Genomic DNA, 265039 nt, shown 5'->3' with positions numbered 1-265039 from the left:
CTCGTCCCAGTTACATTACCGGCCGGGCTGCCGTTGCGGTGAAAGCGTTTTTATGTTGCCGAGAGTAGCAGCTAATCACAGCGACATGCTCCAGAGGCCTTATAATTGCTCTTTTGTACGTGTGTGTTTTTAACTGCGTTTGAGTTTTATGGAGAGGAACAGGCATGGTTTTAAATCTATAATGATGTGATACGTAACTTCAGTTTCACCTGCTTTTAAAATTGTCCTCTCATTAAATTTTAGTGCTTTGACTAGCTTATTCCTGTTTGCGGTGGGCCCTAAGTCATTTCTGGCTCCTCAGGCTTTTCGGGGAGCAGACTTCATTGCGCTCACTGTCTTCATATCACTTTCTGGGGGATTCTCTGTAGACAGAAAACCTGGAATCTTTCCTCTGGAGAGTCCCACCCCGTATGTCTGGCTAAGCATCTCATGCCAAGTAGGTTCTTCGTAAGCGTGTTAAATAAAATTATTGATTGAAATTTTGGGGGAAAATGAATAATAAGGAGAATCTCTAGGGTAAAAAGCCAAAACCGAAAATAGTATATGGCTATTTTAACCCAAGGATAGTCGCCACTTAAAAGGACCTAGAAAATAATAAAGCGATAAACAGGGAAGGATAGAAAAGACTTGCCAGTATACATGTGTTCTGTTTTTGCTGTGTTTTGGAGAATGGGTGTCTCCCGATTCCTAAGCATGGCTGAAAATTTTAAGTTTGGTTATGACCTTTATGATTATCCAGTGATTGACTTATAGAGAAGTCTCCTGAAGTTTTGGTCTTAAGCACAGTTCCCAGCATTACTTCCGGGGGAAACCAGCTTAGATGGTGCACTGCAGGTTGGAGGTTGACACCTTAGTGCTGGTAAAGGACCATCATGGAGTCAGACACGAAGGCGGGATTCTGCCAGCCGTTTCGAGGCGGTGGGGAGGAGCCGTGGATGTCCGATGAGGTGGTCCCTGCTTTCTGAGTACCACTTTCTCCAGCTACTTCGCCTGGCTTAAAATATTCAGATGCTCCAGTTCAAAGGATTGGCTCCAGTTGATCGATACTGATAGTGCCTATCTCGGAGACTAGCCGAGAGACTCGCTTCGTGTGTGAGATCATTCCGGAAGTTGTGGGGTGTCAAAGGGTTTCAGAATCTCTACCCTGCATAGAGAAATTGCTGGGAAGTGACTGCCTAGAAGTTGCTAGAGTACCCAGCATGTGCTGGGTTTTGCAGTGGACTCTGCTGAGGATGGGTGGTATGTGATGCTTTGGCAGGCTTCAGTCACTGATAAAAGATCATGTTAAAATATCTTTGCACTTTCTTGTTACTTGGGCCAAGCATCTCTTCCTGTGTTGTATTTAGAATATCATGGAGAGAAATTAGACAGCCAAGAACTCCAATGTAAGCAAGAACTGTTCCTTTTTCCTTAAACTCTCTATTTGGAAATACTTTCAAACTTACAGAAAAGTTGCAAAATACCCACGTATCCCTTATTCTTCAAACCTGTTGTTAACATTCTACACCTTGAGCTTTATTATTTGCTCTCTTTCTCCCTCTCTATTCATAGATAATCATTTTTCTGAATCATTTGATAGAAAGTTACATGCATCATGCATCATGGTTCTTTACCCTGAAATGTTTCAGTATTTCCTAAGCATAGGATATTCTCTTGTATAATCTCTTGATACATTACTTTGATCTAATACACCGCCCCCCACATCCCCACACTGTCAGATCCATTCTAGGGTCCAACATCACATTGAATTATCACATGTCTCATGGATCTTTAGCTTCTTTTAGCCTAGACCCTTTCCATGGCCTCTCTTTGTCTTTTATGACATTTAAAAACTCATACAGTCCTTCTGCCTTCCTCTTCAACTTTTTCTTTTTAAAAATAATGATGTTTTCTCATGGTTAGATTCAGCTAATGCCTTCTAGGTGATGTTATATTCTCAGAGTATCATTCCTGGAGGTACCCCAAAGCCACCTTCCTTTGCTGGGTGAAGATGTTACCTGTTTCTACAATACATAATTACTGCTCCCTTCCCCCCTTTGCAATGGGAAACGGTTACTTTTTTTTTTTTTTTTTTAATGTATTTGACTGATGGAAAGGAGGGGAAGAAAAGTAATGATATAAATTTCACCAAATACTAAAGCAACTATTTTAGTATTTGATTGCATGCTTTGTCTTTTATTATGATTGCCAAAATTTACAAGATTTCCTAATAAGACTGTTTTAAAGAGGGATGTCTTAATAAAAATTTAAAAGAAGCTTCAGGAATAAGTTCTTTCTCTCTTGATCTCCTCAGCAAAACTAATAATTATATCAACTTAATTATATCTGATAAAATAGAGTTTGGGGAAAATAGGTCTAAAATGTTTCTGGTATCACAGATGGCCCGTAGTGATCCAATAGGTTATATAATTCTAGGTAGGTAGTCATTTGGCCATAAAATAGTTTTCTTGGGTTTCCATAGAGACATCTAGACTTAAAATGTCTCAAACACTGCTACTTTTAAAATGAGTGTCAGTAAAAATAGCAAAAGGCAAGGCTCTTAAAAAAAAAAATAATTAAAAATTTTTTAAAGTGGTGAGGTTCCCTGTTAAAAACCCATGTTTAAGCCAAAGCTTGTCCTTCCCAGTCATCCTGCATCAGCTGGAGAAGAGGCACCGAGAACTGGTTTCCCTGCCCCTTGGCAAAGGAATGAGACTGCATTGACTTCATCCATGGAGACAACTGCCAACTGTTTCCTAACTCCGCAACTGTGAACTGTATGTGCTGAGGAAAGGGGTGATGGGTGACGTTATTTTTATGGTATAAGTAAAGTCTAACATCTTTAGGACCTTGTGTTTTTTCAAGTGGAGCTAATAAAAACAGGCCCATGGGATTCCTTCTTACCTGATTTTTAAGTGAATGTTGTGGTTGAAGAAGCATGAACTTGGGCATCTAGTGCAGGAGTTGGCAACGTATCGCCTAGGGGCCGAACCCAGCCTGGCGCCTATTTTGGTACCACTCACAAGTTAAAAATGGTTTTACGTTTTTAAATGGTTGGAAAAAATAAAAATAAGTTAGTGACCTGTGAACATTAAATGAAATTTGAATTTCAGAGTCTATAAATTCTTTTTTTTTTTTTTTTAATGCAGCCACACTCATTTGTTTTTCTGTTGTCTAGGGCTGCCCCTGAGCTACAAAGGCAGAGCTGAGCGGTTGTGACAGACACCTACCTATGGCTGCCAAAGCCTAAAATATTTTGTTTGGCCCTTTAGGAGAAGATTTCTGCCCCCTGTTCTAGAGATGATAAAATGTTGAGGTTGGATCTCTAAGGTGCTTAAGTTCTGTGACTTTGGAGCTGGATAATGTGGCTCATTGGGCAGCTGTAGAGAATGAATGGCTCCAGTACCATGATTTTTTTAAGTCGGTTTATAAATATGAAAGAGAGATCCAAGACACAAAAACATTTATTCTGCCTTAAAATCTTTTGTTTCCTTGTAGATACTTTAAGAGAGTGGCAAGGAGAAAAGATGATTTATCATTTTATTTGGGTTTAGAATAAACAATACATTTTATTTACAATCCTAATACTAAAAACATTATCAAGTATTCATCATCTTTAAGAACAGTTGCTATAATGTCAAAAATCTATTGGTCTCTTAAAAACCAGGATTAAATAGAATCTGTCTCCACAGCATTTCCTCTCTCCAGATACTCTCCCCTTTTCTCTGCAACAGGTTCGGTAACCTTTTGGTGCTTAGAATCACGTACACTGAGTTTGAAGAAAAGACAAAAAATAAACATGTATTAGGTGTGTGTTTTGTTGTTGTTGTTGTTTTTAACCCAGCATTGAGTTTAGGACCAAGCCTTATGTGTAATAGGCAAATACTATGTCCAAATTCTAAATTGCACAGCAAAGAAGCATTTGAGGGGGACTGCCTGGAGGAGGGACACCAGCTGTGTCCCGAAAGGCACGTAGGATTTGGGAGTAAGACGGTAAGCCAGAGGGCAGGGCCAGCACATGCAGTGTTAGAGCAGGAGTGACAATGATGGGAAGACACAGGTGACGAATGCTTGGGCCAAGTGACCATAATGAAGATCCCCAACTTCTTTTTGAGGAGTAATTTTTCATTTTCTTTCTGATGTGTGACTTCATACTCGTTCCTGGGGTGAAGCATGCCAGGGACAAAGGTGTGGCACTCCGGTCACCAGGGTAAGCAGACTGGAATCTGAGCTGTGAGATGGCTGGCGTGTATCAACAATAGAAGCCAGTGTTTACCTATTACTAGGTGCCAGGCTCTATTCATATGTTACCTCATTGACCCCCATAACCATGCTTTTTGAGTCAATGATATTATCTCCATTTTACATCAGGGAAAGTGAGGCACAGGGAGATTAAATACCTTGCTCAGGGTCACAGAGTACTAAGCGGTCATGTGAGAATGGGCTGGGTCATTGCAAGGCAACACTCTTCATGGTTTACTGGCTTGGAACAAAGGTTTAACTCTCTCACGCTTCACGCATCGCAGCCAGGCCAGGGCGTAGGCTAAACTCTCCCATCTGCATCATCACCAGTCACAGCGGCAGGAGAGAGGTGGGGACGAATGCTCCGTGTCTAGAGAAGAGCTTCCCAAACTTGAGTGCACACCTGAATCGCCTGGGGAGCTGAGTAACTGCATATGGTGACTCAGGAGGCCCGGGAGGGGCCCGAGAGTCTGCATTTTTAGCAAGCTTCCAGGTGGTGCCTGTACTGCTGGACCATGGACCACTCGAGTCAGGAAGGCTTACTAGCTTTTGCCCAGGAGAGACAAGTCACTTCTGCTCACCAAAGAATTAAAGTCAGTCACATAGCTGCGCCCACCTCCGAGGTGGTGGGAATGGAATCTACCGTCTACCCCGGGGGAAGGGGAACTGGACCATTTGGGAACAGCCCCAGTGAGGAGCAAAAAAAGGGAAGCTGGGATTTGAATTCAGGCAGGCTGTCCCTCCATCCAGTCAGAGGCGTTGGTGCCTTCTCCGTCAAGCAAGGGCACTATGGTGGCACCTGGCCCGCTTGGCAGGCTGCCAGGTGGGGCAGCCTGAGAGACTGACCAGTGGCAGTCCATTTGTGTGACATCGACGCGCTGTGGTTTAGGCAGCCTTGCAATTCTGAAATGTTTCAATTAGTTTTTTCTTAATAATGTGCTGACATCTATGAATTCTTTCTTTTTGTTCAAAGCATACCTTAGAGTAGAATCAAGTCTTTCCCTACGACACTGTCTCCCATCTGATATTCTGCCACGCTTCCTTGTTTTGGAGAAGGGGTGAGGTTCGAGCCAGCATTCAGGGAGATGAGCGTGATCCCGGGAACTCCCGTGGGTGTGTGTTCACACACGCACACGCCATTCGTCACGTATGTTTGCTGCAAAGTGCTGGAGTGGCTGGTCTGGAAGAGTCCTGGGTGTGTGGTGAGCACAGCAAACTCCATGTCCAGATGGTGGTGGCTGAGAAGCAGCTTCCCCGAGCCTGCAGCCGATGCCCTAGCTGGGAACCTCCAGCACGGTCATAAGCAATTGAGAACGTGCGAGTGAGCGGTGGGTTCCAGCCCACGTTAGAGTCTTCAGTGGAGAGCAGCGGACAGGGTTACTTACAGGGCTGAGCGGACCCACACCTCCTGTAATTGACGTCCAGGCCCTGCATTGGCTCCCAGGCTGGAGTGTCGACAAACTGCTCAGAAACACTACAGGGTGTCCTCCCAGAAATGTATACACACTCTTTTCTGATAGCTCAATTGATGTTTCTTTTCAGATTCAGCCCATTGGTATTAATTAAAGCGTGTATACATATTTGGGGACACCCTATATTTTAAGCAAGGCCCCTGTCTGCCTTATGGAAAACCTGTTCTGCAAATGATACTTAGAATGAAATAAGATTGTTCTTCCTCCATAAATACAATTCCTCCCAGAAGGGAGCTAGAGGTACATACATTTCTGTTTTATGTAATCATTAGAGACAAGAGTTCAGAAGTAATCCACTACACTAATCCATCCATTCAGTCAGCAATTTAGACAAACATGAGGGAGAAAATGGGCCTTGAGAGTTTTTCTTTCAGGAAATCAAGTTTGCCAGGTTGAAAAATGCCTTCACCCTGCCCACCTGCTCTGTCATTATCATGGGAAGAGCTGGAGACCTGCGATTGTTCCTCCAGAGATACTTTTGTCCTGTGACGCATGTAGTTCAGTGAAAATATGCAGATGAACACAAAGTAAATAATTAAGGGAAAATGAAACAGAGTATTGCTGTTTTCCTTAGTTACTTAGACTGAAACCTGCAGTATGACTTTTATATTCATGGAAGTGAATTCTTCTGCTCCGTCATTCTAACCCTAATCCCAGAAGGTGCGTCCACTGATCTTCCTTGGCTGTTGGTGCCCTTTGGAAAAAGCCCCACCGCTCCACTAGAGATCCTGATTTCACATTAAAGTGGCCTCAGCTTTTCATCTAGCCGGGACTGGCATCAGTAGAAAGCCATTTCTTTCAGTGACATTTCTATATTGGAGGGCTGAGTAAGTTAAGGATGCCAGCTTGATCTTTCCATTGGCAACATCACGATCCTGATTCACATGCTAAGCAATTTCAGGAAAGATTAGATTTCTTCTCCACCTGAGAGCAAAACCATTTTCTTTTTTTATTATGATGAATCAATACTTTATTATGATGAATCAATACTTTATTTTATTTTTTATCATTATTGTTGAGAGTATTACAGATGTCCCCCATCTTTCCCCCATTGCCCCCCTCCCCCCCCTCCCACCCTATCTCAGGCCCGTCACCACACTATTGTCTGTGTCCAAGGGTTATGCATATGTGCATATAAGTTCTTTGGTTAATCTCTTCCCGCCCCTCTGAGATGTGTCAGTCTGTCCCAAGCTTCCATACCCTGATCGGTGACACTGGCAGGGTGCCAAGGAGAGCCTGCATCTTCCTTCCTTTGGGGACCTCCTCCTCAGGTAAGCTCCGCACTTACTCAGCACAGTGTTCTTCCATCCTAAGCACATTTCATCAATGCCAGAAATCTCAAGCCTTGTCTTACCCTTCCTTTCAAAGTCCTGCAATCTCCGTGAAATGTTTCTCAACGACTCCAGCCCACAGTGATCGTTTTCTTTAAACACTTACTTAGTGTCACATAGTTTAATGCTCAGTGGGTCTGTAATTATAGTAATTCTACTGTAAGCTTCTCCAAAGCCAGGACTTAGCCCAGTGCTAGGCCCAGAGGCGGTTTCAGTCGATGGCTGCTGAGTGACGGATGTGAGCTCTGGATGGTTTCCAGTGAGCAGGACAAATGGTGGCTGAGCACCACCCTGAGAAGGAGAAGGCCATCTCGGCTGACTAAGCAGGGCCTCTGTCCCCGTGCCTGCCTGTGAAGGCCATCGCTGCCAGACAGCTCTGGGCAGCCAAGGTCGGGCAACCTAGACACCCAAGGTTGTCGGCCGGCTCATCTCTTCTCATCTAGAAAGGGACATTTTGAACTCGGGCATGCAATTTCCCATTTTTAGGTTTGAGAAGTCAGAAAGAACAAGCAGTAGAGAGGGAGAGAGATAAAAATTTTATGTCTGCTCTGCTAGACCCTGCAACTTTCCTGTGCAGGCAGAACAAATAAAAGGGAAGACACGTCGCATGCTGAAGAGCAAACATTGCTGCGTGGAGACTGATTTATATAACTTTTTTTGCTAGGCTAGTCCAGAAGCTGGATTAATATTTTAATCATATCCTCTTGGGAGGAAAAGGCAGCTGGTGAAATTGTTGGAGGTGACATGCCAATCTACATAGAAACCGAGTGTGGTTTGGAGACCACCATGGAAATAATAACTTCAGTCATTAAGTGGGGAATGAAAGAAACCAGATAAGTTTTCCAGGATCAAGAAGTTATTTTTATTATAAACTAACTTTAGGGAGACCATAGACTTTATTATTATTCTAACATTTAAATTCAAATACTGATGGTTTTATCTTTTCACTGTTGATTACCCTTGGCAACGACACAGCTAGTGGAATGCGATAGAGCATCCTTCATTTTTTTCATTTCTAAGTTGCCATTTTAATTGTGTGCATAAGCTCAGCTGTGAAGGCAAAACATGGCAAGGAGCACACAGTGACACAGTTCAGGTCCTGATGTAGGGTTTCTCTCTCCCTTGAACTTGACTTTCCAGGATCCGGATTCTAACAGTTGGTAAAAATTGATTGGCATTGGAAGGAAGAGGTCTTTTCCCTTTTTTATTTTCTTGCAGACCTGAATAACAGCAAATCTTTACAACGGTCTGTAGCTCGCACTAGCAGTAAGCGTCTGGAATATAATGTGTTGGGCTCTGGGAAATGCTATCTTTTGCTTAGATGGAAATAGATAATTACTGAGAATTTGTGTTTCTGGATTTTGTGGGATTAAGGATGATGCTGTGATATTCTCACATGTTCTGTTGACCCTCAGGTATTTGAGAAAAGAGGGGAAAGGGAGTCTTAGGCTTGAAATAATCAAATTTTGGAGGTGCTAAGGCTTTACTCCAATTATATTGGCAGATGGCCCAGGGTGCAGCTGCTGGCAAAGGATCCCAGATTGTACCCGAAGGCCCAAATACTGTCTCTCCTGTCTGGAACTGAGTCAGCAAAAGGAAATAGTGTAGGGCAGGATTTTGGACTGAAATTTCTCTGCGGGAGCAACAGATTGAATTGATAATGGGAGAGAGTTTGTATTGTTAACTTTTATAAGGCGGCAGTGATTTCAGGAACTATACAGTGCCGGCAAATTATTTTCTGCTGGTGCTCCTTGTTTGCTCGGCTTGGTTGGATGGCATAGCCAAGCCGGATCCAAGGTGACAGAACGGGGGCCGACTGTGGCACTGGGCTAATGTTGCCACAGCTTCTGGGGACCACGGCAGAGAGCCATTTATAAAGGCCCCAAGGGGTGAAATAGCCATCTCTTTGACACCAGGGAGAAATGGACAAGAGGGTAAGAGGGGATATAGAGGCAGGGGCTCCATGAAAGAGAGAGTAATATGTTGTTTTTGTTTTTACTTCTTTTCTGATCTCCTTTCCTGAGCAAGACAGCAGCCCTTGGGGTAGACTATGGCTTTGATGGTTAATTTCACTGGATTAACAAGAGAAATAGCCCAAAAAGGAAGAGGCTGGTGTGTAAGGTGGGGAGAATGGCTTCTCTATTCAGGCCATTGATCAGTCAGGCGAAGGGCATTTGATATGTCTCTGTTCTAATGGACAGAAATATGGTGCAAAGTCAGAAGTCACTTTGAGCTCCCCTTATCGTAAGAGGCTAGATAAGATGGCTTGGGAGCAGCTGCGAAACACCACTCCTGGCAGGTGTCCAAGCCCTGTTTCTTCTTCTGCCTCGTGGGTGTGGCTTTGCCTTCTATTGGAGAATGAAACCTGGGATTCAGTTTTTCGTCTATCCTTAAGGTGGGTACTGGTAGTCAGTACTAATGGGCTGTTTTGAACCAAGGCCTATTAGGCCCACCTTGCACAGATAGTCGTGTTCCCTATAATCTAGCCAAGTTAGAAATGCAGCTGACAGAACACAGATTCATTCATTAGACTAACTAGTAATAGCTAATATGTATTGACTGTTTACTGGGCACCAGGTACAGCTCCAAAGGCTTTGTAGATATTATATGATCCTTGCAGCAACCTCAGGAGGTTACTGTTCTTTTCCCCACTCAAGTGAGTTTATAGAGGCTTTTAGAGTTTAGCTTGCTCAAGATCACAGGGCTAGTAAGGGACAGAATCAGAATTTAAACCCTAGAGATCACATTCTTCAAACATCATACTAAACCATTTCAAGATTACCCAAACAGGCCAAGAGGATGGGAAGTGTTGCTTCCCACCAAGCCCTCCACCGAGTGTATTCATGAGGCTAGTCAGTACTTTAGGAATTTGAATGTCTTTTTCTACTCTGTGTGTGTTGTGTTTGTTTTTAAATTTTAACAAAGTAAATCTAGAAATGAAAGAGGTGTTTTACTTATAAGAACAGATCCCAGGGTATTTATAAGCTTAAACAATTCAATTGGACCATCGTCTTGGTTCTTTACAAAAACTGGAAATAAAATTGCCTGATTTTGTAAAAAATTTTCAGTGAGACAGGTCTTGTTCAGGATCCACAGATGAACTGACTCGCCAACACCTTTGCATATCCTGTAATTGTTTCTCTGAAAGAACAGCACATGTTGTCACTGTGGTTGTTATTATCATCAGGTACTGTGCTTAGTGATTTATATGTATTTTGCTATGTATGTGAGAGGTGCTATCATCATGTATCAGTTGTCTATTGTCACAGCAATGATGCATAACAAAAGCCCAAAAAACCCTCAGTGGCATGCAAAAATAACTACTTATTGCTTGCACATCTAGGATGATTGGTTCAACAGATCTCCCAATCGTGGCTAGACTGGCTCACCACACATAGGGTTTGGCTCACTGAACACTAAGCTAGTCTGGCCTTGGTTGGAATGAATGGGGAGATTTAGCTCCTCCATGTGTCTCTCATCCAATAGACTGGGCTGGTCATATTCTCTTGGCAATTGCAACTGCAAGCTCTGTACAAGCTTAGTTGTGTAAGTCCATTTCTACCTTCTGCTTGCAACATGTGTGTTAATATCCCATTGGTCAGAGCAAGTCACACAGCTAGGCTGTGGAATCACACACTCCATCCTTTGGGAAGGCCCTGGAAAGCAGCATAGCAAAAGGCCTTAGATAAAAGGAATGGTAAACAATTGGACCCCTTTTTGCAAGCTAACACATTCTCATTTTATAGATGGAGAAACTGGGACTTAATAAGCGGCTTGCGTGGGATCACATAAACATTAAGTGATGGAGTTGGAATCTGAACCTGGGTTTGTCTTTTCTCAAAGCCAGAACTCTTAATGATGTGCTATAAATGCAAGATTTAGAAACTATCTGCCTCCAACTCCCTTCCAGATCTGAGCAATCTTCTAATTCCCCTTTTATGCATCTTTGCCAATGAAGACAAAATGCAGCTGTTGATATTATGAACTGAAAATGCTGTGAGGAGTAAATAATGTTATCAAAGTCTCTGAAAAGTGCTAGGTATGATCGAAGAAATATACAGATTTTTAAATCACTGCTTGACCTCATTTTACAATTTGTAGCTTTTCAAATCTCTCTCACCTGTCATGGTTTAGAAATGTACTGAGATTAAAATCTTTTCATATTCTTACTTTTTCCCCCTCAAATCATCCTAGCAGTGCCCCAATCTGCCTCCATTAGCAGTAACTATAAATGAAAATAATACCCTATATAAGTTTCTTTGTAAAAAGTGACAGTAACATCTTTAAGACTGTCCATAAAATTGTACACAACTGACAAATGTGAGCTCTAAGCTGGTAAAACCCAGTATTTATATCAACTGCCCTTTCAACAGGTGTGTCCTAGTCTAGTTTTGCATTGTAACTAACTACTAGTGTTGTTGTTTCTTTTATTAAGTCAATTTCATGGCACACGTTTTGGAGAAAGTTGAAAAGTTTTATACACCTCTGTTGACCCTAGAGGCAAAACAGCAGAAGGACACTGCAGTTCAGACATACTGTTCGCCAAAAATCCATTCCTAAAGAAGAAATTTCTGGTGTACCCTTGGACTCTTGGCCTTCTAGTCCTGTCCTGGACCTTGGACAATAGAACAGAGACAAGTTTCTGCTTCTCAGGAAGGAAATTTTGTATAGAGCTCTGAGGACCATTGAGGATCCACCAGCATTTTTGGGAATGCTCTGTGGGTCCATAACAATGTTGGAAACCACCTTAGAAATATGGAATTAAGGAGACTATAAAGAGGAAAGGGGGAAATTTGGAGAATGGTGATCCTGTGAAGATGAGGGGCCACTGGCTCTGAAATGAAGGGGGAGGACAAGGCTGCTAAGTTTCAGCCAATATACAAATGAATGGGCGAGACCGAAAAAATTAAATTCAGAGTCTCTGTGAACATAACATTTGGGGACCTTGCCTGTGTGCTGTATTTCCTGTCCTGGCATCTAGTGCATGTATGGTGCTCAGCTGTTCTCCCACGAGACTGTAAACTCGGTGAGGGCAGGGACGATGTAGGTCCTGAGCGGTGTTCCATCCCAGGAGGGCCAATGCATGCACTTAGCATGAGCTACGTAAATATTTTAGTCCAATGACCCAGAACCAGCGAACACTTCTGTTGATTTCCTTGAGCAAAAACTCAGAAACTGTCTTTATCTTATGCAGCAAAAGAATAACCTATGAGTTGGATGTAATGTGGGAATTAAATAAAATATAATACCTGTGTTTAATTGTGTCCTGAAGGAAACGTTTCTCACTGTGGTAGAGAGGGAAGGAAGGAACATCTCTGTAAGTCAGGGGACCTGTCTTCTTGTTGCAGGTCTGGTTTTGATCTTGATCACATGACCCAACAGCAGTTTACCCTGAATACAATACGAACAACAAATGATGCATTATATCTGAAAATATTTCCGAAATAAGAGTGTCAAATTAACACCAGGTACTAATATTTTATAAGACACAATTTAAACTAAAGAAAAGAACTACAGATACAGGAGCCAGGGCAGGTGCCTGCCTTTTGTCTTTTGCATCTTGTGCACGACTCCAGTGCCTATTGTAGTACATGGTCAGTAGCTGACACTCGAGATGTGTTTATGGATTTAACCAAGGACCCTAAACTGCCACATAGAATCACAAAGATGCTCTCAGGTAGTTATTCTTGTTTACGAATGATGATTTTCATATAGGATTATTGTCATGCAGTTGAATTGTTAAATTTTATATAAGATATATAGTTTTTTCCCTCAAGAAACTTCCTATCCCACTGGTTCACAAGACTTAATTAGCTCCTCTCCCCTCATATTAAACAGCAATAAAAGGAAACAAGAGAGCCCTATTTCAGTTTATTTGGATATAGGGAGAGACATTTATTTTGGCCAGCTTAAGGGAAAATGAGAAAAAGGGTAGGTCCGAGAGACGAAGGAAATGTGGAAGAGCCAAGTCCAGGAAGACCGGGTCCTATACCTCCCAAGATCAAGGGGGTGGGACTGGGGCACAGGCTTACCAGGCCCCCGCAGCCAGGGTGGTTTAGCTCTGTCTGTTTCCTCCTTGGGTCACTCTATTCAACCTTCATATTCTAGGGAGAGTCCAGTCGGCATGACTAGGGTGCATCCTCACTCACTGGCCAAGAATGAGCAGTTAGGCAAGACTGCATGAAGCAGGTAGTGTGTCCAAAGCACAATTTGGGCGCACCTCTGAGATGCAGTGGGTCCTATTGACAGTATTACAAGATTTCTGAGAAGGCCGGTTCTGGGGAGACTTCACAGGGCTCAAACTGGACCGTCAAGGATGGGTAGGACTGGGGTAAATAAAGAAGAGGGGAGATTTCAGGTGTGGCCGCATGAAGAGCAAAGACTTAGAGTTAGGACTGAGCCCAGTGGGTTCACCAAACTCCCAAGGGGCAGAGACAGAGAAGACAGATGTCAAGAAAAGGTCCTTTCATTTGTTTCAGTAGAGAAGTGAGGACAGATGCCAGGTTTAAAGGATAAGCCAAAGGTTCAGGCAGGGAAACTGTTAGTGTAGAGCTAACTGAATAGCAGATATTCAGGGAAAGCATAGGGGAAGCCTATGTATTTTTGAAAGACAATCAGAAAAATCAATGACCATGAGAAGAAGCTTCTGTGTATGAGATTGAGAGCCCAAGGAAAGGGGTAAGCCTTGAAGAAGGCTAAGGCTGCCACTTGTTCAGAGGCTGGATGAGTAGTGGGGACTTATGGGGGTGGAGATATCAGCCCAGTGGTTTAGATGACACGTTCTAAATATACCAGCTCTTAGCAACGTCAGGCAGAAGCCACGGTCTCGTGAAGGGGAGCAGTGTTGGACACGGACCCAAAGATGAAGATGCTCTGGAATAGCCAACGTGGCCAGAGTGCTTAGGAATCAACCAGGGGTCAGTGAAAGATCACAAAACAACATCTCTGCCTTGGTTAAAGTCAGCATGAACTTGGGTTGTGTTTCCAAACGACTGGATGGAAACTCTTTTTGCTTAATATTGAAAAGCTAGGGCTTCCAAAACCTTGGAGCCGATTTTAAAGATAAGAGAATTTATTCAGGAATTTAATGTTTGTTCCTAGACCTAAAGGATTATTGGAAATATTTGGGAGACAGCAGATTGGCATATTTTGTTTGGGATGGTTTGCATCCCTCATTTATATATGGAGCAGTTGCCGCAGAGGTCTCTTGATCTTATACCCCTTTCATAAAATAAATGTATTACTAGAAACATCAGACACGTTAGTGTTTGACTTAGCACTGAAATAGCACTGAATAGAATATCTTTAGCCATTTCAACCTTCTTCTGTGCCTGCCCATTATTTATGCTGGAGTTATCTCAAAAATGGATTAAAGGAGAAAGCACGAATCTACAAGCAATCCTTAACCTCAAATATTGGTCCATGTCATCACATTTAAGTAGTTCAGAATCTGCTGAGAACAGACAAACCAGGGTTTGGCTCCTCTTTATGCCTTTGAAAGAGTCAACATTTAAAGCTTGTTAGTGAGCCTGCTTCTCTCTGTGCCTAAGTCATCCACTGGTGGCCCTTTCTGTCTGCTTAAGGCCATGCACAAATAACTGCTCTATGTCATACATCTGTTTCTGTAAAATTAAAAGTAAACCAAATGCTCTTTGCCCCAAAAGAGGCCTATGAATTATTTTTCAAGAAAACAACAATCACTCATTACTTGCCTGTTTTGTAAGTTTAAAATTCCACGTATTGACTTTACTTACAGTGAGATGCATCAGAATTAGAAACATAGTCTGTGGGGTATCTACCTGGTCCTAAAGGGGCCCTTTAGGGCACAGTGTGTAATTGCCCACAAGGAATAGCCTAGTCATTGATATGGCTAAATGTAACAACCACAACAACAACTGCTGCAAATTCTGTTGGTTGAGTTTGCACTAATTCTTTACAAATAGTCTGTTGAATACAGATGATCATCATATAGATAGTAATATAGATAATCATAGTCATATGAAGTAGGTATTATTATGATGACCCATTTTATACATGAGCAAACTGAGGCTTAGGAAGAGTAGGCAACTAGCCTGGCATCATACAATTGGTGAGTAACTAGGCCAGAGTTGAGCCTATAACCTGGATGGTTCCAAAGCCTGTGTTTGTACCATGAATTATCATTTCCTGACTTAATAAATGCTCCTGTGAGAGACATTATGCTATACTCTTGACCAGAAGCCTATACCCATGCTTGCTGTTTGTCTTTAATATTTTTTAATTAAAACCTTTTTAACGTTTTATTTTAAATGAATTTTACACTTAAAAAAGTTGTACAAGCAGTATGAACAATTCCTGTATATTCAGAAGCCTCAAATGCTAATCTTACATAACTACTGTCCAATGATAAAAATCAGGAAATTAACCTTGATACAGACATTATTAAAATGTCACTAGTTTTCCCACTAATGTCCAGGATCTAAACCAGGATGATGTTTTGCATTTCACTGTCATGTCTCCTTGGTGTCTTTCAGGGCCAGCTCTATGCTCCCATGACCCCAAGAATAAGTGACTCTTCAAATTTTGCACTCTAACTGCTTGGCTTGTTTCATTCCAGGCCCTTTAATGTAGAGCAGTTCCTCAGCCTTTGACTTTCAGAACCTTAACACTTTTTAAAAACCACTGGCCAGTTCTTTTTGCAGAGTTTTCCTCAATTTGAGTTGTGTGATGTTTCTTCATGAATAAATTTGGCATATTAATTTGGGGTAAAAGTGCTATACAACTTATCTATGTCCTTCTCAGCACATCATTCCAAGAGGCACATGGTGTTGACATGTCCCATCACTGGTGATATTAATTTTGATCATTTACTTGGTTAAGGTAGTATCTACTAGGTTTCCCCACTGTAAATTACCCATTTTTCTATTTTAATTAGTAAGTATTTTGTAGGAGATCTACCTTGAGACTATGTAAGTATCTTGTTTCTCATAATATTTTTTCCCCCTCATTTTTATCATTCATTGGTAATTCTTTTCTGAAACAATCATGCTATAGTATTTAGAAATGGTGACCTTCTTTTTCCATCTTTAATTCTACACTTACAGAGTTTTACTGTAAAACAGAGCTTCCTCATCTTCCACATTTATTTATTCAATTATTTATTTATCAGTATGGACTCATGGATTCTTATTATATTCTGTGGGTTATAATAGATTACTATCATTATTCATTTTGTTTGTTCAAATTGTCCCATATTTGGCCAAAGAGCCCCTTCTTGGCTGCTGTATCCTTTTGACATGTTGCCATCATTTTGTTCTGAAGCACTTACTTTCTGGCACCACAGGATGTTCCAGACTAGTCTTGTGCTTTCCCTGTCCAGGAGCCCTGGTCCCTTTTGTTGGACAACGGTGCCCAGAAACCAAGGATTTGGCATCAGGTGCACTTACTGCTACTGCAGCATCATTGCTTCTAGTTTCTCTCAGTAGAGAGAGCTGGGAATATATGCGAATATATGCACATTTTTATAGCTATCTGTATATCTCTCTTCCTGTAAATGTAATAAAAATCATTACCTCATAATGATGCCTCCAATTCGAATAGAACAGTACAGGTCTATCCTAAACTTTTATTTGTAACTCCTTCCCCAGGCAGGGATAAAACCGGCCCCGATGAGAGGCGCGGGCTGTCATCTCCTACGAATGCAGTGCCTTCCTCTGGGGTGCCTCCCGAAGGACCCGCCGGAGGTTCTTCTTGAAGAGGTCTCATCAGCACTACTCCATGGTGGTTTGCTTGGTTTTTTATTTTTAATTTTTATCATAGATTTGCTTGTTAGCAGATGATGCACCATGAACGTTCCTCTCTATTAATGAAAACCTTTCGGCGTTGGGGGGGGGGGGTCTACGTTTTCAGACTTTTTAAGGAGCTTGTAGAGGTCTTCGAAAGCCCATTAAACCCTTCGCTGGGAATCTTCGTGGAGGTCCTTCTTCTCCATCCCTTCCAGTTTCCCCTCTTGCCTCTTTTTTGGCTCTGTGTTCCCATTCCAGTTCCAACGGCTCCCCGTTAGTCACGACCTCAGGAACCACTTCCAGCGGCTCTTCGACGCCACCCTCATCGCCACCCGGGTGAAAGGCGTTTGCCGTCTTCACCCCGGCCTTGCAGGTCTTTGCAAGCTCCTCAGCCTTGGGAAATCCTTTAAGGTCATGGGTGAACCTCGTGAGTGTTCCCGATGCCATCGTCAACTACTTGGCGACATCGCCATGCAAGGCTGCTGGTGCAGCCATAGACGTTGTGCTCCTTCCAGAGTTGCATCAGTGTTGTCTCAGTTACAGCAGCAGGCTGGGCAAAGGTCTTTCTCGGGTGGTGGGACTTAAGAGCTGCTCTAACTTTGCGAAAGGTACGCTATCCTCCCAATAGCACTTCCCCGCGTCCCTGGCAGAGCAATTCAGGACGGCATCTTGGAAGAGGAACTGGGTCATCCCTGACTCCTTACTGCTCCTGCAGGACACTGGCAGTGCCCGCTCATTGATATGCTGGAAGGCCCTGGGGTTCTCATTGTGCCAATCACAAAAAGTCTCAATTTGTAGCCTGCAACATTGCCCCCAGGCAAGACTGTTACCCCGTCCTTAAAAGCCCTGAGACCTGGCGTTGCCTTGGCCTCCTTAGGGATGAAAGTCCTTTTCAGGCATCCGTTTCCAGGATAGAGAGGTTTCACCCATATTGGATATTTGCTCTGGCAAGATATTTTCTTCCACATCAGCTTATCTAGCCTTTCCAAAAATTCCTTAGCTGCCTTCACATCAGCACTCACACTCACCACTCCCTTTCACATTATGCAATGCATAGCTGTTCTTGAATTGTTTAAATCACCCAGAGTTAGCGGTAATGCAGCACTGTAGTTGGGTCCAGCCTTCTCTGTCAACATTGCAAACCACCTTTTTGCTTTGGCCGTGATCTTCACAGCGCTGAGAGGGATATGCTTCTGTGTCTGCTCTTCAACCTAGGTCATTAGAAGTTTCTCCATGTTTGATATAGGCCTTTATTGAATTTCTGTCAGTTTTGTTGCCTTCAGTGAAGTAGGTCTTTTAACAGCTTCCATCACTTTGTTCTTGCTCTTCAAGATCATAGCTGCGGTGGAGTGGGACAGGCCTGGCTGCCGATTTCCTACCTTCTTTGTCCTTAATCACTTTTAATTTTGTTTCCAGGTCAGTCACTGGGTGTGACCTCTTATTGGCAACATCAGTGGATTTTGTAGGCTTAGGGGCCATGATGAACAAAACACCACAAAATTAAATCAAGTACAAGAGAAATTGATGCAATCCAGAGACACGGTAAATATGAGATATATGAGGCCACTGCCAGCGTAACACAGCAAACTATTTTACAGCAGACTTTTTTTAAAAATTAAATTTATCTTTATTGTTGAAAGTATTACAGATACCCCCCCCCCCCCGCCCGATCCCCTCCATTCCGCATCCACCCCGCCCAGGCCTTCCCCATACCAATGTCTGTGTCCATAGGTTATGCATATAAACCTATAAGTTCTTTGATTAATCTCTCCCCACTCACCCCTACCTTCCCTCTGAGATACGTCCATCTGTTGCATGTTTCAATGTCTCTGGATCTTTTTTGTTCATCAGTTTATTTTGTTTATTATATTCCACATATGAATGAGATCATGGGGTATTTATCTTTCTCTGACTGCCTTATTTCACTTAGCATAATACTCTCCAGTTCCCTCCATGCTGTCCCAAAGGGTAAGAGATCCTTCTTTACAGCTGCATAGTATTCCATGGTGTAAATGTCCCACGGCTTTTTTATCCACTCATCTGCTGATGGGCACTTGGGCTGCTTCCAGATCTTAGCTATTGTAAATTGCGCTGCTGTGAACATAGGGGTGAATAAGTTCTTTCTGATTGGTGTTTTGGGTTCCTTATATTCCTAGAAGCGGGATCACTGGGAGACCAAATGGCAGTTCAATTTTTAATTTTTTGAGGAAACTCCATATTGTTTTCCATAGTGGTTGCAGCAGTCTACAGCAGATTTTTTTTTATAAGCAGAAAGAGTACACTCTAAAATAATGACAGAAAGTATAACATAGTAAATACATATACCAGTAAAATACTCATTTATTAGCATTATCAAGTATTATGTGCTGTACATAATTGTATGTGCTATACTCTTATAGCACTGGCAGCACAGTAGGTCTCTTTACATCAGCATCACCTCCAACACATGAGTAATACATTGTACTAGGACCTTATAATGGCTATAATGTCACTACAAGGGCTACAATTATAGGAATTTTTCAGTTCTATTATAATCTCAAGGGACCACCATCATATATGTGGTCCGTTTTTGACTGAAGCATTGCTGAGTGGCTCATGACTGTACTTAAGCCCTTTCCAAACAATGTTGCAATGAATTACCTATGCATATATAGTTTCCTATTTTTGGAGATGTATCTTCAGGGTAGATTCCTAGAAGTGGGATTGCTCAGTGGAGAGGTAAGTGCATGAATTGTTTTCTTAGTCATTGCCAAGTTCCCCTCTCAAAAGGCTGTGCCAATTTGTATCCCCACCGGCAATGCATGAGAGCACCTGTTTTCTCCCAGCTTAGCCAACAGGATGTGTTGTCAAACTTTTAAAATTTCTGCTTATCTGATAGGTGAAAAATAGTATAGTTCTAACTTGTACTTCTTTAATTATGAGCTATTTGAATATGTTTTTGTATGTTTAAATGCCATATATATGTTTTAAAGTAAGCTTTCTGTTTATATCTTTTCCCCATTTTTCTGTAGATTTTGGTTATTTCTCCCTCTTTAAGATTCTCTAAATATTTAGGACATTAGCACCTTATCTGTGGTATAAGTTAGCAACAATTTCCCTAGTGTGTCAATTGTCTTTTGACTTTGCATATGGCTCTCTTGCCACACAAGTGTTTTTATAATTTTATGTAGCCAAATTTATTGCTCTATTCTTTTATTTTTTTTCTGAATTGTGAGTCATGGTTAGAAAGACTTTTCCTCTAACATGGTTAAAGAGGAATTCACCCATGTTTTCTTCTAGTACTTGTATATTTTAAATGTTTCCATCAGATTCCCAATCCATTTAAAGTTTATTCTTGTGTAAGGTGTGAGACACAGACTTTGTCTTTTTCCAGTAGCTACCCAGTTTTTCCTATCTTTGCCCCAGCAATTTGAGATGCCCCCTTTGTCACACATTAAATTTCCATATGTACTTGGGTATCTTTGGTGGCTCTTTACTCTATTCCATGGTATGTTTCCCTTTTCGGTTGCCAGTACCAGAGTTTTTCGGATACAGAGGCTCTATAGTAGGCTTTAGTGTTTAAAAGAGCTCGTTTACCCTCACAGATGCTCTTTTTAATTGACTTTCTGGCTATTCTTGCATGTGTATTTTTCTACATTAATGTTAATAACACCTTGTTCTTGATAGTTAACGTGATTCAATTATGTGATGCCAAACTGAGGGAGCAATTCAGGAGTCCAGAAGTAGATTTGCATTAACAGTGAACAATTCAGCCAATGGGCATCCATGGCAGAGACCTCGATCCTGGAAGAAGACTGAGGACCAAGCGTCAGTAGCCCAGGTAGGGAGAGGAAAGTCACAGAGGTAGGAGGCTAACCCCAGCTAAGGGCCGGAAGTCACGGACGGCTAGAGCATCGGATCAGAAAGGCCGAAGCAGCGACCAGCCCCAGGAGAGCTCAGGAGTCATGACCTTACATAAAAGCGGTAAAGAGGTTTGATGTGGTGGCAGCAGGTTTGATGTGCAAACCAACAAGTTCTGAGTCCCAGGTGAAGTGAACTGGTATTACCCACTTGGTAGGAAAATTCTCAACTCTATTCAGATAGCCAACAATGTGGCTTGAAACGGCATTCGTGCCTGACATATTTCTGGAGTAAGTTTTGTTTTATTTTGTTCCTAGGAAATCCAAGTCCTTTCTTGCAGACTTTAATAACTGGAAACTAAAAGTTTTAAATGCATTTTAAACAGCCATTTTCCCTCCTCTACCCACACATTTACCAAAATAAGCAAGGCCCGTCTACAAGCCGCTCTTTGGTTTGCATAGCAGTGAGAACTGATGCAATTTCTCACACTTGGGGCTATTTCAGAGTTTGCGGAGATGGCAAAGGGTTCCTTTCCTTAGATAGTCCTGAGAATGGCACCCTTGGACGGGTGCTTTTCTAAAGCACTGTTGCTATAAATGGAGGACACTAACCGAAGTAAAATACTAATGATAAAGGTAAATTTTAGATGGTATGAGGTTTGATTTTTGCAGTAAGACAACATCACATCCCTGAGTGGAAGGTTAAAACTTGTCGTTGGGCTGTTGGCTGGGGCTCGAACTTTATGTCTGTCCTGCTCCCTGCCACAGGGGCTCCACCAGGCCTGCCATCCACACAACATTTCACTTCTTCCCTCCCACGGAAGAGCAGGCCCTGAATTCCCTTTGCACCCCCACCCAAGTCTATTCCCCTCAAAAGCATATGAATGCCACATGCCACGTTTCCCTTTTTCCCAAAGTTAACTCAAGGGATTTGAATTTTAGTTTAGTGTTTATGTAGACTCCAGCACAGCACATGCCCACCTGGTGGTAAGACTGTGAAGGAAGCAGAATTTGTCCTGCTCCCCCCCCCCTTTCTCCCATGGAACCATCTCATCCTGCCCCACTGCCTAGAGCAGCCCAGTGTCCCCAATTCTGCATGCCAGCTCCTGGTCACTGCTGGATTCACAAGGACGATAGTGGCAAATCACCTGTTAAAGGGAACTGGAGGAAAGGGGGAGGGAATTCACATCTGCAGAGCACCTGCTTTGTCCAATGGGGGAAAGAAATGCCTTACACGCCTCATTTCATCTAATTATCATAACTCCCCATGAAATAACTCACTTTTCACGGTGCCATCGGCGAGCCAGGTCTTCTCCCACCTCCGTCCGGCCCAGAGCCCATGCTGAGCTACGGTGTCTTTAGACTTGGTCAATGTCTGTGGCCATGTTGAGTGCAGAGGGGGCGCTCAAGAATATGGTGGCTATTTGAAGCTTAATCCTGTCCTTTCAAAGATTCAAAGCCTGACCCCCAAACAATGCCTCTCAAAGACCCGGCCCCAGCACAGGTACCTTGGCAGATGGAGATCTTTCAGCATCACCTTTTATCCCAGTCACGCAGCTGAGTAGGCCGCCTTGTCTGACCTGGAATCAGAGTTCTCTGAATTCTGATTCTGTTTCCTCTCTTTTCTGTGCTTTTGGCTGACCCCAGATTTAGAAACTCTCATAGCATCATGTGGTCTCTAGATTTTCTCAAGGGTTTGTGGGTCCCTGATGACTGAACTCGCCCTGCACTGCTCAAGTTCCAGGGAAGTCTGAGCTCAGCTGCGCGTCCGCTCTTCCCGAATGAGGATGTCATTCATGTTTCTTTTGGGGATTCTTCCCAGATGCAGCCAGGTACAAAGGCCGGTGAATGTATGTAAATGTGCTTGACCTCACTAATCATCAGGGAAATGCTGATTAAAATTAAGAGAAGCCATTTCTTTCATCCCACAAACTGCCTCCAATTTAAAGATTGATAATATCCAAAATCAGCATGGATATAGGAAAACACTCTTCTATTTTGATGAGAGTGAATACTGGTAAACATCTTCAGATGACCAATTAAGATTGCTGATCAAAATTTGAAATGTGCATATTTGCTAGTTTACTTTTGGTTGTTTTATAATCATTAAAAAATTTTTTTGGTATCTTTTCTTTCTGTATTAGTCCATGTTCTCCAGATCTAGTGTCTTCCTGAGATCAGAGAGAGGGACAAGGCAAGGGAACAGATTACCTGGGCCTCTCTCATCTACTCTGACCTGATGGAACAAGCTGGGCGCCACTGCTCTGAATGGTGACCTTTTAACCGGCATCCATTGGGCAACAGAGAGTGGGGTGTTGTCTCTGCTGGGCCCCGGAGCCATCAGAACTGATGAATAAGAACAATTGTGATGCACTCCTGCCAGGCAGGCTCCGGTTGGTATTTGCTGTGCTCTCTGAATTTTACAACCCTCCCCCTTATCCTAAAAAATCTAAATTCTCATTCTGTACACTCCAAGATGACCTATGTTTAATATTTTTCTGCCCCTCAAATCTTGCCATCTGTATGCTGATATGTGAAGGGACATCTCATTCTGAAAATCTTGGGTTAGTTTTGTTTTTTAACAAAACTGCAGAATTCATAAAATTTAAAAGGAAGGAGGAGGGCAGGAGGCACATTTCACTTTCAACATGTTGTCAGAAATGAGTGAACTACAGTCTGGAGAGAAAATCTTGGCCATGAAATGATGATTTGATACCCATGGTTCTGATCTGTCACAGTGATGGGAACAGACAGGCTGGTTTCTCCCCAGGGCCCTGGGTGCTCTGGGGGGTGGGAGCGGGTCTGGATTCAGAGCCGAGATTTCCCTCTCTCCCCTTCAGGCTGTGCTCCCAGCATGCTTGCCAGACAGGGAGCCTTAGGAGAGCCTCCTAGACCACCACGTGCGATACGTAGCATTCACTGTCTTTTAAGTTCGGCTATCATTCACAAGCACACACATGCCTAGGAAATGGAGTACATATGTGTTACTCAGATAGTTGTGCTACAATATGTATACACATGAAACCATTTCTGTGTAAGGTATTAGAGATTCTTTCAGGGTCCAAAAATTACCATGTGGCTATGTCCACCTTATAGATCGCAGGTACCCGTCTGGTCACTAGACAGCTGCCACCCATTCACTCATGTCCCAGGTGCCCTGAGAGCTTCTGGGATTGCCCACGAGAGTCTAATTCATACACTGTATTTATAGGTTGAATTATAAGCCTATTCTACCTAAGTTCCAACTTTTCTTTCTTATTACACATAAAGTCAACTTCCTTGCTAAGAGTTGCAAGGCCCCCTCTGACCTGGCTCCTGCCACACCTCTCACCTCCTCTCCTGTCTCTCTGTCTGTCTCCCAACCACTCTCTTTGGCTGCTCTTGCCTTCTTTCTGCCCCCAGCATACCCCAATCTCATTTCTTTGGGGCCCTTGCACTTTCTGTTCCCTCTGCCTTGAATGTGTCTCATGCTGCAAGGTTGGCTGCTTCCCGCCACTTAGGTCTCTGCCCACGTGTCACGACCTTGGAGATGTCTTTCCTTACTCCCCTAGCTAACGCCACTCCCTCCCATGCCTTCGCCATAGAATATTTTGCTTCTCTTGAGACACATCACTCTGAGCTAATCCCTGTCTACTGAACTTGTTTGCTGACCTGCTCAGTACTGGCTCTGTGGCTGTTGGGACATGGTTGGTGTTGTCTGAGGCCCAATGCCAGCTCCTGGCAGAGCACCTGGCACAGAGGGTTGGCTGGAGACACACTGGTGGACTCCATGGCCGCACATACACTGGCTACAAAGTGAGGTCTATGTTTTCAGAGTCAGAACAATACCAAAAACTAAAAAAAAAAAAGGTCTGCTAAACAATTGTCCCCACCATGTCATAATCTGTGTTTCCTGGTGGATTCCCTTTAGGGAGATGAAAAAGTAAAATCCTATTATCCCATAGACGTTTCTGCATCCACTTGCTTGCCTCTGTCCCTGAACCTTCCTAACTCACCCTCTTGGCTCGCCACACTCCACTGTTGGTCTCTGAAGCCCGATTCAGGGCTCACCACCCCGGGAAGCCTTTCCCATCACCTCTGCCTCCTGCCTCCCTCCATGCTCCTTAGCATGCCCTGGGTGCTCAGGTGCCATCCCATGTGTGAATTTGCGTTTGCTGATACCCTGTTCTGGAAGAGCACTTGATCGTTTGGCGTGTAAGGTGGCAGGGAGGGAATAGGCCAGGGTACTTCCCAGTCATATTTTCAGGTCTTTGAAAAGAAAACTTGGCGATTTTTTTCTTTTGCCAAATTTTTCTTACTTTACAAACTGACATAAGAAGCCACCTGAGTCTTCTATTACATGGGCCTATTGTCATCTTAAGAAAGGTAAATCACTGTCTGCGAGAAACAACGAAGTCATGCTGTCTTGCTGCCTAAAAATTTAAACCACCAGTATGAGTGTATCCTTTCAGAATAGGCTCACCCTTTCTAGCAATGACAGCCTGCTATTCCATGGCCCTCGACAGCGGGACATCGCGACAGCTCTTAATCCTGAGAGCCCCAGGGTGGAAGGACGTCGGGGTCTCCTCTGCTCACCACCCACCCTAGGAGAGATCCAGCTGAAGCCATTCAGTGCTGCAGCAGATTAAAGGTAATCTGGTTAAATCATCCAGTCCTTTCTCCTGCCCCAGGCACCAAAAAAGCTAACCTACCCTAGTCCAATAGCGGGTGTTTACAAGACCCTACCTCCCCTCTCTTCTCGGAAGGCATGGGGTGGCGATGTGAAGTGACAACGCAGGAAGTCAGTGTGAGGCCAGACCAGCGGGGATGCTCAGTTCACTTTCCCAGGCTCGAGACCAGCTGCATTCCTGCAGTTCCCAGGGAGCAGAGAGGCCTGTGTGGGTTTGGTCATCTCCAGGAGACGCTGGTCCTGAGGGGACGGCCTCCTCCCCCCCTGGTGCCAGAGATGAACCCTGTGACTTCATGCGGCAGGCGTTTCCCGCATGTCCTCAGTTTTCTAACCCTGAAGGTTTCCTAACTCACCCTGACTCAGAGTGAGCTGTTGCTCCACAGCATGATCAAACAGGGACACATACTTTGCCATGCTCACACCTGTGGGATTCTGAATTCCAAGAACAGGAAAGGAGAAAGCGCAGAGGCCAGGGAAACCTTATAAAGCATTTCGTTTCTCACCAGCCCTGTTTCTGAGACCCAGGCGTTTCTTTCTTCTACCATTTTCTCCTGAGTCCTCACTGCTCAAGTAGAAAACAAGCCAGGAAAAGAACCAACAGGCAGGATTCAAGGAAAGACATTTACTGGGAGGCAGGGTGTAGGACTTGATCAGATCTCCTGTTTGTCCCACCAGGGCCTCGCTGCTTCCGTCCGGTGGGAATGCACCGAGCACGGGCCGGCAGCCCCCATCCAGGCCGAGCAAGCCCTCACCCAGGACTGATGGACCTGTGCAACGTGTGCATGTGTGTGAACATGCGTGTATGTGTGTGCATGTGTATGTGCATGTGTGTGAGCATGTGTGAGCATATGTATGGACATGTGCATCTGTGTGTGTGTGTGTGTACAGGGAGGAGACCCATGATGGGGAGGGTATGAAAAAGGCTCGAAATTCAACCTTCAAAGAGGATGTATGTTTTTTTAAAGATGCATCTTTATATACATATTGACTTCAGAGAGAGGAAGGTAGGAGAGAGAGATGGAAACATCAGTGATGAGAGACTCATTGATCGGCTGCCTCCTGCACGCCCCCCACTGGGGATCGAGCCCAGAACCCGGGCATGTGCCCTGATCGGGAATCGAACCCCGATCTCCTGGATTCTAGGTCGATGCTCAACCCTGAGCTACGCCCGGCCGGATGCAAAAGGGATGTGTTAATCCAAGATGTCCCCACCAAAGAATTCTAATACAAAACTAGAAACAATGCATCCTTATGTCACAAGTTGTTGCCAACAAACATGTCAAATACTTGTGCTTTTCATTCAAACTTAGAGTTAAGTCAGTTAACAGGCTCATTAAGGCTATTAAATAAAAATTCCTGCCAGGACAGAATTATCTGGAGCTCCACAAGAAATCTGCCACGTGCTGTGTGTAACTGGCTTTAAGATGCCCGGTTCCGCTGACATCACTGTGTCCTGGGTGTCTCTCTGAACTTGTTATAGCCCATGTTTATACTGTCTCTTTGTTCTCCATCCCCAACCAGTCATTTTGTTTGATTCATCTCTCATATCATCTTCCAAACACAAAAGGGGAAGCATCCAGTGCCCTCTGATGGAGTGTGACAAAACCATGGCTGTGACATCTGAAGAGCAGCAGAGTTGTCTCTGCTTTGCTAAGTGACAGGTCAGGGGAGACAAAAATGACTTTCTCTCACCTCCCAGCTGCTCTGTACTTTAATGCATTTTCAGCCAGATTACTCAGAATTATTAACATTGTAAAGCACATTGGAAAAGTGATTGCCAGGCCATTTTCTAAGGCCTGTGTCTTCTGGATTTTATCCCCAGTCAGCTGTTGACCTGGTAGTGCAGAGCCCTCTCAGTTTTCCTGTTTATAAAGAGGGGTAAGTGATATGGGCCTTCAATGTGCTTTCAGAAAGACATGATTTTTACAGGCATTTTGAATAATTTAGAAATGAGCACAGTTGCTTTTTCTCCCCTTCAGCTGGCTGATAGAGAACAGGGTTTTTTAAGCTAAGGTGGGGACTTCTGGAAGGATCATGAGCTCTATGGCTCTGATTGTAACAGGTAACACAGGTCTGGGGTGAAATGGATGGCTAAGCCCCAGCTTAAATCAAATGTGGGGGTGGGGGGCTGGAGTGAGAACTCAGACATAGTTAGGAGTACAGCCTCTGGAACGTGACACGTGGAGTGCCAATTTCAGCTCCACCCCTTCTGTGTGACCTTGGTCAAGTAACTTAACATCACTCTGGATTAGAGATAAATAGCAGAATTATATGATCAGTGGGATAACAACAGTAGCTCCTCATAGGGTTATGGTAAGGGACACATGAGCCCATCCACTGGGGTCATTACTCTGGTGTATCATGGTTGTAGAGAGAAGAGACTGATTAATCCCTGAGAGATCGGGAAGATGAAAGTTTAAATAAATTCAAAAGGCATTGGAAGAGGGCAGTAATTTTGTGTAATTAAGGTCACATTTTATTTTTATTTTATAAAAACTCTAAAAACTTATATGCATATGTGCGTGACCTATGGACACAGACAATAGTGTGAAGAAGGCCTGGGTGGGTGCAGGGGTGGATGCCAGGTAGAGGGGATCAGTGAGGGAGAAAGGGGGGCATCTATAATACTTTCAAAAATAAAGATAAATTTAAAAAAAAAGAAAAAAAAGAAAGGTAAACCAAAGTAGTACATCATGTTTAGGAAATATTCTCATTTTTGTTGATGTTAAAAACAAAACAAAAACAAACAAAAAAACTCTTTGGGTTCTTTGCATGTGTAGGGGTGGCTCACCTTCTCTGTCACTCCTAACACTTGTCCTAGACCAAGGCAGCTTCCCCAAGGACTGTGTTTTGTCACTTTAAAGTTGGTTAGATGCAGGTAACATTCATCATATTTAAAGTGACCTTGGCCCATTTTTGAGGTCTTGGATGGATGCTTAACTATTTTCAAATGCTGTGGGAAGTTCTCACCAAAAATGCCCCGGTGCATTCTGGAATTACAGAAATTTCTTCCCAAATCATATTCAAAGAACCAATTACGCAAACTGCCAATTATAAGATGAACAAGGTATGAGAATCTAATGTATAACACGGTTATTGGAGTTGATAACACTGTATTATATAATTGAAATTTGCTAAGTGAGTAGAACGTAAGGCAGATATGAGAGGTGATGGATGTGCAATTAACTTGATGAGGGATCTTTTCACATTGTATGTGCAGAGCAAATCATCACGTTGTGCATTTTAAATACCTTACCATTTCATTTGTCAACTATACCTCATAGTGCTGAATAAGTAAGTAAACAAATAAATAACTTAGAACAAATGGTTCCACCTCATTTCAAATGGAGGCTTTTTTTTTTTTTTGGCCAAGAAGAGGGGATTTCTTTTCCTCACTTCTCTCCCCCCTCTCAGTTCAACTCTAAATAAAAATTGTTTAAATTCTCACAATTTCTTGGTGGTCTCCCAATGGGACAATCAGCCACGCTGACACATTTAAACACAGTCAGTGCTTTTTGTTCACCCATGATTGAGCTTCTTTCTGCTCAATTCCTTTCAAAAAATGGAAATTAAGTGGGGAGCAAAGTACCTGCCCGTGAGCTCTCCCTGTGTCCAAGGTCGGTAGAAGGATGGAAATTTGAATGACGCTTTTGTCTCATGGGGAAAAGGTGTGCATGTCTCATTGTCATCAGCTTATAGCAGGTAGGTGCCCAGTGCAGAGGAGCTAGAGGTGGGTGCTGGCAAGTATTGCCTGGCCCTAAGATCAGGGGCACAGCCTTTGGGGCCAGTGCTTCATGCTTATGTCACCATACAGGCTCCAAGAGGTGGGGCTGGGCCAGGGACCATGGCCCCTGCTGTCACAGCCCTTCCTCCAAGTCCCCCTTCTCTTCCTTTCCTCTCTCACCTGAACTGCCTTGAATTTTCCCTAGTGGCTCCTCTGCCCACGAGTGTGGGGGATCTTTCTCTCCACCCTTATTGTCTGGGCAGGAGGAGTAACCCCAGGCCTGGTGGTGAGGGTGAACTCAGGACAGTCTTTTCTCCATAATTCTGAATTTCCTAGGTTTCGTCAGCGTAAGCCAGACTCTTAATACGATTTTAATGCAGTTGTTTTGTGCGTGAATAATATGCTCGTTTTGCCAAACCTCAAGCCCTGGGACTAAGATCTCATAAAAATGCCTAGAGTCCAAAGCTAACGGCTGCTATTCAGCTGGTATGGGTAAGGCCCAAAGAGTTTCAGATTGATGTTATTTTCACCAGGGCAGCAGTGACGTGAAATGATCGAGGGGTGGCTGGGACTCCAGATGCTTGAGGCCTGGGAGGAGATGCGCCCCATCAGCCTGTCCCAGCCACCCCACCGCATGGAGGCCCCTGGAGTTGATTTTTAAAGTTCATTCTCTTTGCAGCTCCTGGTTGCAGTTTCCCCTTTTGTGATCTTGAACTCAGTGAATAGCCTCACATCCCACCCACGATGAAAGTTCTGGAAGTCATCTTTGACCCCTGTCCCCAGCCTCCATCCCCCCCACCCTTTTTACCACACCTATCCAATTATCCCAACATTCATTCAACAAGAATTTATGGAGGGCTTACGCCTGCCAGCCATTCTTCTGGGTGTGATGACAAGATGGCAGTCTGCTGAGAGAGAGTGTAGGGTCATGGCCAAGAGTTCAGGTTCTGAAGCCAGAGGTCACAGGTTGGCTCTGTCACCTATTAGCCCTGTGACCTTGGGCAAGGCCTTCCTGTCTCCCTAAGGGGTGATAATAGTACCTTCTTCCTACATGCTTTCTGATACCTAAATGAATTAAAACTTCGAATGCACTTAGTGCCTGTACTGTGGTAAATAGCATGTGTTTGAAAAATAACATAATGGGGGAGAGGGGATTTGTATCAATCCTTCACACAGACCTGTGAAGTGGCTTCCGGGAGAAGATGGTACATGTGAGGTCTGAAGATCCTGGGCTGAGATGCAAATGGCAAGTGGGCACTGAAGTCCTGTGGGCTCCACCTCCTGCCACCGACCTAACTGAAGCCATGGTTGCCTCTCATCTGGACCACAGGAATGCCCTTCTTAGTGGTCTTCCTTCCTATTCCCCTCTTGTCCAGTTTTTCTAAATCTTAAGTCTGATTGTGTCATTTCCTAAATGACATTCTTCAGTGGCTCCCAAGTAACCTCAGGTTTATGTCCAAGTTCCTCAGTGGCTCCCAGACCCTCATCATTTTCCTTCCAGCATCATCTCTGTGCCTCCAGTCCTCATCTCCTTAATAGATAGGATACACCCTCACATTCCATATGCCAACCCCCATGGACATTCTTTTTGTTAACTCCACCTGGAATATCTGTCTGCTTCACCCCACCTTTGCCCTGGCAACCTCCTATCATCCTGCAGACCTCAGGCCCAAACTCACTTCCTCAGGGCAGCCTCCCCTGGGCTCCATGCCTTGGATGGGTGCTTCACTTGTGTGCTCCCACCACCCCTCTTAGGACTTTATCACAGTGTCGGTAACTTTATTGATGATGCCATTTTTCTTTTATTTTCTCTGTACCCCTCCCCCATAATATGTCCTGGGAGGTAGAGACTGTCTTTCTTCCTCGAGAGTATATCCCCAGAATCAGCACAGTGCCTGGGCTGTGATAGGTTCACAATCTATTTATGGGTTAAACTTTTTCTTCCCCAAATTCACATGTTGAAGTCCTTCAGTACCTCAGAATGTGACCTTATTTGGAGACAGGATTGTTGCAGATGTAATTAGTTAAGATGAGGTCATGTTGGAGTTAGGTGGGTGGGCCCCTAATTCAATGTCAGTGGTGTCCTTAAAAAAAAGGCTGCCTGGTGAAGAGGAAGACACTCATAGAGGGAGGTCAGTGTGAGGATAATCAGGGAGAGGAGGTCCACAGCTAAGGAGAGGGGCCTGGAACAGGTCCTCCCTCACAGCCCTCAGAAGGAACCGATCTTGCTGACACCTTGATTCAGACTTCTAACCTCCAGAAGTGGGAGACAATAAATTTCTGTTGCTTAAGCCACCCAGTGTGTGGTATTTTGTTACAGCAGCCCTAGAAAATGAATGCAACACATTTCTTCACAGGCTGGGTTTCCAACTCTTTTAAATGCACTCCTCCAAGTGGAGCTTGTGCACAACAGTTCCATATTCCACAAATAGATGGATCCACAAGAATGGTAGGCCCAGGTGGCCATTAGTCAGCGCAGCAAGCAGCCAGTTTCAGCTTTTGAATGACCCCCTTCCTGATGGGTATTCCAAGAACGTCATCCAAATAGGCAGGGGTGGTGGCCCTCTCAGCAAGCCCTGCAGCAGGGGGATGTGAGTTGATGGGCAGGCAGGTGCTCGCTTCTCAGGAGAAGCAGCTGAGGAGGAACCAGGGAGGTGGGGGTGGGCAGAGCAAAGGGAAGAAGAAAAGTGAGAGCAGGAATCTGGAGCCAGAGTCCTGCTCGTGCTGGACCCAGGACCATACCACAGGATGTCAGTGCAGACTGTGCAGAAGCCAAGATGTCAGGGAGGAATTTCCCCCCTTCCTAAGGAAAGTTCTCCCTTGCCATTTGATTGCAGCCTCTAATAAGCAATTCTTCCAAATTTCTTCTGACTTAAGAAGTTCAGAGTGTGTTGAGCTAAAGAAACACCAGGATCATAATTATGGTTATTACGGAGAGTTGTTGTGTGCCCATCACCGCAGCATCTGGCTGTAATCACATGCTTAATGGAATGCAAGACGATCCACTGCTCGTAATGGGCACTTTCCAAGCAAGGCAGCCACCAAGTGCCCACCCTCCCACTCGGGGGCCCATCAGAACAGATGTTTGTGGAAAGGGAAGATGCTTGTGTCTATCTGGAAGGCCAGTGACCTCAGGGCGGTGCTCAGGGAGTCAGTTCCATCACCAGGTCTTGGAGCTTGTATCGTTGCAAGTAGCCAACAAGGTCAGGAAATGGGCTCTCCCCACCTTTGGGTGGCAGGGAAGGGGCATGTGTAGGCAGATCCCATTGGTTACCTGTGATCACACTGAATCTCACTGATGGTGAAGTAGAGAGGTGTGACTCTGGGATATGGGCCCACATTTGCTCTTGGTAACCCCAAGCTCCTGGTCCCATTCTTTAGCAACTAGGATATTCCAACTCACTGCAAAGGCAGAATGAAAATCCCTCTAGTCAATTCCTCTGAAGCATAATTGTCTTAGGCAGCTTGGGCTGTCTTAAAACACCATAGACTGGGTGGCTTAAACAACACTTACTTCTGACAGTTCTGGAGGATGGGAAGTCCAAGATCAAGATACCAGCAGATTTGTTTTTTGGTGAGGAGCCCCCTCCTGGTTTGCACAGGATGCTCTGGTGTCTCCTCTTCTTGTAAAGATACTAATCTCATCATGAGAGCTCCACCCTAATAACCACATCTAAACTTGACCATCTCCCAAATACCATCACACTGGGGACTTTGGCTTCAACATATAAATTTTGAGGGGACACAACTATTTCATTTATAACAATAACTAAACTTGCTCTATTATTTTTATATCACCCATTTCTTTCTTTATATTCAGTTTTGAGAGCTGAGAAACCCAGTTATAGGTCCCTGAGCGGGTCCCATTCCCTATAGACGGAGCCTTGGGCTTCTTCAGGCCTCCCCTGCCCCAGCTTCTAGACACAGTGCTTACCCATCACCCTGTGCTCACTGCACCAGGTTTGAGTTTTGCCTATAGTGGAGTCTTAGCTCATGCTTTTGGTAGGTTCTTTTAGATTGGTACTATTAGCAACCTCAAGACCACTTGATTTTACTGTGCCCCATACTTCTGGGTATCTTTGTTGACTTCCCCAAACATAAAACCTTATAGCCATCTCACCTCTCCTGTGGCGTCATACTTAGTCTCTATGTTGCTTCTCTTTTATTCTAATTTTCTGCCGCTGCTTTCCCTCTGCAGTTCCAATGCAAGTAAACTTTCCTATTTCTTTAACTCACTTCATATCCAAAGATCTTCTGTGTGCCCTTAAAAGCCTCTCAAACTCAACATGGCCAACAATGAACTTTTGATATCCCTTTGCCACCCTTTGCCTTGCAAACCTATGTCTGTGCCATTGACTAGGTCAGTTGGTAATATTACTACCCATCCAATGGACTTGTCCTTTGTCATCCAACATCCTATGTATGATGTCCTTCAGGGTTTACTCTCAAAACACTGAAGATATCAGGAAAGAACGGAAATGAGCATTTAAAGTAGGTTTTATCAATTAGATCATCTCTCTGAAACTCAACCATATTTTGAGGGGGCTATTTAAGCGTTATATAGTCTATATTTAAATGATTATTTTAGCTTCACATGCATACAGAAAATAACATGAAATACAAGATACTAACTTAGAAATGAATATCCCCACTTGTATTTCATGAAACAGTTTTATTCAAACTTCTTATGTGCAATTTTGACATGTGGGGGTGTCTTTGCCATCACTAGAACCAAGTCCAGTAGAATTAAGGTGGTTTTCTAAAGCAAATCACGGTCAATTTTGCAATGTTTGAGACACAGCATTTTTTGGAATCCAGATGTGATTCTGTCTCTGGAAATGTTTCCAAAAGTCACAAGAATCTATGAAACAGCTATTTTTTTCAATTGTGTATTGTAATCCGCACTATGTAATCACTTAATACGTCATTTTAAAGTAATCTTTCAAACACTTGTTTATAACACTCTCCAGCATTTGTGAATGTGAAGCCACAATCCCAGGAAAAATTACTGCAACTCTATTAGTTGACTTTGCCTTATTTAACTGAATCAGTCAAGAGACTCTCTAATACCCCAAATTAACATTGATTCAAGCCATTTCAGGCAAATGTGCCTTCTCCAAGCATAGGATGACCATATGCCTAATTGGCCAGGACAGTCCTGGTTTAACAAGTTGTCCTTGTGTAATTATTAATAGAACCATTTCCAAAGGTTTCAGTTTAGATGATCAATCACATCATCAAATATTAGTTTGCTTTTCCAATTAGAGTAATTGAGAGAACTCCATTAATAAGGACTTACAAGGATTCCAATAGAAGGTTACACTGTGTTTTCTGAGGGATTATGTGGGGGTGGGAAGCACTTTGTCTTACATAAGCAGTGCTTCTCATTGACTCTCACAGTAGCTTCCCAAGTGGTTTCTCTGCCTCCAGGTGCCCCTCAGGTCAGCTTCCGCTGTCCTGTCTGTCCCCTGCTTATAACTTTTCAATGGTTCCCCACTGACTGCAGGGTTATACCCAGACTCCTAATGTGGCTTACAATGCCCTCCTTTTCTGAGTCCCTTTCTGCTTCCTAAAACACATTTCCTGCCATTCACTATGTGAAAGGCTGAATCGCAGCCTCCCAAACATGCCCTTGTCTTTATTCCTAGTACCCGCGAATATTATCTTATAAAAAGGGAGTTTGCAGACTTGATTAAGTTAAGGATCTTTGAGATGGGGAGATTATCCTGAAGCAATATGAGTGTCCTAATGAGAAGGAGGCAAAAAGGCCAATGAGGAATTAGGAAATGGGAGGGATGTCAGAGGAAAAGGCCATAGGATGATAGATGCACAGGCTGAAGCCATTTGCTTTGAAGAGGAAGGAAGGGGCCATGAGCCAAGGAATGCAGACCAACAGCAGAAGATGAAAAAGGCAAGGAGCCTCTGGAAGGAACCAGTCCTGCCCACACCTTGACTTGAGCCTGTTGAATCTCAGTATAGACTTCTGACCTCCAGAACTATAAAGAAAATAAATTCATGGTGTTTTAAGCCACCATGGTTGTGGCAACATGTTACAGCTGCCACAGGAAATAGTACACCCTAATAGTGCCTATGTTCCAAAACACCAGCCTGTCTGACACTCACCCCGCATCATGCTCTTTCCTGCCTCTGCTGATTTGCTGCCATCCCTGCTGCCTGGAATGCCCTTTCCTTCCCACCCACCTTCCTTCCTCACTCCAGCCCCTCATTTGTTTGGTCAAATCCTACTTACCCATGTGACTCAGCTTGGGTGTTCCTACCACAGAAAAGAGTTCACTGACCTCAACACCTATATCCACATAGGTGGGATCAGTCTCCTTTCTCTGACTCCCATGACCCCTTTCCCATTTCTCTAGCCTTTCTTTTACCATAGTTCACTAAAATTGTCTATGTGATTGTTATCTCCGACAGTCCAAGAATGGAATGTGTGAAGGGACTGTGTCTGCTTTATTTTTCTATCTCCATATTTAATAGATGCTCAATAATTTTTTGTGGAATAATTGAAAGAAAAAAAATTCAAATAGCTTAACAAATATTTCTTAATTAAGAAATATTGGGTATTCCTTGCCATTTTCCAAGTGAATTGAAGAGGAACCATCTATGTTCAGTATTCTATTATGTATTATCTTAGAAGAAATTGTGATTTGCTGGCAATTGGAGAAATCTTAGGAATGAAAATGGAAGAGTTCCAGGTCTCCTTCATCCCCTGCAGAGAGGGCTTTGTGGAAACCCTGGCCCAGCAATAGATATTTGGTGTATCAGAGGAAGCTGTCTCCTCTGATGACCTTGCTCACCAGAATCTAGGATCCCAGGCTCTAAGCTCCATTGGGTAATGGGGGCTTACCTTCAAATTGTTATATGCCAGAAATGTCTCATCTCACACCTTAGCCCAACTGGACTGTACTTGGCCTCAGACACACCTTCCCGTCTTGACACCTGTGCCCACTCCTTCTCCTCCCCCTAGAATGCTGCTCTCTCACTCTCCACATTTTCAAATTTCAGCCTACTTCTCTACCGAAGTTACAGCTTCTAAAACTATCTCAAACCCTGGTTGGCCATTTCATAGTTTAGATGAATGGATAAGAAGAATTCAGCCCAATGCATCACTACCATAAAAGTAGGTGAAATTCAAGTTCCTTCAAGATGGAGCCAATATTTCCCTACAAAGGAGAGCACATTTTCAAGGGAAAGCAAGCATATCTTCATAATGTTGTGGACTCTGCCATACAGGCCTCTGAGCATTCTCTTGTGCATATTCTGTGGCCCATTATGGTAATTTCTTTTCCTCTTTACCTTTCTTTGTAACTGGGTGATTATACTGCATATCCCTGGGCACTATAATTTGCATTGCAATACTAGGCTTTATTTGATGCTTGCAAATTATGGGCCCAGGGCTGGAGCTTTGATGCGGGAGTTGCTTCTACATAAGTCAGAAGAAGTTACATATATACCAGTGCAGCTCTGGGAATAAAGAACCTCTTTTCACAATCACAACTTAGTATTTCAAAATCAAATCTCAGTTACAGAAAAATACCAGGAGCAGGCCCACCCTCAGAGGAAGAGGAGAACTGAGATGAAGTGCTCTCATAAAAGTTTCATAAAATACAGCCACACACATATTATACAGTTGGGAGGAATGCTATAAAATTTCCGTTCAGGAAGAGGCAATGTTCCCTCGGTCTCTTCCTGCTCAACAAGGATTTGTTCTGAATTGTGAAGGCCCCACAGGTGAGTGTTCATGGGCATCATGCATCTCAGAGGAAAGAAGTTACAGTCACTGGGCTGCGAAGATAGGAAAAGAGAAATGAGCTCCATCCAGGGAAATCACAGGTTATTGGTATCAGAGGACAGGATTTTCATACAGATGTGTTCTTCTTCATTCAGGTTTTATAAGAATGCATAGTTTTTGCTGATCTTGAATTCAGGAGAGGTGAGAAGAGCCGAGTTCTGGTCTCATTTCACCTCCCAGTTACCTCGTAATCCTCTAACAAGACCTTGGTTTCTTCATCCTATTTATCCTGGAGGCTGAATGAGGGTGTCTTCAAGGTCCATTTTATGTTCAGTGTTCTAGTTCTATTAACCAGGACTCACTGGCATGTGAGGACCGTTTTTGTCAGGGTCACTGTCTGTAGCAACCAAGGCCAAAACTGAACCTGGAGAATATTATTCCACATTAATCTCCATAAAAGAGCTGGTGAGACACCACATCCAGAGCCTGGGAGTTAGCCCATCTCTGTCTTGTTGGTCTAAGCAAAAAGCATTTTACTCTGCCCTCGAAATCTTCCATAGAATTGATTTCTCTGTGGAAGGTGTGTGTGTGTATGTGTGTGTAGAGGGGAAGAGAGAGAGAGAGAATACTCTGAGAAGAACAGTGTTTAAATTCATAGATTTGACAAAACCAAGGCAGGGAGGTAAAAATGAGGCAGTCTTGAGCTAATATCTATTGGCAGAAAAATAGCAATAGAAAAGTACCCATAATTGAAGATGACACTCAAACAATGCTCTGTTCTCTGTACTTCAGCTATAGGTTAGTGTTTAAATAAGATTTATATAGAGTAAAAAGATTTCAGGTCCTAGGAAATTCATTAAATGAAGTCATTTATTTAAAAAACATCTATGATAAAGTTCTTCTAATTTTCAATTAAGGGTTACTTATTTCAAAAAATACCCAATGTAATAAATGATGATACAATACCAAGACTGCTTATAACAAAATGGCTCAGAGGTTCTCCTGAATTTCATTATAAAATCTGACCCATGTGGAATTTCACATACAACAAAACTGGTAAGAACAATCTACAATGACAATTCTGAACGTCAGTCTTCTTTTTCTAGTCATTTGAGAGGCAAAGAGTTCAACCTTGGAGTCTGGCAGTCCTGAGATGTTCTTGATTTGTGATTGTTGTAGTTTTAGCTAGTTTCTCCTTGACATACTCTCAGGCAGTTGTAACCCCTTCCCCCAAACTCCACCTTCTTTTCCAGGATCCTAACAACATAAAATAAGTAACACTCTGTTTGGAGCCATTCTTGCCTTTATTTAAGCAGGTGTTAAGTAATTATAGACATACTTAGCATTTAAAGGGTGTGTTGCTTTTTAAGTCTTTAAAACATATGCTCACGTTCATATTCCCAATGTAAAAACAAATTCCAAAGAGAAGAATACAGTCTCAGAAGTTGCCTAGTTCTGGTAAATAGAAATGGGACAGGTGGCTTTACCCTCCTGAAATCAATATTTTATTTTGAAGGGAACGGAAGTCATTCTGGCTTAGAACCTCTTGAGAAACGACTCGGGCTTTGAACTCTTTTTTCTTCAAGTACAGATGTGAATCACATATACTTTCTCGGGAGGCACACACAATTGGTGGATGTGCTGACATCCAGAGATGAGTTCTGTCATGCATCTAATTTTCAGGTTCATGGATTTGAAATATCCTGAGAACAACGAGAGTTGACAATGAGGGTTGCTAGACATTGAAGACGTTTTTGAGTTTTTGTTGTCCTTATGTCCCTAGAATGTATTTTCGTGAAGTTATACAAAAATTTGATAGCACCTCATATTCTCCAGTGGTTCTGCCTAAAGACAGAGAACTGGATTTAAATGGCTTTTTAAGACCCCTTTGAGCCCTAATGAGTCTGAGTTTGCCGCTGCTTCTGCAGCCCACCAGAATCATTAACCACAGAAAATTCTACTATCCCATGAAAATACTAATTAATAAGAGGCATATTCAAAGCCTTTATGGGATCTGCTCACCTTTGTCTCCTTCGATGTCTTAAATGAACTAGAATTAAGTTGAGCGATGTCTATAACATCCAGAGGATGGATTTTTACAAGGACTAATTAAAGAGGGTACCATTTTTCTCTGATCTTTTTAGCTGTACAATTCCTAATGAAGCCTATGAAGATCCATTGATGTGTTCTAAAGAGCTGTGATTGCAGGAGCTTCAACATCTTTAATCTGGAATTTGAGTTAAAACCACCGCCAAATTAGAAGAGTGCTAATTCTCCTTTTTTAAAAAAACACACACAACAACCATGTAGATGAAATGTAATCCCAGTAGCGTTTTTCTTAGAACACATCTGGATGCCCAGGAAAAGAAATATAAGGAACCCAAAATGTGCTTGGGAGTAAAAATAATGAGCATGTTTTGATGTGTTTCAACTCAGTTAAAAATTTTTACTCCATGGGTGTAAAAGTAAGCTTTGACTTGAAAAGTATTTCTAGATTATAATAGGACTGCTTTTTTTTTTTTTTTTGGATAAAGCTAAATCTTTTTAAAAATTGTAATTGTATGATGATACAGAGAATTGAAACTTGCACTGCAGTAAAATCTTGGCAATTGTATAATTAAACAATTTTTTTTTTTTCCAAAGGCATGTGAGTAATAACAATAGTCTCAGAATCACTTAACGTAACTCTTCATTCAGACATTTACTCAACATTTCTTTCTTGTGGTTCAGTTTCTTGTTAATGGATTATTCATGTTATCCTGATTTTACTTTCACATTTAGATTCTAAGTATTATAAGAACAATTAAATGGCTATGGAAGCACTATTTGTGAAATTTAAAGCAAACATCTCTCTTTTCTAACATCTTTTGAGAAAGCACAAAGTCTTAATATTTTTATATTTACTCTCCTTGTTTAGTTGGCTGTCATTTTAATTGACCTCAAGTCTATATTTTGTGCGTAAAAGGTAAGTCAACATGCTTGGACATTCTCTTTGTGCTCAACTTCATGTTTGTGTGCCTGGGGAGGCACAGATATGTTTAAAGGCCTCTAGTGCTTATCAATTGGCCCAACATATTCTGTATGTTTCCAGTTTAAATATAGTGAGTTTTCAGTGGACAAAAAAGTGTTGGTAATACTCCATGTTCTATATTTTCCTTTCCAGGCTGTTGCAATTTAGGAAATAGTACCCTCTCAAGTCATAAGTGAAGAGGAAAAGTCTTCAGTTGCTTTTGTTTCTGAAATCTTGAGGAAAAATATCAGGCATTTGGGCCCTGGATTATGCTCTTTTACTCTCTTGTCTCTTGTATTTCACGTGTTAAGTCTCCTCTTTCTCATAACACTTGAGTTTTTCAGGTCAGAACAATGCCTCATTTTTTTAAGTTTTATTTTTTATTTTTTTGTATTCCTCTATCTGGGTTTCTAATAGTTGTTCAAGAAATACTTTGTTAAGTGGAGCCAACTGTTTGATGGCAGTTACCATTGCCCAAGAGTTTGGTATTAAAGTTAGTGTCTTTGGGTCATCTTGACAATCTGTATTTCTCTACAGCAATCCCTAAGGCCCAGTAAGTTACTCTATCTGGTAATGGAATTCATTCACTTACTTTTAAGCGATTCACTTTTAGTCTTCCTGAGTCAAGTAGAACCCTATATTGGCCTTATTTTCTTCATATTTACATTTTTTTCCAAACTTCTGTATCCCAAACTTCTCTGTCTTCCCAAACGTCTGAACCTCTGACCTTCAGGGGGATTTTCCATCATTTACCCTAAACAGTTGCTGGGTACTGTGTGCTCATTGTTTGGAGCTCCAGACCACAACGAAGCCACTTGTATTTGTTTTAGATCCATGGTTGCCCAGATCTATGTGATTATTACACTTATTCCTAGCTAAACACATGTTGGGAGGTAGGTGGGAATTTGGGGGCCATATCAGTCTTCATGTGTATTCAATTAAGTCAGAGAAACCACTCCTCAACTGCTGTTGTTTCCCAATATCTGTTCTCCCTCTTTCCATAGTAATACAGTTCCATATTCTTAGCTGGACTAATGGCCACTCAGAATAAAGGCTACTTGCCCAGTCTCTCTGTGGCTAAGTTTTGGCCAAAGGAATGCAAATGGTTGTGTCATGTGGCAGCTTTTGAAAGCCTTTAAAATATAGCTAGGATCTTTCCTTTGCCTTTATTTCCTTTACTCCTTCCTCCATCCTGCTTCCTGGAATGTGAAAGTGATGATAGGAGCTTGAGCTGCCACATTGGACCACAAGACTGAGACCACAACCTTAGGGATACTGACTTATATGCAGGAAGGAGACTGGGTCTGTGAGGGCTTCAAGGGGCAGAGCTGTTCTAATATTACATTGCCAACATCTGGACTTACATACAAGTGATAATGAGCTTCCATTTCATCTAGCCTTTGCTATATTTTGTCTTTGTTACTCACAGCCAAACCTAATCCTAATTGATATATCAGCCAAACCAAAATCCTAGAGTAATGCTAGACAATCCCCTCTCTTCCAAAACCCACAATCAATCAATCACCGTGCTCTATTAAGTCTTACCACTCTGGTATCTTTCTTTCTTCTTCGAAGCCTTTATTTTTTTAATCTTAATCGTCAGTTTCACTCTTTTCCAATATCTGCTCCACACTGCCACCAGAATGACCTTTTTAAAATTAATGAAATCACTGCTTAATTTCCTGCAATTGTCCCTTACTTTCTACAACTCTTAGTATGGAAAGCTCTTCATGATCTGTGTCTCTTCATTTATCTTCTGCCACTCTGCCATATTCACGACTCTCCAAGCTCTTCATAGTTCTGGACCGGGACACCCTATATCATATCTCTGTGCCTTTGCAAGTGCTGGTCCTACAGTTTGGTACACCCAGTCCTTCTTCTTCTTGAACCTTCATCTAGAACCTTGATGCAAAACTCCTAATTCCCAAAGAAAGGAGGAGGGCTGATAACATCCCCCTTTGTGGCAGGAATGAACCTTACACGTACATCTGTGTTGCAGTTTTTATTCTGTTCTAGAATTAATTGCTTATATCACTCTTTTAAACTGTGTGCTTTCTGATGATAGGAATCGTATTTTTTCTTTTTGTCATTGGCATCTAACCCAGTGTCTGGCACATGGTGAGTGTACAGTGACTTAACTGCCTCTCTGCTTCCACCTTTGCACCCCATCTGTATTAGTTTCTTATTTCTGCTGTAACAAATTAGCACAAGCTAAGTGGCTTAAAAAAACAAATTTATCTTTTAGTTATGGATTTGAGAAGTCTAAAATGTGTTGGCAGATTGCATTCCTTCCAGAAGCTGCAGGGGAGAATCTATTCCCTTGCCTTTTCCAGCTTCTAGAGTCTGCCTGCACTTCTTGGCTCATGACCCCCTTCAGTCTTCAAAACCAGCAATGATGGTCAAGTCTTTTGCATTACATCACTCTCACTCTGACTCTCCCATCACCCTCTTTCATTCATAACAACCCTTGTGGTTACACTGGGCCTACCCAGATAATCCAGGATAATCTTCCCATCTCTCCCCATTTGATCAGCAACCTTAATTTCATCTGCAACCTTAATTCCCCTTTGCCATGTGACGTAACACATTCAGAGGTTCCAGACATTAGGAGATGGACATTATTCTGCCTGCCACGCCAAGTCAAGTCTATTCTTACCGCTGTAGCCTCAGAACAAACCATTAAAAACAAAACAAAACAAAACGTTAGGCAACATTTACAGCTCTGCTGGAAACTTGCCAATAACTTCTGATTTCAGTTAGGGTAAAAGTCATTGTAATAATACTTCCTGCGCCTTACATGTCTGAGCCTCTTCTTTCTCCTTGATTTCTGCTTGCTCTGCTCCAATCAATCCCCAAAATACCAAGGAAACTCTAGCCTCAGGGCCTTGTCCTCAGATAACCACATGGTTCACTCCCCCATCAGCTGCAGAAATCTGATCACATGTCAACTTGCCAATGTAATTGATAAAATTATATAAAATAGCAACTCTCATTCTTCTGACAATTCTTATCACCTTATTCTATTTTATTTTCCCTATAGTTCTTACTTTTGTATGACCTACTGTATGCATTTACCGCTGTTGATTTAAATTTTCTGTCACATCCAGGTCATTTAGGATGAGAGTAGGATTTGTTGCTGTTGCTGTTCACTGTTGTATTTCTGGTTCATAGGAAAGTGCCTGGCGCATAGGAAACTTGCCAGAAAATGTTTAGTGAGTGTAATGAATGGATATACGGATGCACAGAGCACTGCTGCTCTACCCAGGGCTGGGGGGAGTTAATGAGGTGAAGACAATGGAAGGCCCGTGTTAAGTAGAGTGCCTGGATTTAGCGCAGGCCTATTTTTTAGTAAAAGAAATTCTCTCATCTTTATCATTCAAGGAAGAGGCCCATATCAGCCTCTAAGGAGGTTTCATAAGTTAACATGACTAATTTTTCAAAGATGTATAAAAATTTGTTTAAAAATATTTCAAGAGAGTGGAGCTTGCCCAGGAGCAAGCAGGTCCCATGGCAGATGCCATGTAGACTGGAGCGCTGGGAGCTCTGGGAGCCTCAGTCAAGACAAGAAGGAGAGCATGTCCTAAGATAGACATAGTTTAAAATTAAAAAGAAATCCTCATTTAAAAAGGTAAAAATGCTCTCTTATTGGCTTTCTTTCACATTGTTTTCTTTCTTTTGCCAGGAAATGTTGAAAATAGCTAACTCCCCCATATTAGCATGTGTCCATTCTTAACAGAAATCCTATGCCATGCATGTGCTTAAGTGGTAAAACCTATAAAATGAAACACACACACACATATTCAGAAAAATCTTAAATCTCCGAGGACAATAGAATACTCCAAGTGTAAGCTTAATGGTAATTTATTGAAATTTCATGCAAAAAGTGTTCTAGAAATGGTGACAGCTCCTCCCTGAGGCTCAGCGAAGAACCCTGGTGCAGAAACTACCTCAAGCTTTTCTGTGCCCCGGACCACTTTCTGTGTCTGAATCTATTTCTCCCTTCCTTCCGTGTGTAGAGTATCTCCATCATCTATCATCTATCATCTATCTATCATCTATCTATCTATCTATCTATCTATCTATCTATCTATCTATCTATCTATCTATCTATCATCATCTATCAATTATCTATCTATCTATCATTTATCTATCATCTATCTATCTATCTATCTATCTATCTATCTATCTATCTAATCTATCATCTATCTATCATCATCTATCTATCTATCTATCTATCATCTATCTATCTATCATCTATCTATCTATCTATCATCTATCTATCTATCATCTATCATCTATCATCTATCTATCTATCTATCATCTATCTATCTATCTATCATCTATCTATCATCTATCATCTATCTATCTATCATCTATCTATCTATCTACCTATCATCTATCTATCATCTATCATCATTATCTATCTATCTATCATCTATCATCATCTATCTATCATCTACCTATAGCTTTCATCTATCAATCATCTGTCATGGGGTGGAGCCCTCATGAATGGGATTACTGCCCTTATAAAAAGAGATCTTCCTCTCTCTGCTCTCCACAACGCAAAGATACGACCACAAGAACAGGATGCTATAAAGCAGGAACATTCAGGAAACATTGATAGAACTTTTGAAATTAAAACCATGTTAGCGGGAGATAAAACAAGATGGCGGTGTAGGTAGCAGCTGTGCCCGCCGCCTCCCGCAACCACATTAAAATTACAAATAAAACACAGAACCACCATCACTCAGAACCTCCTGAGATCCAACTGAACAGAAGCCCCACAACCAGGGACCTGAAGAAGCACCGAGACCGGGAGAAGGGGCGGAGACGCAGGCGGATGGGGGCAGAGACACAGAGACACGACCGCGGGCCCACACCCAGTGCCTCGTTTAAACCCTGGAGGACATCTCGGCGCAGAAGGTTTCCCGGAGGAGGGAGGGGTCCCAGCCCCACAGGAGGCCCCCAGCCCAGGGCTCCAGGGCTGGGAAGAGACGTCCCCACACCTTCAGCTGTGAAACCAGCGGGGACTGTCGCTGAGGGTCGCGGAGGCTGCGGGAGCCCCAGCAGCTCCTCTAAAGGGCCCGGCACGGACTCACTCGGACGCTCCCTCTGAGCCCAGCGCCGGGCAGCAGCCTGAAGGGACCCGGGACACTCGGGGGGGAACTAACCTGCCTGAAGTCGGGGCGAGAGGCGGAGGGCGGCTTCCTCCCAGGAAGAAGGGCTGGCGGAGGCCATGGCTCCTTTGGCGAGTCCTCCCCGCACACAGCCGGCAGGCAGGCGCCATGTTTGAGTCGCCAGCACCTGGCTCACACCTTTGGCCCCGCCCCCTGATTCCCGAGGCCCCGCCCCCCCACCTGCAGCTCATCCGGGCCATTTCCAGGGGCTTTTCTGTGCAAGTGGCCTCTCGAACCTCATGCTTGGGACTTTCCTAAAATCTCTCAAGCAAGCAGCAGCGGGCCCCATACAGCTTGATAAGTGGCCCCAGGCCTGGCACTAGTGGCAGCTGCATTGGCTCATAGCTTGGCCTCTCCTGGGCACCTCCAAGCCCAGCACAAGGAGCAGCCAACTACGGTTTGCTGTGTAGCTCATGCTGGGTGGCCCTGGGCAAGGCACTGGCACAGGCTGACTTTGCAGCTCCCGGGAGGCCCCAGAGACAGTGCACCTGGTGGTCAGACTCGACCACACTGGATTACAACCCTACCACAGCCACGAGTGACACTCAAGGGGTGCACTTGGTGAACCAAAGCTCCACTGAAGTAAATCCTGCTCCATAGGGGTGTCTCCAACACAGCAGCTCTTTGGCTGTAGTTGTAGCTGGTTCTCACAGCTGATTGGCCTGGGGGTCAATTCCTCCCAGTGACACCAACAGCAACCAAGGCTCAACTACAACAGGACAGTGCACACAGCCCACACAGGGGAGCACCTAGAGGGCCCAGCTCAGGTGACTGGGGAGGCTGAGCCACTGGACCCTACAGGACACCTACTACACAAAGCCACTGTACAAATTCCAGGAGACATAGCAGCTCTACCTAATACATAGAAACAAACACCTGGAAGCAGCCAAAATGTGGAGGCATAGAAACATCACAAAGGAAAGAATAGAAGAAATCTCTAGAACAGGAACTAAATGAAATAGATCCAAACAAGCTAACAGATACAGGGTTCAGAATTTTGTTTATAAGGATGCCAAAGCATCTTATTACGAAAATAACTGAGAAAATAGATGACATAATAAAGTACCAATTTGAAATGAAGGCTACACAAACTGAAATGAGGAATAATTTACAGGGAATCAGCAGTAGAGTAGAGAATCAAATCAGCAATTTGGAACATGAGGAAACAAAAAACACCCAACCAGAAGAGCAAAAAGAAAAAAGAATCCAGAAATATGAAGATGGTATAAGGAGCCTCTGGGACAACTTCAAGAGGCCCAACATTCGTATTATTGGGGTGTCAGAGGAGAAGAGAGGGCAGGAAATTGAAAACCTATTTGAAAAAATAATTACAGAAAACTTCCCCTACCTGGGGAAAGAAAGAGACTTACAAGTCCAGGAAGCACAGAGGGTCCCAAACAAGAGGAACCCAAAGAGGCCCACAGCAAGACACATCATAATTAAAAGGCCAAAGTTTAAAGACAAAGAGAGAATCTTAAAAGCAGCAAGAGAAAAACAGTTATTTACCTACAAGGGAGCACCCATATGACTGTCAGCTGATTTCTGAACTGAAACTTTGCAGGCCAGAAGGGAGTGGCAAGAAATATTCAAAGTGATGAAAAACAAGGAACTACAACCAAGACTGCTCTACCCAGCAAAGCTGTTATTTACAACTGAAGGTCAAATAAAGTGCTTCACAGATAAGAAAAAGCTAAAGGAGTTCATCACCACCAGACCAGCAGTACAGGAAATGTTGAAGAGTCTTCTTTAAGAAGAAGCAAATGAACAAAAGAATCTGACGAACTAAATAGATCCAGAGACATTGACACATGCGACAGACGATCATATTTCAGAGGAAAGAGGGAAGGGGCGTGGAGGGTGGGAAGAGATTAACCAAAGAAGTTATATGCATATATGCATAACCCATGGACACAGACAATAACAGGGTGAAGGTCTGGGGAGGTGGTAGGAGCGAAGTGGAGGGGGTGAATTGGGGGGGAAAAAATGGGACACCTGTAATACTTTCAACAATAAAGATAAATTAAAAAACAAAAACTAAAACCATGTTAGCTGTTGAAAAGCTCCAGTGAAAGATTGGAAGATAAAATAAGAAAATTCCCGAGAAAGTAGAGCAAAAGGCAAAGAGATAAAACAAGAGGAAAGACTAGAATTATAGGACCAGCCTAGGTTGTCTAACATTTGAAAGGCAGGATTTCCAGACACAAAGAACAGAGAAAAAGGAAGGGAAGAACTTACCAATAAATAATTCAAGATCCGTTCTAGAGCTGAAAGACATTAGTCTCTTAATTCAAAGTGATTTGAAAGGGAAGGCTGCCCAGCACCATACATGGAAACAACGCATTCCAAGGCACTTCCCAATGGAATATAGGAATATTGGGAATGAACCGAAGAGTCTACAAACCAAGGGAGAGACTCAAATATGTATTAGACACATACAAAGTACCAGGAGTCTTGAGAACTTCTTCCACTTTCCCCTTTTGATAGGATTCCCGTAGCCATGAGGGCAAAAGGTTAAGACCAGCCAGTTTCAATATGTGTAGTTACAGATTTTGTTATCCAAAATCGCATGTAGCTTTCCACTGTCTCTGAACTTTAAGGATGATGAAGACGGTATAGAAATGGCTATACATTAAAAATGACTCATTTCTTAAAGTTAAACAAACGTTCTGTGCCCTTTATAGCATCTTGACCTCTTCCTCAGTGTTCACAAGTTCCTCCTGTCTTAGAACAGAGGCTACTGCTTACATACTGACCTTTTCCTGAATTATATATTATTTATCTTTCATGGTTTTTTTAAATTAAATTGTGAGCTCCTGAACAGCAGCAAATACCTTCCACTCCTAATTTATCCTTTAGTTCCTACCACATTGCACTGAGAAAAGTAGTACTGGCTTCCACTTCTTGAGTTTATATTAAAGCTAGTCAGTTGCTGCATCCTTGCATGTCTGCAACAGCTCAATAGGAAGGGGACGTTGTTATCTCCACTTTGCAGATGAGAACAGCGAGGCTAGAAGGCCTAATCAGGAGGTCCCCCAGCTAATGGATGGCAGAGGTGGGAATCCGAGTAGCGCCTGCCTGAATCTGCAGCTTGAGATCCCAGCACCATGCTACTCGACTCACAACTCATTTCCTCTTTGTTTCAGCCAGAATAGTTTTCTTTCAGCTTTAGGAAGGTAAACTGGGGAATTTGCTACAAAAGGCAGTGAACGCTGTTATTCTGTCCGTTTCTGCCTTTTCTTGTCTCTGTGCTCCCTATTATGATGGTCCCTTTACACTAATTGAAGGGCCCGTGGCTGGGGCAGTGACGGAATGAGGGAATGCTAAAGGATCTTGGGGAGATCCAGAGTTTGGGGGACTGTGGCAACAATCAATATGCTAATCACCTAACAATCCTCAAACCATTTAGTGGTAACACTTCAGTGTCCTGGGACCAGTACTTTCCATTTCTATTCCTCTGTGATGGGGACACAAAAGAGCAGTGTTCAGGTTAGCAGGGGGCCTGGCAGAATCCCAGCTCCACTCTGTCCCCACGCCCACAGCCTTGTCTCAGGGCCCTAGCCTGTCATTTCTCTTGATGGAAGGGATCAAGTCTCACAGCGGTGGGGAATTCTCACTATTCCCGTTTAGGTTATGAAACCCACTGTCTCAAAGAAGGAGAAAGAATGAAAATTGCAGGGGAAGGCGCTATGTGGACAGAAATAAAGAGAGGGGCCTGAAGGCTCATAAATGGGTAAAAATAATGAGTTGAGAAACTGCCTTGCTAGAAAATGGCCAGAAATCTGTGAGAGGGAGGAGAGGGGTCCCTGTGGATATGAGGAGTCACACGAGAAAGGAGAGAAAAAATTGTACACAGCCACTTTTAATGCAGGTCCATGCCAGGGCCACTGCCAAATTATTTTTCCTGTATTGTCTTTTTAAATGTAATATTTGATGCGTACAAAAGAATATGAACAATACCTCAGGTTATTTTTAAGGTGTCAGAATTTCATGTCTCAGTAGAGTGTGAGAAAACACACAGTAGGTAAAACAGTTTGTTCTGCGCCTGGGGGAGAATGCAAGAGGAGATATGTCTTCACCTGGAGTCGGGCATTGAAAATGTCCCCTTTACTGCTTGAAAGAGTACTGCACATTGCAGGTAAAAAAACAGGTACTTTTAAGGAAGTGGAAGCTTTGCCCGTTTTGAGGCCCTGCACCCACATCCCCCGCACAATGAAACTGGGAGGGCCTTTACGTTCAGGCCCTCCGGCAGGGAATCTGTCTTTTCTCCTGGTGGTAGTCTCAGTTGATGTTCAAATAATAGAGCATTCTGTGCCCCAAATAACTCTTTTTTAAAAATTAGATCGTGTAGTAAGAGATTAACTTAGGGAATGTTATTTGCGCAAATTAAATAACTCCAAAACTTTAAAAGGAATCTGTCAAGAGTGACCTGCCTGAAAAGGAGCCTGATTAGGATTTTGGCCCGTTGATGATGACTCCTCAGGAATGACAACCCGGGTATTTCGGCTCCTATTTATTGAATTTCTCCCCTTGTTCTCTGGGACTCTTTGCCCAAGTTAAAAAGGTGGAATTATAACATGCTCTTCTTTACTCCTGGTAATATTCTTTGTTATAAAGTTTATTTTGTCTGCTATTAATACAGCTACTCCAGATTCTTATGACTCGTGGCGCATGACATGTATTTTCAGTTCTTTTACTTTTAACTTGTGGTTTTATTTTTCAAATGAATTTCTTGTGGGCAAAATATGGTTTGGTCTTGCCTTTTTATTCAGTCAGAAAATTCCTGCATCTATTGCAGTATTTAGATTATTTACATTTAAAGTAATTATTGAATGGTTAGATTTAAATCTAAAAATCTTTTTCAAAAAAATATGTTTTTATTGATTTCAGAGAGGAAGGGCGAGGGAGAGAGAGAGATAGAAACATCAATGATGAGAGAGTCATTGATCGGCTGCCTCCTGCACGCCCCCAACTGGGGATCGAGCCCGCAACCCAGGCATGTGCCCTGACTGGGAATCGAACCGCGATCTCCTGGATCCTAGGTCAACGCTCAACCACTAAGCCACGTCTGCTGGGCAAATCTAAAAATCTTATGATTTATTTTCTATTTGCCCTACCTGTTTTGTGCTTCTTTTTCCTTTCTTTCTTGCTTTCCATTAGATTATTTCTATTAACTTAATTGGGAAATAATGCATGTACAATAAATTACATTCTCTCAAAGTGCACAATTTGATGAGTTTTGACAGTTGTATACATATGTGGAATCACCACCACAGCCAGGGTACAGAACACTTTAATAATTAAGCATTTTTAGTATTCCATTTTATCTCCACTATTAGTTTATTAGCTGTTATCTCCCCTTTTTACTAGTTGCCTTTGGTTTAAATATTGCTTCTTTAATTTTTGACAGTTTACCTTAAAAAATATTATACCAATTTATGAATTATGGGAGAACCTTACAAAATTCTCTCCTCCAATTCTTTGTGCTATAAATTTTTTATATATTTTACTCCTACATGTATTTTAATCATGTATTGTTTATATAGTTTTATTTTTGCTTTAAAAATTTATTATCTTTTAATGAAATTATAATATGAGAAAACCTTTAATATTTGTCCTCAAATTTGCCATTTTAATGTTTTTCATTCTGTGTGGAAATCCAAGCTCCCAGCCAGTATCATTTGCCTTCTGCCTGCAGTACAAGGATGCTGATGAGGTTTTCTCAACTTTTGTTTGTCTGAAAAAATAATCTTTATTTTTCCTTAATTGTTGAAATATATTCCTCTGGGTATGTAATTCTACATTGACAGTTACGTTCTTTCAGCTCTATAAAGATGTCATTCCAAAGTCTTTGGGCTTGCATAAGTTCTGAGAAGAAATCTGTGTTTCTTATCTTTTTTCCTCTCTATATAAAATGTGACTTTTAATATGCATACTTTTAAATTTGTCTCTTTATCTCGTTTTCAGTCATATTATTACTTCTCTTGGTGTGATTTCCTTTGCTTTTATCCTGCATGGGATTTTTGTTAAGCTGAGTTTTGTGGATTTATATTTTTCAACAAATTTGGAATGTTTCCTGCTATTATTTATTCAAATATTATTTCCTGTCTCCCCTCCCCTCTTCTTTCCTTTTTTATGGACTTCAATTACATGTGTATTGTTTCACAGGTCAGTGAGGCTGCGTTTATTTCTTCAGTCTCTTTGTTCTCTATCCTTCAGTTTGGATAGTTTCTACTGCACTGTCTTCACATCCACTGATCCTTTCCCCCCTGAAGTCTCTAATTTTCTGTTAATTCTATTCAGTGTATTTTTGATATCTAAAACTTCCATTTGCTTTTTAAGGTTTCCCAATCATATTAATTTTTCTCTCTGCCTTCTTGACATAAAGAGTATATTTATAATAGTTGTTTTAATGTCCTTGTCTGCTAATTTCATCTCTTTATCAATCTGGGTCTATTTTTGTTGACGGACTTTTCCCCTGGTTTTGGATCAAGTTCTCTTGACTCTTGGCATGTCTTGAAATTTTAATTGTATGACAAATTTTCCAGGCATGACAAATTTTGTCTTACTACTGAATTCTTTATTTTTGAAGGGTTTTCCTTAAAGAGTGTTGTGCTTTATTCCGTCAGGCAGTTAAGTTACTGAGGATCAGTGAAATAATTTTGAGTCTTCTTTGAAAGCTTTTTAAAAGTGGGTCTAGCATAACCTTTACCTAAGAACTCTGACAAATACCTGACCCTCTGAATACCTGTGTGTTCAGTGAGGCCTCTTCCCTCTGGCCAGTGGGAACATGAATGACTCCTGGTCTTAAGTGAGCTCTTGGCTTTGTTCAGTTTATAGCTTCTTGGTAAGTGTTCTTTCCCCCAAATTGTAGAGTTTCACCCAGTTCATGTGCACATTGGTATTCAGCCAAGGCTGGCGGGGATTCTTGCAGATTTCTGGAGCGCCTTCTCTTCATAACTCCCTCATGTCTAGCACTCTGCTCCACAAGCCCAGTCGGCTCGTTCTTCCTGAACTATGGTCTCCTTCACTCCGTGAAACCAAAAGCTCAGTTTGGGGTTTCCCACCCAGTGATGTGGCAATGCTCGAGGCACGAAGCCAGAGTGATCATAGGGCACATGGAGTTTATTTCCCTTTCTTCAGGGATCATAGTCCTAAGCAGCTCTGTGGACCAATGTCTGAAATTTAGTGTTTTTATTATATTTCACCAACCTTTTCTAGCTGTGTACAGTTGAATGGGGGGTTTCTCCCAGACCTTTTAATTTCTTCATGGCAAGAATAATAAATTCGCCAGACACAATATAACCTTCTTTCAACTTTGCCTTAATATTCTACTGGAGTGCAGAAAAAATGCTGCTGATTGCGAGGCTGTCTCATAAATGCAAACTCTATTCATTCTTGGACTTCCTCCCTTTGTCGCTCCTACCCTTTGTTCTCAGAAACTTTTATCCCAGAGTTACAACTGGACTCTTGAAATCAATATAGTGACCTCCTAAATTATAATTTAGTTAGTGCAAAGATTGTACTCTCAAACTGAACCAGCTTACATAGAAAACTCACTTCAAAACTGCCTCTAGGACAGTTTATAACAATGTTATAAATTGAGGATCTGTCTTGGGAAAATCACCTTGTAATATAAAAATTCCAAAATTAATGATGACCATAATACAGAATTAATATACAAACAGTGGTGAAGTGGTGATGAGGGACATTTGTGCTTCTCTGGAACTGTCAACTAGAGTCCATGGTTCAGGATAAAACTTGTCAAGTGTCTCACCTTTTAAGTTCAATGAGATAATTTCCTGATGCCAGTCCCATCCTATGATCTTTACTAACAAAAGGCACCTAGCAGAACCAGTTTCTTAAACCCTACTCCTTTAGTCTTTATAGAATAAGACACAGTGGGGGCAAGGACATTAGACCTTTGAAGGAAGGCTCATGATGTATTAACAATGCCTTTTCCCTCTCCTTGCCTTGGTGGAGAGCCTGGGAGGCAGGCAGCAGGGAAGTTTCTATGTGTTCCTACCTCTTCTGTTGAAATCTGTTTCCCAAGTTCCCTCCACTCCCCAGGAAGAACCGTGGGGGTGGGGTGGGGATGGGGCTGTGTGCCACGAGCTGACAGAGCATTTGGTGGTGGTGTTGATGGAGGGGTAAGAGAGAGCGCCCCAGGGCAGCCTGTGTTTCCACTCTTGGCTTGGAAAGGACTGATGGGTGCATGCCATGGAAGGTAGCTGGGGCTTGCCAGAAGCAGAGACTTTTAGATGTATTGCTTGTTGCCTTGGTAATAGGGGAAAAGAGGACAGGGGAACTGTGCAAGGGTGTGACCTTGGGGAGCTCCCTAAAGAGCTAACAATTTCATCCCCTTCAAAACCCAGGGCCAGCACTCGATTCCAGCACCTCTGTGTTGGACTAAGAGGCAGAGAAGGGATTCTCCAGCTCTGAGGCCATTTCCTATGTGAGCATAGGTCGTTCCCCAGCTTCCCCAGGCACAAAGAAGAGAGAGAAAGGAGAGGGAGTTTTGACAGTTTAGATTTCCAAAAGCACAAGAATAAATATTAGACCTGAAGGGGATGAAGAAATAACATGCCTGGCCTGGGCATGATGCAGGGTTGAGGGCCCAGAACATTTAGTGATGCTTGAAAATGAATGAATTTCACTCTTGTACACATCTATGTCGAGATTATTTCAATCGAACTTACGAATATGCTTGTGCATATACATAAAACCAGACATAGCATTTAAAAGTCTTTTATGTTGTGTTTGATTTTACACGCTTGCAAAATTCCCAAGAGACTTTTACTGCATGGATTGTTTCGACTGAGGCATTAAATAATATATTTTCCATAAAGTTGGACATAAGATGCCTATCTCTCTTCCTGGAAAATCTCTCTATAACAAGCAAAGGCGTTTGTCATTACTCCAAAATCCTTTGAATTGTACTTGAAATTAGGGTCATCTGCCTCAAAAATTTCCGTTGCTTAGTTGATGAGTAGGCATGAAAGCATCCAAATGTTTTGAGTGTTTCCATGGGGACTTCATCAGTGATCCTCAGCACTTCCATTTCAGTAAGTCAGATGAGACAAGATGAGTTTGAATGACTTGGATCAGCTTGTCAACACTGGATAATTGATTTGACTTAACGAGGGACAACAGTGTCAGTCATTCAATTATTAGAAAGTCACAAATACGAATTTTGGATATTACCATGTGGCTGTTACTCATTTTGTTTTGTTTTGTTTTTTAGCATAACACAAGAATAGCCTACATAAATATGTAAAAATGCTTAATGATAACATATGTATCAGTTCGTTTGTATTACTACAAACTTAGTGGCTTAAAACTCAAATTTATTACCTCACAGCTCTGGAGGTTAAGTCCTAAAATCAAGGTGTCAATAGGGTAGAATTACTTTTGAGGCTCCAGGTGAGAACCCATTTCCTTGTTTTTTTGAGTTTCTAGGGTCTACACAAATTCTTTGGCTGTAGCCCCTTCCTTGTACCACTTCAACCTCTGGTACCATTGTCACTTTTTTTTTTCCACTGTGAACCTTCTTGCCTCCCTCTTAGAAGGATGATCTAGTGTAAACCCGACATCTCAGAATTCTTAACTTAATCACACCTAAAGTCCCTAGTATTAAGCCATCCTTGAATTTTTAGAATAAACCTTATTTAGTTTTGAAAAAATTATTTGTGTACTTCTGGGTTGATGTTGCTAGCGTTTTAGTTAAAGCAAGTGAAATTTTTTTCTGTTATGTTGGCTTTGTTTTGAGGGTTATATTAACTTTGGAAAATAAACGGGGAAGTGTTTCATCACTCTATAATTTTGGAACTATTTAAATAACATGAGAATTGTTACTTGAAAGTTTTCAAGAACTTGCTTATAAAACACTCTGGATCCAACTCCTCTTTTGGAGATAGTTAATTGAACATTAAAAAATATCTTCTATGAATATAAGTTCATTCCAGCTTTCTAATTCTTACTATATTCATTTTCCTTGAAAACTGTGCATTTCACTGGGTCCTAAGAGTTTATTGCCATAGAGCTATAAAATATATTTTTATAGTTAAAAATTTGCTTCACATCTGTGTTTATATTTGCCTTTCTCTCTGTCATTCTTTTCAGTTAACTTATCAGTAGTTTGCATATTTTAATGCTATTTGAACAGATGAGATACTATAAAAACAATTTATTAATTCCACTGTTATTTTCTTGCTGCCTTACATAATTTCTACGTTGATTTTTATTAGTTCCTTCATCATATTTCTCTAAGGTTTATTTTTATGTATTTTCTATTACATATTCTGCATAAGTATTATTTAAAAATAATTATGGTCAAACACTTTATAAATTAACTTTTTTTCCATAATATATATATTTTTTGATTTATCAAAAAGATACACATTTTTACAATCAGCAAATTATAAGAACCAGGTTCAGTAAACCCACTTTCAACAGGTAAGTAGAAACAAAGTAAGAAAGGCGACACCAATGTTATTAGGGTTTGAGATGTACCATGCAGACATCAGACTAGGGGTTGCTTAGTCTTTATTAAAGTTAGAGTTTGCATTTAAGAAAAGTTTCAGAAGATTAACCCATGATATACAAAAACATCCAAGTATTTAACTAAATTGATGTACTTTTTACTAACATTGCCTGTTTGCGGCAACATTGACATTATTGCCATAGGGACCATCCACAACATTTCCTCCAGACTTAACCCTGTGGCCCAGGCCCATTAGTCCAGCCACTGTAGGACGAATCCGTGAATGCCTTACTCCACACCTGCTCCCTTGATTCTCACAGATTTCTCAACAAGAAACAACAGGATTTTATTCTTAATGGTATTACAATTGCACAAATTAAAATCCAGTGACCAATTTTAGTTTTAAAAACTAGAAGAGGGGGAAAAAAGATGTTATCATCAATCATGAATCTGGAAAGAGTTCTTTAACAAACAACGAGGGGGAGTTATTTTGGAAACAACTGTACTCTATTCTTATGTAGGATATTTTTCTACAGAAGGTGTCCTCCCTCTAGGGCCGAGAGGTGGAGGCAATTCTACCACCTGCTTCAAGGCTTCCTCTGCCTGTACGGCCAGTGCCCCGGGGGTAATGAGCCTTCAGTGGTGGCTCAGTGCATCTCTTCCATGTAGACTTCGATCTCATTCCAATTTAGGCTTCTCTTTCTCTTCTTCCATACCTAAAACATAGGCAAAGTTGAACATCAGATTAAACTATGAGCAGCCTAGCCAAGCTGCTGAAAAAAATCCCATCTCTCTTCTCTCTACACTTCTCATCCACTCTCCTGCACCCACCTCTTTCCATCAACTGAGAAGAAAAGTCATTTACAGCTCTCTCCAGAAACTTCCTTGGTGACCCCTCTCCCCACCCTTTTCCTCCAAATCAGGACCTAACATCTTTGGGACACACCCAGTTCTTGCAGCTTCTGAGAGCGAGGGACTCAAGTTAGTTCCTGACTCACTAAGTTTGCACAGAAGCCCCAACCAGTCTGCTTCGTAACCAGCATCTTATGATAGTAGGTGTGCGACAGATGAGTTTCAAACAGACCTTCTTCATTTTGATTTTTTTTCCTGTTCCTTCCCAATGCAAGGACTCTGGGTTGTCAAAAGTCAAGAAATATATATATTTCTAAGCTCACAGAGAGCTCATTAGCCACAAGAACTGCTTATTTTCATACCCATCTGTATTTAAACTCAAGTTCTCCCTCTCGTCAACACAAGCTTGGTAGACTATGGTTTTCTTCCAGAGAGACTCATATGGACCAGTAAGACCCCTGTCTGTTGTTTGTAGTGAACAGCTAATGATGCTTCATTTTCCTGGAGACGAAAATATCCAAGTCATTCTCTTGAATTAAAGTTAAATCTGGCCAATGCTCACTTCTTTTTTTTCTAGCTAAAGGTTTTTCTTCTGATATTAAGTTCTTAGAGAATTTTTGCTGAAACAAAAATTGTTGCCTTGAAGGCTTTGTTGGTATTCTTTTGTAAACTACAAGCTCTCTGAGGGCAGAGCTCTTAACTGTTTTAGTCCAGATTATAGCCCTACACATAACACAGTGTCCTTTTCATAGTAGGAGCTCAATTAATCTTTACTGCATCAATTAATAAACAGTAAATATAGAGGAGGCCTCAGCAGGCTGGACGCTTGGGAAAGCAGAACAAAATATGGAGCTTCACAATATAAAAAATCACAAAGCCTAACTGCAGAGGGTCGCCATGCTAGGGCTTCATTAGGAGAGACCCCCCCTCCACCAGCTCCTAGTGTGTGTTTTGTGGGGCCAGGGTGGTGGTGGCGGAATGTGGAGAACATGCTCTGAACAGGTGTCCTCAGACATTCTTTTAGATTTGGTTTTCATGACTAAGGAACTGGCAGAGATCTGTAACACTTTTTCCAAAGTAATTTTCAGAATCATATTAAGGAAAATTTCCAATCAAGAAGTCAGGACATCTACAGGGAGGAGGAACAGGGTTGAGGGGGGAGGAGGCAGGCGATGCCTTAGCTGTTGGGTAACCAAGGCAAAGGCACAGAAACATCACAGATTCCGTTCAAACAACACACGTGGCTCGGGTCCGTACTTCATCCCACGTTCGTCCCCGTAGAGAAGCTATCAGGAGCTAACGGCTTGCTTTTCTTTTTCAAGTCTGTTTCCTCCTAAGTGTTTTCCTGCAGATGGGTTGACTTGGCAGCAAGAGTGGAATCTTCAAAAGCAGGGGTGGAGAACAGGGGGTGTTCACTGACCCAGACAGGGAAAATCGCTCCCCACCTACATTCGTTTGGCAGCTTGGGGGGTGGAGGGAAAAAACTGGATGGCTATAAATAATATTTGGAAGAACCAGAGGAATAATTTCCACACAAATAGCAGAAAGAGACCTGTTAGAGCTGAGGCAGGAGGTGCTTTCGGGGACATGCAGGAAGAGCTGATTGACCCCGAGATGTCCAGTCACCTGTGATTCCCCAAGGCTGGGACAGGGGCTGAAGCGGAGGCTGGGCCTGTGGGGGGCGTGAGCTGGGGGAGAAGAAAGGTGGACGTTTCTCTCATATAGGCCTGGCTCTGGCCTCCTCTGTCCTTCTGTCTGCTTTTTACGCCCTCACCCCAACCTTTCACCCTCAGAAGCCTTCATTTCTGGTTGTATGAAGTTTGACTTTAATAAGACTTGTCACCCCAGCCAGACACATTGGAATTGGAATAAATTCTTAAAGTACAAAAATATTTCAGCTGTTGTAGGTTGAATTGTGTCCCCCAGCAAATTCATTGGTTGAAGTCCTTCCTAATCCCCAGGACCTTAGAGTGTGAGAGAAGGCCAAGGATGTGGCTGAGCAACCGTTCACTAAAGAGATTAAGCAGGTGACCTGTGGATCCAATTAATCATCTCAGCAGAGCCAGGAATGACCTGTGGGGGACCCTTTGATGATCTAAACCCCCATGAATTACATGGGAAGCCAAAAGGGTTTTGAGAATTTTGTACCAGCAGAAACACTGCTAGCACAGACCAAAAGGGACAGGATGAAATGAACGAGCAATGACTCCAAAGGCATTTCAGGGGTTGGATCCTTCTTGGCTCCAGAGGGTAGGGCTCCTGCCCAGGGCTAAGGATGCAGGGCCACAGCGCCCTCCTGGTGAGTCCTGAGGACAGAACATTCAGCCAAAGAGGATTATTCTCAAGCCTTAAAATCGAATGGAATTTGCCCTGCTAGCTTTTCGACTTGGTTAGGAACTATGACCCTTTTTTACCCTGTGATTTCTTTCTTTTGGAAAGGAAACGTATATTCTATGCTTGTCCAGCCATTGCATTTTGGAAGCAGATAACTTTCTGTCTGGTTTCACAGGTTTGCAACTGGAGAGCAATTTTGCTTCAGGATGATACCTCCACTTTGACTCATGTGTGATTTAGATAATATTTAAGGTGAGATTTTGGACTTAAGAGTTGAGCCTGGAAAGACTTTGGAGGCTGTGGGAATGATTTTGCATGAATAAAGGATATGAATTTGGGCGGGGGGGCAGAAGGCAGAGTGTTATGGGCTAAGTTGTGTCTCCCCAAACTAACTCCCAATACTTTAGAATGTGAGTGGATTTGGAGATAGTTTCTTTACCAAGTTAAAATGAAGTGTCTAGGGTGGGCCCTAATCAAATATGACTGATGTCTTTATAAAGAAAAAATTGAGAGACAGCCTCATACAGAAGTGAGAATGCCATGTCAACATGAAGATGGCCATCTACAAGCCAAGGAGAGGCCTGGGACGTTACCTCCCTCGCAGGCCTCAGAAGGAACCAACCCCCCAACATCTTGATGTTGGACTTAGGGAATCCAGAACTGTGAGACCTGACATTTCTATTGTTAAAGTCTTCCAGTTTGTAGTACTTCATTGTAGCAGCCCTAGCCAACTAATACAATATGCACAAAGCCACATGGAGTTACTTTCTTTTTAAATGAGTAAATTATTACCTATTAATTTAGCCAATTTTAAGGACTTTTTTCATAGTACATATCAGGTTGATCTGTTTTGTTATTTTATAAGCTAGGTCCATGGCTCTGGGCGAACTTTCTGAATTCTCACATGTCTGATTTTCGAATGGTGACATTCTGATGGTTCACTAGAAATAACACTGGATTGGACATCTGTCAGAAGCTGTTGAATCTGCAACCACCTTTTTTGGTGGGTTAATTAAGATTTCTGGGCCTCAGTTGTCTCAATAAAAGGAAAGGGGTGGCTTAAATGATTCCTAATCTCCATTTTAGTGTTAAGAGTCTGTAATAATGTAATTTCATCTTGTAGTTGAGGCCAACATAATGTGAGCAAGTGGAGGAAGTTGAGCCTTTAAAACTCATTATGGATAAAAAGAAGGGGGCTGAAATGTGGTATTCCTTCTTCTTGGGGGAATTTTATTTGGGGTGTAGTAAATGTACTCAGGATTATAATAGTGTACTTGACTGTATTCAGTTCATTCTGACATCACACACACACACATAGGACACACACTGCGTTTCACCTGCAGTTTCAAATTCAACTACCTACAGCAAAGTGGGCAGGTGAGGACCAGGGGAAATTAAATGGCCATTTAAAGAGGGCAACTGACACTCCATGCCAAACCACTGTTGCCAGAAGAGAACGGTGGGCTTAGTGTTGCCAGATCTGAAAACATTTGAGAAGATAAAATATCTGGCCTTTATGTGTAATCTCCCAATTTTGAAATGTTGGTTCCAAATGTTGGTTCCAAAGTCTCACTATATAGGCCTAACAAAACTTTTTGATAGATAAGATTTGGAGGAGGCTATCAGTCTGTGATCCCTCTCAGATATGAAAACAATGACCGCTTGGCACAAAACATCTGTCGCCATGGAATTAACTAGATAGTCCCATGCAGATAAAATTAATCTCTATACTTGACGTGAGTTACAAAATGTTAGTCAACTTTAACTCAAGTTGCTGAGGAGAATGGCACACAATGAATTGAACAGATGACTGAACAAAATCCTTGGTTCCACTATTCATTTATAACGTCTCACTCAAAGCTCCTAAAGGCAGTATTATATTAATCTTGGTTGGATTTTTGTTCTCTCCTGGTTTTCAGTTCATCTTCTCTTAGAAGTAGAATAATGGCCAATGACTGTCGGAATCAAGCCGATGGAGGGGAAATGGGTGGTCATAAACACTTCCTGAGTAACAGATATTGAACATGCAGTATTAGCTTAAATTGAAATATGGCCTTTCTCTCAAAAAGCTAAGAAGGTTTACATTTTATTTTTAATACATTTTGAAAGTTAACTAAATACTTTTATAAGCCAATTAGTAGAAAAACATTACATATTCCCATTGAACAGAAAGGAAAATTATTAAAAGATTAATTTCTGGTCCCTCAAGCTGTGGCCTGAACGGAATAAAAATTTTTGACACTTTTCCTAATAGACCACTTATTAAAATCAAGCCAGCTGCTGAGAAAAGAAGCCCTCACTTTCCTCTGGGCCATTTAACATCGGCTAACACTTTGACACATGCCACCTTAGAAGATCCACGCACAAAAGAAGTCGGATTCAATACCCATGCAATGACTGTTTTATTTGTCTAATTAGGTCATGTTCCTGGCATAGCGTCTGGCACAGAGCAGGGTACTCGATGTTTGTGGAACACATCATTTTCTGGTGATGTCTAGAATGTCGTGATTGTTTCGGAGATGCCCAGAGCTCTCTAAACTTCCCAAGCCATCTTGCCTTTGGATGTATTTTCATGCAGGCCTCGAGTCGCTACATATCCGTGCTGCTGCTCTCTCCACCCTCCCATTCTTATGCTGTGTTACATACACTTTGGACAGGTTGTGCACAGCTTGGGTAAGATTACGTGCCTTGCCAAGATGGGGGCTCTGCCACACATAGAAACAAAAGAGAAATCAAATTGTAGGTTAACACAGTTTTTACAGCAATGAAGTATTATCCTTTAGTGCCCGGACTTCTCTGCCACTTTCAGCCCTTGAATGTGACAGTCACTGGTGCATCGCAGTGGCCTGGGCCCTCTGTGCTGCTTAGATGTCCAGGAGAACGTGGTGATGTCTCTGAGGCTACTGCACCATGCAAAGGATGACTTAAAAAGTGGAGATCTGGGTGGCTTTTATCGAGGCTGGTTACATTTGATTATCTATTTAGCTGGGGGTCCTTTAGCTAAGGCAGTATTTTATTAATCAGAGTGAACTCCCTAAATTTTTTTCTGTTAACACAACATTTCTTCCTATAAAATTTTATAGACCTGCTTTTCTCTTAGATTTAGATATTTTACTAGCTAATAAGACAGAGAGCATAACGAACCTTTCAGGTAACTGCCAGGAGCTCTTAAATTAACATTGTTATAAAAGAGTAACTCTTCCCAAGCGATCCTGTGCTGCAGTGGAATGTTCCTTCGGTCTCTGCACACACTTTTTAAGACCACACTTCTCTTATTTTATGCTCCCCTAAACAATACTTACTTCTCTGTGTATCCCAGATATAGCTGTTCAGAACTTCTCCCAGCAGGTACAAAAAGTTCATTAAGATGGTGGTAGATCCAAAGAAGATGATTCTGGCTCCTGGGCCAATGTGTTCCAGGAAAGGGTACACCCACATCCCAGTTACATGATGCACCCAACACACCCTGCAATGGAATTACAACGGAGACAAAGACGGGACTTATTCTCATGTCAGATTTCAGAGCCGCGATATTACCAACATCCCCCCCACTCCAGCCATTCCTCAGCAACGCCAGTCACAGGTTTACCTCTGACACTCCCGAGCTACTGGGAAATGTTGTTGTTTGTTTTCTTTCACTCTTTACTCTGAAATACTTTTAGACTCACAGAAGAGTTGCAAATACGGTATAAAGAGTTCCAGGATGCCCTTGCTGCATGCCCTTCCCTGCATGTTAACATATTGTATAATCCTGGTACACTGACTAAAACAAAGCAGTTAACATTGGTACAATACTAGTAGCTAAACCACAGATTTTATTTGGAATTTCCATTTCCCCATTAATGTCCTTTATCTGGTCTAGGATCCCCTGTTGTATTTTGTGGCCAGGACCTCTTACTCTCCTCCGATCTGGCAGTTCTTCAGTTTCTCCATGTCTTTTCTGACTCTTGAAGGGCTCTGGGCCGGGATGTAAAACTGTCATCTAAATATTGTCATACGATCTTTTTAATCTTCTCTCTACACAACCACATCCCATCTATTTGTAGATGACTCCTAAATGTCTATCTCTAGTATCAGTTGCACCCAATGAGGTAAATCATCCCCATTTCACAGATAAAGAAACTGAGAGTGGACTATAGAACTTGTCTAGAAAAATGGCAAAGCTGGGAAAGGAATAAACATCTTATTTATTTATTTATTTATTTATTTATTTATTTATTTATTTATTATTTATTTATTTATTTATTTTTTATTTTTTGCTGCATCAACTTACTTCCCTATATGAGGCATTTATCATTATAGGCCTCCAAAATTGAAGTGAAGGTTTTCTTTTAAAAGTTTTCTTGACTTATTAGGTCATCAAGCCATCTCAGATACAGAAGTCCTGTTATGTGGGGTTTCACCTGGATTGTTGTGAATGGTGCATCCGCTTGTCCCAACAGGTTGTGCTTTCACTGATCATTTCCTTGATATGATCAGCATTCAATTTTCTGCACAAAAATGACTCACAGACTTGCTCATCTATTTCTGGAGAGTTCTTGGTTCTTGGTTGACTTTCAATTTCTCTCTCAATCTAAGGCTCTCTTATCTCCATGCCCAAATAGCTTCTGCTTAATGTAATGATACCAATTTTAATTTTAGCCTCAAAAATTGATAACCATGGTGTGTGTGTGTGTATGTGCGCATGTGTGCATACATATATATGCCCATGTTATAGTGTCATAAGACTTCTGGGATGTTCTATTTTATAAAATGTACCTCCAACGTGATTCAGTTTAACATGCAATTAAAAATGACATTTATTAATGCCTCCTATCTGAGTACTGTGATGCACACCAGGGATACAGAAGTAAATGAGACAAAGGTGATTCTTGTCCTCATGCAGTACAGTCTAATGAGGAATACAGATATTAAAAAGGAAATGACTAGTGTAGTCAGAATTAAGAAAAGGTTCAGTGTAGGATGTCATGGGTGCTCAGGGACCATTTCCTGCTTTTTTTGGGGGAACTTTACACTTACCATCAGTGTTTCTTTCTTTTGTGTATTCAACTCCCTTTCAAATCAATTTTTTCATAGCTGATAAATATGCTCAAATGACTTTCATTAAAGCACAACAAAGCTTTTCCCATCCACTTTACAAAGACTGCTAGCTCTCCATTTCAAGGGCAAACTTCTCCAGTGAGTCTTTACTCATTGACTCCAGACCTCGACTTGGTGCTCATTCCCCACCCACAATAATCTGGTTTCTGTTCCTGATACGCCACCAAAACATACTGGCTCTTTGACATCAAGTTCTCCTGGTTTTCCTCTTACCTCTGGTGCTGTTCTTCTTGGATCTTTTTGTAAGTTCACCTTCACTACCAAACCATTAGGTGCTGAATGTCCTTAAGGTTATGCATATATTATGCATTCTCAGTTGATGGCTTTTATTTATGTCACTGCTCCATGTCTACTACCTATATGTGGATATTTCACAAACTTATGTCCCAGTCCAGATCCCTCCTCTGTTCCAAAACACATCTCGTCTTGCGCGTCATAAAGATGCCCCCGTCTTGACATATCTGCAGCCAGCGTCATGCTTGTGTCCCTCCAACCTGGTCCTCCCCTCGTACTCCGTATCTCTGCAAATGGTTCTACTTCCATCCAGTTTTGCAACTCACACGGAGAGTCATCTTGGTACCTCCCTCTCTTTCATCACACATTTTCAATCCATTACTTTGTCCCGTCAAGGTTATCTCACCCATCTCTGCAATGTTTATTTTTTCCATCTCCATCATCAGCATCTTAATTTGTGTTGCCATCATCTATCTCTGTCTAGAGTACTGTCCTAGTTTCTAATTTGTCTCCGTATGGACTTTTGTCTCCTACCCATCCATCCTCTCAGCTGCCAGAGGGTCTTTTCAAACCAGAAATCTGAATACATTATATCCCTGCCTCAAACTTGTCTATGGCTCCCATTGCCTTTTTTTGTGTTTTTGTTGTTGTTAAAGATCCACATTTTTAACAAAGTCTAGACTGCTCTTTGTAGAGTGGCTACTGCCTGTTTCGTCCCTCCGTATTCTACCTCCTTTTGTTACACTGGTTTTCACTCGGTTCCTTGATTTTGTCATGTTCCTTCCTGCCATGTGGATTTTCACATGCCCTCCTTTTTTTTCTGTCTCTGCTGTTAGTTACCTACCCCTTAGACTCATTAAATTATATTTCTCCTTTATATCCTAGCTCAACTATTATAACGAACCAGTCATTACTTAGAACTTTTTTCTGACCTATTATATTAGATCTGATTTTATAAACTCTTTCAGAACCATAAATTTCTTTTACTTTTAAAGCTTTGCTTTTTATTAGTACTTAAATTTGAATGACATATTTATTTGAATAATATTTCTCCTCCTCTAGAGTATCTAAATTTTGTGAGGTGAAGACCTGTATCTATTTTTATTTCTCATTGTATCCTCAGCACTTACCACAATGCCTGTCACATAGTGGGAGAAAGAATAAATGAATAAAGTTGCATTTATGCTGTGATAGGAGGAGTAAGAGTTAACTGAACAAAGATGGGAGACAAGAACATTCTAGCCAAATGGAATTGCATGTCCAAAGACCTGAAAATAAGTGAGAGCTTCCAGATATTCAAGAAGAAAACATTTTATTGAATTCAAGGGTGAGAGAGCACCAGGGGCAGGCAGACACCACACTGTGGGTGGCTTTTTAAGACATGGTAAGAAATGTAGACTCTGTCCTGGTGTTGACATCAGAAAGGCTTTGAGGTCTTCCTCAAATAAATAAATGTGAAACATATCAGATGGTCAGGAGAGTGGGTTATTGAATCTTTAGGATGTTTGCAAGCTGCTTGGTTGGCAGCTTAAATTCAGCCATGGTGGGAGTACTTACACCAAGGACTGTCAAATGCTATCCATTGGGCTCCCCCCACCCCTTACCTGCAGAACAGCTGGTTGTTAAACATTTGCCAGTAACCTACTGGTTATTAACATTTAAAAAAGTAAGAATAGGAGAAAACATAATAGAAAATATCAGAAGGCCTTGCATATAATGATGATAAAAATGGTTTTGTGAAACTCTGTTTCACGTGTGTGTGTGTGTGTGTACACACATACACATGCATGCTGGATGGGTCGTTACACAAAAGAAGTTTATTTATTTTTTTATTCACAGTAAATTAAATTTGAAAGGCATTGATTTAGGAAAGAGAACTGAGACAACCTGGTGACTGATGGACTTAGGCAGTTAGGGAACTGAGATGAGCTAAGGATTAATCATAGATTCCTGGCTTGATTTCGTGGGTGGAGAAGGCTGCCATTTCCTGAGATGGGGAATGCTGTAAGGGAGCTGGTTTGAGGGGATGGAGAATTCAGTTTGGACATGCTGGGTTTGAGGTATCTGTAAGATATCCAAGTGGAGATATCCTGAAGGCAGTTACATGGGTTTGAACTGTAGAGAAAGGGCTAACATGGCAACACAGATATTGGGTTCACTGGCAGAACGATGGTGGTTGAAGCCACCAAAACAGATGGAGATCACCCAGGTAGAGTATAAAGTATGAATAAAGTGAGTCCACGAGGGAGCCCTAAAAAAATAAAGACTTAAGAGATAGTTTGAGGAGGACAAGGCTATAAAGGAAACAAAAAATGTGAGCTAGTGACATGGAAGGAAGACAGAAAAGTGTAGTGTCTTGAAGCCAACGAATGAGAGGTTCAAGGGTACCCCAGACCACATTTATTAACACAGTAACTTTGAGAACTGAGAAGAATTAGAAAACGGACATTCCACCTACAAAGGAGAAGCAAGATATTTTTCTGGTTCCAAGTGGTATATGTATCATTCAAATCTATTTTGGATGCTGAATGGGTATGAATGATAAATAGTAAAGAAAAATTGACCTTGTCAAGCTCAGTAGCTCTTTACACCATATGGCCAAATGTCATCCTATCACATAATTCACGAGTTGTGGAGGTCCCTGGAGCCCTCGAGGAGCTGTAGTGAAGGAGGCATAGCGTCCCTCCCTCTTCTGGCTCTGTCACCCTTATGTATCCTGGATAGACACGTGTACCTATCTTACTACTGATGACCTTTCGGTTCTTAAGATGAGTTTATTTTAAAGAGGATTTAAAAACTGCTCTTATTGTTCATATTTTGGTATGGAGCTAGGCTATTTGGCAGCTCGGCTATTAGGTCACAAGACAAAAAAGAACACAGACTCAATGCAGTAACAGCTAATAGCTAATGATACTGAATTCTTAGTGACAGGCACTGTGCTCAATGTTTTATATTTGGGAACAGTTTTATAGTAGTACCATCTTATAGATGAGATCACTGAGGCCCAAGGAGTTTCAATAAGTGGAGAAGCAGGGATATGTACCTCAGCAGGGTAGCTCTTAGCGTGTATGCCAGGCTCCTCTCACGCTCTGAAGACTGAGATACGATGGATGCGAACAGGGCTCTGGATGGCTTTTAATGTGCTCAGAACCAAAAATAATCCAAGTGTAAAATCTGCGTGAATTTTTCTTTTTTCCCCAAGACTCTAAAAGTAATTTATGCTCATTATGAAAAATGTGTGAAATATAGAAATGTTGCAAGATGCAAGATAAGTGAGTTTTGGTAAAGTTTTAATACAAGGCTGAGTCTCTTATAAAACGCAGAGATTAGATTTTAAAACTTCCCCCGAGGAGAGGAAAACCACTGCATGGCTGCAGGGGTAAAGTAATGAACACTTCCTTCAGAGAAGGCACTGAATGACCTCTTAAGAAATAATCATACCATGTACGCATTCAGCCTCCTGGAATTTACTACACTGTTTGCCAGGCAATGAGCATGTTCCTCAACGGTGGAGTGAGATAAGGGATGTACATCAGCTTCTCACTCAGTGGGTCTCTGTGTGCCTCCCGTGGCACCTCCAACCTGATGCTCCTGAAGGACTTTTCAAGGGCATTTCACTTTTGGCTCAAATGCTGACTTTAGATCTGGCCCTCTCTGTAGAACTAATCGTCTCATTTTAGGGCCATTCTATAGGCCCCTTGGACCATTTCCTGAGTACTGATTGCATGAAGACTGGTCCTTGTTACATTTTTGAAAACTGAGAATTCTGCTGGAGTTTTCTGGAACTCATATACTCATTCATTTATTCAAAAACATTTCTTGAGCCCCACTTTGTGCCAGGTGTGGCAAGCAACAGTGGGGATGCAAAGATGCGCCCTTGAGGGGTATCGGTGCAGAGGGGCTGCCAAGGTTGCCACTGAAAAGGCTGTACGTCCCAGGGAATATAATGAAAACAGGGCTCTGGAAATGGCATTCAGAAAGTTCTCCTTGGTGATGTGTGTGACAGTGCTAGAGAATTAACGCGTCAACTCACAGGCAAATACCAAATGGAGGGGTCCCATCTGAAGCAGTGTGGAAATATCCTCTGGCTCAATTACAGAGATACTTTTAGAAGTTGCAGATAAAATTATATGATCCTTCACTTACTGTGGGTTCAATGGAGTATTCTTCGATCTTTTAAGGCATAATCATAATTTAAGATTGACCGAAGTCTTTCCAATGTTCTCATTGGAGCTCACCCAAATTTACAGAGCCTGGGATGTATCTATGCATCAGGCTGGCTTTAGGGTGTGCATCCCAGGACGTCACTTGTGGCCCTGTGCTCAGAAGGGCTCCGCACTTGGTTTAATGCTCTGCTGTCACCATCTTGAAATTCTTAATAGTTTTTGAACAAGGGGCTCCACATTTTATTTTGCACTGGACCCCACAAATTATGTAGCCAGTCCTTTTATGTAGATACGTCACTATACTTTGGATCAACTTCCAGCTCATCTGCATAGTAGTAGGTCATCTTGGATATTATTTAATTTCTTAAGCCTTGGTCTCCCCTTTGGTAAAGGGGTATAAACCGCCTACCTCCAGGATGTATTCATCAGTTAATGTAAAGGTCTTAGCACCATCAACTTAGGTTAGATACAAAAACAAGCCAACAAAACAAATAAAACACCTTTTCACCACTGTTCCTTATGCAGAAATATATAATGTTTTTCTGTACTTCTCGCACACAAAGATGTTTTCAAGGTTACAAGGCCCTCCACCCATCCCTGGGGAAAGAGGCAAATTGTGCGTGCCTCCCAGACTGAATTCCTGTAGTGAGGTAATGAGGGAATGTGTTTTCTTCCTGATTCTCAATCATAAATATCAGAGTCATTTATCCACACAGGCAGGCCAATAATTTACTTCAGAACATTTTCCCCAACACATGTCTTGGCACATGTCTCAACTGGTTTCAAAATTATTTGCTTCCTTTGAGTCCCACTTTCTACAGCCTACCTGGTCTTATGGTGATGTTTCCCTGGAGTGGGTTCAATTTGAATTTCCCTTAATAAAATTCATACTGGTTTTGCTTAACTTTAATCATTTGGACCTTCTCAAAAAGCATATAAGTGCCAAGCATCGAGTTGACACATTGAACATTGTAGGGAACATGTGTTCTTTCTGGAGAGAAGGGGGGAGTGTAGTCAGTGAGGGACTCATGGCCCAGACAATCATCAGGGCTGGCTTGGGTAGTGAGAAACCCATGCATTCAATCTGCTAGTGCTGGAAGGAGGGAGAGGGAGGACATCCCAAATCCCACAACAGAAATCATAATTTCCATATTTTTCAAAAGTGATCTGTAGTGTTTCTCTAGCACATTGTGTGCTTCTCTTTCTAGTAGATTCTTATTTTTAGGATTACAATGTTCTGCTTACCCCTGCCATGATTACATCTTCCTTGACCGTGACCTGCTTGGACTACCGGTCTCTCTTTAATTGCCAGCCTTCTTTAATAAACAACAAACTTCCCAGGCATGTCTTGAGATCCTGCTTTGTGGCAGTGCCCAGTGTCAAATTATAGTGAAGCGGTCTCTGTATTATTTGTCACAACTGTCCTCCGTGTGCTGCTTCCACAATTGCTAAATGTTCCTTTTATTTTTTCATTCAACAAATGTGTATCAGTGCCTAGGATGTGTCAGACCCATGAAGGTAGCGGTATCTGAAGTAGATGTGGTCCCTGCCTTGGCGACACGTTCCCAGTCTAACAGTAACAGACATTAGATGACACCCTAGTATTATGCCCTGACTAGGGCAAGGGAGGAGTGGTAGACTCAATTACTATTTTATTTCTAGGTAAGTTTTAGTGTTCATTTTTTTCAACTTTATTTTAATTTATATTTGAATTAAACCATCAAAAAGTTCTGGAAAGCTCATTAAAAAAAGCAAGAACTCCCTGCCCCACCCAACTGCAACTCTTTTCTCTTTCCCATGCCTTGTCCTGCTCTCCAGAGGAAGCTGCCTTCAACAATTACAGCTGTTTCTTCTAGCTTTTATATTAATATTTCTTAAAGTAGCCATATATTGCTGTTTCTTGATTAATCAATTTTAGATGATATCTTAAGACTTCCAAATATGAAAGATGAGGGTTCAGCCCTCTTACAGCCTCTCCCCTATTTTTCCCCTATTTTTTATCCACCAAATACAGTTATATCATATTTTGGGGGCCTAAGTGAGTTTTCAGTATTTTTTTCCTTACGCTTTTTGTGTTGTATCTAAAAGCTCTGCCAGACCAAAATTCCTTGTGTCTTCTTCTGGAAGTTTATAGTATTGAGCTTTACATTTAGTTTATGACATATTTTGAGTTAATTTTTGTGAAAGGTGTAAGGTCTGTGTTTAGATTCAGTTTTTTTCATACAGACTTCCAATTGTTCCAGCACCATTTGTTGGAAAGATATCCTTTCTTCATTAAATTGCCTTTCCTCCTTAGTTAAATATCACTTGACTATATTTACGTGAATCTATTTCTGGGCTCTCTATTCTGTTCTTTGTGTTTATTCTTTTGCATAGACCACAGTGTCTTGATTACTGGAGCTTTATAGTAAATCTTGAAGTCAGGTAGTGTCAGTTCCTCAATTTCTTTTCTTCTTCAATATTGAGCTGGCTATTCTGTGTCTTTCGCCTTTCAGCATAAATTTTATAATCAATTTGTCAATATCCACAAAATAATTTGCTGAGATTTTAATTAGGCTTGTGTGAAATCCATAGATCAAGCCGGTAAGAAATGACATCTTAACAATGTTGGGTCTTCTTATCCATGAACATAGACTGTCTATCCACTTATTTACATATATTTCTTTAATCAGTTTTACAGTTTTTGCATATAGATTTTATACATATTTTGTTAGATTTATATCTTAGTATTTCATTTTTTGGTGCTATTGTAAATGGTGTTGTTTTCAATTACAAACACCAGTTGTTTATTGCTAATATATAGCAAGGCAATTGATTTTTGCATATTAACCTTGTATCCAGTGGCTAGTTAATTCCAGGAGTGTTCTTGTAAATTATTTGGGGTTGTCTACATGACATCTGTGAACAAAGACAGTTTTATTCTTTCATCTTAATCTACATATACCTTTTACTTTATTTTCTTGTCTGATTGCACTAACTAGGACTTCCTGTACCATGTTAAATAGGAATGGTGAGAGGGGACATCCTTGCCTTGTTCCCAGTCTTAAAGAGAAAGCATCCAGTTTTCCATGATTTTATTTGTTCTGAAATGTTCATCGTTTGATGGGGATTTGTTCTATAATAATATGGTTAAATGTTAGCCTTTTAGTGGGCCTGTGTTCCTGATCTGTGAGAAAGGAAAGCTAGAGGGGGCTAGAGTTGGGCAATTGCCCTTCCTTTGGGTCTATAAGGCTCTGGTAAAGTCTTTTCCCCATTAAAGGAGGCTTTTGTTGTTGAGAATGCTCTGGGTATATTTCAAAATATTTTGCATTCTCCTTGCCAGAAACACAAGGGTTTTTCTTGGCTTTTCACCATTGTTCTCATTCATATTTGAGTCCCTATCAGCTAGCACAGCAAATATATGGTGAATACTGTATATATTTGCAATACAAATAAGTCAGTGAAAAAAGGCAAGTCCATAAAGAAGATGGTTTAGAATAAAAAGTAAAGAGTATTTCTACCTCAACACTGGTGACTGCATTCAAAATGCAGGGTAATATTTCAAACTTTATATCCATTAGACAGAGGAAAATATGTTGGGTTTTGCTGATTTTTAAAATGGGAAAACAGTAGTGCTTTGCACACTGCAGAAACAATTGAATGCCTCCCTTCTTCCAGAAGAGTGTCTGGTTCACTGTCAGGTTTCTGGAAGCAGTGCAGGATTCCATCAGGCTGGCTCTTGGAGCTCTGCCTCTACTCCTTCCCACTCACAGTTCTCCACTGTATCCCCTATACTTGATCAGTAACTCCCTCCTCCCCAGTTTCTGGTCCTGCTGACCTTGAATTCCTGCCTTTGTTCTGATCTTATTCTTGTCTGTCCATTGAGAAAACCCACAGTCTGCCTATTATCCACCCCACCTGAAAGGTGAATGGTTGCTCCCCAACAACTTCAAACTTGAAACCTTTAACCCTTGATTCAATTTAAATCTCTTCCATCTCAATCCTGGGTTCTTTCCATTTCTACCTCACTGTCCAAATTCGTATTTAATTCCTTATTAATTTATGTTCTCCATCTCATGGAGGTTTTCTTTTTTAAAGTATTTTAAAATATGTGTTATACACGGCAGAAATTACATGCCTGCATGCATGAAGGTATATAATGAAGGCTAACACTATAAGGGCAGGTCATACAATGCCCTGGGAAAATTTCATAAATTAAAGCAGCTAAAACCAAAGCACTAAAGTCCTACCAGTTCATAAACATTTTCAGATTTAGCCTTCAGGAAAGGGAAAAGTAAATTAAATTAAGAGTTACATTTTACTTTCTCCTAAGTGGCAGAAACAATGTTTTTGGCAGGACTGAACAGAAGAACAGATGCTAAGCCTTAGTAAATAAATTGTTCTCTTTATTTGAATGACTGAGCACCAGTTGACTTCTCTGGTGATCTCTGTTAGAACAAGACAGGCTACCTAATAAAGCTCCCCTGTGCTGCTAAGGGGCTCAAATAATCCACTCACGAGCAAGGGGAAGTGACACTTACCAGAATGCATTTATTTTATTTTATTATTATTATTTTTTATTTTTGTTTAAAATATTACAGATGTCCTTTTTTCTCCCCAACGACCCATTCCACCCTGAGAATGCATTTATTTTAGACAACAAAGGCAATGAGCAAATCCAGGTGTGGCGTCACTAGGAAAAATGAACACATACACAAACAACAAAAATCCAAAGCTATTTTCGTTCCTCAATGTTATCCTCAATATCTTGAAAAGTTAATTTTTTTCCTCCATAGTTTCATACTACACTCTTACTAGTGTATGATCACAAACCTGTCTTTTGTAAGATTCAGCACTGATGAAATAATTCTATTCATCATTCAGTTCTACCAGTCCCTGGAGCAATAATACGAGACCACTGAAGGTCATTAATAGGACATAATGTAATAAGATCAAAGGGACACTAGTCTCACTAGGTGGAAAGCTGCTTGAAAGAAAACCTGAGTAGCCAGCATGCCCTCCCTTAGTGTCGCACCCAACGACCAGCTTCCTGACTATGCTGGCATTGCCAACATTCAATTTCTTTTCATTAAGCAGTGACACGGTGAATATTTGGATACTGTCTGTGTTACCAATGGAAATAACAAAAGGAGAACCGCTACCATGGAAACCTACCTGATGGCCTTTGTGGTGAGCTCCTTGCTACTTGAATGCAAGCAAACCCCACACAACAAAGGGCCGATCAACGTTAGGCATAATGCTTCTATGCAAGAGCACTGATTATTAACTTTAATGAACGCCTTGAACATTGCAATCCGAGGCAGCATTATTCTTGTCCAACCTCATTATTAGATAAGCACAGGGGATCTTGCATTGAGTTATATTTTGGATTGCAAAGCAAGAGTCAATTTAAGACCATCTCCCATTATCTGTCTCTTATAAAAACAAGCAAAATAGTCAGTTTAAAGATGCATACGCTTAGAAGTAAACTATTAAAAGCAAACTAAAAAGCTGGGTCGTTGCCTGCTACATTTCAATAGACCAAACTCAGTTAATTTGTATGTGTGAGGTGCTCCTTCCTCTACACAGTGCCTTCCTCAAAGAAAATTCATTCAAAGGCTTAGAGCATGCGATGTTTTAAATGTAGCTGTATTTTATACAGCTAAATGTTTTAAAGAAGAATTTATTTGATCAAGTTCAGGTGATATTCCTATAAACACAATATTATTAAAATCCTGATTTTCCATAATTTAATAATTTTGGGGAATGTGCACAGCCAACATTTTAATCGAGTTAACAAAAAGAACTAAAAACCGAGTTAACAAAATTGATGGTAATGAGGGAGCACACCAGCAGTGGTTTTCTTTCTTTTGAAAAAGCACTTTCACTCTCTCCAATGCCAATTAAGAGGCTATGTCTAATGCTAGGTTACGTTTGAAATCCTGGCTAGAATCCTATTTTCTCTGCCTGTGTCCACCTGAGTAAATAGCCTCCTGTCACTTTCCAGTTTTGTTCTAGAAGCCTTCATTCAAGAACGGAACACCAAATGTGGACAAAAGAAAGAAAATGGTAGAATTGAAAAGCTAATATGTCCAAAAGATTCTTTTCAACTTCGGTGGAGAATTTGTTCGGAAATACAAACAAATGTAAGTATCAAGAAGAATCAAGAATCACTGTTCTTTCCCTCAACACTGGCTCAGACATGAACAAAGGTTTCTCTGTTGGGGACAATAACAACTGTGTCTGGTTGCCCTCATTTATTCATTGGCCAAGACAACCAATGTCGTGGTATGGGTGGGGCAGGAGAACCACATGGATGGTGAACCCAGAACAAGAGATGCATCTGCGGTGCTACTGAGTATGATTCCTACTGGGTGAGATGGGGAATCAGGCATCGCACCTTCTGCAGCGATTCCTGTTGCTCCTGGGAAGCCCCATGTTCTCCTTAGTGAAGCTCCTTTGAACCTCAAGAACACTCGTTACAGGTCCTGTGTGACATCTCCAGCAGCCCAGTCACACATGCTGCTATTCTGGTCATGCTGTCCCTGTGTGCCTCTGGTCATACACTGTGGGTACAGAGACTTGGGTCATGATGTCACCTACACAATGCTCACCTATGAGGGTTATACCTGCTCTATGCTATCTTATCTCTGGACTCAGCTGGCTGAGACTTGGAAAATATTGTTAAAGATTGTGAGAAAAAAGATGTTACAGCTTCACTATCACAGCTGAGAAGGAAATGATACATGATGTCAAGGAGAAGTGCCACCACACTATCACAGATGTCAATCAGGAGCTATCGCTTCTAACTGTGCTCCCTGGAAAAGAGAACTGAGGCCCTGATGTCAGGTGAGGCTCTCTGGAAGAGGGTCTTAGATCCAGAAGCTTTTTCTAGTCATCCTTCTTAGGCATGGAATCATGGCATTCATGAGAAGGCTTCCAGTTCAACCATACGATGTGATGCTTATATTGGAAAGGACCAATGCGCCAGCACAACATGTACCATCTGGTCTCGAAGTATTACCGAGTATCCCGGTGTTACTGACTTTAGAACAAAGAGATGTCATAGCCTTGGAACCAACCACAATGAAAATTAAGATGATCACTCCTTCCAGTGCAAGTACGGTGTCTAGCTACTTTCTTGACCTTCCAGCCAGTGTGGATTAGTAAGAGGATACTGATAAGCTTACCCCGTCTGTTGGCCACGGCGAATACTTTCAAATGGTCTGCTGGCAGATACACTGAACTAACTGTCTGTACAAGTTAGTTCACAAGAACAAGTTTACGCCGGCAGAGGTACACATCTTACGTCAGAATCATCCACCTGGAATATGCCTTTTTAAAAAGACACCGATCCTTGTCTGATAGGCAGGCAAATAGCATTATTCCACATTGTAATCAAGTTGGCTATTTTTTATAATACATTTTATAAATTTCTGTATATACTTTTGATTTAAAGTTTAATACATTTAGTTGGGCATTTTGTGTGACAAAGGGAGACTAAAGGTATTGTGTTTATGGAAGGAACTTGGCCTAATGTGATCGCTCTTTGTCTGAATGACAATTTCTTGTGAGCTGTTCACTCCTCCAGGGCCTGATCAGATCTGAATAGAGTACTAATGACAATTCCTGGATTTCTCTAGAGGCTGGCATGAATTTATGAATGAATTGTCACTCCTTTCTTGCAGTTTCCCACAGAGCTAGAAAACAAGTAATCCAAGCCTTCTGACTCCATTTTCTTTCTTACCCAATGTTTTTCCAGCAAGACATCATGGGGCTAAATTACTCACTACAGTCTCAGAATGATTTATTTGTACCTGTAAATTTATGCATTGTTTTCATTTACATGAGATTTTTGTATGTAATTCTCAGCTTTTAAGGATGACTTACACATCTTGTTTTTCTAATGTCATGTGAGAATATCACAGCCCAAGGATATGCCATTGTATAAAGAAAAAAAAAGTCTACCAAAGAAGAAAAAAACAAACCCCAAATTGGAAAAAAACACCACACTATGGAAGAGTTTTCAGTAGGAGGATTGGCATGACCAGATTTACATTTTAAAAGAAACTCTCCGGCCAAGAAGTGGAAAGTGGGTGGGTGGCAGAGTAAGAAAGTTCACTATGGAGATTTATGCATCAGGGAATGAGTCCACGAATGGCACCTACCAAGGACTCTAAGGAGGAGCAGCCGGGGAGAGCCCAGCATCATAGGAAACGGGCAATCGACCAACCAACAACCATCAACCACCCACCCACCCACCCAAACAGAAAGCTAGCTCAAAGTCAGATGTTATGGAAAGGTGGATAAAAGCAGCTCTGGTGGAGAGAGTAGAGGTAGAATCTAGATGGTAGTGATTGGAGAGGGCAGAATGTCGAAGGCTCCAGGTGCACTAAACTTCTTTGGCTGCCTGTGATTTTCTCTCTCTTGGCCCGAGGCCGTATTTTTTCTCTGCCTGCAACACTCTTATCCAGCCTTCATATAGCTAATCTTACTCACCTCCCAAGGGCCAGCTTCCAGGTCACTTCCTCTGGGAAGCCTCCCATGGCCCTGTAAGTCTGAGTCAGGGAATGCTCATCTGGGCTCTCGGATTCCCCTGTATTTCTATTATTAATAACTCTTATCAACTCTATGGTCATTGCTTTATTATTTCTCTTATTCTTCAATAGACTGTCAGCTCCTTGAGGGCAAAGATGAAGCTTCCAACATCGTTTACCCCCTGCACCTAGCACAAACCCCAACACATGGTAGGGACTCAAATAACACTTGTTTGAGAGAGTTAATGAGCTTTGTTCCGAGTCAACATGAACCCAGTTCTTTCAGATTATGGGAGAGTCAAAATGCTCTGTATAATAACCAAGCTGGCTCCTTCTCTTACTTTGTAAATTATTATGGAAATGGGTCTACTTAAATGTATAAAGTCAGAGTTTTGCATGTGTAATTTAGAGTATATTTTTCCCCCCATTTCCATTTTATCTCAAACAAAAGGTCTTTTTGGCTGTAAATTTACTTTCACTAGTGAGGAATCAAATCTCAGGCAGATATTTCCTCATCTAAATTGTTTATTTTCAATTGGCTTTTATTTTGTGCTTCCTAGGATCCCAGCACTGCTGGGGAAGGCACTCTTTTCCTCCCAGTTATTGTAGGCTGTGGAAATTGTCTGCTGAAGGTGAGACAGGGCAGGGCTCAGGTCACCTTAAATCCCTCCCATGGAGCTACCAGAGAATATGTTCTGAGCCTTCAACGTGCTCGCATACACTCAAAGGTGACTTGAAGGCTCACTCGGGAAAGTGAGGAGACTATAATTTGGCTAATAAATGAATCTTTCTCTATTTGAAATGTTTTTATTTCCTGTATGAGTTCATCTCCCACGGAGGATGCCACTTTGGCAAAGGACGCATCTATGTGGTTCGTCCCACAAGTCTATCAGGTTCAGTGGGCAATTTAAATGAATCAGGCAGGTGGGAGAAGAGACAATAAAGTTGAAATTCAGTATTAGAGAAATAAATGGTAGAAATATTGTAAACACTTTATATGGTTACAATTGAGCTAAGTGGAAGGTAGGGGTATATATATAGTTAAAAAAAATTTCCCTACTTTCTCTGTTTGCAATTAAAACTCACATACTGTCACAATTAAGCATTCTATCTTAAGAATATTTTCTCTGACACTTTGATTGAGGTAATGTCTAAAGAAAATGTGTTTGTATTAACTCTTAGAAAACTGTAGACAAGGAAGCTCTTTTTATTTTTCTTAAGAGCATTTCAATTGTTCATCATATTCTTGCTCTGGGTAGTGAGGGGAGGAAATCTGGGTGGCAGACTTTGAAAAAAAATTAACCAAATAACTACATAAAAACAACTGTTGTGTTTTTTTTAAACTCCCTAGATGGAAATGATGGGGGTGGGGATTAGAGTAGTGTGCCCCAGAGAGGCTGATCCAAGTCTTGGGAATCAGGGAAGGCCTCCCTGAGAAAGAGACACAGAAGCGGAGACCTGAAGGATGAATAAGATCTGGATTAATAACTCGGATTAATAATCGTGGATTAATAACTAGGGGAGAGGGAGGGTTGAGTGGTTGTATGGAGAAGATGAAAGCTTTGAAGTTGGAAAGAACGTATTGCTCTTGACAATCAGAGAGAAAGTGTCTGTGGCTGGAGCTAGTGAGCAAAGAGGGAAGGAGATGAAAGTAGAGAGGTGGGCAGGCTCAGGTGAGGCAGGGCCCCCTGCCCCCATAAGCCATGTGAAGGATTATTGGACTTTACCCCTAGAAGCACTGGGAAGTGATCCATACTCTCTGATCAAGGGAGTAGTATGATCACATGCGTTTTTGAAAGGTCACCCAAGGTCCTGTGAGCAGACAGGGGTGGTGGTGGGTGGGCGGATGCCAGTTCTACTCGGTGGTTCACGAGTGAGGTGAATGAAGCGGGGGCCATGGTGTTGGCAGTAGAGAGGGGGCAAAGTGTAAGAATTCTCTAAAGTACTTTGGAGGTATGAAAGCCAGAAATGAGGAATGGCCTGAGAGAGAGGGGTTGAAGATGTCTCATAGATTTCTGGCCTGAACAACTGGGGGGCTGGCAATGCTGGAGGGATACAGGTTGAGGGTGCGACTGGGAAAGCAGGTACTGCATGAGTTTGGTTTGCAGTTGCTAAGAGTGAGAGTCTTGTGAGTAGATACTGGGAGAGCTCTGAACTATAGATCTGGGATAGAAGTGGTGGCAAACAAGAGTGAATGGGTTTACCTACGGAGAGAAGGTAGTAAAGGAAGAAGGCCTAGCTTAAGAGGGTAGATCTCAAGTTAAGCATTCTGACCACAATAAAATTTAAAAATTAATAAATAAAAAAGAAGTCCTAGGGCTGAGCTCCATAAAGCTCCAACCCTGAGTTTCGGGAGAGGGCAAATGATGCAGAGAGGGTCAATTTTGAAAACTGGGAGGGAAACACAGAGATCAAAATATGTCATCTAAGTCAGAAGAGAGAGAGATTCAGGAAGGGGGATGTTTCAGTTTCGAAACTGCTGAAATGAGCATTGAGGAGAAGACTACAAAGCTTTCAATGACTTCGGCGAAACAGAAGTCATTCGTGACATCAGCAAAGGTTTTGCTAAAGCCACATTGGAGTGGGTTAATAAAATCAACATAGTGCCCACTCTGTGGTAGGTACTATGTGCTTTACATATACTAAAGATTAATATTATTTTAGTCATCACCACTCTGGGTGGGAGCTCAATGGGCTCCAGTCTACGAGGGAAAGTTCCATTATCCCTCTCTTTCTCAACATTCACTATCCAAATCTAGGAAGAGAACAGATCCGGATACGGAGGGAGATTTGTGAGACAGAGAGAGAGCTAGAATCAGAGCAAAGCAGCCAGCCAGCCTGGCCAGCAGCCTTGGACGTATAGATTCAGCTCAAGTGTACAGAGAATTGGAAGGGAGATCTATTTACTTTATAACTAGCATGTGATAAGAGGAATGCTTTCTTCCACTTTGGCATGAGGCTCTGGAATGTGCAGTCACAGCCCTGGTATGCTATCAAGAGATCTCATATCCTGAACCTTCTGCTGGTCCATCAGCCCCGAGATAGAATGAAAGGGAGCAAAACCCAGTACCTTTTTTGATAACAATTAAAATCCTTGGATTTATATTATGTGACATGATGCGAGGGACATTGTTTAGGCCTTGGCATAGCTGTGAATGCATAGGGCAGAACACCAAAGGGAAAAGTCAAGTTTGAAAGCTTTCTCAGAACCCATCTGAGAGAATTTGCTAGTTAATGCAAATACAGGTCCAAACAAGTTCTGGTTTGCCGAGGGAGTACGCAGCGCTGGCAAGCCTCACTTGGCATGAAGAGCGTGAGTAATGCTTCATTCTAATGAGGGATCTTGGGGGTCCATAATGAAGACGATGCGGTATTTCCCACGTGTCTCTTTGGAATGTGGGCTGATTGTACCCACAGTGGAAGAAAAGCCATTGGAAAGTATATAGTTCCTGAAAACTCTGGGGCTCGACAAGATTCAGATAATTTAATGGCATATAAATGAATTCATGGAAATACACTCAGAGTTCCCAGAGTAAAGAAATTCCCTTCCTATAAGTAAGGGAATTTGAGTATAAAATAATAAGAATGCAAATATGAGTGCAAACTAATAAGAATGTACTTTTGGGAGGGAGGGGAGAAGGGCATTTGAGGTTTAAACAAATGCTATCGGCAGTCCCAGGTATGCTGCGAGCACTGCAATGTCCTTGAATAATTGTGTAGTTTCCCAAAAGACTCTTCTGAAGGGTAAGAGTCACCTGACTCTCAAGTTCATATGTATAAAACACATACATTCATTTTCAAGATGTAATTTCACAGTCACACTTCACCGGTGAGCCCTGATCATTTGGACCTTTTCTATTAGAGAAAGTTAATACTCAACGTTGCAGGTGGAAAAGAAAATCTAGACCGTGGCTAGGAAAACAAACATTCCCCAGTCGTCACAAATGGTCTCTGACCAGTCAACAAAGTGGCAGATGGAATGAATGTTACTGCATGTTAATTCTGAGGTCTGTAGTCTGGATGTCTGCTTAGACCTAGTCATAGGGTGTGACTTCCTAGGAGCAAATTCTCATTCTGTTCAGATCTGGTGCATTATGTGAACATTCATGCAAAGTATGTGACGTACTGGATTGACCTTTATTTTACATTTCTGGGCTGGCTGGAGCAAAACACTCCACGGACACTGGGCCTCCCAAAACGCTCCAGGAGTTTGATGGGATTAAGTACAGTTCAGGGGTGGGGGGGATTGGAAGAATGTTATTCCATCCTTCAGGCTTAAAGGAAGGGATGGTGACCCAGAATTCAGGACAAGAGGGTCCTAAGAGACAGAAATGCTGGCGGGAGAGACCTCTTCTAATGTGAATATATCCAAGAGGACTTGGAATTACAAAGAGAAATAAGAAACATTAAAACATGGTACAAATGGCAATTAATGTGCAACAAACTCATCAGGCAAAAACTCTTATCAGATAAATTTGGTATCTCCCACTTGGGACTTATTCATGCCCAATAGACCAATTGGAGATTTCTTATGATTTATTTACCCCAATTAAAAACCAAACCAAGCCATTATATGTAATGACTAATTCTGGAATAGGTTTTAAACTGACTCAGTACATTTTCACTTGTTTCCTATGAAGTCTAAAGTCACTTCTTTAAGAGGTCATTTCTTCCGTCCCTATTTGCATTCGCTGCAACTCCCCCATTCCCCAACAAAAGCAACAACAAAAAATCCCAAGCAAAAAAGCCCTTAAGCAATAAAATTGGTGTCCAAGAAAAACATTTAGTTTGAAAGAGAGTTGAAAAATGTAGCCTTGGAAGAACCACTGCTTACATGGGATTGTTCAACAAATTCCTGTTGTGTGAGGTTTGGCATATACTTTCTAAAAATATAAGCATCTGGGGAAATGAGACAAAGCCCAGGTCTTGGACCAAATGAGGCACGCAGCATGAATCTGTTTGTGATTATATCCATAATGAAATACGTGCCCAAATTTAGCAGTGCAAAATCTAATACAATACGAAAGCGCAGCAGGCACTGGCCTTACCATAATATATAGCCAAAGGAGAAGGTGCATATGGCGGCGAGCCCGCTGCTCCTGCTGGGGTACGCATGGTGCGAGGTCCTCATCTCGATCAATATAAAGGGCAAGACTGTCGTGTGCTGAAAAAGAACAGAGACCCGGTGACACAGATTCTCATCACTGCCCCTCAGGAGTGGTTTTGTCTCCAGCTGGAGAATGAATAGTGTAAATCCTTAGCAAAAGCAACACATCAGAGAGCAGCGTATGGACACAAAAACATGAAAAATGTCAATTGCTCCATTGGTATTTTGCTTCTGTATCTTAATTTTTGAAATCTCATTTACTTCTGTTATAAGAAACGTCTATAATATAGATATATGTATAGGAAGGAAATTAGAACATAAGGAATAAAATAACCAGTGTTAATATTTTGATATATGTCTCTCCTCCCTTCATATTATTTATGCATAGTTAAGATCATACTGTGCATGAATTTTGTTTTAAATTGTGGCATGAGAATTTCTGATATACTACTTTAAAAATCCTTCTAAGAATATCAACCCTGGACATAGCTGCTTAAAATTTCACCTTACAGATATACCAAAATTTATTTAACCAATTCCTGTTCTTGGACAGTAAATAGTAAAAGATTTTCAAATTTTCACTTATTAAAAATATCATAGGAAATATCTTTTATAGAAGTCTCTGTATGAATGTCTGAATGTGAAATTATTTTCTGATAGTCAAAGGCTATGAAGATTTTAAGGATGTTGATTCATAATGCAAAATTATGTGTGTACCAGCAACAAGCTAGGAATAATGCCAACTTAGCTTCCAGAAATAAGACACCAGTTTGCATCAGCAGGGCATGGATTTAGATATGATGTTTGAAGACAGACTCTAAAGATGCTGGGTGGAACATTACCATTTGTTTTTTTGGACCCATTGTTTAAGCTATATACTCAGTTCAGGGAGCCAGGTTGGGGATGAAATTCATCTCCTCCCTATGGTAGGAAGAAAGGAAAGTCAAGTGTTTTTGGTATTGAAATTTGGAGGACAGATATAAGGGACAAACAACTTCTTAGGTAAAACTGGGTCAGGGTACAGAATGGATTTACCTTCCAACATTGTAGAGTTTCCCAAGATTAAGAAGATGACAGAACTAAGAATGTTCCATCAGCAAGTTTGAATTCTATTTAGTACCCTAGTAAGGCTATGAAAGAATCGTTGTTCTGCTCTTGCTCTATTATTAGCATATTCAAGGAAAAGGCAGGGAATTGAATGTTATGATTTTCAAACTCTAATAAGTATTGTAGCAAAATGGAACCAGGTTGCAGGTAGGCCTTGTCAGGAAGGTATGGTGGGATATCAAGGGGAACATTTTTGGAGCAACTTATTATTTATATTCACAGAAAAAGTAGCACAACAGGATTTTATATGAAATATTAAGACCGGAAATTCTTTGCCTTAAGCATTCTTCTCTAGATAACTGTTCTGTCAATATATTAGCAATTAGAGTATGGTAGTCCCAGAATGTCAGGTGGGTGATTCCACAGTTGGGTAGCTTTATCTTTCTTTATCCTTTGTTTCTCTATTATTGTTTTAAAATAGTATAATTAGCTCTGAGGGGAACCATGCAAAATGTACACGTGTGTTAATTCAGAGATAGTATGTATTTTAAAAATCACTATAACCTAGTCACCTCAGATGACACTGGCCTGGAATTTTAGCAACAATTTCAGCTGCTGTAAAAAATGTATTTTGCTAAATGCGTGTTTTTTTTTTCCTATGGCATATAAGTATTCTGAATAATAATAAATAATAAAATCAGCTGGCATGAAGTCAGAACTTAGAGTGGTGCAGTGACAGTTGAAGATGGATGGCTGGAGGCAGCTCTTTCAGTTTTGGGCTCAGAAGAGGCCAAGGGGCAACTTCCTTGGTCATCCTGCATCAGGATTCCTCTGGCACTAGCCGCCTCCCCCATGTCACCTACGTTCTACCCAATGAGTTCAAAGTCGTACATCTGAAGTGCAAGAGCAGGAAGTAGGTGCCACATCTGCTCTGACCCTCAAGATTGGACCTTTAGGTCTATCTCCAAAAAAGTAACAGGTGACTGGAAGGGTCTGAGAATTACAGGAAAACTGATCATTCAGAACAGATTGGCCCAGACTGAGTGGTACCTTCTGTCTCTGCCCCATCATCAAAGCCCTCCAGGAACCAGCCAGAGACACAGAGAAGCAAAAACCCATCAAGCACGATGGAAATAGCACTTTTGAAGAGATTGTCAACATTGCCTGACAGATGTAGCATCAATACGTACAGCCAGAGAGCTCACTGGAACCATGAAAGAGAACCTGGGACTGCCTGGTCTGTTGGCTGTGACACTGATGGCCACCACCTTCATGACATCACAGCCCACACCTACAGTCATGTGATGGAGTGCCCAGCTACTTAAGAACCACAGAGAAAAATATTTCTATAAAGGGTCACTTGACAACTGAAAAAAAGCAAACTCAGGAATGATCGGTTTCTATTCTTCAAATCTTTTAACTTACAGTTTTTTCAGGCAGGTATAGATATACTTTGGATAAACAGACATACTTCTGGAAATACAGGCTGGCTGCAGAGGGGGCTCTTAAGAATTGTATTGGGCTGCTTTCTGCAGTATATTATCAATAGAACAATTCCCCAGCAGCTGAGTTACTGAAGTTTGACTATTTCTTAAGTGTCAAGTGAGATGAAGGGTTGACAGCCCAAGGAGTAAATCCTTGATCTACCCTACAAATTCCATGCTGGAAAATACTGGTCTAGGATGTAAGTAGTCATCCTATCCCAAGCTTAATGTTCCACTGCTGTTAATTTTAATGAGACTGTATTTGGAAGATTGTGTCCTAAAAGAAAAGACCAAATCTATGTTGGGCTTTTGCATCCTTTGTGTTTTTCTCAATAGGGTGTGTAGAGCAGCGATTATCACCATGAACTGACCAGCATCCCATGGCAAAGGTCTCCCTGCAGAGGGATCTACCAGGTGGTGCCACCTCTGCACAGAGATGTTCAGACCTGAGCAGAGGGCTGGATCCGAGAAAGGACCCATAACTTACTTATGAAGTGAAGGAGATGGGATAAGAAAAATGCTTTTGAAGAAGATTCTCCAAACAGTGTAGTTAAGTGGAAAGATCAGGAAATTGGCAGTGGGATCCAGTTCTGAGTGTGCCACACCTCCCTATAAGATTTTAGGCAGGTTCTTGCACACCTGTGAAGCTCAGTATTGGTCATTGTAAAATGAGGGGTTGAATTAAATTCATGCATCTCTGAATTCAGTCATGAAGAACTACTGTTTTAAGTTTTGCTGTGTCACATACCAGGGCCCAACTATGCATTAGGCATGGTAGACACAGTGCCCTGGGCCCAGGAAAATGTTCTAATTTCTTTTACAATCAGAAGAAAAAAAATTAACTTGCAGAGTTGAAAATTATATTGATGATTTTACCAATGCAGTCATAAATGTTATATAAAAAACATATACATATAATATATACACACATTTATATATAAATATATTTATAAATAATAGGTTAAATGGAGAAAGAAACCTAAAATATGACGTGCCTAGGGCCTACAAGAGTATAAAGTTATAATTCAGACTATTATATGCTACCTGATCTTAAAAATAATTATATTCTTAATTTAAATTTTTTTCTTACATATGTGTATTTAAAGGGAAACTTACGGAACTTATAAACTCTCATAGATGGAATATTATTTGTCACAAACAGAAGACAACCACAAATATAATGAAAATTAGTTGATCTTAATGAATGTTTGCTACATATGTTTGCTGTTAAAGGCTCTATTCTGAGGCCTACTCTATATATGTTAAGCAGGGATGTTAGTAAGCAGTAGAGGGGCATTAAAGACACAGTAGCATGAACTAGAGACTCTCCTAAATGGAATTAGGAGGACTGAGGATAACTGAGAAGGAGTCACCTTTTCACTCTGTGATTCAATATTATTTAATGCCAGGTTTCTGTGCCACATCCATTATGGTGCATGCCATCGGGGCTACGCTATGCACTAGAACAGATTACCATAAACTGTAGCTGTTCTTCCTAACTGCTAAATTATTTGATTTATGAGCAGATGTTCTCTTACCAGAAAAATAGAGATGGATGAGTAGGAAATTTTGGTACTGATGGAGGAGTTTAGTGGGATGTTACAGGGTTAAAGAAAGCATTTGCACCACACAAGAAGGATCTGGACTTGCTAGTGGGAAAAACATATTGATGACCTGTGATGGCTATCAGCAGACTATAAACTAAAGGGAAGTTTTAGAATAAATTTGCTGTGGAATAAACAAGAATTAAAACTATGCTGTGCGAAGATATGAATTCAGGCAAGAAGAGTGGATGGATGCATTATGGGACCACTCAAGATCCTGGTAGAGCTCTAGACTCTATAGTTGTAATAGGAGTGTACATTATAAAAATAATAGACAAGATAAGCAGACTATGCATCACTGCTATTTCTCTGGTCTTTCCCCTCTCTCCAAAATATTCTTTAAATAGGAGAGTGCTGCTTCCACGCCATATGAACACCAGAAACAAGTAGTTTTCTCCTGGAAGCAAAACCAGCTTTTGAATGTGAGGTGCGCCAGCCCAGCCCCTGCCCAGCTGAATAATAAGGGAGCTGGCAACCCCATGTCTGCTTATTTGCATCTGTGGGACATAGGCAGAGCTCTGGGAGTGCTCTCAAAGCAATGTCTGCATCAAATCTCCAGGTGAGCTTCTTAAAAATTACATTGCTGGGTGCAGCTCCTGGTGCCTGGCTTACTGGATGTGGAGTGCTGTTCCTGGTAGTCCCCACGTGGGCAGATCATAATTCTTGCCTTCATGTTTGTCAGGATATCTAGGTTGTCCTATATCCCTATGACAACTTGGATCATAAATAAAGAGTTGAAGGATATCCGTGTGCGTGTGCACGTGTGTGCACATGTGTCACCGAGCACTGCCTTTTGGGGGCAGCCAGAGAAGCTACCAGACTTGCCTGGGAGGATGGGGAGAGGGAGAGTCCCCTATGATGTTCTGACAAGTTTATAGGTATATCACAAAGTAAAAAAACGTGGAAAACTGCTCTAGGATACAGAAAGCTGTACACTCCAGATTGTAACTTGAATATTTTGTTTACTTTTTTTTTTCTTTTTTTTTCTTTTTACCTCTTAATCCCCTCTGGGATAAGAGGGTATTAAAAAGAGAGATATTTTTTATTCTGTAATAAGGCAAGAAGGAATTTTCAAGTTTGAAGATAATGGCCATTGTATTAGCAAAACATGATCTAAAACGACAGAGAGGATGATGTCAGAAAAACTGGCAAAGATTATAAAATGCTGACTGCTCCTAACTTTTGCAAAGCTTCTGGGCTCTCCACAGAAGTCACTGGTTTGGTGAAAACAGGAACAGTGTTGGGTGGGAGCATGCGCAGAACTGGGCTGGATCTTCCCCTGGGGCAACTGTAAATTCAGTCAGTGGATGCGGGGAGCTGTCAAAGACATCCCTGGCAGCTTGGAGACAAAGGTGATGCAAGCTCTAAAAAACCTACTTTCTTAACTCTGAAAACCTGACCAAATGTTTTGTTGTGCCACCAGAAACTGTCATTAATTTTACTAATTGGTCAGCCAACTCAAAAATTGCAGCCCTCCACAGGAGAGCTATTCTAGTGCTTTCAGTGATAGGGACCTGACCGTCTCACCCACTGCAGTTTCCAGGAGCTTTCTCTTGTCACGGGCCTCCCCCTGCAAAGGGCTGAGTGCGGTTTTAGTAGGGCAATCAGTGCCTGTGCAATACCACAGAATCTCCCCGAGGCTGCCAGAGCTGTCTGGTTGCCCCTTTTTGGGGTGGTGCTGGATACTTGCTCCTGCTGGCTGTCACATCAGCTTGGGATGCTCTTACACAGGCCTCTCGGAACCCCATTAGAAACGTGACCCTGCATCAGAAACTTAGATTCAGATGGAACCAATATTTACTGAGTGCCAGCAAGTTCCAGGCACTTCCCAAACTCTGTATGGGCACAATACTAAATTTGGGACTCATCCAGTTCTAACATTAGTCCCCACAACTCTTGGGATATGGTTTTAATAATTAGGCCCAATAAACAAAATAGTGACATGCATTAAACCAAGACATTAATATCTTTGCAATTAAGAGCAAAGGAGGCATCGATTACACTAGGTGGTGGCCCCATTTTACTAGGATATTATTTTTCATTTAAAAAGCATTTTGACTTAAGGGCAGGTAATATCTCTTGCTGAATCTTCCTAATGAAGGTATCCACAAGGTGCTTAGGGTCTGTGGCATCATGAGGGGACTACTTTGCCCCAAGCCATATTTATATAGGACCAAGACATCAAACTGAAGTTGTATATTCACAAAATTATGTAGAGGCATTAATTTTTTGAAGTGAGAAAATAGTGACACACTTTCATTGATGTCTATAATTTCATCACATTCCTCTATCACATGTACAAGCTGAGTCTTCAAATACAATGACTTCAAATGGTTTTAATTTACTCTTGTTTATGATAAAATAAATGTTATTCTGATTGATTGGCAAATGTCTACATGCAGCAATAAGAGCAATTATGTTTGACATGAAGACATTATAAAATCTATAACCCAAACCTTTAAAGCCTGATTTGAAATGTCAAATTTGACTTATGAGAACCAGTTATAGTCCTGCTTCATGCAAAAAGCATTAGGTTAATGCTGGAGCAAAGCACTGTTGCCAAGCGTGCACTGGCATAATTAATCAGGGATATTTCAGAAACGAATTCATCTCCAAGAGGTTATTGATTTACTGTCATGACACGTTTTCTTATGGCTGCGAAAGTGCTCCAGAGCTGGGATGCACTGGCATGCATTTTTCAGTGACAAAGCCTTGATCTGTCCTCCTGGATCCCTGCACTGACATCTGCAAGCACTCACATTTGACAGCCTCATGCCTAAGTGTGGTGGCTTCCAAGCTGATTGGATTATTTCAGAGGCTTTTTGGACTAGTCTGAGCGTAATCGAAAGCAGAGAGCCATGAGTCTCCAGAGAGTGACATGCACCCTGCAAACGGCATCATATTAACAAAGAATGTACGTGAGTATACGCACATACATGTAAACACAGATATGCACACATCCATGCATACACACATACAACCCATACTTGCAAGCACACACCCATGCAAACACATAAAGGATACACTCATGCAAACACACATGTGAACACACCCATGCACACACAGTGTAACATACTTAAGGAACAGGGATCATTTCAGCTTTAATCTTGAAGGTCATCTCTATTACCTATTAAACTAAATTCAAGCCCTTACAGAAGCACTCTTTTAAATAACATAAGGCAGCTATAACCTAATTCTTTTTCACAATGACTCCATGACATAGGTAATACTGTCAGAAGGAGCGCTTAACGCACTGAGTAGTCAGATGTTCTCAAAGCCCTTCCTTCCTCCCTCTCTTGCTGTGTAAATTTTCAGTTTAAGTATAACATATATACAAAAAGTAAACAAATAATAAGTGTCCAGAAGATGAATATTCACAAAGTGAAGTCAGTCCTGTAGCCAGCACCAAGATTAAGAAACTAAGCACTACAAGTCCCCACAATATCCCCCTTGCACCTCTTCTTGCTACAACTAATCTACTTGGAGGTGACCATTATTCTGACACCAGAGAGCAGTTGTATCTGATTTTGAAATTTACAAAAATGAAATTATACACTATGTATTTTGTTTGTTCCTGGCTGTTTTGGCTCAATATTACATCTGTGAGACTCATCCGTGTTGAGCTGTGGAGTTGCAGGCTCCCATTCTCACTGCTGTATAGTACTCCAATGTGTGAATGCAATACAATGAATTCATCCACTCTGCAGCTGATGACATTGTGGTTCTCTCCAGTTTCATCCTTTAGGAAGCGTGCTGCTATGAACAGTCTTGCGCATTTTCTTTTGGTGAAAACGTTTGCATTTTTCTTGGGAACATACCGAGGAGAGGAATTTCAGGACACGACTCTGGCTCTTTAGCTTTACTAGATAATGTCAAAGAACATTCCAAGGTGATGGTAGCAAAGCACACTCCCATCAGCAGTGTATGAGTTTCACTTGTGCCACATCCTTATCAACCCTTGAGGTTGTCTGTCTTTCTCATTTCAGTCGCTCTCATTCTTTAAATTGCAATGTAATATTCCTAACATATCACCTTTGGATGCAAGCTACCCAGACCAGTTTTGTGTTGCAGGTCAGGTTCCCTGTGAAGCAGACTCTGAGATGGAAATCAGCATGCAGAAAATTAATTAGGGAGTTTCTGAGGACCAGCACCTGTCAGGGGAAAGGAAGGAAGTGTGATGCAGTCTCAACGAGGGCCTTGGCTGAGCCCACCAGGAGCTCTGAAGAGCTGTTCCAAAGTGGGGTAAGAGGGCCAGGTCTTTCCACTTTTGCATGGACCAATTATGGGATGTGGGCTGTCAGGGAAGGGGTCCTGACCTGTAGGAAAACAGCTCTATTCAGATGAGGGTGGCTCCTGGAGATGACTTACAGTGAAGAACTGGAAAGTTCAACACTTCCAGCTGCTGGGGAAGGGAGTCCTTCAGTCCCAAAGGGGACCTGTGTGACACCTCGCAGCTTTCACTGACCATAAGTAGTCTTTGTTCAAGTTGAAGTTCCCTGATATTCCATGTTTTGACCACACAATCATCAGTGTAGTGGGATTGACACTCTGTGAAATTCATTGAGGGAGCACCACCAGTGATGGAGCCTGACAATTCACAATTGCACTACAGGGTTATGGACGCACTGACATCAGCATTTATAGGGACTTCATGTTTTTAAGAGACAAAAAACTGGCCAGTATATGGTAAAATTCCTAGTACTGCCTAATTTGGGGTTATAAAGTCAGTTACTGTCATTTAATATGTGGTCAAACATGACTAACAAGTCTCCTTGACATGTAACTGGGTTTCTTATTAAACAGGTCATAGTTAATACTTAATTACTTTAAAAATTCATTATCAATTTGTTGCTATTCAATACTTTGTTCTGCTGACCAAGGAATACAGTAGGCCATCTAGTTTGGTCACTGCAGACTTGAGGCTCTAGAAACAATGCCAGTCATATGGACAACACAAAGCTCTTAACTCCTCTGTAAGACAGGGCACTTGGCAGGGGTGGCTGGAGGGAAAAATATTCTTCAGGCTCCATATCCAGATCACACAAATGACCTTTAGCTTTATTTTTCCTTAAGGCCTTATGCTTTGTTTATGTTCACCCATGGACCAATATTGTAAATGGCTTTATTCCCCAAATCATATATATCAAGTCATAACCCTCCCTATTTTATTTTATTTTTTATAATTTATCTTAATTGTTGAAAGTATTACAGATGTCCCCTTTAACCCTCCCCATTTTAATACAATCAATCAAAGACATATACAAGATGGAGAAAAGGTTTCCAGTTATGAGTACACAAAACACAGCTTATTCTTTATTATTTATGAATTATTGTATTATTTTCTATATGAACAACAATCAGCTATAAACTTACTTTGCCCCACCCTGTATTTTGGCCCATTTCGGATCAGCATGAGATCAACAGTATTACTGCACTGTGCTCACAAAGTTCAGCCAAATGGAAGAAGCCTGACATTTTCATTAGCCCCTGCAGCTGGGTCATGGGAGAGGTATACATTTTTGTAAGCTTGAACACAGCTCGTGGACTCTCCCCACACCTCCTTACATTGGCTCCTTGGAGTCAGGTAACCGTTCTGTGAATATCTCAGGTAAACAGAAAATCCCCAGTGTGTAGGGTGATGAGTGGAATCCATGTTTCTTCACTAGGAGACTTCCTTTGGTGGAGACTGGACCGTCAAGGGCTGGCCATCAGCTCCTGTCTTCAGTCAATCCTTTGTGTCTTCAGTCGATCCTTTGCTCCAGCCAATGTATCTGTCTCCCTTTGACAGCTGTAAATCCAAGCTCTCTGGGACCATGAAAGGAGGAAGCAGGATGGGGTCAGAGCTCACCTGGAGCCTTGGGAATCTTTTCAGTGTGAAGAATCGGAGAGGAGGAAGGGAGAAAGAATGGGAGAAGATCTGTTCAAAGGTATCAGATGAGGAACTGCGTGGGTTTCGTGAACTGGATATAACAGCCAGTTCCTGGAATTACTGGGGCCAGGAATAAAGGGACTTGGGATCATAAAATAAGCCTGTGCTGTGCTAGGCAAGGATTGGCAGGCTAAGGGTCACAAAAGTGGAACAGACTAAAAGTATAAATCGATTCAAATACTGATTCAAATTAATGTCTCCATAAATTTGTGAATAAGAATGTACTAGGAAAAACTAGGGGGCATTAAGACTATCAGATGTCGCTGCTGTTAAGAGGGACAAATAAGTTCCTGTGAGTGCCTCAGGAACCTTTTCCTCGGGCCTACATTGACCTGGGGTCTGACCCTCTGTGGTGGCTGCTTCAGTCCAGGGGAAGCAACAGGGCTTCTGGTATCTGAACAGAGATGTTAGGCTCCTTTAGATCCTTGAGCAGATGTTCTACAAACACAGAGGAACAGGGAAGGGAAGGAGAGAGAGGTAGGACACTAGCAAGGGCCAGGGTTGAGTTTCTGAGCCATGCATATTCCTTGGGGTCCAGTTCTTTGGCTCTGCTTAACTTGGCCCTTGATCATATTATTGCCTTTGATCAATTCTTGACAGATCATCTCAGTTAATTTCCATTTAATACCTGCAGTGAATGGGCCATGGTCTTCTCCTTGTTTCCTTTTCATTCACAACCTATGGAACATTACAGATAAGCAGCATTCTAAATCAGAGTAATGAAGAGAATCGTCACTGAAAGATCTTGGACGCCCCTGGTGTGCTAAGGGCTAGAGAGCAAAGGAGACTCACGCTAAGGAACTCCCACTCCACCTCGCAGGGACAGCCCAGCGGGGACTCGCACGCAGGGTTCTCACATAGTAGGTGCTTAACACATTTTTGTGAAATGAGAGCATGGGTGAGGATTCTGCAGAAACACTGTGGGCGCCCGAGGCATGAACGGAGCTGCTTTTAGTCACTCAAAGTTCACAGGGAGGATGAGGGGGGTCTTCCTAGAAGGGTCTCTCCCAAGGCTTCCTCTTCCCAGTGAGGTACGCCGGGTCCAGCTCTTGCCAAACTTAAATTGCATCCATGCTAAAGAGGAAAAAGGGCTTTAGCACATTCCTTTGGGGAATGGAAGCAATTTATTTTGTTTGTTTCTAATGGAGAGGGTTTGCTCCAAAATCTCACTGTGAGGTCTGAGAATCTGGGTTGAGGACCTCCAGGCAGCCAGAGGGAGCGGGAGAAAGGGACCGAGGGATAGAGGGGGAGAGAGGGAGGGAGGGAGGGAGGGAGGGAGGGAGAGGGGGAGGGGGGAGGGGGGAATGAGCCACGGAGACCTCAGCAGGTGATAGAAACTGCAGGAGCAGCCAGTTATAGAGGCAGAGCATAAAATCCGGTTCCTGGGTTTAGGTTAGGAAGGAATATTAGGCTATTATATTATTTGATGTGCTTTCATGATTCGCCATTTTTTCTTAAAATTAAAACCTTCCTGTGTTGTTCAGCACAACCAACTGCCGTAGTTTTTCTTTCTTGCATGGGGTGGTGAAGACGATCATTTTGCTTGTTTGTTTTGCCTCCTTGACAGTCAGAAACTAAAACTGCCGGGCTCACAGGTCACCTTCCTTTGGAGAGGAGGCGAGTGGACAGCGTGAATGCAAACGACCTGGACCAGACCAAGTAACGAGCGTTTGGAAAGCCTCTCCGGTTTCCCACCATGAACTGGATGAGCAACATGGGCACGATTTCTCATCTGCTGGTGTCCCCTGAAAGCTTTTTAAAAAAATAATATAATTTATTTCCAAAGAATGGGCTTAGTCTCCTAATGCGAGCAGAGAGCTGTCACTGCGAAGCTGCCAGTGTCGGGCTGCAGCCTCGGGTGACACGGGTGGCATAAATAACAGGGAAAAAGCACCCTTCCCAGAGTCCTCGAGCCTGTAACAAGCCTGCCGGCGCGCCCAGTGATATACGGTCTCTTTTCATTTTCGGCGGAGAGCAGTCTGCTTTGGGTCTTTGAGATACTGTTTGATTGCTTTATAGAAACCAATCAATAACACCCAGGTAAAGCTTTCTGCAAGGCACATAAATTCTAGCATGGGGAGACCAGCTGTTGTGAGGTTCTGGATTGGTGCCAGATTCCAACTGGGGCTTCTCAAGGAAATGATCCCGAATCTGGGGCTTTGTTTGGATTTCAATGGAACATAATCGGGCGACATCTGGTCCCCCACCTTGTGCTGGCTTGGCCACACTTCCTCCGCCATGGCTCTGGGCACCTCCTGCAGGGCTTCCTGTGAGTGCCAAGTGCCAGTGCCCTGCCCGTCACCAGCTGCCAATCAGTTTTTCACAGTGGGGGACCAGAAAAGAACTTGGGCCTTGAAGACACCTGCTGAGAACAACTCATAAAAATGATCTTAAAATGCAATTTGGGTCCCACTGCCCCACAAGTTACTGGACACAAGACAAAAGAGAATTACAAAAATAACTTAGGGGGGAGGAAAAGCTAGCAGAGGGAATGAGGAGATGCATTGGAAATGAGCAGTGTGGGGCACCAGGTAACGGAAAGGTAGAGAAGGGGTGAAATAATTAATGAATAAAGACTAACAGGAAACGAATTCATGGAAATACATGCACTCTTACTAATAAGCAGTTACATTCAAATGAAAAACCATTTTCATACATTAAGTTAGCAAAGCTTTCTTTTAAAATAAGAATACTTAGTGTTGCAAGTATGAGGTCAGCAGTGCACACTCAAGAATGCTGGACTAAGAATACGTTGCCACTGCTGTTTCGGAAGCAAATCGACCCTATTATCAAGGGCCCTAACCCATTTCCCAAGGACCAAAGTTGAACTTCTGGGATCTATGCTAAAGAAATAAAAATCAGCCTAAATAAAACCAGCAAACACAAAATAAAAACATACCCGTCCTCAGCTTAGTAAACAAAGGTATTTTCCCTGCTACTATTTACAACAGCAAAATAATGAAAGATTATCTTAATGATCTACAATGAGGGAATGATTTTTAAACTAAGATATAGGCACTCAATGGATATTACATAACCATTAAAAGATATTAAGAAAACTACTGATATTTAGGCATCAAAGAATACTTACATTATCATATTTAGTTTTAAAAATCTTATTTGTAAAACAATCTAAAAGGAACAGGTTCCAATCTGAAAGACCCTGAGTGGTCATCTTTCTTGTGCCTACATTGTGTTATTTTTCAAATGTTCTTTTCCTGTATGTATTACTTTATTATTAAAGATAAAGTCACAGAAATTTAAAAAGAATACATTAAAGAAAATGTGGCACAGGAAAATATCAGAATTTAGTGGTTTTGAGGAAACACGGAAATATAAGAAGCAGGACACAGCTTGTAGTGAGCTGAGATGAACAAACTCCCGGTATCAGAAATAAAACAGAAGTGACGGGGAGGAAGAAGCACAGGTAAGTAATAAGAAAGGAAGAAAACCCGGAAAAAATACCGCGACTTAAAGGAAAAGGAAAAGCTTTCCAGTAAAAGCTGTACAGCTGAATGTCCGATTACTTTTGCTCGGTCACCGTAAGTAATGCTGGGGTAAGGCGATGTGACTTTACAAACAAGAAGTCAAAGACAATTGGGCTGAGTCAGGGTGATGTTCTAATCTGATTTCCCTCATACACAGTCATGGCCAAAAGTCATGATGTTTTAGGTTTCAAGATTTCAAAGAAGCCTATTGGGACATTAGTGCCCTAATCAATGTTCCTTGTGGCTGTCCCCTGCCAACTGGATTAGTATACTCATGCTTCTCTCTGGTGTTAATTTTATGTGTAATATTTGAGGCTAGCTAAGCAGATTTGTTTCAGGAAGAATTTAAAGGGGAGAAACGGAAAAAGGTTTGCAATAGCAATGCATTGAAACTTGACTTTGAAAAACTTCTGAAAAATTGACCACAATGTTTAGCCAGAAAAGCGTATATTGCCCAACTCCCATCTGTGGTCCCCCTAACAATTTTCTACCCCTGGATTGGCCTTCTGGGAAACTAGTGGAGACCATAATTGTTATATGTCTTTCTAAGATCTTCCCCTTGCTAGATTGTAACCAAAGAACTTATAAGCATATATGCATAGGCCTGGACATAGACAATAGACAGGTGAAGGCCTGGGGTGGGGGTGGGAGATGAGTGGAGGGGGGCAAAGGGAGGAAAATGGGAGACATCTGTAATACTCTCAACAATAAAATAAATTTTTAAAAAATCTTCGATTTTTAGTTCTGTTTGATGTATACTGGTTTCTTCCATCTTTTTCTAATCCTGCATAAAATCCTTTCATTCTAGAAATCCTTAAGAATCATTTCTTAAAACCTATATATGATCAAACAGTAAGTTCATGTGATTCTTGGCAGCAGTTTCCTTCATGTGAAGGCCAAGGTTTCCCCAAATGTCTTTACATTCCCTCCCTCTGCTCCCCTTTTTGCTTTGCAGCTCGAAAAAACCCCGATGAGATAATATAGGGCAGTTTTTGTTCTCCAGTGACATCATAAACGCAAGGCAGGGCTGTGAGTTTGTTAGAGTTTTTCCCACAGGAAATAAATCTTCCTACCTCTCACTTGTGGATGGAGCCTTCAATTTCCTGGAGAAAAAAGTACCTCGGCAATGATGTCACCCTGCTTTAACAACATGAACTATTTAATATTTCCTATGCTACTTGGATTATATAACCCCATTTACCTTCCCCTGGTACAGTTTAAATTTGCAAGTAGATTTAATATAGAAATGTTTTAGCTAAGCCATATTATGAACACACTTCCTCTTGCAAACTCTTCGACTGCCTCCTATTACTCATTTCACTGAAACATCCATGGCTGAGCTGCAGCAATTGCTGAAAGGCTCTTAGCAGCAGCACCTCCAACATGTTATCAATTCTCTTTTTCAACAGCGGGATAGTTAGATGCTCTCTCTCTGTCTCATAACTCACATGCTTCCTGAAAGATAATCATTGAGAGAAACTGACCATAAACGAACCATTTGCTCTTCCCAGAGTCCAAGGAATATAAGCCAACTTAAATTTATGGCACTGATATCAAAGGAGAAGAACTTCAAGAGGTTTCTTAAATCACAGCGAAGTTAGAGTTGTTTGCTTACCTCATTGATCTCACTGAAGGTGTCCTTAACTAGGTTTCCTCTCATGAGGCAAAGAAAACTCTAAGTTAATGAGGCTTCCTCTAACTTTCCATTTTTGCAAACTCAGCCCATTGTGCTGTTCGTTTGGTGGTGATTTTACTTCTCTAGGTGTGTTAAAAAATGTTATCAAAAGGGAAAAAAAATCCTTAGCCATCTAAGCAAATCAATTTAACTTATTTTAGCTATTCCTTTCTAAAATTAGTAAATTTGATAAAAGTTATTGAATATCTAATTATTTTGAAATAACAGACTACTAAAACAGTGATTGCTAAACAAGTCCTGGTTTCACCGGCATTTGGTTCTTATTGCAGAGGGGCTCCATCCATCTAATCCCTTCTCCAATACAACTTTGGCCTCCATACTCTGTAGAAATTGTTCGGTTGGCCTCCAGGTCACTATATCTGAAACTTAATTATACTAAATAGGCAGCTCCAATGCTGTAAGTCCCCAAATAAATTAATCATCAGCCATTTTGCCCTGTTATTGCTCTTCTAGGGTTCTCTATCCACTATCGAAACAACTGCTCAAACAAAACACTGACAATCATTCCTGCCTTCCCTTTGGGTTTCTTGGTGGCAGAACTGGATAGGGAACACTGAGAGTGGACCAGGTTTTAACAGGGGTGGGCGGGGTACATTCCCAACTTTGGCTATGAGCATGTTAGACATGAGGAACCTTTATGATCAAGTTTATGTGGGTCTGAAGCTTGGGAAAGAATCCTTAGCCAGGTGTTAAGTGGAAGGAGAAGTCAATAGCCTTTAATCCTCCCAAGAAGGCAAAATAAGGACTGACAAGGACTATTGGTTTTCTGGCAAATGTAGTTCAATGAAGAGCCTGGCAAAACACATTTCAGTAGATGATGGGGCCAGCGGATAAAAGTGCAGTAGATCCCGCTAGCCCGTATTACTCAATCAGAATCCTTGGGTCTAGAATTTAAGACCGTGTATTAGTTATTCTGCAAGTTGTTTTCCATCTAAGTTTTCATTTATAATCTCCAAAGCATCTCTGCCTTGGCTATGCAGTGCCCCTACTGATTTCTTTCTCCATTCTACTTACACATCCCTCTTTGATTTTCTCTGATAATCAAATCCATGAAATAATCTCATTGGCTAGCAGAGGCTGCAGGGTAAGAAGCATTTGAGAGCAGAAAATTCTTTAATTAAAGCTTTTTATGAGCTTTGCAAAAAAGGGTGGGTAAAATGGAAGACACTACTCTCTTTAATGTTAGCAATGGTTCAGAAGAAATCTCTGCACTGGGATGACATGTATTTCAGCATCGCTGAGTCAATGCAAACATTAATTCTATTGACGATTTGAGTCGTAATTTGCTGGTGGTTGTTCACAATTCATGAAGAGGCTGAATGAACACCAACTCTCTTTAACTGGTTCAGCTATGTGCGAGATGCTCCCACTTAATGACAGGTAAAACGAGGTGGCAGGTTCTTGAGTTTATTTTACTAATAAGGAAATTGAAAGCTTATCTTCTTTAGCATTTGTCTAGAAATGGTTCAGTCTAATAAGAAACATCTGGCCTTAGTCTTCGGCAAAACCTAGGTTCAAATACTGCCGATGTCATGGATTAAACTGGAGGGCCCTGGGCATCTACTTGGTTTTTCTGATTCTCAGTTTGCTTATCTGTCAAGTGGGGATAATAACAATATTCTCATGGGATTGTCGTGAGCGTTAACTTATATAAACCTCAGCTGCGCTAAACAGGCATTCAGTAGTTATTCGTTTCCTTTCCCTTCAACTTTCAAAATCCCAATACAAAAGCACCACCAGCTGCACATGGAAGTGCTTAACCTTGAGGGCTGGCAGGAAATGATGAACAGTAAGGGGAACTCAGCCTGTCACCCAAGTGCATGCTTCTGGAAATAAGTCTCCTCATTCCCCAGACATTACTTGGCAGAAGTGAAAAATCAGAACGCGTGAAGAGGTTCTCCTGGCCCATCAGACGGACTGAGCTGGTGGGGTCAAGGCAGAGAGCACACGCGTGAGGGGAGGGCCCATGACTTAGATTTCTTACGTCCCTTTGGCTCCTACAGTATCTAGAACCTACCAGATAACTCAGGAAAGAAGGGATGGCGTGTTGGCTAGTTAAAGCAGCACATTAAAAACCCCTAGCTCAAGAATAATCTTCACAAACTCTGCCTGACCTGGGGCAAATTACATAAAACATCACAACTTTGTTTCTCTGCTGAGCAATTTAGAGCCAAAATGTTGTGAGAACCAAAACAAAACAAAACAAAAAACAAAACCAAACTAAATCAAATCAAACCAAACCAAAACAAACAAACCAAACCAAAACAAACAAACCCAAACCAAAACAAACCCAAACCAAAACAAACAAAAATCCAAAAAAGCAGCGGTAAAGCTTTAGTAACAATATAAACGCTTAACTATAGCAGTTTACTACATACACACATAAACTCAGTAGTGTCTTTTTCCACTGAAAATCCCCAACACTCACAAGTGTTGCATTTGTACTAATTTCAGAGGTTTTATTTGTTTTTTAAAGGTTTCCTCAATTTCTTTGTAGAGTCAGTGAATGAAGATTTTTTTTTTAACAACAGTTATGCTATCTGGAAATATTCTAAGTCTCTCTACACAGCAAGCAGTACATTTCAAATTTTTTATTTTAGTGTTTCAGTGCTATTAACTGCAGGAGTGGAACGGATGGGACCCCAGGAACTTGGAGCACTCCCTGAAAGCCATCAGGCATGGACCAGGGCAGTGGGAGCTGCCAGCTGTCTTTGATCCTGACACAGTGACTGCAGCAAAAATGACATAGGGCTCTGAAATGACTCTTTCCTAAAGAGCCATTCACCAGTATTAAATACTTAGTTCTGTGACTCTAGCGGCATGCTTTGGTGGCAGATGAGACCAAAGGTTGAAAATGTTTCCAAAGCCAACGATATGATTTAAGATTTCCAGTCTCCTCCTGCCATCACTGTCCTAAAGTGAGGAAAAGGAAGTGAGCGTTGTCTTAATTTTCCCATCCACTACTGACATTTTTACAAGAGGTCACAGAGAAAATAAATATGTCCCAGCTAATTTTACTCTTTAAAAAACAAACAAACTGGGAACATCATTTTGTTTTTTGCTTCTGATAGTTCAACATTTAGGGACTGCTAAACAAAGAAAATAATAGATCACTTAGGAAACTCCAAGGGTTTTAGGAGTTCTATACCAGAAACAGGATGAAGAACAAATACATAGTGTCTTTTATTTTATTATTTTTTTTATTTAAAAAATATTTTTATTGGAGAGGAAACAAAATGGTGGCATAGGTAACAGCTACACCCGCTGCCTCCACAACCACATCAAAATCACAACTAAAATACAGAACCACCATCACTCAGAGCCTCCTGAGATCTGGCTGCACAGAAGCCCCACAACCAGGGAACTGAAGCAGCACCGAGAGCGGGAGAAGGGTGGAGACTCGGGCGGATCGGGGCTGAATCTCGGAGACGCGGCCCTGGGCCCACACTCGGTGCCACGGTTCAAACCCCGGAGGACATCTCGGAGGGGGAGGTTTCCCAGAGGAGTGAGGGGTCCCAGCCCCACATCAGGGCCCCAGCCCAGGGCTCCAGGGCCAGGAAGAGATGTTCCCACAGCTCCGGGCTGTGAAACCAGCAGGGACTGTCGCTGAGGGTCACGGAGGCTGCGGGAGCCCCAGCAGCTCCTCTAAAGGGACTCACTCCGATGCGCTCCCTCTGAGCCCAGCGCCGGGCAGCAACCTGAAAGGACCCGGGACACTCGGGGATGAACTAACCTGCCTGAGATCCGGGCGAGAGGCGGAGGGCGGCTTCCTCCCAGGTAGACGGGCTGGCGGAGGCCATGGCTCCTTTGGCGCGAGCCCTCCCCACACAGCCGGCAGGCAGGCGCCATATTTGAATCCCCAGCACCTGACTCTCACCTTTGGCCCCGCCCCGTGATTCCCGGAGGCCCCACCCCTCCCACCTGCAGCTCATCCAGGCCATTTCCTGGGGCTTTTCTGTGCAAGTAGCCTCTCGAGCCTCATGCTTGGGACTTTCCTAAAATCTCTCAAACAAGCAGCAGTGGGCCCCATACGGCTTGATAAGCGGCCCCAGGCCTGGCACTAGCGGCAGCTGCACTGGCTCATAGCTTGGCCTCTCCTGGACAACGTCAAGCCCAGCACAAGGAGCAGCCAACTACAGTTTGCTGTGTAGCTCATGCTGGGCAGCCCTGGGCAAGGCACTGGCAGAGGCTGACTTTGCACCTCCAAGGAGGCCCCAGAGACAGTGCACCTGGTGGTCAGACTCGACCACACTGGATTACAACCCTACCACAGCCACGAGTGACACTCAAGGGGCCCACTCGATGAACACCAAAGCTCCACTGAAGTAAATCCTGCTCCATCGGGGTGTCTCCAGCACAGCAGCTCTTTGGCTGTAGCTGCAGCTGGTCCTCACGGCTGATTGGCCTGGGGGTCAATTCCTCCCAGTGATGCCAATAGCAACCAAGGCCCAACTACAACAGGACAGTGCACACAGCCCACACAGGGGTGCACCTAGAAGGCCCAGCTCAGGTGACTGGGGAGGCTGAGCCACTGGACCATACAGGACTCCCACTACACAAAGCCACTCTACAAATTCCAGGAGACATAGCAGCTCTATCTAATACATAGAAACAAACACCTGGAAGCAGCCAAAATGTGGAGGCAAAGAAACATGTCACAAAGGAAAGAACAGAAGAAATCTCTAGAAGAGGAACTAAATGAAATAGATCCAAGCCAGCTAACAGATACAGAGTTCAGGATAATGGTTATAAGGATGGTTAAGCATACTATTAGGGAAATAACTAAGAAAATCAATAACATAATAAAGTACCAATTTGAAATGAAGGCTACACAAACTGAAATGAAGAATAATTTATAGGGAATCAACAGTAGAGTAGAGGACACTGAGAATCAAATCAGCAATTTGGAATGTGAGGAAACAAAAGCACCCAACCAGAAGAGCAAAAAGAAAAAAGTCCAGAAATATGAAGATAGTATAAGGAGCCTCTGGGACAACTTCAAGAGACCCAACATTTGTATTATTGGGGTGCCAGAAGGAGAGGAAAGAGAGCAAGAAATTGAAAACCTATTTGAAAAAATAATTACAGAAAACTTCCCCTACCTGGGGAAAGAAATAGACTTACAAGTCCAGGAAGCACAGAGGGTCCCAAACAAGAGGAACCCAAAGAGGCCCACAGCAAGACACATCATAATTAAAATGCCAAAGGTTAAAGTCAAAGAGAGAATCTTAAAAGCAGCAAGAGAAAAGCCGTTACCTACAAGGGAGCACCCATACGACTGTTGGCTGATTTCTCAACAGAAACCTTGCAAGCCAGAAGGGAGTGGCAAGAAATATTCAAAGTGATGAAAAACATGGAATACAACCAAGATTGCTCTACCCAGCAAAGCTATCATTTAGAATTTAAAGTCAGATAAAGAGCCTCACAGATAAGAAAAAGCTAAAGGAGTTTATCACCACCAGACCAGCACTACAGGAAATGTTGAAGGGTCTTCTTTAAGAAGAAGCTAATGAACAAAAGAATCTGACGAACTAAATAGCTCCAGAGACATTGACGCATACAACAGACGATCATATTTCAGAGGAAAGAGGGAAGGGGGGTGGAGGGTGGGAAGAGATTAACCAAAGAAGTTATATGTATGTATGCGTACCCCATGGACACAGACAATAATGGGGTAAAGGCCTGGGGAGGGGGTGGGAACGAAGTGGAGGGGTTCAATTGGGGGGGAAAATGGGACACCTGTAATACTTTTAACAATAAAGATAAATTAATAATAATAATAATAATCGAGTATGAACTGCTAATGGATTGGGGAATCCCACCTAGAGTATACTACTTAGGATTAGAGAAATACTACATTATAGCATATTTTTATTTCGGTAGGAATCCTTTCCCACTTTACATCAGCTGTAAGTTCCATCTTTATCTACTTGACATCCATGGAAGATTGTGTTTGGATTGAATGGTTCCATAAATAGAGAAAAATTCGAAAATCACTGGGCAAGAAAAATGCCTAAACCTATCAAAATGAAATTTCTTGATGGTGAATGGAAATCCAAAGTTCAGGTTTAAGGAGTCAGCAGCACAAATAGGCAATAAAAATAGTAGCCCCAGAGATCAGCACATGATAGGATCCAGATAAAGGTCTATAAGAGAGAGAGAGAGAAAACAATGGGCAGGGATAACTTTTAAAGCGTCATTTATCTACTATTTTCCATTAAAATTTTTAAAAATTTCTTTAGGTTTTTTCCATAGGCCCCATTTCCCAGCCCCATTTTTCATTGTTTCCTCCACTTATTAAATAGGCCTTAACAGCACTGCTTATATTAGGAAGGTCAACCACATTAATTAACTAATTCTTGTAATACGATTTCTATATCCTAAATTCGTAATTGCTTTTTAATTGTTATTCTCTTTACCCACCTCAGATATTTATTTGATTTATAGAACTATATATTTTCTCAAGTGCTCAAGCCACCATTTACAAAGGAAGACACTCTAAAACTGTACAGTAATGAAAAATACAATGTCATCATTTTAGTCATCTCAGCAGGACAGGAGAACATGTTCTCCAACTAGTCCCTAATCTTGGGAAAGATTAATGATTAGTAGCCAGGCAGAGTCTAGATCTCAAAATCCACAGAGGATGGAGCAGCAGGGTTTATAGAATCATAGAATCTCTGAGAATGATTCACATGTATCATCACACCTGGAAAAATAAGTAGGGAGGTTGATATAAAGCAGTGTGTCCTATCTATCAGAGTTCTTTGAAATTCCCATAAAGACTGTAAACTCTCCAGAAAAATCCACATAGGACCATGCTCACACACATTTTATAAACTATTTATGGCCTCCCAACCTACCTCTGGGTGCTGTGGGTAACCCCATGTTATGAACTAAGTCGTTAGTTCATAACCCCATGTTATGAACTAAATCGCATTCCCTCAAAATTCATACGTTCAAGCCCTGGCCCACAATGCGGCCTTTAAAGAGAAAACTGAGGTTAAGTGAGATCATAAGGGTGAGGCTCTCATCCAATAGGACCTGTGTCCTTATAAGAAGAGGTAGAGACACCAGGGATGCAAGCACACAGAGAAAAAGCCATGTTGAGGACACAGAAGGCAGCTGTTTGCAAGCCAAGCAGAGAGGAGAAACCAAACCTGCTGACACCTTGATCTTGGACTTTTAGCCTCCGGACTGTGAGAAGTAAATTTCTGTTGCTGAAGTCACTCAGTCGGTGGTATTTTGTTATAGCAGCCCTAGCAAACGAATATACCCCATGACTAAAATTATCCTTATCATATATGGAGGAACGTGTGGTTCGACTGGTGTTGCTAACTGCAGACCTGGATGTTCATACATGAACTAGTCCGTATCATGCAGCAATTCAAGGGATTATTCTACGTCGCACTGGCTGCTACTCTACCCTGACAGTTTACCTGACAGGTCATAGAATCAGAGACTTCTATAGTGGGGAAGATCTACTTTTCATCGCTTCACAAGGCATCACAACAGCTCTAGTAATATCTTCGTTGGAAAACAAAACATAAAATGCTTTATCAGAGCTAAAATTTTACATATCTAAGCTGGAGAATTAAATTGGGGGAAAAAAAAAAACCACAACAGAATCAATTTATAACTAGTCCATGAGTCAATACCTAGAAAAAAAAAGTACAGAAAAATTCCCAGAGTTGCAGCTTCAGGTTGTGTTTACAGATGAAACAAAGCAGACACATCATCAGGATGTCTGGGGCTTTGCCGCAGGGCAGGGTCTCACTGCTCTGGTGCCTGAGGAAGATTCCCACGGAAATAACTCAAGTTGTTTTAAATTTGGACTCTCTCATGTAGAATGGCTTTGGGATGTTCACCTGGGCCAAAGTTTCCACCTAAGGATGAGCCACTTTAGTAGCCACTCCCTGCTCCATGCAGGTTACAGAAGCTGCAGCACTGCTGAGAATAATGCATGTTCCACCACCTCTCCTCCAAGTGATGCTGCTCAGTGGCTTTCCTCTGATTTCCACGTTCTCCAGATCTCTGTAATAGCCATGACCTGCTACTGCCGCTTATTATTTTTGTTTATTGCTGCTTACTCTGACAGGTCCACCTAAGGGAGGAAACCACCACTTTCAAAAGGCACTTTCTCCCAGCACAGAAGGGAAGAAGCCTTTGAAGCGGAAACAGGGTCAGTGGGAGCTGAGTTCAAAGCGCTCCCCACTGGCTAGGAAGTAAGAGCAGACTTCAAAAAGGGAAAGGCCCAGTCTGATGAATCTAAAAATTCAAAAGACTTTTTCTGCTGGCAGAGGAAACGGAAATTTTCCACATTGGGCTGCAGGGAGAGGAGGTGGCATCGATGTTAACCCATGAGATTTAGTGTCAACAAACCACCAGGAATTTAAGCTCTGGGGTGTGTGTGTGGGGGGCGGGGGGCTGGTATTTTTGCAATGAAAGTTTTTGTTTTGTCTTTAAAAATTTAAAGATGATTTGAAATAGTTCCTTGAATGAACACATTCTGAACAACTTTGAAAGTGATTTACTCTCCCTGTTGAAACATTTAGATTTTCAGTGCAAATATTGAGGACTTCATAGAGTGACTACACAGTAAATGCATCACTGAAAAACATCAGCTTGTGGATAAATATTTTGCTTGGGAATAACCTGTTCATATACATAGTGTAAAATAGTTAACGAGTTCCTGATGGCAGAGGTAGAGAACATCTAACTACCCTACAGGCTATGTTGAAGATGTTAACTGAAGAATTTGTTCCAGTGTCCCAACTTGAAATATGGAGAGCATACTCTCATAAACTAACAATGGAATAAATAAATGTTGGTTATAGTAGTTTGGGTAGCATGAACCTTGGTACATTGTGAGTAAAAAGCCCTTACCTGGGTAGTAAGCTCTGAAATCTAAGTCCATTGTTTTTATAAAAACTCATACTAAATTCTTAATTCCAACCGAGGAAGAAATAATATTTTAGAATATGACCAATTAAAATACTTAGGGAACACCTATGGTACTTACCAATGGGGATCTATCAGAGTTGCTGTTGGGTTTCCAGAGCTGCTCTCTGATGAAAGGAGCTACCGCATAGTCCTAGCCTTAACAATGACCAATGTTTACTTCTCTGTGAGGCCCGTCCATGAGGCTGCCCAGCTGGTTTTGTGTCTTCCCTTAACCTCTCCATGTGTCCTCCTACTACATCCACACAACTTCAGTAACCCATGCTTTCTTCTTCCTCACAACCTGAAAGAACTTGGAACTCAGAAAGCATATTCTATTGATGTCAATAAATACTTAATAACTGATTGTCAGTGTGATACTGACAGTGGTACTAAGGAAATAGTTTCTAATCAACCTTTGTCCCCACAGAAGATACACCAGTCATAGAACATCTCTGTACCTGAAAGTAGGTTTAGAATTTTCTTCAGTTGTAGTCATTTACATCCAGTGTGAAAACATTTCAAAAACGAATGTATTTATAAATGACAATTAAATTACCTTGTGGTAAACTTGCCCTAATTTAAAAAATAGTCATGCTATCTAATTATGTGCTTAACTTTTAATTATGTGCTTAACACTAACAGCCACTCTTCCAAACCAAAATTAAAAATAAGTGGGGGCTGGTCATTTCATTTCCCTTTAAAGAATAAATCTGCCCTAGATGCTGAAAGTGAGTGTTAGATGACAGGCTGTCCTGTTTCTCATATTTAGCAAATTTAAGTTTTAAATGGTGGCACAACTTCAGTTCTATTACAGGTTTAACATTTGCTGTGCTTCAGAATCTCTGTAGAACTTTAAAAAATGTTCTGTAGTTGCTTATGCCTTACCCTGGATTCATGAGGAATTCAACTAACTGATGGGAGTTGTAGAAAGTAGGGGAGGAAATACACAGATCTTTCTGCCTTAATTCAAGTTCAATCAACTGAACTCACATAGCTTGATTCCTACCTTTGTGATGAGCTGGCCTTGTACTTCAGCGAGGCTGATCTGTAGGAAATGCCCTTCCCTTTGGTTTCATTAATGATCCCTCTCTTGTGTGCAAAAAAGCTCCTCTCCAAGGGTGGGGCTGTGACTCTCCTTCCACTAGTCCCCTCAGAACCATCCCTGCCTGACAAGGAACTGAGACAAGGTTTTTAAAGGAACCAGCTATAGCTTGGTACCTATAATTGCATCTTAAATTTCAGGGTACTAGAGACAGCCTCCCGAGACATAAAACTGCCTTCAAAAATGTGTGAGGAAGCATTGCTCTTGTGCCATTGTGATGTACTGTATTGAACAAGGGAACCCTAACTCTGCTTTCCTAAAGACACTTAAGGCACATGACTATCAATACCTAGCCTTGGCTTTGAGCTTACATGCATATACTAGGCAGTACTGGTAGAGCTTTTTTCCCTGTAGAAATAATACAGAATTCTTAGCCTCATAAACAATATTATTTTCAAGGCTCATAAAAACTGCACTGACTCTGAATAGTCATATGATGATTCCAGGAGACCACGAAGGAGCACTTTACTGATGCTCAGCAGGGCTCGGTGTGTGAGAGGGAGAACCCAGTGAGGGTTATTAGCAGCTTCACCTGTCAAGAAGCAAGAACCTCTAGACAGTGAGGCTCTCATATCTTAGCAAGGAAAAGCCAGAGGAACATGGAAAGACAGAGAACTCTTGAATCACATCCACCCAGGTTCAAGTCTAGGTCCTACCATTTACCGTCAGTCTGATCTCAGGAGAGTCAATGAACATATCTCCAGGCAGCAAGGAGTAAATGTTTGAAGATCCCAGATAAACACTGACTGGACTGGAATCCTGGCCCTCTCCTTACCAGGTAAGAGCGCGTAGGCAAATTTCTTAGCCTCTCTGTGTTTCAGTTTCTTCATCCATAAAATGAGAATATTTGTAGTAAAGAATTAATGTTACCCAAGGAGAGGTCTGGCTGTTGCCCTCAGCTCCTAGGAGGTGCTCTCAAAGCCCTTGGACTGTCCTGGCTGAGAGCAGTATCCAGGAGATTTGGCCAATAGACAGCCTAACAATGTGATTTTATGGATGGGGGCTTTGTGTTACTTTGTACCAGTTCTGCCTCCAAGAAAGGACTAGAGACTAAAGGCCAATCACGCAGGAAGTATGTGATTGAGCCCCAATATAAACTCTGGACACCAAAGGCTCAGGTGAGCTTCCTTGGTTGGCAATATTTTGAGCACATAGTCACTGAGAAGAATCAACGCCATCCATAGCTACTTGCGGAGAGGACAACTGGAACCCACTTTTGGACATCTCTTAGACCCTTCCCTATGTCCCTATTTTCTTGGCTGATTTTAATCTATATCTTTTTCCTGTAATAAATACAACTGTTCAATGAGTCCTGTGACTCCTTAGCAGATTTTTGACCCTGTGGATGGTTTTCAGAATCCCTAAATTTGCAATTGATGTCAGAAGTGAGGATGGTCTTGTGTGGACATTGCTCCCTCTACTTTTCTAGTGGGCTGACTCTCACAGTTAGCTGAACCTTTTGGATTCCCTCATATGGCTGCTTGAGAGGATTACAAGAGTTCTTACATGCAAAACACGTATATATATTGCTCGGTAAATGTTGGCTATTATTTTATGAGCTTCACACACAAACATTTACTAATCATTTTTCAAATGAACACTTCCCCTTGCCCATTTCTCAAATGGATCACTTCCCGACTAACTCTAAGAAGAAACTGAATGACACCTAGAAGGTTCAATAAATTAACTAGGTTGAGTCAGTTAGTAAGCAGAAGCAAGGACTTAAACCCTGATCTTTGTGACTTAGCACAGACCTATATTCCTTGAAAACCTATGCTGCTAGTGGATAAGCTAGACTGCCCCAGAACACACCTCGCCGACTACACTGCCATCGGGATTGCAGGTGAGGTTTGCAAGCCCCCAGCGAAGTGATCAATGAATGGGAACAGCAGCTATCGGGTTTCCAGTGTTTGTCCTTGCAGGACAGGGATGCTCATATCATCCTGTAGAAAAATATGAAGAGCCCCACTTCCAAGTCCGCTTCATTGGTTGTCAACAGGAATAGCACCTCATCCCAAACTTGTCTATTTCTTTTCAAAGCAATTAGCACTCTGTGTGATTGCAGCTTTGGGAGGGGCAATATTTATTCTTGATTGGATTTTGTACTGACATATGAAATGATAAACATTTTAGTTTCTGAATTAGAGTGTACCAAATTCCATTATACTATCAATAAAAATGAAAAGAAGCAGTAAATTTAGTGCATAGCCCTTGGGGGAAATTCAAATCATCATGAAACTCTACATCCTCAAAATCTTCCCTGGAAGCTGCGTTCCTTCTCCTTCATCTTTTTATTGACTTTGTAAAAATAGATGCCATGTTGGTAGACTTTGCTGCTGCACATATCAAAATATTGTTGAGAAAAAGTACCGAGAGCAGATCCTAAACTTTTCCTCCGTTGTTGGATTGTACAAGTCACACACCCACTACTTGATGTCTCCTCTGCGCCCAGCACCCCTTCCCTTCCTCCTTCCCAGTCCTGTTCATCTCAATCCCCCTCCTTTTTCTTCAGTTCCTTCCAAATTTGACTTCATTTTTCAAGCTTTCAGGGGTACATTTTGCACTTAGGATACTGTGCTAATAATAGCAATGTTTCAAATTAAGATAATTCCTGAAATTGCATGCTGCCTGGTTGCCATGAGACCCAATTTGTGACAAGGTTCAGGTGGTTCAACTTTGGGGTGCTTCCTCACCTTGAAAAATATTAAAGGGCTCTCATAAACCCTGCATAACCCCTCTCTGATTTAACTGGCACAGGATGGAAAAGGGCCAATACATTTAATTGTCTCAATTTCTCTTTGCTGATAAGTATTCAACCCTCTGATTCATTCTGTTTACATAGGTATTTGTCAAAAAATAAATTAAAAAATCCAGATACAGGATAATGGCAATACTTACCACTAAAACAGGTTTCATAATACCTGTCCATCTACCATGAATGGTTATTAGAAGCACAGAATGACATAACATACATGAGAGAAAGTGCTTTGCCGACTGTCCTATGCAAACGTAAGAGATTATTATAATATTAACTTGGGTAATGAGGACTGGCTAATGTTCAATGTGTTGATGAATAAAGCCCAGAAGCCTTGTTTAGTAACTGGAATTGGAGAGGTGTGACCCCCTCACCCCCCAAAAAGTGATAATGGTTGCTGATCCTTAAAGATGCTAATTTAGTGATAATGTTACAGATTGTTTCTTCCAAAGTTGAACTATTAGTCAGATTAATAGCTGAACGTATTTCCTTCATAGAATATTTATTTAAATACAATGACTGCTCAGAGAATGAACCTAAGTTCAAATACCCTGGGTTGTCAGGAAAGGGCTTTAGGGGTAACACGTGCTATGAGCTCATGAACTCAAACTGAATTCATATAGTTTTCAACACAAAGAGAATTAACTTGATTATGTAAGATGTCATAAAAGCACCTGAGTAGATGCTCAGGTCCCAGGACTCTTCTAAATGCCCCATATTTCCTACCTTGAACAGGAAGTACATTTTCACAATTAAGTCAATTCTCCAGCCAGCACCTTTATGGCCATAGTATTGGGTTTGTGGCACTTCAGACTAAACTGTTGAGGGTGAAAGCCATCTTTTCCCTGCATCTTCTACTGCTCCAAGCACACTGTGTGTTCTTAGCAGTGACATTATAAAAGTACACACCTGTGTGACACAATGACCATGTTTCAGAGGCTACTCGGTGTGCCGTGAATTAATAATCTCATGGCCCCCACAGGGTCCCATTCAGACTGGACATTCCTCTACAGGAAAAATCCCTACCATCTTCCCTGGCAATGAGAGACAGCTCTTGACCTGAGGTCTGCCTCCCATTCCCACCGTGGACCACGCTCATTAGAGCCACCAGGCCTGTCCCACCTTGACTGAGAAGTGAACTCTCGCCTTTTAATCTCCTTCATGTTCATTTTCTCCAGGAAACACTTTTTCAGGAATAGTTCCTTTTTCTTCCATGTTTCCACACCATTGAATGCATAATTCTATCATTTAATCTTGAAATATTACAAATTGCTGTTGCTAGGCCTGTTTCCCTCAAGTCTGAGAGCTGCTTAAGGGGAGGAGCTATGTTTTACTCATCTTTGCAGTACCAGTGCTCACAGGAGACGGTAAACAGGTTTCAACTCACCCGCCAACTGTCATGCTTGAGAGGATCTGCCTGGAGCACTAGGTAAGGATTTAGATGCCAAATCCTGGCGTGGCAGGGAAGAGTGCTGTGATTGATTAGCCATGTCTGTGTTGGGCACAGGGGGGAGAGCTGAGATATGAGTGGCACATTTGTATCCTTTCCATTGAGAATGGATGTGTGGATGGAGAATGCTTTCTGGTTGGAACTAAATGGACACCTAGTCACAGATGAGCCTGGCAAGCACAGAGTGCAAATGTTGGTTGCCCCCCTTCCCCCATTAACCTCAACTCTCTCCAGAAAATCTCCATCTATTAAGTCTTCCTTTCCCGCATAGCACAGGGGATGGATTTCTTCTCCTATTCCACTCTCAGTGATGGCAAGGCAGTAGCCCAGGGCAATGCTTCTGAACCATAGCAAGGTGGCAACATAGAATTAGCTCTCTCCTTAAGCAAGTTACAGAAAGCCTCCTTCCCTCACCGTCCTTTATCAGTACGTTAACAATACCTACGCTACCATCGTCTGTTACCAAGTAAAAGGGACAAGTTGATCTGGGGTGACTTAACATCAGATATCTTGAAAGATGAGACTTCACCTGGTCCAAGATTCCTGGCATTTTGGTATCTAGGATACTTTATCTGGCTATTTTTAACTGGGAGGTCATTCAAAGAGAGATAAGACTAGGGTTCCAAGGACATATGGCCTTATGGGGAAGTACCTTGCCAATTCCAAGAATGCATAAGCTTCCCCTCATTTTTTTTTAAATTCACTCTCATCAGTGCCATTTCACAATCCCACTTGGCATTCAAGAGTCTCTCTCCTGATGACCCATTCCAGCTATTTGGCTTTTATTGCCTTATTCTTGAATTGCTTTAGATAAACTGAATATCCTAGATAGAATTCCAGTTTACACCCATTATGGCTTTAGCATCCACATATGCAACTGAAAATGTTCCCACACAATTAAGTGATTGTTTAGGAAGGACTGAAAAGTAGCTGGACCAAAGAATATTGTAAAAGGAAGGGAATGCATTTTATACAAGCCCCATGGAGCAATGAAAACACTCTCTGGTCTGGTCTCAGGAACCAGCTCTATCTGCCAACAAACTTTATGTGGATCTAGGATGGAAATAATGTTAGAAGAACCCAATAACTCTAGTGGGTCATCCATCCAGGGCATCAGATAGGCGTCAGGCTCGGTAACACTTCACCTTCAACAGAACACATGCAACCTGGTATAAGAGAGACAGATACCCCAGGAGTTTCAGTGGGAACACATTCTCAGCTCTCATGTCTACATTCCTCCTATGTTACACATACCTAATTATAAGGAGACCTTCTTCCTCTACTCCCCACCTACTGGCACATTTCACAATTCCAGTCATGTAAAACATCCTGAGCCAGATATGCTTAATATAATGTTGCCAGGAGAACACTTCATAAGCTCCATTTGCCTATGTGGCCAACACATAGGTCGCTCATGGCCGGCTTCTCACTTCATTCATTCAATCACCCATTTGTTCAACATCCATGTTCTGAGCAACAACAGTGTGTCAGTTCTTGTGCTAGAGCACGGGGAATCAGAGCCGTAATGACACATGCTTTACTGTTCAGGAAGTGAAGCTTACTTAGCAAGACGGACTTATAAATATGGATATGGAAGTGGAAAGATGAGAGGGAAACAAGATCACATGGTAACAGGTCAGGAACTGAACACACGTTCCTTCCCACATTCACTAGGGGCTGCTTGCCCACTGTTCTACCCAAGGGCAGCTCCTCAGCTCCTCAGCAAACAGCCATATATAAGCATCCATCACCTCCTCATTTTGAAGCCACAGCAACAGTCTATCCCAACAAAGACAAAAATTACAGGTTTTCTAATTACCAGGTGTAAGTGTTGATTCTTTTGATCCTAAATGTCTTAACATTAAGTATCTGCTGAAAAAGGCTCAGAGGAGTTTGATTTCTGTTATAAGATTCCCTTGGGTAGATTGTCCTTTCCTATTTTCAACTCTGAATACCTCTTTTCCTCCTTCAGGGTCAGCTCAAATGTCATTCCCACTGTACCTCTTCCCCGCATCCTGCCCTGCCCCATTCCAAGCAGAACTGACCAGTCCCTCCTCAGGGAGCCACTACCAAAGTCCACCTACAATGGGCAAAGAGATTAAATGAGCCGGGAGCAAGCATTTATTCAAACTATGCATGAAAGGGAGTATAACAGGAGTTTAAATTTTAGACTCTTCAACCACCTATGTGAATCCCAGTTTCATCATTTCCTGGTTCTATGACTTTGGGAAAATTACTTAAACCCTTTATGCCTCAGTTTTCTCATCTGCAAAATAGGGATGAAAACAGTAACTACCTCAGAGGGTTGTTGTGAGAATTAAATGAATATATGTGTGTCGGTCTCTATTATTACATGCCTGGCAAATAGTAAGTGCCCTACAAGTGTTAACTACTTGAGCTTCAAAACAACCTAGGACATAAGTATTACTTTCCCACTTTACAGATGAGGGAAGTTTGGCTTAGTGATATTAAGTGAGGCCCTGGATCTGCTAGGTCAAGTAGGTAGTGACAGAATCAGGATTGAAATTTAAATCTGACACTACAAGCTCTGTTGTTAGAAATTGAATGACTACAGATTATGCTATTAGTAGCAATCTGTTAACCTTAACATGGCTAGATAGTAGCTGAGACTCCCATAAATATGTCTCCTTTAAGAAATTTAGACTTAGATCCTTTCTCTTTCTCCACAATCCTAAACCCAAGCCTCCCTTGTAAGGCCAGTTAAAGTAGAATTGACTTTTATAGAGCTGGTATCTATTTGATATCTGAAGAAACCGAGAGAGTTTCAGTTCAATGACTTGGCCAGAACATACATAATAAATACTGGTGCTGGAATCCAGCTCTTCTGATTCCTAATCCTGAAATTGCAATTCCTGAGAGTCCCAATACACTGGAAAGCTTAACTGTGAGTGTAACACAGTTAAGGAATGCATTGTTTTTCACTTTATAGCCAAGTCCCTAGGACAGTGACTGTATACTATTGCTTATAAAAGTGTGTTAAATAAATAAATGTAGCCCAAACTATATTAGAAGATCCATGACACAAAACTTTATAATTGGCTCCTCAGGACCCAGGGTGGTGTATGGCACACAGTAGATGCTCAATAAATATCCGTTGGGTGAATGAATGAATGAGAATTGTTAATGGATGTGTGATGCTCTATTTAAGAAGTAAGGTATTTTTTAGTCAAAGGCATTGAAATTCAAAGGAATGGATAATTAATATCAAGAGAGGGGCAGTCTACAAAAAATGTTAAGCTCTTGCACCCAGGAGACAGGCAGTGGGGTTTATATTTAGGTTTCATCTCTTACTAATGACATGGTCACAATTAAGTTAATTAACCTACCTGAGCCCCAATTTCCTTATATGCAAAAACAGGAATAGGAATGGCATTTCATTGCATTTTTGTAGATAAAATGGAATCATGAGAACATAAGACATGCAGCACAGTATCTGGTATGTAGAAAAAATTAATATATATTCCTTATTCTTACTGTCTTTGTTTTTGGTGAAAATAAAATTTCTTAAGGAGGTCTGAGAAAGAAATGTGGTTTAGAACAGTCAAAGCAGTCATTTAGGTTGACTTAATGTAAATGTGTCTTAATTGGGGTGTGTGCATTTTTGGTGTAGGTAGCTCACTCACTTTGCTTACAGTTTGAAGAGGGAAAAAGCGAAGCAGATGGCATGGTGACACAAAAGACTGCAGCTAGAGCTTGTAAAAATGGAACCCCATGGCTGCCAGCTTGGCTGAGCTTCAAACAAGTCCAGTAAGAGTGAAACTCGCTCAGGAGGAGGCAGGAACTTGGTGTGAAGCTCTCTACAGTGCAAAGAATACAATCATCACAGCCATGGCAGCTTGACTCAGGGCTGGGGCCTGGCCCCAGACCAATGGGAAGCTGGTGTCAGAAAACCATGGCCAGACAGTGCCCCTCATGGAGGGACTCCAGAAATCGAAGCTTTTGAAAACCCCTAACTCCAGAATAACAACAAATTACCCACAGATGGCGTGAGTCACGGAAGCCGAGTCCGGGTGAAGCATCTGCAGGTTCGGAGCTGAGACCCTGCCCTGCTGGGCTGAGCAGGCAGACGCATGTCCCGGCCCAGATGGCTGCGAAGGTCACCAGGAGGGGCACCAGCCATACGCGCTCTACTCCTGAGAACTGGCACAACCCAAAGCCCACAGAGGCTTCCCAGGATCCAATAAACCAAAATATCCTGATCAGGTAAAACGTCACACTTCCTTTTGGGCTTACTGGCTACAGGAAAATAAAAATGTATCGGGGAGAAGGGAGTAGGATGGGGAGCCGAGGGGAGGCGTTTAGCAGAAAAAGGCCACCGTTCTCCATTCCAGGAGCTTCAGCTGACACGATTCCTGTCTGACACACAGGTTCAGCTTCAAATCACAAAATTCTGAGCATTTCCCACATATTTCCCCTCCCATTACTTTATACACTAGAGCCACATGCAAAATCAAATGCAAAAATACCCAAAGTGCAGATTTTTTTTTTCTTTCAATAATATAAAAACATATAACATGTGCCCTGATGGAAACCTTCAATGATGAAAGAAAATATCAAGTTCTATTAAGAAAAAGTCTTGCGTGGAATAAAGTCCTCACAGCATTCCGTTGGAAGAAAAAGCCCATCTTCTGGGGTTCCACAGCGCCACTCACACAGCCTGCCCCTTACCTTGTATGTAACCATTTCCTAACTCACTTTCGCCACTAGAACTGCAGCCCTTCTAATGTCATGCTTTTTAAAACCCTTGACACCACCTACCTAACATTTAGTAGGCTCTTAATTAACGACTGATGAACGAATGAATAAATGCATGTATACAGAGCTATGGATTGATCATTAATTTAGCTTAGCTTTTGTTTTCCTGGGAAGGGGAGGGTATTTGAGTTTAGCGTGGAATAACCCCTCTGCCATGCTCTCAGCCAATCTGATTCAAGTTCATGCCACCCTCGTCTCCCAATCGCTTTTCACTCCTGTTATGTATCATAGACTACTCACCACTGGTTGTGAAAGGCAACTTTCTAAATGAGAGGCCCATGTATTTCTGTTCCACCTCATTATCAATGGTATTGATTTAGGTTCCCCAGTCTAATTTGGATTTGTCCTTTCTGATTTAAAAAATCTAAATCAGGATCAGCCTGAGCAATCCTCACTCTCCACATCCAAAGAGGACACTTGAAAAATCTAGGTTAAGAGAAAGGGGACCCAACCAGGAGATGCTGGCTGGATTATTTTTTCCCTTCCCGCTTTATTTCTCCAGCAATATATATATTATATTCCATATAAAGACAAGACCTCCTAGCCTGCGCTCAATCAATATTCTCTTCTCTTTTGAGACAAGCTCCTCAAAGGCAACCAGGTGGGGGAATCTCAAGGATTTTCTCTTTTCTTTGGGAAACCCCCTTAGGGATACCCATTTATTATCACTTACTCAAATCTCCCTATGAAAGAAGGGAATTGACAAAAGCTACAGAAATTGACCTCATGCAGTTTTCCAGCTCATAATTACCTTTTCTTCTTTTATGAGTGAGCAAGTGTAAAGAGCTCATAAAAAGAAAACTTTTGCCTTTGAAAAGGCTAATTACCCATGGTTTTATTTTAACGGTGGAAAAAATTGTCCACGGCCTTTCTTCTACTCCCAGTGGCACTGTCCACACCCCCCCACGCCCCCCCTTGCTGCTCCCACCACACAGGCTGGGCAGGGCGTGTGTTAGGGGGGCTTTGGAGTTTCCAGAACATCATCTCTGCAGCTCAAGCACCATGGACAGATGCCAGGCAGGCACAGAGCTGGCTTCCCAGAAGCATTTAACTCACAATGCAGATACTTTTTTTAAAAGAAAGAAAAAAAGAAAAGAAAAGCCCTTTCTAATGATCTACTAACTCTATATACTATGGACATGATGGAGAAAGAACGGCAGTTATTGACATCTGGCCCAGTGAACTCGAGGCGGTTCTCCAACAACATAAACAGTGTTCATTTCTCCCTTCCTCCTTATTATCTCATCAAACCACAATCATTCCTGAATTTCCTGGGCTCTAATATGAGCAAAATAAATTAATCCATTAACGTTATGGAATCTGAGGGCTTGGTTTTAAAATTAAGAATTGTAGATTTTGAAATATTAGATTTCAGAAGTGGCTGCAGGGCCAAGCAGAGCCACCCCTGTGGTCCATGCCCTGAGGTGATTGACAGCCATCAGAATCACCCCATGCTTGAGCCACTTCTGAACTTTGGAGAGAAGCAGATTGGATGGTTCCTGGAGTAGGGGCAGATGTGAGATGCAGACACCTCCTCCATCAGTGAGAGCAACACCGCCTTTTGCTTGTGGCCACCGATCTTGCTAGCTGCTCCATATATGTCTTAGTTATTATTTGTCTCGAGAGGACTAGAATAGGTCAGGGAGCTCTTCAGCATAAAGAAGAGGGGCTTGGCTAGCATATTGCTTTGAAAAAATTCCATCTGCTCTACTTTCACATATAAAAATTTATTGATATGCTGTCTTTTGTATTAGAAACCAGTGGAGCTGAGATGGAGCACTGGCGGAAGGGCAGGTAGGAAGAAGAAAAAAAGGAGCCCATAAAATAGGCAATCTTGAGAAAAAAATGCATCCAAGAAGCTTGCCTCCTGCCATGCAAACATGCATTCAGTAACAGCCTCATGCCTGTGCAAAGTGGGTTGGGGAGGCCAGGGTCTCTTAAACTAAGAACTGCATAGCATGAGCTGCTTAGTCCAGGCCTAATGGTGTCCATACCCAGAGTTTTCTCTTTTACAACCTGATACTCTTAATTCCTTTTCAACCTTACTCTGCAAATTCCCATAAAGGCCCAGAATATGATAAAAAATTCATGAGACGCTGAAAATCGAGAACACCTGTTTACTAATTGCTAGAATGTATATGAAAGTTTCATTAAATGCAGAGAACATAACGGACTGAGAAAGGACCGCCAATGTTCTTTGCACCGTGCCTCCCCAATCCACCCTTCACACAGTTGCCTGCATAATCTTCCCAAACCTCAAATTTGATCTGCATAAAACCTCTCAAATGCATCAAAGGCTCCTGAATGCCTTCATGATTAAACTGAGACTCCTCTAACTTGGCATCGAAGGCCTTTGTGGTCTGGTGTCTGCCTGCATCTCCCTTTTGTCTCCCACCTGTCATCCACACCCAGCCTGTGCTAGAGGCATCCCAAAGAACTCCCTGCTTATTTAATAGTCCAAGGTTTTCCCCCATCATCTAAACCTGCACTGTTAAATGCAGCGGCCACTAGACACACATGGCTACTGAACACATGGACTATGGTAAGTTCAAAGTGATCCACTCTATAAGTGTACATCATGAACTCTAGATTTTTAAATTTAGTGTGGGATAAAGAATATAAAGTGTTTCATTAATAATTTAAAAATATTGGTTACTTGTTAAATGACAATATTTAGGATTTTTTGAATTAAATAAAATATACTATTCACTTGATTTCACTCGCTTCTTTGTATTCTTGTTTAATCTGGTTCACATTTGTGGCTTGCAGCATGTTTCTGTTGAGCAGCCCCGTCTACAGGTTTGTGCACACCCCTCAGCAAGAGGCTCATTTCTACTCTGTTCACCGAGACAGCTCTTTGTTATTTTTACCAGTGTCACCGTCACCTCTTCTTGGAAGCAAATGTGGAAACGTACAGTACAAAATAAAATACCCTTTTCCCCCAGTTCCCAACAAACTACACCTATTTGTTTGTGATAGAACCCCAGGGAAGGTGGAAGAGGATTGTTATAATATGAGCATCTTCAGACTAATTCATTTTTGGAGTCAAAGGTCTTCAAATGTGAGTAGTAAGTACAAACACTTTGTTCAAATTGCAGGAAACAGTCGTTTTCTTCACAGTATCTTACTGCCAAGTGCAAGGGCACTGCTAGAGGCAGGCCTCCCCTCTGCTGGAGGCACAGGGCCCGCCCGGGGCCACGCTGGGTTTCCTCTGGCTGGGAGAATCCCAGTGTCTCCTCCCAGGCCCCCATCTGGGTTTCTGCTGTGGTGCTGGTGCAGTCCAACACTGCCCACAAGATCCTGGCCAGGCATCCTTCAAAGCAATGCCTCATGTGGACACAAAAGCAACTTTTGCCTTTTCCCAGGAATAAGAATGAACACTTAAGTTGAGGGTGGGTTGGTGTTTTACACTTGACATCTTTGAAAATAGAAAGAACACATTTTTAAAAAGTTCCCTCCATCCCTACACAAAGAGGCAGATGAAGGTTACCTTTGCTTCTCCTGTTCCCCAGACCACACCCGTCACTTTGGTGATAATCTTCTTTATTTGTTTTGAGCTCCCCACAGTTCCCTGAGTCCACAGCCCCCTGCCTCCCTCATTCATGTATGTAAAGGACGTTCGGACCCCCACGTGCCTGCTCAGATTCTCCTTCCTGCCCCTCAGCTGTTCTCACCTGTGTTGGCCCATGGCTGTTTGATGTGTCCGCTCTCCTCTCCTAGTTTGGGTGCAGGGACACTGGCTCCGACCCCACCAAGCAGGAGACACGGCAGTCATGGTGCCTGCCACATACACACCTACACACAATCCCTGCGGAGCCACCGCCTTACACAGCCCCTGCTGAAGGGACAGCACTATGTAGCCACATTTTACATGAGTCAACTCCAACCCCACTTTGGCCACAACTGATTGGATCAAGGGTGGACACTTCATTCAAGAACTCTCCAGTCTGGTGCAAAAAGACAAAATGGGGCCCATTAGATTCTCTCTTTGGGATGTAAAGTGATTACATTAAGTCATGGGAGAAAGTAAACTGAGAAAACCAAAGTTAAGGGCACAGCAGATGTTTTTGAAGCACATTCCCAGGAAGCACTGAGGTCCTGTGGGGGTGACACAGGGCCCGAGGTCAGGAGGAGGAGAGGCCTGGGGGGAAGGGAGCCAAGCCCAGGCCCACTTATCCAGAGCAGTTCCACTTTCATCAGCTTTAAATATAAGATGTTGCTTGAAGAAAGGTTTTCACTGCCCAAAGTGTTAAAAAATCATAGAAAAGAGAAAATAACAGAACCAGAGAAGGTTAAAGAAACTAGGTAATAGATATGCAACACATAAAGCAGAACAGAGCAGGCCCTGGGAGAACATCTGGGTCACCTTAGTGTGGACCTCCAACTGAAGACCCCACACCTCTGTTCTTCTGAAGCCCCAGCTCCTCCTGGCTTGTGCTGGGGCCCCAGCAAGTGAACCCTTATAGTAAACTGCCACGCCCATCCCCAGCTCCTCCTTGACCCAACCACTGAAGCTCTGAGTGAGACTTTGGTCCCTCCTTCTAAAGTACCCTGGTGAAAGAACCCTAAAATATCCACACGGTTATTTCTGTGTTGAAAAGATTTTACATCAAAGAGATCACAGCTCTTTTGGCCTAAAATTGGAAGACTAGACCTCTGCAGAGATATTTTAGGCCTTAAAAGTTAGGCTGGGTTTTTTGTGTGCGTGTCTTGTTTTTATTTTAATTTTACAGTCTCTTGAATCAAAGAGTTTAGCATCTTCCAGGTCCCAGACTGGAGGGCACATAAAGGCTACCTCTCACTGCTGTTTTCTAAAACCTTCCTCCTGGTGACGATGGAGTCAGATGGGGGCGAAGGAAGGGCATGGGGTAGATAGAGGCCCTGGCACATCTGTAATGACTCCTCTCCACTAGACAGCACGCTCCATGTGGCAGGGCCATGCCTGGTTGCTTTGCAGTGTCCCCCAGTACTAGCCCAGTGCCTAGAATGCAGTAGGCATTGAGTAAGCATTTATGACAAGCTGACTAACTACAGGTAAGATTCTTGCTTTCTGGGTCAACCTCTGAGAAGCCTATTATCTGTGTTTAAGAGTCTTAACTCAATGACAGAAGCTCAGACAGTTAATTCTCTTTCTTTAGGACATTAGGTTATCTATGGAAATAACATGATTAGTGGCTTGCTCTGACATCCCAGTTTCCTGAGAGGCGACGTAAATTAGCTACCCCGCTGCAATTCCATTAATTTTTAATAGCCACCTAAGTTAAGTAGTCCCTATATAATTTTCATAAACCTAAGCATCTACTAAGGTGTAAGCATTTCAAATCCAATGAAGGTTAACTGCCTATATTTTCATTTCTGAAAACTCATACTGAGATAAAAGTCTTGGGTAAAAATATTCACAGCAGTTGACAGAATTTTTTGAGCAATTATTGAATGGAAAGAACATGATCTCCTGAATTTAAGAGTTAGGGAGAATGGGATCTAGAGCTGTCATTTTAAAGCTCTAGATGGTTGAACAGGTGTAACTTTTTTCACTATACAGAGCACTTTTGTAAGTCAAACCGGTGGTAAACACAGAAACAGGAAAACCCAGAAAACTACAACTGAGATATTTTGTTACCTTTCCGAGAGGTCTCTTTGCAAACAAGGAACTTCTTCTTAATGATATTTTGAGCAAAAATGAATTTTTTAAGACCTATTCATTTAACCATATATGTTCCCTTAAAAAACTTGTATCTCATAACGACCATAAACAGTTACACAAACAAATGCCAAAATAGATAGCAGAGCCACATTACCTTAGCATATACACACAAATTTGCTTCTCAAATTGGAACAGAAGCAATAAAAAAAATCAAGACCAAATTGTGCCATGCATTTTGGAGTTTGGAGAAAGGTATTAAAGGAGATTAATTGTAAGTATTTTCCAAAGCCCGAGTTGTAAGCAGATGCCTGACTGTCACTATATGCATGTATACAATGTTTCTTTGACGAACAATTTTTAAAAAACTGGCCAAACTGGGCTAATAGCATCAAAGCAAAGATTAAGGGGCAAGTTATTTGTGTTTTTAGAATCTTTACTGTGGCTAACTTGATGGTTTTATTCTCTTAGTTCTTAAAAGGAGCAAAACAAATGAGAATTTTTGCCATATATTTTTAGAAACTTTTGGCTAATTGGGGAAGCAATGGCAGTATTTAATTACTGGCAGGGCAAAACTGACTTTCATTCAACCATTTATTGATTCAACAAGCATGTACTGAGTTCCTCTTTTGTGTGGATTATCTAAAGCAAAGAGGCCTGGGCCAGGTGTACTCTATGCCTCCTCTCACCGCCCCCTTACTTGTAGGATGTCTAAAACCCAAGCCTGGTTAACTACAATATAAAACAGGGAGCATCCAGTGCTCTAGATTATGAATGTGACATCCTCAGGAGAATCTAGGGGGTAAAGGAAGAGCGTCTCACTGGGAAGATTGAGGAAGGCTCTTTGGAAGAGGTCACACTCTAGCATGAAGGACAAACTGGATTCTAACAGTGGAGACAGGATGGAAGAATGTGACAGCCAGGGAGAGAGCATAAACAAAGGCACAAGAGAAGGCAAGACAGACAGGGAAATGGTTGAGCTTGTCTAGAACTTGGTGTAGGGAAAGGACAGTGCTTGGAGTTAGGTCTGAAAATATAGATCGGACCCCAAACAGGAGGACTTTTAAATGCCATGCTGGGGAGCTCTAACTTTAGTAAGTGAGCAACGGGAAGTCATTAAAGGGACTTAAGGCAGAGAATGATTTAAGAGATGCGGTTTCAGAAGATTAATTTGGCAACAGTGCATAGAATGTAGTAGGGGAGAGACATGGGAGGCAAGGAACTCAATCAAGAAGACAAGACTATCCTTCAAGTGACAGTCCCTGAGGACAGCTTGGGGGGCAGGAGGGATGAAAGTGAAGGGCAGATTCAGAAAACACTGAAGGCAAACTGGAATGGCAGGAAGGAAGGGAATGGGGATTAGTATTTATTGGGGACACGACTATGTTTTACTCATAACACTAAATGTATAGGATGAACACATGTCCTGCTTTTCTTGGCACAGTCTGAGTTTATGCCTTATTTTTGATTCTGGGATGATGATTAACAACGGCCTCTCTCATTCTCAATGTTCCTGGTTTGGACAATACATTTCACAATAATATTCTTACATACTTTTCCTCTTTGATTCCTCCAAACCATCCTCCAGTTTACACATGAAGCTGAAGATGTAAGGAGGTGTCTCATAGCACATGTGCCAGTAGGTGGTGGAGCCTGGATCTGAATCCAGATCTATACAGTTCCAAAGCTCATGAATGTTCTACGATCCCTGCTTTCCTGCCCCCAGCTTATGGCAGGTTGTGGAGGGCACACAGAGTGGTGGTGGGGGGGGGTTCATTAAAAGAAACAGGGATGTTAGAAAGAGTTGGGTTAGGGTAAGCAATAAGTTCTAGTTTGGATGTGTGGTCTGTAAGGTCTTGGAGGTGCTGGAAGGATATTGAAACAGTTGGAGATATTGGCTGGAACCCTGGAGCAAAATCACACTCTCGTTACAGACTTGTGAGCCTTCCAAATCAACAGATGCAGGACCCTGGGACCAAATGACATTGCCAAGCATGAGACTGCAGGACAAAGGTCATAGCTCAGATGCCTGCAGTGGCCGGGCAGGTAACACATGACTGAGGGGGCAGGAACGAGACATTAGGGAGTGGAGGGAGGAGGTGTTGGTGGGGATTATCTTAATTTCTCCCAGAAATTATTGGCAATTTTAGATTAAAAACAATATAGCCATTAAAATGGTAGTCTATTTCTGAATTAAAGCTGGCAACTAGAATAATTTCCAGTAATTAAACTGAAAATAAATCACAGTTGATTTAACAAAATAGTTTTGTTAACAATAAAACTAACTAATAGAACAGAAAATTATAAATAGCAGTCATACAATTTGGGTCTACTTTTTTTTTTTTTTTAATCTTAGGAGAAACCTTAAATGAGTTTCTAAACAGTGCAATTAGTTCCTATCAAAATACATACAAGTAAGTTAAAACAAATTTCAGTGAGCTTTTCCAGTCCTAACAAGAGTCAAATATAACTCAGACACCATTGCCAAGAGCATGTAGGTGGGGGCAAGGGGAGAGGGAAGAGAAAGGTGGGGGCAAAGGAGGGGCAGGAGGTGGTGGTGGTAGAAAGCATTTAAAAATGCGGTATGCCCAAGGTTCAAATTTACATACCAGTTCATTTATATTAGAAAAAATAAATTTATTACTGAGAAGTTACTAGTCTTGTCACTAATAACTTTCAATTCAAAGGTAATAAGCTCCCGTTGCTTCCTGGGCCTACCCCAGTGGTTCTAAACTTTTACCAGCACTTGTACTTGAACTTGTTTACCTTGAGGACTTTTTACAACACATACTGCTGGGTCTTTGCTGATTCAGCAGGTCTGGGATGGGTTGGTGAAAGTTTGCATCTATAACCAGTGTCCTAGTGGTGCCAGTGCTGCTGGTCCAGGGACCACACTTAGAGAACCTCTGGTCTCCACGCCAGTGAGTACGCTAGCTGGGGGCTGGCTGGCTTTCCCCTCTCTGAATTACCGTGGTGCAAAAACATCCACCAAGGCTCTGTTTCTCATGGCACTCTGCAAAATGATTCAACGGCACAGCTTCCACAGAGGTCCAACTTTTTGCCTCATTGTCTGTGTTCTGAATCCAACCTAGTTTAATATTTTGGAAAATGTTACCCTTTTCTGTACCGAGCAAAGTAAATATTTTGTCAGTTGTTAAGGATGAGCTGCAGCGTAAGACCTAAAGATGGATCCAAATTCAGCAGGAAGGCTTGGAGCTGCTGTGGGACTCTTTCCAGGTTGTGATTTGTAATGTATTTCAGAAGCCAGCAGAAATACCAGCCACTCGATCTATTAAGGAAAGGCTGAATGAACCTTTTCACAGCAGTTTTTAAATTTTATTTCCACACCAACTCTCATTCTGCTTGGCCAAGAAGAGAGAAAAGGGGAGACAGACTGCTTTTCTGTCTATAGGATTTCATCTGAGTATTGTTCTCATAGAAGGAATTTAGTAGCACAGAATTTTTAGAATTTGAAAAAAAATTTTTTAATGTAGTTTTCATTGAATTTATTGGGGGACACTGATTAATAAAGTTATATAGGTTAGAAACTTCTAACAATCCCCTTTGACAACAGAAACAACTAAGGCCCAAGGAAGGAAATGTCATTTGCCTGAGGACCAGACAGTGGCAGAGTGGCAGCTGGAATAAAGCTCAAAGGCTGCTGGGCCAGCGCTTTCCTTACCACAGCCTACCACCTCCCATGCAGTAGAATCATACAAAATAAATAAAATACACAAATGAAAAACACATACTACCAAAGTGCATTGTATGCTGTGCTTTCCCAGCAAACGCCTAAATCAATCGGTTATAGATGGCCTTGCCCTACCGCTGAGCGTGCTGGGGGGCAGACAGAAGGGGTCCTGGGGGTTGCTTTTCTTACCTCCCTTACTAAGCGCTTCCTGAAGCATCTTCCATTACAGTGTTTTGGGTCTCTTTAACTTGATGTGTGGGCTGAGATGGTAGAAATATAAGCCTCATGGTAAATTTCACATTTCAATGAAGAAATACGTGGGGGAGACATACAGAGGACAAAGGGTCTTATGGATCACTGGGTACACACATCTCATGCACACATGAGAAATTAAAGCTCTTAGGAGTGTCGAGGAACTTGCTAGGGTGTTTAATCTATTAAATGGCAGAACTCACACCCGATCGCAGATCTTGCCCTGCAGATTGTTGCTACCTCTATCTTACTATCCTGTCTACTCTAATACAGTGTGTTGATTTAAGCCAGAAAAATGCATGCTTCTCTGTGAGTCTAGATCCAAAAAATACTGACTTTCTCAGCATTAAAGAAGAAATATACTAATGATAACAGCTAACATTTCTTGAGGGCTAACTCTATGCCAGGCACTGTCCTAAGCCCTTTACATGGATTATTACATCGAATCAATCATATCATTGGGGAAGCTAGAATACCATCAGGTGGGAACTGGAAATTGAGGATGAAATGAAATAATGAATGTACAGCACTCAACACCAGGCCTATACTGTTTTCCCAGGACAAGTTATTGCCTAGTAAATGCGATAATCCAAGTAAGGCATTTAGAAGAGTTCTTGGCACACAGAGCATACTAAATACTAGCTGTTATTATCACATTTTTCTCTATTTCTTCTTGTGGAACCACCCAAAGAAATTGGATCTAGATAAAAGTTATGAGCCATATAAGATTCAAACATAGGGAATATCCTTGGGGGCCAGTTGCCACCAGTGGAAACCACAGTGACCACAGTGTAGCTTGGACTAGAACACTCTTAAAGGCCAAAAGTTGAAGCCAGAGACCACAGAACAGAATTAAACAGGTTTGTATTGGGCCTTGGTTTCAAGGAGCTCAGAGGGTTTAATAGACATCTCCTTGTCAATCTGTACCCCATTCACGTTGGAGGGGAAAAGTGAACCTAGTATGAAGACCTCTTTCAAAGGCACACCGACCATTCGAAGCCCATGGTGAGAACCCAACTTCCTTAATAAGAATGCGCTGACCTACTGGCAAAGGAAAAGAGTATCACTGCTAATTAAGATGAAACCACAACACTACTGCTTGTTAAAGCATCCACGGCAGGTGAACTGCCCTGTCAAATGCCCAGGTGGCAAAGCTTGATGTACCAGGTACCTGCACACAGGAAGAAACCAGGGAAATCTAGACAGAGGCCACTCGGCTGCTACCGACTTCCTCTCCAACATGACAGCTAGAAAGGATTCATTCTGTTTTGCTGTAGAGGGATAAACTAGAATCAATGAGTGGAAGATTCATGAAGGTGGATTGTGGCTCGAGATAAGACAACGTTTTTTAAAAGTTAGAGGTATCCAACAATGGACATGCTGCAGACTGAGGTGGTGTGTACGCTGCAGGTGATCAAGGAAGAGGCTAGGAAACACTCATGGGGTATACAATCACTGGCATCATAATGTCCACTGTCCCTGTAATCATTATCTTGTTAGCATGCCACCAACTAGTTATGGGTACTGATTAGAGTTGAAAATGCTTCCACCAAAAGAGGCCAAATAACAGTTAAGAGTGGCTCTTGGGTCAAACTTGAGTTTGAATCCAGTTTCTATCATTTATTGGTTATGTACCTTAGAGTTGGTAATTAAACCTCTCTAAGCCTCCCTTTACTCATCTGTACAATAGAAATTATAATAACTACCTCTCCCGCTCATTTATTCATTTACCAGATACCTATAAAGCATCCACTGTGGGCCAGGCACTTTTGTAGGTGGTGGGGATTTGGTGATGAATACGGTGGATGATATTGTTATTCCCTAGGGGTTCATAGTCAAGTGTGTGCGGAGAGAGTCAGAAACTATACAAGTAAACATAAATACAACGAACTAACAACTAGTAATATGCAAATAGTAATAAATGCTGTGAATTAAACAAGACAGCATGTCCAGGATATCTCCAGTTAGGATGATCAAACAGGACTTCTCTTAGCAGTTGACATACACATTGGAACCTAAAATAAAAGAAAGTGCCACCTTTGAGAAGCTTTAGCAGAAGCAGCAGCAAAGGCCCGGTGGCCCCATCAAGCTGGACTAGTGTGTGTGGAGTGGGTCGGAGAGCACAGTTCAAGATGAGGCTGGTGGTGAGCATTTAAAGGAGGCAATGTAGGGATGATCTGCATCGCCTTGCATGCCACACAGGAAACACATTACTCATACAAAAATAATTCCATGACATATCAATGGCCTTGTATAGTCCGGGCACATAGATCACTTCTCTATCCACGGACACCCCAAAATGCCCAGATCTCACCCCAGAGACCTCCCTATGCTAATCTAACCTACTGGATCGATCTTAGCATGATCCACATTTTAGCCACTGGAGAGTACAGAATGTCAGAGATGGAAAATAACTGGGTGATTCCATATATCAGTGGTCACATCCTGTTAGGGAGTAACCTGAGGGAGGCCCCCTGCAGTAGCCTCTGAAGCCCTGAGGCAGGGAAGGTTGGGGGGGTTAAGAAGATGGAACTCAAGGCCTCCTGTCTTTACTTCAACCAGAGGGATTCTACAGGTAGAGGGGTTTAGGAAAACAATAAAAGACATGATTTGCACAGTGCAGAGAACAGGCAAAGGGTCCTTCAGGATGCCTATTTTTTAGGAACCACCACCTTAGACAGTGGGAATGGTTCATGTTCTGTTTTGACTCAAGTTCTGGTAAGAAGAGGAGACCTGGCTGCTTTAAAACATCACAAACAGGTTTAGAGGAAGACAGAAACCTGCAAAGATTTGTAAAGACATATGTCAACCACCTGTTTCAAGGACAGGAAGTTGGGCAGGAAAATTGGGTCAAATAGAAGCGAATTTCCTAGTTGGGAAGGGCAGTAATGATGGGGAACATATGATATTTTATTCTATTTTTGCCTGTGGAAGCAATGCTGGCATGTAGGATGAGGTAATTTAAGTGTTTCCTGGATTAGCTGACAGTAGTTATGAATAAGTTGTCTTTTTTGGGTCAGTTAATGCTGGCAGCTAAAGCAAGGTGACAGGAGCATTTTCACAAGGTCGCCGATTTTCAGAGCTCCAGGTACTTTCAGAAGAAGGCTAACAGGTTTCTCTTCAAAGGAGAGGGAAAGTGTTCCCTCAAAAAATCCCACAGCAGATGGGAAAAACAAACAAACGAGGACAATACTAGCAGTAAATATAAGTTAATAGCCTCACTCCATTTAGAGTTCATTCAAATTGCTAATGTAAGTGAATTCACAAATGAGCAAATGCAGTCACTAAGTACACAAATGAGAAAACGTTCCCACTAAAATCACAATGAGCTGCTGTACTTCCTTCCAGTGCATGAGTGCTGACAAGGGTGCAGGGAAACTGGTGATCTCATGCATTGCAGGGGGGATGCTGCCAATCAACGCGGCCCTTCCAGAAGGAAAGCAATTTGGCAGTACATATTAAGCCATAAACATGGTTATACCACGTGACCAGTAATTCCACTTGTGGGAATCTATCTTAAATGAAAATACATGAAAAGCTATATCCATAAAGATATGTGTTGGAATAGTGTTTAAAATTTTACAAACTTAGAATGGGCAAGAATTTCAATTTATTTCAACAAATGATCATTGAATACCTACCAGTAGCTGGGTATAAGAAAGTAGAGTTCCTTCCCTCAATAATTCATAATCACAACAGAATAACTATACTCTTTTCAATATTATGCAACCATTGAAAAAGAGGCTATAGAGATACTAAAAGACTAAAAGGTATGCAATATATTAAATTTTAAAAGCTCTACACATGCATTATATTTACCATAATGTTTGGGGGGGGGGGGGGAACAAATGAAAAAGCACAGAAGGAAATAACCCAAAATGGTAACAATGATAAAATAATGGGTCATGTTTTCTTTTCTTTATTTTTTTGTAATGTGGTTATATTACCTTTAAAATAAAGAACAACAATAAAAATGAGAAGAGAAAAAGAGAAAATAGAGCAGATATTGAATAAAAACAAAGATGAATGAGGCAAGTGCCAAGTATACTTGAGAATTTTTACTTATTTAAAATTGCTTTTAGTTGTATATCTTTAGTATTTATGATTTATTAATTCAATAAACTATTTTATGTTAGTAGGAAAAATGATGAGGGTTCTAAACCAGAGATTCATTGAACCTCACTCATGGAGGCCTTCAGAATCTCACATAAATAAAAGTTACTCGGAAGCATAAACTTTAAAAATTCTGCTACTTAACACGATGGGCTAAAATTCATGCCAAGGATTTGGGCTTGAAGAACAGATGAATCTGGTGTCCTACTGAAGCTGGAGAAAGTGGCTCCCCTTGGCAGGAACTCCTGCAGGTATTGGAGCAGCAGTGTCTTTTGCAAGGAGGAGAAGCCATGTCCAAGTGCAAGGGAGGCTTTTGAGAGCAGGGATTTCCAGGTATTCTGTGACCCCAAAATTAACTGCTCCAATTCCTGGGCCCTGGGAGACCTGAGGACATTTGAATTCAGCTGACACTATGATTCAGAAACTCACAGGATCAAACTTTGTGGTTTTATTTTATTAAATCTCTCTTCTGAGGCCATAGAAAAGAGTGTTTCTACATGGCCATTGAAAGCTCTTGGATTTTTATTTTACCTCAAACCCCCAATCACGGGTGTGGATGTGAACCTGCCATTCTACCTCTTACTTCAGGGACCTTGAACCCCTCATATCCTTTCTGCTCGTCCATGGCAGTGGTAATCCATGACCTTGATCTCCCTCCATGAGCAACTGACACCAGGTGAGCAGAGGTGCATTTAACTAACATTCACTACGGGGCGCCACGGGCTAGTAGAATCGCATTCTGGATACGAAATTGGACTTCTCTGCATTCTGCCTAATTTAGGTAAGATGATCAGTGCCCAATTCTTCCTGTTTCCTTGAAACCCACTCCTGGATCAGTTCCCATGTCAACCATAGTTATTGACTGCATGCAACAGAAACTGACTCTGGTCATCATTAACCTAACAACAAAAAAGCAATTTTTGGAAGGCTATCAGGGGCTCACAGAACTAAGTCTGAAGGATGCCAGGAACAAGAGCTCTAGAAGTATGATTGTGGGGCCCAAGCAACATCTACTAACAAGCAGGTTCAAGTTCTATGTTAGAAAGAAATTATAAAAAGTTAGTGAAAAGTGCAAAAAAAGTCTTAATTAAATATGCATAGTATTGTGCAATGAAAAAACTCACTGTTAACTTCTAATAATGGTTTAACCACTAACTAGCTGTGTACCCTTGCATGTGTTATTTTACATTTCTAAGCCTTAATATGGCCCCCAGTAAAATGAAGATCCAAGTTAGAGACTACAGGTCAAACTATAGCTTCCTTCTAACTTTCATGTTCCTTGAGTCTATACCAAGAGTGAGGACCTGTGTGAAACCCCTCCTCTCCTGCCCCCATGTGCCTGGGAAGACACTGGTAAGGAAGCACAGACCACGTCTGTAAAGATCTGGATGCAGCCACAGAATCCCTCTCAATACAGAGTTCCTGATACCTACTACCCATCAGGCTAAGTTTACCTGCAAGAGGAAATCAATTTGCATCCTTGGTCTGTACGGTTCTATTCCACTCTCACAGGATGAGCTAAACCAGAAAAGTCACGACTTTCTAAGAACATCAATTAAAGTCTTTGCTGGAAAGTATCTTCAAGACCAGCTCTTGCCCTGATGCTAAACATCAGTTCAGCTTGCACAGTCTCCCTGGTAACAGAGTCCAATAAGCTATCATTCAATCAGCCTGAACTCTTTGTGGTATAATTCAAGGAGTCCAAGTCAACAAGGGAGACAGACAACCACATGGACAAGAGACTTTCAGGAAGAGAAGTTTCTTGGGAAGGGAGATACTGACACACCATGGAAAGCACACAGGGAGGCCTTAAGACTTGAGCTGAAAGTTGAGGAACTAGGAAGAAATCTGCAGGGTAAAGGCAGGGAAGCAAGGGCCTTTCAATATGAGGGGGCAGTGCAAGGACATGGAGGAGAAAGAGAGAGAGTGAGCAAGTATAGCCTGGCTGGGGGACACAAGGGGTCAGCCAGAGAGGTGGGCACAGATCACCCACCAAAACAAAAGGGGCCTCGGCACCAAGGTCTTGGGTTTTTCTCTGAACAAGGATGAGTGGGCACTGATGGGTATCACTTAGGAGAGCGACGTGATCAGAGTGTGTTCCATAGAGCTAATTCTGGTCATGGTGAGGACAGACTGAGGAGGGGTAAGAAGGTAGGGAGACAGCAGAAGGCTTCCACTTACCCCTCATCACATATTTTGCAATTATGTTTAAGTTAAAGTCTGATCTTGTATTGCTGCACAGGAAGATCTGTTCACTCAATAGCTAGTAAAGAGATACAATGGACAAAAATACCCTATATTTCATTTAATCCTCGCAGCATCCTGTGAAGCCCCATCTGACTAATGAGGTAACTGAGGCTCAGAAAGGTTAGGTGGCTTGACTAAAATCTTGCAGCTAATCTAAAATCTGGCAGAGTGGGCCTTGCATTAAGGTCTTCTGATGCCAAGTCCAGTGCTCTTCTGACTGCATGTGGAGAGTAGACAGCTCTCCAGGCCCAACCTGTCACCCCTAAATCCAGCCCAGGCAGTGCTATTTGCATCTTGGCAGTAACGTATCTTAGTGACATTAAATGCAGAGAAACATGGAGACATTTCCCTTCAGTTACTTCATAAGGAAAGATATCAAGAGTATTTTATTAGGCTTTGGCAAATTCTCTTAACAGGAAAAATCAACCATATATTTTATTGCTCTTTTGTTTGGTGCTATGGCATTTATTCAAACTGAACAATCTATGTTTCTTTATGATTCCAACTTTCTATTTGATTACAGTCCATCGTTCCTCATTTATGTGGGAAACCATAAGAATACTCAAAATAAGACTTGTTAAAAAGCTCAAATCAATTGTGTATTATATAATATTTTTATTTATTAAATTGTTCTCATAGATTTTTGTCTTCTTAGAAAGAACTTTCCAGATACCTATTCTCTTCCCCAGATCTTCATGTTTGAGTTAGAAGCTGTCCCTCCTTTATTATGCTATCCCACATTCTGTCAAGACACTTAAAAACCTGCATTGTGATGGTCAGTTTTCTCATCTTTTTCTGCACTACATGGTAAGATCTTTGAAGTTAGCAACAAGGTATTTATTTAGTTATCTTTATTATTTCCAAGCACAGTAGTTGGGATTTAATAGCCCACAATAACTATTTGTAGGTCAATTAATAAAATGGGGCAACAGTGTAACTAAACACATACACATATTTACAATGGAACTGTAATAGAATATTTTGCACATATAAGAAAGAAAGAACTACCTTCGCTGTGATTTTACCACAAAATATCAAAAGCTCTAGGGACAACTTCAGGGCTGTGGAATCCAGAGGGGCTATTTGCAGGCCCATTTCGATATTTAAGACTTTCTAAGAAGCAGATCCAGAGATGGCTGCTACACGGTGCCATTTCTTCCCTCATGAAGCATAGGCTTCCGAGATGAAGTCTGCCTGTCCTGGTTTGAAAGCAGAAGTCTAAGCTTTCTTGAGTTGCTGTCCTGTGAGACCAGAAGCCATGCTGTGGGCGCATACGCCTTTCAGATTAACTGCTGATTTCCGCTGTGTGGCTATTGTCCATGCTGGAACTGCACAGAAGGGAGCCTCTAAGTTTTGGCCTGAAAGGGAGCTGAACTCACGCACAGACACTCAACGCTCTTCTATCCTCACAGTTCTCACCTTTTCTCCTCAGGAGTGCAGCACCCTAAGGTAGCACAGTTTCATTTTATGATTCAGTTTTGAGGCCTGAATAGGTGTAACTATAAAGTTATGAGACATTTTCACAAACAGATCAGAATTCATTATCTGGATGGTCCCTCACTCAGAACATGTCTGGAAGCCATTCCTTAGACTTGCTTTCGACCCTGTTAATATCCACGCTCTAAGCCAGTCTCCAACTCTAGAACGGTTCTTTCCACCCTGACTTTTCCTCCTTCCGTTTGCTCTGCTAAACTCACTCTCCCTCCGTCCCCAGGGCCAGCAATGGCTGCACAAGTGTTTCTTACCTCACATCTCTCTGACAGTGACCCTTCTGCCAACCTCTTCCACATTTAGAGGACCCCTGTGATCCCACTGGGTCCACCTGGATAATCCTGGATAATTTCTGCACCTTAACGTCAGCTGATTATCAATCTGCGCTCCATCTACAATCTCAACTCCCTGCCTGCCATGGAATATGACATAGTCAGAGGTTTCCGGGATGAGGGCATGGGCTCCTTAGGGGCCATGAGTCTGCCTAACATGAGGATATAACGGGTACTATAATTTCAGTATCCTGTTCAACATCTACAAAGAACAGAAGTTTAATAAATTCAATACTTAGTAAACAGATCAGAACTGTACACACTTGCTTCTTGTTAGATGGCCATAGCAAGGGCTGGGTTTTCTTTCTTGCAGCATTAGCGAGGGGTGGCATGGTATCAAACTTGCAGGCTAACAACAAAGTTATCCTAGTGCAGAGGGAGGCTCGGGGGCCTGGCCCCTCAGGCTCTGGAGGAGACCCCCTCTCTGCATTCCTCTGGCTTCTCCTTTGAGGCTGGTCCTGCCTTACCAGGGGAGGGTGGTGCTCTCCCCTCCCCTCCTGTGGCCTCCTGAGAGCTCCACCACCTTGATTTCTATTGGCTGTGGCAATTTTCCTGAGCTATAACATGGAGGGTTTTTAAGGATCCGAGGTGATGTTCCAGATAGAGAAAATGAATTTTAGAACAGCTGGGGGAAAGAGCTAAAATGGTTTGGAAAGGCTTTTGATTGGTATATGCAAAATTAGACAGTTTTATGGGGCTGCTTTATGCAGTATGACTGTGGTGAGTTTAATTTTTAATTTCTGCAGTGCTGCTCGGTTTTACGACGCCACTATTCTGCTAGATGTATCTGAAGCGCGTGGTTCTGCCTGCTCACTACGTTACAGCCTCCCGTTCCTCCAACTGTCCCACAAGAACGAGGCCTCGACAGTCTGACAAGGCCTTCACCACTGGCCCTTCCTGCCCCCGATCAGATAACGTGCTGGCCACACGGGTGCCACTTCGCTTCTTTTATTTGTATCTATGAGCTTTGCTGCGGATGCGCGGCTGTGCCCTCCAGGCAACTGCCAGCCCCCAGCAGGGAGGAAGGGCATGGCTCTTCTCTTGCTGGTACTTCTGCACAATAGCTACACAGTTCTGGGGCCAAAGTTGCTGAGTTAGACTTTTTTCATAAAGAATGGTGCTCAAAAATGCTGCAAAAAATATTAATTCTACTTCCTAGCCAGCGTTTATCTGCACAACTGAATATGAGCGCCGTCCATCAGAAAGGTGTTGGAGTCAGTTTTTCAGAGAAAATAGGCAATGCCGAGCCACGCTGGAATGCCCGAGAAGGCCAGGCCTATTCACATGCAGGTAAAAACCCGGCAGTGCCTTCTCTGGACGTCGCCCTCGTCTCATTTCTCACCAAGTCAGATCTAATTAGAAACTGCCATTCACACAGACCTTTCATTTCTCTATAGAGTGGCTGCTGACATCTCTGACCTGGAAGTCTTAGGTAAAGCAGATCTGAAAAGTCCCAAATTAAAGACAAGAGCCTACCAACCGAAACTCTGAGAGGAAACAACCTTCTAGGCAAAATAAATGTTAAGTTCATGCTTAGCAAAACGAGCTGTGAAAAACTGGGAAAATTTGTAATTATTTTCTTTGTTTCCTTTCTATTTTTCCTGAAGCCCACCCTCAGGATTAAATATCAGTACAAACGCATTTATTTTATATTCCGCTCCCATCAAGAATGCTCTGTCTCAATGGCTCAGAACACTAGTTGCCTGAGCTCTCATTCGGCTACAAAACCCCAAAGAACTAGTTGCATCTCAGCTCTATGGCCAGGGATGGGAGAGTCTAGCCGATTATACTGTGTTCACAACATAAATTAGAAGGTGTCTGTGTGTGTGTGTGTGTGTGTATGTGGTGTAATGGTTGCAAGGAATCTAAATTGAAGCTTTGCTACATGTAGTTGCAATGTTCACTTGGATAATTGCTTTTTTGTAAACATAGTTTCATACACAGTCTTAGCCTGCTGCTATGGAAGCAATGACATTAACAGAAATAACTGTGGTGCCACAAATCTTCAGGGATTTTTCTTTAATGGAAAGGAAAATTCTAAAACTAAAAATATACTTTTTATTTGCAACTATGGGAATCCAAACACCAGAAAAACACAAAGGAGCTGCATAATTGGGACATGGGAGGTATTCTCTCTCATGGTTTTATGGAAAGGACGGTCATTGGATGGAATCTAAGTCTTAGGTCGTTACAACTTGGGCAAAGAGGGAACCCTTCTTCCCCTGCATTCTTCACAAAAGAGGTCATATGTGGAGGCAGTGCCAGCTCCCTGCACGGTTCCTTCACCATCCTTGCACCACACCACCACCACTCTTGTGGAGTAAGGGGCTGCCCCTTCTAATGCCTCCTGAGTTGATATTGCTTATGACATCATGAGCCCTGTCCCCTTGGCATAGGGTTTTAAAATACAACCACCCACCACAGAGGTACTGTCTTCTACCTTAATTTTTAGTTGTTGATGTCAGTTGATATTTATTTTACAGGATCCATAGAAAAATACCCAGATCTAAAAACATTGAAATATAAGAGAAATACCCTCTTCTTTCCCTCACCTGTAAACAGCAACATCAGTTGGACTTGAAGGCATATTATTAATATCAGTGACCTCCCTCATTTGAAATGGCCTCTATTAGCACTATTAGCAAAGACCATGAAATGGTTTTCTGCATGCTTGAACTTAATGATCTTCTGATTATAGCTGTAAATTATTTATATCGAAATGCTGACTCATAAAGCTTGGCAATAGAAAAAATTTCTTTCCATTAAGGAGGGTCATACTTTATATATCTACATCTACCTACCTATATATATATCTTGCTTTCCTAAAGATCTTAAAAGTTTTAGTGGGGGTTAAAGGACAAATGTTACTTTCTGTATTTTAAAGTCACTCTAAGGCTAAGGTAGGTTTATACGAACAAAAAGAAGATGTGTCTGTGTTCTATCAAATAGATGTTTGAAAACAACAACACTCCTGGAACCTGACAAAGCAGAGAGTGGACTGAGGCCCCCCATTAGCAGGCTGCAATAGCATCTTAATTTACAAAGTTGATATATTGCATCAAGAATGTTTTTATTCAGTTACATTCTGCATCAGTTAATTTGCCTAGAAAAATATTATTCCAGGTTTTTGGAACAGGAAGAATAAGATGGTTAAGAGCTGAAAACTACCTTAAGAAAGACTAAATAAAAGTTGTTACTTAAAATAGGCCCAGAGTGAACGCAGGCCAGAGTTCCGTCAGCATCGCACCGGCCTGCTAGCTACTTAAACGGATGATGAAGAATTCAATTTTACTTTCTGCAGCTTGAGCCATGTCACTCGTGTGGCTACGTCAGCCTTCACTGAAGTTTTGGATCTGACAACACAGCTATACAAACACTGGAGCAAGTGAAAACGTAAAAATAAAAAGTTGTGAAACAACATAGTCAGAGGGCTCGGTCATTTAAAAACCCAGATTCAGTAAATCAATAGAGATAGCCAATGTCTAATGATTTAGAGGAATGAAATCATGTAACAATTACCCTGCAATTCCATGGGCAAGTCCATGAAAAGTTGATTCCTGAAGTGCTTTTGCTATCCATAAATTCTCACGTTCATGCCTTTTCTTCCCTGTAATCTGTATTTTATTAAAAACTTTAGTTTGGGGAATTCTTAACTGCTGGCTGAAAGAACTCGTGCATGTCCTGGGGTGTTGTAACAGCACATTAATGCAGTATTACATTCATCAATGGCACCATAGACATATACTGTTTTAAAAAAAGAAGCATGCAAATCCACACGTGTGTTGTCTGGGCAAGTGAGATTTGGACTTGGCCAAAGGTCCCATTCCAAATCCAGCCATCCTAAAACACATCCAATCTGTGTACTTTACATCCACAACAAAAAACTCTGATTGAGCAAAAGTAATGTATTTATGCATCCATCACTTATTACCAGAATAAATAATGTGAAAAGAATGAGACATGATGCCAAAGAGAAACATTTCTTTAAAATTAGATGGCCAATTTCTTTTCTATTTAAATTTACTGGGGTGACACTGGTTAATAAAACCATATGGATTTCAAGTGTACAGCTCAATAAAACATCTGCGCACTGCATCATGGGCTTGTCACCCAAAGTAAAGTCTCTTTTCATCCCCACTTATCCCCCTTTGCTCACTTCTACCTCCCCCCACCCGGGTTCATGGTTTTTCTGCTCAATTCCTTAAATGTGGACTTGGACTGAAGCCTCAGATGGGCTCACTTTCCAGGGAGACTGATTTACTTTCCCCACAGCCCTGGACAACACTGGACTTTGGTGTGTTGCATGGGCTACATGAAGAACACTGAAAATGTGAACCAGAAATACTGCAGACACTGACTTCAGACAACAGGCTGCTCGAACCAGTGAAGACAGGCTATTGTCAGAATGAGGAAAACCCAGAGGTAAATTATACAGACAGTGGGTGGGTAGCGCAATTTTCATTATGTGAAATGCTCCTTCCCCTAGACAGCCTGGGATTACTTGAACTCTGAAATAACTCCTTCCACTTTCTCTTGTTTTCATCTCAAACTCTCTATCTCCACGGCCAGGAACCTCTTTTCTCTGTTTTTATCTCCAGGGCAGATGTGTCCCTCCACCATTTGAAGGATAACCCTATCTTTGCTCGCAACCTGGACCCCCAACACTGCCCAGAATCTTGTTCCCTCCGTTGTCCCAGAGGGAGATTAAAGATGGCTATAAAGTCTTTGCTAATCCTCTCACTGAGCAGTGGACTAAGTTCCTTTCCTCTGGAACCGGACCTGGCCTTAGGGCCTGACTGACCAATAGGGTGCAGTGGAAGTGATGCTTTAAGGCTCTGATGCGGTCGGAAGAAGTCTGTGGTATTGCTGGACCTTCTCTGGAGCCACCATGTAAGAAGCTGGGCTGCCCTGAGAGACTGATGAAGCCATACGTAAGTCCCCTGGTCAAGTTCCAGCTGAACGCAGCTTTTAGGCATCCCCACCGAGGCACCAGACCAGGCCAGATGAATGCAGCTGAGTGATCTATGATGCTACCGTGTGGAGCGGAAAGATCACCCCTGTGAGCCTGGCCTTGATTCCAGACCTACAGAATCCCGAGATACAGCTGTTACTTAAAGCCACCAAATTTTGGGGTCGTATGTTACGCAGCAATAGATACGGAAACAGAACTCTAACTTTTAATTTTTCTTTTTTTACCAATTCCTTACCTCCTGTGTACAAATCTGCTCAGTTCCTCCCAGTGTTAAAAGCTTCCCTCAATCCTACCTTAGGAAGCTATAAAGCTCTGCGTCCCTCAGTGGCAACCATCTTCAAAAAGGGAGTCGATCCCCACTGCTTCCATGCTCTCATTTTTCATGCTTTAAACACATATCAATCTGGCGTTTACAAGCTCCCTTCTAAAATGGCAGGACTTCAAAGGTGAAAGGGACCTTAAAGCTGCATCACCCAGCCATATGTTCCCTACTGATTTCCCTTCCATAAGTCCCTTCTTTGTAGGAGGTGTCCCAAGATGCTCTAACTTCTCAAGGGACGTGGCATTTGGTGTCACCCAAGGATGCTCATTCTATCTTTGGACAGCTTGTGAGGGAGTTCTCTTTGATTTTGTATAGAATTGTGTCTCTTGAAACCTTCCATACATCAGTTCTAGATCTCCTGCTCCTAATTATATAGAAAAAGCTTAATCTCTCCAATCTGGAGGCATCTGCAATCATCCAGGTAAGACCTGGGTCACGTGGTGGCAGTAGAGATGAAGATGGAAATGTCCAGTCAAAGACATTTCAGTGTTACTGAAATCTGTGTGCATCTTAAAATCGATGTGTAAAGTCCCAAGGTGAACCTCACAATCATCCTTCATCTTCCTATAATGTCATTTAACTTAGGTCATGAGCCACCATTGCACTTAGTTCTGGGAAACGTGGAGCTGGAAGGGTACGGAATGATAGAGCGTAGATAGTGCCTTGACTGTGGGCTGAGCAGTCAGGCTGCTGGGCTGCAGTCCTGGCTGCAGTCCTCTCCAGCTATGTGACCTCAAGCCACTTAGCTACTAAACTAAAGCCACTTCCAGGGACGCTCAATCGTGCTCAGTTACTTCACAGTCAAATTCAGACCTTAAGCATAATGAAATTAGGGTCTCGCCCTTCCCCCCCTTTTTGCCGGGTAGTATCTAAGTTCTAGGAAGGTCCATATGTGTCATGATATCAGGGAAGAGATGTCAGGTCCATGAGCCCTCTGCTCCTGCTGATCTGTTTTGGGGATGGTCAACCCACACTGCTTTTGCTGCTAACGTTGCCCGTTTCCACAGCACGGAATCCACATCAAATCTGCTGATGGTATCCCTGTGACACTTCCACGGGACACCGAGGCCCTTCTGATCCCTTCCCAGGGAATTTTAAGATGAAGCCCGGACATCTCAACCAGTCGGTGCTGCTTTTCCACTCCAGCATCATGCTGCTGCCAGATTTCTCTATTAGGTCCTTCCCTCTCCCAGAATGATGACTGGAATCCGACCCCGGGTCCCCTGCCCTCTGGGATTTCCCCAGACACTTCTGGGATTTCCATTCTCTCCCGTCTCCAGGGAACCAGGGCAGGGAGTGCCTTCTCAGGGTCCTCCAGCCTCTCAACTGCACTCTCCTCCTGCCAACAGCTAAGATGTCATCTCCTGTGGGACAAGAATCTTCTCAGACATCAGCCTCCATCCTTCCAACTCCACTAAATTGTCAGGCTTCAGCTCTTGATAAGGAAAGCAAACCTTGAAGACATTTCTGAAGTTTATATTTTAAAAAATTCTGTCTTGTAATTAACAAAACCAAACCAAAACCAACCCTGGCTCCTGACTCTCCTTTATGAATTGCATGACCCGATTTTGGAAGTCAAGAGGCAAGAATTTGCCTCCTTGTTTTTTGCAATTAGCTTATCCCTGAAGCTAAAAGCCTCAGGTAGAAAGGAATTGCCAAGAAGAATAAAATAGTGGTTAGAATTTTTAAAAAGAGCCCTACTATAACTACACTTGATCTGATAGTGCTTATTTTATTCCTGAAAACTTATTAAATGAAATTGATGGTACATCTTACATCAATGGCACAATAGGAATGAGCAGAAGTAACTCAAAGGTAGCTCCCAGGCAACCTGATAAAACAGAGTGGGCAGGGAGGTATGAAGTGGAATCCAGCCACCTGAATTTAATCCTTGGTGTGTTTGAGCAATCCGCAGGCTTTCTCTGCCTCAGTTTCCTCATCTGTTAAATACTAGTTGTTATGAGGATTAGAGGAGTTCACTCAAGTAGAGCAATGGACATTTACTGGCCCACAGTAAATACTCAAGTGGCATTAGTTATTATTATGTGTTGGATGTGGAGGGAGGGAGGGGAAGAGGTAAGGACAACTCAACTAACTTGCTAGTTCCACAGGGGAAACTAGAAGCTGGGTCTCTTTCCTCCAAATCATTGTGTCTTCCCAAGAACAAAGACCCATTAGACATGGGTAAAATGCAAGCCTGCTCTCATTCTACCCTCTCAAGATCTAGTGGGATAGAAAGGAACCCCAGTTCCTTGCCAAAAAGGAGAATTAGGGTTACTGTTTTTCACCACTCTGGGTAGAGTAAAGGGTGGTGGGGAGGGCCACACCTGCAGATTTCTAATCTGGCTGGAAGAAGAGCAGAATCTGCATCCCCTAGATGATCTGTGGGGTCCCCTCTACTTACAGAAACCCCTGGGGCTAGTCCTGGCTAACCAAGTGTGGTCAGGCTCAGAGTTTGGCTGCCCAGGACAAGCGGACCACAAAATCCTTTAAAATACATAGCTTAAATCCAACCACAAATTTGAATTTATAGCAGCACTGGTGCCTAAATCACACTGCTGCGTTACAATGAAGCTACGTGGGAAAGCTTTATTTTTACAGCTTACACTTCAGCTACTTGAGGGAACAGTCTGAGGATCAAAGGACATTTCATGACTCAGGGGTACTTGTTTGGGCTTCCTAGCGGAACTGTCCTGTGGACCTTTTGCACATGAAATTATTCACATTATGGGCCTGAGCAGAAAGGTAGGTAGATGGTGGTGATATCTACTGAGATGGAGAACAGGAAGGGGGTGGGAGTCCGAATTTCAGTTTTGGATGTGTTATGGATGCAATACCTGTGAGAAATCCAAGTGGAGGCATTAGGTGGGTTCAGGATTCAAATGAGAGATAAATGTCAGAGCTTTGTTGACTTTTCTTGGGTGAAACCATGGAACAGGAAAGACCCCTCTAGGAGAGATTGCAGAGAGTCCAACATTGGTTCCAAAATACCCCAATACGTACAGATTCATGAGAGACTCTGTGAAGAGAGCGAGAAAGAGCAGCCCTGGAAAACCAGGGGCCAAGAAGAGAGATTCCTATGAAAAGGGAGCCGCTGGAGAGCCAAGGGAAGGGGGAGCACACCCTTTCCAGCGGGAAGCTCATCATCTAACCACGGGCTCGGCTGGCAGTGTGTGCACTTGGCCCCCACACGCACCAAGCTCTCTGCATGCTCCACCACCACATCTGGGTCTCACCAGTGTCTCAAAAATGGCACGTCCCCCTAAAGAACATGAACTTTCTCCGTCGGGTCCACCTCACTCCCGTTTCCTTTAATGGCGCATTCAGATATGTTCAAAATCATATCTTCTTTTCCTGTCATCAGGAAACCATCTCATACTCTCTGGTTTAGACACTTACTCTTGGTGGCCCCCTGTCCTTCTGGGGGGCCACTCTCCCCACCTCTTCCATCTACCAAAAGCCAACCCTTTCTTTAAAGCTTATAATATCTGATCCAGAAAACTTTCCTGATCCCTCCAATTTGATGTGATCTCCTACCATTTAAGTCTTCTTGTGCACTTCTTTCCGATTAGATTTATCTGAAGGACTGTCTTATCTGCCTGATTATACTTTAAATTTAGTGGTCAGGGGCCTCCGTCTTAAGTTCTGCATCCTTTGCATAACTAGGTGCAGCAGGCACTCAACAAAGTTTTATTTAATTGGCTCAAAAGCAAATTGTTAATGAATTTTTGAGGTGAAATGAGCATTCTGCAGTTGTATGCATGCAGAATAAATAAGAATACGCTGGAAACTTAAGAATGCACTTAACTGGAGAACAGAAATGAGCTCATATGAACCCCAGGGCACTGCCAAAAACTGTTTTTCTTTCCTGGAACAAGTGTTTATTAAGTTTTTATTATGGTATGGGATATTTCAAATACACCTGGAAGCAGACAGAATCGTGTAACGAACCCCCATGAACCCATCATCCAGTTTCAACAACTCAGAACATTTTTCCAATCTAATTTTATCTATTCATCAACCCATCTCCCTTTTTTCCCCCTGGAGTGTTTTAAAGCAAACTCCAGACATCATCATTTCACTTATATAGACCTCACTAAATATCTCTACCAGATGAGGTTTTGTTTTATAATTTAACCACATGTCACACCTAATGAAATTAATTCTAATTACTTAATATTATTGAATACCTAGTCTTTGTTCGTATGTTCTCAATTCATTGCAATCATCCTCTTCAGAGAATGGTGGATTTAATAGTTACAGCCTCTTTTGAAGTGATTTGTGCAAGGCACTAATTCTTGATTCTTTTAGCATGTGCCTGGAAGAAGTCAAGGAGAAAGGAGATACTCAATTTCTGAATTACTTCGTTTCCTTGATTCATTTCCTTCCCTTCTCTGTTACTGTTGTTTCGGATCTTTCTCACCATCATGTTTATCAAAAATGGGAAGAAAAAGAAGGTGTGGCAAGGGCGGCTATTTGTCCCACAATATCTCTTGTCCCGTTCCATAAGAATACGAGTTTCAGCACAAGCCAAGCACTTAAAGATGGCACATCCCGACCCTCTTGCAGATAGACAGCAACAAGACCATGTACCTTTTTGAGCAAAAGTGATGTGTACTATTTCTGGGTCATGCCTTTAACTGAAAAGACATCTGCCGTGGCCTCTATTGTACCCTCTTCGTGAGGATTAAATGCAGATGTGGTGTGGTAAGCCAACTGCCACCATGCAGATGGAGAACCATCCTAGAGGATCCAGAAGCAACCAGATGAAAGAGCCTGGGGCCCTAGTTGACCTCATGAGGAAGAGCTGGCCAGCCAACCTCCAGGCCATCAGTTTTAAAGTACTGTTATTTTGCTATCTGTTACAGCAACTGTGATGATATCTTAATTAAGATAGAAGGTAAAACTCAACAATGTCAGTTATCATAATTTTCTAAAACTCTAATGAGAGTTCCTGTTCCCCACATCACAGATAATCAAATCTTCTTTGCATATGTTTCCAATTATTACTGGCTATCATTCTGTCTTAGAGCATCAGGATCAGCTGATGTTAGTTAACGGAGTGCATGCCACGAAAAGCAGCAAAGTGGAAAGCTTGGCTGGATGTGGCTCCAGGCAAACTCTTCTTTGAATCCTCCCTTGCTACTCCCCTGCTATGAAGAAGGTATTAAAACTATATGACACTTTAACAATCTGTAAAATGCAAAAAACAGAGTTTCCTAGAAGGCTGATTATATACAATAAATAATGTATATTAGAGAAGTAAACACAGTACATGGCACATAGAAGTATGCAGAAAAGGTTAATTCTGTCTCCTTTGGTTCCCGGTGCATATAAGTCACAAGGGTCTATGATATTTTCCCTTTCCCATTACCTATAGTTGCTGTAGTCATTCCGGTCTCCAGCACTTGTCAAAACAACAGTTACTATTGGACACTAATTAGGGGCCTTGAGCTTTACAGGGCCAGTTTCTTTCTAAAGGCTGTGCAAGAAGCTATAGGGAAAACTTGGAGCTGAAAAACATGAACCTTTCCCCAAGGATTATATGTCTACTTAGAAGAAATACTGAGAGGCAGTATATTAGGGCAACACAAGGCAACACAGCAGCACACAATCCTGACATCTCGGGGGGTTTGTCTCTTTCCCACAACAACAGATGTTCCTGGTCAGCAGTGAGGCTCTGCTCTACCCAGTTACTCAAGAGTGCAGACGGGCAGACCAGCCTGGAATTGAAAGGTGGGCGGAATAAGTGGGAGGTATCTATGAGCCAGACCTGGAAGTGGCTTCATAATTTCCATTCACATTCCACTGTCACATGAGTCCCATGGTCAGAACTAACTGCAAAGGATGCTGGGAAATACAGCCTGGCTAGTGCCCAAGAAGGAGAGAAATGAAAGCGGGGACCAGCTAGCAGGATCTGCCATAAGCAGTTAGCTTGAGAGATAATTTACTAAACTACTTTATTCAGCTTCAACTTGAGCAGTGGGAGAATATATTTAGAAACACTAGCTCAAAAACCTCTATTAATAGTGTCTCACAAAAATCTCGGACACGGACAATGTGGTGATTGCAGGGGGTGGGGTGGAGGTAGGAGAGGGCATAAGTGGTGATGGAAAAAATAAAATTAAATTTAAACAATATTTCTATGATACAAGACATACATTTAGGAAAGATAATTTTTAAAAGAACTGATCAGAAAAAAAATTCCTGAACCCCTCTACGTGACTTTAGTAAGCAATTACTTAAAAAATTTAATGGCAGAAAACCTAAATTCTTTTAGTCAGAAAAAGACTCAGCTTTAGAACATTTTCCTCTAGGAAAAAATAAGCACTTTTGTTTTACAAAGTATTTGAACTTTTAAGGAATTCTCAGGAGCCATTAACTTCAAGTTGTCTTTTCCTAAACAATGATGTCCTAGTTACCAGATCAACGGCTCACAGGTGGCCCAGAAACCACACACATTTGTCACAGCCATCGGCAGGGTCTCTGAGATACATGGTGAAACTCGCTAAGAGGCTGCAGACTATTATGTTTCACTATAATGATATTTCCAGAAATAAAGGGAATTACACATTAATAAAGCAATGAAACTATGCAGGTAACCATGGTGACCGCTGCAAATTCAATAACATTTTATACTCCTGAAGAGTTTTTCCTTCTCTCTTTTTTTTTAATTGTCAGAAAGATTAGAGAAATTATGAGAAAGAACTGAGAAGCATTCATATCTCATCTGTCCTCTCGTACCTCCAAAAATGTCATGGGCAGGCTGAGCTCATTATAATACCAACTTCCCAGCAACCTCTGCAAATGCCCCTCCCGGTCCCTACCTGCGTATTTATCTTGAGAAACAGTCATAGCCTAGAGCCCATAGTCCAATGTCTTTAAATAACATTTGGCCAAAGAACTATTTCTCCAAGTCAAGTCTAATTTCATCTGTTTTCTAAAATACATTTCTCTTTTTGAATCCTCACAAAAACAAATGGTTTCTCTCTGACGACATGTCCACAGAAATTTCTGAAGGCTCTTAAGTATCAAATAAAATTTCAGAACATTGTAAAGAAAGACATAACCTAAATAATGTGGCCTTTTAATTAATCAAATCATATTTTTGTTATTTTTGCTTTTGTTGCTTCGGATGTGTTGACAAATGAGAAGTCACAATGGGAAGAATTATTTTAAGGTTTCTCAAGAAATGCACAAAACAAGTAACTTCTTTTTACTATGTTTTTGCATATGCTCCTTAGTTTTTGCATGATTTCTCCTTAGCAGATAGAGATTAACATTCAGGTCAATACAGAAAAAAATTATTCTGGGTTAAGTGGTAGAAAGAACACCAAAGGCCATTATCATGCAGCTGGGGGAACTTCTGACCTTGCTAAGGGCATAGGTTAGAAATAGCATGTCATCCACTGGGGGGAAATGGAGCTGAGGCCAGTAAGGGAAGATCATCTACCCCTCAAATGCTGCCCTTGTTTCTGGCTCAAGATGAAACTGTCTCTCTCTCACCTAAAAAAGTGCCACATCAATGGGATTTATTTTTTTTTTAATTGCATTTTGCTTTTCAAGCAGGCTCCTCTTTTCTCTGTAGGTTTGTCTCCTTGTGGTCACTTTGCCACTCCAGCCCCCGTGTGAGCTGCTGACCTCTGACCCAGGCTGGGTCTGACCTGCCTTTTCCGGACGCGCCCTCCTGTCTCGGCTTCCTTTCTCCCCGAGCCACTCTCCCACCCCTGGGATGGTGTCTTCTCAGTCTGTCCTCCCTGTGGTGTGGGTGTTGACCAAAGCTCCACTCTCCGACTTCTTGTCTTTCCTCCCAAATCCGGGCTGTCTCTGTCAATTCTCCCTCCACCCAGAAGGAGGAAGCCTTCTCATATGCTTGCCTGACCCCACTTTTCTTCTGTTTAAAATCCTTCAACAACTCCCTCAAGCTACTGGGATCAAGCCCAGTCTCTTTGGCCAGGACACTGGGTATTTTGGGGCTGGCCCTGGGTGACCTCCCAGTATCCTTGCCTCCTTGCACCTAGTCTGCTGTGGGATCAAACTTTACGCGGTTTGTCCAACATATGATGGTATTTCCTGACACTGCATATGCTGTCCCTCAGCCCGAGTCACCCTTCTTTCCTTTTCCCTCTCTAATGTGTACATGAATCATCCCCCTCATGCAGAACACTTCGCATGCTTCTTGTTTCCTTAAAGGGAAAACCTAAACTAGTTTTTGGTATGTGGGGCTCTCCCAGATCTGAGCCTAACGTCTACGGGTAGAGACCCCCCAAGAAAGAGTGGCTTTTGCTCCTTTGACCAGTGCTCTCAAATATCAACATTAGGTGTTTTGAACATCTTTAGGGTCCTCAAATTAAATCTGCTTTCCTTCCAGCACCAGCATTTAAACGAAAAGTTTTAAGCGACAGCACAATTGATTTTATTGCTTTTATGTTCTCTAGATCTACAAGTTTTCAACAGTATAGTCTACTATTTATCACTGTAAATGCACCATCATTTGGCTTCAAAACAGAATGAGGAGAGTTTATGAGCTTGCCTCTGAAATTAATTACCACTTATGTAACAAAATTTCTGTGGGGAAATATGCTCCCAGTTCACAATGACTAGCTCCTAAACTTCTGAAATCCAAACCCATTTGCATTTCCATGCTGTCCACAACATACCCAGCAGATACCATGAAACGTTCTACCTTTATAATGTCATTAAGCTAAAAAATGTAACCTAAAGTAAAACATGTTGCCCTTGCTCCCTCTTTCCTTCCCTTCCTTCCTCCCCTCTTTTATTCCTTCCTCCTTCCCTTCCTTTCCCATTTTTCAAACACAGTTTTTAAAAAAATCCCCTATACTCCAAGCTGCATTGGCCAAAAAAAAAAAAAGCTTTAAAAAAGTGTTAAGACTATGACTCACCTCACTGTAATTCTGTTTATAGGATTTATGGAAAAGTAATGAGATCCAAGAAAATAAAACTGAAAAAAATCCCACCGACAAGCAAAAAATCCTTTCTGTAGGAAATAGAGTTATATAAAAGATTTATATTTTGTTTCATATAACTCAGAGGAAACCCATATTCCCTGTTAACTGCCATCTCTAATTAGTTACAGACAATTTAACTCCATAAATATTTTCAAGGATTAATTATAATTGACACATGTATTATGCTTTTAATCTTCTAAGAAATGTTAATATTGATTCATTTATCCTGGGATGGTGCCAGTATTTTATCCCAGCAGAAACCGAGGCAGAGATGCCACCTTATAACCAGCTCATTATGGTTAAGTTAACCTGGTTATGCACATGTAACCAGGTTTGTCTGTGTGCCATATCCTCCTTCCAGCTCAGCTCCAGCCATCAACCAAGGTGACTTTCCTCCTGTGTTCTTCCACTGATTCCAAGGAAGCCTAGAGAAGAATTTAAGGGTTCTCAAACTTGGCTATGCCTCAGAACCATGTGAGGGAGCATTAAAAAAATACTCATGGTGCATGGGTCCCATTCCAGACTGAAACAATCAGAACCTTTGGGCACCAGACCTGGGCCAAGTTGGGTTGACCAACATGAGTGCAACTTTCACGGCATGGAAGGAGGAAGGCATTCTGCAGACCTCTACACGTGGAGCTGTTTTTAAAGAAAAAGAGGAGTTTTCAATGGGGATCTGCGATGGTTAATTTTATGTGTCCACTCGACTGGGCATGGGGGGCCCAGGTATTTGGTTAAACATTATTCTGGGTATGTCTGTGAGGGCATTTCTAGGTGAGATCACCATTGGATCAGTAGGCTCAGTAAAGCAGACTGCCTTCCTTGGTGGGGTGGGAGTCATCTGATCCACTGAAGGCCTGAGGAGAATGAAAGGCTGCCTAATGGAGAATTTGCTGACCTTTTTCTATGCCTGACTTTTTAAAGCTGGGACATCATTCTCATCCCACCTGTGGTCTCAGACTTAGCCTAGAACCTACCCCATTGCCTCTTCTGGTTCTCAGGCTTTTTGACTTGGATTAAAACTATCTGATGGGCTCTCCAGGGGCAGCTTGTTGACTGCATACTTTGGGACTTCTTAGCCTCCATAATCACGTGAGCCAATTCCTTATTACATGCACACGTCCTATTGATTCTATTTCTCTGGGGAATCCTAATGAACACAAGATCATATTTCTTTCAATCACGTATTCTGGTATAAATATATATGAAGGTACAAAGGAAACATCCGAGATATTTTGCAATGAAAGCAAATAGGACAAAGTGCCATCATGTTAAAATTAAGGTTGAGAAAGTCCCTACCTGAGGCCTTGGAAAGAAGGCCCCTGTTCAATTGGGGGAAGCTCTGTGGGGATGCAGAATAAAGTTTTTCATAGGAAGATGCTTTCCATTCTATGCACGTACACATAAGTCATCTCATGTGATTCTAAAAATCAGGATGCTGAGGCTGTGAACATAGCTTAAGGGCAAATGTCCTGTCTGACTATACTGAATAATGGCAGGCTCTCTAATTCTTCATATCTGAAGTGTTTACTGAAAAGATAAATAAAACATATCATCAGGAGGAGATAGGTAGTGCTCAGTGCTTAAGTTAGCAGAAGGGCAAGGGCAAAGGATTCTCAGGGGTCAAATCTTGTTGGCTTGGGCTTTCTCTTTTTATTTGGTATCGTGGTTCCTGTGACCTATGATATTGAGGGCCAGAAGTCACGGTGTACCTGATGGTTCATGTTCCCTGCTACGTTTCCCTTCTCGTTTTCTTATCCATTCCTCCATCTTTTTCCCCCATCCCTTCTTTTTTTAAGAAGTTGAGAAGTGTTTTAGGAAATACATTAAAAATTAGGCATATTAATATGAAGGAGCTCTAAATTAAGGATGAAGGCTATTGGGAAAAAATGTGTTCTCTAATTAAAAACATTTAAAAGTGAAAAAAATAAGGTATGTACTGTAATTTAAAGCAAATCATCCTAAATATAGATAAAGAAACTAGGGTAAGACAATGGAATCTTTGAGTTTCCTCTGTCAGAACCTTTCGAGCAATACCAAAAACAAGCAACTGGGGGGGAAAATTCACAAGCAAATAATTTAGCATATGACATTTAGCTTCACCAAGCTTGACTTCAATATGATTTACTCTATGAAAAAACTGTTTTGCAAATGTGTTATTGGTTTTAATATAAGTTACTGTATAAAATGTGAACAGTTTTGCAATGACTATATTCTATAATTTAGATTTTTAGCTTAATTGCAAGGCTTACTTATGTAACTCTACAAAATGATGATTCTGGAAGGCTTGAGCTTGTAAGGAAAAAATGCCTTCATTTTAGTGATTCCAGTATAAACTTACAGAAATATCAAATTACTTATTGAAAGATCCCAGATGAAGTAAGAAGGAATGTTCTGGGAAGCTGCTGTTGACAGTATGTTGCCCTGATCTTATAGATGTCTATTTCTCAGGATTGCTTAGTGAGGATTATCAGCATTTAAAAAATGAGAATGGCCAGAGGTCTTTTACAATCTGCTCAGAATGCTCTAGAAGGGTTGAATGGTCTTTTCTTTTTTAAAGATATATTGAATATGATTTTGTATAAAAATCTGAGAGCTAGTTTAAGAGAATTAATTAAGAATGAATTCAGAGAGTATGACTTGTTCCCCAGTTCTCTTCCAACATCCCACCTTGACTGCTCTGACCTTAGCTGTCCTAGCCTCCCCATGAGTATACAAGCAAGGTCACAGAAAGGGAAGTCATGTCATCCCAGGAGACTGATCACTGACTACCCAATAAGGTTAAAGCACAGCTTCGTGATCCAGACCCTGAAACGTCGGCCAACGTCACCAGCATGAGAAGAGCAATAGAAACGAGACGTGCACCAACACAAACACATCAGTCAGTATGTGGAAACCATATGGCAACAGCTGACGTCAACATCGGTGAACATTTTTCAATACGACAGATGACTATACGGGTGTGCATGCTGTGATAAGGCAGTGCTCCTCTCCTGGAGCCTAAATCTGGTGCTATGGAAGCATATCAACGGGCAGTTTGCAAGTACAGAGAAGTACTTCTTACAATCTTCTCTTTATCCACTAACTGCACCTTCACCCTTTGGGCATCTTCCGTTCCTTCAGCAAAAGTTTGAAAAAAAAACACCTAAGAAAAACAACAGTGGAACACCAATTTTCTCCATTACCTAATTTTTCCAACCTGTTACGAAGTGCAACCAATAAAATCAAGAGGGAGCATCACTGCTTGTGTATGTTAAACACTCTTAGTAAAGCAAACACCACATTAAGAGGCTGAGCTTTGACAATGCTGCGAACACCCTTCTGTAAGTCGCTTGTGAAATGTCACTTCTTGAAGGGCCATATTTCATTAACTTGGCAACACTGTGTTTCAAGGTCATTTCCAAATGCTCGTCTTGTGCAGAGCAGCATGCGTGGAGAGCACTAGCATGGCACCAGGTCAACCCATTAGTCATTGCTGGAGTGAGCTTTCTGTGGAGAGGCAGGCTGCTTCAGAGTCAGATGGGCTTTCGAGAAGCGTGCCAAGGAAACTTTAAGATTTGAAATGTTACAGAAGAGAAGGTCACGACATCTTTTAATTGCCCTACTATCCACGCAGAAGGTTGCTTTTCATATTTTCATGCAAATATTATATATCTGCCCTGTGTGAAAACCAGCTTAAAAAATGTGGTGAGTTTGTGCATATGTCTTCAATTGAGTACAGTGCTGAGTGCCAAACTTCAACCAAGCTGATCAGACTGTAGGTCTCTGTGTAAAAGCCTAAAGTGGTGGAATCTAGTTGCTATAGCTGCAAATTAAACAAATAAATGAGACACCATGGAATGCAGCAAAATATCTGTGGTCTGATTAGTTCATATTTGCCATATGTGTGAATATTAGCAGTCAGATTCTGAGTTTAAGCAAAGTTCTTTTGACTAGGTGCAACTGGGGGGAAATGCTTCAAAATAAGCAAGAAGATTTCAATTCTTTGTCCAAGGATAACTATCTTACATTTTATATAAGCTTTTGAGGAACTTCATTAACTTTTTACTTTAGGAGTATATATGAATTCAATGTTGCTAAAAATACAGGATTTCCACCAGGGCATTTTCCTTGAAGCTTTAGACACTAATATGTTACTTGTTATATGATAATAAATGGAAGTTGCTGGCTACAGGGAAACTCTCATCGCATCTTCTATTATCTTGTCCTATCCTATGCTATTCTATCTTATTTTAGAGGACTTATATTTTTTAGGCTTACTATGTGGCAGGCATTGTGCTATGTGCCTCCATGGCCAACCGCACGAATTCCCACAACAAAGTCTAAATTCCTTACTAGTGGAACTGTTTTTATACAATAATAAAACCAGGGAAAACCTGAGAGATCATTGGCCCAGCCCTCTTTCTAGGTGGCTCATGTGTCTGCATCTATTAGAAGCATGGCATCCAGAAACAGGGCGGCTCTTTTTGGGTTAAACTGGTGTGAGAAAGAGAATGGAGCAAAAAGACATTCTGTTGTGTGTGTGGTGATGGCAGCAGGGTTGGCATAGAAAGGACTGTTTACTAACATTAGTCTTTTCATCCTAACATACATATAAAAAATGAAAATAATAACAACTTTAAACCTTAGCTTAACCACACAACTACTTTGTAGGAATCATGTGGAGGTTTTAATGTAGAGTATAGAGAAACTACCAAAAAAGTTAACGGAAGCCTGGACAACACCAACAGGCAAGGACAACAGCTAAATCACTTTGCTGTGCACTTGCCAAATCATATGAAACTGCAAAATGAATCTAGACAAGCTGAAGCCTGGTCAGAGGAGACTGATGGTGAACGGCCTTATGCTCTCTCATCAACAAACATCTGCTGAATGTGCACAAAGTGCGGGGCACTATGTTAGGTTCTAGAGAAAAAGTTGAAGAAAACAGCTGCTGCCCTTTATGGCCTCATACACCACTGGAAGAATAAAAACATAAATAAATAGTAACCAAGCCATGTGATAAGAGAAATCATGGGTGTTTGAACAAGGTGTGCTAAGCGCAGCGAGAAGACACTCAGATGCCTGCAAGACGCAGGATGGTTTCACTCACAGGTGGTGTCTGAGAAAGGAAAGTAGCAAGGAGCCATCAGAACTTCAGCTTTTCTAGAAAGGTAACTGAGGCAGCAATGTGGAAAAATATGTGGTGAGGAAACAGTGGGGAAGAGAAGGGATGAGAGATGAGCCTGTTGCCTCAGCTCGGTTGAGAGATGATAAAAGCAAGGACGGTGAAGATGAGGATCCTGGGGCAGACTTTGGAGCTACATCTGATAGGACCTGTTAACTGTGGGGGATGTGGTAGAGAGAGGAGCTTCTGCCATTATTAAGATGACGATATGACTAACAAGATTTAGAGGAAGGGTTAATGTAATGAGTTTGTTTCAGTATGTTCATCTCAAAGTCACTGTGTCAAATGCACAGTATAGATGCTCCTTGGGAAGGTGGACCAGGAAGTACAGACTTGGGAAAGACACATGTCTGGCAGAGATGAAGTCATGGGGGAAAGTGAGATCCTCTTGGAAGAGAACATGAGGAGAACGAAGAAGGCTGGTGTTTGAATCCTGTAGAGTAGGTGAAGGGACTGGACAGACTTAAACTTGAACAGAAGACTCAGTTCCTTGCAATGAAGTGAAGCCATTGAGCTAAAGATTCATGGTCCTGGTCCACTGCTGAAGCTCCATCAGGGGAGATGCTCAAGCAGAGACTGAAAGGGAATTTGCCAGGATGCTGTTCAGATGATTTAAGTATCACATGGTGTATGGATAGATGATCTTTAGAATCACTTCCCAAGTTTAAGATTCTGGGATTCTGTGCTTCCATGACAGAAAATGCAGCTTTTTTCCACTTTACTTTCCTTGGCAGTTATCACTGATGCTTGCTGAGGTTGAAGCTTCAATTAAAAGGGAACTGGAAGGGATAAAGGAATGGACTTCTGCCAAGGAGTTGGGTCTGTGTTGGATGAAGGATCTGTCTGTGGTAGTGAAGGAAGCCAGTTCCTAAGACAATACCTTCCTCCCTGCCCACGCCTCCCCTGACTATGAAGAGCTAAGGGCAAATGAATGAGAAACATATGAATTAAGTTTACTTTGAAATATCTATGGATTTAAGGATTAGGGGTAATAGAACTTGAGTAAACCACACTTTGGGTTTTGCTGACCCCAAAACATCTGAATATAACTTACAGACCTTTTGATGAACTCACACTACTGCTGGGCCTGCTCATCTATTAAATGTAGCAAGGAAAAGGGCAGAGTATAAGCCAAATATCATTAGCCTTGAATTCTACCCTTGCATAAAAAAGTAGTTCTACAAAGGAATTGGCGATGGCAGGAAATTGCTTTAAAAAGCCACTGCCTGACTGTTACCCTAGAGAAAAAATAACTAATGCCCAGATGAAATAATCAATATATGGAAAAGCTTTTCAATAAATTTGATCCAGGCTATTATATACCTGGCCTGTAGCTCTTAGGTGTTTCAGGCACCCATGGTGTGTTCTTTAGACATCCATTCAGGCCTTCTCAGGTAGTAGTAGTATATGACACATACCAACCAATAAGACCCTCTCAGAGAGGGGTAGCAGGCCATGTATGCAGGATTTTGCTGCAGTGCAGCTGAGATTGAAGAGTGAAGTAAAATACAAGTAAGGAAAGAAGTGAATGGTTTGAGGTTGCATTTTCTGTCAACTAGTATGAAGAGGATAAGATAAAGAGTGGGGAAAACAGAACAAGAGAAAACATGGACGTGGAATATTGCGACAAATATTCATTGACTGCCCATTATGCAGAGACACTGTTCTAGGTACTTGGGATAACTCAGTAACTAAAACAATGATCTCTGCCCTTATGGAAATTATATTCTAGCAGAGGGAGACGGACAATAAGCCACAAATACAACATATTAGTAAAATCATGTAATATGTCAAAGATAGGTGCCATGAGGGGGATATAGAGCAGGATGAGGAACTCTGGGGGGCATGGTATAGCTGCAGTGCTAATGGGATGCTCAGAGTGAGCCTTACTGAGAAGGTGAGATTGAACAAAGTCTTGAAGGAGGCGAAGGGGCAGATTTCTGGGGAAGAGCATTCCAAGACAAGGATGGTGCTTGATGGGTTTCAGGAACAGTAAAGAGGCCAGCTCAATCTACCAACATTTATTGATTCGTAAAATAGTTACTGAGTAGCTATAATATGCCAAGCAATATGCCAAGCACTGCAGAGAAAAAATTAATCCTCAAAGAACCTCAAAGAACAATTGAGGAGATATGGTATAAAAGACTATATGACCTGGCCATTGCGCTTCTTTATCCTGGAGCATTTTAAACTCTCTCTCCCCTAATCTTCTTCCCATCGCTTACTCGATATCCCTTCTTTTGCAGCCATCTCCCTTCTCACCCATGGCACTACCATATTCCCTTTTCTCTTCTCCCGTCTTTTCCCTTCCCCATCCTAGCCTCTCTATGTACAATTTCTCTCTCCAGTTCTGTCGGTCTCTCTTGCTTCTTTTGGGAGTTTTTCTTTATCTCTGATTTTCTGTGTTTAAAAACAAATATGCCTAGGTGTAGATTTTTTGGTATTTATCTGAGTTGGTGTTCCCTGAGCTCCTCGATCTGTGGTTTGGTGTCTGGAAATTTGGGGGAAATTCTCAGTCTTATTTTTTCTGTTCCTTCATCTTTCTTCTCCTTCTGGAATTCTCATCATGCGTGTATTACACCTTTGTAGCTGTCCCCCAGTTTTTGGATATCCTGTTCTATTCTGTTTGTTCTCTTTACTTTTCAGTTTTCCAAGGACTCTATTGATATATCCTCTAGCTCAGTGATTTAGGCTGTGGTTAGCTTCCCCTGAGGGCAGACCCTGTTAACAACAGGATGCTCCAATGTATTTAAAAATGGTTGCTTTTTCCCTCCCAATGCTGGAAGCAGGAGGGGATTTTTCTCAGATATTTACTGTGGGGAGACAGTCAAGCTCCTAGGGGTAAATCTCACAATCTTGTGGAGATCCTTAAGAATGGGTCCTCCTGGAATTTTTTCACTCTCAGACTTGTCCACTCTGAGCCTCCAACAATCTGCCAATTAAAGTTCAGATCTCCATAGCCTGGTACTGGTTCCCATGGTAGTTTCACTCATGAATATCTGCTCTAGTAAGTTATTATTCTTTACATATGCCTATCTATCTCTCCAATCTTGGGGATAGTAGTTTGCCCTGTGTCCTCCCTTCTCTTAAAGATGCAAGAAGAGCTGCTGATTTTTCAGTCTGTTCAGTAACTTGTTGGGATGGAGAAGTGATCTGTAAGCTCCTTATGTGTGAGACTGGAAAACCCTCTTGGTCTGTCTACCTCACAAACTGTTCAAAAGTTTCCCAAACATCAGTTTAAAAAATATGTTTTCTCCAATTTACAATATTTTTGGTTGAAATAAAATATAAAAAATAAAATTGGCAACAGTTAAAATTAAATATCTTGAAGCTGATTACCGATTTAAATAGAATAATCAAATCTTCATGCCAAAATTTAGGTCAGCAAAATCTGACAGTAGAATTAGGCCTGATAGAACTACTGATCACAAATAAAAATTCACAATGGAATAAGCTAGGGTCAGTAAAATTGAGTATGAGAAAAAGCTTACACCCGAGAACAGTAGAAATTACTGCTGAAAGTGTCTGCCTCACTGTGGATGTAACTCTCCTTGGTCCTGGTCTTTGGGGTCTTATTTGTTTTCTTTGTTAGTTCCACTGGGAGTCTTAGAAAGAGGTTCCCAAGAAATTTCTGACCTCTGTTCCAGCCTGAGCTTTTATTTTTAAAAATTTCCAGATACCTTCTAGCTACTTTAGAATACATTGGGAAAATTGAGAAAGGTCAGTTTTTTTTCATACGGAATGTTTACAATGGTCCTCTTTCAACCAACAGCTTCTTTTATAAAATATCCACTATGAGGGTGGCACAGGCTCCACGGGGAATGGAATGCATAATCTACATATCCCAGGACTGGAAATTTACCAAAAGAATAATGTCAAAGCTGAGTCCCTGCAAAACCAGTGATCATACAAGCAGCATTTAATGCCTTTTCTTCTGGGAAAGACAGATGTACAAAAACTTTAGTAATTACCAAATGTCAAAATAATACTGAACAGAATAAATAGTTGCCTAAATGAAGGTTCTCTTGAGGATCAGTTACATATAACAAGAACAACTGACAACTCAAGCATGAAGAGAGGTGGGGTTTATTTCTTTTCTCTCCTTATAAATTATATGGGGAATGAACAACTCCTGCTGTGATTATAAGAATATCTAGGTCATGTCTACTTAAAGATCTGTGGTAATAATAACAATATCCTAACCTTCCACAGTGCTTGGCATTCTCAAAGCACTTCATAAACATTAATTAGGTCTTCAGTAAGCAGAGACACTGTCTTATTGTTGGTTTTTTTCCTGTTACAGCATCAGTGAGAGTCTGCAATCATACTGGAGTTTAAATATTTATTTATTTATTGTTTTTAATGTATATTTACTCCATTGGCAATGCTGTAAAACTATAATCAGCAGAAGAGGAAGGTTCAGGTTTCTATTTTTGCAACCAAGAAACAGGCCAGAACAACAATAGTGCGTCTCCCTGTGAGAGTGAACACAGCCTGCTGGGAACTACTCTCTTGGCTTGTGGAATTGTTTTTGTACTTACCTTCCTCCACTTCAAACTTGGCATTTCCATCCTCTAACACTGCAAGCATTTTCTCATCCTGTAACCACCCAGTGCCTATAGCACAGGCATTCAAAAAATCTTTGCTAGATTGAATTAAAGTGCGGCTCCCCTACTCCCCCCATTGCAGCCATGTGGAAAACTTGCACAACTGTCCATGACCATTCTCATTGCATTTTAGAAACAGAGTCATTTGCTGATATTATCTCTAGTTTTCTTTTGTCTAGTCCCCAGTGGACTGAAGATAGAAAGGTGGTAGAAGGATATGAATGTAAACCTGATGTTTTTCCAAGTTTCAAAAGCAAATGCACAAACATCTTTTTTATCATCAACACTTGGTGAATGCCTTTTGGGCATCATGTTGTTGTTTGAATTGAGGGAAAAACAAAGATAAATAGGGCTTCTAGGATAGACATTGTTTTGATTTTTGATATTGAATTGACTCTGTTTAAATTTGCTATATTTATATGTTTATATTTTTAATTGTAACAAGTTAAGATTCTTTCTTTTTGGGACCATTTTCATGGAGCCTGGAGATAACTTAGTGGTTACACACCAAAGGTGTATTACTAGTCTAACTCATCTATTTTCCCATTTCCTCTTCTCTTCTGCAAATAAATTCTAGGATTACTTGCTGAGAAAAAACAGGCAGAGAGTGGGAAGGAAGTGATAGATATCTGTCTAGTTAGAATCATGTCTGACTTCTGGCAATGTTAGTGTATATCAAAATGAAAACCCTGTCAATTTCAGATTCTGTGAGTTTTCCTTAATGCTTGTTTTCTGACTAATTTTGTGCTGGGAAGTTTAAATGCTGCAAATTCAAGACTGACTTCAAGACTGACTTAATAATGTCTTCTGAAATGGTGTCATGATAGACTTATAAACTGCATCTGTGTTCTGTGGTTCAGGGCTCCAGATCCCCAGAAATTATATTGAGACTCTGCAAATAATGAATGTGACGTACACATAATAAGCGCAGGGTGCATTCTCTCTAGGAATTCCTGTAGTTATAAAAATCTAAACAAGCAACAGCAAACAGGTCTTGTGGGCCATAAAACATTTACAGAAATATCTAGGAGTTACAAATTAGGCTAGTAAAGTACTAAAAAAATTTTCTATCATCCTACCTTGTTATAGAAATGTTTTCATAAAACAAAATAGAAAAATATGTGATTGGATTATTAGTAGACAAGTTGACATAAATTACAAATATAAATATAAAAATACTTAATATGTTTCAAAATTTTATTTCCTTGTCTTCACTTCAATAAATTTATGAAATTTGTTGTGATAATGGAAATTTTTACAAAATTTGAGATCTACTGATAGTATTACTCTAAGCTAAATCTAACATCAATTAAACATAAAATGTAATTATAGCCCGGCGAGGCATGGCTCAGAGGTTGAGCATTGACCTAGGATCCAGGAGATCGCGGTTCAATTCCCAGGCAGGGCACATGCCCAGGTTTCGGGCTCGATCCCCAGCAGGGGGCCTCATGCAGGAGGCAGCTGGTCAATGATGACACTCTCATCATTGATGTTTCTATATCTCTCTCTCCCTTTCTATCTGAAATCAATAAAAACATATATTTTTTTAAAAAGTAATTATAATCAAAGTATACACAATTTAAATGTTTTCATTAAAATATGAGATTAAAATAAATGTAAAAACTTTTTAATTGAATTATTTTTCTATTTCTAAAATTAAATATTCAAAATTGTTTATTAAAATTAAAAACAAAAACAAATTATAATTATTATTAAACTTTTAAATAAAATTTAAACAAAGCTGAAAATGCTTATTTAATTTTTTGAAATTTCATAAATCTTATTACACATTTTATAAAAATTTAATTACTCATGATTCCAGCATTTAATGTTCACGTTTTAATTGCCAATCTAAAATAGCATCATGCTTTAGTCATGTTGTATTTAAATTTTCATATATACAAAGTTAGAGTAATGTAAACTATTTAATACTGCAAAATATTCCTCAGCCACCATATGCAATTTGAATTGAAACTCTGGAACCTTGAATTGAAACATGAAAAAAAAAGCAAAGAAATGGTCATTTATTTCTACTAAGAGACAAAATTCATTGGAAAAGAATCTATGGAGCTCATATTATCAATTATTAACATGTTAATCAATTTATCTTTTCCCTTTCCTGAATATTTGTGACAGTGAAATCCGCCTTGCATTTCTAAGTGGCGTTGCCTCCAAGAGTGAGCATTTTAACCCATCTGAGTGAATCAAGGGAAAACGGTGAGAGTCAAGTTGAAGTTCTAATGGCTGCCTACATGCTCAATAAACCGTTCACTGGAAACATTAAATAGTGCCAGGATCTGCAAAGGCGGTGATTCATTCTCTGGCCCAAGGTAATATTGTGCAGTTGAGGGACCCAAATAGTCAAGGGCTGTACTTCTAAGCACATCATGTACCGATTGTTCTCAGCTAAGGCCCTTCAGTATCAGAAAGTTTCTGAGCTTAAGTGCTTTCATCTGTAAAAGGGATAATACTTTTTCATTCATAGTACCTGTGCGAAAATTAAATAATATAACCACTATAGAATGCCTGGCACGCTGTAGGTTCTCAAAAATAGTAGTTGTTAGTATTGATGGGCAAGGAATTATGGAAACTGGCAATACTAAATTCATTCATCAATCTAATAAATGTGTATTGATTCTATGATAAACCAGGCAGCCGGGCAGAGCGCTTGGGATTTGAAGGCTGCTGTTTTGAACTGGGAGCGTAACATTTTTGTGGGGGATACAGATGTGAGTAATGGACACAGGAAAGTGCTGTGCAAGCACAAATGTCAGAAGAGCTAACTTGACTTGGGAGAGTGGGGCAAGACTTCTCAGAGATGTTATCTCAGCTAGCAGGGTGGGCAGGAGTTTCCCAGCAAACGATGGGAAGGCATGTGGGGCAGAGGGTTGCAAAGACATGGAGTCATGAAAGGGCTCTCACAATCAAGAAAGGTAGAAAGTTAAAGGGCAGCAGAGTAACCAGGTCAGGCCCCTTAGGTGGCTGAACTGAACCAGTAAGGCTCAGCTGACTTCTTGGGAACCAGACCAGAGGTGCCGTTAACCCTTCGACAGTGTGGCTCTACTGGACTCAAAGAAACTTCCAGTTCTCTGAGATGCACCACTTTTGACAAAGAGGCTTACAAAAGGATTGAGCAAAGCCATTCAGTATAGTAATACTTATTTGTTAGTACACACCACTTCTCTTAAAACATACCAAAACTGGGGCAGGAGGAAAACTCTTACTTTGGACCTAAGACACTATTTCTAGCTCTTGGCTCCCCTATAATTTCCATGATGGGTCACCCTTTTCACCAGGAGCTCCCAGTGACAGTCTAAAAATTGCTGTCACCAAAAAATGCAGGCTTCTTAGTTAATAGCAAAATTGTGCTCTTTTCCGGAAGCAGAAAGGGAAGATGACACACAATTTCTCTGCAGAAAATACCCCTTCAAATTGTATAAAGTGATGTGAAAACCATCCAACATATTTGATTTGAAACTTGGGAGGATAACACAATGGGGAAAGCATCAGAAAGTGTTAGACCGAGAGGAAGAGAAAGACCTAGCAGCCGCAGGCAAACGCCCTTGGGTGGGCACACCCTGACGAGGCAGCCGCTCCGGAGGACACCTCCAATGCCCATCTCCCAGGAAACAGAATGGCCCTGCTGCTCCCCTGGGGGAAAGTCCCCAAGTACAACAGGCGGCTACTTCCAACACAACCCCACTGACGGGAGTGGAGGAGCAGGTGTCAGTAGCTGTGCAGGTGGGAATCGATCCTCAGGCTCCAAGAGCGGGTACGCCTTTCAGTGATGACAGTTCATTCCAGTTGTATTATCTAACACCACTGATGCCTCTTATGAACTGTGGATTCATCCACTACATAGTTTTAATAGTGACTCAATTTCATGGGAAGACATATTTTACTTACACTCAGTATTCTTTGGTTATAACTGCATTATAACCTTCCAACATTTCACAGTTATTTAGAGAGCATCTAAGGAAAGGTAAGTTAGCACTTAATAGATATTTAAAAAATAGAAGTTATCATTTGTTTTAATGGACTCACCATTCCGTGGTTCAGCCACCCTGGGATAAAATTATCAAGCAACTTCGGGTAAATCATCTCTCTGTCATAGGCATAAATGATCCAGAACACCGCTACAACAAACTGGAAGGGAAAAGAAATCCTTTATTTCCAATTCACCAACTATCCACAACATACAATTTGTTAATTATCTATTGTTCAAAGAACCCAACGGCATTTGTAATCTATAATGAAAGACAAATCAGTAAACCAGCTAATGACCAGCAAGACAGTTCTAACTTCATGCCATTAGTGGTAATGGTTGGGGGCCCTCCTCTGTCCCTGGTCTCTCAATTGCGTTCTCTCAGGCTGAGGGATCTGTTTGGGAGGGAGGGAGGAATGGTCTGTCTGCTGTCTGCAACGGCTCCCTCCCAGGGCTAATTGGGTTGGTTTGATTCCTCTCGAGGGTTTAAAAGTTCACTGGTGGTTTTCGGATCCCATTCCGCACTGTACAGTTAGCACGCATTCAAGAATCTGCGGTAGATGTCCCTCTGCCTTGAACCCATCATGTGGTTTAAATTAATCTTCGCATTCTCAAGTTTCTAGTTCACCACTAACAACATTGGAATCACTGCTACAAAATGCCCCAAAGTCATACTGCGAACAAATGTATTAATTTATATAGTCTAAGCAGGGGCTTTAGCTGCACTGAGAATTAGGGTGTATGGAAGGCAAAGGAAGATCCCTAATTCTCTTGGAGTAACTTGTAAGTTCATCTGGGCTCCAGAGGTTGATTTTGACTCATCAGCAACATAATCATCGAGAGAGTACAGCACTCAATTTATTATCATTTTTCTTCAAACTAATGATGAGATAATAAGTTCAGATAGAATAAAGAAATGAATGGTCCAAGTCTTAACCTTCAGCATAGAATTTAAAAGAAAAAGTGAATGCTTTTGTAAATACTCAATAAATGTAGCAGGAAAAAGGGAACCACCCCAGAGGGAGGGATCAAAGTCTTTGTAGAGTTAAGTCTCAAATAATAAATACTAGAGAATGACAAAATGCAGCATGAATATTCAACAGAAACAATTGAAATCTCATTTCTTATAAGTCATCCATGTCTCCACATTTTATTAATAAAAATAATAAATATTTTAATGCCACATCTTATAAAACCTCTGGTGGTTATGGCTCAAGGCTAGTAATCAGATGGGTTCCAAAGTCCTATTCCAAGTATCTCAATTACGACATGGGTTATTTTGCCTGAAAAAAAACAATCACCCTTAAAACCTAGGATGTTGTGAACATTCATTCTTTCATAAAACGTACTGAATGATGATTACAATATGCAAATATAGACTATAGACATAGGTTTAATATGACTGGGGTCCCCAGTTATTTATTCTGCTTTTGGGCCAACCATTTTCACTCAGTTGATAAGTGCACAAGATGAAAAAAAAAAAAATGTTATTAGCTTAAGGTTAACTATCATTAGGATCTTTCCAAGTACAATAAATGCTTTTTGAATTATCCACAATTTTAGTTCATTCATTCCACTACAGACTTCAAATGTCATAGCTATCAGTGTTACCTGTTCCCAGACCTGGTCTTCAAGCTTTATAGCCTTGCTAATAAAGTGGGGTCCCACGGATCGGCAGCGCCTGAGAGTTTGTTAGATGTGCAGAATACCACCTCCCATCCTGATGTGTTCTGATCCTGCATTTTGATAAGAGCCTGAGGCCATTCACATGCACGTAAGAGTTTGAGATGTCCTGCTTTGGAAGGCCCTCCTCTAGCCACCCTGAGCCTCCTCCCTCACCATGGAGTGAGGCAATCCCAGGGCAAAGTAGCTTGTCTACCCAGAGCCTGCACCCCTCCTCTTCTAGGCTACATCCCAGGAAACCACGACCCTGGAATTCCCAAAGAGACACAAGTATGTGTCAGGGCCTGCATGGGTCTCCATCCTGGGTCTGATCTCAGAGGACTGACTGTGAAATGTGTGTATCCCTTGACCTGAGAGATGGTTATGAGGCATCTGCTTCTGTAAGGTGAGAACCAAAGTTTTATATTTGGTCTGGTGTCCATACAAGCATGATGCCATTTCAATCCTAAATGGAGCCACAGGTGGAAATACTTTACCTTTGCCATATAATGTAACCTTATCAAGAGAGTTAAGTTTTCTTTTCTCATAATGTCTTTTTCTATTTTGGTAACAGGATAATGCTGGCCTCAAAAGATAAATTTGGAAGTGTTCCCTCGTTTACTTTTCTGAAGATCTGTGTGCATGACTGTATCATTTCTTCCTTACCTATTTGATATGCTCCTCCAATGGAGCCATGTGGACTTGTAGGTTTTCTTGTGAGATTTAATTGTGAATTCAAGTTCTTTACTAGATATAGAGTTTTCAGATTTTCTATTTTTTCTTGAGTTAGTTTTAGTCATTTTTTTTGCATCTTGTAGAATCTCTCCATTCCATCTAAGTGTTTCAATTTATAACATTGTTCTTAATATTCCACTATGGAAATCAGCAAATACTACAAATCAGGTATTTTCACACTGGAGAACTGGTTGTTAATCATTTACCAGCACATGACTGTTGAGGGCCACTTTCTGTTGATCATTCAGTGTGCCTACCACAAGTAAAGCATTCTGGGATCAATACTTAATAGTGCAATCTGGACAATCCTTTGACCCCTATCATATGTTAAGGGGATTATATGGGTTATTAGAAGTGAAGTGACTTTCAAGAAAGTGTTAGTCACCTTTCTTAGTGTAACACTAGAAGGTCAAGAGGCACAGCTGATTAATCACCCTTCTAAATAATTCTTGAGACATAAACACAGTACAGATTGTAGCTTCTTGGCTTCCCGGCACTGGTATCCTCTTGATAGTATGGTCATCAGCAAACCCAAAATAAGTTTGAGCTCTACTACCAGGGCACGGATAGGAAACAAAAATAGGTGCTCTTGGACCGGCTAAGGGAGAGTGAAATGTTCCACGGTTATGAAGAAGCTCTTTCCCTGGCCAGGACCAATGGCCAGCTATTCCTCAGCACACACCTGCTGCCTCTCTGCTGCCAGGGCCAGAATACTGTACTTGAACCGAGAGTGAAAGGAGCATCGTCACTGTCCAGTCCTTCAAGCGTCCCAGACAAAAATACCTGTGTCACAGCAAGTCACGGAGGCCTCATTTGAACCCCTGGGACTGTGAGAAATGAAAGCTAAAGAAAACTGGATTCCCCCTTTCTCACTTTCTGTAAGGAAGCTCTTATATGGAATCCAATAGAAGCTACAGCGAATCAGCATTAGCCTACTCCTAAGAAGCTTTACTTCTGATCAATGGGGAATTCTTTGGAATTTAGTAAAACAGATTACAATGCAAAGGATGTCGCAGAGAATAGTGCCATGAAGGAGGCTAATGAGAAAAGTGACTCATCTACAGATTGGTCTTCAAAGGCCATTTAGCATGGCCTCAAACATCCACTGTTGAAGGAGGGAAGGAAGGAGAAAGGAGGGAGGAAGAAATAAATGAATATATATATTTAAAACCTATAGCTTCAACATGACATGATCCTATGAAATTGCTTTCCCTTTTAAAATAAATCTACTAATACTCAGGCTTTACCAAATGCTGATTGTAAAACTTTAAATTTCCTTTGGGGCTCTACTTTGCTTGCCCATGCTTTTCTCACTCATGATTTTCTTTCCATCACTTCTTTCCATGGTCGTATTATTGCTGAGCGATAATATTTAGAGATGTTTCCAGTTGTGATTTCTCTTTCCAAACGCACAAAGCGTGAGAACAAGTTGCGTGTTCTGGATGCTAGCTGGCTTCGTCTCGGGTGAACCCCACGCACAGAGTGAATGTCTCATTGGAACATGGCCCTCGTCTTCTCACTTTCTAGATCTAGGAGATCCTGACTCAGTAAGTGCTCTCCTCCTGGCCGAACTTCCCTCAGCCACAGCCTCAAATTCAGAAATGCGTAGTGAAGCCTAAGGCCCTCTGAGATGTTCCAGTATCATAGCATCCTTTGTTCCAGGGTACAACCGGTTTCTAGTACTCACTCCTGGAAGTGGGGCATGGACTTCCTCTACTTGCATTTATGAGGCTGTGAGTTGCACTGGGCTTTTTGTGCTATGTTTTCTGCTCAAGTTATCTTAAAATGAGAACCTCCATTTACAGAGTTTCTAAAGCACATGCTGATGTGATGCCTTTTTGCATGGCTTCCAACTATCATCTTTTTGGTAGAATTTATAATTTGTCCCTATTGATATGCATTTAGGTCCTTGATGACCTCTTCTGGCTAAAAAAATCATGTGAGAATAAAAGACCAACTCCTTTAAGTGCCCATGTGGTTTGGGGCTTGCCTTTCTCTCCAACCTCAGCTTCTACCATACTCTCTCTTGCTCCATAAGCTCCAACTGGCAATTTGACTGTTTCTAAAACTCATTGAGCAACTTGCTGCCTCAGGACCATAGCATTTCCTGCTCTCTGTGCCAGGAGCGCGCTCCCCCATTTTCCCGAGGCTGGAGCCTCTGTTCCCTCGGGTGTAGCTTAAACATCACCTCTTCCTGGAAGCCTCGGCAGCGGCTCCGCTGCTCCGTTATTTTCTATCACAGGCCCTGATTAAAAACACCAGGCTCTTTTTGTTGTTGTTGTTGTTTGAGTGCTCACTGCCTGGCTCCTTGATGAGAAAGGGAAGCCTCGGAGACTGAGAACTCGTGTGTCTTCTTCATTGCTGCTTCCCCGCTGCCGGGCACAGAACATGTTTACGATAAAAACATGCCGAATAAGTGAGTAAGGTGAAGGCTGCTTCTCGCCTGCGTCAGACTCCACATCTCCCGCAGGAGTAAGCACTATTTCACACCTTCAGTTTTCCTCCTACTGACCTCAAATTTCCCTTTTATGATCTTGCTTTTGTGTCCCCCTATCAGGGAGGCAGATACGCCCTTCGTAGGCCCTTCTTTCTCGGACCTGACTTCTCGCCCGTCCCTCCTCAGGTCATCCAGGAGTGAGCCCCTCCTTCACCCGTGTAAGTCTTCCTTCATCCCAACAGCATCCTTCCCCGGGCTTCCAGACCCAGACAGAAGGCTAAAGGCGCCCTTTCCCGAAATCAACCAAGTACAAGGAGAATGAGAAGCGGAAACGAAGCCAAAGGAAGTAGGAAACACCCCGAATCCAAATATCACTCTTTTATAAAGGCTGCCAAGTATTGGAAAATTAAACCAGGGCAGAGGAAGACTCTGATGTAAGAAACAAGACACAAGGGCTCTCCAGTTGAGCAAACAGAACGCAGAGATCGTTACAGGTGGCACACTCGAAGGGACACAAGATGACCCTTGCCGGGAACAGGAGGTCTGCAATGCATGAGGGCACCGGGGAAATGTTCTGATCCCCTGGCTTGGCTTCAGGTGTCATAAGTGATCATGTTAAATGTGAAAATGGGCCAGCACGCCATCCCTTCGAGAAGCAGGATGTGGGTAGGTTAAGGCAAACAAGAAAGGATCCAGGGCAACCGGCCTGAATGCTTGGCCTCAAGCTCACCTGGCAAAGGCCAAACTTCCTGTCACCACACGAAAGGGTTGTGATCAAAATGAGTCAAGGAAAGAGAGATGGGTGGAGGCCAGGAAGAAGCCATCGTCCAGGGGAGGGTGGTGGTGGCAGAAAACAGCTGGAAATTCACACCGCCCTAGCTCAGTTCCCCAGCCTGTTTGCCGTTCCAGCCTTGCACGAAAAGCTGGCTCAGGAAAAACAGGCCGATTTAAGGATGAGCAATCGTAAGTAAAAGAACAGTATGGAATGTATTCATCGATACCACTGAGAGAGAGAGAGAGGGAGAGGGGGGAAGTGGAATATGACCCCCACAAAGGGCAGCTGAACAATACACACCAGGAAAGTTATTCCAGGAAAAACATAATTTATGATCAAATCATTAGCCATTAAAGCATAGAGGCCAAAGAAGAAAACTTAAGACAAAAACAGAAGATAAAGCAAGAGAAGACGGTAAAAGTGAATGAACAGAACTTAAAAGAATGAATAAAGTATAAAAAATAAAACTATATAAAACTGAATATCACATTATAAGCAATGAAAGGAAAAACTGTCTTTGGTAAAGAGAGTTGGGGTTTAGCTTTCTGCAGTACCGTAGACCAGAGACACTGAGAAACCTTCCTGCTGGGAAACAGTGGGTGCTAAATAAATCACGACAAACGCACTTTCAAACGTATTGCCGAGCACACAAGAAAGGAAAGAAGATCACTAGGAGCCAAAATGAAAACAAAAACACACACACAGGCCACACACAAAAAAAAAAAAAAGAGAGAAAAAATCAGAACGTGGCAAGTCCAGAAATGGGGTTGCTCTGGGCCTAAATGCCAATACCAGCATCAGAGCGCTCTGCATCGTGGGCAAGGAGACGGATGCCTAGGGCCTCGGGCATGCAAGCTGGTGCGGCGGGCACTGAAGCTGAGGGGCCCACAGGAAGGCCATTCCTTTTTTTTTTTTTTTAAATATATCTTTATTAATTTCATAGAGAGGAAAGGAGAGGGATAGAGAGATAGAAACATCAATGATGAGAGAATCATTGATCGGTTGCCTCCTGCACGCCCCCGACTGAGGATCGAGCCTGCAACCCGGGCATGTGCCCTGACCGGGAATCGAACCCCGATCGCCTTGGATCCTGGGTCGACGCTCAACCGCTGAGCCACACCTGGCTGGGCAGAAAGGCCTTTCCTTCAGTGAAAGGATAGGCTAGAGAAAGTACCCTCCATCAGGTTAAATACACTGCTTTCTATTCCTTTTTTTTTTTTTTTTAATCAAAAGGTTTCATTTTATTGAATTTTATTCTATATTGAGATCATAGTTTTCCCTCCTTTCTCTTTAGTATTATGAAAGCTAAGCTGGGGTAATTAAGCAAGGTCTTCAAAGGCAGAGGATAAAATTTACACTTATATCAAATACCTCTGGTGGATGCTATAGTGCTTCTCCCAGATCCGCTTTTCAGGGACCATGCTTCCATCTCTCCACTGCTGCGAATATCAGTGGCTGCCCATGGTCAGCTTCACCCTTCATTGGGAATTTCCCTCAGCTGCAGGGAGCTGCCTTGCCCAAGGTCATGCTCCCTCTATCCATGACCAGCCCAAAACCAAATTATTGACTGATGCACGGATACAAAGACCAAACACCTTTGCCTAAACTTAGGGCAACTCTGAAGGGTCATCCTAACTCTAGGGCTCCCAGGATGCCTCGGTTACAACCGCAACGTGGGTCATCTTCTCCTTCTACCCAGAGCTGTCTTCCTCACTTCCTAACGGCTGTATCTCCCAAGGGCTCCTCCTTCTGCATTGACTCTCCATCTCAGAGCCTGTTCAAGGGGCACCCAATCTAAGACAATGGCATTTATGTATAAGTACAACAGATATTGTTAAACATGAAAACATTGGTGGTAAATAAATGACCATAAAGAAATGCATAAAGAGTAAAAATTCTTTGCAGTAGCACCCTGCAGACATAGTCACTGTCAAAAGGACAAGTGTATCCTTCAAGATATTTTCCCATGAATGTAAAATGCATCCTATACATATTTTACAAAATTAGATCAGTAATTTAACTTAAAAATATTTTAAGGCGATACCCCATATTTCTTAAGCACTCCATAGTACCCCACTCTATGATTATGCACCATAACTTACTTAAGCACTCAGTAATAGAATGCACAGTCATTCAATTAGTGTCATTTTCAATAATCCTCCAACGGGCATGTTATGTGTGTTTTTATGTACAACATGAGTACCCTCAGTGGAAAAAGTTACTAGAAGTGAAGTTCCTGGATCTGAGGTCACCTTTGCATGCTGAGCTGACTTTCACAAAGTTCCAAGCCATACTCTCCCTGTCCCTGACTACTGAAGTAGCCTCTTGGTGAGTGAGACCCACTGGCTTGAGTTTTGTTATTTTTAAAAAATTCTATCTATGCTTTATCTTGACCTTAGAGTTATCTTATTAAAACTTTTAAGAACTTCCCTGCTTAAAACTTCCAATGCCACCCCCCCTTTGCTTGCAGAATAAAATCAAAAGTTTCGCATAGCCAAGGAAACCATCAACAAACTGCAAAGACAATCCACTGGATGGGAGGACATATTTGCCAGTGATACCTCTGATAAGGGGTTAATATCCAAATATCCAAAATTTATAAAGAACTTATACAACTCAATACCAAATTAAAAGATCTAATTTAAAATGGGCAAAGGACCTGCATAAGAAGTTCTCTAAAGAGGACATACAGGTGGTCAATAGACATGTGAAAAGATGCTCAACGTCACTAATCATGAAAGAAATTCAAATTAAAACCACAATGAGATAGCACACTACCTTGAGGTAGCTATTACTATTTTTCCAGTTTTATAGATGAAAAAAAAACACACCACACATTTAGAAAATTTTAGTAACTTTTCCAAAATTAGAAAGTTAATAAGTGGCCAACCAGAATGTGAGGCCAGACAGTGGGGCCCTAGAGCTAATGCTTTTAACCTCTTTAAATATATATTGCACATAGCAGTACATACTTCTTAAAGAATTTATAATTGAATGAATGAAAAATTAAATACCAAAGACTATTTCATTCCCGGGTCCTCTAGAAATGCCTGCATATAACAGGATTTCAGTGAATGTGTGGTGAGTAAAATGTGGTTAATCATTCCAGAAAAAAACAAAAGTAAAAGAAGGAAATCACCAAGCGTGTCCTCTGGATTGAACATGGTGTACAAAAGCCACAGGACTAGTGTGGAACGCAGAGCAAGTCAGGGGATCACTCTCGTCTTTGCTGTAACAAATGCGTGAGTGGAATTTCAAGCATCTCAACAAGGATTATTTGAACAGGTATATCTTTCCTCTGGCAAATTCATATCCACAGGATAGGGAAGCAGTCCTGACCTAGAGCATTTGCTGCTCTTAATTGATATTTTGGTCTTGTCCTACACCTTGGAGCCATGCTCCCTTCCTTACTCAAATTTTAGTTAATAGGCTCCTATCTCCTTCTCATGTCATTTTGGGGACACGAGTGTTTCCTAAGAATACCAGCTTGTGGGGGATTTTTTTTCTTTTATCTTTTTAGTGTTTCCTTTTGCAAATACAGGAAAAAATGTATACAGCCACACATATGTCTGTATGTTCATATATTTGTGTATGTATATATATCCCCTTTTTAGGTGTATATAATACCATGCTCTATAACCTTGATTTTGCTGTTTCAGAACATATCCAGGTAACATCAATCATCTTTTAAAATAAACCACTATGTGACAAAAAGTCTGCAGATGTCAAAATAAAGTGAGAGTGAGAATCCCAGGAGGCCAGCAAGCACAGGGGCCAGCTTTCCTCCAAGGGTATCCATCACACCACAGTGACCCTGAGCTCGTCTTGGGATGCTCTGTGAGATTCAAGAGACAGGAGACAGGCTGCACATAAAGCTAGTACTCCAGAGGGTCACACCTTCACTGTAAGGGCAAACGGGAAATGACGGTGGGCGGACAAGAGGACAGTGAGGAAATATCCTGCTGGGCCCTGAGCTCTGTATTAAGAGGAAAGAGAAAGAAAAATTACCCTGAATATTCATACCCATAAGACAGTCATCAGCACCCTAAGACAGCCGCCATGTGGGCTTGTGGCCTGATATGTGCTTTCAGGTGTAGCGGTCTAAAAAGTGTGTTCTTTTTCAGCACACACTGTGAATATGAAAACTGGCCACCGTTTAGGCCAAGATACCAAGTTTCAAAGACATTTCAGAGTATCAGTATCTTACTGACCATAGACTCTGGTGAAAATGCAATCAAGTTTGAAATCAGTAACAGAGAGAATCAAAATCCCTATACATTGGGAAATCTAAAAATGTAAGAATTCCTCCTGGGAGTCTGGATGGCATGACTACGTGGAATTTCAAGAACCTGCATCCTATAACCTTTCGAGTGAGTGTTTGCAGTGGAGCAGCATCCCACTCACCAATAGGCGCTGTCGTCTTGCGCAGTATTCTCGGTGACGGAGGGCCATTTTTAGGGCAAACTGAAGGAAGCTGACATTCTCTGACTGCTTGTCATGGGCCAGATACTTTTCTAAATATGTCTTTCACTGCCCTTCAACATAACTCAGGTACGTTAGGTTTTGCTGAGCCCTCTCTTTACATCAGGAAACCAAGATTCTGAGAGCTTATAAAACAAAGTGGTAGATTCATGGGGAAGTGGTGGATCCAAAATTAGAACCCAGGTCTGTACGTCTCTACTGCCCAAGACTGTGACTACATCGTGTTTCTACAGGCCTCACACAGGTGAGATCAGCCCCCAGCGTGGGTCGTCTTAGCATTCTAGTACCTGACCATGTTTGTACGGGCTCAAAGGTCCATTTTCAACTGAATTCCAACCCAAAATAATTAAGCAAGGCTTCTTTCACTCTGTCGAGTGACAACAAATAAAATAAACACCCATAAACCTCACACAAGACTATTTTTACTCTGTTAGAGAACCACTGCCAATCAATTAGCACTGGTAGAAGTTTCTTTTTCCGAAAACTATTTGGACTTTTGTCATCATAAAACCACTGAATAATCAGACTCTTGCTGTATCTCTCTCCCTCTTTTTTTAATAAAAAGGGACTATAGTCTACTTATTAGAATTACATTAAAATGAGTATCCACAGGGCAGCTATAAGTACATAGGAGAGACATAGAGCTAATTGCAACTTGAATTTAAAGTTACCACCTGAGAAAACAATTAAGAAAAATCTCATTTAATCTAATCTAATAAAATTTAAGTAAGTAAGCAGAGCATGTTTTGTAGAAGCCTCCTAAGTTAGGTGGCTCTGTGTCAGTGACTTCCTACATTTATTGCCTTGAGTGGAGTATCCGAACAGCCTGGCCAGAGTACTACTGTAACAGTGGAAGCAGAAGCCTGATCGAATGAATCACTGCCTGCCAAGAGGACATGTCAACAGGACAACAGTGATCATCATAGTGGGTATAGAAGAGCAGGAATGTGCCCTCAGCTTTGTACAGAGAATAGGACACCCTGGCCACCCAAAGCAGCCTTCTGGTTTACCCAGCAAGTCAGTCCCTATGGAGCGAAAGGATGCAGCAGACTATAGTAATTTGACAACCCAACACGAATATCAACTCATTACTGCCTTGATTTCGAGTTCACCCAGAAATCTTCTGGCTATTCTTTTTCTTCCTCAAAGTTGTTCTGCCTCTAAGAAGAGCTTATGTAGACTCCAGTCTTCCCAACAGTCTTTTTGTCACTATAAAGTGCTGAATTATCTCTCCGAGCTAAACTTTAACTAATATGAGTTCATTTACTGAGAGGATGACCTCGAAATAGACTGACAAAACGGAGTGTCTGGATTTTGGTCCTAGGCTGTAATGACATTTGAATACTGTCCCAGCACACGGGGACACCCACAAATGGCCAGCCACCTCACTGCCTCGCAATTGCTATGGAGATAGGACAGGAAGGAGGCTAAGGCTGTCAGTGTTTTTGTTCAGTTTATATGATAAACAAACTAGGGAAATATGTAGCAAGTTCTGTACATAGTTTGCAACAAGAAAAGAACTTTTGGAGAGGTTGGTGTATTTGTTTTTTAGTATCATATCAACTGTGTATAAATCTTCCTTCTTTTTTTCTCTATGAACAATTTACCCTCTAAAATTTTTTTTTTTTAAATATATCTTTATGGATTTCAGAGAGAGGAAAGGAGAGGGAGAGAGAGAGATAGAAACATCAATGATGAGAGAGTCATTGATCGAGCCCGCAACCCAGGCATGTGCCCTGACCAGGAATCGAACCCCGATCGCCTGGATCCTAGGCTGATGCTCAACCGCTGAGCGACGGCCGGCCGAGCTTACCCTCTAAATTTAGAGCATGGACATCTCTAAAGGACAATGCATTGGCAAATATTACTGTGATTCTTTCCCAAATGTGAGTAGTTGAGTTGTATGAGGGCTTTTCTAATACTTTGTTTTGTTTTTTTAATGATAAAAGTAACAAATGCTTATTGTGGGAATTTGTGTGGATGTTCATTTTTGCCTTTTAAATTACCCCGTGATGATCTATGTAGTATAAATAAAGCGGAAAGAGTCAATAAGCAAACAGTCATCCTTGGAGCCAAAAGGGCTCAGAGATGCCTGTTCCAGCCTCAGCCTCAGCCATCCATCTCCCTGACAGCACATCAGGATCGCTCCCTTGGCATCTGGTCTACCTGAGTTCCCTGTCATCTGCTTAGACCACCCCTTAGAGTTGCTAACCAATGGGGGGGGGGGGGTGGTGGTGGTGTGTGTGTGTGTGTGTGTGTGTGTGTGTGGCGCTGAAGAACACTTCTTGTCAATTAAGAGCCAGGAGGTTGTACTAAACTATTTAGGTTTGAGGACCAGCTGTTCAGGAAGGTGCCAAGATCGGAGAGTAACATCTGTTTTGATATTTTTTGTGCCAAAAATGCCAGGAGACGCAAAGAAAATCTACCTCGTGTGGATGACTTTTTCCTTTTGAACCTTCCTTTTTTTCTCCTACCTTACTAATCTTTTTGCTTGAGGCTCTTCAAGCACAAAGAGTTCACTGAACACCACTAGTCAGGTCCACCATGGCAGAGGTTATTCTTTAGGTGGGACTGAGGCAATGCAAGAACCAGCTCTCCTGGCCCAGGTGGCAGCAGCATCCCCTCCCCTCGGTGCACCAGTGCTTTTGGTGGCATCACAGTCTGCAGGGACCAGGGAGCTTCCTACTGTCTACTGCCTCTTGTTTACGTAAGACCCCCTTCTACATATGTGAAATCATGTCATAGTGTTTAAATCATGTCATAGTGTTTAACACTGCACATAGCACTCAATAAATGTTAATTACGTTTGCTAGAATTGAAGGTTTCTCCCCAATTTTCTAGCTTGCCTCACTTTTCAAGATAAAGTTCATACAAGTTCCTCTGTGTATCATGCAGCATCGTATCAAAGACACTTATCCCAATAGGCACGACTACATACAGGCAGCCTTTGCTGAGCTATCCTGAGGTCCCTGAGGCAGGACCACTTTGATTAACTGATTTGACCACTTCAAATCCTTGTCAAAACTAGGTGAGGGGACAAATTATAAATTTTAAAAGGAAAGATTTGACCGAGAACTCTCTTGACATAGCAGAACAAAATGGCTTTCGGGAAGGAATTCTTAGTAAAACATTTCACTGGGTAGGCACAGCTCATTGGTTAGGATACCCATGCAGAACGCACTGGATCATTTCTTGCCAAAAATATTATTTTGCAATTGTGCAGCTATGAACTATGCCTTCTCGGAAGCCCAGGGATGATTTACAGATGATATTGGATACATTTAGTAACCACTTAAAAAATGTAGTTAATTCTACTGATAAAACCTTATTTTCATATATTTAAAAATAGCACATTGGGAAAATATGTGATAGCTTAAGTCTGCATTCAGTTGTTGAGAAGACACGCGGGAAAGATTTTCTTTTCTTGCCAGAATTTGCACTTTGCAAACCTGCCTGCAAAACTGCATAAAACCATTGGCTCTACCGTGCCAAACAGCACATCAAAGGGAGACAACAGTGAGCACCAATGAACAGCCTTCTGTTAACGAGCTTCAAGGAAACGGCTCCAGTGACTTTGGGTCCAGCTTCTGCATAACTCCCTTCCTAATTCTGATGCATTTCCAGAAATTAGAAGCAGTGGTCCGCTCAGACTCTATGTGCATAGCTGAAGGCGTCTACCAGGTGAACGGTGAAGAACCAGGCTAGGTTTGCCTTGTTAACAAGTCCAGAGCTAAGAGCAAGAGCTCCATCGGTTGGAGTGGTTGGGTCCAAGTCCTGGTCCCACCATGTACTGGCTGTGGGCCTCGGGCAAGTGGCCTGGAAAGTGGAAGCCCCATCCTAAAAACTAAAGCGGAAGCACCTTCTGTGGAGTGGGAATGATGGAAAGTCCTACTTGTTGGGGCAATAAGAATGAATTAACTAGAATAAAGCCTTGAGCAGTGTCTGGCCCACAGTAGCATGGAGCAGACGTCAGTTCTCATTATCGGCTTTTTCAGCCTCTTGAGTTGTCTGGGGGTTTTGCCATGATGGGAAGGGAGATGATGAGAAGCCTCAGGCCATATAAGTGGAACCGCTCATCCACAGGCTGGAACCAAAAAGGAAGGTGACAGCGAACGCCTCTGGGAAGGCGGTGTCGTCATCAGAACTCTATTCAAGTGGCTGGGAAGGGGACAGGTAACATTTCCAAATATCCAGGCAAACATGTTACTGCAGCAGTGAATCCAGGGGCTGTTTTCCTCTGTGGACTCAATACTTATTTTACTGCAACCCCTGGGCATGGGCATGCTCACGCTATTTTCTGGGTGTGGGAGCGCTGAGGCTTCTCTCTGTCTAGTCATTTGTGCTTGTTTGAGGGGGTCATTCTGATCTTGTAGTTTATTTTTAAGGTGGAAAAAGGAAGAGGGGATCCTCCTAAGATTAAGGGGTGAGATGATAGAGATAAGTGCAGAAAATTCCTCTCCATGCATGCCTTCCAACTCCGGCACTTACACTCAGGACTCGTTCTTGTTTCACACCCCTCCCCAGTCTCCCCTTGGACCAATGAACAGAACTGTAGCGAACCCTGAAAAGCAGAAACGTGGACTAGACGGAAGGGCTCCTTCTCATTCTCTCACTGTCCTCGGGCCGCAGTAAAATCTGCCAACACGACCCAAAGTCCCGGTGCCCGTCTGTTCCTACGTGTCGATGAAGCACAGACCTGACCCACACGATCAAGGGACATTTTGAAGGGAAGCTTCTTGGAAAGTTGCTCCTCAGAGGTGCCTGGAGACGGCGTGCTGGGCTGCGGGGCTGCCTGTGAAGTGCGGCTGGCCATGCCCCGGCCCTCACTGCCGCCCGGCTCCCCTCCTCGCCCCCCACCTTCCCACCTGCGTCTCCGGGACTCGTCCCCCAGAGTCGGAATTATGCCTCAACTCTGTTCTGTATAAAAAGTCATGATGAATGAAAGTTCTATCCAGGACTGTTTATTTCATTTGCGATGAAATAAACAAATCATTAGCATGGTGATTGCAAAGGCACAGCTAACAGTTGGTAAATGTTGTGTAGGTGGAGAGTCCACCAGCTCCTTCCTCCGGGGAAAATGTTTCTTTTGATACAGGCTGATCAAACTCAGCACACTCTGGTCTGGCTAAAACAGGTAAGAGCCACCTCAAAACGCCCACAGGGACTGCAGCAATTTCAGCAACACCCACACACTACACAGCAAATCTTTCTTTCTTTCTTTCTTTCTTTCTTTCTTTCTTTCTTTCTTTCTTTCTTTCTTTCTTTCTTTCTTTCTTTCTTTCTTTCTTTCTTTCTTTCTTTCTTTCTTGAGATGATTGGGGTAGAAGGATGGGGGAGGGGCAGGCAAGAGAGAGACAGAGATAGATGCATAGAGAGACACAGATAATGAGAGTGGAGGGAGGGAGATATGCAGAGAAAGAAGAAGAAAAATGAATAGTGTTCCTGTTTCCTTTTCTATTTTTTTTAACCAACAACTAATATTGCATCTTGTTACTGGTCTCCCACACAAGGCATACAAAAGATCCTAGTTTGGGGGTCATATTTTCAAGAACAGGAATCACACGTCTATTTTATAATATGCATCACGTTATTAATATTCCTGAAGATCAGTTCTACCTTTTCTTGATCGCATATTTAATATATATTTCACTTACGGATATAAATGTGGAAAGAAGCTATCTTTATTTTCTGAGATCCTTCTGTGGCCTTTTGCCCGGAGAGAGTGGGAACGCTGTAAAATGATACACAGGGCAAGATAATTCGCTACAATTTCCAGGGGACTCTGAAAGGAAGACTTTACCCATTGTATGCAGAGCTGAGCTGGTCTACAGCAAGGCCTCTTCTGACAAATCTCGTAAATCCAGAGACTGAACATAAAACATTCGGTCAATCATGTAACATATCTGACTTTCTTTGAGAAGAACTTCTTTAAATGTCAGATTTGGATAGCTGTTTATGATAATACTGATAAAAGTGCACACAAAAAATGGTATTGGCAGAGGATACATGGGAAAATATATCTTGCGTGGCTAGGACAGAACCTGCGCATAATTAGCCTCATAGTTTTACTGTATCTACTTTTCATATGAACATAGGTAAACAATGTTACCTAAAATCCTATTGGTTTTCACTTACTATATTTCATTGTGATTCTCCAACTTCGTCACTTATAATATCTCTTGAACCCCCTGATTTTGTCTGGGGACCAATGTGCCAGCCCATAAGGATGAATCACAATTAGTTTGAGCCCCCAAGGAAGCCTCACCCCTTCTGCTCCCACTTGCTCTCCCAGCCTCCCATGCTGCTTGTTCTGGCCAAGTGACAGTCCTCGCCAGGAGCCCCGCGGGACAGCCTGCTGGCAGGGATCCTAGGGAAGGCTCATTTGCCTGAGGAAGAGACAAGCACTGGGGGAGAGCGACCTAAAGAGCTCCTTCCTCTTCCTGCCTCGAACACGGCTGCGAAGGATGTGAAGTCCGGTGTTTATCAGCCCCCCCGAGACTGTAGGTGGCAAGTCCAAGGACAAAAAACCGACGCTCTAGAGACAGACAAGTGGAAAGCGCCTGAGTCTCAAATGATAATACTGAGCAATATCACGCTGAAACTACCTGTTTACAGGCTTCTTGTTTTGTGAGATGTTACATATCTTTACTGCTTAAGTCACAGCTGGTTGGATATTCACTCAGCAAGTACTGAATTATTTAGACACGGCTCCTGACGTGTGGGCTGCATATCAAATATACAACCTCCCTGGCCTCACGGGGAATGTACCGAGTCAGAGGAGACATGCACTACAGGAAGAAAAAATTAACATGTGCTGTGCCAGGGAATGGTAATCATTACGGAGAATTTAAAGCAAGGAAAGGGGACAGAGATAATGGGAAGCTAATTTATACAGGTTGCTCACGGCAGCTTTTCTAAAGGGAAATCGTTTGAGTGGAGACAAACGAAATGAAAAAGTGAGCCAGGTGGATATCTGGGGATATTGTTATTTATGGACGAAAGCACCATTAACTTATACATCCAGTAAGTTGTCAGCCAGTCTTCAAAACGGAGCTCAAATATCATCATTTCTGGGATGTCTTCCAGGACCTCCCACTCGCTAAAATTAATCCCTTCCTCTCTGGGCTACTCTGTACCTTAGACGTGTATTATTACGTTCATCATGCCCTCTGTTAATGTACTTGCTGACACGGCTCATAAAGTCACCTTCTCTAGACTGTAAGACCCTCGGAGGACGAGGTCAATGCTGTCTACTATTTTGGCTTCTGGCACTCACTATTTGCCGCCTAGCAGACGTCTCTCTTTCGACTCCTCTGGGTGTCAATGTGCGGTTTTCACTGTCGTGTGACTCATGGGCACCTACAATAAAATTTTGTTGAAGTGAGATTATGTTTTGTGTTGAGGACATTTGTCTTGCAAGCATTGGGCAAGCTGACTACTCTGAGTTTGCATGAAAATCTTTGGTTTTTCACTCAGGAGAGACTACGTAAGATGGTTGAGAAGCAACCTGGTTTGTTATCAGGTTTACCTGTCTAATCACATTCTGTCCTTGGTCTTTTGAAAGGCTATCAGAAAAATAATTGTAGAACTACTCACTCACTTCTGAACAGTTCTCCTGGCTGGGGAGGAGAAGCTCAGTTTGCTTTTTCATCTTGAATGAGTCCTCGTGTGGAAGCCTCCCTCTTAGGCGACTCAACGCGCACTCATGTCAGTGCAGCGGAAATCATATTGTTGACTCAACTCTAAACGAACTGGGCGTGCCATAAAGCACAACCTAGCAGATGGTGTATTTTTAACTTCAAAGGTGTGTAGAAAGGAAAAGGGCATGTGAAGAAATTTATAGCATCAGCAAAGGCTTAAAAATAAGAAAAAAAGAAGTTGATTGTAGGTACCTATGTGAAAATTTAATAAAGAGTGGATCAGCGGATATTAGGTGTATTTTTAAATTAAATGTAGAGTTTGTAGAATAAATTAAACAATGTGCTTTTAAAAAATTTCCCCACAAGGAAAGGCATTTGCTTTTATTTATAGTCTCAAATAGAATCAAATTCCCTTCCCTGTGTATTATATTAACAGACATTAATATTAGTAATTAATATTTAATATGATTGCTTTCCATTTAAATCAAACTCTTACTTTTAAAAACTCAGAAATAAAAATAATGTATTTTAAATTGGAAAGGTATGAAAATCTAAATGTATTGCATCACAAAATTTTTCTTAAGGCTCTCTTAGAGTTAGCTAGTGTGTCAATACATGAAGATTTTCAAGAAACATTTTTTAAAAGATAATTCCTAGATACGTTTTCTTTGAGTTTGCATTTGAGACTTCAAAGTCCATAATCCATGTGTTCACAAGGATGAAAACAAGTTTTAAATACGGATTCTAGAATAAGTCGGTACATATAAAATATTCACTAAGTGTTCAGAAGAACATGATTATAATGCCAGAAATGGTTTATGTTGATGGCCAAATTTCAAAAAAGTTCGTCCTGGTACATGCCAGATTGTTCCTTATGTACTAGATGCTCATCGCGGGTTAGGACATTCCTGGACCTGTTCCTGGACCCGTTCCCTCTTTATTGAGGGAGGGACACCCCCCATCTTCACCCTGAGTGGGCCAAGGTTAGTTTGGGATCAGCCAGCATCTGATCTAGAGCAACCAAGTAGCACCAGGGATGAGAGCACCGGGGAGCTGATGAGCCTGGATTATGAGTATTAGGCAAGCTGAGCCGCTGCAGTTGAATGGGATGCATGGGCTTGAATTAATGGAAAACATACGACTGTCCTTTGTCATTGAAAGGGCTGCTCAGCACAGCAGCTGCAGTCACAGGTAGGACTTTTGAGAGGGGGCAATTTCACAGTCATCATCCTCATTTTTTGGCTGCTCTTCCTCTGCTTCTTCATTTTTTGTTGCTGTTGACACCTTAGCCTATTCTCTCAACCCGAAGCTTATCTTCCAGCGGAAAAGTCAACTAACTCACAGGAGACAAAAGACATTCTTAGTTGGATTCCTCCTTATCAGCATCGGTGCATCCAGACCACATAATGTCATAGAATTGTCTGTAATGCTCCTTTAAAAGGGTGGCAGGTTCAGAAATAAACTGCACGTGGTAAGAGGAGCCTCCCCTGGGCTATGCCTGCGAAGTGAGAGGCAAGGCTGTGGGAGCGGCGGTGGTTTCCGGGCATTAGCGTAACTAACCGGGGCCAGCTTAGCATTTATGGGAACCTACTCGGATCAGGCTGACAAGGGCTCTGTTCACTCAGGCCACCCTCCCTGATTTTCTCAAGGTCATGCTGAAACAAACTTTACTTCAGTTATCTTTGATTGGAACTTTTCATTATTTTTATACATCCTTGAGATGGAGAGAGTCCAGGCAGTAGACGCATTAGGTCCCGGGTCACGAAATCATACCGAGTGCCTCGTGCCCGCGTAAAGCAATTACTGTCAACTCTCAATTAACCTCATTTTTGGAGGAAGCATTAGCGTAGAAAATACAAATCTTAGATAACCTACTGTGTCTTTCTTGCTGCCACAGATGCAGCCGAGGTGAGAGAGAGAAAGAGAGAGAGATAATGGAAGCACCAAGAAAAGCTTGGGGTTGAGAGGTCTCTTCAGGAAAATTTGAGCGAAGGCGATAAATTCAGCTACCACTCTGCCCTCTAGTTATGCCCACTGCCCTTTTGCCCTGCACCAGGAAGCAAACATAACAATTTTTTACCCCCGCAAACTTCTGGTTCAAGAACAAAAGGCGCTGGGCAGAGGAGGCCAGCAGAAGGCGGCAGGGGAGGCAGTCTGGGAGGCTGGCAGTCACCTGCAGTCAGAGCCTGAGGCCTGGAGGGACCACCGGTGGGGTCCCAGCGGCTCTGCCCCCTCCTCCTCAAGAAGCCGAAGCCGCGCCCAAGGCTCCGGGATGAGTGCTCCGGTGTTTTACCCTTCAGGGTTTTGACTGTGTCAACCAACATGGTTAAAGGTGCTTAATTACAAATGTTATAATTAATCATTTGCTCCTATGATCAACATTCTTACACTACAGATTCCTACATGTAAAACTAGGTGCTCCCCAGGTCCTGGGCGCTAGTGCTATTCCCATCTTTCTCATGCAAGAAACTCTCAGGCTGGCACCTCACTCCAGGCCAGAAGCCACAGGAAGAGTAAAGATGACCCCTCTTCAAGTGGTTCCTTGTGGCACTGCTCCAGGAAGGGTTCACATTTCAATAAGGAAGAAAAATCTTAAGTGACAGAGCTAAAACTACAGTGATTTCCAGGACCCACCGAGCAGCTGGGGGTTCTGAGAGGAGATACAGAGGGGCAGGGACAGCTCTGAGGTCCCAGCAAAGGCAAGGAAAAGAGACCTGGGAAATAACCTTGGGGAAAGGAAGGCAACAACATTATAAAATTATATGTTTTGATGAAGAAAATATTTTGGATTTGTTAAAAGAGAGACAACAGACCCAAAATGCTGTTACTTGTGCTAGGCCCCATGTCAGCAAACCAAGATTTAATACCGATGCTAGCTTGCCAGAAATGCAACTTTAACCAGTTAACATGGAGTGACCTGGTCAGCATCAGTGAGATAATACAGCCCACAGGCCCCTTCTGTTCCCCTTAGGAGGGCAACCGTGCCTGAAACAACACATTCTTTCCTAATAATTTCCTTTTTCCACCCTCTTTCCGCCTTTAAAGAACCTTTCCTTTTCCATAGCTCTGTGCAGCTCCTTTCTATTTGCTAAATGGGATACTGTCCAATTCATGAATCACTGAATAAAGTCAACCTGATCCCCTACATCAGGTTAAATTTTTGTTATTTAAGAGGTTAAAAGTGTATAAAAAGCCAAATTAATATCCTCTGTAAATATGACTTTGCAATAAAATTAATGGGATCTGGGAAGAAGCTGTTTGCCAGTTTGGGCCTCAAAGTGAATTTGTGTGTATTAGAGTGAGGAATCTAGTAGAAATTGGATAAATAGGTATAAAAAGTCAAATGGCCCGTCCGGGCGTGGCTCAGCGGTTGAGCGTTGACCTAGGATCCAGGCGATCGGGGTTCGATTCCCGGTCAGGGCACATGCCTGGTTGTGGGTTCGATCAATGATTCATCATTGATGTTTCTCTCTCTCTCTCCTTCTCCTTTCTTCTCTCTGAAATCAATAAAGATATATTTAATAAAAAAAAAAAAAAGTCAAATGAAAGAGTGAGAAATAGTGGAAAACATAAGATTTCTGGAGACTACTGGCCAGGATTCTTCTTAATATTAAGGGGGGGGAGGAGGAGGGGGGAGGGGAAGCATACATGAACCAAATTCAGGAAGGACACTGAAAGCTGACAAATACCTCAAGTGTCAAGCAGGTGCAAAAAGTTTCTGGCCAAAGTCATGTCAAAATGCCTAAAGAGCATATGTAATGAGCTGTTAATGAGAGTGACAAGACTCACAGTCTACGCCCTGTATTCCTATTTGCTTTTGTATTATGTTACTATTCATTCCTTCCAGCGGAGGAAGAATTCCAGAGGCAATGGCAACGTCTATAGAAATACCAAGGGAGTAAGGGATAAAAAGAAACAAAAAAGTGTACAGGCTTAAATTTTCTAGGTAACTCTTTTACGCAGGAAGTATATGATTTTATTACCTTATGCCAATGGCAATTTTCTCTGAGATGACTACTTTGACAGAAAGCATTTGAATTTTTTAAGGCAAGTCCAAAGAAGGAAATACTAAGTACTACATAAAACATTTAACTCTGTTAAGCAACAGAATTTGAGAAATTTGCTAGATGCACCAACCTGAGCACCTATTTAGGTTTTCGGGGGATAAAGGTGAGCGAATGAGAAGAGGAGTGACCAGATTATAATATACCCCTTGGGTTGTTGTCAAGAGCTAAGGGATATTTTATCTAAGAACATATAACTCAGTACATGAAGAAAAGCAATTCACTAATTGGTCTTAGAACAAGCATGTAGAGGCTTCCACCAGCTGTAGATCTGAAAAACATGTAAAAGGGTTTACAAACGACTTCCGTCCTGACCCTTACTACCCTGAACCTTGGCTGTGGTGCCTGTGCCAGCCCAGGTCACTTGGGTGTGTGTCTGCTAGTCCCGGAAATCAGCTGGCAAATGAAAAGGCCTGAGTCTGAATTAGGTAATACACTCTTACTTGCACTCACAATTTGAGATTTATGAGTTCTCTCATTCTCCTGGCTCTACACAGGTAAAAAAATCTATAGAATCTCACGGGTCCCTGGCTCTTTAAAGAAACATGGTTTATGTTTCAGACAGACCCAAACATGTTCAGAACATTTACTTAAGTGATATTAGCTAATGGGTAACACAGCTGGGTAACTGAAGAAGTATGAGTTAATGCTGATTTCATCTTTCCCAAGTTCAAAAATACTAGAACGATCATAGACCCAAGGACCACACATTTCAAGTTCGGGCAGGTTAAGAAACTGTTGAAGTGTGTCCCCCACCCCCTAAAAATTCATATTCTGAAGTCCTAACCTCACAGTACCTCAGACTGTATTTAGAGGTAGGGCCTTTAAAGAGAAAAATTAAGATTAAATGAGGTCATTGGGGGCCCTAATCCAATATGTGTCTGTATAAGAAGAGGCGCGTGAGACACAGATACACAGAGCGAAGAACCCACTTATAAGCCAGGGAGAGAGACCTCAGAAGAAATCGACTTTGCTGACACTTTGATCTCACACTTCTAGCCTCCAGAACTGTGAGAAAATGAATTCTTTTGTTTAAGCCACCCAATCTGTGGTGCTTTGTGATGGCCGTTACAGCAAACTAATATTGCAACCTCCTATAATGAGCCCTTTTCCCCCTGAGAAGTCTGCAATAAGACCCAAGTTGCTTTTGCGGTTAAGTGTATTCTACATCGTACTCACAACCCCAACGGGAAAGGCCAGCACAGCTAACATCCAGTCCCGAAGAGAGATGAGCTTCTTGAGTTGCCTCTCTTGTTCCTGGTTCCCACTCCCTCTAGTCAGAAGACTGGAAAGGTCAGTCAGCACACAGATGCCGAAAAAGACAGCCTGGATCACCTGCAGGGAGACAACAGCTGGTATCAGTCCATGACCTCTACAGAGGCCCAAGCTGCCCAACGGCAAACAAACTACATGTTTGCAACACAACACATGATACGAGGGGATCAGAAGCACATTTAAAAAACTGGCCATACACATGAAAAAGGAGAAAGATAGGTGAGAAAATTCATCTTAATACCATTACTTCCATTTTTGTTCATCTAAGGACAAATGCAAAACATGCATGCACACAAGGGGTTCAAGAGAAGGGAACATCAATTATCAAAATGACACGCCCATTGTTTTAAGATATCACACCTGTGGTCCAGTTATATTGACTAGTGGGATTTAACAAACATCTAAGATGTGCAAAGAACAGGATCAGGGTAGCCTGAATAATAAATGAGATAATTCAGCCTGAATGTGAATGCTTTCATCTTTTAGATTCAGAAATTTTTACCAAATGAAGTGGTAGAAAGCTTCTCGTCTGTGAGTCAGAGAAATCGACTGACTGCAATAATCAAGCAAATTTTTGTTGTCAAACTTGAACTAAATGACCTCTTTCTCAGGTTTTCCGTTTTTATGAATCTTCCGTTTTAAATCCTCATAAAGCATTGTAAACTTAGATACTCTCATCATTTCCCCAAAATAAAGTGACCAACTGTACATTCCCAAATCAGTTACAGACTGAATTACTTACCTTAGCTATGTTTAATTTGCACTGTCACAGAGGGAGAACACTGAAATGCTACAGCCCAGTTATTTGTGAAATTCCTAAAGTGGGGGTAAAGTATTGATGATTCAGAGCTATGAGTGGAGGCAGTCAGCATACTGTAACGCAGCTGAGCAATGATAATTAAAATTATGAAAAGGGCAGAACACACAACCCCTGGGCTCAAAGTCATGCTCATTTATCACTAACAAGAGATTCACGAATATTATTCTGGTTTCTTCTACCAGAAATAATTTCTTGATGATGTAGTTATTTGTAAAAGATACAATTTTACTTATTACCTGCTTAAAAACCGTAATTTTTTTGGTAAATTTCCATGGTGGCAGTGGAAAGAACCGGTGAAAGCTCTGTGCATGGGTTCCCCACTGAGGCACAGAACAAAGGGAAGAAGGAGCCTCACAGTTACCCGGGCCTATCCCTTAGCACGGCACTGACACATGCACTGTAGTTCATTCTGTTCAAACTCTTCCCGAAGCCACTTTGAAAATTCCCCGTAATGGAGACTCCACCACTATATGTAAATAGAAGTCCTGCAGTATGTTTATATACAACACACTGGGCTCTTCGGAGCTCACCAAATCCTGCTATTATTAGCCAATCTTGTCGAAGTAATGCCATATTCTTCCTAATAACTTGGCCTCTCTTTTAGCTTCAATGACTTAAGGTTTATTGTTCTTTCTAGAACCAGAAATACCAGAGTAGGAGAAGCTAAGACTTCTACAACTGAGCGTGGCAAAACCGAACGGTTGGCAAGAATCATGTTGTGATGACCAGAAATGATTTGAATGACTCAGGGAATAATTTTACACTTGGAAACATGTTCCATAGCATATCTTATGACTTTAGATGTTAGAATTCAAATCCTTTTCATGCTTCGGATATCTCTAACTTTCCCTTCTGCCTTCCTCTTTTGCTGTTGACCTGAAACAGCTTTCTGCCTTTAAGGCCTCATGTGGGAAGATCAGGTCTACATGGTAATGTCCCTTTCCTAGGGTGAACACAGTCAGAGGAGTTGTAGCTCATTAATTCTCAGGTTCTCGAGACTAGAGTGGGACCTCTTTGGTGGACAATTTAGAAATTTTGTTTATCACAACTAATAAGCCAATGGTGGAAATAAAATGGAATACTAACACGATCGAGGCGATCAGAAAGAAAAAGTCATATAGTAAGTAAAAGGAACAATGAATAGATGAGGCAGAGAAAACAATAAGATATCAAACTTTAATCCAACAAATGTTTATAATTACATTAAATGAAAACGGTTTAAACTCTCCAATTAGAAGTCAGAGACTAACAGATTGCATTTAAAAATCAAACAAGCGAAAAGCACTTTAAGTATAAAGATATACGTTTGTTAAAAGTAAATGGATGCAAACATTAAGCATAAATTGGTATAGCAATATTAATATCAAAAATAAGTTTCAAGATAAGAAATATTACCAAAAATAAAGAAGAGCCTTTCATAATGATAAAGGGCCAATTCATTGAGAAGGCATAGTGATTTTAAACGTATATGTACCTAAGAGATGAGCTTCAAAATAGAAAAAAACAAAAATTGATTTAACAAGGGGTCCAATTACTCAATAAAGTTTGTTGGATAAATAAACAATTCCTTAATTCTTGGGAAACAGATGCTTTTCTGAAGGTTTTTTAAAAAAGGAAAGAGGAGAACCTTAAAATGCAAAAAGGGGGGAAGGGAGAAATAGAATCTCATATTCTAGAATAGAAAAATGAAAAAATTACTGCAAATACAAATGTAATAGTCTAAACATTTTGCCGAGTGAAAGATCAACAGTACTATGAAGTCTTTTCTTCTTCTGATCCAATGGAGTCATCTAACGGAGACTATTACCTGGTCGCTGCCCTGTCACTGTCTGTAGACCTCTCCAGTAGCTTGCCCTGCTTGTCACCACAGGACGGCCCCCACCTCACTGGAACTGCTGTGGAAGACTCTCCCCAAATTGGGTACAGGGAAGTCAGGGAAAAGAGATACCACACAATGATGTTCTCCTAACTTACATACATCACAAGGCAGAGAAAAAAACTGTTGGGTTTTGTTATTTTGTTTTTTTATTCAAATTCACACCGATGAATTCTCAAAAAAATAATCCCTTAAAATTATGGAACAGTGTACCATTCCCTGGGGAGGAGCACGGACTGACCTCTGGCTATCTGCTCACTTAGAGAGCAGTTAGCCAATACTCTTAAACCACTTTAGGTTTCTGCTACCTTATTAGAACTCGATTTGAGCTGAGAGCTAACAAATCACATTAGACAGATTTTACTTGTGTTTTTCTGTTGCCTAGAGGTGTCAAGTCATCCATTGCCACTTAAGATTCATTAAAATAACTGCTTAAAATGGAAAGGTTACATGGAGATGCGCCAGTGAATCTCCAGTAGGTTACCTGGAAGCATTATGCGGCTCCAGCCATTCTCAGAGCTGGCACGGCCACACCACCCACTCGGCATGACACACACATGCTCCCTCTGGCTCTGAGTTCTTAGCAGGTTGGTGGCTCTTATTATTTTGTGTCACGTGTAGAAATGAGGTGCTCAACTGTACCATTTGTCTCCAAGAAATGTAAATAAGGATTGATCAGAATGAGAAAAATACCCCAGGGTGTTTTGGAGTCACTCTAGCATTTGTTCTAGAACATTCTCTACTGTTTAACATCCTCTGCATCTTCTCTGTCCTCTTAGCTCTCCCTGCCAGGAAATCATGGTTTTTTTCCTGAGTTGTTTTAGGTTTAAAATTCATTTCCACAAGTATGGAAATGTACCCAAATCCCATTCATATCCTTAACTTTTTTACACGAGTGGTTTTCATTAAATTAATTTTAAATTTTCCACCTTTTCTCTGGAATGCATGGAACTATTACAATTTTTATGTACTATAGGGAAAATTCATTAGACTTCTACCACTTAGTCCCAAACATATATGATATGGTTTTTCCAGAATCAGTTTTTTATTTCATTTTACTAGATCATGTTCAGTATCCTCAATTATATGCAATTAGTTGCACCAGATCTATAGTCTATCTTTTAGGCATGTCATTACTTTAATTAGTTAGTAATTTTTACATTTCTGCCTAATTGGCCAAACTCAGGCAAGAACCAAGAATGCACCAAAGTGGAAAAGCAGCATATTAAGTGAGAAATTGAATCATTTATTTATATGAATTTTTAAAGAGCAGAGTGCAGCTATCTTGACCCTGGGAAGCAAGATTTCCAATGACTTATACTATGGTGTACCACGTTTTGCTTATATTGTATTTTCATAAAATGAACATAAGGAGTACTGTAATGTCTGTTTGAAGATTTTGCTTATTTTAGAGTTACTTTTAGACACGGTACACAGAAGAAACAAGACGATGGAACTCTGAGGGGCAACAATGAAACCAGAGTGATGAAGATCATGGAATGAAGGGAAACTGTGGAGAGAACAGATGGGAAGAAGGCAGGGAGGTTTACAGTGTCGCAAGGGAAGTCCCAGAGGAGTCCTCTATGTGAGGGTGACGGTTAAGTTAAGGGAAGATGATAAAGAAGAAATAAAAGTCTACCTGAACTCTTTTATAATTAGAGAACATACTGCGTAACCTTTAATAAATGTATATGTAATTCAGGAAAGAATAGAATACTAGATAGATAGATAGATAGATAGATAGATAGATAGATAGATAGATAGATAGATGATAGATAGATAGATAGATAGATAGATAGATAGATAGATAGATAGATAGATAGATAGATCTGATATATGCTTTAGATAGATAGATATGACACACATATATGACATACATGGTATTTGTGAGTGTGGATGGGTGGTGTGTGTGTGTGTGTGTAATCTTTCCTAGGCAGAAGGCTGAATAACACATTTGGAGAAATGGTATGAGCTCGAGGCCTTCCTGTATCTCACCTATTGTAGACCAAAAACATTATTTTGTCTTTAGTTCATAAATCTTTCAATGCAGTTCTTGCCAGAAACCAATCTATTGCAGTATCTGTGCTCAGTGAAGAGTGAATTTGACTGAAGGAGTTAAATAATAATATGTGAAAAAGATCCAAAAATCATACAATAACAGTGCCATTAAACACAGTCTTCAAGGGATTCCCTCTCCGTTCCACACATATCTTACTTTTTAATGGCGCATAATTCCTTCTCCTTATTATCAAGATCAAGAGTGAATGCCAGAAGTATTTCGGCACCATGGGACAGTGACTCAGTATGAAATCAGATGAATGAATTCCGCAAGGATTCCTTTGCATTTGTTTCCAGTGCCTTGCTTGCCTGAGACATCTGAACATCCCTAGCAGTCCTACAGTCACAGAGTCCGCCTGGAAGCCATGATCAGTTACATGTTTGATCAGCTATGATCAGCTACTCTATAGAGAAATCAATGCATTTAAAAGTACCAGAGGCTCTCTCTGCCTCCCTCATCCACTGAGACTATGCCCATCAGATGCATCGCCTGGTGAATTTTCCTCTACTGCCCTTGGAGAGAGTTAGCCAAATAAGCCAATACGATTCTCTCACTGTAATGACTGTAACTCTATTTTTCTAAATCTGTCATTTAAGTGATGTGCTTTGAGCCCAAGCATTTTCAAGGAATCTTCACCACAAACATTTTTGAGGAGATGGACTCACTACATTATCAAGCCCGCGGTTTTCAGAAAGTGATTTAGAATCCTTGCCCATGTACACAGCCATTTACCTCATTCTGCTCTATCTCATTACTGAAAATCGATGAGGTAAGCCATAAGTCACCACTGGCAAGCAATCCATTCAGATAGAAAGAAAGAAAAATAAGCTCTTCAGTCAGAAATAATGCACTTAGATAAGCAGCTTTGGAAAGGAAAGCTTGTCTGCAAAACTCGGTACAATTATCACATAAATCGCTTTCAATACATAAGTCACAAGAAGAGTCATCTAAAGAAGGCACTTGGAGAGGCTTCACAAACGAGAGCAATCGCGCCACGTTCCAGCAACAGCCCAGTGAGAGGCCTGCAGGACCTTCCCAGAGATTCCATCCTAATCTGCTAATAACAGAAAAGTCCCCTTTGGGTGGTTCTCACTGTGCTTCACTGACACTATGAACTACTCAACACTTTTATAGGCCTAAAGATTTTTAAGCTATGAATATTAGCATGAATTTTTTTGAACATTGTATTAAACACACCATTGATTTATTTAACAAATACTTATTGATTAACTAATATGCACAAAGCACTTAGTAAACTACTAATGTCGAAATGCAGACTATTAAATGACTATGTTGTGCTGCAGATGTGAATGTGCTGAGAAGGCTTCAACTTCTTAGTGAAACCTAGATTTCAGCACAGTACAGTGATGAACACTTGTTGAAAAAAGATGTACCTTTTATAACAAATCTGTTCTGAAGATTTTCTAACATTGTAAAATGTTTTTATCCCACTAAATTTTTACTTGTGGTAACAATTTACTTTAGCAGGAAATGACTTAAGTGCCAAACATAATCATTAAAGAGCTAGATTAATCTGAAACCTGAAAAAAAAGGACCTTGACCTGAATTAAGGCCAAACCAGATCTTAACTGAGCATGTTATAGAATCAGATAATCCCACATACTCATTGCACAATCTATACATAAAAAACTGAATTATATATATTAAGCACATATACACATGTAAATAAAGTCAATTAGAAAGACGGCCACTGTCCCTAGAAGTTTCTATTTAAAATATTTAGAAATCTATTGATTTTGGTCTGCCTGGGATGACTCACAGTGTGAGGGACATAACTTCTGAAACAGCTTTGAGGAAAAATAACCTAAAAATATATTTTAAATTGTGGCTACCTGTAGCCTGGACTAATTTTTGGAAGGAAATTGTAGGTATGTCAGTAAGTGTGGAATCAGATAGGGCAGAACCTGGTTCTCCCATGAATCTCCTTCTATGCTCTGATATTCATTTATTCACCATTCCAAACCACTATCATTTTTTCACAAACAGAAGACTAGTTCACTTGTCCGTGTCTGGCAGTGCTTTCACCTCAACCTGACACATGCTCTTCTAATTCCCCTTCAGGTAGTCCACTATTCATCCTCAGACCCAGCTTCACTCTCTCTTTGACAAAGTGCAGCTGACTTGTCCACATGTATCTTGCTGCCAAGATTTTACATCCTATGCTCCTCTACCCTTGCACTTATGTCACTGCATCTAGGTGTTTGTTTCTGTCTGTCTGCCCTAAAAGATGATAAGCTTCGTGAGGAAGAGCATAGGGTTTCAGTCATCTTTATATTCTTAGATCCAGTTTCCCTGCTTGACTGCTCAGTCACCCTTAGGAAAGTGCTTCTTACACTCTGAGCTTCAGTTTCCTCTTCTGTCAAATGGTCATAAGAATATTTGAATGGTCATAAGAATATCTGCCACATAGATTTAGTGTGGGCATGAAATGAGATAGTACAGGTGGAAGCACCTGGAACCTTGGCTCTGAGTTCAGCTTGACTAGAATCTGACTCATTCCGTGTGTTGCTGCAACATACATCAGTGAATCGGCATTGAGCGAAATGCCCAGCACCAAGATCTTCAATAAATGACAACCAGATGAACAACTCTGATGAACATAAACCAAAGAGTGTAGGAGAGTGGTTCTTTGAGTTACAAGAACTTTAAGGATATGATGAAAACTATGGCCTCTCTCTCCATATGCACACATACTTAATTTTGCATGGAATTTTAGTGACTTTCCACACTTCCTGAAGCTCAGTTTCAGTCATGGTCTATAGGCACTGGGATGAGTCCTTACTACAGACAGTCCTGTAGGTTACCTTGGTCTAGACGAATTCGGCTGCCTTATCTGACTGCTACAGTGTCAGTTCACCTCAACCTGTCTAAGGCTCTGGCTATGATCTCCCAGACTGCTACAACAGCTATGGATAGCTCTCAACCACAGAGTGTCCTCTCCTGGGATGTAGCCAGGGGAACCAGAATATGAAGATCCTACTTTGCTGTACTGTTTCCTGGGATCTAACATTGTATCTGAAAAAGATAAGAAAACTTTCAAGGTTTTAGTTTCTCCTTCACCATAAAGGCAAATGAACACTGACAGTCAGGGTACCCGTTTGTCTCAAGCAGGGTTAGAGTTTTTGTCAGAGACCTCCTAGGCACACAAAATAAGCTGCTGACTTTCAAGTCTCAACTAAGCTTCATGCATATTTATCTCCCTAACTCCAAAACAGCTCAATGCATCAATCTCTCCAACTACGCCACATAATGTTTATTTGTATGCTCAGGTGTGATTTGTAAATATTTTAGCTCCCATATGGTCTTTGCATCTGGAGATCCAAGGGAATAATCTCTGGAGAGCAAGTGGTGAAATTGGCTGTGTGTTGCCAGGAGTTTTCCTGGAGATGATCTTTACTTGGAGGGTTATCTCTCCACACATCATTTCTCTAGAGATCCCTTGTGTACACTTAAACAAAACTCACTCAGCCCCAGAGCCAGGTGCTCCTTCTTTCATGTTTTGTAAATACTTGTAATGTGGCACCTAACAAATTGCACAGTAATCATCTGTTGATGTTTCTGTATCACCTTCTGCACTGCGAGAGCCCCGAGGGCAGAGATGATGATCGTCGCATCCCCAGAGCCCAGCGCAGCGCCCATTCACAAAAGCAGACACGGAGGGAGGGTACAAACACGAAAGACTCCTTGTCTTCAAAAAGTTCAGGTTGGGGTGATCAAAATAAACCGACTCACAATGCAAACTAATACTGTCTAGGCTGGTGGTGAAGGATGGGGAAAGGTCTCCCCTAGAGGGGGTCCTACCGTAGCTGAGTTCTGGAGAAAGGTAAGAGGCAGACGCTAGGAGCAGGGGGATGGCCAAGGAGGGCGGTGCCTGCTCTGGCCAAAGGCGGCAGTACTTCTGAAGGGAATGCAGAGTGACAGAAGGGACAGTAGGCAGTTCAGGAGGCCAGTCACATCAGGCAGAAAAGGGGTACTGTCAAGAGATGAGGCGGAAGAAGCAGGGAGGGGCTTGAGTATGACTAGGTTTAGAAAACCATGATAAAGGGTTGCAGGCAAAAGGAAAAATGCTAAAGAAAAAATAGAACTATTATAGTTTTAGACAGAGGAGTAGCACATTTGGAAAGCTCATCTTGAGAACAGATCGTAGATTAGAACATGACAATATTGAAGGCAGAGGGGCCAGTGAGGAAACCGTGTAAGAAGGCCAAGTGTGAGAACATGTGGAAACAGAAAAAAAGGCAATGGACGTAGAGAAGAGGCCCAAGGCTGGAGCCACCACTGGATAGGGAAGGATTAAGGAGAAAAGAGAGTTAATCACCATTTCTATGATCAGGACTACTGAGAAGGGCGCCACAGACCAAGATGCACTGCATGACCAAAAGTTTCCTTGTGTCCTATTAGATTCAAGGTGCCTTTGGGGCACTTAAATGGAGAAATCCAACATGTAGTTGGACATATGTGTTTGTAGGGTAGGAAAACAACCTCCCAAACCATCTGAATACTGATTTGTCATGAACTCTCAGAAGTGAACAAGTTCCACCAGAATGCAAGTTTGCAGGAAGAAGACAATGAGTGTGAAGCTGGTACAGAGCGACACCAACATTTATGGAATAAAGAACCTGAAAACTGGACTGAAGAGGAGTGTCAGAGAGGCCGGAGGAAGCCCAGGAGAGGACAGTAACTGGGAAGGAAGCCATGAAAGAATAGTTCCTCGGAGAAGGAATATTCCCATAACCTCAAATGTTGAAAGAAGTTGGAGAAGTGCTTTCACTCGATCTGACAATGAGGAGGCCTTTGTGTCTTCATGATGAGAGTAGTTTCAATGGACGTTAGGAGTCAGGTGTCAGTGTGAGAAGTGAATTGCAGCTGAGACACTGAAGTCCCCGAGTAAGAAATATTCTTTCCCAAAGCATGACTGGGAAAGGGAAGAAAAACAAAGGAGTAATTAGAGGGATTTCCAAGAGAATTCAATTCTGAAACAGTATGCTCTCACTGACTCATGCATGATTTACTAAATTTTGAAGATCTTTAAAAATTTAATGAGAAATATGCTTGATGGCAAATCCAACAAATGTTTCCCTTACTGAGTCACCTTGATAATATTGTGATCATTAATTTTAAAACTTTTCATCTCTGGTGAAGCTAAGTCCAAAGATTTAGGAAGGCAGGTCCAGGATGTAATCTATTGGTTTAGAATGGCCATTGGTTTCCCATCAATGACTATGCTTCAGATACTTACAATGCACACTGGTGTCTTCATTCAACTATGAAATTACCCAAGGCAGTAAGTCAGCCTGCTGCTCAATATACTCTGCCAGTCTTCCCACACACATCTGCTGCTTTTAGGAATATTTCGAAGGCTCCATCTGGACAAGACATACTGCATCTCATCTACCCCCACCCAACAGAAACAATCCCACACCTCCTCCTTCAGGTGCAAGGGTGCTTCCTTCCTCTTTAGTTCTAAATGAGTTTCTCTGTGATATGTTGTTTGAGGGAGTGAGTCTAAAGGAAGATTTCACTTCTGTACAAACTAGAACAGTTATCTACTAAAACGAAGGCACATACTTGGGAATAAGCTAAGGAAAGAAGTGCAAGACCACCACAGAGAAAACCTATAAAACTTTACTAAGATTAGTGAAGCCCTGAAGGAATGGAGAAATGTACTATGTTCCTGGAAGGTACAATATTGCAATTGCAAAATGTGAACTCGCTCTAAAATGATTAGAGTCAATGTTATTTCAATTAATGAACTAAATTGGGGGGGGAATAAAATTTGGCAAGCTGATTCTAAAATTAAATGAAAATGCAAACAGCCAAGAGGAGTAAAAAAAAAAATCTTTAAGAACAAAGTTGAAGGACTTATACTACCCAGACATAGAGATGTAATTTATAGTTGTAGTAATTAAGAGTGTGACAAGGGAGCAAGGGTAAATAGACCAATGGAGCAGAACAGAGTCCAGACACAGAACCAATCATACAGTCCCCTTGCCACCGCCCTTCTTTGGGCTAAAGAAATCTCTGACTAGTGCCTCATACCACACATAAAAATCACCACCAAATGGATCATAAGTGTGAAAGGTAAAATGACAAAACTTCTGGAATGTAGCATAGAAAAAAAAATTATCTTCATGATCTGGGACTAGGTAATTATTTCCTAAAAGAGCAAAAGAAAGCATGAAGACTAATGAAACAGATTAATAAACTGAGCTTCCCCAAAGGTAGAACTTCATTTGATCAAAAGACACCACAAAGAGTAAAGATAAGCCATAAAGAAAGACAATATATTTGATATATATGTGTGTGTGAGTGTGTGTATATATATATATGAAAAAGGACTTGTATTTTTAAAAGCCTTCCACAAATCAGAAAGTAAAAGAGAGACCACCCAAGTTTTTAAAATGGCAAAGGACTTTAACAAGCACTTCATAAAAGAGGCTACTCAAGTGGCAAATAAGCAAATAAAAATTTTTAACATCATTAGTGATCAGGGAAATACAAATTGAAACCACACGTATTATTTCACACCCCCCGGAATAGCTAAATAAATATTGACACCATAAAGCTTTGGTGAAGATACTGAGTAACTGGAATGCAAACACTGTGGGCAGGAATGCACATTTTCCAGCCACTCTGGAAAACTTGTGGGCAGTATTACTAAGCTGAACATACATGTTTACCCTATAGCCCAGCAATTCTACTCCTAGGCAGACATGCACATACATGTGCACCAAACACATACACAAGCATGTTCAGAGATGCATTATTTTCAATAGCTTCAAACTGTAAATAAACCTAAAATGCATCAGCAATAAGATGGAAAGTAAATTTTAAAATGCACAGTATGGAATTCTACACAGCAGTGAAGAAGAGCAAAGTATTGGTATGTGCAACCGCATGGATGAACCTCAAGGACACAACCTGAGCAAAAGAAGCTGGAGAAACTAACAGTACAAGGTGCATGATTCCGTTTCTGCAGAATTTAAGAATGGGCAGCATTAATCCACAGTAACAGAAGTCATAACAGTGGTTGTCTTTGAAGGGTTAATGCCATGGAAGGGACACAGGGTGACTTCTGGGATGCTGGTGTTCAACATCTTGATATGGGTGGTGGTTACACACGTGTTCCCTTTGATAAAAGTTTTTTAGGTACTCATGTATGATTTGTGTATTTCTCAGTGTTTCTTATGCTTAGATAGTAAATAAATCAATGAATGAAATAAAATGAATGAATGAGTGAGAGAATAAAAAAATGTATAAATAAATGGGACATAGTAAGATGAATTCAAGTGTATGGAATTGTTATTACACACGAATACACCTATAGTCCAGGGTTTAAAAGACATTTCTGACAACAAATATCTTAGAAAGCTAAATATCTATGTATATACCACATATACGTGCCTGAAACTGGCAAAGGCAAGTGCTAATGTCCTCCTATACAACTAAAAGTGTAGTTTTATACACCAGAGCCAGATTCTGGGCCCCACCCAGCTGATATTGTTAAGTGAGAATTCTCTGAGCTGCAGACAGCCCTTCTGTTTTTTTATTCCTAGAAACAGAGGTTGCTAGGTCAGGGGAAAGAAAAAGCAAGTTCTATTTTGCTCCTTGCACTATCCAACAGACACAACAAACATGTGACCATTGTGGTCAGAAGATGTTTTCTTTCCTTCCCACTCTTTTCACTTGGTTTTAGGTTTCTCAAGATACTGTTTTAGATTGTGTAAATTTTTCTTAAATGCTACGTAGCAAGTAGGAAATCTTAAAGAAAATTTTTATCTTATCATATTTAGTAGAATAAATCTGGAATGTGTTTAAAGCAGATTTGAGCCTAGTGCCTGCCTCTAGTTAGCACTCTCGTTATAGGAATCTCATGCGGTAAACACAGTAGAGAAAAGCTGGTGTAGATCTGTGCCCATATAAGATATGACTTTCCCTGTACTTTGAAAACTCAATAAAAAAAAATTGCTTCCCCCCCACCTCTCAGCTTTGCTAGAACAGTGGAATAAAATTTTCACTTATCTGTAGATACTATGAAGGTTATGATGTTTACATTTTTAAGTACAGAAATACCTGAACAAAGTGCAGTGGTGGATCTGGGAAGAAGACGTAATCAAGGGAAGCCAGAACTGGGAAAACAGGATATGTTTTCCTAGTTGAGAGATATCCAAATGTTTATTGGTACAAATCAACATATTTACTTACTTATTCAATAAATATTTTAGGGGCCCTCCTAAGTGTTCTGGACACTGTGTGCTAAGTTTTGAGGATTGAGACATGACCAAGATGCAGTCCCTGACCTCAGTGAATGCAGAGGGAACTAGAGGAGACTGACAAGAAACACAGACAGTACATGTATTCATTCCCTAGTACCACAAACTAAATGGCTGAAACAACAGAAACGTATTGTGAGACATCACAGTTCTGGAGACCAGAAATCTGGGATCAAGGTATTGGCAGATCGGTTCCTCGTTCTAAGGGTTGTGAATGGAGATCTGTCCCAGGCCTCTCCCCCAGCTTCTGGTGGTTTGCTGGCAATATCTGGCTTTCCATGGCTTGTAGAAGCATCACCCCAATCTCTGGCTTCATCGTCACCATCTTCACATGCGTTCTCCCTGTGCGTGTCTGTGCCAAATTTCCCCTTATGAAGGACACGTCTTGTTGCATTAGGGGTCCACCCTATGCCATTATGGTCACATCTTAACTAATTCCATCTGCAACAACTGTATTTCTAAATAAGGTTACATTCTTTTATATTAGGGTTTAGGATTTTGACATAAGAATTTAGGGGGCCCAGCCGGGCGTGGCTCAGCGGTTGAGCGTCGACCTAGGATCCAGGCGATCAGGGTTCGATTCCTGGTCAGGGCACATGCCCAGGTTGTGGGCTTGATCAATGACTCTCTCATCATTGATGTTTCTATCTCTGTCTCTCCCTCTCCTTCCCTCTCTCTGAAATCAATAAAGATATATTAAAAAAAAAAAAAAGAATTTAGGGGGACACAATTCGATCCATAACAATACAGAATGAAAAGTATTCAACCTCACTGTAATCATTCACCAGACTTTGGGGAATCCTTGTAGAAATGCCACCATTTCCTTAAGGGCATCCATTCCTACCACCTGTTTCCCAAAGTTGGTCCCCTGTTCCTATCATCTGCCCCAATGGCTGCCTGCAGAGCTAAAATCCTAATGAATGGGAGCCACTGCAACTGCGTGTGCACAACAGCTGTGGGGAAGTCCTCGCCTTCTACTTAGCAGGACTACCAAGTTTCCAAAAAACTAAATCAGAGGACTCTGTGATACAGAAAATGATCCATTTCACTTGTACTGCCAATTCAAGGATCGAATTGTGCTTGTGGACACGTTTTTTTCTGGAGCTGTGGGTAAAACATTGATATTGTTCGACACATTTTTCTCAGTAAAACCTACACTCCATAATGTTTATAGTCAACTTGGGGAAGCGCTCCAGCTATCACACTCTTAGGCAAACACTTTAGACTTAAGGATGTAAGTGACATTAAAATTACAATACACAACAAGTTTCTGAATTTCTTGACTTTTCTCCTCTGAAGATCTATGCTCTATTTGCTCACCCCATGTGGGTTTGTCTGCAGCCCCATCTTGAAGATTACTCACACCTCCCTTCTGAAAGCCTTTCCCCTTCAATGCTGACTCAGTACCTCCCACTCTTACTGTTGTATCGCACATTCTCTTGGTGAAATTCCTTTGGCTTCTCTGGCTTCTTTTGCCTGAGACCTTCATTAACCACTCATATTACCCTTGCTTGACCACACCCACAGGATTCTGCTATGTTCTCATTGATCTGTACCATGTTGCTCTTATTTTAAACAAAAATTTGTGAAAATGTAGAATGTGGCCGTGAGCTGACAGGCACAGTGATAATCCTATCTTAGCTGAGCTAAACTGCTAATATAACATTTTCTGCCCAGGATATAAGTCCCTACTTCTGGTGTTTAGTTCCAGGCCTACTATCTGTAGCTCTGGGTCACACTCAGGACATTCTATGGCTTCTATCGTTTCTGATCCAGCACTGGAAAACAAAGCAAAAACAGAAGAGCTCACACCTGGGAGAGGCTCCGTCTTAATGAACCAAATGTCATACACCCAGAGGTCTTCAGAATGACAAAGTGTCCAGTTGAGACAAAGAAGCACTATCCTCCTGCAGAGGTGGCACCTTCAGGTTGGAGAGAGGGCCCTCGTGGAGAAGAGAATCCCTCCACTGAAGTGAGGTCAGAAGGAAACTCACCCTAAGCAGTAAGAGCCCTTTATTTGCTACTGTGAAGGAATTAGAGTAATATAAGCCAAAGGCTTCTATACAGTAGCCTGTAAGCCCTGCAACCTTTCAATGTTAGTATTTTTTATTTTAGCGTCTTGTCTCTTTCCATGGATTGATTAGTTGTAAGACTCTTAAATGTAAAAGAGTCTTAAGGAAGCACTAGAAAGGCAATGCAGAAGATTCTCAGAAACCACCATAGGCCAACTCTCACCTCCACGTCTGCTAATCACATGGCTTCTGGGGAACACCTCTGGGGTTGGTTAAAATAAATACTGTACAGAAATCTCTTTCCATCATTCCCACCACTATCATCACCACCAGCAACAACAACAGTCAGAAATACTGTCAAGTCCATCCATTTAGGGCAGAAAATAAAGGCAATTTTTTTTTTTAATATATCTTCATTGATTTCAGAGAGAGGAAGAGAGAGAGACAGAAAACATCAATGATGAGAGTCATCACTGATCGGCTGCGTCCTGCATGCCCCCTACTGGGGATTGAGCCTGAAACCGGGCATGTGCCCGGACAGAGAACCAAGCTGCAATCTTCTGGATCCTAGTTCGATGCTCAACCGCTGAGCCACGCCCAGCCAGGCGAAGGCAAAATGTTTTGACGGGGCAAGTCCTTTCCATTCTGTTACTCAGAAGAATCCTGGCTAATGACTAAACCTCCTCCAAGGCCTTGGTAATTCTCCTTTAGTGAACACTTGGGTTAGAAAATGCCAGGAAGAAGGATGTTCAGTAGCTCACTTTAGAAAACTTCTGCATTTATCACATCTACCCTGTCTGCTATAAATGATAGCTCAGTGAGTGTATTACTTGTCATTGTACTGTCATAACCTAACCGAGTGGCACATAGTAGGTATTCAGAATGTGTTTGTTGAGTAAACAAGTCAACTAATAAAAAATGGCTATGTTTTCATTGCCTTTGAGCTGGTTTTAAATGTATAATTCAAGGACACTTTCTGAAAGAACAGATTCACTGCTAATGACCTAAGACATACATGCGCCTAATGTATATACAAGTCTTCAGGATTTGGGGATAGTATAAAAAATAAAATAAAGTGTCAATCCAATATATAAAATTTTATTTGTTTCTTTGTTTTAGTTTGGTTTTAGCTTTGATGACAAAATAAATGACTACTTTGACATGTCTCCTGCATCTGTCTCTGCTCATAACCGACTTTTGTATTTTATTAAGCTAAGTATCTGTTAACTAAATAAAAAGTAAAAGGTATATGATGGTGATGAAAAGTAATATCAACCACTGCTATTTTTTCCAGGACACTTTTACATGCAGGGTTCAGAATGTTAAAATAAATGCAATGATGAACAATTACTATTATCTCCCATCGGGTATGTTCTGTCCATGGTCTTGAAAAAAATATCTGTAGACTCCTGAAATAATGGCATTTCCGTTTAACATCTCCTGGATGTTTTAAGTCATTCTTCTGCATGAAAATGTTTGCTCAGACATTAACTCAGGAGCCACGTAGCAGACGGTTTCTATGGTGGTCATGTCAGACAAGCTGCTCTGGTTTCAGGGCCTCACCCCTCATGCTGTCCTCCAGTCCCTGCAGACCTCTAGACCTCTGCCTGCTTCAAGCTCCATTCTTGAAGGAATTCATGCTCTTAAGCATGGTCTTCCTCTCCTCAGCCCTTCCAACTTGCTCCTCTTTTTTCCTAACCAATAATTCCCCAGAAATTAAGCTAAGATGGTGGAAGGCAAACGTTGTGACTGCCTAGTGAGAGTAATTCGTACAACGTAGTGAATAATTGATAGGTACCAGCACTGCAGGCTACTTGTTCTTTAGTTGATGGAATGTGCTCACCAGGATTTTTTTGAGGATCGGGTTCAGTGGTCTCCCAGATGCCTCTATGTGAGCAATCTCGTATTTTCTTATCGAGTCCCCTAAAATACAAACTGGAAGGGTAAAACTAAGTAACCTGACATCTCACTTTTATAAACTTATGTATGCCTAATATTTAGAGCAGTTTATAACATCAGTATAAGTAAAAATAGTTACAAGAAATATAAAAGCCTCTCAGATATGCATACAAAGATGATACAAAATAAAATTCAAACTTTAATAACAATAAGCATAATTAATTATTTAAGGCAATAAACTTTAAGTATGACTATATTATTGTATTCCTCATTAGTATCTTATAATAAAATCATTATGGGGGTATGTATATTTCATTTGCCTTTTAAAACAAAGGGAATAAGACAGGGCAGAATATTAAGAGAGCACTTTCAAAACCAGAAAGCTTTAACTAACAGTTTTCATAACAGTGACTCCTATTATTTCTTAAAGTAAATCAGTGCTTTTTTCATTTTGTAGATTAAAGTTATGGCCAAACGTTGCTTTCTCTTTTTTCTGCTTTCTTTATAAATATTTCTTTAAAAATAATTGACAGCACTTTCTACGAAATTCACATTGAGACAAAATACTAAAATCAAAACATTACTTTTAATTAAAACAAAACTCCAACCATCTCTGAGGTTGAAGTGAACAACCTGGACCAATGAGCCACCACCAAAGAGCAAAGGAAAGGTGTCTGCATGGAAACCTCATGGCTCAGACAGTCTACTTGGCAGCTGACACCGGAAGAACAAAAAATACTAGCACAGGCAGTGGCAAAAACCAAGCTAATATAGTCAGTGGGTGGTGTTAGGGCCCTTGGGTTATATCCATGCGTGTTGAAAGTTTCAACAATGCTGATCGAAGCTATAGGAAAGGTAAATACATTTAAAAATCAGTACGACCCCACTGGCTAACTAACCCCAAATTGTACTTGAATGGAGTTCAACTTTGGCTGAATTTTCTTGAAAAGTTGGCCACAGGTCTGCCATCAACACACATGTTTTGGTTTGGCACTGGGCCTCCCAAACAACAAAGCAGGTGAAATTCCACAAAGATACACTCCTAATAAATCATCCTGTCAGTTTGACAGTAACATTTACATAGCACCCTTCCAATTCCTAATTGGCTAATCAGTTGCAAGACCAAATTATACAGTACTGAAGGCAGTTAGAAACACAGGCATGTAAACAATATCACAATGGCTCATTGTACTGTCAAGCTTACCCTACTTAAACATGCTATTTCTATTTAGATAAAGAAAGCTTCATAATGATACCATTTTTATGAAGACCCTAATCAAGCAAAACTAACCAACACAATATATTGTTTAGGAGTACATACTATTTTTTTTTTTAAGAAGGGGGAATGATAAACACAAAATTCAGAATGGCAGCTACCTCCAGGCAGAAGGCGGAAATATGAGCTAAGACAAGAACATGATGTGGAAAGCAACAGTATTAGTAAAATCAATTTTATAGATATGTTTAATACCTTATGCACATATTGATAATGCTATTTTGTGTTTAACAATTTTTTCCATGACTGACTTGTGAAAAGTCTCTATCTTGCTTAGACTATGGAGTACTCTATGGGACAGGGCATAGCAAGCCTGGATTATGCAGAGAGAAACGTATATTTATTGTTAATTAGAAATCCCTTTGAAAGTTCTTTGATCTTTGCAGTATTCCTGGTCAAAAGACTTCTGAAGTTAGTTGTAGTGTAGCAGCATATAAAAAGAATAATGTGCTTTCAGTTCTTTGATATTTACCACTTTTTCTTTTATTAAGATTTAATTTTTTAGAGCACTTTTGGTTCACAGTAAAATTAAGGAGATAGTACAGAAATTTCCCATATACTTCCTGGTCCACAGTACAGCCTCCCCATTATCAACATCGAGACCAGAATGGTACATTTGTTACAAATGATGAACTTACATTGGCATGTCATAACCACCCCAAACCCATAGTTTACATGAAAGCTCACTCTTGGTGTTGTACATTCTGTGGATTTGGATAAATGTATACTGACATGTATCCATTATTAAAGTATCATATAGAGTATTTTAATTGCCCTAAAAATCATCTATAGTCTGCTTTTTCATCCCTCCCCCTACCTCCAACCCCGGACAACCACTGATCTTTTTACTCTCTCCACAGTTTTGCCTTTCCCAGAATGTCCTATTGTTGGAATCATATAATATGTAGCCTTTTCAGATTGACTTCTTTCACTTAGTAATATGCATTTAAGAGGATGTGGCACATATATACAATGGAATGCTACTCAGCCATGAGGAAAGACAAAATACTGCCATTAGCGACAACATGGATAGACCTTGAGAATATTATGCTAAATGAAATAAATCAGATAGAAAAAGTTAAGAACCACATGACTTCACTCATATGTGGGATATAAAACTGAAACTCAGACAAAAGTGTGGTGGTTACCAGAAGGAAGGGGGTGGTAGGGTGGTGGGGGTTAGAGGGAGCTTAATATGTGGTGACAGAAGATGGTTTGCCTTTGGGTGGTGGGCACACAGTGCAATATACAGACTTTGTATCATGAAAGTGTACACTTGAAACCAGTATGATCCTATTGACCAGTGTCACCCTAATAAATTTAATTTTAAAAAGATTTCTCCATGTCTTTTTATGGCTCGATAGCTCATTTCTTTTTAGTGATGAGTAATATTCCATTGTTTGAATGTACCATAGTTTACTTGTTCGTTCACCTACTGAAGGACATCTTGGATGCTTTCAAGTTTTGGCAATTACAAATAAAGCCTCTAAAAACATCTGTGTGCAGGTTTTGGTGTGGACGTTTGTTTTCACTATCTTTGGGTAAATAACAATGATTGCTAGATTGTATGGTAAGAGTATATTTAATTTTTTAACAGCCAAACTGTCTTTCAAAATAGCTGAACCACTTCCAGAAATCAGTGAGAGTTCCTGTTGATCCACAGCCTTGTCAGCATTTGTTGTTGCCAGTGTTTTGGATTTTTGGCCATCTGATAGGTGTACAGTGGTATTTTATTGCTTTGATTTGTATTTTCCTAATGACAGGTGATGTGGAAAATCTTCTCATATGCTTACTTGCTTTTCATCTGTATATATCTTCTTTAGTGAGGTGTCTGTTGAAATCTTTGGCCCATATTTTATTCAGGTTTTTGAGTTTTATTTTTTCTGAGTTTTAAGACTTCTTTGCATATTTTGGATAATAGTCCTTTATCAGTATGTCTTCTGTAAATATGTTCTACCAGTCTGTGGTTTCTTTTTCTTATTGACTTGACACTGTCTTTCACAGAGCATACTTTTTTTTTCATGTTAATAAAGTCCAGCTAATCAATTATTCCTTTCATGGATCATGCTTTTGGTGTTGTATCTAAAAAGTCACTGCCAGACCCAAGGTCATCTACATTTTCTCCTATGTTATCTTAGTGTTTATAGTTTTGCATTTTACATTTCAGTCTGTCATCCATTTTGAGTTAATTTTTGTGAAGGGTATAAGGTTTGGGTTTAGATTCATTTTTTACATGTGGATGTCCAGTTGTTCCAGCACTGTTTGCTAAAAACCTTTGTTCCATGGAATTGTCTTTGCTCCTTTGTTAAAAATTAGTTGTCTGTATTTAGTTGGGTCTGTTTCTGGGCTCTCTATTCTTTTTCACTGATCTATTTTTCTACTCATTCACCAGTACTATACTGTCTTCATTACTGTAGCTTTATAGTAAGTCTTGAAGTCAGGTGTGTCAATCATCCAACTCTGTTCTTCTTCAATACTGTGTTGGCAATTCTGTGAGGTTTTTCATTTGTTTTTGTTGTTTTGCCTCTCCATATAAACTTTAGAATCCGTGTGTTGCTATCCACAAAATAACTTGCTGGAATTTTTATTGGGATTGCATTACATCTCTAGATCAAGTTGGGAAGAACTGACATTTTGATAATATTGAGTCTTTCTATCCATGAACATGGAATACATCTCCATTTACTGATTATTCCTTATTTTTGTTCATCAGAGCTTTGTAGTTTTCCTCATATATATGCTATACATATTTTGTTAGATTTATACCGAAGTATTTCATTGGGGGAGGGTGTCCTAATGTAAATTGCATTGTGTTTTTCATTTCAAATTCCATTTGGTCAATCCTGGTATGTAGGAAAGTGACTGTTTCCTGCAACCTTGTTATAACTACTTATTAGTTCCAGGAGGGTTTTGGAGGCAATTTTGGGGAGATTTTCTACACAATACTACCACTTGTTAGTCTAATCCAAATATGGCAACCTTTGGTAGAATCAAAATATAGTATAAGGTTATTCCTCTAAATGCTAAGTAAAAACTAATTTAAAAGAAATCAAAAAGCCTTTGCTGAAATTTCTCTAAGACCTGAAACTGGTTGAAAGAGTGTGTCATTGTTTTTTTTTTCTTTTTTGCATTATGTTCTTTGGTTATTATGAAGGTTATTCCCTGATCTTTGATAATTTCTCAAGCAAAGTGATATTAGTAATCATGTAATTAATACAGTGCATCTGCAGAAAGGTTGAAAATGTCAAGAATTAGGTACAGTTGCCAAACTGTTTGAATTATTAAGTCCATTTCAAATAAATGAGATGCCCAACAGTGGTGACATTTGTTGAGATAGAAAACAATGAGGTAGAAGCAAGTTTCAGAGGTGCAACAAAGAGTATTGACTTTGAGTGTAAGTTCGAAATATATATTAACCCTCTAAGCAGAGACAAAAAGCAGGCAGTTGGATAAAGTAGCATGGAACTCGGGAGAGACTGGACTCCAGACGTAAATCTGGAGGACCAGCACCACATAGAACGACTTAAAGCCAGGATGCGAGGCCACAGCCCCAAGGCAGTGAATGTAGACTGTGAAGGGAAGAGGGCCCAGGGCTGATTTCTGGACACTTGACACTGAGAGGTTAAAAAGAAGAAGAGAAACTACAAAGGGAAACTAAGAAGAAATGGCTGGAAAGTAGGAGGAAAGTCAGGAGCACTTATTTTCCCAGAAGCCAAGTTTAAGAAAGTGTTTCAAGGAACAGAAAGTGACTAACTGGATCAAATATTCCTGAGAGTTTGAGTTAAATAAAGACTTGACATTGGCCATTTTATCTGTCAGTGTTGTGGTGACTGATGGTCTTAATTATAGCTCTTTCAGCAGGAGTGGTTTTAAGACAGAACGGGAGAGAAGGAAGTGGAAACTGGATGTGTAGACAGTTCTTTCAAGGAGCTTTGCTGAAAATAGATTAAGAAAAAATGAAGTGGCACCAAAAAACTTAAGACCAAGATAAATCTTATTTTGTTTTGTTTACGATGTGATATAGCATAGTATGTTTGGAGACTGGTAGAAACAAAGAGGTAACAATGGAAAATTATATAATACAGGAAAGGAGAGGGGGAAATCTCAGTAATGGAATACTCAGGTAGCTAGAGATTGTGGAGTGTGTGAACAGAAGGGTTGTCCTTAGAACAGACAGCTCATCCATCGTAACAGGGAGGAACATGGCGTACAGCTTCCGTTGAAGGTAGATTGGTAGATTTGATGATAGAGGAATGTAGAATTCTCTCCTGATTGCTTTTGTTTCCTTATTGAAACTAGCATCAAGTTCATTATGTTCTTTGGCCAATGTGAAGACTGTTCTCTGAGTGAACACTCAGAGGAGCAGTGAAGGGGTGACTGAGTTTGAGGACAGAGGGAAGGAGGTGAAGGAGGCACTGTGAGAACAGGGGATTCAACTGACTAGGGAATGTAGTGCATTGTTGGCAGTACTGAGGGCCCACTTGATATCTGTGGTTATAAATATCAAGCAAGAACCAATGGCTGCTTCTAAGATTTTCTTTAATAGTGCTCAGCTGCTCAGGTGCAGACATGAGTGGGCAGGTACTTGGGTTTAATCAGGATTACAGATTTTCTAGGTGAATGACACTGAAGGCAAAAAGGGATACGGTTATTGAGGATATGCAAGGGTGTGTTTATAATGTTGAACCATGGAATCTATGTTTTAAAAAGTGAGGAAATAAAGAAGGCATAAAGACTGGGGAAATTCTCCTACAAGTTAACAGAGCAAGCCCTATGTCAGCAAAACATCTGACAGGCATTCTATTTAAAAAACATCTCTTTTCCTTTACAATTTAGATCTGTTGGTACAGAGCGGCTCCTTTTCTATTTGTGCCTAAGGATACTAATGGTAACTTTTAAAATATCAAATTAGGTCACATCATAATAGCTTCCTGTGGCAAACAGAAATTGGTTCAGATTATGTTTATTACAGTGAAGTTATCAATTTAACTTGTGTTAACATATGGAAACATTAAATGTATTAGAATAAAAAATCATTTTAAGTTATAATGTTAGGTAGCCATTCAGTAAAAATGTGAAGTACGAATAAAGCAAGTGCAATTATATTAAAGGATCTTTAATATACTTTCATTGACTTCTAACATATTTGATAGAGATCCATGTCTAGATTAAAAGAGATTTTCTTTTTTATTATTAATTTTGAAAACAGAGAAGTCATTAGGAAAACTGCTTATCAATCATTATCATAGTTATCTATTAACTATCTGTACCTGCATGGCACTATGGAAGTATATGGGAGAAAGTAGGTGTAGCCATAAAAGTGCTACATGAGGTATCTTGTGGTGATGTAACTGTTCTGTATCTTGACTGTTTCAATATCAATGCCTAGGTTGTGATATTATGACACAGTAGTACAAGATGTTACCATTGGGAGAAACTGAGTAAAGCCTACACAGATCTCTCTGCGTGATGTCTTACAGCTGATGTGAATCTACAATTATCTCAATAAAAATGTCAATTAAATATAAAAGATTTGATAAAAGGCTAATTTTTTAAAATACCATTTAGAATAGCACTAATAAAAACAAAACAGGTATATATTTAACAAAATATGTGCAGGAGCTATATGCGGAAAACTACAAAACACCAACGAAAGGTATCAAAGATCTAAATACATGGAGAGATGTATTGTGTTTATGGATTGGAAGGGTAAATGTTAAGATGTCAAGTTTTCCCAAACTGTTCTATAGATTCAATGAAATTCCACTCAAAAATCCCAGTAGAATTATTTGTAGATATTTATAAGACTAGTCAAAAATTTAAATAGAGGCAAAGTAATCAGAATAGCCTAAACAAATTTTGAAAAAATCAAGACTTATGGTAAAGCTGTAGTAATCAACACAGTGTGGTATTTGTGAACAGAAAGAAACATCAGTAGAACAGAATAGAGTCCACAAACAGACCCACAACGTAGTCAGTTGATTTCTGACAAAAGTACAAAGGCAATTGTGAAACGACAGTCCTCTCAAGAAATGCTGCTGGAACAACTGTATATCCTTATAAAAAAAAAAAAAATAAGGAAAATACTCAACTTGATACTTCTCTCACACCATACCCAAAAAACTACCCAGCAAAAGATCACAGATCTAAATGTGTATCATAGGTCTAAAAATTTAGTAAAACTCCTAAAAGGAAATAGAGAAAAAAACTCTTTGTGACCATGGGTTGGGTAAAATGTTCTTGGGTAAACATCAAAAGCATATTCCATAAAGAAAAAAATATATTATTTGGATGTTCAAAATGATAAACTTTTGCTCTGCAAAAGAAATTACTATCAAAGCAAATGTTTGCAAATCACATATATGACAAAGAACTTATATTCAGCATACACAAAAACTCAAAGTTTAATCGTAGGAAACAATCTAATAGATTTGAGCAGATACTTCTCAAAGAAAACATAAGTATGATAAAAATGCACAGGAAAGACCCTTAACCTCATTAGTCATGAGTAAAATGCAAATTAAAACCACAATGAGATGCTACCACACATTTATTATAGTAGCTAAAATAGGAGAAAAATTGACGATGCCACACACTAACGAGGACTCTGAGCAACTGGAGCTCTCGTACCCTGCCGATGGCAATGCAGCATGGCATGTGCACCCTGGAAAACGGTTTGGCAGCTTCTTATCTAGTTAAACAAATCCTGCCATATAAGTAAGAAATTCCACTCCCAGGTACATACCCAGTAAAAATGAAAACTCATGTTCATGCAAAAACTTGTATGCAAAAATTTATAACTGCTATTTTATAATTACTCCAAACTAGATAAAACTCAAATGCCCTTCAACTTATGAGTGGATCAACCAAGTGGTACACGAATCCCATGGAATACTATTTAGCAATAAAATGGAACAAACTATTGATACACAATGGCATGCAGGGCTCTGAAATGCATTATGCTAAGCAAAAAGAGCCAGACTCAAATGATATACACTGTATGTCATATATTTTTTTAAGAAAAGGCAAAATTATAGGGGTAGACAACAAATCTGGGGTTGCTGAGGTTCACGGGAGGGTCTGGCTGTAAGTGGAGAGCATGAAGGAATATTTTTAGGTGACTGGGGTAGTGGCTGCATGAGTCTGTGCATCCGTCAAAACTCATAAACTGCACACCAAAAAAGAGTTAATTTTGGTGTATGTTAATTTTAAAAAATTAATTTATGCAAACCATATGTATATATTGAGCTTTTTTTATTTTTTAGGTACATATATGGCTCAAAAGGCAAAAATCAAAACACTAACATTGGTATCGCTGTGTGATAAATATTTTTCTCTGTAATTTAAAAATAATTTTTAAATCTGACTATATATATATATATATACACACATTGTATACATAAACATATATATACACACACATATATGTATAAAACTGCAGTCTAGCTCTATGCGTGTCTCGTGTGTGTATAAAATTCCCATATAAATAATACCTTAGAGCACTCAAATGCTAAGATGCACAGAAAATTAGGGATCGTTAAGATGGAATATATTTTCTTCCCTATGGTTTCCTGTATTGTACATATTTTCTATGATTCTGTGTATTGCTCATGAAGTTTAATTTTTAAGTAATAACAGCTGGATACATCTAAATATAACTCAATATGAAGGGGCTATGCCATTATCTAACTGACTTTGTAGAATTCCATGCTTCTAAAATACTGTAATGGACACCTTCTATTTTCTCAAGATTCTAAAGAACAGTTTGTAAGCAGTTTCTGTGGTCATTCTTGATTAGCCTATCTTCATGGAGCCCATCGAAGCTCATTCCTTATCTTGCTCCAGAATAGATTTGATTAAGGGATGACCCGAATTCAAAGAGAGCTCTGTGCTCTCTGGACGCTGGTAGGCCTGCCCTGCAGGTGAGAAAAGGGCCCTCTGGCTGTCTAGCCATAGGCAGCTCCACATAAAGGAAAGCTCTGTTGTTATGGAATCGTAAGCAGTGAGATTTTTCCAAGCATGCCTGGCTCACAGGAATATCTGATTCAATATGGAAAATTGTATTCTTGTTCACGGTTCCACAGAAACACATGACACTCAGGGGAACACAGAGAAACAAATGAAAACCCTCAAGAGCAGCTACCAATTTTGCTAAATGTTATACCAGAGATGGGGGATGGCAGGGATGGGGAAAGAAGTGACCTCAACTAGTGGTCAGATGACTTTCTGTAATTTCTACAACCGTTGTAACTTGGAAAGGGAATGGATGATTATATCCTCAACTATGTCCCCTACTCAGACAAAACCAGGCCGCTATTCTTTGTTGGATCCCAAAGAAGTACTTTCAAAGAAGGTGCCATGCAAAGTGTTACACTCATAATTCTTCTCCCAGGTTAAGAAAAATTATTTAATTCTTCAAGTTCATGTGCACATTTCAGGGTCAAGGATGATTCTACTAAAATTTTTTTTTGCAGTTTCACTTTCTTTGTATAATATCCAAAAACAAAAACAATAAAAACAAAAAACAAAAAAACCACCTCATTTTGTTCACTGAGTACTCGATGCATTTTTGGCCTTCACGTGGCATTCTGTGGTTTTAACTGGCAAAACTAAGTATCATAGTTATAGGACATGCAGAATCTCTTCTCAAGATATTTAACTTCCTATTTAAAATTAGGCCATGAACTAGAGTTAAGAATATTTTATTGTAAGTATATGAGTAAATATAAGACAAACTCAAGTGCGTTATTTAGTATACTTATGTAGTTCTAATTTTTAAACATTTTCTTTAAATGTCAAAAATCCTTAGCATGTCTGAAAGCAAAAAATGTACCCTCCAGGTTTTCTTGACCATTTCCTGATAGAGATCACCCCAGGCTTTTCAACATCTGAAGCCTTATCTGTCCTTCTCACTCTGTGGTTTTCTTAAGTTCTTGTGCAGTAGAGATTTAGATAACAAAAATAAGTGCCTAGATCACATTACCTTAAACCTCTAGGAAAATGCCTTCACCCAGTCAAAATACACAACCATGCCTTTGGCTTTCATAAAATCATGATACAAGAAATGTCAACTATAAGACTACTTCCATTTATTCTGCTAAAAACCAATCAGAGGCATTACTACTATGCTACCCAATGTTCTCTGTACAACAGTCCGAGTGATAACCTTGAAAAGTCAGTACCTGGAAAGCACTGTTTTTTCCTGGTAAATTGCTAACACTAGTGGTAATGCAATCAAATGTGTATTCTTTTTCTCCTTGGTTGCCCTGAAGATATTAATCTAGTATCTAATCTTGTTTTCACAATGGCAGTAAATAACCTATCCCTGGTGCCTAATGCATATTTTTCCGTTCCTTTTATTTTAAAGTTGTCATTTTTTATAACATGTTTTTAATCATGCCACAGTAAGAGTCACCTTCAATGTATTTTGAAATATTTTTAAATATGTTTTAAGTAGAGTAGTCAGGATTAATATATTGAGACAGTGTTCTATAAACTATTCCATGTTAAATTAGCAAACAGAAATGCTGTGGCTTAGAGCAGCGTTCACCACATTATAATGCACAGTCAAACCATCTGATGATACTATTAAAGTGTAGACTCCGATTTAGAAGGCCTGAGGTGGAGCTCAGCGTTCCCCTTTCTAGCAGGCTCCCAGATAAGGTGGAACCTTTGGTCCCCAGACCGCACTTCAAGGAGGCAGGGCCTGAACAATCTTCTAAGCATGTACAGATGAAAAGTCAGTGCAGGAAGGATAGAAAGTCAAATGCAGCCGGCAGGGATAACTTTCCGAATGGTGGGGAGCACCAACTAGAGCACAGGGGACAGCCAGACTTCTGTTTCAATCTTTAAAAATCAAACGTCTTAAATCCAATGTCAATATTAATTTAAGGTTTGATAACAAATGTCCAGTTCATGTTTTTCAGAGAAGTTGATTCTGGCTCATGGGTTAGACATTCTACCATATACATCTGAATAAAGTTCTGGTTGATATATTTGAAAAAGTCCTATTATTTTTAATGTTACAGGAGGAGACAGGACAAGAAAAGAATGCTCACTGAAAATTTGGTAAGAAAAAATGTCCAGTTGTTCGAATGTTTAAAAACACCAATAATACTCCAGCACTACTTTGAGGCCTCAACATGCATCTGTTTTTTTCTTATAATTTATTTATGCTGGTTTTATTCTGATTCCTCATTTTTACCATCTTTGAGGGCAATTATCTTTTAATTAGTGATCAGTGAATGAATCTGTATCTTTTGAAGAAAATTCATCAGCTGCAATATTGGGTAAGGAGGTATTTAAACATCAGTTAGTTTAAATTTTCTTTCCAGCTTATTTCCAGTTAAGGGTATTCCTTCTCCTGGCACAGCATGTTGCATAGTGATAGTCTCCAAAATACTTTACAGTAGAGCAAAGACCTAGTTTTTCCAATGTTGTTCAGTTTCTACAGATTCTCATATTGCCCATTGTTATATGTATGTCTCCTCTGCATAGTTTCATAGCTGCAGTAAGCAGAAACCTATATTTTGGTTAAAGCTCAAATTAACCAATTACCTAATAGACATAAAGAACTAGCTGAGTCACTGCCTAAGCACAACAATGTTTAGGATTTTTTTTCTAGGTCAGAGGATATAAAGTCACATGTACTAGCTTTCCATTGCTGCTGTAACAAATTACCATACATTTAGTGACTTAAACAACACACAATTACTAGTTTACACTTGGGGAGGGCAGACGTTCAAAATGGGTCTCACCAGGTTAAAACCAAGGTGTCAGCAGGGCTGTATTCCCTTGTCCTTTCCAGCTTCTAGACACCCCACCTCCCACATGCCTTGGCTCTTGGCCCTTTCTTTCATCTTCAAACCCAGCCATGTTGCATCTCTTTGTGACTTTCTTCAGCAGTCAAATCTTCTTCCAACTGATTCCTCTTATGCCTCCCTTCACTTTTAAGAACCCTTGTGATTTACTTTGGGCCCACCTGGAGAACCCAGGATACTCTCCCTATTTTAACGTCAGCTAGTTAGCAGCCTCAACTCTCCTTTGCCGTGTAAACTAATGTAGTCACAGATTCCAGGCGTTAGGACACGAACATCTTTGAGACCCATTTTTCTGCCTACCATGCCACAGCGTTCCGTTTCCATTTACTAACTTGAATTTTCTTGAAGCACTGTAGTTCTCTTATAGTTTTTCAATGCTGGGAAAAGAAGCTCTTGGGGAATAACAGTATAAAATTATGGAGAGCAATAACTTGCATTTCAGTTATTAACCATGAGCTCTGATTCTATTGGGATGACTCATACTCAAAGAAAGATATGGATATAGCTGGAGTGGCTCCTGCCACATAACCATCTGCTCCTGGATACGCATAGCCTGAGATTCCTGACTCACATTCTGGTAAACTGATGCCATGGAACATGGAATCAGACTGTGGCCATCAGGATAAATGTCCAGACTCCCTGCAAGCCAACTGGACTAGAAAAAAGGACTTCTCCTTAAAATTTTGAGAAGCCAAACCCTTTTCCAAAATTGCTCTAATGAACTTAGAATCATTAAAATTGTCCAAGGCACTAAACAATGAAGTTCAGTTTTTCTTTACTCACAAAAATGAAAAATTAAATGGGTAAATTATAGTAGCCTAATCTTTTTAAGCAATGCCTAAGGATTGACAAGATAGTTATTCTAACAGCTGTATAAGGCTTAAGCTCTAAAGACTATAAATCCATATATATATATATCCCTAAATATATATATACTTTAAATCACTAATATATATATTTCTTGACTTAAAAATATTAGTGATATATAGTTTACTTTGCGTGTTTCTGTGAATATATGCTACACATACTTTCTCATAAGCACTCTACACATAATTCTCACAAAGAGAATTATTATATTTCAATCAGAAACACAGAGAGTAAGAAATTTGAATGACTGGCTGAAGGCCCTATACAAATAAATTTGTATATAAATTGTATACAAATAAATTTGAATTTAAATATAAAACAAAAGTTTCAAATTTGAATTTATGCCTGAATTCTGATAGACAAAAGTATATTTGTAATGATAAGTATTTAAAATAGACAAGTCCAATCAATCACCAAAGGCTAAAATATAAACTGTATGACAGTTTAAGTAGAGTCGAATTGGCTCTACTACAGTTTCCTGTCACACAGAGGTTAGGAGAAGTATAATGTTTTATGTGAGTCTTGTTTTTCAATACGCAGTAAGCAGTGCCAATGGGAGAATCGGTCATCTCTCATGGATTAACCAACATGGATTTCTATCCCTCTCACCCAGTGACCCCCTTCTCTGCTCCCCCCCCCACACTATATCTAATATGAAGGTACTTCTGAGAACTTGTTCATAATTGCTATGGCTCTGCTGGAGTCACCATCAGTATTTTAGCTCAACATTGATCCTTGGTGGCACTGAAATGGGCCCGCTCTGGGTGAGATCTGATTGAGGAAGGGGATACTGTAGTAATCTAAGAGAAATTCTGTTTGCATAGCCCCTAAAAGAATTCTGAAAACCTAGGCACATATTTTTAAACGACATCTAAACATTTTTAACCTAAGTTTAAACGCTTCAAAAAGGGACATGATTTCTAACACCCTGCTTGCTACATATTTATCAGAACCTCAGGGCTGTAGATTTCACTCGTTCTATCTATGGCAAGTGTGCTATATTGCATAATTGGCAGAGTCAATCCTCACTGACGAGGCAGTCAACCCAAAACACCTTCCTGCCAGTCAACCCAAAACACCTTCCTGTCAAAACAAGGATGACTTCGCTTTCCAATCAAATGGGAAGACAGTCCTGGTGACAATCTTGTATCTTATGAATGCTAAAAGGAACAGATAAATACAGCACGGAGCCTTGTCATGTGCTCATCCCTTGGAGGAATGGGGAACAAAAATTAAAAAAGGACCTGGCGGGCATCCCCCGTATGGAGAGAGCTCAATCTCAAGAAAGACACGGAAGCTGAAGGTCTGAAAAACGAAACCCTGGAAACACTGGGAAGTCAAACGGGAAAAAAGAGCTTCAGCTCCTCTCTGAATGTATCTAACGAAACACCAACATAAGGTGGTTTTTCTAAATAAAAACCCTGTGACTACACTTGTTTGAAGGATTCCAGGCCTTTGGAAATATCTTAAAGCAGGTATCCAGTTCTCTTCATGGAAACTGAGGGTCCATGGAGATGCTAATCTTGCTTGTGCAGCCAACCTCGTGTGTCACCTCGGACAGGCAGGTCTGGCTCCAGGGCTGGTTCCACATCTTCTGTCGTCCTTAGCACTGGTCGCTGGCCTTTGAACCCTCTGCCGTACCTGATGACCTTTCGGTGCGCACTGGAGAGCCGATTAGCCGCCTTCCTTCTGAAGCTCCTGGGTTCCGCCCCGTGTCTCCTTGGGCCTTAGGGTCGTGTGCTAGCCTCTGGCCCTTCTAGTGCCACAAGTGGATGCAGCACGTGAAAAACAGACCCCCTCCCCCCGCAATTGCCAAGGCTGTTCGGTTGTGCCAACGGGAAGCTGCTTATGCAAACAAATGCACACATTCACGTGGGAAGGCGAGGAAGAGTGTGAGGTCACGCTGCAGAGGCATTTTGAAAATGTCCCCAATGTTTCTGGGTGAAAGGTGGTACGGGGATGCCGGACAATGGGCAGAAGACAACTTTATTAGGCGCCTTCCCTTCCTCGCGTGGAGGGTTTGGGTGCTTTCCGAGGGCGCGCCGGGTCCTTCGCCAGCGCGGTTTCCACAGCTGCGGGAACTTGATCCCACGACGGGCGCTCCGTGGCGCGCCTCGGCGAGTGGGCTGAGGCCCCCGGGGCCGAGGTCGTCAGTCCTCTCAGGAAGCCGAGGCTCTTCCCGCGTCACCTCTTACCGGCGGGTCTGCTCCCCTGCGAACAGCCTGCACCTGGCTGCACCCCACCTCCACGCGGGCCCGCGACCAGGTAACGCGGCGCCGCGCGGCCTCCAGGCGCGGTCGGGGGGCGGCGGCCGCAGGCGCGTGCGCGCAGGTGCCGGGGCGCCCCCGCCGCGCGGCGGGGCGCGGGGCGAGGGGGAGGGGAGAGGGCGGCCTTACCAGGTCTATGAACGTCAGGAACTTCCAGCTCCCGCCGTAGGTCTGGTGCGAGGGCATTTCGATGGCCTTGTAGTTGCACAGGATAGAGCAGTAGGACAGCAGGATCGCCACCCGCAGCACCTGGCAGGGCACGAGCGCCATGCTCGCCAAAGGCCTGGGCTGCGGGCTGCCGGGCCGCGCGGAGGGCGGGCGCGAGGCGCGGGGTGCGCGGCGGGGGCCGGGCCGCGGGGCGGGGCGGGGCGGGGCGGGGCGCGCCCCCGGGGACCCGGCGACCGCGAGCGCCGGGGCGACCTGCGCGGGCGGGGCGGCGGCGCGGGCGCTGCCCGTGGCCGGGGCCGGGCGGAGGGCGTGGCGTCACCTCTGTCGTCATCTCCGTCATTCTGTTCCTGCGCGCTCGGCCCGGGGGAGCCCGCCGGGGCGCCCCCTAGGAGCGCCAGGAGCTGGGGGTGGCCCCGAGCGCCCATGGGGCACGGGACGGGTGCGCCGCGCTGCAGGACTGCTGCTGGTGACCACGGCGGGGCTGCGGGAGGTCGGGAGCCCTGCCTGGAAAAGGGGACCCCAGGGTGGACCGGTGTCCCACATGGATTTCGGCCAAGGTCCTTGCGGTTGTTCCTGTTGGGCAAATAGGGTGCGTGGTGGAGGCGTGGATGTGGGGTGTGGAGCTGCGCGTGGGCAGAGTGACTCGCTTTATTTTGGCCCCAGCTGGATTGTTGGTAGGCTAGGCTGCTGTTCATCACTGTGAAATTCCCTTATAAATTCTGTCCCAGTAGACAGACTTCCTGCACTTTCTACAGGAGGTTTCTAAAGAGCCTTTTAATACTTAAGAAGACAGACAGTGAACTTTGGCCAAAGAGGTTTATGGATAAAAGGTTATAAAGAAAGAAAGTGTCAGATGACTGTTTATGCTACAAGACTGCATTCTGCTTAAAAACAAATCATTCTGAGTTTGGATGTAAAACCATATATGTAATTGAATACTGATCTTTTCTGGTTAAACTGGTTTTGCCCTTTCGATTATTTAATTTTTCCTGCACTACACATACAGGGATTAATGGAAGGAAAATAAATATAAACTGGATTCCCTTTGACTCCCAGTAAATGTTGTCACATTGGAGTTTCATCAGTCTGTGGGCAGCATAATCACCTCAAGCCAACCAGAGGCAGGGGCAAGTTATGAAAAGACAACATAGGTATTTCCTGGGGATCCATTTAAAACAGGTGCCTTCTCCAAATAGGCTCTGAGTCAGAGACTGTGGGAGGGTGGGGGACGGAAAGCAAGTGAGAGAGAAGGAGAGAAAGAGAAAGTTGTAACTCCCAATGTTTGCCTGAAAATTTCCAATCAAGCTGTAAACCAAACCTAAGAAACGCAGATTTTTTAAATTGGCCTTGTAATTATGCTAATAGAAACACTGTCACAAAAAATCAAGATAATTCCAAGAAGATTCTACCAGCCTAAAAACTATTCATTATTGATGATTTGTAGCTTTATCATCATGTGAAAGTTGGGTCTTTTTTTTTTAATTGTGTGTCCATACTACATGTTCATAAGCTTGCAAAATTTAAAAGTTGATCTACTGAAGATCTATCTTGCTAGGTCTTTAATAAAGTTTTATGAGTTCATGAGATATCCTTTTAGTTTGATATGCCTTCCTACCTTACAATTTAGAAAATCATTAATAAAACTCCCTGTCCCCATTATCACAAAATATAAAAATATTTTCATAAAGCCTTCATTCAGTTCCTTTTTAAAATAAATAACTATAGCACTCAAAAAAGTGTTTTGAATCTCTTCTAATGGATTTGCCTTTGTTATTTTGTGATTGTCTAACCATGGTGAGATCATGAGTTTTGTGGCAATTTTTAATGAAACATTTGCATAAACTTTGACTCAAATATTTTATGGAGAATGTCAGTCCACACTTTTGGGAACTTCTTGATAACTATGTACTAACATGTCCCGGTTGCTCTTTTTGCTTTTTAGTCGATATCTAATAATCTTAGCTATGTTTTAAAGGTATTTGTTGTGAAAAACGATATTAATCTACACACGGATTTTTTTTTTACAATGTAAATAATACAATGGGGTATTGCTTTTAAAACTTCACTCTGTAGCAAATTATCCTTTCTTATGTGCTATAATACAATATTCACTGATAAGTATTTACATGAAGACTCTATATTTGGGCTCAGTAATACATTGTGAGGGGCGATATCTGTGTGTTGCTTGGTTGTCTTCTTTCTGCCACAGAATTAGTGGGATGGAGAATAGGCTTATCCAGGTGAATTTCATGGAAACACCTTTCGCAAGGGAAGATTTCAACACCCTGGTTTAGCTTCTAGTTACATTAGTGTTTTTATTATTGTAATAGCTCTTACTCTTGGTTTGCATATGGGCTGAAGGCAAATTCCTTGAGTACTTTTTAAAATTGATATTCTTCTTATTTGTCTTCTTTTTGAGGGGGAGGGTGTCTGACATGTTGGTGATGATAATCCTTGCTAACTTTGGAACGGACAGGGACCCCTGTGTCTCCCTTATGTTGTATTCCAAGAAGCCAACTTCATATAGCCATGGGTCTTTGCTTGAGGTCTTTGCTTACAGGAGGAAGAATTGTTTATGCATATCCTTACACTAGTCAATGTTTATGCTTTTCCTTTGATTCTGTGTTTACATTAGACAAGCATTTCCTAAGAGTACCAAAGTATTTGAGCAAATTATTTTCCCCTTCACATTTTTCTGCACCCAGGGTAGATGTTGGGATGTGCTCCTTTGAGAGTCTTGGGCATGAGAAAAACCCCTTTGGTATCACAGAAAAGACAGCTTTGAATTGCTTATTTTTTCTTCATTATAAAAGTTGCATATTTATGATATATTAAAATAGGAAAGCCTCTCATCAACCGGAGAAAACACTGCAAACATTTTATCATATACCTGGAAGTCTTTTTACAATATAAAGGGTGGGCAAAAATAGATTTACAGTTGTGAGTACGTGAAACACAGAGTTTATTCTCATTATTTATTATTATTATTATTATTGTTGTTAATATTATTATTAACCTACTTTCACCCACCCTTGTATACTTAGCTTTTTGTGACATACTGTGTAACAATTGCATCAGATTTCTTTTGCTTTAAATTTAATATGAACGTTCTCTTATTATTTAAAACTCTTTAAAATTATGTTCAATGATTATATAACATGACATAATAGGAACATATATTTTGCTTAAACTTTTCTCTTTTTTTAGATATTTAGGTTTTCAGCTTTTTATTACTATAAATACATTGTAATGTCTGCATTTTGAGCTGAGAAAGACACTTTTTAAAAGATTATTTATACCTAACATCAGTTAAGATACCACCCTTTTATAAACTAATGTATATATTTTTCACCTGTGTTTATATTAATTGAGCCAAGTAGAGCTCTTTTGCCTTAGAGGGAACTTGGGAAAGATTAAGATTTAAATGAGTGAGGTAGGTAAAAAATCACTCTTTTTTTTCACACAACTGATGCTCACTTTTAAAATTTCCTTAGGTATGAAACATAGTGCCAAATGCATTTAATTAGTCAGATTTTTTTGCATTTAACCAGAAAGAGTTGTTATTTACAGGCCAGTGAGCAGCAGCTATTGGCAGTTGCACAATTGTTGCTGGTTGCAACAGTTTTCGCTTAAAATAGACTATTTGCTATAGGGAAGTCTACTAAGTGATATTTCTAAATACCAAGGATTCTGTGGAGAGTCATTAAAAAGCTTTAGAGAAAGTAGTGTGGAGATCAGGTGAGAGTCACCGTCCAGATCTCCCTGAATCTTTCGGTGCGTTTGCCAGTGCTACTTGTCCTGCTTGAACCCTCTCTCTTCCTGTGCGTATGTCCAGACCCAGCACATCTGGCTGGACTCCGTGTGGTCCCCTCTGGCAGTCCCGCTAGGATATAGGATGTGGTTTATCTGTTCTGAGCGATCCTTGTAGATGGCTTACTGGTGATTCATATTCTACGTGTACTCATTGTATCCTTCTTAAAGCCTGTCCCCTCCTCAGTGCCCCAATCTTTGGAAACTGTACCACCGTCTATATTAGAACTAGATGGCCTGGGAGTGTCAGTCTCTTAAAGGTGCTAAAATATCCCTGGCAGTGTGGCAAGTTGAAGGTAATCCACTTGCCAGAATTCTTCTCAGGAAGGAGACTGTGCTTCTAAGGAGAAACGTGTTCATAAACTACTTTGGTGGATGGGGTGAAGAGAGGTCTCCTAAAACATTTGAGATGAACATAAATCATTGCTAAATTTCTTCTCCCCAGTGGGTGTCAGGGTAATTGCAGAGTTTCCGTTTTGCTGAGTAGAGTCTACATAGGAGTTTGGTGCTAGACCTCACTTGCTCTGGGGAGTAGAGAAGAGGTGGGCCACCACCACCAGGGGGCCTTTCTTCCCCACAGCCTTCAGCCTCTAGCCTAAATAAATGTTAAACAGACAATTAACAGATACTTCAGACGTCTTAAACTCAAATCCTTCAGAGAACAAACATGTATCAGAGCTAAGTAAAGCTAGGTGTAAGGCAATGGGCATGGCTGGGTCTATAACAAACCAGCGTAAATGCCCTAAATGCATTTTAATTCAAATTTAAAAAAATTGTGTTAGCCCAAAAAAAGCACACCTGTGCGCTAGAGTCAGCTGCAGGTTGGAACTTTTGGATTATCCTTTTGAAAGAGTGCTATGTTAATACGTGAACACTTTATCCAGGATGTCCAAAAGGCCCTGTCACTCAGTCATCATCGTCATCGTCATCGTCATCGTCATCATCATCATCATCATCATCTGTAAGAGCGAAGATTGCTTTGGTTGTAGCTGACAACCTTATTCCTGGAAACAGGATGGAGGAAATCATGAAGACAGGACAAAAGGACACATGTACAGTGCCTCTTAAGGAAAGTTTGCAGCAGAAGCTGCCACACAACTATTCCACCTTCGCCTCATTGGCCAGCACCCTTCCACTTGGCCAAAGCTAGGAAAAGCAGCCTCCATCCTGGGGCTGCTCAGCCCAAAACCAGGACTCTATTTTTAGGGATGGGAACTGTTATGGGTTGAACTGTGCTCCCCAAAAGGACATGTTGAAGTTCTAATTCCTCAGAAAGTAGCCTTATTTGGAAATAGGGTCATTGCAGATGTAATTAGTGTTTCAACTTCCATTATTGCACCTTTTAAAAGAATTATGAATTCCATTATCATAGGAATACTTATTTTCCCCCCAAACTCAACATTTGCTTTACTCTTCATGCCCCATGGACACAAATAATTCATATCACCTTCTCCACCTGTCAGAATTCTACTCATCTTTGAAAGCCCAGCTCTGGCAGCAATTCTCTAATAATACCTGCACTTGCAAATACTTTGCCAATGAGGAAGCACTTTCACATTATACTAAGTAATGATCTTGGCATCTTCTCCTAATGGAGCAGCTGGTGAGCATCCCTGGCACAACCGCCATCACCTTCTCGCAGGAGGTTGCCCCGAGATGCCCTTCCCATGGAACCAGCCAGGGAACACACTTACCAGAGAGCATTTTCTCTCTTTTGTAAGATGGAAAATGTATTCCCCAATAGTCTGAGATTGTGTGAAGCAGTTAATTAAACTATTCCCTTGGGACCAGACTCTTTGTCCATCTAAGGCAAAACTTGGAGGAACTGGTAGCCTCTGCAGTAAGCAATGGCACAGAAATGCAGAATGCCGGGATGATGTGATGGGTTGCTACTTCTTACCATATTAAGCAACTTTTCCAAGAATTAAGGGCAGCTAAAATGTCTGCATTCCACTTATTGGCCTTCTGTGTCAGTTATCCTCGGAGCTAGTTAAAAGTCTGTTTTAAAAATTGTATAATAAAAATGTATAATAAACACTCAGCACAAAAAAAGAGTTCAACAAAATTAAACCAAACACCATCATTGTGTCTTCAGGAAATGAGTGATTTTCCACGAGAGATGGCAGTGTCAGGTATAGTCCTGCCAAAGGCCAAAAACCAGTTTAAAAGATCTGTGAAGTTGGCCAGCTGAGCTCTCAGTTCCGTCGTCTTGAGGGAGGACCCTGGTACTCCAGCGGGCCTGCTGGAGCCAAGGTTCGTTCTGACATCTCGTCTCCCAGAAGCTGAGCATCTAGTGTCCATTCCTCTCAAAAATTCATCTGTGAAAAAAAGCAAGTGAATTGCTCACATCACAGCTAAACTGTGAATATAGAAGATATCAGGCCCATAAGGACGTTTGGAAGTTTACCTGGGATTGCAGTGATCTGCCTGGCCAGGCCACAGTTCTGAGTGAAGTTGGAAACTGCTGGAAAGACTCCTGAGAACTCTCTCAGCAGAGAAGCCCTCCTGTGCCCCTCTGTTTCCCGTTTCCCTGTGTATGTGATGGCTGGAGCTGCAGTAGTCATCTCGTAAGCATGAAAAAAAGGGCCAGAGAACCTCAGAGATTTTGTCTGGACGTCAATACACCAGCTGAGCCAATGCCTGCGTGGCTTCCTTCCAGACTTCTTGTGATATGAAAAAAAAATACCGTCTCTTTGTTTAAAGCAGTGTAGTCAAGTGTTCTGTTACATGAAGCTGAATGTTGGTACAGGAAGATACTTGGGTTATTTCTTGGCGTGTTTAAAACAAGTGCTGAATCAAAAAAAGTGCTGAATCATAGGATAGTGAGATCCTATTAAGGAGACCAGGGTTCACATTTATGTATTGTTTTAATTCAATAAGTACTTGTATAACTCTTACTGTGGGTCAAGCTCTGATCTAAGCACTTTACAAATATTAACTCACCTTCACTTGAGGATGGTTATTATTATCTCCATTTTACAGAAGAGGAAATGGAAGCATAGAGAAAATTAGGTAAACTGCCAAAGTCATAGAGCCAGTAAGTGGCAGAGCTGGGATATGAAACCACGTCTTTTGGGTTCTTAATCACCACGACATGCTGCCTGATGTCACATCCCAGGGTCTGAATCTCCTGCTGCTGCTGCTGAGCTGTGTGACTGGTTGTGTTTTCTCATATGTTGACGTTCTGACCTCCACTCACCAACAGCTGATTCCTCCACCTGTGCTAATATCTGACAGAAATATACCGTATCAGGCAGAAACACCATCTGTATTTCAGCATCTTTATAGACATTATTATCAGATTCATAAGGGTGAGAAAATTTTAGATAAGAATTCCAAGAGCCACAAATCATTTCATCATAATTTTCATGAAACTTCCATTATTGACAAGCTTTTTGTTATCATTTGACCATGTCATTTAATTTCATGGCATCTGAAGTTATCTTTTAAAAACTGAAGCAGCTGCTACTTTGAGCTGAAGAGATGCTCTAAGGACCTGAAAACATATCTTTAATGTAGCAGGACATTGACTTGTAGGAGATGGAAAGAATATTAGAAATTAAATCGAGTAGCCCTTTTGGAACACAGACTGCTTGTGATAGAAGCAGGAATTGCCTCAGAGAACACTGCAGAATACAGACTGCAGCCACAAAATAAGGACCAGCCCAGAGGATACAAATGAACACACTTCTTCCTACAAGTAATTCTATATCTTTATAGCATCTCCTTCAAGGCTAACACGTTTCCTTTCCTTTACAGCTTTATAACTCTCTGGAGAGAAGATTTAAAAAACAACACCATTATTTACACTATTAAAATTTTAACACATACATGTACTTATACAATGGGATTCGATGGGAGAAAAATCCATATGGCAGTAAAATTACTTTATAAATTATTAACTAGCTAAGGTTTCATCTAAGTAAGAGAATCGTGAATTTTTCTCAGCATTGCCTGTTAGAGAGATAATAAAGTCAGACTGTGAAAGGATTCTCAACATCCTGCTGGGACAATAGATGATAAAGTCCAGGCAAATATTATTGGCAAAACTTGTCTTTCCCCTTAAAGGAAGGGAAATTGCAAGAATAACTCTGAAAAGAAAATAATTTTTATAGAGTGAAGGCAACACTGTGCATTTGACTGGGAAGCAAACTCCTGGATTTAGGCCCAGTTCTGCTCTTTATTAATACATGGAATTACATAGCCCATCATCAGACTTTCCAAACCATGAACCTCCATTTCTTCATCAAAAGATGGGCTTGGACTAGATGTTTATAGTTATCAAATATAATTATAGATTTTCAACAAAGTAATATAGGGCATATATATACCCAGGTTACTAATTCACAGAGTTGATAAATAATGTTAGAATGGGACAGGATCCCCCCAAAATACCTATTTAAGTAAGGGCTTCCAATCTATTAAAATTAAAGAAATGGGAATGAAAGGGAGAGGAAAGAAAGGTAGCGAGAAAAAGACCAGGGAGAGAGGAAGGAAAGAAGGAAGTGAGGGTTTTAGAGTGATTTCAAGTTTTAATCTAAAAACTAATTCTTATTGACTGAAGTAAAGCTATTCTGTCTTTCAGTGACACTGTTTATGAAATGTGCTTTTTTCAAATGAATACAAGTATCTTTCTCAAGTTGTTATATTTGAAGTCATAGTATATGTTGTTCTTTGCTCTTGAAACAATACAAAGAGAGTTGTAGGTAGGAAAATGGGCCAATTTTTGTATATGATACACAAAATACAGGTGGGGCAAAAGTAGGTTTGGAAGTTGTTCATATGGAAAACAATACAATAATTAATAAATAATAATACAAGAATAAACTCTGTTTCGCATACTCACAACCATAAATCTACTTTTGCCCCACCCTGTATATGCATTAATGTCATATTACCCTGAAGACATTTTGAGTTCTATGGTAACACAAATACCCAGATCAAATAAATTACAAATGCTGTTTTCTCATAGACAGGGAAAAGTGTTTACAAGAGAAAGGAGATATGATAAGGAGTTCATAAAACTAAACTTTTTTGAATAGTTTTAGATTTACAGAAAAGTTCCAAAGATAGTGGTACAGGGCACTGCTATATATCCTAGACCCAGTTTCTCCTATTGCTAACATCTTGTGTTTTATGATACATTTGTAACAAACAATGTACCATTGATAAATTCCAATTAACTAAGGCCCATACTTTATTCAGCTATCCTTTGTTTTTACCCAGTGATCTTTGTCTATCCCAGGATCCCATTCAGGATACACGTAGTCATCACAACTCCTGATTTGAGCCTCTGTAATTCCCAACAGTTCCCCACAACTGGGCCTCCTGACTTCGCATTTACTAGAGCAACTCCAGCCCTGGGTCAGGACTGCTCTGGTCCAGCAGGCAGAAGCCTCTGCCTCAAGTCCCAGTTTCTTTACATTGACGATCCCATACTAACGGCTTCTGTGAGGCAGCAATTCAGTCCTGAAGTCCTCCAGGTTGTCCATGGTGCTCTGCTCCAGCAACTAAGTGCCTTTCTGACCCTGAGACCTCTTTGCCCTTTATTTGATCTAGGATAAGATATGTCCTACTGAACTTTGAATTCTACACTCATGCCCAATTCCCAATCTCCTTCAGTGCCATGTTCTTAAAAGGTGGTTTTGTCTCCAAACCCACCTTTGTCATGTGTCTCTGATTCCCAATTTGGGTTTCTGCTTTAATCCAATTCAAGATCTTTGTTAAATAACCTGCCTGGTTCTCCTCAGAAAACTAAGAGCTTGCTTTATCCTGACAAATCCCCTACCCAATATTGGAATCATTGAAATCTAGTCCACCAGCTAAGGCTTTGCTTCCCCATGGACACCTAAGCAGCTAAAGACCTGCACATTCATTGAGACACTGGTATCGTATCATCGTATCCTTTCTCAGCCCAGTTCTCTAACACATGTGCCAAGGACTCCCTATGTGATGACTGCCCAGGGCCCCCATGGTTCCTGGCACAGAGGATGTATTCAATCTATTTTCTCTGAGTAATGCCCATGAACCTAAGTCCAGGCTGTGAGTTTTAGAACCTGGGTCAGCTTTCCCCAGGGACAGAGTGGCCTTCTCCTGCCCTGCCTCACTGTGAGTCACTGGCCACACTCTTCAAATGAAATACCCTTTTAACGGAACAACTCGGCAAAAGGGGAAACTCAGTCTCTGAATGAAAAAAAAAAAAAAAAACGAAAGAAAAATCTTAGGAAGATTTAGGGGCTATTTTCTGACTTTATCTAAATATGCATTAAATTTGACAATACATTTTGTGATTTTACTAATAAAATAATAATAGCGATTGTCTTTAACAGTGGTCTTTCCTTGATTAATGCTACAGAGGTCATGGGTGACAAATTTGGTTAAGGTAAACCATTTATTTTAGCTCTTTTTATTGGGCATGAAACTGATGTAATAAAAATTTGAAAATCCAATAAAAATACTTTGAAATCCCAAAACCACTAGTTATGTAAATTTTAAATTCTATCCAATTAAGGACAATTTTGCTAGTGAAAGGGTTTTTTATTTGAAAAACTTGAACACGTATTTTCTTACCCAATTCCCAAATCAGAGGTAGCAGCTTACATAAACCATAATTTCTATAACATTTATCAACAGGCTACGTTGATAAGCACAATCTAAGTGTTTATCCTAACATTCCATTCATTTTAATTTATAATTAATGTTTATTATTATTTAATGAAGTTCTCGAACTATTTGTAAATTTTGGCACCTTTGTGTTTAAGTGCTTTTGCAGTCTAGACAGGATACTCTTATTTGTATGATAAATAATAGATAAGTGATTAGTGTGCCACTTGCTGTTACTATGATTGATAGAGTCCACATTGCAGTACTTCTCTGTTCTTATTTTAGCTCTGATGCAAATGGTTCCTGTCATTGTCCAATGCCTATATACCTGTGAGAGATTTAATGGGGTTCCTCATGTTTCTTAGCTTTGTTCTTTTTTTTTGGAATTTCACACACAAAAAATGGTGCTAAAATGGAGCCTCAACTCAGGACTTTTTTTGCTCTGTTATCACTTTAGTATATAAAATAGATTTTTCAGAAGCAGAATCTTGGGGCTATTTAGTGAGAGGTGTGAGGGAAGAGAAACTAGGTTAGAAGTGTTTTTTTATGGCTGGGTTTCCTGAGGTAATGCAAAACGACAGAGTGGAGCTTCTCCTTCCTCCTGTGCAAGTTCACAGAGCATGTGAAGGCGACTGTGACACTGAGGCTGAGAGTTTCAGCAAGACCTCAGGAAGCATGTAAAGGCCTTCTGCCTGTCATAAATATCATGCATCACTTACTCATATTAAAATTTAAAGAAATCTAGCATATGCTTGAGAACATTCTATCGAGAACAGGACACAAACATAGGCTTAAATTGAAGGTATATTTATATAATATATAATTATATGTATATTCAGTTGTAATAAAAACTAGATTAAAACTGGAGAAAAGATGCCCATGATTACAGAATATAAAGTATTAAACCCAGTGTCCAGATCTTGGTTCCTAATATGATTCTCCAATGAAAGGAACCGGGATCCTTGAAGAAATGTTTTAAATAACATCTACATTTTGAACTTATTCAATGTTATATGCCAATTATATCTCAATAAAAAAAGAAAAAATCAGGGGGTTTTGCTAACTAAAATTATGAGTGATTGTTTTTAACAGTGACCTTTACTTTTTTACACTTCACGTTTCTTACATCACTGTGAAGCTGGGTCTTGCATGTATTGGATGGACTAGAGAGACCTAGTGTTTTAGGTCTAGAAATCTGAGCTCTAGATTTAGATTGTTTGCATCTTCAGTTATGTATTTAAGTCTTTTCACTCTTTGGGAATTTTCCTGTATGTGAAAGGACACTTTTAATTATCAAATCATGCGGCATTTTGGGGAACTGATGTATTCAATGACACTGTGCCCTGGCGAAGAGGGGCAGCTGAGTGTTTTCCTTTCATTTTAACACATATTACCTCACTCCCCTCCATGACTTCCTCAAAGGCAGATAAGCAACAGATGTAACTGTTACCAACAATTATCAGATGAAGTAGTGGAATAAACATTCCTAGTGGGATGCGGATAAGCTGATTTGCAGAATATGTGCAAAGAGAAGCCTTCAGAGCGGAGCATGAATCCAGGGTTGTAGTATCAGGTAAAAATGTACTTGTTGAACATTCCAGAGAGGGAACTCCTCTGACTTCTCGAGGCTATTCAAGGTCAACTTCTAGGGCGGAATGCCTAGTTTATGAGGTAGAACTTGCATGCTGAATGGAGAAAAACCTGGAGGAGGCCCGTAGCAGCACCTTCTCATTCTCCTTAGAGATTCCTTAGGCTTTCCCATTTAAGAAGGAATTATGGGGTGGAGGAACTGGAAGAGATTAGCTGAAATACGTGTATCCATATAAGCATTGCCCATGGTCACAGACAACAGTGCAGTGAAGGCCTGGGGTAGGACAGGAACAGGGTGGGGGGCAATCGGGGAAAGTAAGGGGAGTGGCATCTGTAATACTCTCAACAATAAAGATTTTTTTAAAAAGAGGAATTAGCATCAACACAGTTCAGGGGCCTGGGGAGTTCTTTGTCCCTGGAAAATCTAAGTTCATTCTAACCTGACTGAGATGGGCATAGAGAAGATTCTTTCCATCTCTACTCTAAAAAAAAATTAAAGCAGTTTAAGAAAATGCCTCTGAGTGTCTCAACCCCACTTCTCAGTCCAGAAGAGACCGAAGTTCTCTTTTGGATTCCCTCACAGAGGTGGTTGAACTTCAGCCAGAGCTCAGCCAGGTCTTTTGCAAGCTACTCCCTAACCAGCAAGTCATTTGGGGTGTCGGGTGGCTCATTCATTGAATCTCAAAACTGAGTTCCTCTTCGCCATGCTCCAAGCCCAGAATTTTTTTATGACTCAGATATCAGCTCCATGGTTTTGCGTATGACCCATGTCTGACGCATTCTGTGCAGCACCAGCAAGATCTCACGTGGCAGTTTAACACCCCCGTTCCCCATCATCACTTTCTGAATCCAGTATCAGTTTAATAGTACGTAAAATACCAAGATGTATTTCAGCTTTCAGCGGGTAAAACTGAAAGCCAACAACAATTTTTACTGTAAAGCCAAGCTCTTGATGAGCACCCAAGCTTCCATTTGTCTTTTCTCATGTTTTTACTACCATCTACTACTCATCCTGTTTCCTAGACTAATATTTTAGGATTGACTTAAAGTAATGGAATATGAGCTCTCTCTTTCATTAATGGTACATTAAACTATTTCCTAATTGAAACAAACAAACAGAGCTCCATAAAGAAATGGCTGATTTCAGGACTGAGACTAAAAAAAAAAAAAAAAGTGCAAGAAAATCTGAACTATTTTGTAATACCAGAAAATAATGATGTGCTCAGAAATGATGAGACTGTGCCAAAAGAATGTAGGAGCCAATGTCTTGACCTCATGGGGACTTTAATTGGATGCTTTATTGAAGAAGGAATATTCTTTCAAGAGTCAATTTTGTCAAAGGAATCTTTGTGGAAAACATGGCATTTATAGAACTTTGTTATCATTGCAGGAACAGAAGATTAGGCAGACAATTGCATGTATCCACAGTACGAAAGAAATTACAGTAAGGCAATTCTTTTGAAATTATATTATAATATTTTGGGACACCAATTATACATGTCACGATTCAATAGAAGACATTCATACATTTAAAAATACTGGGTTTAAAAAACAACAACAATGTTTTCTTACTCTATTCATATCCCTAGTTATTTGCTTGGTAAGCTGCCCACTACTAGAGGGATAAAACTGTTATGCAGAAGACTAATAAAGGGCATTCTCAGGAAACTTAGAAAGGCTCATAATTCAATAAATATCTCTATCTACCCACCCACCCTGACATCCATGGGAGAACCCAATAAGCCAAACAAAAAGCAGTACTAGACAAATAGAAAATTAACAAGCATAAAATAAATATTTCTAATAAAATCATGGAAAAAACAATTCTTCAGTAGGAAAAAGGAGGCACTGAACAAACAGGTTTTACCTTGATGGAATGGAAACACCTGAGCATGTCACAGCATCCCGCTTACACACAGAGAGAATCTTGTCCTACATCTTCTACACCAAGCCATTTATACAGTTCTTAAAATATAAAAAGGGAAGTCCATAATTATTAAGTTACTAGGTATTCATAGGTTACTTGATGAACACATATGACAAACCCTAAATTCTGTAAAACTTTATCAGAAACAGTTTTTTAAAAACGTTTTAATACAACTTTCCACCAAATTCAGATTTTTACTCCATCTCAACTCCAAGTACTATTTCATAGTGTTTAAATAGAAATATAGGTGTTTATAAAATATTGTTAATTTAAAAATATGATAGAAAAAAATAAAGACAGTCATTTCAATGATTTCAATATTGTGACTAACATGTCAAGTTTTGTTTATATTTTTAATGTTTACAAATAAGAAACTCAGCTGTAGTAAGCTTATATATATGTCATAGATATGATAGGCTTATATATGTGATGAGGTAAGCATATATATAGTGTAAGTTCTCTGATATATAGGACAAGTTTACACCTCTAATTATAAAAATGAAGCCAGCATCACATAACTTTGCATTAAAAGCACTAGGAACATTTTCTGTTCCTTTACCGTATATTATCACACTTACCATGTATTATGACATTGTATCTTGTCTGAATTAGGTACAATTTTCACCTAGAATGAAGAAGCAGATGTTTTTTTGACCCGAGTGATATCATTCACCAAATGTGACAGGAGCTATCTTGTGCTGCTCCTGCATTTATCTCCATCTCAGGAAGTTCAGCTCTGTTTGCTCAGGTCCCACACCTGGGAGTCCCCTTCTCACTTTCTCTTACACTCCACAGCCAGCTTCTCGGGAAACACCGGTTCCGAAAGGTTTCGTGTTTTGAATGACTGGTCCAAAGGTCACGGAGTCACAGAGGAGTCAGCGTCAAATCCAGGCTGCTTTCTCCCACTATCCCAGAGCTGCCTTCGGCGTTACAGGCCACAGCACGAACCAGCAGGCTCCGTCTGGGCCCAGCTGGGAGCATCGGGCACAGGAAGTCTTAGAGTCAGCCCGGGACATGTGCCAAGTGGATGAACAAAGGGAAGGGGCTATACACCAGAATTTGGAGTAAGATGGGAGCTCCTGAATCTGGAGAAATATCTAAGATCCGAGCCACTTCAACGAGCAGGTCCCGAGAGACAGATCATAGATACAAGGCTCTGATAATGAGAAGGTCTTGTGAACAGAGATCTCAGTCTTTTCTATACATCCTCTTATTCACTCATTTATTCAGCAATGACACTGTCATAGACCCAGGAAACAGCAAAGGAAAAGAGAAATGAGGTTCATGCTTTCATGTTGTTTGCATTTTTAGCAACAGAAGATAGACAAGAAACAAGTCAATAAATACAGAAACAAGAATTTTCCACATCAAGATAAGCACTATGGAGAAAAAAGGCAAGATCGGGTAATAGTAACTAAGGCCAGGGAAGATCACTCGGAGGAAACAGCATTCGAGCTGAGCCATGAAGATTGAAGCGAGAGCATTTCAAATAGAGGGAACAGCAAGTGCAAAAATAAAATAATAAAAGAAAATGACTTAGAATGTTACAGGCAAACAAATAAGACCAGTGTGGCTAGAAAGCAGCGGAGGAGCATAGTATGAGACAAAATCAGTCCGATAGGCGGGAATGGGATTGCAGAAGGCTCCCTGTGCCTGGCAAAGGCACTCCTGCTTTATTCTAAGGGCAGTAAGAATCATGATCGAATGGAAAGCATGCAAGAATTGTGTCTTAGTTCAGTGATATTTTGCAATTGGAGCTGGACATCTGGTTGAAATAGGGAATGGAGTGGCTGAGCTAAATCTCGATGCTAACTAGCATATCTGACTAGAAAGAATAAGAGATAATTAATGACAGCCCTCTCTCCCTTGCTTCAAGAGAGCATTTAGTCTCCGCAGACAAGTCTGATTCCTTGCAGCAGGATCAGAACCTAAGAATGCCATGCTTTAGGGATGGTGTTCACCATTGGAATGAAATTACTGCTGTTTCAGGCTAATATTAACTTTGCTATTCTTGGCACACATATGCTCATTACATATTTCTTTTCTTTTTAAATATTTTTATTGATTTTTAGGGAGAGAGGAAGTGAGAGGGAGAGAGAGAGACATTGATACAAGAGCAAAGCATCGACCTGCTGCCTCGTGCACACCCCCTGCAGGGGACTGAGCCTGCAACCCAGGCATGTGCCTTGACTGGGAATCGAACCAGCAACCTTTGGTGCACGGGACAGTGCCCAACCAACTGAACTACACCGGCCAGAGCACAATACATATTTCTAAATGGATGCATAAAAGCAATTAGGCAGCTTCACACTTGTTTTCTTCTACTAGGAGGTTTAGAATATACCCTGGAAGTCAGGACAATGCAACTTAGATGTTTACTCTGACCTGGTGGCCACATGCTGCATGCTTAAATTGTCAGTTGACTTTTCCCTCACCCCCAGTATCCCTCCTCATTAACCTCCTAATGAAAGTTAAACCTGTAAAGCCAAAATATCCACCTGTGCTTGTCACAAATTTGCATTCTGGGAGAAAAGGAACCTAAGAGGAAAGTCCGCATAACACAATTTTCCTGCTGCTCCTTTAAATACGCTGCTTTGGATCACTCTGATTTCAATATCCTAGTTTCCCTTCAGTTTGTAATTACCGTTAGGATTCTACCAGCAACAAAAGCGTAGCCAATTATGCTACCGAGTTCTGTGTTTAAAAAAAAAAAAACAATTACAGATGGCAATCTACTTTGCAAATCTCTCCCATAAAAATAAAATAATTCGTTAAGTTGGTTTGTTGGTCAGACGAAAAATTAAAGCAAAGGAGTTTGGGGTTTGGTTCTTATTTAGCGTCGGTCAGTTGCACACAAGAAAACTGGCAGGAGAAAATGCAGTACTTTCCATTTTGTGAAGGTTGCCAGATAGAGTCAATTTATTTCCAGAATAACCTTGAAAACAATCTAAGTTTCAGCAGATATGGTTTTGCTGAAAAGTTTTTGGCCTTTAATTGGGGTCTTTCATTTAAATATATTTCCTAGCTCTTGTTTCTTTTTAGAAATTATAGTCTTTTTAAAATCAAAGTATTGTTGACATACAATATTATATTAGTTTCAGGTGTACGACATAGTGATCCAACATGTATTTACCTTATGATGTGATCACCATGAAAAGCCTAGTAACCATCTGTCACGGTACGAAGTCATTCTGATATTATTGCCTATATTCCTGGTGCTGTACACTCCATCCCCAGAACTTGTTTATATTATAACTGGCAGTTTAGACTTCTTAATTCCCTCCTCTTTTTCCATTCATCTCCCCATCTCCCTCCCCTCTGGCAACTGCCAGTTTGTTCTCTGTATCTATGAGTTTGTTCCTATTTTGTTTTGTGTGTGTGTTTGTTTTGTTTTATTAGACTACACGTGCAGGTGAAATTGTATGGCATTTGTCTTTCTCTGTCTGACTTACTTCTCTTAGCATATTACCCTCGAGTTCCATCCACGTTGTCACACATGGCAGGGTTTTATGTCTTTTGTTGCCGAGTGACATGCCATTGTATACATCTTTATTCATCTATCTGTCGCTGGACACCTAAGTTGTCTCCATATCTTGGCTACTGTAAGTAATGCCTCAATGAACATTGGGGTCCATTACAGCATTATTTATAATAGCCGAGGTTACAGTCTTTTTGATAGAGTGATACAAATCCCGGTCTCTACCATAGATCAGCATATGTTGAGTGGTTGAGTCAGTCAGTTCTATAACGGGTCTGACTCAGCAAATGAAAAAAAAATACTACACACTTGTCATCTGGATGCCCATTAAAAAACACTTTCCACATCTCTAAAACTTTTCTTCTAGAAGCTCATTTGTTCCTTTAAATCCAAAATTGTCCTTTAAAAGATAGATTCCAAAAGGGGAAATGAACAAAATTAACTGCCCAAGAGAGAAATATGTAGACTTGTAACGTGGGTCATGTAGGGCCATATTTAATATCTTGTTGAAAGTTGTATGTGTGTGTAGGTATGCAAATACCTCACTTTTATGTATTTATCAATTCACAGTCAGAAAGTGAAGTGGTTCTCAATGAGAATACCATTTATTGTTTACCCAAACATAGCCTAATAAAACTATCCTTGAGGTAATAAAACAATTTTATGAGCATTGTTTTAATGAATCCGTTACCCACTGATTGGATGTTTAGAATTTTAACAGTAATCTTCTTTAACTAAATGCACTTAAGTGTTACCTATGTACCAATCTGTACATTGAATTTAATAATTTCCATAATCATAAGTAATTTAATTTCCCTTGAGCAATGAGCTCCATATTCTGTGTGTAGTGATATTTACATTATTGTTGATGCTCCTAACCACTCATTCAATGGCATGTGAAAGTACATTTCAGGTGGACATTTCCAGTCATAGTTTAAGAAAACCTGAAATGGATACCAAGAGCATTATTTATTTTTCAAAAGCCAAACTGAAGTTTGTGGAGGAAAAATAAGTCAGCGTTTAATGGATGGAACAGAGAGTGGAAACATCTGACTGAACAGTAGGAAACTTTGTACTGTTTTTGAATGCCTCACCACTACTCAGACCATCTGTCATGCATTTCTCATGAAATAAACAATTTTCAGAAATGTTTTGTCCAGGAAAGAGACATTTTACATTTTATTGATTTATTTATTCTATGTGAACTTCATGTAATGATGTTTAAGGACATTGCTTATGAAGGGGATATTTTTATACTAATAGCCAGTAATTTTTTATTTGAAAGTATTTATGGAGGACATGAGATGTGGATACATAATATAATAGAGGGATCAAATGGGAAATGTGGGGGGTGGTCTGAAAAGAAAGGAAGTGCTGCCAAGAGCAGACGCTGAATTTCCTGCCGTTTTTATTTCCCCAAATCTGAGTTGCTGAGGAAGATCTGGCTGATGGAAAGAACTGGGGGAAGGGAGGGGAAAGATGACTCTTCTTCAGGGGGTCTCCTTCATAAAATTTTTGAACTGTTGCCACAATCTGGCCATATTTTTATGCCAGAGGAAACATGACATTCTCTTCATTATTTATAATTTTCATATTCCGACGGTTCATATCAAGCCCCTTCCCACCATTCCATATGTGAAAATTAAATATTCTTAAATAGCTATCAGTTCCTTAATAGTCTAGGATCATTTTCCATCACAATCCAATGACACCTTTGATGTTGACCAGTGGGGACTTGTTCTAATGTTTTTAACATCACATTGTTAGGATTTCTTCTATTCAATAATTTCACCTTCAGTTTTCCTTCCTTTTGTTTCTTCTGTTCTACAAATGCCATTTGTCCCATATCAAGGAGACAGATGTTGTGGCATGAGGGCCCGAATCCAGGCTCAGCTTCCAGGTAGCTGTATGTTCTTGGACGAGTGACTTACCCTCCTGTTTCTTCAATGGCAGACGTGCGACGCTGATGTGCGCTCCCCAGGGCTGTGGTGAAGGGTGACTGAGAGGATGTATCTGGAGCATCTGGTTCATATTAGGAAATAAATGTTTTTTCCTCCCTACACTTATTTCCCCTGTTCCCTTAATCATGATCCCATTGCCGGATGGGCCTTTCCTGGGATACCTTTCATTCACCAGCTTCTGCTCCCGGCGTGCAGGACACTGCCTTTGTCCCCCCGGGCTGGATCGCAAGGCCGGGGCGCTGTGTGCCGAGAGCGTGTGCGCCCCCATCTATTATGCTATGTTCAAGACAACTTCAAGGCTCTACAGTTCGTACTTCGTAGAGCACAGAAAGGAGCAGGAGTTCTCAAGCTACCAGAGCGACCCCGGCCTTTCCTCAGGCTCCTTAACTTTAATTCCTCTCTTATCTGCATGCTTTCAGGCCTCCTGAGGTCCGGACACACTCTGTGGCTTCCTTCCTTTGTGCCCCCCACCCCTGTGTCTCTCATTGTAATCTCCTTATTGCTTTGCTTTCTATTAACACTTCTTACTCCCTTTTGACTATCTCCTAATTGGATATCCACTTGAAATTAAAGAGGTATTTTGTTTAAATCCAGTGGGCCTAGCATTTCCAGATTCAGTGGCCCTGTGCTGGCCTTAACCCTGATGACTGACTGGCCTTGCTGTTTACGCCGGTCTGTTGTCAGCACAATTTCCTCACGTCTCTCAGCCCGATCCTCATTCTCATATGTGACAGCTTTATGTTATGGTGCCTCTTTATCTAAAACACATTTTGTAACCACTTTCCCCCCCCCTACTTTTTCCAGGCACTAAAAAATTCCCAAACTCCACCTACTTTCCATTTAATTTGCTATGACATTGCATTAGTCAGAGTTCTCCAGAGAAACAGAACCAATGTGATATAGAGAGATACACACAGGAGGAGGTTTAGTATCGGGATTGCCTTACGCAGGTATGGAGGCCAAGGAGGCCCCCAATCTGTGCCCTGCAAGCTGGAGGGATAGGAAAGCTAGCAGTGTAATTCAGTACCAAGGCGAGGGGAGAGTTTTTAGAGCAGAGCTTGGAGTCCTTCCACCTACAGCTCCAAGACTTTAATACTCTCACGTTTGGAAGGCTATGTGTGAGGACAGTCAGGGGCCTGCGCTTGTCTAGTGTTATCCCCACAGTTCCAGCCGAAACACTTTACCCTTACTGTGTCTTTTACTTCTTATTTTTTCCTTTACACTGTTTCCCAATCTCAGTTCACTGAGACCCTATTTATCTTTTAAAAAAATCCAGACAGAATTCCACCTCCTCCATGAAGCCTTCTCATTATTCCTTTAAAAGTGGTTTCATATTGCTTTGATTATAATTGTTACCTGTGTTATAAGCACTGCAAGAGTCTTTAGGGCTCTCGATCTATCAGCGAAGCTAACACTTTATCTTGAACTTAAAAATATTTTTTCATTGCTTTAAAAGACTCCTTCAATTATAGCTTTCTCATTGTATTATCTACAGCTCTTCTCTTATTCTTTCCCAATATGTTAATCAAAACATATTGGCACATCTTTTGAAAAATTCTTAGAGTGATGTGTTGGGTTTACTTTGGCCAGTGAAGAGCTGGGGAGTTAGAAAGAAGGGAATGGTAGGTGAGCAACGTGTGTTATTGAATGAATAAATATATTAAAATACTACACTTCTGCTGTATTTACTTCTAATCCATTCTCCACACTGCAGTCAGTGGTCTTTCGTCTGCTCCTGTTGCTACCCTGCTTAAGCCGTTAAAGCCTGGCCATCGCTCTTAGGATGTGTAAACCCTTATGATATCCTGATATGATCTGGTTCCAGCTGACCTTTGCAGCCTCCTATTGCTCCACCTCACTCCACTTGCCTCGTCACGTTGAACTTCTTGTTTTTTCTTTGAAGAGTCTTTAGTCTCTCTGAACCTTTCTAAATGTTGTTGCCTCTGGAGGACACAATCTTCCTGTTCTCCCACTCTTGGTCCCCAGAAAATCATCCTGTGGATCTCAGCTTAGATGTCCTTTCCTCTGGGAGCTCCCTCTGAGAACCCAGCACTAGGGTAGGTGCCCCTCCAGGATTGTCTTACAGCTCCCTGCTGCTGCAGCGTGGGCCTGCTCTGTTACTACAGTTATCAGCATGAGCCCTCATAGGCCAACTAGGGGACCTCAGGGCTGTGCCTGCCTCGTATACCAGTTGTATTTCAGTGTGTCCTAGGTCAGCAAGACTTAATTTTATACAAATACATCTTTTCCTATCTATATCTATATCTCTATAATATCATATATAATATCATATGTGGCTATCTATGATATCTATAATATAGAATAAAATGGTATATTATTTTATTATAGTATAGCATAATATATTATAATATAATCTATCTATATGTTTGTATATATATATTTATATCTATATCTGTCTATCTCATATATATATATATGTATCATAGTATGCCAGGTCTATGAGTGACAGGTCAGATGCTCCTGACCTTCAACCTCAAAATATGTCACAGATTAAATATTTCAGAAGTTTTGTGGCTGCAAGATAATTATTTCTTGTCCTGACAATCTCATCTATTACAGGATGTCTGGCATTCCCGGACCCTGCCTATAGATCTAGTCAAAGCCAGTAGCTTCTTTATCATGGTGACAACCAAAAAGCGCTCCTCCCTCCATTTATAAAATGCCACCAAGAGGAGGGTAGAGGCCCCACCGAGAACCAGTGCTCTAAAATAGCCATCTGCCAGGGAACGCCGACAGGGCAAAAGAAGTGGCAGAGGTGGTGGGTGTAAATTGATTTTACACCTTCTGTGCTGCACCACCTGTGAAGGAATTTTACCTGTTCTTTAACTTCACTTCAAAATCGACCCTTGAGGTAAGCAGCCTAGAAGGTTAAATAAAAATGCAAGGTCACACAGCGAGGAAGTTAAGATCTGGGCAGAGCTGATTCCATGGCTGGCAGCAGTCTTGGCTGTACCGAAGACTAAGAAATGGTCCGTATCACATACAGAATGGGAGAGGCCCCTTCATGGAAATTTCAGGGGGCTTCCCAGCTGGGCCATGCCAGATGCAGGAAAGCCCGAGCAGGCAGGGCATGTCAGTCACGTTATTCTCCAGCTCTCGCTGAGTGAGGCCCTGTCCACCGCTGAGCAGCAGAGCCCAAATCTTGGCCCAAGACCCAGCCTTGGAACAATGCCGCCTTCTGTGGGGTTTCTCTCTCTCTCTCTCTCTCTTTTTTTTTTTTAAGAAAAACTTCATTGTTTTCCCCTTTATAATAGAATAGATGCCCAGTGTAAAAGGTTCCTTACAATGTAGAAATAGATAAAACAGGAAGTGAAAATTCTGTAATCCCCTCCCTCAAAGATAATTGCTGCTAGCCAATTGGTGTACGTCCATTGGGATTTTTCTCCTGAGCATATAAAATTGGTTATTTTAAATGAGATCACATTATACACACAGCTTTTAACTTACTATTCTATTTAACAATTATTGTGACTTTCTTTCATTGTCTGTGTACAGAAAACAATCTCTCTTCTTTATTTTTAATGTTAGCATAATGTAGAATTGTTTGACTACTCTTGCACTAGGCTCATAAGAAAACTTTGCCTAGAGGAAATACACCACGAACAGCAATTTTATTTTACACTTCTGCTATTACAAACAATGCTATAATGAGCATCACTGGGCATATATCTTTGTCAAGGGTACAAATACTTCCACAGGATAAATTCCCAGGAATTGAATTGTCAAATTGCCCTCTAAAAGGCTTCACCAATTTACAATTATAGCAATAGAATAGAAAATCCTCAATTCTTTCCACCCCAACAAACTTTAGTTGTTAAAAAACTTTTCAACTTATTTTATTGTTTTCACTTATTTTTTATTTTTTTCCATCTCAAATTTTTGAAATTTTATTTTTCAATTGAAGTTTACATTTAATATTATTTTATATTAGTTTCAGGTGTACAGCATAGTCGTTACACAATCATGTACTTTATAAAGTGATCCTCCTGTTTTTTCCAGTACCCACCTGGCACCAAAATAATGCATGTTCCTTATTTTTAAAACACAGTTAATTATATAAAAAAGTAATAATCTCTTGAAATCACACTCTTTAAAAATGTCCATTGAAATATGTTCACTGGTGCCTCCACAAAAGATATGTCCCACTGTGCACCTGTGAATGTGAACTGTTTGAGAAATGTATCAGTGTTAGTACTTGCATTAGTTGGGATTCTCCACAGAAACAGAACCAATATATATATAAATGTATGTAAGGGGACATTTATTATAGGCATTGGCTAACTATTATGGAGGCTGAGAAGTACCACAATTTGCTATCTGCATGCTGGAGAATCAAAAAGCTGGTGGTATAATTCAGTACAAATCTGAAGGCCTGAGGAGCAGAGGAGCAGTTGGTGAGGGTGACCTTCTCTGACTCAAATGCTCATCTCTTCCAGAAACACCCTCACAGCCACATTCAGAAATGTTTTACCAGCTATCTGGGCATCCTTAGTATAGTCAGGTTGACACATAAATTAACCATCACAGTACCTGGTTCCTTTTTTATGGCTGAATGATTGTCCATTGTGTGGATACACCAGATTTGTTCATCTGTTTATCATAGGTAGGTATTCAGGTTGTTTCCACTCTTTGGTTATTACGAATAATGCCTCTGTAAACATGTGTATACATTTTTGCATAAGCATATGTTTTCAACTCCTTTGGGTATATAACTAAGAATGGAATGGCTGGATCATGTGGTAATGTAATTTTTAATTTTTGAGGAGCTGCCACTGTTTTCACAATGACTGCCCCATTTTACCTCCCCACCAGTAACATACGAGGATTCCAATTTCTTTGCACCCTCATAGTTGTTATTTTCTTTCTTTTTCCATTATTATAGTCAGCCCAGTGGGTATGGTGTGGTATCTCCTCGTGGTTTTGTTTTTCCTTAATGACTGATTTGAACACAAGATCACTTTTGATATTTCAGAATATTCCATTGTATGTATGTACCAGGATTTATTTTAAAATTTATTCAAGCGATTTCCTACTGATAGGCACGTATATTTTTCCAAAATCTTTGCCATTATAAGCAATTTTGCAGTGTATCTATCTACTTTGCTTAAGAAGTACAGTTTTTTGGTGTAAAGTCCTAGGATTAAGATTGTTAGTGAAAGAGTCACTCATTTTACATTTTAACACATATTGTCAAACAGTCCTCTAGAATAGCTTTCTTTCTGGTGGTGCCTGTCTCTCCCCATGCTGGTTAATAATATCACAACTAAGCCAGTATGAACCCGGGTGCACAAGAAATGTCTTATTTCCTTATTTACTTAAAATAAACTTAAATTAGACTCAGTGGTCTATCCTGAGGACAGGAGAGAAGGGATTAAATTACAGCCTTGATTGAGAATCTCCCCCAAACCTGCCCTTCCCCCACCCCCAAGATCTTGTGAAGTCCCTGGGGACTCTGAAACTGCTCCAGTGTGGCTGAGAGCTCCCTCTAGCCTCCATCCACAGGGCTACCACAGAGATGCTTCTCCAAAGCCTTCCAGTCCCTTGGCGTCTGATGATTCTGCAGTTTCCACATCATACTTGGGGATCTTTAAAAAGTTGTGAACCTGGCTCTGGTGTCCAGACTCCCCAAGGTGCTACCCCTAGCGGGGCTCATGTCCTGCTGCTCTCAGATCGTCTTGAACCTCAGCCTCCTTCCCTTTCCCTGCAAATCTCTCTCTGTCTCTCTCTTCCTTTGTCTCTGTCTCTGTTTCTCTTCCCACCTTCTCCCCAATTCTCTATGAAGCCAGACATAGTCGCATGAGTAAGTTCAGTTGTAGACAAATGGCAGGGAAGCCAGGCAGAGTTTGCCTGCCAAACCCGGGAAAGCCCATGAGATAAGCAAACAGAGAGGCTGGAGTGGGGGTAGAGCATGCTTACAGGGAGAACGTACACATATTAGTTGCTCGAGTTAGTCTGCTTCCTTCTATTTGCCCCTCTTTCCCATCTCTGTTAATCTGATGCACAAAACTTATTTTTTCTTTGCCTATTTTTCTACCAATGTCTTCTACATTGATTAGAAACCTTAATCTTTGAGAATCTAATCGGTATTCGATTACAGGTCACCTTGCTTTACTCTCTATGTATTTCATGTAGTGACATAGGTCAACTTTACCCACATTTGTTGTTCATTTATAATTTTATTCTGTAATTGCCTTTTCCTTTTCATTGTCCATCTCTCATGAGTGTTTGACTTTTCCTTATTGATGTGCAGGCACCCTTCATAACAAACATGTTCTGCTCTTCGGATGTCACAAGTATTTTCTCCTAGTCTGTCATTTGCTGGCCAAATTCCCTTAATGCCTATTAAGTTTCAATAGTCAATATTTCCCTACATAGTTTTTGGACTTTTTACAGAGGGTCACAATAGGCCTTTTCCATGCCAAGAAGTCCTATATTTTGTTTCAGTGCTCCCATCTTTTATTTTTCATATTCTTCATTTGCATATTTAAACCACTTGGATTGAGTGTGCATGGTATGAAGAAAGAATATAATTCTTTTTTAATTTTGGCTATAAAATTTTCACAAAACTATTTATTGATTAATCTGTCAGTTATTCACTGATTTGAATTGATGCCTTTTCCCTATTACATTTTCTAATTAGTTTTGCTGATGCCCATAATTAATTCCATGTATTTCCACTATTTCTAATCATATAACTGAACTTTAATGTTAAACTATCAGCTATTTCTCTTGGTTTTCTATGTATAATAATAGTAGCTCCATGAAAGAGAGAGAGGTTTAGCCCTCATATAAACTTCAATGAAGTTGTAGTTTTCTACATATGGGTTTTATGTATTTCTTGTTAAATTTAGTTGGGAATAGAGTTGATATGTGAGTGAGGGTTTCTTTTCTTATTGCATAAGTAGGACATCTTGAACAGTATTAAATACTAAAGACACATGTTTCTAGTGTTTCTGCTGAGCTTCTTCCCTCCTTTTAAACACTCTCTGGCTTCTAGCGAATGCCCATTTAAAATATCTAAGGGGCTTTTCAAGTTGTCCTAAGTTCTTTTTTCAAATTATACTCTGATGAGACTAAGGCTATTTCCTATACCAGTGCGGAAGAGTGTCACAATGTGTCATAATTCATCTGGGCTTTGAACATGGTCTTTGAAAGAGTAAGTCAGATCGCCCTCCCAATAGTTTGTCATATTTCTCCCAAGGCCTTGCTTTCCCAGTGCTCCAACTATGGGCTCCAATTCTTTGCTGTGCTGCTGGCACTGACTCCACTCCTCTTACAGCCTCCTATCTCACCTCGATCTTGGCTTTAACTTAGCCGTTCCTCCCCCTTGTTTGATTTGTTAACTCACCCCTACTTGTACAAGATGGAGCTGGCCTGGTCAGTCAGATACTGATCAAGTGGATCAAAATACATCAAAGAGTAGGTTTCCCAGGGCCTGGCGCTGGAACTGAGTCAAATTCCATAGGTTGAAATGCAGAAGATACCCTGTACAAACAACAGGAGGCCATATGCAAACACTGCACCTAAGCTTTAAAACCCAAACACAGCCAGCTCACTTTTGAGATTATCGGCCCTTCTCTGACTTGGACCCAGTAACAAATCTTTATGAATCACAGCTGATTTCAAAACTTAAATTTTGAAAAGTGCCAACTACAAACATTACCATAACCATTCCTGTTTTAGTTATGATTACATTTGGTTGTGAGTAATAAAACGACTTGCTCTGAAACAGTAGCTTAAGTATGGTGAAAACTGACCTCTTTCCTGAGTAAAAGTGCAGAGGTGAGTAATCCAGGGCTGGCATAGTGACTTTGCTCTTGAAGTTCTCAGGGACCCCCTGCTCCTTGTAGCCTTCCACTTGACCATGCCAAGAATAGCCCTTTTCTCAAGCACCAAGCTGGAACTTCAGATATTACATCCATGTTCCAAGGAATGGACTGGAAAATGGGGGAAATAGGGTACAAAGAGCCTGCAACAGCTGCCTCTGATGAAAGGGTCTCGGATGCTGGCAGGAGACAATTTTTCACTTAGACTCCATTGGTCAGAACTCAGTCATGTAATCATGCCAAGTTGTAAGGGAGGCTGAACATGTAGCCTTTGTTCTGGGTGGCCATGTGCCTCGCTAGGAATTTTATTAATGTGGAAGAAGGGGGGATGGATATTGAGGGTTCGTGCAGAGGAAGACAGATGCGTGAATAAACAAATGAAATTAATTCTTATCTTATTGGCAGTACTGGGGGAGGTATGCAAGAGGAACCTGAGGTAAAGCGAACTGTTAATCAATTCTACTTGGTCAGGAGAGAATGTGGAGGTTTCATAGAAGGGGTTTTAACTAAGTTTTTGAAGTTGAGTAGACTTTTTCCAGGTGCTCTATAAGGAAGGATATTTGGTTGCAGAGCAGCTCAGGCCTTGAGGAGTAAAATGAGGGTGCCTTCAAAAATACGAAAGCAGGTCCGTCTAGTTGGTAGGCACAAGAGAAGCGAGTACTGCAGTAAGAAATAAGTGGGGAGAAGCAGGCAGGGACCAGACCACGAACAGCTGTAAGTGAACCTTCTTAGGAGTTTGGACTTTGTTCTTTAATAATAGAGACCAGGTCTGAGTTATGGAATTACAAAATTGTATCTGATAATTGCTTTGAAGAATAATTTGAAAGTGACAGTGACTGGATAAAGGCCATCAGAAGGAGAAAGTGTTTAGGACGTCTGTTAGACTCTTAGTGTGGAGGTCTATATGGATGGGGCATCCATCAGGGTTCTCCAGAGAAACAGAACCATTAGTTTGCTGCAAGTCTGAAGGATGAGAGCAGGTCAACAGGTTGAAAACTCCTGGGAAGAGCTGATGCTGCTGTCTTGAGGCCAAATTTCTTCTTCAGGAAAGCCTCAGTTTTGCTCTCAAGGCTTTACAACTGATTTGATGAAGCCCACTCAGATTATCAAAGATAACCTTCTTTACTTAAAGTCATCTGACTCTAGATGTTAACCACATCTACACATATCTTCTCAGCAAAACCTAGATTAGTTTTTATTTGAGTAAACTGAGTGCTATATTCTAGGTAAGTTGACACATAAAACTAACCATAACAGATGGTGACACTCTTAACTGTGTAGGGCCTACAGAAGAAACAAATTTGGGGACTAATGAGAGAAAATATGTCTGGCTTGGAACATGTTGAGAGTGAGGAACCTATGGTACATCTAGGAGGAACTGAGATATTATACAGTGTTTAAGAACATGCTCTGAATTAGAACTTTAGAGTGAGGTAGTTTAAACCACAAGAACGGGTTAGATTACAGAGGGTGAGTATATGAGGAATAGTTGCAAATGCTCATTCACGTAAATGAATTAAAAGGGCAAGTCAAGGATTTAAGGGAATAGGGAATGGTAAGGACTATAGCAACTGGAGGGCAAATATCCAATCTCTGTAGAGCAATGTCTATTTAAATCCAACTAATTACTGCAATGCACAAATGTTGGCCTAGTGTTGTCAGAGCTTTCCGTAAGTGAAAAGGTCAAGTTTTAAATACTGTTTCTTAAATTTGCCTGAAATACTGCTGAACCAAAATTGTACACACATCTGCGGACTGTATCTGCTCTGTACCCACTTTGAGAACTTTGAAGAAGAAGGAGAATAGAAGACAATGGCTAGAACTCTGGGAGCCCCGATATTTAAGGGTCAATAAGAGACTGCATAAACAGAGTAAAATAAGAACTAAAATGAGGCCTGGAAATATGGCCATTAGACGTTAATTGGTGAATTAGTCTGTGTCCTGTTTTAGTAGTGTGGTGGAGGCAAAAGGTGGATTATGCATATTAAAGAAAATTGAGAATATTCTTTCAAGACTTGCCTCATAAATACTTGGGTTTTTTTTTCCATATAATCAATTTAGTAACTTACTTTTAGCTCTTGAGGATGCAATGTATATTTCTCACTCCCTCCATGGTTCTGTGCTCAGATTGGGGGAATATGTGGTTCTCTGTTCCTAGAACACTTTGATCTTCCTGGTTCCTGCGTCTTAAGGGGTGCAAATAAAATATAGCAAAGAAACCATAGGAGCCACTTTTCTCTACAAATAAGTTATGCATGAGTTTATAGAAAGCAGCTACCAAAAATAATACCTTGCAACAGTTTGTGAAAACTGTCCTAAAATAAATCAGCACAGCTTCACATATTCACCAAAAATAATACAATATACACAAGGTACTCAGTCTTCCCAAGACTCTTCGAGATGTCCAGAGAGTGAGTTAATCAAAGGTCAAGGAACTGGAAGTTCATAGCATCTGCACTTGTCAATCGATAATTCAGGATTTAATCAGGCCCCGATCAAACCTGAATCTTTTTCTATCTTCTGAGACCAGAAAGATGAAAAAGTGTCCAATGTAACCGAAATTGTATTGACTCATGAAGGAGGAAGAAGTCCTGCTTCATGTGTGTGTGTGTGGGGGGGTGCACACATGGGTGAAAAACTTCATTTCCTCATGGGTTTATGCCCATCAGCATGACTCTGCAAGCTGCTTTCATGACCCATGTACAGAGCTGCATTCTTGGTGCCAAGCTCAAGATGGCAGCCAGAAGTGACTGCTAATCCCTAAGCAGCAACTCTTCTCTGGAAATACATATGGAATCTTTAAAGGCTGGCCCCAACCAAGGGGGATGGAAGCTTCACACATGAATCGAGGGTTAAAGGAATGAAGAGAAGTCTGTTCCCACAGATACCCTCATCCTGTAACCTCACTCGCCTCTCAGTTTTGTGCGATTTCACTACCTGCAGATAAATGGTGGTCAACATGCTGAAGATGCAACACTTTGCCAAAGAAAAAGCAGTTATTCACAGGTAAGACTTGATCAGTTGACTTTCCTGTTTACACATCTTCGAGATCAAAGGTTTGATGGGAATTTGATGGAAAAGGAAGGTGGGGAAAAAAAGGTAGCGATCATTTTGGAACTGGAGAGCCTCCAGGGAGGAGTGGTCAGTGGATCTGCCAGTGTGAAGACATCAGGCTCCTGGGGAGCAGGGTAGGAGGGCCTCTGAGCAAGGGGAGGGTTGGGAAGAAGGGGACAGTGAGAACCCAGAAACTGAGGTGAAATGGTGGGCACCAAAGACATCCTACTGCCACTTGACTGTCCCTGTGGTTAGCTGAGAAAGTGCTTTTCCTGGTGGTGATTGAGCTGGGAGATTCCAAGGCTGGGCTGAAGAGGGGTGCTGAGAGTGGGGGAGCAGGAGGGGTTGATCCCACCCAAAGATCCTGGGCTGAGGTAAAAGCGAGGAAGAATCTAATTAAAATATTTCAAATTAATTAAGAAGACATGGTAGTTGAGAGATGAATCATCAGAGTATTGCCATAGGAATCACTTTGAACATCTTCATCTACCAGAGAGGAATTTTTTTCAAATATAATTTCTTCATTTGGCTAAATTTAAATTGAAACTGTGTATGTGTATATATATATACATAATAGCTCATACAATTTAATTACATAATTACTCTTACTTGTCAGTCATTTGACTTTGTCACAGGTTATTTTTGTGTGTGTGACTGTAGTTGTGTTGGTCCTTGGATTTTGAATATATGTTCTATAATTCATAAGTCAGGGGGGAGTTAAAAAACTGTGCTCAATTATTTTCAGTGTTATATTCATATAGAGATGTAAGTGCTTTAAAAAAACCCCTAAACTATAAAGTTTAAAAGAACATTCAACTTTCGATCCTCACACGTCCTCTGAGGAAGGCATCAGTACTTCTACTATATAGTTAAAGAAACTGAGGCTCAGAGAGGTTAAATAATTAGGTTTTCTAGCCCCAGCTGCAGTGTTAACTAACCTCTGAGCCAAAAATGGCACTGCCATCAGGACATCCTTCCATTGTGCTTCAGGATCATTCTCAACACTGCCTGACAGGGAGAACAGCTTCCTTCTCTCCCCTGTTTGTGGCTCTGCTTGAGCTAGGAATTCACATGAAGTTTTGTTCGGAGGGCATCGGGAGCTGGTTGAAGCTAGTAGAGAATCCTGTTAAGGTGAACACCATATAGAAGGCCACAGAGTTTGATTAACGTAATAACTCTTGACTTTGAAAGGAGTAAAGTAGCACTGCAGATTACTAACAGCTTGGCTGCCCACACGTTTTTGTCGTACCTGTGACTTAGTCCTACCTACCCAATTTTGTCTTCAGTTTGCTGTGAAAGGAGAAATTCTCATCACTGCCTTCTAGGTCTCTGCGATGTGCTTAAACTGAAGCAAAATCCAATGAAGTAGAGGGTGTGTTTGACTATGGCAGATAAAAATAGAAGAATTACGTGTCAGACATGAAAACTCAGAAAGGACCTATGATATTCTTACACTGTTATTTCTCTAAAGTTTCCCAGGGTATGCTAAATTTTTGCAAAAAGTTGGGAGGTTTAGAAACCACACAGAAAAGCATTCCTTGGAAAGAGGAACTCTTCAATGGTCTAAGATTACAGATCCTTGAATTGGAATGGTATGCAGTTGAGTTTTCCATTCACAGTTCCAGGAAAAAATGGGATTTTTCCCCCCATTAAGATACTGTTATTTAGTTATTTTGAAGTATACAGTACATACACGCGTTTTTCTAAAACCACTGGATTTCACAAGAGGTACACATTTGAGTATTTCAAACCTTCTCTGTTGATTTTAGATCAGACCTGGAGGTCAACTGTAGAAAAATTTCATTTGAAGTACAGAACAGAACAGAAACAGGCATCCATCATATGCCTCATAAAGTGCTTAAATTTACTATTTGTTTCTTGAGAATGACTCAGCATCCATATTTATTATATTAACATGCTACACAACTGCTAATAAATATTGGAAAGGCTGAACTTTCTAGATACAATGCAGTAATTACTCTATCCTGACAAAGTTTTCTTAAGTCTTGATAGAAATGAAAAAGTGCTTTAAAACTTTAAAAGAATCTTAACAAATAAAACATAATTAAAACCTTGCCCTTTAAGTAAATTTTCTTTTCTGTTTTGCCCTATTAAGTGTGGACCAACCTATAGCAAGTTGCTTAACCTCTCCAAACCTCTGTTCATTTTTCTATAAAATCAGGAAAATGTTAACAGCCCAAGCAAAAGCATAGGACTTGTTTTGGTTGTAAATAAGAGATACTCCACTCAAAATGGCAAAAGAAAAGAAAAATAATGTGTTGACTCTCGTAGGTGAGAAGTCCAAAGGTAGCCCTACATTAGTGTGGCTGGATCCTGGTTCAAACAATGTCACTAGAACGCAGTCACAGCAATAGACGGAATGTTTGTTTCCCCCCAAATTCATATGCTAAAACCTAATCTCCAATGTGATGATATTTGGAGGTTGTGCCCTTGAGAAGTGATTAGGTTATAAGGATGGAGATTTCATGAAGGGATTAGTGCCCTTATAAAAGAGGTCCCAGAGGGCACCCTGGCCTCTTCTGCCATGTGAGGACACAGAGAGAAAATGGCATCTATGGATAGGAAGCAAGCCCTTACCAATACCGAATCTGCCAGCACCTTGATCTTGGATTTCCCAGCCTTCAGAAGTGAGAGAACTAAGTTTCTGTTATTTACAAACCACCCAGGAGCTGGATCAGACTAAGACAGTCACTCTCTGTGCCTTTGCTGTTCTTTTAGATCCTACTCTCAGACAGGCTCTGCTCATGGGTCAAGATGACCTCCAATAACTCCAGCTCACATCCAACTAGCTTCAGAAAGAGAAGGTCTACTTCTCAACTGTTACAACAGCAGTCCAATCATTGATTGGCAATGACTCCAATTAGCATGATTTGGATGTTGTATTGATCTCTGAATCAGTCTTTGTAATCGGGCAGATGTGAAGTTTGATTGGCCTGGTTTAGGCCATATGTCCATCCCATAAATGGAGATAGATTCAGTTCCACCTAAACAGTAGGAATTTGAGAGTAAATAAGGAATAGGAGCTCCCCATAGAAAAGCTGGGTGTTGTTATGAGAAATAAACAGAATATTTTAGGGTCATCATAATAATCAAGTAAAATAATACATGTACATAAGATAGTATGCAAACATAAGGGATTTTTCTTTATTGTGCCAAATGTTTTTTAACTAGAATGTTTCTTAAAGACTATTTTTTCAATAATGACATTAGAGACTTTGTAACTTGAAGCTTCTGAGTTATCTATCTCTTGAAGGTCTCTTTCAATTTGGTCTCTACCAAATTCTTCTTCATAGTTATGGTGGCAAATTCTCGTAGAGCTGATTGCAGGAGAAAGGAACCACTAAGTATTATCTTCAGCATAAGGGTTTGCATTCCTTTAAAAGAAAGAAGCAAACCTTTGGCATCCAAATAAAGAAATGTTTAAAATGAGTAGAAGAGAATAGTATGGTCTTATTTTGCAATTACAAAAACTAGAAATGATCATTCTTTGACTAGTACGTCTGCATGGGAACCTAACTTTTGACTATTGAGATTGTGTATTTGTTATTGAGCACTTAACTGAAAACTAGCTCTCTGATTTTCAGTTGCAGAGAAGGTCATCAGTCTTAATTCCTATTCCTAGGCACATTTGGAGTCTGGATTTACCAGCCCCTCTGCATTGGGTTGAGCTTTTGTGACTCTGCCTGGTCAATGGAATATGGACCGAGTGATTGAAGCCATTTCTAGGCCTAGCCCTTAAAAAGCTTCAGGCAATTCTTCAATCTTATCATCTAAGTGACACCCTCAGAAATCACATTTCTAAGATGGCAGATTTATAAGATTACAGGAACCTGAACCCCTGAGCTAGCAGAAAATTTTCCAAAGGGAACCACCAGACTCACTTTGAAATGTTACAAAAATGTGTAAATTTTTATTATATTAAGTCTCTGGTTTTTATGACTTGCTGCATACAGCAAGCAAGTCTAGAAACAAAATAAAATTTTACTAATAATAACATTGCTTCATTTCTAGACAAATCTACATAGAAGTACATGAATTAATGAGGCAGCAATTGATCCAGGCTTCCCTAGACCTTAGAGGAAGTTGCTTCTATCTTTTCCATTCTCAGGATAAAAACAGTCGAAGGAATAATTAAGTAGTTTGACACTTTCATTTATTTATTTTTTTAGTATCATATAATTACTCTACACCAAGGTTGTGTAAAAAAGCTCACCATTTGCCTACAGGCTCTCGAGCACAGCGTATCCAAATTGCATCCATTATCTCTTCCTAGATGGTTCCCAAACCTCCACCTCAATTCCCTATCCCGTTGAATGACACTGTCATCTACCCAACTGCCTGGGCCAAAAACTTGAGAATCATCTTCAATTCCTATTTCTCTTTAATGAGGCCCTATAGATCTTACTCTTACATAATTCTTTAATCTGTATATTTCTCCCCATCATTATCACCACTGTTTTAGTTTACTAAAATTACTGTTCTTCTTATCCTGGTCTGTTCCTTATCCTAAATTCACTTTGAAGCTAGATTAATTATTCTAAAAGGCCAGTCTGACTGTGTCAGCCTTATTCTTAAAATCCTTCAGTATCTCCATATTACTCTCAGGATAGTCCAAACCTCATAGAATGGCTTACATGACTCTCTATGATCTAGCCCCTGTTTTTCTCTCCAGCTTATCTCTTGATATTTTCCCCAACACCTATAATGCAACTATTCATTGCTAGGAATAATTCTCCCAAGATGATATTTTTGTTAAATTTACAGACATTAGAACATTGAAAGTAAGTTATATCTGCCTATTTGGTGCTCTTCATTCCACCCTCCTGCCCAGCTTATAGTTGTGGGGTCCCAAGAAAAGGCTCACATACTTTATGTCTAAATATCAAAATGTTATCGATCAAATGCACAGATTGTTAAATAAAATATATTCTATCCTCTCATCTCATCAAATATACTCATACTAACCTGTAAGGTCAAGTTTCAATTTTGATTTCTCAGGTTCTTCAGCTTTACTGAAGCTTTACAGTAAGTAATGTGAGGAGAGATGGCCACAATCAATGGAATGGAATAGAGTCCAGAAATAGACCACAAGCAAGAGAAGTAGAAGCGTATATCCATTTAGAGACCTGTCCATGAATGCTCATACAAGTTTTATTTGTAGTGATCAAAACCAGCAAATAACTTAAATGTTTATCAACAGATGAGTGGATAAAAAACAGAATATGATCAGCATGAAAAGGAATGAACCTTTTGGTGCATGCAACAACACAGAACAATTCTTCATCTCTATGAAAAGTGTTTTACAGCTTGCCAATATTTGACATTTCCTAAAATATGGTGTTATGGAATGAATGTTTGTATATCCCCCCAAATTGATATGTTGAAGCCCTACTTCTCAGTGTGATGGTATTTGGAGGTGGGAGAACTTTGAGGGTAATTAAATCATGAGGGTGGAGCCTTCATTAATAGAATTAGTGCCCTTATAAGAAGAGACACAATAGAGATATGACCTTTCTCTCTGCCATGTGATGATACAGTAAGAAAGTAAACCAGTAACCAAATCAGGCAGTACCCTGATCTTGGACTTCCCAGCTTCCAAAACTGTAAGAATAGATTTCTTAGTATATGGTGTTTATTTGTTATAGCAGCCTGAACTGACTAAGATACATGGATAAAATCATCTCACCATAACATGACTGCCATGTTGTAATACATACTTATAAAGTCTAGACCAGGTGTTGGCAAACTCTTTATGTAAAGGACTAGATAGTATTTTAAGCTCATCAGGCCAGATGATCTCTGTTACAACTGATTCTGACCTTGTGGCACAAAAGGAGCCATAGACAATACATAAACAAATGGATGTGACAGTATTCCAAAAAAACTTTATTTACACAAACAGTGGGTAGATTTGGTGGTCCACAGGATGTAGTTTGCCAGCCTCTGGTTTAGATTATTAGATGTGGGATGTGTCTTTCAACTTTCCCCTACCTGATATGTTGGATCTGGATACTATTGGCCATTTACTAACCCACTGATGCTGGATATTAGGAAAAATATCAGTGGATCTCAGCCATTTCTGTGGTGCCAGGAAGTCTGGATACGTAAACTTATCTGGGAACCTTTCCAGGACAAGTGAGCAGGTTCTTTATCTCACAAGATGCCAACAGCCTATGAGAAGTGTGGTGGACTAAATATGATTGGAAATTCTTTATCACTGCCGTAGAGAGGTGTTCATTTCTGTTCCCTGTGAATCTGGGCTGGCCCTGTGACTGCTTTAACCAATGAATGTGATGGAAGTGATAGGATACACATTCTACACTTCAATCTTTAAAAGGCCATAGAAGCTTCTGGTTTTGTACTTTGGGAGCTCTGAACTACTATGTAAGTTGCCTGCTTAATTATGAAGATACCGTAAGGTGAAATCACATGGTTAACCCATGTGAGGAACTAGATAAAGGGAGAGGCCTGGCCATGGTAGCATCCAGAGCTAAGTTCAGCCTCTTAGCCATCCTGATCAAGGCATCACAGTGAACCACCTTGGATGTTCCAGCCAGGTCCATGCCTCAGGTAACTGCAGACTCAGCTAACACTGTGGAAGTGAAGAATTGACCAGGTTACTCCAGTCAACCAAAATAATAAAATTGCTTTAAGCTACTAAGTTTAGATAGCTGTAACAAGGAGATAAGAACACTGAATGAGACCTCTGTCTGAATTTAAAGATTAGTGATTCTCAAAGTAGGCTCTATGAGATGCATATAGTTCCCCACAGAATGAGATCATAAGGGTTTCATGTTCAAAAGAGATTGGAAACTATTTTGTGAATTAAAATTAAGTAGGTTTATTTACTGCAGAACTTTTCAGAAGGTTTTTGGTTTTTTTAATATATCTTTATTGATTTCAGAGAGAGAAAGGAGAGGGAGAGAGAGAGATAGAAACATCAATGATGAGAGAGTCATTGGTCGGCTGCCTCCTGCACGCCCCCGACTGGGGATCGAACCCGCAACCCGGGCATGTGCCTGACCAGGAATCGAACCCTGATCACCTGGATCCTAGGTTGATGCTCAACTGCTGAGCCACGCCCGGCCGGGCTCAGAAGTTTTAACATGTACTTTTGAGCAAAGGAAGACAAACAAAGATCACAAGTATTATTTGATTCCATTCACATGAAGTCCAAGAACAGGCAAAATGCAGTAGGTGATAGAAACCAGAAAATGGTTGCTCTGGGTGTCAGGGCGGACAGGGCAGGGAGTGTTGATGGAAAAGGAACAAGGGAGCTTTCCGGGTGGTGAAAATGTTCTGTCTGTGGTTTTCGATGGTGGTTACATGGATTTATTCAAAACACACCGAGTTAAACACTGTGATCTGTGCATTCTATTGAATGATAGTTATACTTCAATTTTTAAAAATGCCTAAAAGATGATTTCTTTCCAGAGTGTGAGGGTAGCAACATGATTTGCCCACACTAAAGCTGCACCAGTCCTGTAGCCTGGCACATGGCGATATAATGACTCTACAATATATTTCCAAAGGTGTGGAAGAGAAACATAAACACAAATAAGATGTGAAAAGATTATTCAGCAGGGTAATAAAGCATGAATACTTCATGTCAACTGCAATTTGGACAGATGCTTTGGACTTTTCGATTAAAAAAACACTGAGAAATCAATGACAATCAATGATTTGAACATGTATGTATATAGGTATTTCTTTTGTCACCTATGAATTAATTTATTAATTTCTTCTCTAGAAGACATCAAGATGAAAATGAATGGAATATGACCAAAATTGAGTGATAAAGTCAATAGAAATTATTTTGACATCAAGAAGTAAATTGTAACACAACATTTTCTATAATACAAAGAGCAACAATTCATTAAGAGGAAGAGAAATTTTGAATTAAGGTACTAAAGAGGTTATTCATTCTTGGATAGCCTACTTAATGAAGATGGCTGAATCACATACACTTATTGAAGAAATGTTTAAATTTCTTTCAAATGGAAATAAAATACCAGCATTGAAAAAGATGAAATAAAATTCACAACATACCATTACAACAAGGACACCAATGGCATGGGGAGTCATGGGTGTTGTCAATGGGAAGAGTACTTGAAATTATTCACACACGAGAAAATGTGCTATCCCTGACATCTTACAGCTCCCATATGAAAGAAACTTAGTCAAGGTTTTTCTGCACTTGATGACAATCCTGAAAATCTACCTTTAATCATGAATCAGTTGTGAACCATAAAGAATACAAGTTATGAGCAAGCACACTAGAGGAAAGGCTGCATTATGATCCTAGCCTTTTTATAGGAAATGATATAAGAAAATTCTTGTCCTGTGGCCAGCAATATGCAACCAAAATGTAGGACAAATAGAGTGAGAGCTGTGAGAAAGTAGTTAATCCGTAATAAAATACAGCTCTTTCCCCTAGATTTTGTGATGTTTCTGGAATTTGTCAGAATTTTAAAACTCGTCATTTGTTGTGGTCTGTCTGCGATAAGGGTCCACTTCGAGTGTCCACTCTGCGCCTGTCATTTTGAGCTCTCCTTAAAGGAGCATAAGGCCCGACCACGCCGAGGCCCTGCTGCTTCGCTTTAGCTTGCGTCTTCCTCAGGGTCCGCGGCGGTGGCCTTTTTGCCTTTAACTCCTAGCATGGTGCCTAACAAAAAATAGGAGCCTCGAAAATATATGTACGATTAAATGGAGTGGGGCAAGTAATCTGAAAGTTCACTATAAAACAAAATGTCAGTGATGGAGGGAGCGGGGCAGATCCCTCAGATCTCAGCCTAATTCTCTCCTGGAACCAAGAGCCTTTGACCTCTTGGGATATTGGTCTGGTAGACCCTAATAAAGTTGATCCAGTCTAGCCCTCTTGCAACCTCAACCCCCCTGGGTACAAGCCCTACTCAGTTAAAATTAAAAATTGAATGTAGGATTCAGTATAGTGCCTTGTTTCTAACTTTCTTGTAAGGACATAAACTGTGTACATTTCTGGTTTCATAATATTTGGAGGAAATATTACCAATGGGTAAGTTAGGTTTGAGCCTTTGCTGTAAATTCAGCTATATTTAGTTACCTACCTTTGCATTGCAAAACCCAGTGAAAATAGTTTTGTAACCATTAAAATGATGGGCATTGTAAGTCCCAGTTTGCTTGGTGAGCGGAAGTTATTTGTTACTTTCCACAATCAGAAATAGAAATGGTAGGATTAACAGACTATAGATTTGCTTTAGAAGCTGTCTACTCAAGCAGTACCACCATTATCCCATCCCAACAGATGTGATCCTATTTTTAAACACTTCTGGGAAAGGGAGATTCCCTAACCTCCCTTAGCAACCCCTTCCGATGTTTAACAACACTTGCTGCCAGGGATGCTGATCCTCTGAGCCTGGCTGGAGTATTTTTACATGTTTCTATGTGCTGGTGTTTTGTCTTGTTCCCATTTCCTCGTTTAGGATTTATTTTATCCCCTCACTCCTTTGCCGCTTTCCACCATTAATTTTGCTTGTAGGCATCTTTTTTCCCTTTAATTAAAAATAAAATTTAAAATGAACAAAAACTAAAGTAAAAGCAGAACAAGTAGAATCTTACTTTAGCTGTCATGCCTATTTGGAATGGAAATACATCACAGCTTAAATTTTATGCAGATGGTACACGGGCATTTGGTACTCTGTCCCTAGCTGCGTCTAGCAGACCTTTGTACAGTTGGGTGAGTTGAGGATATACATATTTGATTGAAACACATTTATATATTTGTTTTAGTCTAGTCTCTTCTGAATGCTCTCCAGACTTTCCTATTTTTTCCTTAAGTTGTTGGAGATGAAACTTTAATAGTGGTCTGAGTAGTGCTGAGCATCTTAGGCAGGACACCTTTCATTAATTTATAGGGTTTGCCTATGAGTCTATCAATACACTTGTGTAGCTGACCAATAGGCTTAAACACCCAGGTGGACAAGTCTCATATGAGAGGTGTGATTTGACAGGTGCCAGGAAAATAATGTTGTTTTGAAATAGTTCTATTATCCAGTCCTCACTAGTCGTAATTCCACTGTTAGTGATTCATTTCATTTCAGTTTCTTCGTGGGTTTTTTAAAATGGGAGGACTTCCTAAAATTATTAGACTTCAATCAGTTTACTCCAAGAAATCAGCAAGTGGTTGGAAGCACTGGGTATCTGGCAGATAGAAGGTTGGGAATGGAGAGATGTAAAGTGAGGGTGACCATACGTTCCAGTTGGCCCTGGACTGTCTTGGTTCCTACCGATTGCCCAGGCTTATTTCTTACAGTTTCTCCTTTCACTCCTAAATGTACAGTCACCTTAGTAGAAGCAACCAAAGAGGAAAATGGTTGCTAAGTGCACTTGTGAAGAGTCTGGGGCTTAGCTTTAGAGCCCATAAACCTGGACTTGAATCTCTGCTATTGCACTTACTGGCTGCGTGATAATGGGTAGATTATTTAACATCTCTAACTCAGCTTCCCCATAGACAAACATGGATTTGATATTAACTATCTTTTGTCACATCTAGTAATGATGCAGCCACTATTATTAGAAATTCCAGTTTTGCCCAGGCTTGGCATTTCTAAACTATAGAAACGTACCAACACAGAGATATTCCAGAGTCACTATCTTATTTGCACTTCACTTCTAATTATTTTCATAAAATTTACCCTTTAAATTTTTCTTTTATACACCAAGAAAGTTGATCATATTTACAATCTGCACTGCTGTTTAGCACTTACTTTCACCTTGATCTGTTATTGTTGATGGTTCTGCGTGTTAACTCTGTCCTTCCTACCATGTTACAAGTTTCTTGAAAGCAATAAGACTCATATTTATGTTTTATACCAAAAGAACATGCAATTTTATTTTTTTATTTTTCAATGACAGCTGACATTCAATATTATCTTATATTAGTTTCAGGTGTACAACATAGTGGTGAGACATTTATATAATTTATGAAGTGATCTCCTAATAATTCTAGTACCCACCTGGCACCGTACATAATTATAATATTATTAACTATATTTCCTATGCTGTACTTTATACCATTAGGACTATTTTATAACTACCAATTTATACTTAATCCCTATGCCTTTTCACTCAGCAGCCCAGCCCCTGCAAAAAGACTCATCTTCACTTTCTCAGAACCTAGACAACATGAAGAACTGTCAGATTGATGTGGCTTCTCTGAGTTAAAATTCCAGGCAACAGAGCACTCTCAGCTTTATTTCTCAAATTATTTTACCCGAGGATGAAAGGTTCTAAACTTCTCTCCATTCTGTAAAATGTGTCCAAGAGCTTAAAAGAGATCCAAACAATCTTAAAAGGCATAGCAATTGCATCCTTTAGATTGAGATCCAAAATAAAAACCACTTTGATTTTGTGACAATTTCTTGTAGCACAAGCTAAGAAAATGAATCCGCTTTGAACTAGAAAAAACTTCTACAGAGCTCAAGCTGTATCTTCATGGTTCACTAGGTCCTTAGCCTTCTCGCTGGGCCTGCCAATCAAGACACTTAGGAGAGTTCTTTCTTGGCAGACCAGCCCTGACTACTTGAAATGAGGCAGACAGGACCAGAGCATTTCAGAGGCCAGACACCAGATGGTAATAATACATTTCAACTATTAGAAGTTTGGATCAGAAAGCTAAAGGTGAAGGTCTTATCTCATTTGTCAAAAGATGTAATTCATTATTAAATCAGGACAAACCAGTTAACATCTGAAGTATAATTTTGGACGCTATTTATAACACACTTGCCAGTTCGTTTGGCTTGACTGGCTGACTTAATTGTGTGTAGTGTTTCACAAAATGCTTAGTGAGAGCTAGGAAATGACCTATGCAAATCACAGCTCTGGATAAATCAAAACTTGCCTTCATGTGCCAATTAAATGTTAGCATGCTTGAGTTACTTAATGAAATTATGAATTATTTAAAATAACTTGAAGCAGGAAACTCACCAGGTAAATTTAGTGAGCATATGACAACATGTATGTGATTTATTTACTAAAGATATATATATATATCTGAGATTTTACACAATCACTACTTATTTCTAGTTACATGATCATGAAATTGTTGGTTCTCTAAGTTGCCCAAATATCACATTTTCTTTGTAAAGGGGAAAAATTAAGTTTTCAAGAGCAAGGTAAATTTGGGAGTTACTCCCTTAATGTGGAGACATGATTCGAACTTAAGTATCTGCTAATAAGAGAAAGGTAGCCTTTAAAGATATTCAGAGGCTATTATTTTTACTCATCTACTCTGATAATACAAAGCGTGTTTCAAGACAAGCTGGGGGTGGTAACCAAGGGCTTCATTTATCTGAAATTAGAAGTGCCCATAATGGGTAGGCAGGGCTGTGGGCAGCATTGTGTGTTTCCTGGTTCTCTCTAATTAGCCATAGAAATGTGAAGAACAGCACCCACATTATCCAAATCTCGTTGGGATTTGCTACCTTAAAAACTATTTTCCTTTTGTTATGTTCACTATGTATAATTATGCTTTCAGAAAGCCCTCTGCTTTGAAATGCTTTCTTTGCTGACCTGCCACCCAGTTGTCAGTCTATGTAGAAGCCACTACTCATTTACTGAAGGTTCCTTCTGGGAAGAGCTTTAAAAATTAATTAATAGAATATGCCAAATATAGTTTTTATCTCCAATGTCTATCCCCTTTTTGCAAATCCATCCCCCTTAAAGGAATTTTCCTCTGGCTCCTGGTTGCTTCTCTTACATGCTCTCTTACGACTTTCTTGCCCACTCTCCACCTTCCACGTCTAGCCACACTGGCCTTTCGGTTCCTCGTGGCCCTGAGCTTCTTCTTGTCTTAGGGATTTTATACTTTCAGTTCTCTCTTTCTGGGTCACTCTTTCCCTGTTCTTCATCAGCCATTTCTCAGCCCAAATGTCAACTCTGCAGATACCCCGGACTCCTATCCAATATTGCTCTACCTTACCTGTTAACTGTTTATCAATTACCTTGTAATATTTTTCTTGTTATTTTTTATGATTTGAAATGGTCTTATTTGTTAATTTGATTACTATCAGTTCCCCAACACAGCCTCACAGAGCCCAGAGGCCTGTGCTCTGTGAGGCTGTGTTGTTTCCCTACTTTGTTTCCCTTTGTATCTCCAGCTACCAAACAGTGCCCAGCATGTGGGCACTCGACACATTATTTTTTGGAATAGATAGATAGATAGGTAGGTAAATAGATAGATGACAGATAGATGGATAGATAGATGAGTAGATAGATATCTTCACTTAGTAACTAATCTATGGAGAGAGAAGTTAGAATACTGATTACTTCAGGGGTATATTCACTGGGTAGGGGCATAAGGGAACATTACAAGGTGTCAAATATATTCTCCATCTTGATCAGAGTAATGGTTACACAAACACACATAGATTTGCAAAAGTTAACCTAGCTGTATACTTATAATTTGTTTAATTTATGTACCTAAATTAAAAAAAAAATACTAATTGTATGTCAATCAATCAAGAGCTGGTCTATATACATGACATTAGGTAAGCTTGGTACCACTGCTGCTTGGGTCAGGCATCCCTAAATGTCCAGCACAAAATCTTTGATCTTTGGAAAATAATCGTTTTCTTAAGGGACAGATCTAAGATCAACAACAGAACAGGTTGCTTCCCCGAAGTCATTACTGTTCCTTTACTGTGGATCTGTTTTAACTGTGACCCTGCCTATGTCGTTATGCAAGACTTGACTGAGCTGAGGGAGTCTCCTACTTTTCAGCGCCATGCCATGGTCTGTACACAGAGCCCAGGAACAGATAAGAAGGCACGGGTAAGATGCTAACTTTGAAACTCGGAGTTTTTATTCACCACAACACATCGTTGACTCAGTCTCTGTTCACTGAGGATTCCACAGTCGGGAGAAATGATTATACAACAATAACAGATAAAATTGAGGGCATGGAGTATATCAGTTTGTTAGAAGAGGGGTTTTTAACATATCCATCTATATATGTGAGAATGGCCCTGGGAAACGATATACTGAATAATTGGTTCCTTTATGAAAATCTTTTTCAAAAGGATATGAAACAAATAGTTAATTTTCTAATACTATTATCCTCTATGAAAAATCAATGAGAATGGTTTCATCTATATAAGAGGACTTTTCAAATAATTGAATCCTTAACCCTTCTGAGCACAAAATATTTTTAAAATCATTTTCATTTTCTCTTTTGAAATCTTTCTAAACAATCATAGATTTCTTCCTCTTTTATACAAAATGTATGGCTGTGACACACTCCTCTCTTCATGGTTTGGGGTCATTATGTATGTTGATGGTTGCATGGAACCTTCCAGTAGTTACTGTGCTGTGATCGAGTCTAACAGTGAGTGAACCTACCCTGCTGCACATCTCTGCAATTTTAGTATCCCTTTCCCTGCTGAGAGCATTCTCCTGTGGGTCTGAAATAATGTCTTGTACCAGCACATCTTCTCTTTGATGTAATGCTTTCAGTTTGCTACCTTATCTTACATAAAATTTCTAGCTAAGGGCCTGAATCACCGCACAAGCTTTGTTTTTGTGCAGTGTTTCTGTAAATGACAACCATTTAACTTTGTTTTTGTCTCTTCTTAACTCAGGGTTCAAAACTATAGAAAAGAGTGTCAAATTTACCAGAGAGTTGACCAGCAGGTAGATTAGGAGTGGGTCAAATCATTGTTCTCAGAAACCCTAAAAGTTTAAGGTGGTGATAAAAGACTTCATTGGCTAAATTAAAGAAAAATACCCTCCCCCCCAATGTTTTAAGGCTGATAATGATGAACAACTCTTCTTGTTTCTGAGCATGTAGCCTGTCAAATTTATATGGCCCTAGCTTAAACCAAAATCTCTATCCCCTCATTGTTACTCATTACTTATCCACCCTCCAGAAATTTCTTTAAAACTGTAAACTGACGTTTTGCCCTAAGAAACCGCTACAAGGGCTTGGGAGGAAAGCGATGGTCCCTGATAAGCAGTCTACCCTATTTTTTCCTTTCTGCTCCCCTCTCCTCCAACCTCCCTTTTTTTGCTGATCCTGTTGGATTGTCAGGAGTTTAATTTTCAGAGTCTTTGGCTATAAGGGAACCCCACTGTATTTTGGATGAGGAAGTGGAGGCCCAGAAAGGGGAAGTAAGTCTCCTGTTAGTTCAAGGTCAGAGCTGGGACCTGTATTCTGGGCCGACAGAGCCCCCCCCCCCCCCGACTCCTGTCTAAGAAGCCTAGATCATCACATGCCCTCTCCACAGGCCCTGAGCAGAGACATCCTCAGTTGGTGCAAAAACCTTGCTTCTGCTTTGTCTGTCTCTCACTTTGAATTTCCAGATCCCTTCCCCCTTCAGTCTGTGTCCAATCCCTAGGCCTCTAGTGTACCCCAACAGTCCTGCCCAAGCTTTGGACCCCTGTGTCTCACCCCCTCCAAAGCTCTCTATCATCCCCACCTGATACTTTGTCAAGATAAATCAGTGTGAGTCCTAAGCTAGCTGTCACTCTGGAAAAGAAATCTAATAAATTAATCTCTCATAAGAAGTTAATGACTCATTAAGAGCTTAGGATATTAAGAGCTCGCTACTTATATTTGGATTGCAATGGAAGATTTCAATAGATGAAAGACTTAACCCCAAGCAGTGACTGTTCAGTGGAGGAATTTCTACTATAACCCATTCTGGAGTGGGGGGAGGATGATGGAAGAAAGTAGGGCTAGTGCGATGGGCTTAAATTGTAAGGATGCTATTGTAAGCCCCCCCCCATCTAAGGGGGTAGTTCAGGCTTCAGTAATCCCGAACCGAGCCTTATTCCTACTACTGACTGTTTCCTGATCTGATTTTTGTTCTTTCTCTAAGGTTTTCCCTGAGAGACCAGTGAGCTAGTCTTCCTTAGGATAAAGACCTGAAGTGGGTGTTTCTGGGGTGCCCTCTAGAATGTAAGAAGCTAGTTTCACAAGCAACTTCGACGGCTGAAGTGTGCAGTTTCTTTCCCTAAACCGTGGACACGGCTAGTCCAGAAAACCTAAAAAGTCAAATCAGAAAAGCATTGTTTACATCCTGCCCATCCCCACCCACTGACCTCTCCCTCGCCCTTTCCTAATTCTGTGAGCCAGGTTGCCTTTGTCCCCACGCCACTGGAGTTTTTTCTTTCCTAACAAATTTTTACACTGATGAAATCTGGCTAAAATGAGAGCCACAAGAGTCTTTGAAGAATAAAAAGGATTGATTTGCCGTAAGGGATCAGATGGAACCTGAGGAATGTGACAAAGAGTGGGGTGGGAGGTTTTCAGACAGCCAGCCGGCCGCAATTGGATCTTAGGGCCAAAGCGTAAATCAATGATTCTCAAGCTTTAATGAGAATCAGAGTCATGGGGGGTATCTTATTTACCATGGAGTTTCCCACACTCTAATCTTGAGGATTCAGATTTTATAAGTTTAGAGGGCAGCCCAGACTTTTAAATAAGCATTTCAAGAGACATTGCTACAGAGGGTCTTTGGAATATACCTATAGAAGCTCTGCAGTAAGGGGGTATATGTGGTTGGTTAGATGTCTTTGAGCTCCGCCCATCCTAAGCAAGCCCACAGGATGAGTGCCTGGTCTTTCAATCTTAACAGATGTCACCTTGAGTCTCAGTAAGTCTATGGGGCTGGCTGATTAGTCCTTAATTACCACCCCCACCCCCTCCATTCCTCAATCAAAGGAGGTTATAATGGGATAAAGAACCTAGCCTACATTAGAGTGTTTGGCTTGTATCCTATAAACAATTCAGCAGACCGGCAGATGTTTCCTTCAAAACTCTTTTCCTCAACTAATTTTTGGAGACCTAAATATTCTTCACATCACAAAAATCATGACACTGCTTAATTTTTCTCTATATACCAATGAAAGCAGATGAGTAGGGAGGAAGTGGGAGCTCCACCAGAAGGGCAGTTCTAAATTACCCTTCTTTACCAAGACCCAAGGCTATATTTCCTTTAGTCATCAGAACCCCACAGCAGGTAACCCCTTTAATATTTTATATAAAGTACTATAAATTTATTTGTGGGGATGGCATGCCAGTTTATTTAGCACAGTTTTGTGAAGGGGTTTATTACAGAGATTTATAAAGAGTTTATAGCCAGCCCGGCTGGGCATGGCTCAGTGGTTGAGCATCGGCCTAGGATCCAGGAGATCGTGGTTCAATTCCTGGTCAGGGCACATGCCCAGGTTGTGGGCTTGATCCCCAGTCAGGGGCGTGTAGGAGGCAGCCGATCAATGACTCTCTCATCATTGATGTTTCTATCTCTCTCTCTCCCTCTCCCTTCCTTTCTCTGAAATCAATAAAGTTTTTTTTTTTTTTTTTTTTAAAGTTTATAGCCAGAATGAATCAGGCACCTTATCTTGACCATCTCCTTAATTTTAAAAATCAAGAAACCAAGGTCAAAACTTAAGGGATATCATGGACACCCCCTTCTACCTCCTGTACAGCTTCTTTCTTCTGGGAACTGCTGTTTCCATGAGGCCCACCCTCGACTC

General features: G+C 41.0%; 1 protein-coding gene across 2 annotated transcripts; it reads right to left on the bottom strand.

Annotated features, from left to right (window-relative positions):
- Positions 1 to 55479: 55479 nt before the first annotated feature.
- On the bottom strand, positions 55480 to 217393 carry AIG1 (androgen induced 1). 2 transcript variants are annotated; one of them, XM_087817660.1, is made up of 6 exons: positions 217196 to 217393; positions 184781 to 184936; positions 161866 to 161967; positions 81685 to 81800; positions 61923 to 62086; positions 55480 to 56150 (listed from the first exon to the last, which is right to left on the bottom strand). In XM_087817660.1, exons 1-6 carry the CDS (start codon positions 217334 to 217336, stop codon positions 56113 to 56115), a joined length of 717 nt encoding a protein of 238 aa, XP_087673786.1. In that variant the 5' UTR covers positions 217337 to 217393; the 3' UTR covers positions 55480 to 56112. The 2 variants fall into 2 exon arrangements, with proteins under 2 accessions (XP_087673786.1, XP_087673787.1); XM_087817661.1 differs by lacking the exon at positions 55480 to 56150 and adding an exon at positions 60906 to 61325.
- Between the last annotated feature and the right edge of the window lie 47646 nt (positions 217394 to 265039).

This window comes from Miniopterus natalensis, chromosome 5 (genome assembly GCF_054644295.1).
Source record: "Miniopterus natalensis isolate mMinNat1 chromosome 5, mMinNat1.hap1, whole genome shotgun sequence".
NCBI lineage: Eukaryota > Metazoa > Chordata > Mammalia > Chiroptera > Miniopteridae > Miniopterus > Miniopterus natalensis.
Note: the sequence above shows the minus strand (reverse complement) of the source record. Positions and strands in the feature narration are given on the sequence as shown.

Bases quoted from the DNA above. Each gene is read 5' to 3' on its own strand.
- AIG1 (XM_087817660.1), bottom strand. From the start codon at position 217,336: ATGGCGCTCGTGCCCTGCCAGGTGCTGCGGGTGGCGATCCTGCTGTCC. The intron at 161,968-184,780 runs GTGAGTACGATG...TTTCCCTTCCAG, and splicing joins TGGCCTTTCCCGTTGGGGTT to TTTGTTGTAGCGGTGTTCTG. The intron at 56,151-61,922 runs GTAAGTATTGTT...CCTATGTTTTAG, and splicing joins TATCTGGGATACACAGAGAA to GTATGGAAGAAGAGAAAGAG.